Below are 288,358 nucleotides of genomic sequence, written 5' to 3'. Positions count from 1 at the left end.
TCTCAGATAACATGCACAGCAATATTTACTATAAAAACAGTATATTACAGTATCAGACCTTATATTGTGGCTGACAATGGAAATCAAAGTGTATTTCCTGAAGATTTGTAACTTAATAACAAGAAAAAAAGCCATCATGCTCAAAGATTTTCAGACAACAAGAAGCATCTGTTGTTCCTTGATATAACTGGGAGTTATAACTGGAGTTTCTTCGCACTAAACTCCAGGCCATCTGAAGGCTTCTTCTGACTTAATAAGGCCAAGTGCTGCCTCATTTCCAATCTCTTTTTTTTTAATTACTGTTTCCTACTTATCTTTGAGTACAGAAAACTAATAAACATGCTCTTATCATAGATAAATAAGGTAGCAGTGGTAAAATCTGCAAGATCAAGCGGACACGGAAATGCCTTTCCTTTAGTGTTTGTTTGGTTTTTTTTAGTAAAGGTTTTAATAAAGATGTATATACAAGCCTTGCAGCTCTTCAATAAAAGCCTGAACCCACACGTTTCTTATAGACTTCAACTCCCCTGAAGTCAGTGAGCAATTTTATAGAAAACAATCTTACACTGGCTCCAAGGCAATGAACACTATTATCTAATATGTCTTTTCCCTCTTGAATCTCTGTGATTAAGTTTTTAATTATAACAGATGGAGAATGCATATAAACACAGAGGAGCAGAAAAACTGACCCCAGCTCTTTGCTCTCCTGTGCAAGAGGGGGTGCACATTCCCTTCCAGTCTTGCACAGTGAGTCCTAGAAGGAGAGAAAGCTTCTACACTCCCCAGACATAACTCTAGAGCCAGCCTGAGCCCATCTGCTGCTGTAGCACCATTTGAATTACTGACTCTGTTATGGGATGGTTGCAGACAATGCCTTGATGGCCAGCAAGTCCTTTTGTTATCAGTAGTGCTAGAACCCACATGTTCTACTCTGATAGCTGGCAAACTGATTTCCTTTTATTCTTTTCCCTTCTTACCAGGAGAATCATCACAAGAAATAATTTTGAAGCCGACTAAGTGTAAGATAAATAAAAAAGAGCTTAATTGTATAAAAAAGGTATTTTCTATTTCAAAAGGGGAAATCTGATAAGTTAGGAGTACCAGTTAATAAAAATTAACCGAACTAGCCAGTGACAGAGAGAAGCCAAATACCTCCATACAATTTACAACCATAGAATGCTTTTGATCTTAAATATAATCTATTTCCAGACCCACGAACAGGGACTGTGGTGCTTGAACATCAAGTTTGTAATAGGCATTATGAAACAGGAGCTGTTCTGACTTCAGGCCAGCAGCAAAGTTGGGAATAAAATTTCATCCCCTGTTTATGACTCCCTGCACAGAAAATATTCAACTTGCATTACTTTTTTTTTTTTTTTAAAGCATCTCACTTGTGTTTATGATCAAAGATGTGCTCTAAGTTGATTTACATTATCATAAAGAAATATTCTTTTTGCAACACTCTACCTTTGAAGTTATCACTACTTCAGACCCTATCCAACTCTATTAGCAGTGGCAATGGTTTCAACCAACAAATATTAGCAAGAAAAGCTGCATGTAGCTCTAAGTTCAATGAAATTAACAGTTCAAATTTAATTTCAGTTGCATCCAATTAAAGAACTGACCAAAATAGAAATTTATCTTGGGAACTGATTCTTTCTAATGGTTAAATTATAGTTAATACTGCTGTAAGTAGCACAACATACATACTTACGGATTTAGGAGGGAAAATAAGAGGTACAAAACTGAAAAAGCAACTGATGGGAGATGGAATAGAGACACACACACAAAGAAAGTGAACTCCAGGCGTCTATTTATTTTTTTTTTTCTTACAGTGTCTGACAAGGCAGATAGTTACTGTCTGTCATTTTCTCAAGCTGCATGAGCGCTCAGAGGAGAAGAGCTGATAAAGTATAAAAAAAATAATGATGAAAACGTGTTTGAGCAGCCAAACCTGTCTGGACAACCACTACTGCCATCACTCATTTAACACACGGCCACCACAAAACAGGGATATATTGACTAACTTATAACAGAAACATACAACTCTGTAGTTAGCTAGCAGCTAATGATGGGGTATCAGTGTTACAGCACGATTAAAGCACTGGCAAAATTACAGAGACCTTCTTTTCTACGTTGATTTTTCAGCTCTGATGACTAACTACTGGGACTGTAAATGATGTATATGTTGAGGCAATTTGAATTTTTAGTGAAAAAAAGAAAATAATGCCTGCTAGAAACTCAGGCCAGAAATTAATCTTAGAAAACACTCAGCATTTAAAGTAAATTTGATCTAGAAAATAACTAGTTTGTCAGGTGTTTTCAGGACTCAGGAGACAGAAGAGAATAATAAGATTCCAGAAAAAGAAAAAAAGTCACTGGCAACTTTGAGCAGCAAGATGAGAGAATTCCCCTCCACATAAGTTATGTAAAAACACACTACATAGCCATGCTCATGATATGGCCATCTCACCACTGTTATTTTTCAAATTTGTGCATGTTAGACTCCCTTCCCTTAACTGGAAAGGAGAAAATAATAGCAGAAGGTAAAATGGGAAACAAACAAAAATAGGGTATCCAGTTTTGTCGCTGCTGCTTTTAATTAATATTAAATTAAACCAGAGTAACAGCTTATGACAGAGATAGATTTGCATTGTGAGTAGGAACACAAGAGTTACATGATTATCAAAGCACTGTTTGATGCCATGTAATATATACATTCTTTTATCTGTATTTCATTATACTCCTAAAGAAATGCCAGGTGAACATAGGGCAGAAAAGCTGAAGAGGCAAAGCAGATGGGGCTGCAGATTTCACTGTTTTTTCAGGTGTCCTCTTTTGAAATCATCTACACAAAAAAGTCCGTTGGCTGAAAGACCTTTTACAGCTGTATCTGGGGAACCTTTCAAAAGAGCATCAAAGAAATGGGAAAGAGTGGAAAGTAAAATAAAGGCTCCCACACAGCTGTGGCTGACCACGTAAGGCCAGCAAGGCCTACACAAGGGCCTACAGATTTGAGTGTGGTATTTATGTGAAATAATTAAGACAACAAGGCAGAGAAACATCCTGTGCCTAATCATTAGCAAACTAGACTAATATTTCATCCTTGATACAATGCTTGATACAACACCCTCATAACAACTACAGCATTTCCCACGGATTGCACAAGTAACAGATCATTCCACCTTACTTCACTGCATAATCTTCCCAGCAGTCTTTAATTAAGAATACTAGGCAGAATCAAGAGGAAAAAATGGCACTGACAAACAAGATGAAAATAGCCTATTTAGAGGGCAAGGTTTGTATTTCTAGTGAATCAAGCAATGACACTGAGACACTGATCCACTGATCACAAATGTCATTTAGTCAGCTCTCACTCCAAATAAAGAAATTTGAATAGGTGTGACAGACTTCCCAGCATGAAAGAAAAATGCTTTGAATGCAAGCAGCTACAACCACAGCTACAGTACCACAGATCTAGAGGTTGAGAAAGACTCTTACTGACTGCAGCTAGCTAAGAACCATTTGCTGTTTGATATTCCTTACCCACCCATACCAACAGTCACGACCACTGCAAAGAGCTGGTGATCCTGATGGATAGTACAACTGATGTTACTATCATCAGAAAGGAAAATGAACAGATTTTTCTACTTCCTTTGTGCCTGATTGTAGTTTAAGAAGATTTGGACCAGCCTGAAAAAATGATCATAATTACATGCTGGCACGTATTATAAGCTCTTAGAGCAGTGTTCAAGTAACTGACGTGATTTTAAAGGGACAGAAGGTGCATTAGAGGAATCATTCTGAAGGTGACCGTTTTAAGGCAGACTATATAAATATTACAAAGTGATACTATGCATCATCGCGTATATGAAGAACAGGAACATCTGGGTTAGCAAAGAGAGTAGATTTGGGACTAATAGTGGCATGGCAAGTATTTAAAATCAGTAAGACCACGAGAGTGATTGGAAGAAAAGGTAAGAAAGATAGTTTCAAAAGTGTCAATAAAGTAAAATTTTGAAAAATTATTTGTCTGCATATTTTCGTGTGACTATGAGTCAGCTTGCCATGGAAAGTCAGCTGAATTTAAAATGCAATCATGTACACTGCAGGTAAATTATAACAAAAAAACAATAAGCACAATTCTGTTGATGTGGTCAGTGCTTCAGAATCACATTAAAACTGGCTAAACACTAGTCTCTGATAAACAAATCTTAATCTGTATATTTTCTAGCTTGTACAACAAAACAGTCAAGCATTTTATATCAGCTCAGTTTCCAGTTTGCTTGTGCACATCAAATTAGCAGTCCATTTTGTTTGCTTATCAGCAGTAGCATACAGGAAATGAATTCCACACATAAAATCAGTTAGTGTGAAATAAAAGAGACAGGATAACGAAGTTTTAATAAAACTGCATCCAGCACTTGAGGAAACTAATTATTTACAGAAAAGACAGACAAGCTTCTTCACAAGAATTCAGCAAAGCAGCACTTGTAATGCTCTGATAAAACATGAACAGTAGTGTAATTTTCCTTTAGCTTACTGGAATGTTTACCAAGACACACATGAAGTGATCAAGCAAGTGGCCTCTCTTACACACTCTTTTCATTTGGAATTCCTAAAGTGAAAGGAAGAGAGTTGCTTAATAACAAAAATATAATGTAATATTATGTATAATGTAAGATGTAATGAATTTAATTTCTATGCAATGTTCAGTATTTGACAATCATCAACTTTTGTTATGTAGGGAGGACACAAAATATCAGCGTGAGTAATGAAAATTTTCTTCAATAGCTATGGTTTTTGCATGATTTTCAGAAGGAAAAAAATCAACTCAGTTGATGCTAGTAGTTGCTTCTACTGGAACAAATGTTATTTTATGTGAACATTAGAAATAAGCATGCTATATCCTTCTTTGAAGGCACTATAGAGGGTTTATGTTCATGAAGAGGTAAAAGTTAGCTAATTTGGTGTAAAATTTCTGTGAAAAGTAAAACCTGTGTTGTTTTTATGTAAGCTATTTAATTAGGATAAAATCTATAAAGGGGGTGGAAATTTCTATTGACTTCTTGACAGTCTATGAAAACATCCAAGCTGTATTAAATATTACCACCCAAACATTCTGAAGTAATTTTTTCATTAGCCAAAGGGTTTTTTTCTCTCTCTGCTCTAATCTATTATATTTTCATTCTGCCAAGTATGTCAGACAGCTAATGGTTTGTATATCTGTGTGTATGCCTTGGTCCAACTGATCATTTGAAACTGGACTGACATCTACTAGCCTCTGGAAGGCTTCAATTTTGAACTAACTGTTGAAAAAAGATTAATAAAAAAAAAAAAGTACTTTGTTCAAAAGTTGTCCTCAGATGAACTGTAAAGGAATAACTCTTCCCCTCTCCCTGCCACATTTGTCATTTTTATTTAACTTTCTTTGGCTTGTTTCAAAAAGACAAGCTCTTCTAATCTCCTCTAGTAATACAAGCTGCCCTTCCTGATACCCGTTTCAACATGATTCCACTTGGACTCCACCCTTCTAATCGCTGTTGAGTAATCTACATGCAGTATTTCAGATAGAGACTTGCCATGCTTTGCAATGCCGTTAATACTCCCACAAACTTCAATGAAAATGCCTCACACATCACAGATTTTATTCATTCCTTTAAAGCTAAATTGTACCACTGAGCATAGACCATATAGCAGAAGGTCAACTAGCAGTCACCAAAGTAAAAGAGAACTGAGATAATAAAGTTTAAACTGTTCAATTAGAGAAAAGGTATTGATACCTCATAAAAGCTTTAATTTTGACACTATTCTCTCCAAAATTTTCGTCTAAGTTCAAATTGTACTAGGCGTGTTTGGCACATCATGGGCAAAAGAGGTACCATGATGTAACTCAGAAGTGATATACTTTTGTGCAGTAAGTAAAGGAAGAGAGAGCAGATTGAAGACCAGACTACTACAGGACTGCATTGGTTCAAGCCAGGTAATAAGCATCTTTGATTCCACAATCAACCAGTAAGTACGACTCTGTACCTGATCCAAAACATATACAACTCAATGGAAAAATATACCCTGTTTTTCATGTTCATTCATCCAGCCCAGGGAAAACTATAGCTCAATCTCAAATAAGCCAGATAGTAAATGCAATGCTGGTGTTAAGGGCTGTTTTATTTCAGTTTCAGGTACCTACAAATCTTTTTTTCAAGAAGTGTTTCAAGGAACGTCTGGATTCTGAAGTCAAACAAAAATGAAAGTTTTGAAAAATATTATTGTAGCTCTGACGAGAAACCCTGCTTAAATCTTTTTTCATTTCATGAAGATTTGTATATCCTGATATTATTAAAATTCATAGGCTTGTTGTGTCTGAAACACCTTGCAAGGGACTGAACTTCTCTTTATAAGGACTTACTCTTCAGTTGAAAACATAGCCAGACAAGAATTCTGTATTTAGAGAAAATAAATTCCTCATTTCTTTGCCTTCCTGTCCATGTCTATAGATTAATATGAAGTTTGATCATTCTCTACACTAATCTCTTTCCTGCAGAAAGGACCAATACTTTTTGATTTAAGATCTTGCCAACTTGAATGAGAATTTGACTAAAGATCTCATATCTGTTTGCAGAAAGTGACTCAGTGATTATAACAAAACAAACAAGCAAACAAACAAAAAACATGAAAGAATCATAGAATCTAGAAATAACAGAATGGCTTACCTTGAAAGGGATCTTAAAGATCGTTGAGCTCCAAGCCCCTGCCATGGGCAGGGCTGCTACCTACCAGCTCAGGCTGCCCAGGGCCCCATCCAACCTGGCTTTGAACACCTCCAGGAATGGGGCATCCACAGCTTCTCCAGGCAGCCTGTGTCAGTTCCTCATCACCCTGTGCATAAATAATTTCCTCCTAACATCTAACCTAAATTTCCCCAGTTTTAGTTTAAAGCCACTCCTCCTTGTCCTATTACAATCTACCTGTGTAAAAAACTCTATCCCCCTCCTGCTTAAAAGCTCCCTTCAAGTATCGGATAGTTGTAATGAGGTGTCTCCGGAGCTTTCTCTTCTCCAAGCTAAATAATACTAACTCTGTCAGCCTTTCTTCATAGGAGAGGTGCTCCAGCTTTTTTATCATCTTTGTGACTGCCTATTGGACCTGCTCCAACAGCTCTGCATCCTTCTTGTTCTGAGGGCCCCAGACATATATACAGTATTCCAGATAGGGCCTCACAATGGCACAGTAGAGGAGGACAATCCACTCCCTGCTGTCCACCCCTTTTTTGATGCAGCCCAGAATACTGTTGGCTGCAAGCACACACTGCTAGCTCATGTCCATCTTTTCATCCATAAGAATTCCGAAATCCTTCCCTGCAAGGCTTCTTTCAATGAGTTCTCCCAGTTTGTACACATATTTGGGATTGCCCCTACTCAGGTGTAATACCTTGCATTTGGCCTTACTGAACCTCATTAGGTTCATTGTGATCCCACTTTTTGAGCTTGTACAGGTCTGTCTGGATAACATCTCTCCCTTTTATTGTGTCAACTGCACCACCCAGTTTAGTGTCATCAGCAAATTCGCTGAGGGTACATTCAATCTCCAAAAGAGCTATGTTTTTTATGCCACGTGTGTTAAGTTCCCAAACAAAATAAGGCTGGGCAATACTTCTACCTCTTCTTATTCCATTCATTGTAGGAATCTTATTCCAGTATGAAGGACAGAAGGAAGAAAGTTGTGGATTCAGTGTAGGAAACTGGAGATGCCTAAATGCACATTGACACTTTCTCTTCGGTTACACGTGATGTACATCAAAACTCTGATCTGTGAACTACAAGAGATTGATCTGTGTTTCTTAGCTCTTTGATGACCCTATCTATATGCCTTGCAAGACACTGTGTGTGCGTGCCCTCCAGACTACGTACATCAAAAACAGAAAATGATGATTTCTTGTCCTGCCCCCTAACGTGGAAACTGCACCAGTCAAACTTCAAAACACATCAGAACTTCCTTAATGAAAGTCAAATAATTCTCACTCTGATCACATGTTGATTTTCATGCAAGGTTTTGCAATTAGGCCGGAGGAATCCCAGGCATCTATACAGGCTGGAAGGAGCAGTCCTTGAGAGTAGCCCTGCAGAGAAGGGCCTGGGGGTTCTGATGGATGAAAAACTTAACGTGAGCCAGCAGTGTGCTCTTGCAGCTCAAAAAGCAAGTGGTATCCTGGGCTCCATCAGAAGAGGGGTGGCCAGCAGGGACAGGGAGGTGATTGTTCCCCTCTACTCTGCCCTCGTGAGGCCCCATCTGGAGAACTGTGTCCAGGTCTGGAGCCCACATTACAAGAAAGACAAGGAGCTGTTGGAGAGGGTCCAGAGGAGGGCCACAAAGATGATCAGGAGACTGGAGCATCTCCCCTACAAAGACAGGCTGAGGGAGCTGGGCTTGTTCAGCCTGGAGAACACAAGGCTGCAGGGTGACCTAATTGCAGCCTTTCAGTACCTAAAGGGAGCCTACAGACAGGAGGGGAATCAACTCTGAAAAGGTAGATAACGGCAGGACAAGGGGAAACGGTGTTGAGAGAGGGAAGATTTAGGTTGGATGTCAGGGGGAAGTTCTTTATAGAGAGAGTGGTGAGGTGGTGGAACAGGCTGCCCAGAGAGGCTGTGGATGCCCCGTCCCTGGAGGTGTTCAAGGCCAGGTTGGATGGGGCCCTGGGCAGCCTGGTCTAATATTAAATGTGTAGGTTGGTGGCTCTGCCTGTGGCAGGGGGGTTGGAGCTTGATGATCTTTGAGGTCCCTTCCAACCCTGGCCATTCTGTGATTCTGTGACTCTGTGATTTTGTTTTACCATAAGGTTGTCTTTTCAAGGCCGTTCCCCATCAGTTTTCCTTCATAGACACAATTAAATATGAAACAATGCCTGTTTCTGCAAATGGCAAATTCACCACGAAAACATGACTAAAAGTATGGGAAATCTTTCTTCTTTTACACATAATTTCTTGTAATAAGAGCTCTGTTGCTTACATAATTAAGATCCTTGGAGGCAGCATGCTTGGAATGGATTGAAAATTATATCCTTTATTTTCCCCTATCTTCCTTCAGTATGCCCTGATACGTACCCATTTTTATTTTAGAATTCTTTATCCCTGTAACTAATTCCATTTCTAATGGATGTCAAGCCGACAAATTTATATGAAGCTCTAACACCATGTTTACTAAAATAAGTTTGTAAGTTTTATAATACAGAAATGAAAGAATCAAAGACATAAGTAAAAGAAAATAAATGCTGTGACTTTATTTCACGGCATTAAATTTCATCAATTTTTATGCACTTAGATACATCAGAAAAACATGATATATTTCTACAAAGATTTACTAAAAATAAGTTCTCCTAAACACAGAGAAAATTTTCCAGGGGGTAAAACAAGGCTTGTGAGTTCCTTCTTGCCAGTCTCAGTTTAATAAAGTATTAGTTAATACACTGTTGAAATAATCACACACTCAACCATTCCCTACCCTGTCCTTTAAAAAATCTCCTCAAGCTCTCTCCTGCTCAGATCAACTGGTGCTTGCCCAGAGTTCCTTTGGATGCAGACCAGGCAGAGTAGCTGCTGAGGGAGCTGATTCTGCCGTCATCTCACATGTCAGCAAAACCTACGGACACTGTTTTTTTTTCCTTCATCTTTTGTAGTTTTGTCCTAGATTGTATACAGGTTCTCTTGCATACTTCTCTCTGCTCTACCTGTAGTGAACAAGGAAAACTGCAGAATAATTTTGTTGCTCTAAGGCTTCTTTTACTTAAGTACTATGGATTGCAGTATGATATACTATTACCATTTTCTCCATAATGCTGCACTGCATTGCATGTTTCCAAGTAATTTCACACTGTTAGAAGTGGGAATCTCCAGATAAGAGTAGGCCTCTTTTCTCAGGTAACAGTGATAGGGCAAGAGGCAGTTGCCCCAGGGGAGGTTATCAGATATCAGGAAAACCATCTTCTCAGAAAGAGTGGCAAGGCATGGAACAGGAAGGTGGTGGAGTCACTGTCCTTGGAGGTATTCAAGAAACTTGTCGATGTGTCACTGAGGGACATGGTTAGTGGTTGTGGTGGGGATGGATTGGCAGCTGGAATGGATGATTTTAATGGTCTTTTCTAGCCTTAAGGATTCTATGATTCTGTGATCTCCAGTCCTCTGATCCCAGAAGAAGGCCTCCAGGAGATCCCAAGGAGAAGGCATACAAGTGTAGGCAGCTACTCACAGATCTTTCTTTAAAATAGCCAAAAATAAATACCGCTGGCCTTTAAAAAAGCTGCAGATGCATACATTAAAAGACTCAAGACCTTCATTTATCATTTGTGAAGAGCTGTGTTCCTCTTCTCTAACAACTCATGTAATTGAGGTTGCGCTCCTTCTAGCAGACCTAAACCTTGTGATTCTTGGATACAAGGAACAGGAGATTGTAATTATCAAGTTAAGGCAGCTATGATTATGTTATCCTAACAACATTACCTTTAAAAAGTGCATCCACATATTTATTCAAAGTTACTTAAAATCTTCAAATACAATTTACACTGTAATAAGTAACTATTTTGAAACTTATACAATGGAAATAGCAGTGACAGGATGACATTTTTTGCTTGTTCTCCCACGAACTCATAGAATCATAGAATCACCAAGGTTGGAAAAGACCTACAAGATCATCCAGTCCACCCATCTGCCTATCACGAAAAGTTCTCACTAAACCATGTCCCTCAACACAATGTCTAAACATTCCTCAAACACCTCCAGGGTTGGTTACTCCATCACCTCCCTGGGCAGCCCATTCCAGCACCTGACCACTCTTTCAGAGAAATATGCATTTCCTAACGTCCAGCCTGAATCTCCCTTGGTGCAACTTGAGGCCATTCCCTCTAGTCCTATCACCAGTTACACGAGAGAAGAGGCTGACCCCCAGTTCACTACAACCTCCCTTCCGGTAGTTATGGAGAGCAATAAGGTCCCCTCTGAGCATCCTCTTCTCCTGACTGAACAATCCCAGCTCCTTCAGCCGCTCCTTATAAGGCCTGTGCTCCAGACCCCTCACCAGCTTTGTTGCCCTTCTCTAGACACGGACCAGGGTCTCAACATCTTTCTTGCAGTGAGGGGCCCAAAACTGAACACAGTACTCAAAGTGCAGCCTCACCAGTGCTGACTGCAGAAGGACAATTACTTCCACACTCCAGCTAGCAACACTATTTCTGATACAAGCCAGGATGGCCTGGCCGCTTGGGCACACTATTGGCTCATGTTCAGCCAAGCATCAACCAATACCCCCAGGTCCATTTCCTCTACACAGTCCTCCAGCCACTCTGCCCCAAGCCTGTAGCATTGCCTGGGGTTGTTGTGGCCAAAGTGCGGGACTCGGCATTTGGCCTTGTTGAATCTCATCCCACTGGCTTCAGCCCACCAATCCAGCCTGTCCAGATCCCTCTGTAGGGCCTTGCTAACCCCAGGCAGATCCACACTTCCAGCCAACTTGGTGTCATCTACAAGCTTTTCTGAAGGTACACTTAGTGCCTTCATTCAAGTCATCAATAAAAATACTGAAGAGGACAGGCCTCAGCACCGACACCTGGGAAACAGCACTCATGACAGGCAGTATTTAACTCCATTCACCACCACTCCTCTGGGCCCAGCCATTCAGCCAGTTCCTTACCCAGCAAAGGGCATACCTGTCCAAGCCATGGGCTGCCAGCTTCTCTAGAAGAATGCTTGTAATTTTACTGAAAATAATATTATTTGTTCTCAGATAAATAATAATTTGAACGTAATGAATTATTTCTCAGGCCTTACAATAGGAACTGATACACACCACCAGGTACTTGTCCATCTTCATTCAGTAATGCTCTGAAACCTCTTAACTGCTCTGTACAGGACACACACCAAGCAGACAAACAACTGTTAACCAACCCCATTAGACAAAACAGACAAAAAAGCCCATCTGCCAATGCTTTCCTACAATAATCAGTTTGTGAAATTCCATCTCTTAAATGCACCAGATCAGATTCTTTTTTTTTTTTTTTCTTTCCCAGTGGGATCAGGACTACCTTCAAGGAAGTTCTCCTCTTCTCCCTGGCATCACCATCATTCATAGTTGCACTGACCATGAAGAACAAAACAGGACTTTAATGTAACGATATCCAATTTGCATCTTGACACCCACTGAATCATTGAACCTTGATCACTGAAGAAGTTTTTACTTAAGTCAGAAAACTAATGTGACTTGCTTAAAACAAACAAAAATCTTATATCTTTAACCAGACACGGAGACCAGCATTTAAGTACCTATCCATTCTTACACAAAGATTCATTACATGTATCTTACCAGTCTGCAAGTTTTCTGTGTGTCTAAACATACTGCAACCCAACCCTCTCTAAGTTGAAATGGAGCCAACAACAAAGGAAGAAAAAGCCATCACTCTAAAATCTTTTTAAAAAATGGAAAATTAGACATGTTAGACAAGTTTTACCAGCATATTCTAAAACATTCCTGCAGCTCCCCTCCCAGGTATTTTAAGTTTGAAGAGGTTTGCCTAGTAATACTGCTCTAATTTAATAGTAACAAAGCATGTGATTTGGTTTTCAGAATAAAGAGGCTTTTGGGATAGCAGATAGGCTTTATTCCAGAATCCTCAGTATTTCAGAAGAAAATAGTCATGGGCTTCACACTTTCTCATGTTGCTTAACTGGTGAAAATAAAAAAAGTGAAGTTGCAACAACATCTGGGATGTTTTCTTCCATTATTTTATATACCATTGTGATTGTATGAGAATAAGACAGCTTTGAGCTACAAATAAGCTTACAAACTGAAGTAGTTACAGGAAAAAAGTAGAGAGATTAAAAGTCTGGAGAACTTATGTAGAGGAAATTGTATTACTACAAAGTGAGATGAGATTGAAAGGGACAGTATAGCCAGGAACTGGGCTAGGTGTTAGATGTCAAAGAATAAAGACTACTGTAAATGAAATAGCAACTGCCTTGCTTACAACAATAAATGCTTTTATCTCTGTTTTTTTCTACTATTAACCGTTCAGCAAGGATCATGCTATACATGAAGTATTCCTGTAAGTTATCAGAGAAGCAAAACATACAAGGAAGATATAGTAGTATCTTAGCATGTTATGAGCTGTTACATGAAGATTTTGCACCATCTGCAGGTCCAAAGAGATATAAATACACTACAAATATACTGACCAAATAATAAAATACAACAGCTGTATGCATAATTTCCCATTCCAGCAATAATAGGTTTTGTGGATTTTTTTGAATGCAGAGTTTATGGTTACTATATTTCTGGATGAGAGATTGTTAGACACTTTGAGTACTTTCCAGCAAGAATCAAGCCATGTATATATATATAAGATTTTTAGGATTCATTTAATCTTGAGCTGAGTAGACAGCATTGTCCTGCTAATTTAATTCAGGGCCCTTAATTTTCCTGGGCAATCTGGCAGTGGCCACAAGCCTTCTCCAGTTCTTATATTCACTACTTGAAAATATTAAAGAAAAGTGTTTTCTTATAATCAAAGCCTATGACATATTCATCCTCATCTAAATGTAATCATCTTGTATTAAATTATGCATTGTTAGAAAGGCTTTCTTCATCAGGTACTATGTTATATTCTTAGTGGTTCTCGGTGTGAGATGTTTTTGATGATTTAAGACTGAAAAAAAATAGCAGTAACAGTACAGTTGCTCATAGAGGTAAGATGATTTCAGATGAAGCACACTTTTTCTCAGTGTCAATTTGGAGAGGATTTAAAGCTCTACACAATAATATATTCTTATCGTAAAAAAAGAGGACAAGATGGAAAATAAAACAAATTTATCAGTGTAATAATGCAATGAAAATTTGTTGTGCAAAATCATTCAACATAATTCACTAACACAAACATCAGTATTTTGGAAATTAAGCCAGTGGCGTTTGAAATTTTTCCTCATGAGAAAGATATTCTTTAAAACTTTGGAAGAGACAAAACTCGACTAGAGCTGACAAAAGAACAACACAAATAGGGTATTTAGGTTGAAAGTTTGATTAATTTGGTAAAACCAATTATATATCAAAGTACACCATTATTTGATATATCTGCCCTGCTAACACATAGCACTGCAACAAATATAAACAAAGTCAGTTGCTGATGATAAAATTTTGTGATATAAAGATGCGTGGGGCTAGTACCAAGCATATTACAGGAAAATAGTGCATACTACTCTCCTGATGACTTCAATATGTGTTTAAAATATACAGCTGCTTTCAATTGATCTTCAAACTTCTATTGACGTCAACAAGAAAACAATGTCAGGGAAAGATCTGTGAAAAAATATGGTGAGTTCTAAGAGCAACTGTGCTTTCAGTTATTTATTTTTAAAGTCACAGCAACGATACAGCTGCTGCAGCGTGTGTTCTACCTGCAAAGGAGCACCTGTGAAGAAGAACCTGCAAAATATAGAGAAAAAAAAATTAAAATATGTGCATGTTGTCTTTTGCATTGATTCATTGTGTTTACTGCCCATGCACATTAAATTTTTGCAGTCTACTTTACAAACAGCGCACATATTTTTGCACATTCTGCATTTAGTTTAGGTGAAAGAACTGCAACTTCTCTATTGTTTGACATAATAAGTTATAATTTACATTTTGCCATGACATATAATTCTGCCAGAATTCTTGCACTGAATTTTTGCATTGTTTCTCACTGCCTCTGACTTAGTTTCTCTGGAGAGTTTGAGCAAAAGTGTCTCAGCCATTCTGAAGCACAAAACTTATGAAGAGCAGCCAGACTAAATCTACAGTGAAAATTGTTCAATTTCTGTAGATCTTTACCTTACCTATAGCAGAATTTTAGAGAAAAGCCATTATTCCGAACACTAGAAGAGTTATCCCCCCCCCTTTTTTTTTTTTTTTTTTGTGTGTGTGTGTGGAAATACATCCTGGCTGGCTAATTATTTGTTTTTTATAAATACGGGAGCACAAAGTTTAATATTAACACGCCTAGCTTCTGAGAAGCTAAGCAGGCAACTCAGACAGGGAAGAGTTAAGATTACCAATGGAAACAAAACAAAACATAGTGTGCCAAATTGCCAAAGCTAATTTTTGGCTCCCAGGCAAAAAAATTATGTCAGTCGCTCACTCATTCTGCAATTATAAATTGTCATGAGAGATATTTCTGGTTTCAGTGTTTTAAACAGATGACCTAGGTGCCTGGTCCTTAGGTTCACAAATTGATCCCAATCCCCTAAAATAAGGGAGGCTGTGATCTGAGGTCTTGCATAGCCCTTGCACTCCTAATGCAAGTGTTTGTGCGTGTAGTTAGCTTTACATAGCTGAATAGTATTTGTTTTAGGAATATCAATCACAAATGGGATTAAAACTTGATAAAGTGAGTTGTAATATGTACATTTCTTCAGACTTCTTTGCTGGAAATAAGTTTGTAGTGCCATTGGAAAGGGTCATCACAGTCGTCAGTTAACCGAACAGCAACGCCCAACGACCCATCGCTACTGAAGTTCAACGTCTGAGCTATGAGCAGTGCTGGAATCTGTGTGGTGACGATCTCTCTCTTGCTTTCTACAAAGACTCCTTGCTTTCATTTCCTATATTTCCTATTGCCCATCACCCTTCCCCATCTCCCTAAACGACTAGAATTTGTAATTAAATGGTCGGGCTAACATTTGACCTATTGTGGCTTAATCCCACAACTCTCGCCAGTCACATACATATTAAAAGAACCACCTCTCCCTCCTATAAACTGGAGAGAGACAACGGGGTATCCACAACTTTTCTGAGCAGCCTGGACCAGAGCCTGAACACTCTCTCTAAGTAAAAAGCTTGTCCCTAACATCCTGCCTAAATTTCCTCTCTTTTAGCTTAAAGCCATTCTCCCCTTTTCCTGTCACTTTCAGACCACATAAAAAGTCAGTTCCCCCTGCTTATAAGCTGCCCTCAAGTACCAGAAGACCACAGTGAGGACTCCCCAGAGCCTTCTCGACCCCAGGCAGAAACAAGCCAAACTCCCACAGCCTTTGCAGCCCGTGTTCCCACCCTCTGTGCACCATTATAGCTTCCTCTAAAACCAGTCCAACTGCTCCACATCCTTCTTGTACGGAACAGATGCAGACCTTCGTGCAGAAAACACTGTACTTCGTGCACTATACAGTGTAAGCATTGTGTTCCGGTTTCCTTCTCTGTCTTCTATCTTTGCTGTTATGTACCTTTTATTTCTTCCCACTTGTTCACTTTCATTTCCAGTTCTCTCCCTCATCCCTCTGTGGTAGTCTGAGCTACCAAGGACGGTGTGGGCCTGAGTGGCTGCCGGGTGACACCACACCGTAGAGCCCACTGGCGCCCAACCTCTGCTCCTCTGAGTGTCCTCGTGTGTCAGAAAACAATCAGAACGCTTACAGATGCAGAGAAAGGCTGAGAGCAGCCACACTGCTGACCCCTGGCACGGAGCAAACGCTCTGCAGGACAGAGGTGAGAGATGCAGCTCCTCAGGCCGAGGGGCGCTGCATTCCTTGCCCCCCACATTGCTCAGGCACGCCTGTTGGCCTCGCATACAGCCTGAATTACCACATAACACCCAGCAGAGGCACACTTCCATTGGTGGTGACCAAACAGCAGCAGACGGGTGCTAACAGGATACTTTTAATACTGCCATCCCAACCTGCCTTCAACCTGTGCCCGGAGGGCACTGCTGAGGCGAGGTATGCCGGTCAAAGCCCCTGAGACAGGCTGAGGGGAAAGGAAGAGTCCTGGATTCAGCTGAAGAGGGGCAAACAAACCACAGCTGGGTGGGTTGGAGCCGCTGCTGTGACGGGCGGCAGCTAGGCTGGGGCTGGGCCGGGACAGTGCCGCCATTGGGCCGGGGCCGTTCTGTACATTGTGATGTCACGTGATGCCATAATGCTGAGCGCAGGGGGCAGTTGGTCAGCAGCTGCTGGTCTGCAGTTGGAGCTGCTGGTCTGCAGTTGGAGCTACTGAATAGTAGTTGGATCTGCTGAACAGCATCTGGATCTGCTGGACAGTAGCTGGACTTGCTGGATAGCAGCTGGATCTGCTGGTTAGCAGTTGCAGCTGCTGGTCTGCAGTTGGAGCTGCTGAATAGCATCTGGATCTGCTGGACAGTAGTTGGACCTGCTGGAGAGCAGCTGGAGCTGCTGGAAAGCGGTTGCAGCTGCTGGTCTGCAGTTGGCGCTGCTGGTTGGTCTTTGTGCTTTCTCCGGGCCTTCATCAGCAGTATTTATGGATGCACATCAGTTAGTGACCGGTGAGGAGTTGTGTTTTAGTCACCACTTCCCTCTTCTTTTGTGCTAAATAGTTCATATCTCAGCCCACGGGGTCTACTTGTTTTCCAGTGCTCTCCCTCATCAGACCTGAGGAGCGAGAGCAAAGGGCGCCGTGCTGCTGAGCCTCACTGAGCCACTGGGGCCCAGCCTCTGCTCCTCTGGGTGTCTTTGTATGTAGGAAAGTGATGGCAATGCAAAACAAGGTTCTTCTCAGGCCCGGTCGTTAGAGGCCGAGGTGGTACACATCGTTGTAATGTCAGGTAGATTCTTAAAACAGAAAAGAACCCCTCCAGTAAGACCTTAAATTGGAAGGCACCATCGTGTATTGCAGAAGGGTAGGGCACGGTTGAAGAGCTAGTCCAAAACTTACCACCGTCCCTTCTCTGGGGTGACGATTTTGAAGGAAGTCCCAAAAATTTGCCCCAAGTTTTGTTCAATTTTAAGTCCAAGGGAACTCAAGCCTCTTTCTTTCCCCTTTATGTCGGGGTAACCAGTGCACTTCCCCCCAGCTCCCTCCGCTATAAGAGGGAGAGTATCAGAGTACCATTTTCACCCGTGGATAAGTAATAGAGACAGCATTTGGCCCTAAAAATCACCCTCATGGCCTTTGCTTCTCGCTTGATTTCTGTGTCGTTTTGGAAACAAACACTAGAAAGAGGCATCCATGTGGTTTGGTTCTCTGATGGGCAGCTGCCCTGAGCACTGCTCTGTTACTATACTGCTTCCTATCATGTGAAGATAGAGACACACCAGTGACGTGGTAATTGCTCAAGTAACTCTTGCTATTTGTCACAGGGCTGCTGCCTGCCGCCTGGCTCTTCTGGCAGTCGACTGTGCCGCCTGCCTCTGCACTGGAACAGGCTGCCCAGGGAGGTTGTGGAGTCTCCTTCTCTGGAGATATTCAAGTCTCGCCTGGACGCCTACCTGTGCGACCTGGTGTAGGGAACCTGCTTTGGCGGGGGGGTTGGTCTCGATGATCTCTAGAGGTCCCTTCCAACCCCTACAATTCTGTGATTCTGTGATTCTGTGAAATTGGCGCAAAACTCCGGGAGGCTTCTATTACTAAAGATAGAACGACTGCTAAACTTTTATCTGTTTGGCACCAGATAATGGAAGGGCTTAAACAAATTCGACAAGGAAGACTTTCTTCCGACTATTCGCCATCGCCCTCCCTCCCACCCCCGCCGCTGCCCCTCCGTGCAGCAAGCAGCCCTGGTCCGGCTCCGACCCCGCCCCTGACCGTGGGGAAGAGAAATTCCAACCCCCCCCATCGCCGCTGCCCTCGGTTCCGCCTCCGGCGCTCATCCCGCTCCCGCCCTCCGCCCCGCCCCTGACGCTCGCCGCGCCGCTCCCACCCTCCGCCCCGCCGTGACGCTGATGTCCTGCGCTCCGCCCCTGACGCTCGCTGCGCCGCTCCCACCTCTGACCCGCCGAGGAGCTTCATCAGTACCTGCTATAACCTTGCATCATTCAGATGATGACCCTATTTGGATTCCTGCTCGCAGTGTTCACCCTTGGCGCAGAAGCACTACCTGAACCACACCAAATCAACCCGCAGCAACACATGTGGGTCACCTGCGCTAAATCAGCAGGCCGGACCAACTTCTGCTTAGCGCTTGCTTCTGCCACTGATCCCTTCCAAACTTGTTTTGAAGGGATGCTGTTTCTCAGTGATTCTAACTTTTCTGCTTACTCCACAGGACATGCATGACATCCACTCTAAACACACGGGTAGCTTTAGTTGTCCTTATACCAAGGGCTGTTGCTGGGAGTAGGTATTATAACTATTAGTACAGTATAGTTATTGGTACTGTAAAACACTTACTTGAGGAAAAAAAAAAAAAAAAAAAGGGAAGAAAAAGATGTGAAACAATGAGAAAGTCTGAAACCAAGTTTGAAACGACCATGAACTCATAATGATTGGGACTGTGTGCTTCTTATTGCTTTGTAACTTGTTGTATTGCAAATAGCAACAGTAGTAATGGTGGTTGTGTGTTTTTTTAATTTTTATTTTAATAACAGATTGAATGTTATAGTAACAGGATTTAATGTTACCAATGCTGGAATCTATGGAAATAGCTATTTTAATGTATTAGTAGCACTAAGACAAAACCTGGAAAGGAATCCCAGGCAAAGGGATGGCCCTATATTATAGAATGATTAACTCTCTTTCATCCCACTAATCAGGAATTTAAAATATGATCATGCAGCACCTGAGACAAAGGCGCACGCTAAGAATGTTAACCTTGATAGTTTATTCTGCAAGCAGGTGTTCCATTTGGCCTCCGTATCATGCACTGGCCATGCAGATGCAGTGTACAAATGGAAAATACCCTTCGGACCCTGAGAAGAATAAAAGCAAGAGAGAATCTGGGGTGGGTGAGAGAGGAAAAGTGCACCTTGAAGCAGGGGACGCCCTGCTGGCACTGCCTATCGCATTCGCCACCACCATGTTTTTTTTTTCTCTCTCTTTTTCTGCAGATTGTTGGTTCTCGAGGGTCTGTAAATAATAATGCCCATAGTTCTATCTGGCATGCAAAAGTTGCCCAACTATGAATTCTCTATTAGCCAGAGGTATAACCATGAGCACTCTAAAAGCATCTGTTGTACAAATCTTAGTGGTCTTTCAAAATCAATATATCAGAATACATTAAAGTTGAAGATCTCTTTCAAGGCAGTGAGAGATTAACACAGAACGGGTCCCTCCAGGATTTATTTCCAGGTTGCAGAAAGTTGGGCTGCAGACCAAACACGTGTTTGTTCTTTTTAGGTTAATGGTATTTCTTGTCATGATACTATGTTTGCCTTGTTTCCTTTCTCACACTTACAGTATTGTCAATTGAGGCCTTGATTGAGTTATAATGATTGTATTATTAATATAATTAGTGTTCTATAGCATGGTAGAAGTTGTCGGTATCTTCAGTGACAATCTCAATGTACTGCGTCCCCTTCTAAAGGGCACCGATCCTGCCGCCTGCGTTTCGGTGACAACAGAGCAGCAGCATCTTACTGAAACTCTTGGGCATCTTATTGCGACACAGGCCGTTGATCGCTGTGAGCCGTCTCTCCCCATAGATATCACTATCCTAAGTGGCCACGGGCAACTGCTGGGTGCACTGACGCAGTGCAAAAAGAAAAAGGAGGAGAGACCAGACATAAAGGTGCTGGAACGGCTGTTTATGAGCTTTCAAGGATACATAAGACATAATCCGTGTTTCCGTTACAGCACTTCAGAACAAAGTGCATGCTTGATAGAATGACTAAGTGTCTCCTTGCCATGGGACCCCCGAGAGCTGGATCTCCTGGGTTCCCAGGCAATAGGAAACGCTTCAGCGGGATGGACTCAGACATGCTTTTGCTTCGGACGATTGCAGCAGGGCCTTAGTGCTCGAGCAAGTATCCTTAAGCGACTGTGGGACTATGTGGATAACCCTTTTTTCGACACAACAGGATGGACGGTGGTCTCCCCCCATAATGAACAGGAATTCTCGGTATGGGGGCATATTGCGGTTACAGCAACCAAACCGGGGAAGGAGGAAACCTACAACCGTGGTATGGATATGGAGCAAGCCTTTCTGAAGACGACTCCCAACCTGCGCTGTGGAATAATGACTCGGCTAAGGCCTTACCCCCGGGTGTATTTTTAATATGCGGTGACCGAGCTTGGGCAGGCATTCCTGCCAATGTCCAAGGAGGACCTTGCTATCTTGGACAATTAGCACTGTTCGCTCCCCAACATTGTCAGTGGCTTAATGTCGCCTCTGGTCTGCATAAGGCCAGGCAACGGCGGAGTATACGCCGCCTGACACCAGATTGCTACGATAACGTTGATCTGTGGTCAGCTACTGCCCGGGTGTTTGCTTCGGTTCTTGCATCGGGCGTGGCTGCGGCCCAAGCGTTAAAACAGTTAGAAAACCTAGCATGTTGGTCAGCGAAACATGCTAACGAGACCACCTTAGTTCTGACATCTATGTTATCTGATATGAATAGTCTTAGGCACGCTTTGCTACAAAATCGCGCGGCAATTGACTTTCTGCTTTTAGCACAAGGGCATGGCTGTGAGGACTTTGAGGGAATGTGTTGCTTTAACCTTTCGGACCATAGTCAGTCCATACATGAACAACTTCAATGGTTAAAGAGACATACGCAAAAGATTCAAATTGACAAAAACCCATTTGATGATTGGCTAAAATCCCTATTTGGAGGACTGTCCCCATGGCTCACAACATTAATCAAAGAAGGCTTGCGTTGGCTATTGCTTATTCTAGTTATGCTTTTACTGCTCCGCATAGTATATAGTTGTATAATGAAGAGTATTGACAAAGTCACACAGAAAGTTATGCTCGTGCAAAAAGAAAAAGGGGGAATTGTTGGGGAATGGCTGCGAGAGCAGGGCAGACATGAGGCTGTGTACGAGCATAACTAGTGCGGCAGCACAGGGTGCATTCTCATGAGAAAGCATTAGGAGTTAAGATAGGAGGCACAACATCCTTGGGCAGCCTGTAAACAGCAGGCCTTAAACAGCAGGCCTACATCCGCAGCTGTGCTCTGTGGATGTGTGGGGGCTGATAAGCGGATGAGCTCAGTGGCAGGTGTGAATGCTGGCTGAGCATTGGTTGAAGTTAGGCAGCCCACCTAGACGCCCACCTTGTGCTCCAATAGTAGGTGAACACATGTGTCGTAGTGTGTATATAAGCTCTGTCTGTGCAACAATAAAGTGAAGCTTGATCACTCATATTGAGTACTGTCGTGCTTCCCCACTTGAGAACAATCTGATTAGGACGCTATCCGCGGCAGGCGGCTGCCCTGAGCACTGCTCTGTTACTATACTGCTTCCTATCATGTGAAGATAGAGTGCCGCCTGCCTCTGCCTGGCATCTACTGCACTGCCTGCCTCTTCTGGTCATCTACTACAGCGCCTGCCTCTTCTTGCAATCTTCTACACCGCCGGGCTTTTCTTGGAAACTACTACGCCGCCTGGCTCTTGGCATCTACTACAGTGCTTGCCTCTATTTTGGAATCCACTGCGCTGTCTGCCTCTGTTTTGGAATCTACTACGCTGCCTGCTTTGTTTTTGGAATATTCTACGCTGCCTCCCTTGTTTTTGGAATATACTATTCTACCCGCCTCTGCTTGGAGTCCAGCGCATCTCCTGCCTCTGCCTGGAAACTCCTATGCTGCCTGCTGCTTCTTTGGAACGTAGCATGCTGCCTGCAGCTTCTGCGGAATGTACTATCCTGCCTGCAGCTTCTCTGGAATAAACTACACCACCTGCAGGTTCTTTGGAATATACTATGCCACCTCCATCTTCTTTGGAGTACTCTATGCTACCTGCCTTGCATTTGGAATGCACTCTACGGCCTCCATCTTCTTTGGAATACGTTACGCCACCTGCCTCTTTTTGGAATATACTACACCACCTGCACCTGCTTGGCGTACATTATGCCATCTGCCTCGTTTTGGACTCTACTGGGCCGCCTGCCTCTTCTTGGACTATACAGCGCTGCCTTCCTCTTCTTGAAATACACGGTGCCGCCTGCCTTCTCCTGGAATATGCTGTGCGACCTGCCCTTTCTAGGGATTATACTAGTCCACCTGTTCCAACAAAGGAAGACAGTACGCCGCCTGGCTCTGCTAGGGAATAGGCTACGCCACCTGGCCCTGCTGTGGAAAATACTGCGCTGCCTGGCCCTGCTGTGGAATAGTCTACGCCGCCTGGCCCTGCTGTTGAATATGCGGCAGCATCTGCTTTGTTTGTGGAATATTCCACACCGCCTGGCTCTCTTTGCAACACACCACACAGGCTGGCTCTCCTTGGCATATGGCACGCAGGCTGGCTCTCCTTGGAGGATATCGTGCAGGCTGGCTCTCCTTGGAGGATACTATGCTGCTTGGCTCTGTTTGGAGTATGGCAGACCGACTGGCTCTCTTTGGAATACACCGCACATCCTGGCTCTCTTGGGAATTGAGTACGCCACCTGGCATTCCTTGTAATAGAGTACACCACCTGGCTCTCCTTCTAATAAAGTACACCACCTGGCTCTTTCCATTCAACTTGCAGTGGCTTTTTGTTTATAGAATTGTACTGCATTTTCCTGCTCTTATCATAGCATGGCTTGGTTTGGGATGGACCTCGAGGACCATCATGTTCCAACTCCCCTTCCACAGGAGAGGCAAGGTTGCCCTGCACTACATCAGTTGCCGTACCTGTTTGCTCAGGGCCCCGTGCCTCATCGACTTGAACACCTCCAGGGACGAGGTATTTGCAGCTTCTCTGGGCAACGTGTTCCAGCGCCTCGCCACTCTCTCAGTAAAAAAAACTTCCCCTCACATCTAATCTAAATCTCCCCTCTTTTAGATTAAAACCATTGCCCTTGTCCTATCACCCTCTGCTGTTCTAAAATGTTGATTTTCCACATGTTTTTAAAACCTCTTCTAAATATTGGAAGGACAGAATCAGGTCAGCCTTTTCCATGCTGAACAAGCCCAACTCCCTCAGCCTTTCTTCATACGACAGCTGTGAAGGTGATCACAGCCCTCCTCTAGAGCCCCTCCAAAAGCTCCACATCTTCCCTGAGTTGCTGGCCCCAGGCTTGGACACAGTACTCCAGCTGGGCCCCCACGAGGGCAGAGTAGAGGGGGACAATCCCCTCCCTCGCCCTGCCCCTCTTCTGATGCAGCCCGCCATACAACAGGCATTCTGGGCTGCAAGCACGCACTGCTGGCTCATGTAAGTTTTTCATCAACCAGGACCCCTCGGTCCTTCTCTGCAGGGCTACTCTCGAGGAATTCCTCTTCCAGTTTGTATACCTATGTGGGATTACCTCTACCCAAGCGCAAAACCTTGCACTTTGCTTTCTTGAACCTCATGACGTTCACAAGAGAGGGTCCACTTTTTTTGAGTTTATCAAGGTCCCTCTGGGTGGTGAATGCATTCATAGCAGGAGTTTGGGACTGGGAGCCTGCTTGAAGGCTCTTATTTACAAAATTTTACACCTTTTACAGTATTGCTCACCAAGGTACTCACTTGAAAGCATTCACTTACAAAGTTCGTCTGGCACAATGCTCTAATTACAAAGTACACTCAGTGAATATAAGGTACCTCTTAGTGAAGTTTTGTCAGCCCTCTTCTTCTCTTACCAAATTCCTGTTCTCACTTTCCCTTCCTTCCGTTCCAGTAGAGAAGAGCGTACCAAGCCGCAGCCTGAGAAAGAACTGGGTATCGCTTCTGTTCTGCTCACAAAGAAGCAAAGAAACCACATTCCATAGATCAGTCCCCATGTCTCGGCCCCAGATTGCTTGGGCATGGATAGTCCAATCCTGTGTGGCCCACTGCGCGATCCAAAGTGTGAAGCCCTTGGAAGACTGCCCAGTTGTCTGTGCGTATGTTCAGTGCACTATTACCTGCCTCTTCTTGGGTTATAAACATCCACACCGCTCACAATTCAGCCCACTGCCTACTTTGTCCATATACAGTCCTGAACTGGGGCTATAGAAACTCCAGAGTCCTTCTTGGGGTCGGGGGAGGGCAGCTGGGGCATTGGGACCAACACCTAACTTCAACCAAGTTTAGGTTCCTGGAATCATTTTCCTTCCAAACCCTCCTATAACAGTACACTTGCATGGAAATCGTGACGGATTGTCATAAATTACAGATGTTACGGCTCCAGTTTCTTTTAGAGCCATGACCTGTTGTATATTCTTTTTGGACCGATAGATTGTTTTTTCAGTGTATGGCCGCCGGTCCCCCAAGGAGGCCCGAACTGTGGGAGGGCCTTGGCCCTTACGGAGGCATGCCATCAGTGTATCTAGACGCAGATCTTTTTCCGAAGAAACCTCAGCAGCAGCCAGCTAGGCTGCCTGGGGCAGCTGCCTCCACACTGCAGGTTCCAAGACATCATCTGAATTCCGTGGCAGGGTGAGGACTTGCTCTATTCTTTCTTACGCTTTCCCTTCTTGTTGGGATGGGCTTAAAACATTGATTGGCATTAAACCACGGCCATGAATTTAATAACACATGATTCACTTGTCTATCGAATCCCAGAATCGTGGAATGGCCAGGCTTGGAAGGGACCTCAAAGATCATCAAGCTCCAACCCCACCCTCCCCCCGCCCCGCCACAGGCAGGGCCACCAACCTCCATATCTAACTCTAGAACAGGAGGCCCAGGGCCCCATCCAACCTGCCCTTCAACACCTCCAGGGACGGGGCATCCACAACCTCTCTGGGCAGCCTGTTCCACCACCTCACCACTCTGTGTGAAAAACTTCCACCTAATATCTAAGCTAAACCTTCCCCGTCTCAATTTAAGACCATTCCCCCTTGTCCTATCACTATCCATCCTCGTAAACAGCCGTTCCCCTTCCTGTTTGTATGCTCCCTTCAAATACTGGAAGGTCACAAGGAGCTCTCCCTGGAGCCTTCTCTTCTCCAAGCTAAACAAGCCCAGTTCCCTCAACCTTTCCTCACAAGACAGGTGCTCCAGCCCTCTGATCATCTTAGTGGCCCTCCTCTGGACCCGCTCCAACAGCTCCGCGTCCTCCCTGTACTGGGGGCCCCAGGCCTGGATACGGTGCTCCAAATGGGGCCTCACAAGAGCCGAGAAGAGGGGGATGATCACTTCCCTCTCCCTGCTGGCCACCTCTCTTTTAATGCAGCCCAGAACACAGTTGGCTTTCCGGGCTGCAAGCGCACACTGCTGGCTCATGTCCAGCTTCTCGTCTACCAGGACCCTCACGTCCTTCTCTGCAGGACTGCCCTCCAGGAGATCTTCCCCCACTTTGGATAAATACCTGCGGTTGCCCCAACCCAAGTGCAGCACCCGGCACTTGGCCTTATTCAACCTCATTAGGTTTTTGTGGGCCCACTTCTCCAGCCTGTCCAGGTCCCTCTGGATGGCTTCCCTTCCTCCCAAAGCATTGACTGCACCGCTCTGCTTGGTGTCATCCGCAAATTTGCCGAGGGTGCACTCAATGCCATGCTCTATGTCACCGATGAAGATGTCGAAGAGCACCGGTCCCAAGACCGACCCCTGAGGGACACCGCTTGTGAACGGCCTCCACCCTGGCACAGAACCATTGATCACAACCCTTTGGCTGCGCACAGACAGCCAATTCCTCATCCATCAAACGGTCCATCCTTCAAATCCACACCTCTCCAATTTAGAGAGAAGGATGTGGTGAGGGAATATGTCAAAGGCCTTGCACAAATCCAGGTAGATGACATCCATTGGCCTTCTCCCAGCCACCGAAGCCGTCACTCCATCTCAGAAGGCCCCCAGATTGGTCAGGCATGATGTGCCCTTGGTGAAGCCATGCTGGCTGTCTCAAGTCACCTCTTTATCTCGTACATGCCTTGACCTAACTTCTAGGAGGATCTGCTCCATCATCTTCCCTCGCACAGAGGTCAGGCTCACCGACCTGTAGTTCCCCGAGTCTTCCTTTCTCCCTTATAGACATACACAGAGTATCTTATAGACATAGGTAGAGGAGAGATCACCTCCCTCTCCCTGCTGGCCACCCCTCTTCTGATGGAGCCCAGGATACCATTTGCTTCTCAAGCTGCAAGAGCACACTGCTGGCTCATGTTAAGTTTTTCATCCACCAGCACCCCCAGGTCCTTCTCTGCAGGGCTACTCTCGACGACTGCTCCTCCCAGTCTGTATAGATGCCTGCGATTCCTCCGGCCCATGTGCAAACCCTTGCACTTGGCTGTGCTGAACTTCATCAGACATCAGGCGGCCCACCGTTTGAGTCCTTGGAGATCCCTCTGAATGGCATCCCTTCCTTCCATTGTGTCAACAGCACCACTCAGCTTGCTGTCATCAGCAAACGTGCTGAGGGTGCACTCAATTCTGTCTCCGATGTCATTGATAAAGATGTTAAAGAGCACTGGTCCCAAGACAGTCCCCTGGGGGACACTGCTCTTTACTGGCCTTCACCTGGACATAGAACCGTCAATCACCACCCTCCGACTGCAGCCTTTCAACCAATTCCTTGTCCACTGGGTGATCCACCCATCAAAGCCACATCTCTCCAATCTGGACATAAAGAGGTGGCTGGACCGTGTCAAAGGCCTTGCACAAACGGGGGAGCTGCAGACCTTCATGCAGAACTTCGCATGGGGCCTCACAAGGGCAGAGCAGAGGAGCACAATCGCTTCCCTCACCCCGCCTGCCATTTTATTTTAAATAAATGAATAAATAAATCACAATATCCGTTGTACGGCCAAAGATGAGGGTGACAGTGCTTCCTAACGGGATACAAACAGCACAGAGCAATAGCAGATTAAAACAGAAGGAAAACTGCCTCAATCCTGTCAACAAGCAGTGACAACTCGGAGCACAATCACCATCAAGAAAGATGCAGCTCCCCCAACTGCTAACCCTCCAATGAGGGTGAGGAGGGGTGGATCCTGGCTCCGCCCCCGTTCCTTGCACCTGAGCTCAACCTTGTTGACAGGTTAGCCACGCCTTCTCACCTTGGGCTCAACCATTGGTTCAGGCGGTGACCTGGCACTTCTGCTGCGTACATCAAATAGCATAAAGTCAAAAGGGTTTTAAGAGTTTAACACCGTTCTTTCCCACAGACTAGTTTTAATTTATTCACAACAGCCTGCAGGGAAGGAGAGGAGAATTTTAACAGCAGGAGTAAGCACTGAGTATTTCAAACGTTTATTTAAAATCAGGCGTTCATTTAAAATCCGGAACTATATCTTGAAACACATAATCAAACATTTTGGTAGAAACACAATGATATGAAGGAAAATCCACTGAAGGACACACATCCCACGCTTCCGGTTCGCTACTTCAGTTTGGCTACTGCATGCTGAGTTGCTCACACCCACCGGTATGGCATGAAGAATCAAGTGCTGACTGTTCGGAGGGGGGCCAGCACTTTACTCACGGTAATTAGAAGACCCCAGGATCCATATATTTCTTTGTCTGTGAACGTCAAAAGCTTTTGGCGTATCTCTGCAGAACCTCTTGCAGCTCTGTCATGCTTACAGCATTAGAATTACCCTCTGAGGAAAACCTTAAATTGGAAGGTACCGTAGCATATGGCAGAAGCGTAGGGCACACGTGAAGAGCTAATACAAAATTTACCATCATCCCTTCTCCGGGATGAGGATTTTGAAGGAAGTCCCAAGCATTTATCCAGTGTTCTGTCCATTTTCAATTCCAAGAGAAATCGAGGTCTCCCTTTCCCCTTCACGTAGATGTAACCAATGCGCTTCCTCCCCGCCTGCGTCCCCTGTAAGAGCCCTATCACAGTAGGATTTTCACCTCTGGATAAGCAATAGAGTCTGCACATTTAGCCAAAATAGGCCCTTTCTTCTGCCTTTATTTCTGCTTGGTGTCTGAGGAAACATAGACACTGGGAAGGGGCATCTAGAGGGTTTGGCTCTTTCATAGGCAGCTGCCCTGAGCTCTCCTGTCTAAGAGTAATGGTGCCTGCCATGGAACAATAGTGACACCGCAGCCACACGGCTGCCGTCACCGCACCTCTTCCCACTGTGACACGGCAGCAGCATGGCGGCGGCTGCTGCTGCACCCCCTGCCACTGTGACAGGGCTTGCGAAGATGCACTTGCTTCTTTTTACAATTAATAAGTAATTAATTAAAAAAAAGTTTGCGACTCATCACTGCTCCCACTGGATGGGGGGTAAATTAGGGCAGGCACGGTTGGATTAGGCTGTGAAGAAACGCGCACTGTTTATTGCTGTGTGCTGCTGGAGAGCGCTGAGTAAGTGCACCATGGCTCTATACAGAGTAACCATTGTGTTCCGGTTTCCTTCTCTGTCTTCTATCTTTGCTGTTATGTACCTTTTATTTCTTCCCACTTGTTCACTTTCATTTCCAGTTCTCTCCCTCATCCCTCTGTGGTAGTCTGAGCTACTAAGGACGGTGTGGGCCTGAGTGGCTGTCGGGTGACACCACACCGTAGAGCCCACTGGCGCCCAACCTCTGCTCCTCTGAGTGTCCTCGTGTGTCAGAAAACAATCAGAACGCTTACAGATGCAGAGAAAGGCTGAGAGCAGCCACACTGCTGACCCCTGGCACGGAGCAAACGCTCTGCAGGACAGAGGTGAGGGATGCAGCTCCTCAGGCCGAGGGGCGCTGCATTCCTTGCCCCCCACATTGCTCAGGCACGCCTGTTGGCCTCGCATACAGCCTGAATTACCACATAACACCCAGCAGAGGCACACTTCCATTGGTGGTGACCAAACAGCAGCAGACGGGTGCTAACAGGATACTTTTAATACTGCCATCCCAACCTGCCTTCAACCTGTGCCCGGAGGGCACTGCTGAGGCGAGGTATGCCGGTCAAAGCCCCTGAGACAGGCTGAGGGGAAAGGAAGAGTCCTGGATTCAGCTGAAGAGGGGCAAACAAACCACAGCTGGGTGGGTTGGAGCCGCTGCTGTGACGGGTGGCAGCTAGGCTGGGGCTGGGCCGGGACGGTGCCGCCATTGGGCTGGGGCCGTTCTGTACATTGTGATGTCACGTGATGCCATAATGCTGAGTGCAGGGGGCAGTTGGTCAGCAGCTGCTGGTCTGCAGTTGGAGCTGCTGAATAGTAGTTGGATCTGCTGAATAGCATCTGGATCTGCTGGACAGTAGCTGGACTTGCTGGATAGCAGCTGGATCTGCTGGTTAGCAGTTGCAGCTGCTGGTCTGCAGTTGGAGCTGCTGAATAGCATCTGGATCTGCTGGACAGTAGTTGGACCTGCTGGAGAGCAGCTGGAGCTGCTGGATAGCGGTTGCAGCTGCTGGTCTGCAGTTGGCGCTGCTGGTTGGTCTTTGTGCTTTCTCCGGGCCTTCATCAGCAGTATTTATGGATGCACATCAGTTAGTGACCGGTGAGGAGTTGTGTTTTAGTCACCACTTCCCTCTTCTTTTGTGCTAAATAGTTCATATCTCAGCCCACGGGGTCTACTTGTTTTCCAGTGCTCTCCCTCATCAGACCTGAGGAGCGAGAGCAAAGGGCGCCGTGCTGCTGAGCCTCACTGAGCCACTGGGGCCCAGCCTCTGCTCCTCTGGGTGTCTTTGTATGTAGGAAAGTGATGGCAATGCAAAACAAGGTTCTTCTCAGGCCCGGTCGTTAGAGGCCGAGGTGGTACACATCGTTGTAATGTCAGGTAGATTCTTAAAACAGAAAAGAACCCCTCCAGTAAGACCTTAAATTGGAAGGCACCATCGTGTATTGCAGAAGGGTAGGGCACGGTTGAAGAGCTAGTCCAAAACTTACCACCATCCCCTCTCTGGGGTGACGATTTTGAAGGAAGTCCCAAAAATTTGCCCCAAGTTTTGTTCAATTTTAAGTCCAAGGGAACTCAAGCCTCTTTCTTTCCCCTTTATGTCGGGGTAACCAGTGCACTTCCCCCCAGCTCCCTCCGCTATAAGAGGGAGAGTATCAGAGTACCATTTTCACCCGTGGATAATTAATAGAGACAGTATTTGGCCCTAAAAATCACCCTCATGGCCTTTGCTTCTCGCTTGATTTCTGTGTCGTTTTGGAAACAAACACTAGAAGGAGGCATCCATGTGGTTTGGTTCTCTGATGGGCGGCTGCCCTGAGCACTGCTCTGTTACTACACTGCTTCCTATCATGTGAAGATAGAGACACACCAGTGACGTGGTAATTGCTCAAGTAACGCTTGCTATTTGTGACAGGGCTGCTGCCTGCCGCCTGGCTCTTCTGGCAGTCAACTGTGCCGCCTGCCTCTGCCTGGCATCTACTGCACTGCCTGCCTCTTCTGGTCATCTACTACAGCGCCTGCCTCTTCTTGCAATCTTCTACACCGCCGGGCTTTTCTTGGAAACTACTACGCCGCCTGGCTCTTGGCATCTACTACAGTGCTTGCCTCTATTTTGGAATCCACTGCGCTGTCTGCCTCTGTTTTGGAATCTACTACGCTGCCTGCTTTGTTTTTGGAATATTCTACGCTGCCTCCCTTGTTTTTGGAATATACTATTCTACCCGCCTCTGCTTGGAGTCCAGCGCATCTCCTGCCTCTGCCTGGAAACTCCTATGCTGCCTGCTGCTTCTTTGGAACGTAGCATGCTGCCTGCAGCTTCTGCGGAATGTACTATCCTGCCTGCAGCTTCTCTGGAATAAACTACACCACCTGCAGGTTCTTTGGAATATACTATGCCACCTCCATCTTCTTTGGAGTACTCTATGCTACCTGCCTTGCATTTGGAATGCACTCTACGGCCTCCATCTTCTTTGGAATACGTTACGCCACCTGCCTCTTTTTGGAATATACTACACCACCTGCACCTGCTTGGCGTACATTATGCCATCTGCCTCGTTTTGGACTCTACTGGGCCGCCTGCCTCTTCTTGGACTATACAGCGCTGCCTTCCTCTTCTTGAAATACACGGTGCCGCCTGCCTTCTCCTGGAATATGCTGTGCGACCTGCCCTTTCTAGGGATTATACTAGTCCACCTGTTCCAACAAAGGAAGACAGTACGCCGCCTGGCTCTGCTAGGGAATAGGCTACGCCACCTGGCCCTGCTGTGGAAAATACTGCGCTGCCTGGCCCTGCTGTGGAATAGTCTACGCCGCCTGGCCCTGCTGTTGAATATGCGGCAGCATCTGCTTTGTTTGTGGAATATTCCACACCGCCTGGCTCTCTTTGCAACACACCACACAGGCTGGCTCTCCTTGGCATATGGCACGCAGGCTGGCTCTCCTTGGAGGATATCGTGCAGGCTGGCTCTCCTTGGAGGATACTATGCTGCTTGGCTCTGTTTGGAGTATGGCAGACCGACTGGCTCTCTTTGGAATACACCGCACATCCTGGCTCTCTTGGGAATTGAGTACGCCACCTGGCATTCCTTGTAATAGAGTACACCACCTGGCTCTCCTTCTAATAAAGTACACCACCTGGCTCTTTCCATTCAACTTGCAGTGGCTTTTTGTTTATAGAATTGTACTGCATTTTCCTGCTCTTATCATAGCATGGCTTGGTTTGGGATGGACCTCGAGGACCATCATGTTCCAACTCCCCTTCCACAGGAGAGGCAAGGTTGCCCTGCACTACATCAGTTGCCGTACCTGTTTGCTCAGGGCCCCGTGCCTCATCGACTTGAACACCTCCAGGGACGAGGTATTTGCAGCTTCTCTGGGCAACGTGTTCCAGCGCCTCGCCACTCTCTCAGTAAAAAAAACTTCCCCTCACATCTAATCTAAATCTCCCCTCTTTTAGATTAAAACCATTGCCCTTGTCCTATCACCCTCTGCTGTTCTAAAATGTTGATTTTCCACATGTTTTTAAAACCTCTTCTAAATATTGGAAGGACAGAATCAGGTCAGCCTTTTCCATGCTGAACAAGCCCAACTCCCTCAGCCTTTCTTCATACGACAGCTGTGAAGGTGATCACAGCCCTCCTCTAGAGCCCCTCCAAAAGCTCCACATCTTCCCTGAGTTGCTGGCCCCAGGCTTGGACACAGTACTCCAGCTGGGCCCCCACGAGGGCAGAGTAGAGGGGGACAATCCCCTCCCTCGCCCTGCCCCTCTTCTGATGCAGCCCGCCATACAACAGGCATTCTGGGCTGCAAGCACGCACTGCTGGCTCATGTAAGTTTTTCATCAACCAGGACCCCTCGGTCCTTCTCTGCAGGGCTACTCTCGAGGAATTCCTCTTCCAGTTTGTATACCTATGTGGGATTACCTCTACCCAAGCGCAAAACCTTGCACTTTGCTTTCTTGAACCTCATGACGTTCACAAGAGAGGGTCCACTTTTTTTGAGTTTATCAAGGTCCCTCTGGGTGGTGAATGCATTCATAGCAGGAGTTTGGGACTGGGAGCCTGCTTGAAGGCTCTTATTTTCAAAATTTTACACCTTTTACAGTATTGCTCACCAAGGTACTCACTTGAAAGCATTCACTTACAAAGTTCGTCTGGCACAATGCTCTAATTACAAAGTACACTCAATGAATATAAGGTACCTCTTAGTGAAGTTTTGTCAGCCCTCTTCTTCTCTTACCAAATTCCTGTTCTCACTTTCCCTTCCTTCCGTTCCAGTAGAGAAGAGCGTACCAAGCCGCAGCCTGAGAAAGAAATGGGTATTGCTTCTGTTCTGCTCACAAAGAAGCAAAGAGACCACATTCCATAGATCAGTCCCCATGTCTCGACCCCAGATTGCTTGGGCATAGATAGTCCAATCCTGTGTGGTCCACTGCACGATCCAAAGTGTGAAGCCCTTGGAAGACTGCCCAGTTGTCTGTGCGTATGTTCAGTGCACTATTACCTGCCTCTTCTTGGGTTATAACCATCCACACCGCTCACAATTCAGCCCACTGCCTACTTTGTCCATATACAGTCCTGAACTGGGGCTATAGAAACTCCAGAGTCCTTCTTGGGGTCGGGGGAGGGCAGCTGGGGCATTGGGACCAACACCTAACTTCAACCAAGTTTAGGTTCCTGGAATCATTTTCCTTCCAAACCCTCCTATAACAGTACACTTGCATGGAAATCGTGACGGATTGTCATAAATTACAGATGTTACGGCTCCAGTTTCTTTTAGAGCCATGACCTGTTGTATATTCTTTTTGGACCGATAGATTGTTTTTTCAGTGTATGGCCGCCGGTCCCCCAAGGAGGCCCGAACTGTGGGAGGGCCTTGGCCCTTACGGAGGCATGCCATCAGTGTATCTAGACGCAGATCTTTTTCCGAAGAAACCTCAGCAGCAGCCAGCTAGGCTGCCTGGGGCAGCTGCCTCCACACTGCAGGTTCCAAGACATCATCTGAATTCCGTGGCAGGGTGAGGACTTGCTCTATTCTTTCTTACGCTTTCCCTTCTTGTTGGGATGGGCTTAAAACATTGATTGGCATTAAACCACGGCCATGAATTTAATAACACATGATTCACTTGTCTATCGAATCCCAGAATCGTGGAATGGCCAGGCTTGGAAGGGACCTCAAAGATCATCAAGCTCCAACCCCACCCTCCCCCCGCCCCGCCACAGGCAGGGCCACCAACCTCCATATCTAACTCTAGAACAGGAGGCCCAGGGCCCCATCCAACCTGCCCTTCAACACCTCCAGGGACGGGGCATCCACAACCTCTCTGGGCAGCCTGTTCCACCACCTCACCACTCTGTGTGAAAAACTTCCACCTAATATCTAAGCTAAACCTTCCCCGTCTCAATTTAAGACCATTCCCCCTTGTCCTATCACTATCCATCCTCGTAAACAGCCGTTCCCCTTCCTGTTTGTATGCTCCCTTCAAATACTGGAAGGTCACAAGGAGCTCTCCCTGGAGCCTTCTCTTCTCCAAGCTAAACAAGCCCAGTTCCCTCAACCTTTCCTCACAAGACAGGTGCTCCAGCCCTCTGATCATCTTAGTGGCCCTCCTCTGGACCCGCTCCAACAGCTCCGCGTCCTCCCTGTACTGGGGGCCCCAGGCCTGGATACGGTGCTCCAAATGGGGCCTCACAAGAGCCGAGAAGAGGGGGATGATCACTTCCCTCTCCCTGCTGGCCACCTCTCTTTTAATGCAGCCCAGAACACAGTTGGCTTTCCGGGCTGCAAGCGCACACTGCTGGCTCATGTCCAGCTTCTCGTCTACCAGGACCCTCACGTCCTTCTCTGCAGGACTGCCCTCCAGGAGATCTTCCCCCACTTTGGATAAATACCTGCGGTTGCCCCAACCCAAGTGCAGCACCCGGCACTTGGCCTTATTCAACCTCATTAGGTTTTTGTGGGCCCACTTCTCCAGCCTGTCCAGGTCCCTCTGGATGGCTTCCCTTCCTCCCAAAGCATTGACTGCACCGCTCTGCTTGGTGTCATCCGCAAATTTGCCGAGGGTGCACTCAATGCCATGCTCTATGTCACCGATGAAGATGTCGAAGAGCACCGGTCCCAAGACCGACCCCTGAGGGACACCGCTTGTGAACGGCCTCCACCCTGGCACAGAACCATTGATCACAACCCTTTGGCTGCGCACAGACAGCCAATTCCTCATCCATCAAACGGTCCATCCTTCAAATCCACACCTCTCCAATTTAGAGAGAAGGATGTGGTGAGGGAATATGTCAAAGGCCTTGCACAAATCCAGGTAGATGACATCCATTGGCCTTCTCCCAGCCACCGAAGCCGTCACTCCATCTCAGAAGGCCCCCAGATTGGTCAGGCATGATGTGCCCTTGGTGAAGCCATGCTGGCTGTCTCAAGTCACCTCTTTATCTCGTACATGCCTTGACCTAACTTCTAGGAGGATCTGCTCCATCATCTTCCCTCGCACAGAGGTCAGGCTCACCGACCTGTAGTTCCCCGAGTCTTCCTTTCTCCCTTATAGACATACACAGAGTATCTTATAGACATAGGTAGAGGAGAGATCACCTCCCTCTCCCTGCTGGCCACCCCTCTTCTGATGGAGCCCAGGATACCATTTGCTTCTCAAGCTGCAAGAGCACACTGCTGGCTCATGTTAAGTTTTTCATCCACCAGCACCCCCAGGTCCTTCTCTGCAGGGCTACTCTCGACGACTGCTCCTCCCAGTCTGTATAGATGCCTGCGATTCCTCCGGCCCATGTGCAAACCCTTGCACTTGGCTGTGCTGAACTTCATCAGACATCAGGCGGCCCACCGTTTGAGTCCTTGGAGATCCCTCTGAATGGCATCCCTTCCTTCCATTGTGTCAACAGCACCACTCCTGGCACGGAGCAAACGCTCTGCAGGACAGAGGTGAGGGATGCAGCTCCTCAGGCCGAGGGGCGCTGCATTCCTTGCCCTCCACATTGCTCAGGCACGCCTGTTGGCCTCGCATACAGCCTGAATTACCACATAACACCCAGCAGAGGCACACTTCCATTGGTGGTGACCAAACAGCAGCAGACGGGTGCTAACAGGATACTTTTAATACTGCCATCCCAACCTGCCTTCAACCTGTGCCCGGAGGGCACTGCTGAGGCGAGGTATGCCGGTCAAAGCCCCTGAGACAGGCTGAGGGGAAAGGAAGAGTCCTGGATTCAGCTGAAGAGGGGCAAACAAACCACAGCTGGGTGGGTTGGAGCCGCTGCTGTGACGGGCGGCAGCTAGGCTGGGGCTGGGCCGGGACGGTGCCGCCATTGGGCCGGGGCCGTTCTGTACATTGTGATGTCACGTGATGCCATAATGCTGAGCGCAGGGGGCAGTTGGTCAGCAGCTGCTGGTCTGCAGTTGGAGCTGCTGAATAGTAGTTGGATCTGCTGAATAGCATCTGGATCTGCTGGACAGTAGCTGGACTTGCTGGATAGCAGCTGGATCTGCTGGTTAGCAGTTGCAGCTGCTGGTCTGCAGTTGGAGCTGCTGAATAGCATCTGGATCTGCTGGACAGTAGTTGGACCTGCTGGAGAGCAGCTGGAGCTGCTGGATAGCGGTTGCAGCTGCTGGTCTGCAGTTGGCGCTGCTGGTTGGTCTTTGTGCTTTCTCCGGGCCTTCATCAGCAGTATTTATGGATGCACATCAGTTAGTGACCGGTGAGGAGTTGTGTTTTAGTCACCACTTCCCTCTTCTTTTGTGCTAAATAGTTCATATCTCAGCCCACGGGGTCTACTTGTTTTCCAGTGCTCTCCCTCATCAGACCTGAGGAGCGAGAGCAAAGGGCGCCGTGCTGCTGAGCCTCACTGAGCCACTGGGGCCCAGCCTCTGCTCCTCTGGGTGTCTTTGTATGTAGGAAAGTGATGGCAATGCAAAACAAGGTTCTTCTCAGGCCCGGTCGTTAGAGGCCGAGGTGGTACACATCGTTGTAATGTCAGGTAGATTCTTAAAACAGAAAAGAACCCCTCCAGTAAGACCTTAAATTGGAAGGCACCATCGTGTATTGCAGAAGGGTAGGGCACGGTTGAAGAGCTAGTCCAAAACTTACCACCATCCCCTCTCTGGGGTGACGATTTTGAAGGAAGTCCCAAAAATTTGCCCCAAGTTTTGTTCAATTTTAAGTCCAAGGGAACTCAAGCCTCTTTCTTTCCCCTTTATGTCGGGGTAACCAGTGCACTTCCCCCCAGCTCCCTCCGCTATAAGAGGGAGAGTATCAGAGTACCATTTTCACCCGTGGATAATTAATAGAGACAGTATTTGGCCCTAAAAATCACCCTCATGGCCTTTGCTTCTCGCTTGATTTCTGTGTCGTTTTGGAAACAAACACTAGAAAGAGGCATCCATGTGGTTTGGTTCTCTGATGGGCGGCTGCCCTGAGCACTGCTCTGTTACTATACTGCTTCCTATCATGTGAAGATAGAGTGCCGCCTGCCTCTGCCTGGCATCTACTGCACTGCCTGCCTCTTCTGGTCATCTACTACAGCGCCTGCCTCTTCTTGCAATCTTCTACACCGCCGGGCTTTTCTTGGAAACTACTACGCTGCCTGGCTCTTGGCATCTACTACAGTGCTTGCCTCTATTTTGGAATCCACTGCGCTGTCTGCCTCTGTTTTGGAATCTACTACGCTGCCTGCTTTGTTTTTGGAATATTCTACGCTGCCTCCCTTGTTTTTGGAATATACTATTCTACCCGCCTCTGCTTGGAGTCCAGCGCATCTCCTGCCTCTGCCTGGAAACTCCTATGCTGCCTGCTGCTTCTTTGGAACGTAGCATGCTGCCTGCAGCTTCTGCGGAATGTACTATCCTGCCTGCAGCTTCTCTGGAATAAACTACACCACCTGCAGGTTCTTTGGAATATACTATGCCACCTCCATCTTCTTTGGAGTACTCTATGCTACCTGCCTTGCATTTGGAATGCACTCTACGGCCTCCATCTTCTTTGGAATACGTTACGCCACCTGCCTCTTTTTGGAATATACTACACCACCTGCACCTGCTTGGCGTACATTATGCCATCTGCCTCGTTTTGGACTCTACTGGGCCGCCTGCCTCTTCTTGGACTATACAGCGCTGCCTTCCTCTTCTTGAAATACACGGTGCCGCCTGCCTTCTCCTGGAATATGCTGTGCGACCTGCCCTTTCTAGGGATTATACTAGTCCACCTGTTCCAACAAAGGAAGACAGTACGCCGCCTGGCTCTGCTAGGGAATAGGCTACGCCACCTGGCCCTGCTGTGGAAAATACTGCGCTGCCTGGCCCTGCTGTGGAATAGTCTACGCCGCCTGGCCCTGCTGTTGAATATGCGGCAGCATCTGCTTTGTTTGTGGAATATTCCACACCGCCTGGCTCTCTTTGCAACACACCACACAGGCTGGCTCTCCTTGGCATATGGCACGCAGGCTGGCTCTCCTTGGAGGATATCGTGCAGGCTGGCTCTCCTTGGAGGATACTATGCTGCTTGGCTCTGTTTGGAGTATGGCAGACCGACTGGCTCTCTTTGGAATACACCGCACATCCTGGCTCTCTTGGGAATTGAGTACGCCACCTGGCATTCCTTGTAATAGAGTACACCACCTGGCTCTCCTTCTAATAAAGTACACCACCTGGCTCTTTCCATTCAACTTGCAGTGGCTTTTTGTTTATAGAATTGTACTGCATTTTCCTGCTCTTATCATAGCATGGCTTGGTTTGGGATGGACCTCGAGGACCATCATGTTCCAACTCCCCTTCCACAGGAGAGGCAAGGTTGCCCTGCACTACATCAGTTGCCGTACCTGTTTGCTCAGGGCCCCGTGCCTCATCGACTTGAACACCTCCAGGGACGAGGTATTTGCAGCTTCTCTGGGCAACGTGTTCCAGCGCCTCGCCACTCTCTCAGTAAAAAAAACTTCCCCTCACATCTAATCTAAATCTCCCCTCTTTTAGATTAAAACCATTGCCCTTGTCCTATCACCCTCTGCTGTTCTAAAATGTTGATTTTCCACATGTTTTTAAAACCTCTTCTAAATATTGGAAGGACAGAATCAGGTCAGCCTTTTCCATGCTGAACAAGCCCAACTCCCTCAGCCTTTCTTCATACGACAGCTGTGAAGGTGATCACAGCCCTCCTCTAGAGCCCCTCCAAAAGCTCCACATCTTCCCTGAGTTGCTGGCCCCAGGCTTGGACACAGTACTCCAGCTGGGCCCCCACGAGGGCAGAGTAGAGGGGGACAATCCCCTCCCTCGCCCTGCCCCTCTTCTGATGCAGCCCGCCATACAACAGGCATTCTGGGCTGCAAGCACGCACTGCTGGCTCATGTAAGTTTTTCATCAACCAGGACCCCTCGGTCCTTCTCTGCAGGGCTACTCTCGAGGAATTCCTCTTCCAGTTTGTATACCTATGTGGGATTACCTCTACCCAAGCGCAAAACCTTGCACTTTGCTTTCTTGAACCTCATGACGTTCACAAGAGAGGGTCCACTTTTTTTGAGTTTATCAAGGTCCCTCTGGGTGGTGAATGCATTCATAGCAGGAGTTTGGGACTGGGAGCCTGCTTGAAGGCTCTTATTTACAAAATTTTACACCTTTTACAGTATTGCTCACCAAGGTACTCACTTGAAAGCATTCACTTACAAAGTTCGTCTGGCACAATGCTCTAATTACAAAGTACACTCAGTGAATATAAGGTACCTCTTAGTGAAGTTTTGTCAGCCCTCTTCTTCTCTTACCAAATTCCTGTTCTCACTTTCCCTTCCTTCCGTTCCAGTAGAGAAGAGCGTACCAAGCCGCAGCCTGAGAAAGAACTGGGTATCGCTTCTGTTCTGCTCACAAAGAAGCAAAGAAACCACATTCCATAGATCAGTCCCCATGTCTCGGCCCCAGATTGCTTGGGCATGGATAGTCCAATCCTGTGTGGCCCACTGCGCGATCCAAAGTGTGAAGCCCTTGGAAGACTGCCCAGTTGTCTGTGCGTATGTTCAGTGCACTATTACCTGCCTCTTCTTGGGTTATAAACATCCACACCGCTCACAATTCAGCCCACTGCCTACTTTGTCCATATACAGTCCTGAACTGGGGCTATAGAAACTCCAGAGTCCTTCTTGGGGTCGGGGAGGGCAGCTGGGGCATTGGGACCAACACCTAACTTCAACCAAGTTTAGGTTCCTGGAATCATTTTCCTTCCAAACCCTCCTATAACAGTACACTTGCATGGAAATCGTGACGGATTGTCATAAATTACAGATGTTACGGCTCCAGTTTCTTTTAGAGCCATGACCTGTTGTATATTCTTTTTGGACCGATAGATTGTTTTTTCAGTGTATGGCCGCCGGTCCCCCAAGGAGGCCCGAACTGTGGGAGGGCCTTGGCCCTTACGGAGGCATGCCATCAGTGTATCTAGACGCAGATCTTTTTCCGAAGAAACCTCAGCAGCAGCCAGCTAGGCTGCCTGGGGCAGCTGCCTCCACACTGCAGGTTCCAAGACATCATCTGAATTCCGTGGCAGGGTGAGGACTTGCTCTATTCTTTCTTACGCTTTCCCTTCTTGTTGGGATGGGCTTAAAACATTGATTGGCATTAAACCACGGCCATGAATTTAATAACACATGATTCACTTGTCTATCGAATCCCAGAATCGTGGAATGGCCAGGCTTGGAAGGGACCTCAAAGATCATCAAGCTCCAACCCCACCCTCCCCCCGCCCCGCCACAGGCAGGGCCACCAACCTCCATATCTAACTCTAGAACAGGAGGCCCAGGGCCCCATCCAACCTGCCCTTCAACACCTCCAGGGACGGGGCATCCACAACCTCTCTGGGCAGCCTGTTCCACCACCTCACCACTCTGTGTGAAAAACTTCCACCTAATATCTAAGCTAAACCTTCCCCGTCTCAGTTTAAGACCATTCCCCCTTGTCCTATCACTATCCATCCTCGTAAACAGCCGTTCCCCTTCCTGTTTGTATGCTCCCTTCAAATACTGGAAGGTCACAAGGAGCTCTCCCTGGAGCCTTCCCTTCTCCAAGCTAAACAAGCCCAGTTCCCTCAACCTTTCCTCACAAGACAGGTGCTCCAGCCCTCTGATCATCTTAGTGGCCCTCCTCTGGACCCGCTCCAACAGCTCCGCGTCCTCCCTGTACTGGGGGCCCCAGGCCTGGATACGGTGCTCCAAATGGGGCCTCACAAGAGCCGAGAAGAGGGGGACGATCACTTCCCTCTCCCTGCTGGCCACCTCTCTTTTAATGCAGCCCAGAACACAGTTGGCTTTCCGGGCTGCAAGCGCACACTGCTGGCTCATGTCCAGCTTCTCGTCTACCAGGACCCTCACGTCCTTCTCTGCAGGACTGCCCTCCAGGAGATCTTCCCCCACTTTGGATAAATACCTGCGGTTGCCCCAACCCAAGTGCAGCACCCGGCACTTGGCCTTATTCAACCTCATTAGGTTTTCGTGGGCCCACTTCTCCAGCCTGTCCAGGTCCCTCTGGATGGCTTCCCTTCCTCCCAAAGCATTGACTGCACCGCTCTGCTTGGTGTCATCCGCAAATTTGCCGAGGGTGCACTCAATGCCATGCTCTATGTCACCGATGAAGATGTCGAAGAGCACCGGTCCCAAGACCGACCCCTGAGGGACACCGCTTGTGAACGGCCTCCACCCTGGCACAGAACCATTGATCACAACCCTTTGGCTGCGCACAGACGGCCAATTCCTCATCCACCAAACGGTCCATCCTTCAAATCCACACCTCTCCAATTTAGAGAGAAGGATGTGGTGAGGGAATATGTCAAAGGCCTTGCACAAATCCAGGTAGATGACATCCATTGGCCTTCTCCCAGCCACCGAAGCCGTCACTCCATCTCAGAAGGCCCCCAGATTGGTCAGGCATGATGTGCCCTTGGTGAAGCCATGCTGGCTGTCTCAAGTCACCTCTTTATCTCGTACGTGCCTTGACCTAACTTCTAGGAGGATCTGCTCCATCATCTTCCCTCGCACAGAGGTCAGGCTCACCGACCTGTAGTTCCCCGAGTCTTCCTTTCTCCCTTATAGACATACACAGAGTATCTTATAGACATAGGTAGAGGAGAGATCACCTCCCTCTCCCTGCTGGCCACCCCTCTTCTGATGGAGCCCAGGATACCATTTGCTTCTCAAGCTGCAAGAGCACACTGCTGGCTCATGTTAAGTTTTTCATCCACCAGCACCCCCAGGTCCTTCTCTGCAGGGCTACTCTCGACGACTGCTCCTCCCAGTCTGTATAGATGCCTGCGATTCCTCCGGCCCATGTGCAAACCCTTGCACTTGGCTGTGCTGAACTTCATCAGACATCAGGCGGCCCACCGTTTGAGTCCTTGGAGATCCCTCTGAATGGCATCCCTTCCTTCCATTGTGTCAACAGCACCACTCAGCTTGCTGTCATCAGCAAACGTGCTGAGGGTGCACTCAATTCTGTCTCCGATGTCATTGATAAAGATGTTAAAGAGCACTGGTCCCAAGACAGTCCCCTGGGGGACACTGCTCTTTACTGGCCTTCACCTGGACATAGAACCGTCAATCACCACCCTCCGACTGCAGCCTTTCAACCAATTCCTTGTCCACTGGGTGATCCACCCATCAAAGCCACATCTCTCCAATCTGGACATAAAGAGGTGGCTGGACCGTGTCAAAGGCCTTGCACAAACGGGGGAGCTGCAGACCTTCATGCAGAACTTCGCATGGGGCCTCACAAGGGCAGAGCAGAGGAGCACAATCGCTTCCCTCACCCCGCCCGCCATTTTATTTTAAATAAATGAATAAATAAATCACAATATCCGTTGTACGGCCAAAGATGAGGGTGACAGTGCTTCCTAACGGGATACAAACAGCACAGAGCAATAGCAGATTAAAACAGAAGGAAAACTGCCTCAATCCTGTCAACAAGCAGTGACAACTCGGAGCACAATCACCATCAAGAAAGATGCAGCTCCCCCAACTGCTAACCCTCCAATGAGGGTGAGGAGGGGTGGATCCTGGCTCCGCCCCCGTTCCTTGCACCTGAGCTCAACCTTGTTGACAGGTTAGCCACGCCTTCTCACCTTGGGCTCAACCATTGGTTCAGGCGGTGACCTGGCACTTCTGCTGCGTACATCAAATAGCATAAAGTCAAAAGGGTTTTAAGAGTTTAACACCGTTCTTTCCCACAGACTAGTTTTAATTTATTCACAACAGCCTGCAGGGAAGGAGAGGAAAGTTTTAACAGCAGGAGTAAGCACTGAGTATTTCAAACGTTTATTTAAAATCAGGCGTTCATTTAAAATCCGGAACTATATCTTGAAACACATAATCAAACATTTTGGTAGAAACACAATGATATGAAGGAAAATCCACTGAAGGACACACATCCCACGCTTCCGGTTCGCTACTTCAGTTTGGCTACTGCATGCTGAGTTGCTCACACCCACCGGTATGGCATGAAGAATCAAGTGCTGACTGTTCGGAGGGGGGCCAGCACTTTACTCACGGTAATTAGAAGACCCCAGGATCCATATATTTCTTTGTCTATGAACGTCAAAAGCTTTTGGCGTATCTCTGCAGAACCTCTTGCAGCTCTGTCATGCTTACAGCATTAGAATTACCCTCTGAGGAAAACCTTAAATTGGAAGGTACCATAGCATATGGCAGAAGCGTAGGGCACACGTGAAGAGCTAATACAAAATTTACCATCATCCCTTCTCCGGGATGAGGATTTTGAAGGAAGTCCCAAGCATTTATCCAGTGTTCTGTCCATTTTCAATTCCAAGAGAAATCGAGGTCTCCCTTTCCCCTTCACGTAGATGTAACCAATGCGCTTCCTCCCCGCCTGCGTCCCCTGTAAGAGCCCTATCACAGTAGGATTTTCACCTCTGGATAAGCAATAGAGTCTGCGCATTTAGCCAAAATAGGCCCTTTCTTCTGCCTTTATTTCTGCTTGGTGTCTGAGGAAACATAGACACTGGGAAGGGGCATCTAGAGGGTTTGGCTCTTTCATAGGCAGCTGCCCTGAGCTCTCCTGTCTAAGAGTAATGGTGCCTGCCATGGAACAATAGTGACACCGCAGCCACATGGCTGCCGTCACCGCACCTCTTCCCACTGTGACACGGCAGCAGCATGGCGGCGGCTGCTGCTGCACCCCCTGCCACTGTGACAGGGCTTGCGAAGATGCACTTGCTTCTTTTTACAATTAATAAGTAATTAGTTAAAAAAAAGTTTGCGACTCATCACTGCTCCCACTGGGTGGGGGGTAAATTAGGGCAGGCACGGTTGGATTAGGCTGTGAAGAAACGCGCACTGTTTATTGCTGTGTGCTGCTGGAGAGCGCTGAGTAAGTGCACCAGGGCTCTATACAGTGTAACCATTGTGTTCCGGTTTCCTTCTCTGTCTTCTATCTTTGCTGTTATGTACCTTTTATTTCTTCCCACTTGTTCACTTTCATTTCCAGTTCTCTCCCTCATCCCTCTGTGGTAGTCTGAGCTACTAAGGACGGTGTGGGCCTGAGTGGCTGTCGGGTGACACCACACCGTAGAGCCCACTGGCGCCCAACCTCTGCTCCTCTGAGTGTCCTCGTGTGTCAGAAAACAATCAGAACGCTTACAGATGCAGAGAAAGGCTGAGAGCAGCCACACTGCTGACCCCTGGCACGGAGCAAACGCTCTGCAGGACAGAGGTGAGGGATGCAGCTCCTCAGGCCGAGGGGCGCTGCATTCCTTGCCCTCCACATTGCTCAGGCACGCCTGTTGGCCTCGCATACAGCCTGAATTACCACATAACACCCAGCAGAGGCACACTTCCATTGGTGGTGACCAAACAGCAGCAGACGGGTGCTAACAGGATACTTTTAATACTGCCATCCCAACCTGCCTTCAACCTGTGCCCGGAGGGCACTGCTGAGGCGAGGTATGCCGGTCAAAGCCCCTGAGACAGGCTGAGGGGAAAGGAAGAGTCCTGGATTCAGCTGAAGAGGGGCAAACAAACCACAGCTGGGTGGGTTGGAGCCGCTGCTGTGACGGGCGGCAGCTAGGCTGGGGCTGGGCCGGGACGGTGCCGCCATTGGGCCGGGGCCGTTCTGTACATTGTGATGTCACGTGATGCCATAATGCTGAGCGCAGGGGGCAGTTGGTCAGCAGCTGCTGGTCTGCAGTTGGAGCTGCTGAATAGTAGTTGGATCTGCTGAATAGCATCTGGATCTGCTGGACAGTAGCTGGACTTGCTGGATAGCAGCTGGATCTGCTGGTTAGCAGTTGCAGCTGCTGGTCTGCAGTTGGAGCTGCTGAATAGCATCTGGATCTGCTGGACAGTAGTTGGACCTGCTGGAGAGCAGCTGGAGCTGCTGGATAGCGGTTGCAGCTGCTGGTCTGCAGTTGGCGCTGCTGGTTGGTCTTTGTGCTTTCTCCGGGCCTTCATCAGCAGTATTTATGGATGCACATCAGTTAGTGACCGGTGAGGAGTTGTGTTTTAGTCACCACTTCCCTCTTCTTTTGTGCTAAATAGTTCATATCTCAGCCCACGGGGTCTACTTGTTTTCCAGTGCTCTCCCTCATCAGACCTGAGGAGCGAGAGCAAAGGGCGCCGTGCTGCTGAGCCTCACTGAGCCACTGGGGCCCAGCCTCTGCTCCTCTGGGTGTCTTTGTATGTAGGAAAGTGATGGCAATGCAAAACAAGGTTCTTCTCAGGCCCGGTCGTTAGAGGCCGAGGTGGTACACATCGTTGTAATGTCAGGTAGATTCTTAAAACAGAAAAGAACCCCTCCAGTAAGACCTTAAATTGGAAGGCACCATCGTGTATTGCAGAAGGGTAGGGCACGGTTGAAGAGCTAGTCCAAAACTTACCACCATCCCCTCTCTGGGGTGACGATTTTGAAGGAAGTCCCAAAAATTTGCCCCAAGTTTTGTTCAATTTTAAGTCCAAGGGAACTCAAGCCTCTTTCTTTCCCCTTTATGTCGGGGTAACCAGTGCACTTCCCCCCAGCTCCCTCCGCTATAAGAGGGAGAGTATCAGAGTACCATTTTCACCCGTGGATAATTAATAGAGACAGTATTTGGCCCTAAAAATCACCCTCATGGCCTTTGCTTCTCGCTTGATTTCTGTGTCGTTTTGGAAACAAACACTAGAAAGAGGCATCCATGTGGTTTGGTTCTCTGATGGGCGGCTGCCCTGAGCACTGCTCTGTTACTATACTGCTTCCTATCATGTGAAGATAGAGACACACCAGTGACGTGGTAATTGCTCAAGTAACGCTTGCTATTTGTCAAAGGGCTGCTGCCTGCCGCCTGGCTCTTCTGGCAGTCAACTGTGCCGCCTGCCTCTGCCTGGCATCTACTGCACTGCCTGCCTCTTCTGGTCATCTACTACAGCGCCTGCCTCTTCTTGCAATCTTCTACACCGCCGGGCTTTTCTTGGAAACTACTACGCTGCCTGGCTCTTGGCATCTACTACAGTGCTTGCCTCTATTTTGGAATCCACTGCGCTGTCTGCCTCTGTTTTGGAATCTACTACGCTGCCTGCTTTGTTTTTGGAATATTCTACGCTGCCTCCCTTGTTTTTGGAATATACTATTCTACCCGCCTCTGCTTGGAGTCCAGCGCATCTCCTGCCTCTGCCTGGAAACTCCTATGCTGCCTGCTGCTTCTTTGGAACGTAGCATGCTGCCTGCAGCTTCTGCGGAATGTACTATCCTGCCTGCAGCTTCTCTGGAATAAACTACACCACCTGCAGGTTCTTTGGAATATACTATGCCACCTCCATCTTCTTTGGAGTACTCTATGCTACCTGCCTTGCATTTGGAATGCACTCTACGGCCTCCATCTTCTTTGGAATACGTTACGCCACCTGCCTCTTTTTGGAATATACTACACCACCTGCACCTGCTTGGCGTACATTATGCCATCTGCCTCGTTTTGGACTCTACTGGGCCGCCTGCCTCTTCTTGGACTATACAGCGCTGCCTTCCTCTTCTTGAAATACACGGTGCCGCCTGCCTTCTCCTGGAATATGCTGTGCGACCTGCCCTTTCTAGGGATTATACTAGTCCACCTGTTCCAACAAAGGAAGACAGTACGCCGCCTGGCTCTGCTAGGGAATAGGCTACGCCACCTGGCCCTGCTGTGGAAAATACTGCGCTGCCTGGCCCTGCTGTGGAATAGTCTACGCCGCCTGGCCCTGCTGTTGAATATGCGGCAGCATCTGCTTTGTTTGTGGAATATTCCACACCGCCTGGCTCTCTTTGCAACACACCACACAGGCTGGCTCTCCTTGGCATATGGCACGCAGGCTGGCTCTCCTTGGAGGATATCGTGCAGGCTGGCTCTCCTTGGAGGATACTATGCTGCTTGGCTCTGTTTGGAGTATGGCAGACCGACTGGCTCTCTTTGGAATACACCGCACATCCTGGCTCTCTTGGGAATTGAGTACGCCACCTGGCATTCCTTGTAATAGAGTACACCACCTGGCTCTCCTTCTAATAAAGTACACCACCTGGCTCTTTCCATTCAACTTGCAGTGGCTTTTTGTTTATAGAATTGTACTGCATTTTCCTGCTCTTATCATAGCATGGCTTGGTTTGGGATGGACCTCGAGGACCATCATGTTCCAACTCCCCTTCCACAGGAGAGGCAAGGTTGCCCTGCACTACATCAGTTGCCGTACCTGTTTGCTCAGGGCCCCGTGCCTCATCGACTTGAACACCTCCAGGGACGAGGTATTTGCAGCTTCTCTGGGCAACGTGTTCCAGCGCCTCGCCACTCTCTCAGTAAAAAAAACTTCCCCTCACATCTAATCTAAATCTCCCCTCTTTTAGATTAAAACCATTGCCCTTGTCCTATCACCCTCTGCTGTTCTAAAATGTTGATTTTCCACATGTTTTTAAAACCTCTTCTAAATATTGGAAGGACAGAATCAGGTCAGCCTTTTCCATGCTGAACAAGCCCAACTCCCTCAGCCTTTCTTCATACGACAGCTGTGAAGGTGATCACAGCCCTCCTCTAGAGCCCCTCCAAAAGCTCCACATCTTCCCTGAGTTGCTGGCCCCAGGCTTGGACACAGTACTCCAGCTGGGCCCCCACGAGGGCAGAGTAGAGGGGGACAATCCCCTCCCTCGCCCTGCCCCTCTTCTGATGCAGCCCGCCATACAACAGGCATTCTGGGCTGCAAGCACGCACTGCTGGCTCATGTAAGTTTTTCATCAACCAGGACCCCTCGGTCCTTCTCTGCAGGGCTACTCTCGAGGAATTCCTCTTCCAGTTTGTATACCTATGTGGGATTACCTCTACCCAAGCGCAAAACCTTGCACTTTGCTTTCTTGAACCTCATGACGTTCACAAGAGAGGGTCCACTTTTTTTGAGTTTATCAAGGTCCCTCTGGGTGGTGAATGCATTCATAGCAGGAGTTTGGGACTGGGAGCCTGCTTGAAGGCTCTTATTTACAAAATTTTACACCTTTTACAGTATTGCTCACCAAGGTACTCACTTGAAAGCATTCACTTACAAAGTTCGTCTGGCACAATGCTCTAATTACAAAGTACACTCAATGAATATAAGGTACCTCTTAGTGAAGTTTTGTCAGCCCTCTTCTTCTCTTACCAAATTCCTGTTCTCACTTTCCCTTCCTTCCGTTCCAGTAGAGAAGAGCGTACCAAGCCGCAGCCTGAGAAAGAACTGGGTATCGCTTCTGTTCTGCTCACAAAGAAGCAAAGAAACCACATTCCATAGATCAGTCCCCATGTCTCGGCCCCAGATTGCTTGGGCATGGATAGTCCAATCCTGTGTGGCCCACTGCGCGATCCAAAGTGTGAAGCCCTTGGAAGACTGCCCAGTTGTCTGTGCGTATGTTCAGTGCACTATTACCTGCCTCTTCTTGGGTTATAAACATCCACACCGCTCACAATTCAGCCCACTGCCTACTTTGTCCATATACAGTCCTGAACTGGGGCTATAGAAACTCCAGAGTCCTTCTTGGGGTCGGGGGAGGGCAGCTGGGGCATTGGGACCAACACCTAACTTCAACCAAGTTTAGGTTCCTGGAATCATTTTCCTTCCAAACCCTCCTATAACAGTACACTTGCATGGAAATCGTGACGGATTGTCATAAATTACAGATGTTACGGCTCCAGTTTCTTTTAGAGCCATGACCTGTTGTATATTCTTTTTGGACCGATAGATTGTTTTTTCAGTGTATGGCCGCCGGTCCCCCAAGGAGGCCCGAACTGTGGGAGGGCCTTGGCCCTTACGGAGGCATGCCATCAGTGTATCTAGACGCAGATCTTTTTCCGAAGAAACCTCAGCAGCAGCCAGCTAGGCTGCCTGGGGCAGCTGCCTCCACACTGCAGGTTCCAAGACATCATCTGAATTCCGTGGCAGGGTGAGGACTTGCTCTATTCTTTCTTACGCTTTCCCTTCTTGTTGGGATGGGCTTAAAACATTGATTGGCATTAAACCACGGCCATGAATTTAATAACACATGATTCACTTGTCTATCGAATCCCAGAATCGTGGAATGGCCAGGCTTGGAAGGGACCTCAAAGATCATCAAGCTCCAACCCCACCCTCCCCCCGCCCCGCCACAGGCAGGGCCACCAACCTCCATATCTAACTCTAGAACAGGAGGCCCAGGGCCCCATCCAACCTGCCCTTCAACACCTCCAGGGACGGGGCATCCACAACCTCTCTGGGCAGCCTGTTCCACCACCTCACCACTCTGTGTGAAAAACTTCCACCTAATATCTAAGCTAAACCTTCCCCGTCTCAGTTTAAGACCATTCCCCCTTGTCCTATCACTATCCATCCTCGTAAACAGCCGTTCCCCTTCCTGTTTGTATGCTCCCTTCAAATACTGGAAGGTCACAAGGAGCTCTCCCTGGAGCCTTCCTTCTCCAAGCTAAACAAGCCCAGTTCCCTCAACCTTTCCTCACAAGACAGGTGCTCCAGCCCTCTGATCATCTTAGTGGCCCTCCTCTGGACCCGCTCCAACAGCTCCGCGTCCTCCCTGTACTGGGGGCCCCAGGCCTGGATACGGTGCTCCAAATGGGGCCTCACAAGAGCCGAGAAGAGGGGGACGATCACTTCCCTCTCCCTGCTGGCCACCTCTCTTTTAATGCAGCCCAGAACACAGTTGGCTTTCCGGGCTGCAAGCGCACACTGCTGGCTCATGTCCAGCTTCTCGTCTACCAGGACCCTCACGTCCTTCTCTGCAGGACTGCCCTCCAGGAGATCTTCCCCCACTTTGGATAAATACCTGCGGTTGCCCCAACCCAAGTGCAGCACCCGGCACTTGGCCTTATTCAACCTCATTAGGTTTTCGTGGGCCCACTTCTCCAGCCTGTCCAGGTCCCTCTGGATGGCTTCCCTTCCTCCCAAAGCATTGACTGCACCGCTCTGCTTGGTGTCATCCGCAAATTTGCCGAGGGTGCACTCAATGCCATGCTCTATGTCACCGATGAAGATGTCGAAGAGCACCGGTCCCAAGACCGACCCCTGAGGGACACCGCTTGTGAACGGCCTCCACCCTGGCACAGAACCATTGATCACAACCCTTTGGCTGCGCACAGACGGCCAATTCCTCATCCACCAAACGGTCCATCCTTCAAATCCACACCTCTCCAATTTAGAGAGAAGGATGTGGTGAGGGAATATGTCAAAGGCCTTGCACAAATCCAGGTAGATGACATCCATTGGCCTTCTCCCAGCCACCGAAGCCGTCACTCCATCTCAGAAGGCCCCCAGATTGGTCAGGCATGATGTGCCCTTGGTGAAGCCATGCTGGCTGTCTCAAGTCACCTCTTTATCTCGTACGTGCCTTGACCTAACTTCTAGGAGGATCTGCTCCATCATCTTCCCTCGCACAGAGGTCAGGCTCACCGACCTGTAGTTCCCCGAGTCTTCCTTTCTCCCTTATAGACATACACAGAGTATCTTATAGACATAGGTAGAGGAGAGATCACCTCCCTCTCCCTGCTGGCCACCCCTCTTCTGATGGAGCCCAGGATACCATTTGCTTCTCAAGCTGCAAGAGCACACTGCTGGCTCATGTTAAGTTTTTCATCCACCAGCACCCCCAGGTCCTTCTCTGCAGGGCTACTCTCGACGACTGCTCCTCCCAGTCTGTATAGATGCCTGCGATTCCTCCGGCCCATGTGCAAACCCTTGCACTTGGCTGTGCTGAACTTCATCAGACATCAGGCGGCCCACCGTTTGAGTCCTTGGAGATCCCTCTGAATGGCATCCCTTCCTTCCATTGTGTCAACAGCACCACTCAGCTTGCTGTCATCAGCAAACGTGCTGAGGGTGCACTCAATTCTGTCTCCGATGTCATTGATAAAGATGTTAAAGAGCACTGGTCCCAAGACAGTCCCCTGGGGGACACTGCTCTTTACTGGCCTTCACCTGGACATAGAACCGTCAATCACCACCCTCCGACTGCAGCCTTTCAACCAATTCCTTGTCCACTGGGTGATCCACCCATCAAAGCCACATCTCTCCAATCTGGACATAAAGAGGTGGCTGGACCGTGTCAAAGGCCTTGCACAAACGGGGGAGCTGCAGACCTTCATGCAGAACTTCGCATGGGGCCTCACAAGGGCAGAGCAGAGGAGCACAATCGCTTCCCTCACCCCGCCCGCCATTTTATTTTAAATAAATGAATAAATAAATCACAATATCCGTTGTACGGCCAAAGATGAGGGTGACAGTGCTTCCTAACGGGATACAAACAGCACAGAGCAATAGCAGATTAAAACAGAAGGAAAACTGCCTCAATCCTGTCAACAAGCAGTGACAACTCGGAGCACAATCACCATCAAGAAAGATGCAGCTCCCCCAACTGCTAACCCTCCAATGAGGGTGAGGAGGGGTGGATCCTGGCTCCGCCCCCGTTCCTTGCACCTGAGCTCAACCTTGTTGACAGGTTAGCCACGCCTTCTCACCTTGGGCTCAACCATTGGTTCAGGCGGTGACCTGGCACTTCTGCTGCGTACATCAAATAGCATAAAGTCAAAAGGGTTTTAAGAGTTTAACACCGTTCTTTCCCACAGACTAGTTTTAATTTATTCACAACAGCCTGCAGGGAAGGAGAGGAAAGTTTTAACAGCAGGAGTAAGCACTGAGTATTTCAAACGTTTATTTAAAATCAGGCGTTCATTTAAAATCCGGAACTATATCTTGAAACACATAATCAAACATTTTGGTAGAAACACAATGATATGAAGGAAAATCCACTGAAGGACACACATCCCACGCTTCCGGTTCGCTACTTCAGTTTGGCTACTGCATGCTGAGTTGCTCACACCCACCGGTATGGCATGAAGAATCAAGTGCTGACTGTTCGGAGGGGGGCCAGCACTTTACTCACGGTAATTAGAAGACCCCAGGATCCATATATTTCTTTGTCTATGAACGTCAAAAGCTTTTGGCGTATCTCTGCAGAACCTCTTGCAGCTCTGTCATGCTTACAGCATTAGAATTACCCTCTGAGGAAAACCTTAAATTGGAAGGTACCATAGCATATGGCAGAAGCGTAGGGCACACGTGAAGAGCTAATACAAAATTTACCATCATCCCTTCTCCGGGATGAGGATTTTGAAGGAAGTCCCAAGCATTTATCCAGTGTTCTGTCCATTTTCAATTCCAAGAGAAATCGAGGTCTCCCTTTCCCCTTCACGTAGATGTAACCAATGCGCTTCCTCCCCGCCTGCGTCCCCTGTAAGAGCCCTATCACAGTAGGATTTTCACCTCTGGATAAGCAATAGAGTCTGCGCATTTAGCCAAAATAGGCCCTTTCTTCTGCCTTTATTTCTGCTTGGTGTCTGAGGAAACATAGACACTGGGAAGGGGCATCTAGAGGGTTTGGCTCTTTCATAGGCAGCTGCCCTGAGCTCTCCTGTCTAAGAGTAATGGTGCCTGCCATGGAACAATAGTGACACCGCAGCCACATGGCTGCCGTCACCGCACCTCTTCCCACTGTGACACGGCAGCAGCATGGCGGCGGCTGCTGCTGCACCCCCTGCCACTGTGACAGGGCTTGCGAAGATGCACTTGCTTCTTTTTACAATTAATAAGTAATTAGTTAAAAAAAAGTTTGCGACTCATCACTGCTCCCACTGGGTGGGGGGTAAATTAGGGCAGGCACGGTTGGATTAGGCTGTGAAGAAACGCGCACTGTTTATTGCTGTGTGCTGCTGGAGAGCGCTGAGTAAGTGCACCAGGGCTCTATACAGTGTAACCATTGTGTTCCGGTTTCCTTCTCTGTCTTCTATCTTTGCTGTTATGTACCTTTTATTTCTTCCCACTTGTTCACTTTCATTTCCAGTTCTCTCCCTCATCCCTCTGTGGTAGTCTGAGCTACTAAGGACGGTGTGGGCCTGAGTGGCTGTCGGGTGACACCACACCGTAGAGCCCACTGGCGCCCAACCTCTGCTCCTCTGAGTGTCCTCGTGTGTCAGAAAACAATCAGAACGCTTACAGATGCAGAGAAAGGCTGAGAGCAGCCACACTGCTGACCCCTGGCACGGAGCAAACGCTCTGCAGGACAGAGGTGAGGGATGCAGCTCCTCAGGCCGAGGGGCGCTGCATTCCTTGCCCTCCACATTGCTCAGGCACGCCTGTTGGCCTCGCATACAGCCTGAATTACCACATAACACCCAGCAGAGGCACACTTCCATTGGTGGTGACCAAACAGCAGCAGACGGGTGCTAACAGGATACTTTTAATACTGCCATCCCAACCTGCCTTCAACCTGTGCCCGGAGGGCACTGCTGAGGCGAGGTATGCCGGTCAAAGCCCCTGAGACAGGCTGAGGGGAAAGGAAGAGTCCTGGATTCAGCTGAAGAGGGGCAAACAAACCACAGCTGGGTGGGTTGGAGCCGCTGCTGTGACGGGCGGCAGCTAGGCTGGGGCTGGGCCGGGACGGTGCCGCCATTGGGCCGGGGCCGTTCTGTACATTGTGATGTCACGTGATGCCATAATGCTGAGCGCAGGGGGCAGTTGGTCAGCAGCTGCTGGTCTGCAGTTGGAGCTGCTGAATAGTAGTTGGATCTGCTGAATAGCATCTGGATCTGCTGGACAGTAGCTGGACTTGCTGGATAGCAGCTGGATCTGCTGGTTAGCAGTTGCAGCTGCTGGTCTGCAGTTGGAGCTGCTGAATAGCATCTGGATCTGCTGGACAGTAGTTGGACCTGCTGGAGAGCAGCTGGAGCTGCTGGATAGCGGTTGCAGCTGCTGGTCTGCAGTTGGCGCTGCTGGTTGGTCTTTGTGCTTTCTCCGGGCCTTCATCAGCAGTATTTATGGATGCACATCAGTTAGTGACCGGTGAGGAGTTGTGTTTTAGTCACCACTTCCCTCTTCTTTTGTGCTAAATAGTTCATATCTCAGCCCACGGGGTCTACTTGTTTTCCAGTGCTCTCCCTCATCAGACCTGAGGAGCGAGAGCAAAGGGCGCCGTGCTGCTGAGCCTCACTGAGCCACTGGGGCCCAGCCTCTGCTCCTCTGGGTGTCTTTGTATGTAGGAAAGTGATGGCAATGCAAAACAAGGTTCTTCTCAGGCCCGGTCGTTAGAGGCCGAGGTGGTACACATCGTTGTAATGTCAGGTAGATTCTTAAAACAGAAAAGAACCCCTCCAGTAAGACCTTAAATTGGAAGGCACCATCGTGTATTGCAGAAGGGTAGGGCACGGTTGAAGAGCTAGTCCAAAACTTACCACCATCCCCTCTCTGGGGTGACGATTTTGAAGGAAGTCCCAAAAATTTGCCCCAAGTTTTGTTCAATTTTAAGTCCAAGGGAACTCAAGCCTCTTTCTTTCCCCTTTATGTCGGGGTAACCAGTGCACTTCCCCCCAGCTCCCTCCGCTATAAGAGGGAGAGTATCAGAGTACCATTTTCACCCGTGGATAATTAATAGAGACAGTATTTGGCCCTAAAAATCACCCTCATGGCCTTTGCTTCTCGCTTGATTTCTGTGTCGTTTTGGAAACAAACACTAGAAAGAGGCATCCATGTGGTTTGGTTCTCTGATGGGCGGCTGCCCTGAGCACTGCTCTGTTACTATACTGCTTCCTATCATGTGAAGATAGAGACACACCAGTGACGTGGTAATTGCTCAAGTAACGCTTGCTATTTGTCAAAGGGCTGCTGCCTGCCGCCTGGCTCTTCTGGCAGTCAACTGTGCCGCCTGCCTCTGCCTGGCATCTACTGCACTGCCTGCCTCTTCTGGTCATCTACTACAGCGCCTGCCTCTTCTTGCAATCTTCTACACCGCCGGGCTTTTCTTGGAAACTACTACGCTGCCTGGCTCTTGGCATCTACTACAGTGCTTGCCTCTATTTTGGAATCCACTGCGCTGTCTGCCTCTGTTTTGGAATCTACTACGCTGCCTGCTTTGTTTTTGGAATATTCTACGCTGCCTCCCTTGTTTTTGGAATATACTATTCTACCCGCCTCTGCTTGGAGTCCAGCGCATCTCCTGCCTCTGCCTGGAAACTCCTATGCTGCCTGCTGCTTCTTTGGAACGTAGCATGCTGCCTGCAGCTTCTGCGGAATGTACTATCCTGCCTGCAGCTTCTCTGGAATAAACTACACCACCTGCAGGTTCTTTGGAATATACTATGCCACCTCCATCTTCTTTGGAGTACTCTATGCTACCTGCCTTGCATTTGGAATGCACTCTACGGCCTCCATCTTCTTTGGAATACGTTACGCCACCTGCCTCTTTTTGGAATATACTACACCACCTGCACCTGCTTGGCGTACATTATGCCATCTGCCTCGTTTTGGACTCTACTGGGCCGCCTGCCTCTTCTTGGACTATACAGCGCTGCCTTCCTCTTCTTGAAATACACGGTGCCGCCTGCCTTCTCCTGGAATATGCTGTGCGACCTGCCCTTTCTAGGGATTATACTAGTCCACCTGTTCCAACAAAGGAAGACAGTACGCCGCCTGGCTCTGCTAGGGAATAGGCTACGCCACCTGGCCCTGCTGTGGAAAATACTGCGCTGCCTGGCCCTGCTGTGGAATAGTCTACGCCGCCTGGCCCTGCTGTTGAATATGCGGCAGCATCTGCTTTGTTTGTGGAATATTCCACACCGCCTGGCTCTCTTTGCAACACACCACACAGGCTGGCTCTCCTTGGCATATGGCACGCAGGCTGGCTCTCCTTGGAGGATATCGTGCAGGCTGGCTCTCCTTGGAGGATACTATGCTGCTTGGCTCTGTTTGGAGTATGGCAGACCGACTGGCTCTCTTTGGAATACACCGCACATCCTGGCTCTCTTGGGAATTGAGTACGCCACCTGGCATTCCTTGTAATAGAGTACACCACCTGGCTCTCCTTCTAATAAAGTACACCACCTGGCTCTTTCCATTCAACTTGCAGTGGCTTTTTGTTTATAGAATTGTACTGCATTTTCCTGCTCTTATCATAGCATGGCTTGGTTTGGGATGGACCTCGAGGACCATCATGTTCCAACTCCCCTTCCACAGGAGAGGCAAGGTTGCCCTGCACTACATCAGTTGCCGTACCTGTTTGCTCAGGGCCCCGTGCCTCATCGACTTGAACACCTCCAGGGACGAGGTATTTGCAGCTTCTCTGGGCAACGTGTTCCAGCGCCTCGCCACTCTCTCAGTAAAAAAAACTTCCCCTCACATCTAATCTAAATCTCCCCTCTTTTAGATTAAAACCATTGCCCTTGTCCTATCACCCTCTGCTGTTCTAAAATGTTGATTTTCCACATGTTTTTAAAACCTCTTCTAAATATTGGAAGGACAGAATCAGGTCAGCCTTTTCCATGCTGAACAAGCCCAACTCCCTCAGCCTTTCTTCATACGACAGCTGTGAAGGTGATCACAGCCCTCCTCTAGAGCCCCTCCAAAAGCTCCACATCTTCCCTGAGTTGCTGGCCCCAGGCTTGGACACAGTACTCCAGCTGGGCCCCCACGAGGGCAGAGTAGAGGGGGACAATCCCCTCCCTCGCCCTGCCCCTCTTCTGATGCAGCCCGCCATACAACAGGCATTCTGGGCTGCAAGCACGCACTGCTGGCTCATGTAAGTTTTTCATCAACCAGGACCCCTCGGTCCTTCTCTGCAGGGCTACTCTCGAGGAATTCCTCTTCCAGTTTGTATACCTATGTGGGATTACCTCTACCCAAGCGCAAAACCTTGCACTTTGCTTTCTTGAACCTCATGACGTTCACAAGAGAGGGTCCACTTTTTTTGAGTTTATCAAGGTCCCTCTGGGTGGTGAATGCATTCATAGCAGGAGTTTGGGACTGGGAGCCTGCTTGAAGGCTCTTATTTACAAAATTTTACACCTTTTACAGTATTGCTCACCAAGGTACTCACTTGAAAGCATTCACTTACAAAGTTCGTCTGGCACAATGCTCTAATTACAAAGTACACTCAATGAATATAAGGTACCTCTTAGTGAAGTTTTGTCAGCCCTCTTCTTCTCTTACCAAATTCCTGTTCTCACTTTCCCTTCCTTCCGTTCCAGTAGAGAAGAGCGTACCAAGCCGCAGCCTGAGAAAGAACTGGGTATCGCTTCTGTTCTGCTCACAAAGAAGCAAAGAAACCACATTCCATAGATCAGTCCCCATGTCTCGGCCCCAGATTGCTTGGGCATGGATAGTCCAATCCTGTGTGGCCCACTGCGCGATCCAAAGTGTGAAGCCCTTGGAAGACTGCCCAGTTGTCTGTGCGTATGTTCAGTGCACTATTACCTGCCTCTTCTTGGGTTATAAACATCCACACCGCTCACAATTCAGCCCACTGCCTACTTTGTCCATATACAGTCCTGAACTGGGGCTATAGAAACTCCAGAGTCCTTCTTGGGGTCGGGGGAGGGCAGCTGGGGCATTGGGACCAACACCTAACTTCAACCAAGTTTAGGTTCCTGGAATCATTTTCCTTCCAAACCCTCCTATAACAGTACACTTGCATGGAAATCGTGACGGATTGTCATAAATTACAGATGTTACGGCTCCAGTTTCTTTTAGAGCCATGACCTGTTGTATATTCTTTTTGGACCGATAGATTGTTTTTTCAGTGTATGGCCGCCGGTCCCCCAAGGAGGCCCGAACTGTGGGAGGGCCTTGGCCCTTACGGAGGCATGCCATCAGTGTATCTAGACGCAGATCTTTTTCCGAAGAAACCTCAGCAGCAGCCAGCTAGGCTGCCTGGGGCAGCTGCCTCCACACTGCAGGTTCCAAGACATCATCTGAATTCCGTGGCAGGGTGAGGACTTGCTCTATTCTTTCTTACGCTTTCCCTTCTTGTTGGGATGGGCTTAAAACATTGATTGGCATTAAACCACGGCCATGAATTTAATAACACATGATTCACTTGTCTATCGAATCCCAGAATCGTGGAATGGCCAGGCTTGGAAGGGACCTCAAAGATCATCAAGCTCCAACCCCACCCTCCCCCCGCCCCGCCACAGGCAGGGCCACCAACCTCCATATCTAACTCTAGAACAGGAGGCCCAGGGCCCCATCCAACCTGCCCTTCAACACCTCCAGGGACGGGGCATCCACAACCTCTCTGGGCAGCCTGTTCCACCACCTCACCACTCTGTGTGAAAAACTTCCACCTAATATCTAAGCTAAACCTTCCCCGTCTCAGTTTAAGACCATTCCCCCTTGTCCTATCACTATCCATCCTCGTAAACAGCCGTTCCCCTTCCTGTTTGTATGCTCCCTTCAAATACTGGAAGGTCACAAGGAGCTCTCCCTGGAGCCTTCCCTTCTCCAAGCTAAACAAGCCCAGTTCCCTCAACCTTTCCTCACAAGACAGGTGCTCCAGCCCTCTGATCATCTTAGTGGCCCTCCTCTGGACCCGCTCCAACAGCTCCGCGTCCTCCCTGTACTGGGGGCCCCAGGCCTGGATACGGTGCTCCAAATGGGGCCTCACAAGAGCCGAGAAGAGGGGGACGATCACTTCCCTCTCCCTGCTGGCCACCTCTCTTTTAATGCAGCCCAGAACACAGTTGGCTTTCCGGGCTGCAAGCGCACACTGCTGGCTCATGTCCAGCTTCTCGTCTACCAGGACCCTCACGTCCTTCTCTGCAGGACTGCCCTCCAGGAGATCTTCCCCCACTTTGGATAAATACCTGCGGTTGCCCCAACCCAAGTGCAGCACCCGGCACTTGGCCTTATTCAACCTCATTAGGTTTTCGTGGGCCCACTTCTCCAGCCTGTCCAGGTCCCTCTGGATGGCTTCCCTTCCTCCCAAAGCATTGACTGCACCGCTCTGCTTGGTGTCATCCGCAAATTTGCCGAGGGTGCACTCAATGCCATGCTCTATGTCACCGATGAAGATGTCGAAGAGCACCGGTCCCAAGACCGACCCCTGAGGGACACCGCTTGTGAACGGCCTCCACCCTGGCACAGAACCATTGATCACAACCCTTTGGCTGCGCACAGACGGCCAATTCCTCATCCACCAAACGGTCCATCCTTCAAATCCACACCTCTCCAATTTAGAGAGAAGGATGTGGTGAGGGAATATGTCAAAGGCCTTGCACAAATCCAGGTAGATGACATCCATTGGCCTTCTCCCAGCCACCGAAGCCGTCACTCCATCTCAGAAGGCCCCCAGATTGGTCAGGCATGATGTGCCCTTGGTGAAGCCATGCTGGCTGTCTCAAGTCACCTCTTTATCTCGTACGTGCCTTGACCTAACTTCTAGGAGGATCTGCTCCATCATCTTCCCTCGCACAGAGGTCAGGCTCACCGACCTGTAGTTCCCCGAGTCTTCCTTTCTCCCTTATAGACATACACAGAGTATCTTATAGACATAGGTAGAGGAGAGATCACCTCCCTCTCCCTGCTGGCCACCCCTCTTCTGATGGAGCCCAGGATACCATTTGCTTCTCAAGCTGCAAGAGCACACTGCTGGCTCATGTTAAGTTTTTCATCCACCAGCACCCCCAGGTCCTTCTCTGCAGGGCTACTCTCGACGACTGCTCCTCCCAGTCTGTATAGATGCCTGCGATTCCTCCGGCCCATGTGCAAACCCTTGCACTTGGCTGTGCTGAACTTCATCAGACATCAGGCGGCCCACCGTTTGAGTCCTTGGAGATCCCTCTGAATGGCATCCCTTCCTTCCATTGTGTCAACAGCACCACTCAGCTTGCTGTCATCAGCAAACGTGCTGAGGGTGCACTCAATTCTGTCTCCGATGTCATTGATAAAGATGTTAAAGAGCACTGGTCCCAAGACAGTCCCCTGGGGGACACTGCTCTTTACTGGCCTTCACCTGGACATAGAACCGTCAATCACCACCCTCCGACTGCAGCCTTTCAACCAATTCCTTGTCCACTGGGTGATCCACCCATCAAAGCCACATCTCTCCAATCTGGACATAAAGAGGTGGCTGGACCGTGTCAAAGGCCTTGCACAAACGGGGGAGCTGCAGACCTTCATGCAGAACTTCGCATGGGGCCTCACAAGGGCAGAGCAGAGGAGCACAATCGCTTCCCTCACCCCGCCTGCCATTTTATTTTAAATAAATGAATAAATAAATCACAATATCCGTTGTACGGCCAAAGATGAGGGTGACAGTGCTTCCTAACGGGATACAAACAGCACAGAGCAATAGCAGATTAAAACAGAAGGAAAACTGCCTCAATCCTGTCAACAAGCAGTGACAACTCGGAGCACAATCACCATCAAGAAAGATGCAGCTCCCCCAACTGCTAACCCTCCAATGAGGGTGAGGAGGGGTGGATCCTGGCTCCGCCCCCGTTCCTTGCACCTGAGCTCAACCTTGTTGACAGGTTAGCCACGCCTTCTCACCTTGGGCTCAACCATTGGTTCAGGCGGTGACCTGGCACTTCTGCTGCGTACATCAAATAGCATAAAGTCAAAAGGGTTTTAAGAGTTTAACACCGTTCTTTCCCACAGACTAGTTTTAATTTATTCACAACAGCCTGCAGGGAAGGAGAGGAAAGTTTTAACAGCAGGAGTAAGCACTGAGTATTTCAAACGTTTATTTAAAATCAGGCGTTCATTTAAAATCCGGAACTATATCTTGAAACACATAATCAAACATTTTGGTAGAAACACAATGATATGAAGGAAAATCCACTGAAGGACACACATCCCACGCTTCCGGTTCGCTACTTCAGTTTGGCTACTGCATGCTGAGTTGCTCACACCCACCGGTATGGCATGAAGAATCAAGTGCTGACTGTTCGGAGGGGGGCCAGCACTTTACTCACGGTAATTAGAAGACCCCAGGATCCATATATTTCTTTGTCTATGAACGTCAAAAGCTTTTGGCGTATCTCTGCAGAACCTCTTGCAGCTCTGTCATGCTTACAGCATTAGAATTACCCTCTGAGGAAAACCTTAAATTGGAAGGTACCATAGCATATGGCAGAAGCGTAGGGCACACGTGAAGAGCTAATACAAAATTTACCATCATCCCTTCTCCGGGATGAGGATTTTGAAGGAAGTCCCAAGCATTTATCCAGTGTTCTGTCCATTTTCAATTCCAAGAGAAATCGAGGTCTCCCTTTCCCCTTCACGTAGATGTAACCAATGCGCTTCCTCCCCGCCTGCGTCCCCCGTAAGAGCCCTATCACAGTAGGATTTTCACCTCTGGATAAGCAATAGAGTCTGCGCATTTAGCCAAAATAGGCCCTTTCTTCTGCCTTTATTTCTGCTTGGTGTCTGAGGAAACATAGACACTGGGAAGGGGCATCTAGAGGGTTTGGCTCTTTCATAGGCAGCTGCCCTGAGCTCTCCTGTCTAAGAGTAATGGTGCCTGCCATGGAACAATAGTGACACCGCAGCCACATGGCTGCCGTCACCGCACCTCTTCCCACTGTGACACGGCAGCAGCATGGCGGCGGCTGCTGCTGCACCCCCTGCCACTGTGACAGGGCTTGCGAAGATGCACTTGCTTCTTTTTACAATTAATAAGTAATTAGTTAAAAAAAAGTTTGCGACTCATCACTGCTCCCACTGGGTGGGGGGTAAATTAGGGCAGGCACGGTTGGATTAGGCTGTGAAGAAACGCGCACTGTTTATTGCTGTGTGCTGCTGGAGAGCGCTGAGTAAGTGCACCAGGGCTCTATACAGTGTAACCATTGTGTTCCGGTTTCCTTCTCTGTCTTCTATCTTTGCTGTTATGTACCTTTTATTTCTTCCCACTTGTTCACTTTCATTTCCAGTTCTCTCCCTCATCCCTCTGTGGTAGTCTGAGCTACTAAGGACGGTGTGGGCCTGAGTGGCTGTCGGGTGACACCACACCGTAGAGCCCACTGGCGCCCAACCTCTGCTCCTCTGAGTGTCCTCGTGTGTCAGAAAACAATCAGAACGCTTACAGATGCAGAGAAAGGCTGAGAGCAGCCACACTGCTGACCCCTGGCACGGAGCAAACGCTCTGCAGGACAGAGGTGAGGGATGCAGCTCCTCAGGCCGAGGGGCGCTGCATTCCTTGCCCTCCACATTGCTCAGGCACGCCTGTTGGCCTCGCATACAGCCTGAATTACCACATAACACCCAGCAGAGGCACACTTCCATTGGTGGTGACCAAACAGCAGCAGACGGGTGCTAACAGGATACTTTTAATACTGCCATCCCAACCTGCCTTCAACCTGTGCCCGGAGGGCACTGCTGAGGCGAGGTATGCCGGTCAAAGCCCCTGAGACAGGCTGAGGGGAAAGGAAGAGTCCTGGATTCAGCTGAAGAGGGGCAAACAAACCACAGCTGGGTGGGTTGGAGCCGCTGCTGTGACGGGCGGCAGCTAGGCTGGGGCTGGGCCGGGACGGTGCCGCCATTGGGCCGGGGCCGTTCTGTACATTGTGATGTCACGTGATGCCATAATGCTGAGCGCAGGGGGCAGTTGGTCAGCAGCTGCTGGTCTGCAGTTGGAGCTGCTGGTCTGCAGTTGGAGCTGCTGGTCTGCAGTTGGAGCTACTGAATAGTAGTTGGATCTGCTGAATAGCATCTGGATCTGCTGGACAGTAGCTGGACTTGCTGGATAGCAGCTGGATCTGCTGGTTAGCAGTTGCAGCTGCTGGTCTGCAGTTGGAGCTGCTGAATAGCATCTGGATCTGCTGGACAGTAGTTGGACCTGCTGGAGAGCAGCTGGAGCTGCTGGATAGCGGTTGCAGCTGCTGGTCTGCAGTTGGCGCTGCTGGTTGGTCTTTGTGCTTTCTCCGGGCCTTCATCAGCAGTATTTATGGATGCACATCAGTTAGTGACCGGTGAGGAGTTGTGTTTTAGTCACCACTTCCCTCTTCTTTTGTGCTAAATAGTTCATATCTCAGCCCACGGGGTCTACTTGTTTTCCAGTGCTCTCCCTCATCAGACCTGAGGAGCGAGAGCAAAGGGCGCCGTGCTGCTGAGCCTCACTGAGCCACTGGGGCCCAGCCTCTGCTCCTCTGGGTGTCTTTGTATGTAGGAAAGTGATGGCAATGCAAAACAAGGTTCTTCTCAGGCCCGGTCGTTAGAGGCCGAGGTGGTACACATCGTTGTAATGTCAGGTAGATTCTTAAAACAGAAAAGAACCCCTCCAGTAAGACCTTAAATTGGAAGGCACCATCGTGTATTGCAGAAGGGTAGGGCACGGTTGAAGAGCTAGTCCAAAACTTACCACCATCCCCTCTCTGGGGTGACGATTTTGAAGGAAGTCCCAAAAATTTGCCCCAAGTTTTGTTCAATTTTAAGTCCAAGGGAACTCAAGCCTCTTTCTTTCCCCTTTATGTCGGGGTAACCAGTGCACTTCCCCCCAGCTCCCTCCGCTATAAGAGGGAGAGTATCAGAGTACCATTTTCACCCGTGGATAATTAATAGAGACAGTATTTGGCCCTAAAAATCACCCTCATGGCCTTTGCTTCTCGCTTGATTTCTGTGTCGTTTTGGAAACAAACACTAGAAAGAGGCATCCATGTGGTTTGGTTCTCTGATGGGCGGCTGTTGGGGAATGGCTGCGAGAGCAGGGCAGACATGAGGCTGTGTACGAGCATAACTAGTGCGGCAGCACATGGTGCATTCTCATGAGAAAGCATTAGGAGTTAAGATAGGAGGCACAACATCCTTGGGCAGCCTGTAAACAGCAGGCCTTAAACAGCAGGCCTACATCCGCAGCTGTGCTCTGTGGATGTGTGGGGGGCTGATAAGCGGATGAGCTCAGTGGCAGGTGTGAATGCTGGCTGAGCATTGGTTGAAGTTAGGCAGCCCACCTAGACGCCCACCTTGTGCTCCAATAGTAGGTGAACACATGTGTCGTAGTGTGTATATAAGCTCTGTCTGTGCAACAATAAAGTGAAGCTTGATCACTCATATTGAGTACTGTCATGCTTCCCCGCTTGAGAACAATCTGATTAGGACGCTATCCGCGGCAGGCGGCTGCCCTGAGCACTGCTCTGTTACTATACTGCTTCCTATCATGTGAAGATAGAGACACACCAGTGACGTGGTAATTGCTCAAGTAACGCTTGCTATTTGTCAAAGGGCTGCTGCCTGCCGCCTGGCTCTTCTGGCAGTCAACTGTGCCGCCTGCCTCTGCCTGGCATCTACTGCACTGCCTGCCTCTTCTGGTCATCTACTACAGCGCCTGCCTCTTCTTGCAATCTTCTACACCGCCGGGCTTTTCTTGGAAACTACTACGCTGCCTGGCTCTTGGCATCTACTACAGTGCTTGCCTCTATTTTGGAATCCACTGCGCTGTCTGCCTCTGTTTTGGAATCTACTACGCTGCCTGCTTTGTTTTTGGAATATTCTACGCTGCCTCCCTTGTTTTTGGAATATACTATTCTACCCGCCTCTGCTTGGAGTCCAGCGCATCTCCTGCCTCTGCCTGGAAACTCCTATGCTGCCTGCTGCTTCTTTGGAACGTAGCATGCTGCCTGCAGCTTCTGCGGAATGTACTATCCTGCCTGCAGCTTCTCTGGAATAAACTACACCACCTGCAGGTTCTTTGGAATATACTATGCCACCTCCATCTTCTTTGGAGTACTCTATGCTACCTGCCTTGCATTTGGAATGCACTCTACGGCCTCCATCTTCTTTGGAATACGTTACGCCACCTGCCTCTTTTTGGAATATACTACACCACCTGCACCTGCTTGGCGTACATTATGCCATCTGCCTCGTTTTGGACTCTACTGGGCCGCCTGCCTCTTCTTGGACTATACAGCGCTGCCTTCCTCTTCTTGAAATACACGGTGCCGCCTGCCTTCTCCTGGAATATGCTGTGCGACCTGCCCTTTCTAGGGATTATACTAGTCCACCTGTTCCAACAAAGGAAGACAGTACGCCGCCTGGCTCTGCTAGGGAATAGGCTACGCCACCTGGCCCTGCTGTGGAAAATACTGCGCTGCCTGGCCCTGCTGTGGAATAGTCTACGCCGCCTGGCCCTGCTGTTGAATATGCGGCAGCATCTGCTTTGTTTGTGGAATATTCCACACCGCCTGGCTCTCTTTGCAACACACCACACAGGCTGGCTCTCCTTGGCATATGGCACGCAGGCTGGCTCTCCTTGGAGGATATCGTGCAGGCTGGCTCTCCTTGGAGGATACTATGCTGCTTGGCTCTGTTTGGAGTATGGCAGACCGACTGGCTCTCTTTGGAATACACCGCACATCCTGGCTCTCTTGGGAATTGAGTACGCCACCTGGCATTCCTTGTAATAGAGTACACCACCTGGCTCTCCTTCTAATAAAGTACACCACCTGGCTCTTTCCATTCAACTTGCAGTGGCTTTTTGTTTATAGAATTGTACTGCATTTTCCTGCTCTTATCATAGCATGGCTTGGTTTGGGATGGACCTCGAGGACCATCATGTTCCAACTCCCCTTCCACAGGAGAGGCAAGGTTGCCCTGCACTACATCAGTTGCCGTACCTGTTTGCTCAGGGCCCCGTGCCTCATCGACTTGAACACCTCCAGGGACGAGGTATTTGCAGCTTCTCTGGGCAACGTGTTCCAGCGCCTCGCCACTCTCTCAGTAAAAAAAACTTCCCCTCACATCTAATCTAAATCTCCCTCTTTTAGATTAAAACCATTGCCCTTGTCCTATCACCCTCTGCTGTTCTAAAATGTTGATTTTCCACATGTTTTTAAAACCTCTTCTAAATATTGGAAGGACAGAATCAGGTCAGCCTTTTCCATGCTGAACAAGCCCAACTCCCTCAGCCTTTCTTCATACGACAGCTGTGAAGGTGATCACAGCCCTCCTCTAGAGCCCCTCCAAAAGCTCCACATCTTCCCTGAGTTGCTGGCCCCAGGCTTGGACACAGTACTCCAGCTGGGCCCCCACGAGGGCAGAGTAGAGGGGGACAATCCCCTCCCTCGCCCTGCCCCTCTTCTGATGCAGCCCGCCATACAACAGGCATTCTGGGCTGCAAGCACGCACTGCTGGCTCATGTAAGTTTTTCATCAACCAGGACCCCTCGGTCCTTCTCTGCAGGGCTACTCTCGAGGAATTCCTCTTCCAGTTTGTATACCTATGTGGGATTACCTCTACCCAAGCGCAAAACCTTGCACTTTGCTTTCTTGAACCTCATGACGTTCACAAGAGAGGGTCCACTTTTTTTGAGTTTATCAAGGTCCCTCTGGGTGGTGAATGCATTCATAGCAGGAGTTTGGGACTGGGAGCCTGCTTGAAGGCTCTTATTTACAAAATTTTACACCTTTTACAGTATTGCTCACCAAGGTACTCACTTGAAAGCATTCACTTACAAAGTTCGTCTGGCACAATGCTCTAATTACAAAGTACACTCAATGAATATAAGGTACCTCTTAGTGAAGTTTTGTCAGCCCTCTTCTTCTCTTACCAAATTCCTGTTCTCACTTTCCCTTCCTTCCGTTCCAGTAGAGAAGAGCGTACCAAGCCGCAGCCTGAGAAAGAACTGGGTATCGCTTCTGTTCTGCTCACAAAGAAGCAAAGAAACCACATTCCATAGATCAGTCCCCATGTCTCGGCCCCAGATTGCTTGGGCATGGATAGTCCAATCCTGTGTGGCCCACTGCGCGATCCAAAGTGTGAAGCCCTTGGAAGACTGCCCAGTTGTCTGTGCGTATGTTCAGTGCACTATTACCTGCCTCTTCTTGGGTTATAAACATCCACACCGCTCACAATTCAGCCCACTGCCTACTTTGTCCATATACAGTCCTGAACTGGGGCTATAGAAACTCCAGAGTCCTTCTTGGGGTCGGGGGAGGGCAGTGGGGCATTGGGACCAACACCTAACTTCAACCAAGTTTAGGTTCCTGGAATCATTTTCCTTCCAAACCCTCCTATAACAGTACACTTGCATGGAAATCGTGACGGATTGTCATAAATTACAGATGTTACGGCTCCAGTTTCTTTTAGAGCCATGACCTGTTGTATATTCTTTTTGGACCGATAGATTGTTTTTTCAGTGTATGGCCGCCGGTCCCCCAAGGAGGCCCGAACTGTGGGAGGGCCTTGGCCCTTACGGAGGCATGCCATCAGTGTATCTAGACGCAGATCTTTTTCCGAAGAAACCTCAGCAGCAGCCAGCTAGGCTGCCTGGGGCAGCTGCCTCCACACTGCAGGTTCCAAGACATCATCTGAATTCCGTGGCAGGGTGAGGACTTGCTCTATTCTTTCTTACGCTTTCCCTTCTTGTTGGGATGGGCTTAAAACATTGATTGGCATTAAACCACGGCCATGAATTTAATAACACATGATTCACTTGTCTATCGAATCCCAGAATCGTGGAATGGCCAGGCTTGGAAGGGACCTCAAAGATCATCAAGCTCCAACCCCACCCTCCCCCCGCCCCGCCACAGGCAGGGCCACCAACCTCCATATCTAACTCTAGAACAGGAGGCCCAGGGCCCCATCCAACCTGCCCTTCAACACCTCCAGGGACGGGGCATCCACAACCTCTCTGGGCAGCCTGTTCCACCACCTCACCACTCTGTGTGAAAAACTTCCACCTAATATCTAAGCTAAACCTTCCCCGTCTCAGTTTAAGACCATTCCCCCTTGTCCTATCACTATCCATCCTCGTAAACAGCCGTTCCCCTTCCTGTTTGTATGCTCCCTTCAAATACTGGAAGGTCACAAGGAGCTCTCCCTGGAGCCTTCTCTTCTCCAAGCTAAACAAGCCCAGTTCCCTCAACCTTTCCTCACAAGACAGGTGCTCCAGCCCTCTGATCATCTTAGTGGCCCTCCTCTGGACCCGCTCCAACAGCTCCGCGTCCTCCCTGTACTGGGGGCCCCAGGCCTGGATACGGTGCTCCAAATGGGGCCTCACAAGAGCCGAGAAGAGGGGGACGATCACTTCCCTCTCCCTGCTGGCCACCTCTCTTTTAATGCAGCCCAGAACACAGTTGGCTTTCCGGGCTGCAAGCGCACACTGCTGGCTCATGTCCAGCTTCTCGTCTACCAGGACCCTCACGTCCTTCTCTGCAGGACTGCCCTCCAGGAGATCTTCCCCCACTTTGGATAAATACCTGCGGTTGCCCCAACCCAAGTGCAGCACCCGGCACTTGGCCTTATTCAACCTCATTAGGTTTTCGTGGGCCCACTTCTCCAGCCTGTCCAGGTCCCTCTGGATGGCTTCCCTTCCTCCCAAAGCATTGACTGCACCGCTCTGCTTGGTGTCATCCGCAAATTTGCCGAGGGTGCACTCAATGCCATGCTCTATGTCACCGATGAAGATGTCGAAGAGCACCGGTCCCAAGACCGACCCCTGAGGGACACCGCTTGTGAACGGCCTCCACCCTGGCACAGAACCATTGATCACAACCCTTTGGCTGCGCACAGACGGCCAATTCCTCATCCACCAAACGGTCCATCCTTCAAATCCACACCTCTCCAATTTAGAGAGAAGGATGTGGTGAGGGAATATGTCAAAGGCCTTGCACAAATCCAGGTAGATGACATCCATTGGCCTTCTCCCAGCCACCGAAGCCGTCACTCCATCTCAGAAGGCCCCCAGATTGGTCAGGCATGATGTGCCCTTGGTGAAGCCATGCTGGCTGTCTCAAGTCACCTCTTTATCTCGTACGTGCCTTGACCTAACTTCTAGGAGGATCTGCTCCATCATCTTCCCTCGCACAGAGGTCAGGCTCACCGACCTGTAGTTCCCCGAGTCTTCCTTTCTCCCTTATAGACATACACAGAGTATCTTATAGACATAGGTAGAGGAGAGATCACCTCCCTCTCCCTGCTGGCCACCCCTCTTCTGATGGAGCCCAGGATACCATTTGCTTCTCAAGCTGCAAGAGCACACTGCTGGCTCATGTTAAGTTTTTCATCCACCAGCACCCCCAGGTCCTTCTCTGCAGGGCTACTCTCGACGACTGCTCCTCCCAGTCTGTATAGATGCCTGCGATTCCTCCGGCCCATGTGCAAACCCTTGCACTTGGCTGTGCTGAACTTCATCAGACATCAGGCGGCCCACCGTTTGAGTCCTTGGAGATCCCTCTGAATGGCATCCCTTCCTTCCATTGTGTCAACAGCACCACTCAGCTTGCTGTCATCAGCAAACGTGCTGAGGGTGCACTCAATTCTGTCTCCGATGTCATTGATAAAGATGTTAAAGAGCACTGGTCCCAAGACAGTCCCCTGGGGGACACTGCTCTTTACTGGCCTTCACCTGGACATAGAACCGTCAATCACCACCCTCCGACTGCAGCCTTTCAACCAATTCCTTGTCCACTGGGTGATCCACCCATCAAAGCCACATCTCTCCAATCTGGACATAAAGAGGTGGCTGGACCGTGTCAAAGGCCTTGCACAAACGGGGGAGCTGCAGACCTTCATGCAGAACTTCGCATGGGGCCTCACAAGGGCAGAGCAGAGGAGCACAATCGCTTCCCTCACCCCGCCCGCCATTTTATTTTAAATAAATGAATAAATAAATCACAATATCCGTTGTACGGCCAAAGATGAGGGTGACAGTGCTTCCTAACGGGATACAAACAGCACAGAGCAATAGCAGATTAAAACAGAAGGAAAACTGCCTCAATCCTGTCAACAAGCAGTGACAACTCGGAGCACAATCACCATCAAGAAAGATGCAGCTCCCCCAACTGCTAACCCTCCAATGAGGGTGAGGAGGGGTGGATCCTGGCTCCGCCCCCGTTCCTTGCACCTGAGCTCAACCTTGTTGACAGGTTAGCCACGCCTTCTCACCTTGGGCTCAACCATTGGTTCAGGCGGTGACCTGGCACTTCTGCTGCGTACATCAAATAGCATAAAGTCAAAAGGGTTTTAAGAGTTTAACACCGTTCTTTCCCACAGACTAGTTTTAATTTATTCACAACAGCCTGCAGGGAAGGAGAGGAGAATTTTAACAGCAGGAGTAAGCACTGAGTATTTCAAACGTTTATTTAAAATCAGGCGTTCATTTAAAATCCGGAACTATATCTTGAAACACATAATCAAACATTTTGGTAGAAACACAATGATATGAAGGAAAATCCACTGAAGGACACACATCCCACGCTTCCGGTTCGCTACTTCAGTTTGGCTACTGCATGCTGAGTTGCTCACACCCACCGGTATGGCATGAAGAATCAAGTGCTGACTGTTCGGAGGGGGGCCAGCACTTTACTCACGGTAATTAGAAGACCCCAGGATCCATATATTTCTTTGTCTATGAACATCAAAAGCTTTTGGCGTATCTCTGCAGAACCTCTTGCAGCTCTGTCATGCTTACAGCATTAGAATTACCCTCTGAGGAAAACCTTAAATTGGAAGGTACCGTAGCATATGGCAGAAGCGTAGGGCACACGTGAAGAGCTAATACAAAATTTACCATCATCCCTTCTCCGGGATGAGGATTTTGAAGGAAGTCCCAAGCATTTATCCAGTGTTCTGTCCATTTTCAATTCCAAGAGAAATCGAGGTCTCCCTTTCCCCTTCACGTAGATGTAACCAATGCGCTTCCTCCCCGCCTGCGTCCCCTGTAAGAGCCCTATCACAGTAGGATTTTCACCTCTGGATAAGCAATAGAGTCTGCGCATTTAGCCAAAATAGGCCCTTTCTTCTGCCTTTATTTCTGCTTGGTGTCTGAGGAAACATAGACACTGGGAAGGGGCATCTAGAGGGTTTGGCTCTTTCATAGGCAGCTGCCCTGAGCTCTCCTGTCTAAGAGTAATGGTGCCTGCCATGGAACAATAGTGACACCGCAGCCACATGGCTGCCGTCACCGCACCTCTTCCCACTGTGACACGGCAGCAGCATGGCGGCGGCTGCTGCTGCACCCCCTGCCACTGTGACAGGGCTTGCGAAGATGCACTTGCTTCTTTTTACAATTAATAAGTAATTAGTTAAAAAAAAGTTTGCGACTCATCACTGCTCCCACTGGGTGGGGGGTAAATTAGGGCAGGCACGGTTGGATTAGGCTGTGAAGAAACGCGCACTGTTTATTGCTGTGTGCTGCTGGAGAGCGCTGAGTAAGTGCACCAGGGCTCTATACAGTGTAACCATTGTGTTCCGGTTTCCTTCTCTGTCTTCTATCTTTGCTGTTATGTACCTTTTATTTCTTCCCACTTGTTCACTTTCATTTCCAGTTCTCTCCCTCATCCCTCTGTGGTAGTCTGAGCTACCAAGGACGGTGTGGGCCTGAGTGGCTGTCGGGTGACACCACACCGTAGAGCCCACTGGCGCCCAACCTCTGCTCCTCTGAGTGTCCTCGTGTGTCAGAAAACAATCAGAACGCTTACAGATGCAGAGAAAGGCTGAGAGCAGCCACACTGCTGACCCCTGGCACGGAGCAAACGCTCTGCAGGACAGAGGTGAGGGATGCAGCTCCTCAGGCCGAGGGGCGCTGCATTCCTTGCCCTCCACATTGCTTAGGCACGCCTGTTGGCCTCGCATACAGCCTGAATTACCACATAACACCCAGCAGAGGCACACTTCCATTGGTGGTGACCAAACAGCAGCAGACGGGTGCTAACAGGATACTTTTAATACTGCCATCCCAACCTGCCTTCAACCTGTGCCCGGAGGGCACTGCTGAGGCGAGGTATGCCGGTCAAAGCCCCTGAGACAGGCTGAGGGGAAAGGAAGAGTCCTGGATTCAGCTGAAGAGGGGCAAACAAACCACAGCTGGGTGGGTTGGAGCCGCTGCTGTGACGGGCGGCAGCTAGGCTGGGGCTGGGCCGGGACAGTGCCGCCATTGGGCCGGGGCCGTTCTGTACATTGTGATGTCACGTGATGCCATAATGCTGAGCGCAGGGGGCAGTTGGTCAGCAGCTGCTGGTCTGCAGTTGGAGCTGCTGGTCTGCAGTTGGAGCTGCTGGTCTGCAGTTGGAGCTACTGAATAGTAGTTGGATCTGCTGAATAGCATCTGGATCTGCTGGACAGTAGCTGGACTTGCTGGATAGCAGCTGGATCTGCTGGTTAGCAGTTGCAGCTGCTGGTCTGCAGTTGGAGCTGCTGAATAGCATCTGGATCTGCTGGACAGTAGTTGGACCTGCTGGAGAGCAGCTGGAGCTGCTGGATAGCGGTTGCAGCTGCTGGTCTGCAGTTGGCGCTGCTGGTTGGTCTTTGTGCTTTCTCCGGGCCTTCATCAGCAGTATTTATGGATGCACATCAGTTAGTGACCGGTGAGGAGTTGTGTTTTAGTCACCACTTCCCTCTTCTTTTGTGCTAAATAGTTCATATCTCAGCCCACGGGGTCTACTTGTTTTCCAGTGCTCTCCCTCATCAGACCTGAGGAGCGAGAGCAAAGGGCGCCGTGCTGCTGAGCCTCACTGAGCCACTGGGGCCCAGCCTCTGCTCCTCTGGGTGTCTTTGTATGTAGGAAAGTGATGGCAATGCAAAACAAGGTTCTTCTCAGGCCCGGTCGTTAGAGGCCGAGGTGGTACACATCGTTGTAATGTCAGGTAGATTCTTAAAACAGAAAAGAACCCCTCCAGTAAGACCTTAAATTGGAAGGCACCATCGTGTATTGCAGAAGGGTAGGGCACGGTTGAAGAGCTAGTCCAAAACTTACCACCATCCCCTCTCTGGGGTGACGATTTTGAAGGAAGTCCCAAAAATTTGCCCCAAGTTTTGTTCAATTTTAAGTCCAAGGGAACTCAAGCCTCTTTCTTTCCCCTTTATGTCGGGGTAACCAGTGCACTTCCCCCCAGCTCCCTCCGCTATAAGAGGGAGAGTATCAGAGTACCATTTTCACCCGTGGATAATTAATAGAGACAGTATTTGGCCCTAAAAATCACCCTCATGGCCTTTGCTTCTCGCTTGATTTCTGTGTCGTTTTGGAAACAAACACTAGAAAGAGGCATCCATGTGGTTTGGTTCTCTGATGGGCGGCTGTTGGGGAATGGCTGCGAGAGCAGGGCAGACATGAGGCTGTGTACGAGCATAACTAGTGCGGCAGCACATGGTGCATTCTCATGAGAAAGCATTAGGAGTTAAGATAGGAGGCACAACATCCTTGGGCAGCCTGTAAACAGCAGGCCTTAAACAGCAGGCCTACATCCGCAGCTGTGCTCTGTGGATGTGTGGGGGGCTGATAAGCGGATGAGCTCAGTGGCAGGTGTGAATGCTGGCTGAGCATTGGTTGAAGTTAGGCAGCCCACCTAGACGCCCACCTTGTGCTCCAATAGTAGGTGAACACATGTGTAGTAGTGTGTATATAAGCTCTGTCTGTGCAACAATAAAGTGAAGCTTGATCACTCATATTGAGTACTGTCGTGCTTCCCCGCTTGAGAACAATCTGATTAGGACGCTATCCGCGGCAGGCGGCTGCCCTGAGCACTGCTCTGTTACTATACTGCTTCCTATCATGTGAAGATAGAGACACACCAGTGACGTGGTAATTGCTCAAGTAACGCTTGCTATTTGTCAAAGGGCTGCTGCCTGCCGCCTGGCTCTTCTGGCAGTCAACTGTGCCGCCTGCCTCTGCCTGGCATCTACTGCACTGCCTGCCTCTTCTGGTCATCTACTACAGCGCCTGCCTCTTCTTGCAATCTTCTACACCGCCGGGCTTTTCTTGGAAACTACTACGCTGCCTGGCTCTTGGCATCTACTACAGTGCTTGCCTCTATTTTGGAATCCACTGCGCTGTCTGCCTCTGTTTTGGAATCTACTACGCTGCCTGCTTTGTTTTTGGAATATTCTACGCTGCCTCCCTTGTTTTTGGAATATACTATTCTACCCGCCTCTGCTTGGAGTCCAGCGCATCTCCTGCCTCTGCCTGGAAACTCCTATGCTGCCTGCTGCTTCTTTGGAACGTAGCATGCTGCCTGCAGCTTCTGCGGAATGTACTATCCTGCCTGCAGCTTCTCTGGAATAAACTACACCACCTGCAGGTTCTTTGGAATATACTATGCCACCTCCATCTTCTTTGGAGTACTCTATGCTACCTGCCTTGCATTTGGAATGCACTCTACGGCCTCCATCTTCTTTGGAATACGTTACGCCACCTGCCTCTTTTTGGAATATACTACACCACCTGCACCTGCTTGGCGTACATTATGCCATCTGCCTCGTTTTGGACTCTACTGGGCCGCCTGCCTCTTCTTGGACTATACAGCGCTGCCTTCCTCTTCTTGAAATACACGGTGCCGCCTGCCTTCTCCTGGAATATGCTGTGCGACCTGCCCTTTCTAGGGATTATACTAGTCCACCTGTTCCAACAAAGGAAGACAGTACGCCGCCTGGCTCTGCTAGGGAATAGGCTACGCCACCTGGCCCTGCTGTGGAAAATACTGCGCTGCCTGGCCCTGCTGTGGAATAGTCTACGCCGCCTGGCCCTGCTGTTGAATATGCGGCAGCATCTGCTTTGTTTGTGGAATATTCCACACCGCCTGGCTCTCTTTGCAACACACCACACAGGCTGGCTCTCCTTGGCATATGGCACGCAGGCTGGCTCTCCTTGGAGGATATCGTGCAGGCTGGCTCTCCTTGGAGGATACTATGCTGCTTGGCTCTGTTTGGAGTATGGCAGACCGACTGGCTCTCTTTGGAATACACCGCACATCCTGGCTCTCTTGGGAATTGAGTACGCCACCTGGCATTCCTTGTAATAGAGTACACCACCTGGCTCTCCTTCTAATAAAGTACACCACCTGGCTCTTTCCATTCAACTTGCAGTGGCTTTTTGTTTATAGAATTGTACTGCATTTTCCTGCTCTTATCATAGCATGGCTTGGTTTGGGATGGACCTCGAGGACCATCATGTTCCAACTCCCCTTCCACAGGAGAGGCAAGGTTGCCCTGCACTACATCAGTTGCCGTACCTGTTTGCTCAGGGCCCCGTGCCTCATCGACTTGAACACCTCCAGGGACGAGGTATTTGCAGCTTCTCTGGGCAACGTGTTCCAGCGCCTCGCCACTCTCTCAGTAAAAAAAACTTCCCCTTCTCATCTAATCTAAATCTCCCCTCTTTTAGATTAAAACCACTGCCCTATTCCGATCACCCTCTACTCTTCTAAAATGTTAATTTCCCTCATGTTTCATCATCCTCTTTATCACCACATTTTGTTGTTCTTCTCTAGTTTTAATAGGGTATAGATTTTACCTGCATCTTAGGTATTCTTTTTCCCTTAGGTCAGCTACTCTTTGTGCTTCTTACTGTACAACTGCTTCTCCAGCTACCAGAGGGTTCAAAATAGCTACGAGAGTTCCATATTGATGAGAGGAGGCTTTCTGAACGATAAGATCTCTCATCCAATATTTAAATTTAACTAGGTCGGGATTTCCTTATAAAGTTTTCAATGGTTTAGGAGGTCTGTGCGGTTTTTTCCGTTTGCACACTGTACCCACAGGCCAATGTGTGATAGAGACCCCAAGGGGAACACCTGCCTGCAAAAGAAATTCTTGCAAATAACAAGATAATCTACCATATCCTCCTTCTTCTGAACAAGATATTTGCGGCTGCAGCCACAAATATCACTTCCCTTAAAATTGTCAGAATACTTTGTTCCATCCCAGGATCATTCTTCGGTCTGGGGGCTTTCTGTCCCTGACACGTGCCACTCTGTGATCTTGATTGGAACACACTGGCCTATTTAAGTCTTCAGAAAATTTTGTTATATTATGGCATTAGGAAAATAACTTTTCATACTTAAAGATAAAAGCGTGTTTGCAGAGGAAAACAAATGTAAACTTAATAATATTGATTTCTTTAAATCTCCAGTATTAGAAAGCATTTGTGAAGAAGTTGAAGATTCCTTTCTGAATAGCACAGTTTTCTTGGTCACAACCTACACAAGGTTGCAATAGTATGTGCTGCTCTGGATCCCAGTTGTTCATGTTATTTACATGTTATTTACATATAATAGCAAACAAACTGCACAATTGTTGAACTGAAGGAAGTCTTCATAGAATGTAATGCAAGGCTCTGCTTTTCCACGGTCAGAGTACACATTTATGGAGAAACATGACATATTCTTTATTCTTTGGAGCCCTGGTCATTTATGTCTAAAGAATTTCTAATCCTGGTCTTCAGGCGTCAGTGAAAATGTCCATTTTGGTGTTGGCAAAACTGGTATTTTACAGGTACCCCAAAAGCAACTTCTTTAAGTAGAAGATGTTAAGCACAGAAAAATCCATGACATACTACTAAATTTGTGTTTTGTCCACCTTATTCAAGAAGGCAAAAACTAGTCAAAACTTTTTAGGTACCCAACTTTCATCACTGCTGACGAGCTGCTTCATACTGACATTGCTAGATCTCTAAGCAAACATGGTTCAAAGAAGTCTGATAGAAGTTCTGTCTTCATACGAGCAGATATTTCCTGCTAGAAGTTCTTGGGGTTTGTTTACTTTCATTTTTAAAGAAATGTTGAAAAAATACAGCAATTCTAAAACACACCAAAGACTGGGCATGTCAGCATGTATAATATGAAACTACTGATTGTATATTAAAAGAACAAAATAAAATAAGAAATAAAAGTTTGCTGACTGCCACCACTGTCCTACAGGAAGTCCACCTACAAACCAGTGGAAAGTGAGAACGCAGTGAGGTGACAGTCATGCTTTGGAAATCACTGCCATGCATTCTGCTCCTGTGGGTGAGTTTCCTACTGCACCCACACACTTCAGCTTAAGGATGCATGCAGCCAAGTGCCTGGCAGGACTGCCAAGCTGTGATTCAGCTATAGCACTGGGGCGAATGTGCCTTGATATTCATTCATAATGAGCACTGAAAAAAAGCCTGGAAGGCTTTTAGACACCCATAAAAAAAAAAAAAAAAGAGGTTTTATTAGAGTATTTACAACAGTATTTATCTTTTTTTTTTTTTTTTTTTTTCCTACAGAGATAAGACCACGAGGTAAAATAGAAGCATAAAGACTTTATGAACTACTACTGCCTGTGAACTCAGTAGCTTTCTGAGCTAGATTAGACTGCCCTCCATTCCTAGGAAATACTTTTCACCACACTGAAGGCCTTGCTAGATGCAAGCCAGATCCTTTTTTTCCCCCCCAAGCTCATTTTGCTGCAGTATTCCCATCAATTGTATGCTATAGTGCAGTATATTGAGGTGTAGCCCATTTTAGCCCACTGCAGCTGGGAAGGCACCAAACCAATGCCAGGAACAAAGCAGCTCCACTTCCTTCCTCTCTACTCAGACTTTTCATACAGCAAAATGACAGATGCCCTAAGCTACTCAATAAAATAAATTTCTATCCCTTCCGTAGTCGAGAAGTGACCTTCTTTAGCTCTCTCTAAACAAACATCAGAAAGAGAAGATGCTATTTTACATGATAAGAAGGTAGAAAACTCTATTCACCAGTTATTGCTTTCAAGATACTCCCCATACACCTGGTTGTACTGCTGTTTGCAGCAAGTTCCCAGTAAGCACAGGAAAGAGCTCGTTATCTATTACAACTCCAATGCCAGAGGCATGGCTGGGAGTGCAGCAGGAAATAGATGCTCTTCAAGTCTATGGCTGCTCCTCCCCAGACTCCTTGTTTTAGTATGAACAAAGACGATTTCAGGAAAGCTTTGGATGCTGTTTCTCACAGTATCCTACTGGATGAAATGTCCAGCATACAGCTAGACAAAACCATAATGCAATGGATAAAAAATTGTTGCCCGATGAATCAGTTTCAAAATGGTTTGGTAAATGGCTGTTGGCCAGTCACTAGCAGGGTTCCAAAGGGCTTCATTTTAGGGCCAGTTCTCTTTAATGTTTCCATCAATTAATTGGAAATAAAACTTGAAGATATTAAGTTTGCAGATGACATTAAATTAGGAACTGCAGATTCCTTTGAGAACTGAGAGAGATCCTGACAAATTGGAGGGCTGGGCAATGCTCGTCTACATGAGTTTTAACAAGAGCAAGTGCTGGATTCTGCAACTTGGATGGGCACCCTGGCTATATGTACAAAGTGGGAGACAAGAGACTGGAGAGCAGCTCTATGGAAAGAGTCTAGGGATTCTAGTTGACAGCAAGTTGAACACGAGTCAGCAGTGCGCACTGGCAGCCAAAAGGGCCAAACCTACTCTGGATTTCATTAGGCCCAGCACTGCCACTCAGTGAGGGAAGGGATTGTCCTGCTCTGCTCTGAAATGTGTAGCCTCACTTCAAGTACTGGGTGCAGTTTGGGGCCACAATATCAGAAGGACATACAGCTATGGGAGAGCTTATAAAGGAGGCTACAAAGATGGTGAAGGTCTGGAGGGCCCTCACGAAGACAGGATGCACTGAGCTCTGCTCCCTGATGACAGGGCCCGAGGGAACGGCATGGAGCTGCATCAGTGGGGCTTAGGAACAAGTTCTGCATCAGAGGGCAGTGGGCATGGAACAGGCTGCCCAGGGCAGTTGGCATGACTCCAAATGCTGGAGTTCAAGAAGCATCTGAACAGTGCTCTCAGACATAGGGCTTGGATTTTATGTGGTGCACTGCAGAGCCAGAAGTTGGAATCCTTGATCTTTGTGGGTCTTTTACAACTTGGGGTTTTCTATAAGGCTACTCTAAGGCAGGACACACATGTCCAAATATTTAACAAGCAGAAAGTCAAGAATTAGATATCTGTAGTAATAGACTTATCTTAAGATAAGAAAGTGCACCAAGAAGTATGATTAAATATATTAGTTCAGGACAGCAGCAAAATGAGCTTTGTCTATCGGTGTCCTCTGGGGATGAAAAGAGATTCACAGCAATGAGAAGTTCACCCACTCACATTTCTCAATGAAAGCAAGTTCACCACAGAGAAATCCATGTTCTGAATCACTTCTGTTTCGAAAGCCTGGCACCCAGGTAGTTCCTAATGGCCATCTCTCTCTCAAGCAAGCCCTCATCTGTGGCCTGATACAGGAACACGCTCCCATGAGGCATACCTACACTTTGTTCACCTTGTAGATGTGAAACCAATGGCCCAACCTCCTCTTCTTCCTAGATTATTTTGGCATACGCTTGCTGCAGGCACCTCTCCATGTGTGCTGGCATTCAGATCAGGAGGGCATTTGTGAGATGATTCCACGTAATCACCACTACTACCCATGCCTCATCTCTTACTGTCATGTAGCTGCCTCACCACTTAATCCATTCAACTGAAGCAAAACAAAAGGCCATCTGCAGCAGACTCCTTCTATGTAGTACTTTTTCTTAGCATGGCCTAACATACGTTTGCATTACATTGGCACCAACAAATAGTCAAGAGGTTGAACAGGCAAATAAAAGTAAAAAAACACTGACAGCCTTGACTATTTCCATAGATCTCTAAACCTGATCAGCACTTGCCCTTTCATGCACTTGAAAAGACTTTGCTGCAGATCCCAAAGGGCAGGAAGAAGTTCCTGCCACCCATGTTGCAGGGTTAATTAGAAAAGATAGTTGACAAGATAAAATAGTTGAAAAACAAGTGCCATCAAAAAGCATAATGGAGCATGAACCAACAAAAAGGCTTCAAGCTCCACAGTGGCATGATACACTTTTGCTATTTTCTTCTGCCAGCACACATGGAAATAGTGCTTGGGAGGAGAAACCCACTGGGCTGGGCAGCCTGGCAACCGACTGCCTTGGCCTGGGAGCCCGTGCAGTGGGCTCAAAACCCAAAATCAGGTCTTCCAAAACTCACCAAACCAACAGAAAAGACTATTACCAAAAAGTCTCTTTCTGCTACAAAGCTAGAAAAGCTGGCAGATCTCCCAGTAACTATTTTTTTCCTGAAAAGGTGGTGTCCTGAGAAGTCTCATCACAAAGTTATTAACCTGGAAAACAATCATGCACAGTGGAGCCTGACTTGATGTGGGGTGACAGGTCCATACCCACTCAAAACCACACCTTTCTCCAGCAGTTATGGCTGAAACGGCATTTCTCTTTGCCTCCCCCCCCAGGAGAGGAGATTTACAACAGACTACTTGTTGTCAGAATGGCAAAGGGCATTCATCATCTTCAAACAAGCACAAAACACAAGCCTGCCAAACTGACAGCTAAGCAGCATATATATGTGACCACAGCAGCTGTTCTGCACTAGAACAAACTCAAAACCAGATAAACACCCAGTGAGGTGCTGACCACACTGGAAAACCACAGTCATACTTACTATTCCTAAGTAGGAACTAGTAGGCAAGTCCCATCCTGCACCCACATGCTGTAGGCCAAGTATTAACATGTCCAAGCACTCCAGGAGGCCTTCGGGGACTTAATAGGGCTGTGGCTCAGCTATAGTGATTTCAGGTGGATATTTGGAACCAGAACACATCTTAGGTGAGGAGAGGCTAAGGCAGCAGGGACTGATCAATCTGGAGAAGAGGAAGCTCATGGGGAATTTCGGTGTCTGTAAATACCTGAAGGGGAGGTGTAAAGAAGGCAGCAGTAGATTGTTTTCATTGGTGCCCTGTGCCAGGACAAGAAGCCATGGGGAAAATTTGGAATACAGGAGGCTCTGTCTGAACATCAGGAAGCACACTTCTGTGCTCTGAGGGTGGTGGAGCACCAGCACAGGTTGCCCAGAGAGGGTTTGGAGTCTTCCTCCTTGGAGATCTTCAAAAGTTACATGAACATGGGCCTCAGCACTCTGCTCTGGGTGCCCCACTTAAACAGGGTTTGGACCAGGTGGCCTCCAAAATTCCGTTCCAACCTCAACTCTGTGGCTGTGCCCCCATGCTGAGTTCTGTGCAAAGGTGCCCAGAAGGCTTTTAGACTCCCAGAAAATAACAAGTTTGATTAAAATATCAATGGTGATGATTACCTTCCTACTATTATTTCATAGTTGCCATTTCATTATTGTTGCAACAGATCCATTGCAATCAAGAAAGCTGGCCCACTTCATTTAGTATTTTGTCAAAGGCCAACCCTGGATTTACTCTGCAGGAGGGGCAACTCAAGATCAAATGCAAGTGAACATCCAGTGAGGAGACAACAATGCTTTGAAAGCTATGACCCCACTTCACGAGGTTACCGATGATTCACCTCCTGCATTCACACACTATAAATCACAAAATGATATGGCAGGCAGTTCCAGGAGAGCTGCCAGGTTTTCCAGGAAGCACAAACACCATGACTCAGCTGAAAGCCTGAAGTAACTGGATCTCATTGTTCAACCATATTGACTGCAGCAAAAAAAAAAAAAAAAAAAAAAAAAAAAAAAAACGTTGAAGGCTTTTCAACTCTCATAAAGGTAGGCTTTAAAATGCTGCAGGTGATGACAGTTATCTTTGTCCGTACAAATAAAGCAATCAAGTTAAACAGAATAGAAAAGCCTAAGCAGAAAAGCCTAGACATGTAACCATATCCTTCCAGCAGATCTTCCCTGCCAGACCCATGCTGTGGGCTCCTGAGCTGCCAAAACCTCTCCCTGCTCCACCCTTGCCTCCAGAAATATCACTCCAACCTCTTGAAGGCCTACCCACTGCTGACCACACCTTGCTTCTCTCCAGAGGCAATGACCCTGCATGCCCCGCATGCAGGTAGACCCTGGGTGACCCAGACACTTCCCTGTTGGCATTGCCTTCTAAGGAAAGCCCCCAATATGCACAGAGAACAGTTCATCCCCTATTAGATTAGGAGGCACAGCTGGGGAGCAGCAGAAGGAAACATGACACCCATGTCTGTGACTGCTCCTCCCCAGGCTCCTTGTACCAACAAGGCTGCTCTTGGCCAGGACACAACTAGTACAAATGTTAAACAAGCAGGAGGTAGCGTGAGAATTACTCCTTTACTCATATCTTACTGTATCCAGACTTATCTTAAGAAGAAAGTGCACACATAGTTGTCACATTAAGGATATGAGTCTAATACATGGCTAGTTAGGGAACCTCTCCTGCTGAGTTGGAAGGCTCAGAAAGGACCCTCTTGCTTTATAAGAGAGCAGTCTAGGTGGGCTAGGTCCAGTCTTAGTCCCATACTTGGTCAGAGGTTTTTTGTCTAAGGATAATATTTATAACCACTTATCTTTACTGAAACAACATAAGGCTGTGAGGCCTCCACCTCATCCCAGGTGTCACTCAGTCACTGTAGTTGCCGGGCCTTATCTGATCATTAAACTGCACACCTCCACATCTGTCAGTGCTTTGGCAATATAAGCAAGTTACTCAACTGCCACCTTGGCTCAAGATCAGTGCAAGATAAGTATGTTAGTTAAATCACATTCTTGTTCAAACCAAATTCAATTCTCTAACCTCAATCTCTCAATCTCTAGATTTCAACCTTTCAACTTTTACAATTATGGGTCAATCTGACCAGTAAATATTGAAGTTTGCATATTACATATTGATCTGCATGGAGTCATCCAGTAATCCAGCAGTCCCATTTCACTCAATGCACCAGTCAGTTGTTTGCATATTATACCAGTCAGCATGCTAAAATTTTGGTTTCTAAATTTTTATCAATATTGATAACACAATAACTTCAACCATAAAGATCAACAGTCCTTGAGGATGCTCTAGCTCAGTGTAGATAAACCATCATCCCACGTACAGGTTCTTGGCATTGGTTTTTCTATAAAGTACAGAGAGAAAATGCTCATTCGTAATATGACTGACAGATTTTAAGTTAGAATTTGTCTCCTGTAGCCACTTCCAATGCCACAGTTTAATAATTCCAGTCATTATTTTGCCTATAAGATGTTACATTTGTAAACCGTATCGCCATTAGTCATTGCTTTACCTCAGAGTAGGTGCTTCCTGAATAAGAAACAGTTTGCTTGACAGCATTTGAAATAGGTAGTGCTATCTACCTATATCTTTCTGCAATTTAGATACTCTACCTTCTGTAATAAGCATTATTTCATTGATGTCTCCCAAATGGACATATCATTTACAATCTGTAGATTTCTGGGCAGTGCTTGTTGGCAGTGTTGTAGCCTTGCAAAGAGTATCTAGGAGATGGATCCTCAAATGATTACACAGTCCTGATCTTACCTGTTCCACATATTTTACCACTTACACTAGGGTCAGCAAGACACAGCTCCTGTTGTTGAGTATTGCCTGGAGTCTTCTGACTCTCTCTTGATCCATCTCCATAGAGTTGGTGTAAGAGGCTGTTTTCTCCAGAGGCAACAAAGTGTTAGCAGTCCCAAAATATGTTGACATCAACAGCCCTACCATGGGTAGGTCCATAGTCTATGTTCCATCACTGATAACCCACACAGTGTGTCACAGAGGGTATGCTGAGTTCTGAACATATTATATCAGACGAGATATCATTGCTAGCCAGATGAGACCAAGTGTCATTGACTGAAGTGGTAAGTAGGCAGGGGTCAATACCAAGCAAGGAGTCTATAGCAAGATAAGCAAAGTCTGTAGCAAGATAAGCAAAGGTACAAGATGCCTAAGGTAAGGAGCTGACTTGATATCATGTTTATAGTATTTTCCATAGATATCCATGTTTTTTTGTAAGAATCACCAATAAAACATTACCAAAGGTAAATATGCAGGTAAAGGTACAGGGCAGTAAGATCAGTGTTCTGAACTACAAAGGTGGATTAATTGCCCAAATGTAAGGAGAGAGGTTGTAGCCTAGGCTAGAGTAGAATGGGGTTGTGGTGAGGAAGGGAACTTATTGCCACAACTATCCAATTCTCTACAGCAGCTTCTTGTGCTGCTGTCCAAAGAAAGAACATCACTCACACCTGCCTCAGGTCACAGAGCAAGAAAGGGACCAGGCAAATGGATGCTGCCTTTTTAATTGCCCCAGGAGATGATTCCTTTTTCAACTAAAATGCATGTCTGGTGTCTGAATTTATGTCTGTTTTTGTCCTTGCCTGAACACAGAGTATTTAGAAAAAGCTGAAAGAACTTATCCTGAAAAGTAGTTGTGTAAGACTCTGTGATTGTGCCAACACATGTTGAATAGGAACATGTGGGAAAGTGAAAGGAACATGTGGTAAAGAATTCAATCCATAATACAGAATTATGGTGGAAAGCGTTTAAAAGACACAGCAAAAAGGCATGCAATTTTATAGGTGATTAGAAAATCGGTTCTGAGAAATGAGATGAAGTTATGGTTCAATTAGGTGCTGAAAGCCCCTGGAGTACAAGAGACAGGGGCCTCCTGTATGCCTAGGGAGACAAAACCCACTGCAAACTTGGAGCCATGCTTTGATACTTAACATGAAGTCTCTGAACCAATACTAACATCCATAAATAAATGACATCACTCTTGGAACTGGTCAGCATACATAGCAGCTGTTGAAATCCACCATAGTGACAAGCACAGTACAGGAAACAAAACTAACTGGAGCCATAAAAGCGAGATCCAAGGTGAACCCTTGCTACTTCTCCTTTGGCAACCCTGCCTTTGAATTTTATGGGTTTCACCTATGCCCCTTATGTAAAGTAGCCCTTCACTGGATCTGTCTGACAACTGCATAGCCTGGCCCTCCAAGACCCCTGCCTCTTGTACTGAGGTACAGTGGCTGTATGAGGCTCCCTGCAGCCTTCACACGTCAGAACTCTGAGTGCGTACTGAACCCACATCAGGCGAGTTGATCAAACTGAAGCACTCCTGCAGGCAAGCTGTGATTACAGCCCCATTTTTGCAGCCCCTGGCATCGTGCTGAGTGCAGGGAACTAACAGCCTTGAACACCCCCAGTGGTCCCACAGGGAGAGATTCAGAAACAAACACTTCTGCAAAGAGAGGGGATGCGTAAACTGGGTAAAAAGAGCAGCAGTTCTCTCAACATTCTGAAGTCTCACAGCACTTCAGGAGAAGGCACGCAAAGCACTCAGTTCACCACTGAATAAGGCATTTCCACTTCAACAAAAAAATAAATGAATAGAAAAATCCTTGGCAGCCAACCAAAACCTCAACATCATGGGCCCCACGCCTTACGAAAGCCTGGAGAAGGCGGAGAGAAAGGCGGGGGCTGGCTGGGCCAGACTTTCTTAAGTGCCTGGGGGTGGCAATGGGCATGCAGAGCCAGGTGGCGGCCAAGGGAGACAAGTGGGGACAGGATGGCTGTGCCTTGCATGGAGCTGAACAACAAGATGAAGATGCCCGTCCTGGGGCTGGGCACCTGGCAGGTAGTGGTGCTGTGGTTCTTGCGGGTGCTGCATGGGGGAGAAGGTGGGAGGTGGGAGGGTGTGCAGAGCAGGGTTGGAGTGACAAAATATAAAAAAACAGGTTCTGGAGGGCTGCCTCACTGGCGAAACTGGGCAGATGGACTGTCAGACAGCAGGCATGGGGCAAGAGGGGGGAAGTGAAGAAAGATGGCAAAAAAGTAAAACGAGAGTAGGAGGAGAAAGTCCAAATAAAAGGGAGGAGCTGGGAGGGGGAAAAAATTGTGGATTGCAGAAGGCTTCCTGTCCCATTGCTGGCTGCTCAGAACTGTGTGATTGGGCTGCAGGTGACAAAATTCCTTGAGTCACATTGGAGGGAAATGATACCGTGTTAGCCTACTAGAAAGGGCAGGGTCAAAATCGTAGAACCAGAGACTCATAGGGGCTGGAAGGGACCTCTGCAGATCAAGTTCAATCCATCTGCTCATGTCTGGCAGAAATTAACTTCTTTCTGTTCCACTCCCAGCGCTGCAGTCCTTTCCCTACAAAAAGGGAAAGTTAAAATTCAGTTTAAATGCTGGTGATGGGGAGCAGCAGCTGTACAGGGAGACTTCGGGGAGCTGTCACAGTGGGCGCTGGCCAGTGGAAAAGGGTTCATGGTATGATTGTGCTTGTTTTCAGGCTCCTCCAGGGAAGGTGGAAGAAGTGGTGAAACATGCTATCGATGCTGGCTACCGCCACATCGACTGTGCCTATTTCTACCAGAATGAGCATGAAATAGGGAACGCAATCAAGCAGAAGATCAAGGAGGGGGCTGTGAAGCGAGAAGACCTCTTCATTGTCACTAAGGTATAAGGATGCAGGAATGTTGGTGCATTTAAGTTTTCTCGCAGATAAACCTTTCTTTCATCTATAAAGTAACCTAAGGGCTTGTTCCCTTATCCAGTGTTTATTTCATGACTGTGGGCTATGAATTCAATTCTTTATTTCAATTTTGACTGAACTTTATTAGGAACTAGTGAAAACTTTGGAAAAATAGAGTGGCTGTTGCCATCATAACAATTTCATTGCATCTACTCAGGGTTCATGATATGCCCTCTAGAAAGATCAGGAAAACAAGGCAAATCAGATGTTTGAATTCACAGATATTGGACTACTTATTGGTGTGCAAGACATTTGAGAATAATATCATGCAGAAACCGTAGGCCTGAAAGTGAACAGAAGTTATTGTATGGAACTTAAATCTGAAGCTGTTTGTGTTTGTTTTCTTATTCCTCATCTCATTCACTTGTCTCAGCAATGTTGACTACCACAAAATGAGAACACATCAACTAAAAAACTTCTGACTTCTGGGTTTTTTAGCAGAAATTCGTAAAACATTGAACATAGATAAGCTGTTCCACATACTCTTCATTTTGTTAAAGAATAACTTTTAATTTGAATAATACTTGCAAGTTCTACTTAAACAACTTGAATTTTCACTTCAAAAGTAATTAAGGAAAATTCAGAGCAGTCCTCACAGTGGCCAGATCAAAGGGACAGAAGGAGGGTAGCTATATGATGCTCATGAAATTTGGTGTGTAAAAAAATAAGTGTATATAGATAATCTGTAGCAGTAGAAATTTTGCTGTGTCAAATACACTTTTTTCATTTGGTTCTGAGAATCTCTTGATTGTCCATCTGATTGTTCATCTTCACTACTAACTTTTTTACTTGTGTTATATTTGTCGTGTCCTACCATTAAAATGTTAGCATCCTTGTCTTCAGTGAGCACTCAGTGGGTGGGAAGGCAGTTGTCTTCCCTGATCAGCAAGATAGAGGTTCTTGTCCTTTGATCTGGATGGTGAAAGTTGTAGAGTCACAGTTGAGCTTGATTTCTCCCCACAGTTGTGGAACACATTTCACGAGAAGTTCTTGGTAAAGGAAGGGTGCAAGAGGAGCCTTACTGCACTCCAACTGGACTACATCGACCTCTACCTTATGCACTACCCTATGGGATTCAAGGTAGTCGTGCTCTACATTCCTCTTTTCTCCTTACCTGGGTGGAAAAAGTTCATTCTGTCTATTATGCTGTGGCTTACTTCATTACACAGCTAGGATGTGCTACAGTTCATTTTGCTCCCCCCTAAATCTGACAGAAGCAAGCATTCAGTTAGTAACTAGGCAGTGATGTGTTTGAAAGCGTGGGTGTAGCTGTCCATTTCTGTTAGAGTGAGATAGCTGTGGTTACAAGCCCTGCTAATGACCTCTCTATGTCTTCAGGAAAATTGTAACCAGTGCATGAGGGTGCAGTTTGGGATCATGACCTTCTACTGGGCCAGAACTGTGTGAAATCTCAGCTAGAGGTGTTGGCTTGAATTGGAGTAACCAACCGTGGAAAAACACACATAATGCAGAAAGAACACGTTTATTTTTCACCCAGTCTGCACAGTGTAAAGTAAATAGAAACTCTAGAATAAAGGTAGAGGTGGGTCTATTCCCTTTACAACAGACCTGCTTAAGTCGTTAAGATGTTTACTGCTAATCCCTGTTTCTTTGTAATGATGAATTTGTAGAAGTATGGCTCTCATCCAAGAAAATACTGATGAATATGAATAATTTTTAGTTATGTGATATGTTTAGAGAAACTGCTAACTTCTGACTTGTAACTCCAGTCACAAATCTAGCATATGGTTGAAAATTCAACTCAAGTCTCTGTGACTTCTGCCTTGAAATTACAGGCTGGTGAAGAACTGCTGCCTGAAGATGACAAGGGTATGATTATTCCCAGTGATACAGATTTTCTGGACACATGGGAGGTAAGTTAATGTTTGGTCTTCTGCGCAGGTGTCTAAACTAAATGCAGCAGAGATGTGCATGCATAATAAAAGTAAGGAATAGGTTTGGGCACAGAGGGTAGTCACATAGTATTATATTTTATAACCAGAACAGCTACTTCCTCTTCTTGTTTTGAGTAGCAAGAAGGATATGTCTTTACTATAAATAAAGAGGAGAAACCTATCAGCACTGTGGATGCTATCACTAAAATAATATTTAAATATGCACAATGGTAGATCTGAGGTATAGATTAATAAAGGTGTGGCTGTTAATTTACTGTGAGTTTCATATAGATAAGAGTTCTTGCACTTTTCAGCAAAGGGCATCAGCATCCTTCAATTCTACTTTCCTTGTGGACTGAGAGGATTCAGGATCTGCTCCTGCTACCTGTAACAGTGATGCTGTGGCTCTGGGAATTCAGTTTTTCTCTGCTACAGTAGAGTACAATTTCAAGAAAATATGTTGCAACCAGCTTACGGCTAACATAGAGTCTCAAACTAGACTCTCAGAGGAGCCTAAGCAAAATATTTGTTCCCTATTAAAAGGTTGGCCAACTCATTCTTATGCTACTTTCCCACCTGCAATATGATATAAAGTACTCAGATAACACAAGATACAAAGATTTTCAATTTTTAAATTGAATGTACCATTGTTAAATCTATTATGAGTTGCTTGCTGGTTTCTCAATAGCTTTAGTGGAATAAAATATTATGGTTGACACCTCATAAGTAAACATTTGTTGTTCTCCTCTTTAGGCCATGGAAGAGCTGGTGGACTGTGGCAAGGCAAAAGCCATTGGAATCTCAAACTTTAACCATGAGCAGATTGAGAGAATCTTAAACAAGCCAGGATTGAAATACAAACCTGTAGTTAACCAGGTAAGACTTTGATTTTTACTCCTAAGTATATTCAAGCTACATTTCAGCTCTTAAAGCTGTTTTCTGCCATGACTTTTTAATAGTTTGGTGCCATGGAAAGATCTCACAAAGCAATAAGGTACCTTTCATTGTCTAAAAGATCCTCCAGGTCAGTGCTGCCTGAAATATGCAGAGCTTCACTACAAGTGAATTTCACACCAGTGCTAATAGTTTTTACCTCACAGACGTCTTGAAAGAAAGGATTATGTTTTTTTTGTAGACTTGCATGTGTGTAATGCTGTGGACATTTGAGAATAATACCATTTAAAACATGAACAGTTTGGCTTATTCATACCACAGTAATAAGAAACAAATGAGAATATTTCGTTCTTAAACATCAAAAAACAGTGAAAATATCTCTGGCCTTGTGTAAGTCCTTGCAATTTTCTGCTGTACGTCCCTTTTCACACTCCCAAGTACCGCTCATATCATAGCACAAGTTGTCACAGGCCCACTTCTGCCAGCTCAGGGATAACCAGCCAAATCTCCAGTGCAAGCTACCGCACAAGTGTGGCAATGTACAGGAATGCCTTAGCACATTCACTGGATTTATTTATTTTTCAACATAAAAGAAAGCACTTCACCAAAACTAATTATAAAAAGCAGGCTTGAAGCAAACATTCATATCATGTTCACAGATTCAACAAACTCAGCTCCTTTTTTATGTGGAAAAATATTCAAGCAGCACTGTGCAAATACGTTGTTTTTAAAGCACTGGCTTCACGCTGAGGAAAATAGGAAAGTTTATGCACTGTAAAATATTATTAAACTTTATATAATGCTTCTGTAAGAAGGGATAAGCTAGAACAGCCTGGCTTTGTGTTTGAGTAGGAATTTCAGCAGCCAAGGAACATACTGCAGCAACATTCTGAAGGTCAGAGAGCCCACAGCAAAGCAGCAACAAGGATGTGTGCTTGTTTGTGTATTCTGCACATCATCTAGAAAATATCCAGAAAGCCTAAGCTAGGGAAGCTCATGCCCCCATGCTTCTTTGGGAATCAGGCAGACTCCCTGAGGAGAGAGTGAATGGCTCAGAGCAGAAACTTCAGGTGTTCTGAGCTGCCCCTCTGTAGATGCAGTACTGTTCTCCCGATTAGTTCAGGAAGACTGATTTGCCTAATTTTTGTTACACATTGCTGTGATGTGAATGACTTCTTTAAAAGATCTATTTTAATCATAAACCTGGGAATCTTTTCACATTATCTGTGACTCAAGAGGAGTTAAAATGTTATGCTCTGGAGGCCAGTGCAGACTGCCTCCATGCCAACCACCATGTTGCTGCTTGCAGATCGAGTGCCATCCATACCTGACCCAGGAGAAGCTGATTAAGTACTGTCACTCTAAAGGAATCGCTGTGACTGCATACAGCCCCCTAGGCTCTCCTAATCGGCCATGGTAAGAAAGCATGGCAGCCTCTCCACACAAAAGACTGCCACTTGCAACTAGAATCTTTGCAGCAAAATATGTAAATGATGCAGCTACACTGAGAAAACTGCTGTTGCTTTGTTGCAAATCCTTTCTTCCTGCAGAGATGCTAATACATCTCCATCTTCAATATCCTATCTTGTGTTTTTAATAGGGCCAAGCCGGGGGAACCTATGCTGCTGGAGGATCCTAAGATTAAAGAGATTGCAGCAAAATATCATAAAACCCCTGCCCAGGTAAGAGGTGTTGACAGAACAAACTGCTCATCTTCACAAAGAATCGTTGAAACTTGCTCATTTATGCAAGGTGATTTTTTTTTTCTTCTTTGCTCGTCCCACTAAGGAGATCTTGTCAATAGTGGACAGGAACTGCGCTTCAAACAAATCCATTATGTTCACAGGCAATCAACCATAGTCATATTTTAAGAAAGGCAGAGCAGGAAAAAAATGTATCCAACAGTCTACCAATGAGAGGAGAAAGTTTTAAATATATATATATATATATATAATTTAAAGACTTGAAAAGGCTTTGTGTAGGTGAGGTACTTGTGAGCCAAAACAATCTGCAGTATTGTGCTTATCTGGCTTGAGCACCCATGTAACACAAGCCAGAAACAACATCGTTTTTTCTCCCCTCCACAGCCCAAAAAAGAAAGAAACATTCTTGAGAAGCAAAGATGTAGAAACAACATAAGCCAGAAATATCTGATAATTTTCTCATTAGACCATAAATAAATGCTAGATCATCATAACTGGCCTGTGCAAACTTGAAGTCTTCCAAAAAGTGAACACGGGTATAGAAAGAAGAATCTGTTTGTGAATAAAGGCGGGAAAGAAGGGGGCGGGAGGGGGAAAGGGGGAAAGGGGAAAGGGGGAGAGGGGGAGAGAGGGAAAAAATACACAAAATGCATTAGAATAGCTTCCTTGGCAACTCTGTACTCATAATCCTTGTTCTTTTCTAGGTTCTGATCCGGTTCATTATCCAAAGGAACTTGGCTGTCATTCCCAAGTCTGACAAACAGCAGCGCATTAAGGAGAACATGCAGGTGAGGCTTCCATTGGGACTGCTACAACCACAGCCATAGCTCCTGCGTGTTTCCAGCACTTGGTGGGAGAGGCATTGGAAGGGGAGCACCAAAATGTAGAGATCAGGGCCTAGCGCTACCTAACCAAGCAGAATTCTTTTTTGGGGGAAAAAAACATCTTGTTCCTATCAAAAGAGAAATGGGTTACAACAGGAAGGTTGGAGATCTACAGTGCTGGAAGTGGAATCCCAGTTTGGGTCTTACTTTCAGAGGTCCTTATTAAGCCCATTTTTCTGGGGCAAAAGGAAGGAACATCAGACCCAGTAATCGTTTGTCTCATTTTGAGGCTGTGGTTCCTCTTGGTGGTAAGAGTCAGCTGGATCTTAGATTGTTTCTCTGTTACTTTCAGTTCATGCTGCAAAATTTGGACTCATTTCTCCTGTTAACCATCAGCAAAAATCCTTAGATGACATTTACTGTGAGATAATGATCTGCAGTTGGTACCCAAGAGTCCTTTGTCATAGCAGAAATATTTACTGACAGCTCCAGTATTTGTGATGCATGGAGTAATCTACACCTAGCACCTAAATTCTCTGTTGATGTATTACAATGCAAATGGAAGTGGTGTTTGCATTCAGTCACCTAGAACTATGAGACCTTGCTTCGAACAGCACTTTAAAAAAAAAGACCAATTAGTAAACTGTTTGGCTGCAAAATAAGAGGATTTTCCAACTACCCCTAGTGTGCATGCAGTATATTCCCAACTGAAGTTATAACAAATGAAGGAAGCACACAGTCTCCATCTGCTTACGAACCTAAATAAAAAGAGCATTTTCTTGTTTATTTTTTTTCACTAGGTGTTTGACTTCGAGCTGTCTAAAAAGGAGATGGATGTCATCCTCAACTTTAACAGGAACTGGAGAGCGATTCCAGTGCCGCAGTATGTTCCTTATTATCTTTATTATCCATCAGGCCTGTCTGTCTCTGTGTTTTCATACCCTGTATCTTGAAAGCATACAGGACCAAAATGAGAGGGCTCTCATTTAAAACTCTAGAGGTCAGGTAACAAGACATTTCCTGGAATGGACACCAGGAGAAAGAGTCATTCAGGGCCTTCCATTCAGTATCTTCTTACATGTGCTTGTTCTCAAGCCTGTATTACTAATGACAGCTACCAGCTGCAAGTCTTGTGTATGTTGGCAGTGAAGAATGGAGACTACAGTAGGGAAATGCAGCTGAAGAAACCTGGTCCAACACTTAAATAACCAAGTTCTTTCTCTTCTTAGGTCTGCGAATCACAAGGACTACCCATTCAAGGCAGAGTATTAACACCTGCAGTTTCAGCAACACCTCCACACACCTCCCTCCGGATTAGATGTCTTCTATAGCTGAGTCCTGATTTCTTCTTTTGTACTCAACAGCCATTGGGAGCGGTCACTTGTCCTCCTTTTTCAGGAGGACACCACTAGCTGGTGAAAGAATGCATCAATGGGAATGGGTCTTTTGTTGAGAGGGTTAGCAGAAATCTGGTTTTACTTCTTTTTTTTTTTAACTCAACATCTCATTTCTGTTTTTCCTTCTCTTGCTTAACTGAAAACATGTTTAGCAAATGAAAAAAACCTTGTAAGTAACCAGATTTTTTATGTTGTTTTCAGTGCGGTAAGTCTTACTGGCTCATGAGTGGCTATTAAGGAATGCGGTGCTTATTTACTTTGCTTTTTATATAGTTGTGATTTTTACAGTATGAATAATTAATGCTTTAAAGTTTTATATGAATAAAGATTGAATAAAAGCAAACAAAAAAAGAAGTCTGAATAACCAACCACAAAACTTCATCAGTCTGACACTTAGATTTTTTCATGTAGTCAATTATAAAAACACACCTGAAGTCTGGTTTTCAAATTTTAATACAGGAAGGAAAGGCTCCTATGGTTCCTGTCCCAGGAACTAATTTGGGACTTAGGTATCAAACAGGCCAGAGCTGTACCTAAAACAGACCTTCCTCTGAACAACCAGAAATCAACTTTTTGTACAATTAAAGGTGGAAAAAGTGAAGACAGAAACATAGGCAGTGATAACTCACAAGAAAATACACCCAGCAGAACACAGGTTCTGGAAATCTCAAACAAAGTTAGATTTTTGCAGTTCTGCTGGTAGCAATATATCCAAACAGGCTCTAGCTTTATCTAAGATGAATACAAAAAATATATATTTTATTTAAAAACACCAACGCAGGCATTGAAGTAGACTCAAAATTGCTTTCAATGTTTTCAGATAGATGATACTAGGCCAAAGCAAAGGCTGAATTTAAAAGTCTGTTCTGTGGCATTCAGCACACTAACAACAGAAAGTCTGACTGGAATGCCAGGTGAGCAACAGTAAGGCATGAGTTAAGGTGCCAATTGGGTAGTGTCTCAAAAATCATCTCCTCACCGTAGCATCAAAATACCAACACAACACACAATGCCACTGACCCATCACAGGGATTTCTCTGCAGCAGATGCCATGGGGAGGTGGTGCCAGTCCAGGGGACAAACAGGAACCACTTGTATGACAGTGTGTTCCTAAAAGCAAAACTGATTGTAGCCAGCACACTTCCATGCTCTCAGGAAAAAAAAATAAATAATTAAAAAATAAAAATAATTTTAAAAAGACACATTAATTGGGAGCAAATTTCCCAGCAACGAGGAAAAGCATTACTCCATCCAGGTTTGGAAGCACATCCCCCCCGGGGTGCCTCACCCAAGGAAGCAGGAGAAACACTGCAAACGCTGCAGCTCACACAGAGAACACTTCACAACGCAGATGCCATGCCATGAGGTCAAGTACCTGCTTTGCTGGGCATGTTGACTTCTGGATGTTGTCTCACACTGGCAAATGTGATATTTAAGATTTTTCTTTTTTTCCCTTGAAGATTACATACAGTAAAGCTGATGATTTCGAAGTACATGATGTACCAGAGTACATAGCTGTCTGGTGTAGGATGTGTACTAGGTGTACCAGGAAATGCATCCCTCCAGCTTCGTGGCAATGACACCTTGTTTCACACGGCCTTAGAGGGGATTCCTATCTCAGTCACAACAACTGTTGCAATTCCTACTCATTAACAAACAGGGGGCTGCTGATGGAAATATTCCATTTATTGTGAATGCGGTTTCAGAATACATTGTTTGAACAAATCATTTTTATTGCAGCTATCAAATGTATTTGAAAGACTCAGAAGAGTGTTTACAAAACCCCCAAACAAAAAACATGACAACTCATAGACAATGTCAGGCATAGTTTCACCCCCTACAGATAACTACACGCATCTCTATGTAAACAAGATGTTTCAGCCAAGCAGGGAAGCTCATCTTCGGGTTCTTCTCTGTTAAGAAGAAGTCAGATGCTGTAAGAGATGGAAGTGGTGAAAGGGAGATCCCGCTAGTTTCGATGCACAACAAAGCTGTTAACAACACACTCGGGGGCTACTTCAGCTGCTCAGTTTATGCCATCCATACACTGTAGGATGTCGATGCTAAACTGTATGGCATGTACATTCAAACCCAGCTGACATCTTATAGCCACGTGTTTACTATATACAAATCAAAACGTCTGTAAAGAAGATATTTGGGAGAGAGAGTTAAAAAGAAGCACTACAAAGATAGAGGTTTACTTCATTTAGGTGGACCTGGTGTACGGCACTGATGAATGGCAAGATTTAGTGTACAGTCATTTGAAACAAGCTCCAACTGTGCTTTATTTTATTTTTTAATTATGGTAGTTTTATATAAATTAAACTACAATGTTTTATACAAGTGACCTATTTTTGACCCTCTATACCCTTACCTTTTCCTCTTTTAAAAACTATAACTTTCTTTTTAATTACCCATTCCTGGGCAATTGACATTTAAATTTTTTTAAAACTTATCTTGCCATACCTCTAATGGCAATTATGAAATCTTACTATAGGAAAGTGTGTGATTTTGTCTTTATCTTTTTAAAGCTGTGATATTGGCTAATTATGTATGTTTATTACTAAATATAATACTCTAGCATGTATTAAAGCATTCTACTGTTAGTAGTGCCTTTAGGCTAAACTTTGTGAAGCTATGTGTGTATATATTCTAAGTTGCAATCAATTACTAGTCACTAACAACAAAAAGAAATATCAGTACCGCTGTCAGCTAACATAATCATCCAAATTTATGCATTAACTTAAACTAGAATGGAAAAATTGATACTTTAAAAAAAAAAGTATAAAACAAAAAATTAAACAAGTTATTGATGCAGTATTTCTCATGACATGGGCAACTTACAGAAAACATTACATTGTCAACTAAAGATATTTCTTCCATGCCTCAGTCTAAAGTGCAGAAGGAAAGACTTCTGTATTCCAAAAGTAACCATTGTTTTCATAGGTTTACTGCACACCTTTCTTGAGCAACTTCATTTTAAATGCATTTTGGGTTGACCTCTTATGCCAGCTGAAATCACTGTTCCGATCCATAGTTACAACTGTCAGTAGGAGAGTCTGTATATTTCACAGCATGGGTTTCTTTAGGAATAAAGGTTCTTGTGCAAAGGCAGTACTATTATGATGAATGTCTAGATTGACTATTAAATATAGTGCTAATATACATGGTTTTAAATGGGATAATGCAAAAAGACATTTTGGTAAATAAACATAAATATAAAAAGAACAATTTAGCACTTTTTCTTTCTTTTTTTTTCCCCAACTGATTGGTCCAGCGTCTTTAGTAGCCTTCTACGGTTCTTTCTCAAACTGTCTCAAACCTGCTGAGAGAAAGAAAGATTAAAGATGGCCTGAAATAACCCGAGTATCTCTGAACTAGAGAGGGCATGACTAGATTTACACGCAGCATAGCATGGCAGAAGGCAGGACATGACTGGGATGTTGCTGTGCTTGGGTATTGGGTTCTCTCAGAGATGGTCTCCAAGAAGGCAAGCACGTTTTCACTGGGATGCCTCTCTCATCTCCAGCAGCCCTAGGAAGCAGCCCAGGAGCTTCCCACCACAAAGGTAGTGCATGCTGCACCCAGCACATTACCTCTCCCAAGCCATGAGTGGGTGGCTACCATAAAAAGCTACAGTGCTGGGCACACACACTCCAAGTCCACAGAAAAACAGAAATCCAACTGTTGAAATCCTTCTACTGCTACTCCTCTGCTGAAGCCCTCATCTCAGCCCCACAGAAGGGCTCAGCATTGCTGTTTCTGCTCAGCTGGCTTGCTCCTGCGGGGTTTCAATGGCACAGCTACAGGAACAGAGCTGCGCTAACACTGAGGAAGCCTGAATAAAACCCTCTGAACACTACAATTTGAAAAAGAAGAGAAGGTGGAAGACAATTCTATTTCTGTGCAGTTCCAAGCTGACAAAAAATCATCCATAAGCATAGCACAGCTCTTGCTTCACAAATGAAGATGAAGAAGAATGTGTAAAAAAGAAACATAGCAAAGGTTTTTACATTTGATCATTTCATTCCTAATGAAAAAAATTAAAAAAAAAAATAAAAAAAATCAAGGGATATTGCAAGGTATCTTAATGCTATTAAACTGACCAGTAAATCTCCATTTTTCCCAAGTGGTCCTTAGGCACATATATTTCCTCTAACTGGTTTTCTTTGGAGAGTCTTAGATTAAAACAAAAAATTAAAAGAACGCATACAAGCTAGGAGGAGAATTTCACTGATTTATTGACCTATAGCTAAGTTGTTTCCTAGACTACTAATTTCAACATGACAGTAGTAAGACTCTTTTTGTCTTGCAAAGACCAATGCACAGCTCCAACAAAACCAGTGACACTGCTGAGTGCATCTGAGCTCTGTCCCCATCTGAATGTGCCAGAACAGATGGGACTTGTGACCAGCAAGGTGAATTTTCAAACACAAACACTGCAGAGTTTTCAGCAAGCTTCATTATTGCCCAGTGGCAGTACTTAAAATCAGATGCAGGGCTTGTTCTCAGCAATGCTGAGATCTTCCATTTTTGCTCAAATGATGCAGCCACAATAGCTTTGCTTTTTGTATTCTCCCTTTCCACTTGTGAAAAGCATATCCATTCTCTCTGCAGCCTTTAAAAGAGCCTTTCCCAGATGCCTGGTATTTGCTGCAATTAGTTAAATGACCATCCCGTTCATCAGACCTCTTAGTTTAATGATGCTGTGCAGCTGTAGCAAATTTGATGCGATGTCACTCACACAATACTGGCAAACGTGGCTAGAGAGCTTCTTGTACTCAGCCCTCCCAGACATTTCAGCGTTATTTCTCAAAACAGTAGCCATATTTTGGTGATGCTGCAATGGAGCTTTTTTCCCCCTTTTTTTGGCAAAGGAAAAAAAAGGTGTTTTTTTTCTCATCAACGTTAACAGTTGTAGTGTTTTAAAAACCTGGAACTGTAGTGTCTGTACAAAAATGTCTGTACAAACATTTTTTTCTTTTTAATAGGTGGGTGAATTATTAGAATTACTTACCATTAGTCTCTGATTTTTTCCCCGTAGCTGTTACCTGTTTGAAAAAGTAATAACCCCTTATTGAAGTTGAATGTGGGAAAATTTAGTTATTTATAATAGGGGGAAAAAAATCATCCCAATGCTAAGGGCGTAGTTCCAAGCACAACTCAGTTCTTCCAAATAGAAATATAAAAGTTACGTGCTATCTATGGCTTATGGTGCCTCACTGAACTGCACTTTTATAGATAAGAAGGTACATGGATAACACAAGACATGTAGAGGTCTAATTCCAACTGACTGACAGTATGGCTAACAGTGCCTTCCCCACCCCACAAAAAGCTTCACACAGAGATATCAACATTTTAACCATGTGCAAATGTGTTACCTTTGAAGAAGAAGCAGCTGGCTTTTCAACTGACTGCTTCTCCCAGAGATTACGTTTGCCGGATACATCTCCTGGTCTTAAGTCCTGTATTTTTAAATTAATGTCAGAGAACAACAACAAAAAAGCTTTAGTTCAGGTTTATCTTAATTTGATAAAGGAAAGGTTAGAATGTGACTTCTTCACAAGAAGAGTAGGGGACCATCTACAAATGGTAAATATTATATTGTTTATCAAGTATAAATCTCTCCTTGTGTACACATGCTTAAACACCAAATCCAGTCTTGCTGCATCTATCTGTTTTTTCACAGACAGGCTGCAATGTATTACTTTCATCCCAGGCAGTACAATGAAAAGTTACTTTTTTAAGGAAAATATAATTCTTTGAAAGAACATTTCAGTTAAAGAGGAATTCTAAGGAAGTTTCTCTCAGTATGTTAAATCACAATCAAAATATTTCATTAAAATAATAATTTAAAAATAGAGTTAGATTTTCATACAGATCCTTCTCTACATTCTTAAATAAACATTTCAAGATTTAACACAGTAGTCATTCATGTCCATTTGAATTTCCATTGTATAATGTCCATTGAGTTTTTGCCCAGGAGGATTTCTACTTAGCAAAGGAAAATGCTTAGTGATGCACAAACACCTCTAAAAGAGTTGTTTGAGCCCAGCAGTGAAGTCATAGATTAACCAGATATGGTTAAGACCTGAAGCCTATGCTGTACCCCATTAAGTGTGTTCTGCAGTAATAGAGGGAGAACGAGGTAGCAAAACTGCAGTGAACTGTTTGCATGTCTGCTCTCAAATACTTCAAAATATTTATTTATTAATGTGAGGGAATGTGGTGGGGAGTTATTTAGAAACTATGGAACTGTAGGTTTCCCTTTGACTTAGCCTTATAAAAAATAAAAATCACACAGATATATAGCATTCTTCAAGGTCAGTTACGGGCAGATTTACCTGACCAACTTAGAAAAGAGACCCACAAAGAAGAGGAGGAAGACTGCAGGTTTCTTCAAGCAGAGATATTGAAAGAAGAAAGAACAATCTATTGAGAAAGAGGGAAATGAAGACATAGATAGAAACAGTTGTCTGAGGAGAAAACTAGAGGATAATTTTGTGTTATCTAAAAGATGAAACTTAGAAAATCTGGAGGCAGATTCTGTACTGGTTTTCAGTACTTGCAATTAAATAGAGCCACCATAATGACTTCTTTTCTTTTTTATTACTTTCCATGAGGACACAATATCTATGCAGTAATCAGTAAATATGAACTTAAGGGACAATACCACAAATTGCAAGTTGTTCTTTGGTACAAATAAGCACATGAATGAAGAAAGTGTATGTCAAACTGCATCTTTTATAAGGGGCAAGTGAACTAGCAGAAATAAACTACACAAAGATACGGGAAGAAACCACTTACTTAATAAAAGACCAAGGCTGAATCATTAACACAATGAATGATGTCTTTCCACTCCCCTTGGGGAATTGTACACCTAGTGCCTCAGTTCCTCATCTCTGCCCTTACCTACCCAACAATTACCTATTTCTGCTCCTTTCCTTATCTACACTGCTGCTTCTCATTTTCTTACTTTACTAATTTGTTCACATTTTCTGCTCTGATTCTTGCTGAAGAAATAGGCAGGCTAAAGAGCCTTCATTAGGAATGACATTTACGCCCTAAAAGGATTACAGTATTTCAGCTACATCTACAAAATTACTCAGAAGATTTTTATGGGGCAAAGGCCAAAGCACAAGTGTTTCATTCAAAGTCTATGTCTGGTAATTTCTGAATTAACAAGGCCTTCACAGACAGAAATGTCCTTCTTTGCTAGGGGAGCACTGTGTCTCTAAAGCACCCCTCAGTTTTAAGATCAGAATCACCCTGTTCCCTGTCCTCTTTTCTGACTGTCCAAGAATTAACAGTGAGAGGGCCACTGTGAGCTTCTAAGAGAGGATGGACAGTAATGTTCCTCCAAAGACCATTAGTCAATTAAGGAAGCACTGTCAATACTTCTGTCCCAGGAGAGAACCCAGCTACTTAAGAGATTGTTGCAGGTTAACTTACAGAAGGTTTTGGAGCAGGTGATTTATTACCCTCTGGGGTCTTGGTTAGCCATTCGTTGATACGACTGGAGACACCAACTTTCAGTCCAGCAGTTTCCTACAAAATAGTAAAATCTTATCAGAAGACTTTCAGAATAGCTTTTGATATATTTTGAATGGTTTGGATTTAAAAGCAAAGCCAAACCCCTTTAATATAGAAATCCTCACGGAGGTTATGGCCGAGAGTCATCCTGTCTACTCTGAAGATACTGCCGCTATGAACTACACAGTACTGCTTCCCTCTAGTTTTCATTAAAGATAAATGTGGTCTGACAGAATCATTTTCATTTTAAGTGCTAACTAAGATAAACCCAAAAATAAACCTCAGACACAAACATTCTATTTCGGTTGTAACTTCAATCTCTAAGGAGAAAAAAAATAGCCTAAGGAAGAAGGGACACCAACAAGTTATTTTGCCTAGATTTTTGGTTTGTCAATCTTTTTTTTTTTTTTTTTTTCAAAAAACATATAATAGAGGAGTAAACTGGCCAAAAATTTCTATCTTTTAAAGAAATCTTAAAAGATTAGAACAAATTACCAAAATTTCTTTGCTATTTGTAAGTATTCTCCTTTAGTCTATGGCTTGACTTTTCAGCTGAGATGAATCCTCATCAGCTCACATAAATTTATAGAAAGGAAATCTGGCTTTAAGAATTTATGTAGAATAGATTAATGTCTCACAAATGCTTCTATCCATGATCTATAAAACATCAGTAGTTTGTCTGTTTAATCCTACTCTGCCCCCAGAAAGAATCTTTCCCATCACAAAGAATTTCTTTGTACCCAGCTTGAACTACCCAGATAAATTTGTCTAAGATATCTGATGTGACTCTGGAATGTCTCATAACTTATCACAGTGTGTCACTAAATTCTTCCATTACACCCAATATTGCAGCAACATCATTTTGTGGACTTCTGAGGATTTCAAGATCCTTTGAGATATTCTTCACTAGTGATACCAAGAGGAGCAGACAGGTTTATTCAACATGAACTGTAAGATAAGGCCCATGATAGAATTCTGTATAATCACCACTTGAAATTAAATACATACCTTATTTGGTGTTCCTGTTCCCCCAGGTGATGAAAAAACATTCCCTTTCTCCCACATGCTCTTGATATTACGGACACCCTCAGCTGGAACAGGAAGGTCAGAGGCTGCTGGTTTGGCTGGTTTTGCAGCCTTGTTGCCCTGCAAAAGAATTGAGGCAGTTGGCATTAAGAGCCAAATTTGCAGTAAGCGCTGTGTAATGCAGTAGCTGTAAGTTCTAGCAATGGCCACGCAAAGATGGAGAAAGGAGATCCTGCTGAAAGATGCCACTGAGACTCTTTCTAATTTACCATTGGTCAGGCACCTTTGACACAAGAGGCTATGAAAACTATAAACATGCAGACTTTTGCATTTTTTACACCTCTAAAGGCTGCAGAAAAGCACTTATCTGAATGTAACTGCTCCAATGCTTTGATTTGTCTTCTTTTGAGTCATACCACTCAAATATCACAGAATCACAGAATGGCCAGGGTTGGAAGGGACCTCAAGGATTATGAATCTCCAACCCCCCTACCACATGCAGAGCCACCAACCTCCCCATTTAATACTAGACCAGGCTGCCCAGGGCCCCATCCAACCTGGCCTTGAACACCTCCAGGGACAGGGCATCCACAACCTCTCTGGGCAGCCTGTTCCAGCACCTCACCACTCTCTCTGTAAAGAACTTCTTCCTGATATCCAACCTAAATCTTCTCTCCCTCAACTTAAAACCATTTCCCCTTGTCTTGCTGTTATCTACCCTTACCGGTACCCATACCAGTATGTCATACTTGACATACTGTCAGTATGTCTCTTTCACTGACATCAGTAGGGAAATCGTTATGCAGAAGAGACTTCACCATCCATCATTAGATTCGCTTTACCGGCCCCAGAGAAGTTAACCTCACAGCTTGAGATTGTAGAGGCAAATTTAAGTCATTACATTATATTTGGAATTATGTCGACTTTTTAGGAGTGTGGTGGGGTTGGTGTTGATTTAGGGTTTTTTGGAAGTTTGTCTTTTGCATGGTTACCAAAAGAAGTAGGTCAAACATAGCCTGTTCCTTCTCTTCAAAATGCTTGAACATTTTTTATAACACAGCCTTGATAAGAGGAGAAACCTATATGAGCTATCAGCATAATATCCCTTTTAATAATCTTTTTATTCCCATTATAATTATCACCTCAGTTCTGCTGCATTAACCAGTGGCTTGCACATTACTTGTACTCACTGACTTACAAAAGTAGTTCACAAAAGTAGTTCATAAACAAGCAAATAAAAAACTACTTTTTCTTGAACTATGAAAAGAAAAATACATATATTCTGGTTTAAAAGAACATTATTAGCTGTCAAAAACACCTGGGGTTGAATCCTACTTTATTAGTATTAACCTGTTTCTCCTTTGTCACTTTGTATCTTCCTAATTCACTGAAGTGTCTCTCTCTGCCCTAGATTTTCACTCTGAAGTGGCAGTAAGCAAAACAAGCCCAGTTCCTTGGTCCCCTAATTAAGCTGCTAAGTGACCTCAGGCAAATTAGCTCAGGATGACTATCATCTCTCTGCCGAGAGCCTAGATACAGATATCACTCAAGAGATGTTGACTGAATCCTTCAAGAGCTTCTCCAAGCTTACAAAGCAGACAGTATATTTTGTAGCCTGAAAGGGAAGACAAGAATCAAATATTATATTTAATTGTATATATATAGGTTAGGTATTGGCATGCCCCAAGCATTTTGCTTTTGGAGTCTCTTTGAAAAGAGCTTCTGGGGAAAAAAAAAAGAAAAGAAAAGAAAAAAAAACACCTGATATTTTTAAACAGTAAAATATAGGGTGATTATTGAATCTCAAAAGCCATTAGTAAATAAAGTCATTAACTGTGACCTGGAATTAACTTACCACAACTGCGCTAGTGTATTGCTCAAGTCTACTGTCAATCTTTGAGACAACTGCTGTTGTGTGGGCAGGTTTCATACCACTGTAGGGAGCAGAAAAGAGAAAGAAATTATTATTTACTCTCATTAAACATTTTGACCGAATCTACAATCTGTTGGATTTTTTTTTTACCTCTTCTGAGCGGATTTGTTCAAAAATTCTGCTCGTTCTTCTATCTAGAAGAGAAAAAAACAAGAGTTACAAATTTAAAGGTAATACACAGGCAACAAATACAAGGCCAGGATAAAGCACCATCTTAAATGACAAAAGATCAATCTAAAAGAGATGAGTTTCAACAGAGATCACCACAGACACACACAGAGTTTTGTAATTGGGAGCCTCAACAGATGCATTAAGAATGGGTGTAATTTTCTGCATTAATGTGTTTGTATTATGTGTATTCCGTGGTGTTTCATTTGTAACAAGAGTTTAAATTCAGCAATGCAGAAAGGAAAGAAGTTTATAGAATCATAGAATTGTTTGAATTGGAAGGGACCCTTAAAGGCCATCTGGTCCAACCCCCCTGCAACGAACAGGGACACCCACAGGTAGATCAGGTTGCTCAGAGCCACGTCCAGCCTGACCTTGAGTATCTCCCGGGATGGGGCATCCACCACCTCTTCGGACAACCTGCTCCAGTGCTTCAGTATCCTTATAGTAAAAAACTTCTTCCTTAAATTCCTTCATTTCAGTGGCCCTTTTCTGGTCATGCTCCAATAGGTCCACATCTCTCCTGTATTCCACGTGACTGACTCCACATCTGGATGAAGTACTCCAGGTGAGGTCTCACCACTTCAGAACCGAGCGGCAGGATCCCCTCCCTCACCCTGCTGGCCACACTTCTTTTGATGCAGCCCAGGATACGGTTGGCCTTCTGGGCTGTGAGGGCACACTGCTGGCGCATATCCAGCATCCCATCTACTAAGACCCCAAATCCTTTTCTGCAGGGCTGTGCTCTGTCCTTATGAAAGGGGTTGATATTCACAAAGTCTGCCAAATTTCCACATATCACCTCCATATGGGCATATGCCTCTTGAGGGAGACAGCAAATTTAATAAAGTTTGTCTGAGAGATATCAGACTCGTCCAGGTTTAGAGCTCAGCCACGTACTCTTCCTCATGTATGTTTTTTCAAGGCATCAACAATCTGAGCTCAAAAAAAAAGCATCAGACTTCTCATGTTCAGCAGTGTCACTGTGGAGTCGATACCTACCAGCTGCTACTATACAAACTGATATCTTACATTTCATCATTTTCTATTCCACATATAGGAAAGTATCATAGCATTTCCAGGGGAAAAGAATCAGGAAGGTATCATAAAACTAATGCCAAAACTCTTGAAAATTTGAAAACATGAAGACTACCTCCCTAAATGAAGTTTTAAAACATTTCATGATAGAGGAATATATTTGCATTCTGGGTCAGAAGTACTTTAAACAATCAACTTCCTCAAGTCTCTTCCACATTATGTTGTTCAATTTCTTGTCTCAGGCTCTATACTTTCATGTAAGAGTACAAAAAACATGCCACTCCAGGGATAGAAATGACTGTTAATTAGCCTGGTCATACTCCTAGGGATTTCCTGTTCTCAGTATCTGTTGCCCATTCTCAAATCATTTTAATAGTGACAATGAGAGCCTTTCCTTTACAAGGTCTTCTCGGCGCCCTTTAGCATTAAACCTGTATGAGACTCATCAGTCATACACCAATCCCATCAAAGGGCATGCACGTTTTCCTTCTTTAGATCATATGACCAAAAACTCAGGTGTTTCACAGCAGTGTAGAATTTGCCCAATAAGACAACTGGAAAAACTCTCCAGATAGTGTCACATCCATCTCGAAAGCAACTCTAAAGTTTTAACATACAAATACATACAATTTACAGAGTAATTTATGGAGTTTTAGTTACCAAAAAAGATCTCAATGCAGTCCGAGGCAGAAAAATGGGCTTTTGCTTGAACATGCACCAGCTGTTTTGCTTCACTCTCACAAGATGGCAGCAATACACCAAAGAGGAGCTGCAGAGCACTGCAGCACGCATGCACACAAGCAGGGATGCAGATCGGCAGCTCTTCCCATTCCATCCTCACAGTGAGTAAGTTAGTTTTTCCCGAAAGAAACATAGCCAGCATTGCAATAAAGCAATTAAATTGTTTCATTTAAAGCGACTAGATGGATTTATGATGTTAAAACACATCACCTCACCTCACCTCGATTATGGTATAGTATGAAAAGTTTCCCAAAGCACTGATTTCTGGGCCATAAACAGCAGTAACCAAAATATGTGTTGTATCAATGAGAGCCGTTGGTTTCTCCTGTTCTCTGCATGCAGGGGTAAATCCCACAGCTGCATCAGTGAAACACTGGCTTGTAGGAAGAGTGATAAGGAATATCCCAAAGAACCAGAGCTCCTGGTAACAACACTATAAATCAATTACAGCTTCTTCTAGTTCAGATCAACTCAGATTCCACTTGAAGTCTTACAAAAGGGACAGACCTTAAAAGCTACACCAGAGTCTATAGAAACTTCTTATGTTCATAAAGGAGAGACATTTCCATACAGCAGGAAAACCTGGCTGGCATGGGTGCTAGGAGAACAGCCTATGGGGAAGAGGTCATAGTAACATGACATGGAATTATTCCTTACCCTCTGGAAACAACAATGCTCTGAGCACTTGCCGTGGTATCAAAAATAGGCTGGGAACTGCTCAGAACAGGAGGATGGGGAAGCAAATCAGAAATTAAGGTAAACGGGAGAGTAGTTAGGAAGTCACTGTGAGAGCTGGACATGATTCTCTTCCTGAGGAAGCATGTGCCTTGTGTGGATGGGTAACACATTTTCTGCACATTCAGATAAGGGCTTGTTTTGTAGAGCATTTGCATCAAAGTTCTGCATGCCATGCACAGAAGAATATATTGCAAACACACCTGTGCACACAGATTCATACAGCTCAAATACATTTAGACTGCACAGCAATATCTAAAGTTTATGTACTACTGCACAGCACACAAATTCCATGCAAATAATTTTAAATGTTTGACACATACAGTGAACAATATTACAAAATAGATCTGTAAGACAAACAAGGAATGCAAGGTGATTATCACAAGATGTGATAAGAAATAAAAAGAATCCTGTTAAACACTTTGGAACTATGTTTTGTCACCATGAAATACTTTCCATACCTCTAGCACAAAGCACACATACTTTGAAAAGTCAACCTACCAGTCTCTAATTAAACTACAAACAGAGAAAAAGAACATGGGATCTCATGCTGCATCTCTCCCACCTAACCTTGGTTGCTTGAAATTTTAGCATTTAGTCCAAACTACTCATTTTACCCTCTATAGTCAGTTGAGAGACAGAAGATCTCACTTCACCCTAAGGAAGTTTGGATCTGCTTGTCCAAAAAGGCTGACTCCTTAGTCCAGCCCAGACTAGACAACAAAATGTTTAGATGGATATCTTCTCTTCTGCTGGTAAATTTAGATGAAATGAAACCCTCTCCTGCCTAGGAACTGGCTCCCGCCTACAGCTTGATGATAACTGTGTGTCAACAAAAGTACCCAGCCATTTAACTGCATCCCTACAAAGCAGTAACTTGCACCATGGTTTCCATCCTATTCAGTGCTTCGAGGTGCCCTAATCACGGCAGCAGCCATCAATGGACATAAATGCAAAACAAACAGTCTTACAGCTGACTGGGGCCTTTCTCAACAGGGATAGCACACACAGGTGGCAAGAAATAAGCATGATGTTACAGAACAATATAGGTATGCATTTATACACATTAGATATTTTATAGATGCATTTTGATCTCTGATTGTGCAAGAAGTTGCTTATTAAAAATCCAATTTAAGTGTGGGAATCAAAGTGTGCTCTGTTCCATCTGTACATCCTCCAAGAACAGAAACTGAATGAAAAAGGAATGAGTTAACACACAGTTTGAGCCAATGACATGGGAAACACGTACCATCTAAATATTTCCAGTAATGTTTGTTTCACGCATAGTTTTTAAATGATTATTAGGAATTTAAAATTGTGTATTGGATATCATGCAAGAAGATTTATTGTAAACTAACATACTGAAAAATTATTTTCAGAAAAAATGTGTCAAGAAAGAGAGGGAAGAAGAAACACACATAAAAACAGAAATCCCTTTCTTATAATTTCATCTCATGTCTCAGAGATAGAAGAACCTGGTGGAAATCCACTCTGTGTGATACCTGGTAGTCTACGGGAGTAAATAGCTTCTCCCGAGCCTTGCCTCCCATTTTATTTTGCTTCTTTAAGCTGTTGGGCTATTTCCCCCACTATCAGCAGCATCTGTGCAGAATGGGCCAACTTACTCCAGTCTACCTGGCAGATTACAGTGTTGCTATCAGCAGCAAAGAAAAGAAAAACAAGCATCACAAATCCTGCCCTTGCCCCTCTGTTTTCTTGCTGCAAGAACAGATCGTCTCCTAGAAAGCACTGATTGAGCGAGTCTAATTCTTTCTAGTCGGTTCTCAAATACTGAGCAACAATGAGATATGAGCAGACAGGTCTTTAAAAAAAAAAAAAAATTTCAAGCCTGAAAAGTCCTGTTTCTTAGTTGCCAGTGCTACCTTGTGGAAAGCTGGCTGTCACATCAGCCCATGCATGGCAGGAGATCTCTGCAGCAAAAGCAGGAGATATCCCCAGGCCCCTGGCCTCCTGCTGCCGCTTCCTCCCCTCAGTACCTAATTGCCACTGCAGTTCTGTAGTGGTAGAGATCTCCACCATCACCAGAGGAGAATCAGTACTGAAATATCCTATTCTCTCCTGATTAGACTAGAGAACGAGATGTCAATAATGCTCTTTTCAAAACAAAACATGAGAAATTAACCTCTCTAAAACAGAAAGGAACACAATGAGTAGGCAGGAAATCTCATTCTTCTACTGCAGCACCATTTGTGAGAACTAAACTAGAGAGAGCATGAGGTAGATTGGGATGAGCGAGCAGCAAAGGGTGGCCCAGAGACTCTTTCCTTTGTTCTTATGAAGACCAAAAAAAAGAAGAAATAAAAAGAGAGAAAGAGAGAGAGCAGAAGCAGCACAGAGATTTGGTACTGCAGCTAGAGCCCATGGGGAATCCACAGCCTTAATAAATTCAAGTTGCTCTGTCCCTAAGCTAGGAATGAATCTAGCCTACATTTACTTTGCATCCTTCCTTCTTACTGTCCCCTCTGGAAAAACCCAGCACCTGTGCCCTCTCTAGAAAGACTCCAAGCTGCACAGGCTCCAGCACTTGCAACTCCCCTAAAATTAACTGGCAAAATCCCTTAACCCATCCATAAGATGATAATATACCATAATATTTTTAGTCTTTCTCTCTTCTTTCCTTTGTTCTTGTGTTCACCCGATAAAAAACACATTTTGCTCTCTTCACCTAAGTCATTCCTAGGAACTTCTTTTTCTTCCCTAAAGTTTACCACATCAGAAAGAACACAGGAGAAAAAGATCTAGGAGAAGACAGAATGTGCACATGCATCATACAGTCTTCTAATACTAAATCTCATCTTTTTCTTTCTTAATTCCAATGGCCCACCCACAATTGAGCATTTATAGCTCTCACATGATTCACAACACATCTAACCAGAGGATACATTTATCAAGGGCGAAAATATGTGCCAGATGCTTTACCAGTCAAAAGATAACTTGGTCAGTATATAACAACCAAATGAAAAGGCTGTACACCAACCAGGTTAGGCCAGCTGGAGAAATCTGTCCAAACAAAAGGTGATGACAGTTACTTTTTTCTAAAAAAACAGAGTTTGGCACCAAGTTATTAAAACTAGATTATTTTCTCCTCAGCTATTGATCACAGAAGGCCAAGAAACTGTTTGGGGCATGAAGATCAACAGTATTACATACATATTCTGGCCACCCACAGACACCAGACTGAAATATGTACAGTATCACCAATTTCCAGAGAAACTGAGAGAAAGAAAAGTCGTACAGAGTCGCATATGTCAGTTTTTGTAACAAAATATTAAAAAATCTTCTAGCTACCAAGCTATAAAAGCAGCAGCAATTATCATAAGAAAAAAATGAACCTCAAATGCTTAACATTTGGAATATCCCAGCTTTCCTCTAAAAATACTTTCAGTAGCGGCAATCCAAAAGTTCTCTGAAAGCTATGAACCTCCTGCCAAATCCACTGTTTTGTCCCACTCTTCCCCAAATTATGATCTGTATCTTGCTATTATTCATTTTCAAGTATAATTTTCTCTCTTCTGAGTCATCTGTGAACTAAAGCTCAAAATGTATGTCATAAAAGGCATCTTAAGAAACAGAAGGAAGAAAAAGAAGCCCTCTCAGGAGGACTGGGAAGAAGCTGTGCAATTATAGTGTCCATTCCTGACACAGTCTTTTGCAACCAAAATTGCAAGACCAGGTTTATCTAATAGGATAGAGTTGTGAAGTCTGGCAACCTTCGTTTACAGCTGTATGTGTTCTGTCCTCAAATTTCAGGTTCAGATGTGCCTGAGGAGTTAAAGCCAAGTCCAGCCAAAAGTATCTGGCCACTGTATTTGCTGGAACAGGACCCAAAACCATACAGGGCTGAAACTCCACATCAGTTTGAAGAGTGAACTTTGTAAGCAGAAATGTCATTCTGACAATATGCAGCTTGCCACTCATGAATGGCATTTCTTCATCTCATGCAGATCCAGTTTATGATCTGATGCAAGCTTCTATCTGACAACCTCCTGCCTGGTTCTTTTTCCTCCTAGGTCCTACTAAATGGCCCTTTCTGACAGACATTTTGGATTTTTATTTTACTAAAACCTCAAAAGCAAAAAAAGAAAAAGATAGGTCAAAATGATAAAGAGATCTGTAGTTTGGGCCTGAGCTGAGAAGGAGACTAGAATAAATACCAAAACAAAATTCCCAACAATTTCACTGGCACCGAGATTTCTCTTCCATGCTGAAAGATCATTTCAATGATTTATTTGACATGCAAAATAATACAGGCCACAAAAGACCACTTAGAAATTCCTGTAGCAAGAGAAGGTTTTGTTTTGTTTTTAAATATTATGTAAGAAAATGAAATTGAGCGCAGTATTTCCAGACATTGTTTCAGAGTGATTAGGCATAACACAGACCTCCCATATGAGACAGTTTCAACTAATGATACTTAGGCTGAATATACTTAAAGACAAAGTAATGTGGCAATGAAGAGAGTAATCATGGATATGGAAGAAGACAAAGAACATTTGTGATCTTTTCTGCCCAGCTCACAAATCAGTTCGATAATAAATTGGGAAATTAGTGTAGTAACACAACTCTGATTTCCCATTTCCTCTTGAAGGTGATGAACCTTTTTGGACATTATTGACATTACTGGGTAACTCCGAGGCTAGACAATTTTTAGAAAGGGTCTCTAATCCTCAATCATGCCAATGAATGAAGTCCTTCAGCTGCAGGTTTTAGGCTAAGACCTATTTCAAAGCATTGGCCCAGGTATGATATCAAGTATTTCCACAATGCTTTGGTGTTGGGTAGTTGATTAGGACTACAACACCCATTAGTTTTTCAGTACTATACAGAAGTTAACAGGGAGGTTACCTTCAGAGATGAACCTTTAGGACTGAAACATTTAAATGGCTTCTTTTCTTCAGATACGCCATCTTCTGGCATTTTCTGACGTTTCTCAGCTGCTTCAGCTCTTCTCCTTTCAATTTCTTCCTTCATCCTCTTCTTTTCTTCCTAAAAAGTATTAATTTATTCTTTCAGAAACTGTATCACCATTACAAGGCTTTGCTGTCCTGCAAAAATTTATCAGGTTATCTAATAGATTTTTTATGCTAGCCAAAACAGTTCAGTGAATGCTGTCTGAATGCTAGTAACATGCTGGTGACAATACATCATAGTATTAAGTGAAGAAGACAGTTACTCCATGCTCCTTTAATCTCTCCTCACAGTGATGTCATCAGATTTACTGCCAAATACTGTCACTTACAGAGAACAAAGTACATTTATAAAAACATTATTTCATTAAGAGTTCAATTTCAGAAACTTAATGTTAAATTTTCATAATGGTATCTGTATTTAAAAATATTTCTGAAGAACACTTAGATGAGCTGAAAAAACTAACTTGAAGTGAACTAGTCAACCAGTTTGTACAGACTACTATTTGTCTAAAATGATGTAAGAACCAAAAAATCCTATGGTCTCATTTTGCTTCCTAAATTCAGTTTCTCTGTACCCTCAAGTTTCACCTTTTTATTGTTTTTCTCCATCTTCTCTAGCAATTGTGCCAAGGATAATATTTAATGTGGAAAAAATTGATAGATGCCCCAAAAGTGAAGCACTTGAAATGCTTATAGTTTCCCCTCCAGAGAGACAACATGAGTTTTTACTTTCAGAACTGCAAGTTGAAGCACAACCACTGTGAGTGCTGGTTAGCAGAGTCTTTTTTCACACAGTAAGTCACTGTGCAATTTCAGCATCTATTTAATTCTACAATAAAGAGCTTAGCATGTTAAAGCAATTGGCATTTATCTACTAGCACTATTATTATTCTTCCACCATTTGTTTTCCAAACAAGTAAGATTCCTTAATGATGCACCAGAGATTTTAAAATTCTATTTATAAAGTCTCTTGGCAAAGGAAGCACAAGCAAACAGATGTGCTTGGGTACTCAATATTTAAACAGGCAAAAATATCTTCCTAATGAGATCTTGCCCATCATAACTGTATATAACATTAGCATTCCAGTTCATCTGCAGCAGATGAATTTTTGCCACATCCTTTCTAATTCAAGTTGTGCAACATCAAAGAGACACTGAAAATAAATTAAGAAGTCTGTGGCTGTAAGAGTCTCCAAAATGTTACCCAAAAAGAGTATAAATATGTAGCTGCTGTAGATGGCATCCTGACTAATTAAGACATTATTAGAGCCTTGTCTTCCTTGAGGCTAAAACTGCAGTTTTTCTTGTTATCCTGAATGTTTTACCTTGGGTTCTCACTATAGAATATCTATGTGATGTGGTTGACTGATACGAAATACAGCATGCTTGCAGTTAAATCTGTCGGTTAGAGGAATGGGGTAATTTTAATGCCCATGGCATATTTGAGATATGGTCTATCCATTGCGATAGACCATCTCCTGAAGCAGACTAAGAAACAGCCGTTCTGATAGAGTACATGATCCAAATAGAGGGCTCAAACAAAGGACAAAACCTGAATCAAAATCCAGCAGCAAATCCCCACACAGATCTCAGGCAGTATCAGGTTCACGAAGTAGAAGCACTGTATGTTCGTTTGAGTTTGGTCTTGCCTTCATTGTCACATATTCTTTCCTCACCTATGTGCAAGTCTCCCATGGTATTATTCTGCCCTTTTGCTAAAGGCAGATTCATCCATGTCCAGCCTTACTAACTGCTTTGCCTAAAGGTATCAGTACTGTACAGATACTGTTGTAAAGAGTTACATCTAATCTGAGGCGAGTGGAAGCAAATGAGGAATTAAAATCAGAGAGCAATACTTTGTTCTTTACACTTACCTCCTCTCTGATTTTTCTCTCAGCCTCCTCCTGTTTCTTCTTCTGCTCCTCTTCCTCCAGGATTTTCCTGCGCTCCTCCCGCCTTTTCTTCAGCTCATCCAGCTCCACAGCTGCCTCCTGCTGTTTCTCCTTCAGCTTCTCAGAGCCAGCCTCGGCATTTGCAGCTCCTTTCAAGTTGGAGCGGCTGGGAAAGAAAGGAAAGACAAGGTAATGCACCACAAGTTTTCTCTTCTTGGCCAGAGCCAACCTGATGCCCCACATTCACCAGCAACACAAAGATACCCCTTATAAGATCTTTTGCTCCTCGTAAACTCCATCAAATTCAAAGCAAAGCATTTGGGGTAGGAGCCAGATAGGTCGGGACACTTGGAGGAGCATGTCTCCCATCCACTGCCATGAGGAAGGAGGCTCATGAACTTGAGACAGGGGCTGGACCACCTTGCCTGAGATCTCATATCACCTCCATTTTCATCACAACTCAACAACTAAGCTTTATATATTTAGCATCTCAGGTAACATCAGCAAGATGCACCTTATCAGCATCTTCATGAGGAGACACAAGGCCTGCTCTGAAAGTAATGCCTCCTGGTTTAAGATGTTGGTCCACGACATCAGAGGCAGGTTTTGGTGGTATGACAGTAGAGGTTGAACTTTCCTGACAATGTTCCATTACATCTGCAGTCGTGTGACAGAGGCAGCAAAGGGGTAGTCTCACAAAATGGCATCTGATATGGAGTTGCCTATGATGCAAAGGTGTCACCAAATTCCTCCATGAGGAAAAAATGGCATCCACTGACATTCATTGATGCTTGCTGAACATTTCTGGAGACCGAACAGTGGATGTGAGCACAGTGAGGCGGTGGGTGGGGCATGGAGACAGTGACATGAAAAACAAGCCACATTTGGGAAGCCATGCACAGTAGTCACCCCAAAAAGTGAAGTGTTTCTTGATCAGTGCATCCACACAAATCAGACCAGGGAACTGTTTATGGAGCTGAATAGCTGTTTCAATGCCTTGTAAACATTGGCGGCAATGTTGGAATATTACAAAGTTTGCACCAAGTGGGTCCCAAAAATTCTCACACAAGAACAGAAGAAACACCGTATGCAACTTTGTCAGGACCTACTGAACAAACAGCAGACTGAAGGCGATGGTTTTCTGCATCACAATATTACTAGTGATGAAACTTGGTGTCACCACTAAAAGCAAGAGTCAAAGCACAGTCCATGCAGTGGCAATATCTGAATTCCCCATCGAAGAAAATGTTCAAGATCCAGTCCTCAGCAGGTAAACCAATGTGTACTGTCTTTTGGGATAGGAAAGGGGCGATTCTTCTGGATTTCCTGGAACCCAGACAATCAACTCTGACTGCTGCATCACAACACTGAAAGCCAAGGGCTCAAACTTCCACGGTCAGGCCAGAGAAGAAGACGATCTTTCTCTTGGAGCATGATATCACCAGGCCCATACCAGTTTGAAGACATAAGCACATTGCCAGTCTTGGCTGGACTGTCCTCCTACACCTACTGTATAGCTCAGATTTGGTACCTTGTGACTTCCAACTGTTTGGGTCAGTGAAAGGTGGACTGCGTGGCCGTTTTCCTAGCAAGTATCTTTGGGGACCAAACCAGATACAGAAGGAAACAGTGATGAGACTCTTACAGTTTCAAAACCTAAAATGCTTTTAAAAGCCTAAAAATGTTCCTATGTAATCTAAAGCACCTATCACTTGGACTCAGCAAGCTTGTACGAATAGAAAGGTTCATCAGAACTTCTGCTGACATTTTCCAGGGAAAACATGACTTTAATTAAGGAAGTGGAAATTATTTATTAACGACAACTTTCCACAGAGAAAACCCGAAGTTTTACAGCCAACTGTAATATGAGAGACAGACAGAAAGAATAAAAGGAGCGAAGGGTGGGGAAAGAGTATTTGTATAGGTGAAGTGCATGCTCTCAACAGAGTCAGATAGTATCACCTACTTAAACAATTACCACAACAGCGTTTAGTCAAACGTCTACTCCCTAAGCATGTTTAGTGTTACTGCTGACAAGGTGATAGGTACCACAGAGGTATCAGTGTGCTATTCACAAGGGACAGAAAAGGAATGTACTTACTGATTTTTTTAAAGATCTTTCTGCTCTGTTGACATTTAGAAAAGTTGGATATTAATAACTTCATTAATGGAACCAGTGTTGTGGAGTTAAATGTCACAACATGGAACAAATCAAGTGTTCCAACAATAACAATAACTGTTAGAGATGATGAGATTAGAGATGACAACATGAAGAACAAATACATAAATTTGCAGTCTGCTGAATCACACCCAATCCTGCAAAGGCACTCTTCATTCAAATAGATCTCTCATCTAGATGGGGTTAGCCATATAAAACAGATTGTAAGATCAGAGCTGAATTATCTGTGGTTTCAATATCGCAATAGGATCTGCTAACACAGATTACTCTGCCCTCACATGGTATTACCAACTGGGAAAAAACTCAGCTGCAGCAGGGCAGAATGTATCATTTAGAAATTGTATAACTAAAAAAACATATGGTAAAACAGCATAACCAAACTGACATTGTGATGTGCGTATCAGCTGTTATACTTCATCTGTGAAAGTTCAACACCAATGTGGTAAGACCTGACATTTATTTTGCAATGTGTTTATTTGGTTTTAGAAAGGCTTTTCTATATAGAAAAAGCACAAAGCACCACAAAGCAAAGCTAAAGGAAAAAATGTCCAGAGGTATGTGAACTTCTGTATCCCCAGGACATTGTCACACCTGATTTTCTAGAGTTATAGCTGCATAGTATACATTTCCCTAATATTACTTCATCACAGTCCTTTTCTGCTCTAGGTCCTAATCCCGAATGTGTTTTTGCCATGGAATTACTCAGCCCATTGAAGTAGAGCCATAAAATCACCCTCCATCATAAGCGTCGTGTGGTTGTGAGTAGTTACTAATAAGGGTTTGCATCAAGTAGTCATGTATAATTAGAGAAAGGAACTCAAGTCTTTTTTTAATTTAAAAAAAAATACATAAAACTAAAACACTGAGAAAAAACATTGGAAACTATTTGAATTTTCACTTAGGCTGCTCAAAGAACAAAGCAAGGACCAACTCCTGTGGTTTGAGATATGCTTTTGGGTGTTTAGCCTGAAATATTTCTAATATCATTTGCAGAGATTACAAAAACCCATTAACCTTAATGGGGCACAAGGTGTTTCTAAAGATCCAATTCATCTATCCCGCCCAAGCCATTAAAAAGCTGTTTTTAAGGCTTTCCCGCTTCACTGCATGATTGCAACCTCTGTAACAAACATCCCAGGAACCTAATTAATGAACTAATTAATTGTTCTTGTTATATGAAGTCCGGGTTGTCCCAGCCAGACCTGCAAGACTTGCAAAAATCCAAGAAGTCCCTTCTAACAGACATAATGATCCAATTTTTGGGTGGTCCTGTGTGGAGCCTGTTGTTGGACTCAGTGATCCTTATGGGTCCCTCCCAACTCAGGATATTCTATGACTCTATAACAAAGGCATCACTTGCAAGGGCGAATACTTCACACTCAAAAGAACTGAGAAGATAATATTTGTCCTGTTTCTCTTAACAAATAACCACTCTGTTTTATATGAGTACACAAGAAAGTTTAATCCTTAGTGACTTCAGTGCAGACAGCCCCAAAGAAATCGACAGCTACTCTCTGCTTTCAACTCATAAAAAAAACAAAGGTAGAATCTAGTCTTAGGACTTTTGTTTGAAGACTTCAAGTGTCCTCCTTACAAAGGAGAACACTTCAGGTTTCTAGCTAATTTTATTCTCACAGAGCCTTTCACTTCTGTTCTGCATAATCTGAAACAGGAAACAAGAAACTGCAGTAATTCTCCTTGTTTTCCTCCATCTCCCCAAAATCCTCTGTTCTCAGCAGATTCTGGGAATCTCCATTCCTTACTGTCAACAATGAAAAATTAGTATTGAGATGCTGGGTGGAGGAAGAATTTCATAAGTACCTCCTTGGTGCTAAGAAGTGAAGACAGTTGCCAGCTTTCAGACAAGGAGGAAAAGGAAAGAAGTGGTTTGTGGGAGCCAAAAAAAGTCAGAATAATGTGGAAAAAAAAGCATTGCTTCATATTTAGCACTTTTGCATTCCTGTGTGAGAATGGAGAGGAAGGTAAGTGGGAGGGGAGATGAGAAATGAAAGACCTAAAATGCCTTTTTTTTCCTGCAATTTTCTGACTGACATGAACAAATGAGATGCAGATAAGATTTTTCTTCAGCCTCCACTACCCTATTTTCTTCTCAGTCATCACCACTGAGATTCAGCCAAGTTACAATGCTTCTTAACGAGTATCTGATGTGTTCATGCAGAAACAAGAAGAAAGCTACAAACAAAGCCTTACGTTAGACATCCTTCTTCACACATTTGGAAATCATGAAAGAAAAACAGAAAAAGAAAAAACGGAGTGGAAACTCAAATCTACATGTTGCCACCAAGGCTTGTCTCCCACAGGAAGTGAAACAAATGAAAACACAACAAAAATATTTTCAGAAATCTTTTCTCATGTTATTGATGATGTGACCCCAGTCATGATGCAGGGTAGTTCTAAGGAAGGACCATTTCCTGCTACTCCATCTCCGTGCTGCCTGACTCTCTCTGTATTTTGGCCTTAGGTCAGAGTGTCCCCAGGGTCTTTTGAACTGCATTTTATTTTGAGAAAGTTTGATTTTCCCGGAAGAATCACAAGGGGAGTGCTGAGATATAACAGTAAAATCCATCTGCCCCACACATTTCTAAATGTGCATGGAGAGCTTAACCTTCTCTTTGCCTGTGCAAATGCAAAAGAGAAAGAGAGGTGCATAGGAAAAAAAAAATATTTCTAACAAAAAAAATAGAACATTTTCTCATCTAACTGAAAAATATCACTTTTATAGCAAAAACATTAACTACAAGGTTTGCTCTGAAATCAATAGAATTTCTAGCTATCAAGAGTTACCAACTGAATTATGTTTCATACTGATATGCATTATTACTAAAAGGAATTGTGTGCAATTAAAAATTATTGAAATCCAATTTCAGGATGAATTTGATTTAAAAATTTAGGGAACACAAAATCTGGAATGCAGTCATCACTGGCCTTTGTGCAGATAGTGGAATGTAATGTCCCTCAAGGAAGAAAAAATCCAGCAAAGAAAAATAAGCCACTCATTTCTACCGAGGTTCTATTTACATCTGCTTTCTTTACCTTGTTTTATCACTGTAACAACGTGGGGGCAGTCTGCTAGGAAACTGACCAACAGCCTTAAATCAGACCTAAGCACTCAGTGAACACGAGAGCCTCCTCTGATGGTGCCAACCTAAGTCTTGCACACAGCTGCTACAAGGCTATTCACTGGAGACCCCAAGAAGGCCCCCTGCTCTACTCTAACACAAACAAAGACCAGTGTGCTTAGCTGGAACTTACCCAAAAGCATTTTCAGTAGATTTAAGTTTGGGGGCAGTGAGTTCGCGTTCTCCATTCTGTGCCTTTTGTTCCGGAACTCCCTTTTTACGATCCCAGACACTTTTCATTTCCTCCTTGGGTGCTTTTTCTTTATCCTTGTTGTCTTTTACCTGCCCAGAAGATACCATAAATCACAGCAGAAAAAATGTCACAATGAGGCATTATCAATAGCAGTCAAGGAACAAGAATTCCTTGAACAAGAATTAGTGATTAACTCAGCAACTGTCTTCAAAATGATCATGTGCCTTAAGCCAGAAGTAGACTTTTTAACTTTACAGTTTAAAAATATGATCACCCATGCCTTTCTGATCCAAATTCACAATGAAAACACCTAAAATAACCAGTCTTCTGTGAAAGTTTATTGCAGCTACCCATGCGGTAGCATGGGGCTTGGCTACTACATCTTCTTTCTGTAACTGCACCTTCCTTAGGCACCTCAGTCCTCCTCACTTCCATTGCAGCATCACTCATGTGCAGCCCATTAAGATCCTGGGCTGCACACTCTTAGGGGCTAGGGTTGTTCATATGTTCTTGGTTAAGAGCATTGGAGCAATAGAAATCATTTATAACCTTCAGTTTGCTTGAACAAAGCTCATGCTATCTGGATGTAGGCAGATCGTTCTGCAGAACAGCAAGGGAGTACCAACAGAACAGAGCTAGCATTTCCAGCATCACAGCAGGTGGATGCCTCAGTACTACAGGAGTAATGAAAAAGATAAAAAGCTGATCATTGTATCAGAGTATAAGTTACTCTGTCAAAAAGCACAGTCATGCCAGAGGATGGTCACCAATAGTGTTCTCAGGCTCAGATATTTAATTCCTATGAAGAAGCAAATGTTCTCTCAAATGTTCTCTCTGGAAACGCTAAAGCAAAAATTCTCCCTATCCTTACAATTTTTTACCCTATAATTTTTAAGAGTAATCAAGTATATTGACTGCATGAATTTCATTCTTCAGTATCCCCCTATAGTTATGGGCTTGAAGTATTTACCAAAACCAGAAACAGCCTGATCTCAGCACGCTCACGGTTGGATGCTGAGAAGTGGAGTATACAGACTGACTTAAGTCCTTTGTCCTCAGGCAGAATTATTCCCACGATGAAAATTAGTTGAACTAGCAGCCTAAATAAACTTTCAACAGCAGCAGAGGAAAACATTATCCCAAAAATATCTCTTTTCCCTGGCTCTACAGTGTTGGAGGAAGCCAGCAAGAAAGGAAAGGAAAAAAATACTCTCGTCTCTTGCCATCCCATTTGCTAATTAAAAAGCAGGAATAATTTCCATAACAGTCCTGTCTGCAGCACAACTGCTTTTATGGAATTCCATGCAGCATGAGGAAATAAAAACCTACAGCAGACCACACTGAGGTGGCACACACTGCACATCAGTACTGAGCAGTTACACTGCTCCAGTGAGCTTGCCACTGATGAGGGATGTTGGACACAACCCACAGTGACATCTGCTCTGTCCTGAGAGCAGGCAGCAGCAGCAGCACAGACATTCCCCACAGTCTCCTGCAATGGGCTCTAGTTGCAACCTGGATCACCACCCTGACATACAGGAGGGGAGCTCAGTTTCCATGGCCATGCATTCTTTGGCTGTGATGCTGTGACTGCTAGCAAGCAAGGCCATTATTACTAGCTGCCCCAAGGAAAGGTTTCCTGTTTTCTAGGAGCTGTGTTGAGACAACCAGTGCTATTCATTGAGTCTAACGTATGCTGCCAGACAGCTCTGACTTTTGGGCGCTCCCAAATGTGGGCAAGATTCTAGCTTGTGACATGTTCACAGCAAAAAAGCTCTGCTGCCTGTTAGCTCAGGGAGATACTGAGAACAGCAATACTGATTGTTGTAAGATCTCAAATGCCAGGATGTCTGTGTTGGGACTTTGAGAGCATAGTATTTCCTTTGCTGAGATTTTCATCAAGACCTTTCTCAGTCTCATTAAAAAGCCGATACTTCCAGTTGCCTGATGTATTGAAGTCCACTGGGGAGAGTCATATCTCTTACATCTTAATTGAAATTGCTGAGAAAACTAATATTAAAACAACATAATTTAAAAAATAATAGGTTAGGAAATAGCATTTCAGAAGCTAGCAGGATTTATGGTAATGTGCACACATTTGAGAAAACCATTAATGCAGCTTGGCTCCCTTATTCAGAAAGATGATAAAACAAGATATTAAAGAAATATTTCACAGCTTTCAGGTCCAATAATTCTCCTACTGATTTTAATGCCAAAACTGTGAATGATAGCACAGGAACAGACAACCATTATGTCCCACTCCAGAGGAAGACAACAGAAAAAGTATTTTCCCTTGTCACAGTGCTTTCCTGAATTACAGGCCAATTCAGGTTCTGCTGAATTTAGTGAAAAGGACTGCTCTGATTCCAGTTGGAGTGGGTGGGTGGTGCTACCTGAACTGAAAACAGTTCACATGCTCCCTTCAAATCTCGAGCCTCGAGTCAAAAGAGAACATGGCCAAAACCATGCTTTGCTTAGCTAATTTTCAACATACATAATTTATATTTTAATCTTTCTCCATACTACATCTTTCCTGTTAGGCTCTTATGCTAACATTTGAGAGTCAAGATTTTTAAATCTAGAGCTTGAACAACTTCACACTACACTGGATTGATTACTGAGGTTGGAACCTTTTGGCAAGCTGAGCTCTTATTTGGACTCAGTTTCTTGGAGTCTTAAAAGCTGTGGGCATCTGGGTCTAGGCCTTCCATTTAGAGTGAACTGCTACACCCAAATACCATGAGAAAAGCAACTGTTGCAGCATGTCTAGCCAAACTAGAAGCAGGAAATACCAGGAGTCTCACATCATGAGAAAGCTTGTTCTTATGAGCTTTCCAGGACATTTGTGAGTACCCAAAATCGTGGGGCAGTTCAGAGAAGGAGACAGATTATTATTATTATTTTTTATTTTTGCTAGTTTGATCAAAATCCGCCATTTGAAGGCCAGATTTTAGTCACATTAAGAATGGATATGTGGTCGTGTTGCACAGTTACAAAAGCAAAATCTGGTTATGTGAAGAAAGTATTCCTTCAGGGATTTTGTTCACAATATACCACTATCCTTTTAATTGCATATGTGTCTACAATAAGTCTCATTGAATTTTGCTCTTTGCATTACTTTGTTTGGAGTCTGAGATTGTCAATTTTTCATTACAAACTAAGAAGTAACAACTGAGATTTTCAAAACTGAGCAGGATATTTCAAAACTTCAGCTTGATACACATGCACAAGTTTCACCTTTCAGCAGATGGACATTCAGCATTGCACCAGAAGTGGGATTCCCTTAAACTGTCTCAACTTGAGCATCCAAAAATGGAAGCACTAAAATCAGAAGTCACTTTCAAAAGTCATGACAATTCCCTGGAAAATCCAATCTTGTGGGCATGTCTTAAAAGGATCATGGGAGTCCCACTGACAGCTGAGTGAGCTCCAGGCAGACATAGGCAGGATATTGTGTCTCAAGCCCTCCCACCCCAAAATCCACATCTGTGGTCAAATATTTATAGCCCTCTTTATACAGTGAATTGTAATATTCAAAGATTGCATGCACCAGTAATATTACAAGCTGATTCTGTCATATGAAAATTTTTAATGTAATGCTTATTTTTTTCACAGTTCCTTCCTCTAGTTTCACAATCAGTAATTTGGAGTACAAGTTAAGTTTTCCTAAAGCAGTGTTTTGATGTATCTTGTGGCTCTCATTGAACTCTTTCCCTTTCTAGACTGTTACTTTAGCACATTGCCAGTCTCTCTCACTTTGGAAGCTTTCTTCCAATCATCTTCATAACGTTGTCTTTTCAATGTTACTTGTATTCTACTAAAAATATGGACAGTAAGTCAGGCAACTGGATCAAGAACCCTGTGACATGATTTGCCTTCACCTCTCTCTGAGGAGGAACTAAGCTTCTACAGCATGTTCTAGATCAATCAAGTTTCTTTCCAACAATAAGGACAATAGGGAAGATCCTCTGAAGCCCTCAGCACTCCAAGGCAGATGGACAGGCACAAACTACCTGTCACCAAATCTCTCTGTTGCAGCTCTTTAAGAGAGCCCCATGAACCTGTTTGAACCCATACTGGTGCAAACTGGTAAGAACTTGACTGGTCTTAATGTCTCATCAGGATCAGAGGCTATTCTGATACCTTCTTCATTGACCCAAAAGCACATTGAATATGGCTCCCTGTTTGTCAGCTGTAACCTGAAGAGTAAATGGCTCCCAAATCTTAATTACTTACCATACAGTAAAACACCATGGCACCAGCTCCTGTGTTTACAGTGGAAATGCAATGCAGTAATTTTTGTAGATTTTCTCTTTAAAACAAAAGAAGAATCTTGGGTATGCACAGTTTATATCATGAGATATTGCAGCTTTGGGGAAAATGATTAGTTAAGATATTCAAGTGGCCAAAGGGCCTAGATTATTATTATTACTATTTTAAGAGTAGGTCTCAGTCACAGGAGAAAAGTTCACAGTAAAGTGAGAGGAAACAAGGGAAGGATGATTAGTTGATACAGTCCTGAAAAATTCATCCCTAAGGTGCAAGCCATCCTTGCACTATTGACAAAAGTGAGTTTGACTGAAGTATTTGTTCTAAGACAAACAGAACTTGGTTCTAAGGCCACAAAAGAATAAAATACTTGAGCACATACTTAATGTTAAGCACACAAGTAGCTTCATCTATTTATTTCAGCAGGATTACTCACATTCTTGAAGTGAAGCACATATTTAACTGAACAAGCTGAACAAGCAAAATTCAGTTATAGGTCCCTTATTTTTTTTATCTCAAGTTTTCTTACAACAACTAAATCAACAGTTAATAAATTACCTGTTCTTTTTTGGAGATAGGTTGAAGCTTCTCTGGTAAGCTTTCCTTTTTAGCTTCCGCTTTAACCTCTTTGTCTTCCTCCTTTGTTATGGAGTTTTTAATAATTTTTGTTTTAAATACAGTATGAAAACATTGTTCTACAAGCACTTTAGTTTCTCCACACTGTGCTCACGTACCAATCCTGTGTGCAGCCACATGTCCTTCATGTGCTGTTGTGCCCACATCTGCATGTACAGCTGTGCTCCCTCCACCCTCTCTAACTGCTTCCATTCCCCCATCCGGGCTTTTCTCACTTGCGTGGCATCATGCTCATGTGTTCCAGCAGAGAGCCTTTCTTGTGATTGCACTTAACACACGCATTCCTCACACAGTTTACCAGGTGCTGATAATATTTTGTGTTGAGTTGTGTTTGCCTCAACCTTATGTCTTACTTCAACAGGCCAGCTCATAGCAATTGAGAAAAAAAGGCAGCAAAGAACATGCAAAGGTCTGAACATGCACGGTATGCTCTGAACAATGGAGTGAGGACAGGCGTGTTATGCATCTCATTACTGGTAAGCAGAAGCAAGGAGTTTTATTTTAAAATGAACAAACAAAGAGTATTAGTTGTTTAAATGCAGGAATGAATCTTTTTTTGCATTACATTTCTCACAAACCACAGGTGTCTTAATTTGGTGCAAAATGTTTACTGTACCTTTTTTCTTAGCAAATCTGCTTGAGCTTTTTCCTCTTGTGCTTTCTTCTCTTCCATCTTTTTCTTTTCCTTTAATTTTTCTGCCTCTAATCTAGCCTTTTCTTCAGCTGCCCTCTTTTCCTTTTCTGCCTTGGCCCTCTCCTCAGCTGCTTTCCTTTCCTCTTCTGCCTTAGCCCTCTCCTCAGCTGCTTTCCTCTCCTTTTCTGCCTTAGCCCTCTCCTCAGCTGCTTTCCTCTCCTCTTCTGCCTTAGCCCTCTCTCTTTCCTCAGCTGCCCTTTTCTCCTCTTCTGCCTTAGCCCTCTCTCTTTCCTCAGCTGCTCTCTTCTCCTCTTCTGCTTTAGCTCGCTCTCTTTCCTCAGCTGCCCTCTTTTCCTCCTCTGCTTTCTGTTTTTCTTCAGCTGCCTTCTTTTCTTCTTCTGCTTTTAACCTCTCCTTTTCTTCTGCCTCAAGTTTCTCCCTTTCTTTCTCAGCCTCTTCCTTCTCTTTATCTGCAGCATCAGTTATACTCTGCTCCCCTTCCAGCGTAGCATTTGTATCATTCTCTGCATTTACAGCTAGAGTTTTTGTTTCTACTACCTCTTCTTTATCTGTGGACTTTTCTACTGCCACATCTACCTGATTTTCCTCTGTGGGTACCTCCTTTGGTTTCTCCTCTTCCGTGTCTTTTTCTTCTTTTTTTCCCTCTTCTTCTCCATCTTGCCTCCAATTGTTCCTTTGGTACGATTTGGTAACTGTTTCTGTTTCCTCAATCTCACAGCGTCCTTGGCGTGTTTCAACCTTTTCCTCTTTCCCTGTGGTCTCATTTTCTTCCACATTGTTTACTTCTCTCCTGCTGGGCACTGACAAGCTCCCATCTGTGATCGTTGGGTCAAATTCCTTTTGACGTTCCAGGGCTTCCTGTAGACGTTTTTGGCGTCTCTCTTCCCGTCTTGCCAGTCTCTCCAACAATGCAGCTTCATCATCTGTACTACGTTTCGTTTCTTCTTCTGCCACACTACAAAAAAGCGACAATTTGTCATTAAAAAAGTCTTCTAACAATGTATGCACTTAGCTGTTTCTAGAAAAAAAAAAAAATATCACTGTAAGATCATTCCATGGTTTGTAAACACAACAGGTTGCATAATTCAAATTTTAGCAAAATGGTTCTGGGGATTCATTTTGGCATTTCTACATGTATAGGAATGTTAGCAAAATGGTTTTGGGGATTAATTTTGGCATTTCTACATGTATAGGAATGTGGCATTTCACAATGTCAGAGCCTGGAAATGTTCCCTTCTAGGCAAGCTCTGACAGCCGCACCAACAGTCCCCAGGAGTCTAACTGACCTTACTGACCTGATGCTTGGAACAGATGAAATACAAACAACCTTCAAAAATTCATCCTCCCACTCTGCGCAGAATATATGATAGATCTCAGCTATCTTTAATCCCCCCTCTTCAGCTTGGCCAGAGGCATACATGAGAACTCCTCATCACGCACAGAAGAAATTTTGGAAGATGCTACACAATTCAAGATACATTCTGACTTCAGTGACATTCTCTAAGAATGAGAAAGTGGTTAATCCAGTTCAGCAGCAAAATCTACAGACACAGTCTATAATGTGATAACTTCTCATTTACGGTGCAGTGCAGCTGTGATCATCTGTTCAGGGACATGAGCACAGATAATTGCACGCTTAATTTAAGCTATGCCATTCAGCATCTATAGCTAACAGGACTGGATCCCACTCTCAGCACCTGGAGGTTTTTTGACTCCTCCAAAATTCAGCTCTTTAATTCTCCTATATGCATGTTTATTCCTTCTTCCTACTTGTTTCTGTTTATTTATTTTATACTTGAAAAAGATTAACCGTAATCAGATGTGTTGCCATTTTCTTACCTCGTTTTATTTAACAAAAAGCTGCTTGAGATCAGTATCTATTAGTTTGCTATCACAATATATATTTCTGGTTTCTTCTATCAATTGTGTTATGGCTAATAGAAATTTGGATGTATTATTTGTTACTATATGAGACTAAACCAACAGCAGATAGACTGGAAGGCCAACACTGCCCTCTCAGCTTGTGACATGCAGAGCTAACTCCATCAGCTTTTCTGTTGTTTAGAGCTATATGATCCTGACAGTGACAGGTGAGGGCTAATGTCTAGTGCTCACACTTTCCTCACCAGCACACCTCAGCCATAACTTAAGGCCTGGGAGCTTCTCATGTGCCTTTTCCTAATGACACCATGGCCCCCATAAGCAGGATCACTACACTTTTTTGGCTGTCCATCTATCAAAACAAAAGCTGGATTACAAGGAGCTTTGTGAGGCAAGACACCAAATGCTAAGGGAATGAGAGAGCAGAATGTATTGGAGGCATTTCCTCTCTAAGCACCAGATGAGTTATCCCATAGATGCCCTGAAGACACTCTGGGAATGCGTCACAGGGCTAGGCCTCAAGGCCAGTCTCAGCAGTGCTCCCATCATGTTGTGCAGACAAAGCCAGTGGCATTTCTCATGGGGTTAGGTCCTCCTCACAGCAAGGATGGCCATATCTAGTGCTTGAAAATTAAGCAGCAATGACAGGCCCTTTCAAAATATTTCTCTCTTCTGAACAAAAAGTATAGCTGTCTTGTCCGTAAATATCAACCATTTACCTGTTCTGGGCATTAACTTCTGATTTCTCTGTTACTTCCCCTGATAAATCTCCTTCTTCCTTTTGTCGCAGCCTTTCCTGTCGAGCTCGTCGACGACGTTCTCTGGCAGCTTCTTCCTCATCATCATCATTTCTCTGGTAGGACAGCCTGCAACAAAGCAGGAGAGAGAGGAGAAATAAAGAGGCTGTAGCACGTAAGACTGTATGTCTGAAAAATCACAAAAAAGCAGATGACCACAGCACAGTAAGCACAGCTTGCTGTGGCTGCTCTATATGGTGTTTAGAAAATAAACTGTTGAGTTGAGACACCTCGTTTCAAGGCTTGGTTTTGTGTTCTTTTTCAGAAAAAAAAATGACAAAGTGGTGATAGTGAAGGCAGCAGACTCACCACACTTTCAGCTTGCTCCTAGAACCATAAAATCCCAGCCCAACAGCTAAGCAGATATCCTGCTGGACTTCATCATGATCCTGCCAAGATGCACTCAACAGTTTGAGCAGACTATCACTCAGGGTCCCATAACTGAGATTGGACTTAGTTAAGTAGCTTTCATTAGACCTCTCTAAATTTAGAATGACAGAATCATAGAATCTATGATAACACGTTGTTTTAAATGCTGACAATATTCTAGAACTGACAGACTAGAAAACGGTGAGACACAAGCATGATGACTCTCAGTGCTCAGTTCTGAGTGCCAAACATCTGACACCTACAAAACTTTTGTGAGCGCAGAGCCCTGCCAGGCTAAATCATCCAAGATCTCTGCTGTGATGAAAGGCTACAGCTGAGAATCCATTGTGTTCTTCTAACCCAATAGATGATTACAATTAGTTTCATCCTACTTGAAAAAGAAAGCAAGACATTACAATCCTAATAATCCCATGACCCATTCAAATCTTTGGCAAAGTGCATTATCACTGCACAAGATAAAGTGAAAGGCCTGCATTCCTGTTATCTTTTAGTGCAATGAAAGTGAAATAGGAAGCTAACACGTACCAAACCCAATCAGGGCATTCATTTACTTTGCATCTAGCAGAGATATATAATGGTTAAGAAGTCACCTTTAATTATGTAGATGTTTATTTAAAATAGATCTACAATGCACATACAGAAAAAATTGCTTGCACAGAGTCAAAACAACCACAGTTGCAATTCAAAGAATACTTTAATATTAAAAGTAAAGAAAAATATTTTGATTTAGACACGAATCAGACTCTTCAAGTCTAAGCCTCTCCCACTGCCTTGCTGTAGTACTGTTATTTTTTCCCTCAAAGAAATACAGATTCTGCAGACATTCAATTAGTCTTATTTTGCCTTAAACAGAAGCTAAAGCCTAACATCTCTGAGTCATTTGTCAGACCTTGAACAGCATTTTCATCTAGTGCAACTTTACTTGGCCTTAGTGCACTGAAGGATTTCATTTGTTACTTTAATGTTTCACTCAAGAGCTTGTAACTCTCTCTTTGTGCAAAAGAGCTCCTCTCAAAGAAGCTGAAAACCAGGAGCGCAGTGCTGAAGGGTTACAGTAATGGGGAAGGGAAGAAAGGGAGAAGAAGAATTAAAAAGAGATGAGGCAGAGAAAGCAAGGAAAAATACTATCTGTTGTTTGTAAGCGAGTTTAAAAGAGTTCAGTACTTCATTAAGTTCTTGGACAGAAAGCATATAATAATAGTAACAATATAATAAGAACAACAATAAGAATATAATAATAAACCAATGAAGTCTTTAATTTTCAGAGGAAAGAGAATAAAACCGTATTGGCAAAGTTACCACAGAAGGCCAATTCACTAGAAAGATTTTCTGTCTGCAAGAAGCCTATGATCTGTTTAGCTCTGAACTGCAAACATAAGGGCACAGGACCTTTGCTCCTAGCCTGTGGCATCTGGATAATAGCCATGACTGAGTCAGTTCCCAGTGCCAATGGCTCAGGAGCTATCTTTGCAGAGAGACCACAAGAGAATGGAGTATTTATTCTACTCTCTGCAATTACAAAGAACCCTCGTAGATAGTGAGGAGAGCAACCATTTTTAAAAACTTCTTTAAAATGCCTTTTTGAAGCAACCAGTTGCACAGAAAACTAAGAAAGGAAAGAAAAAATATACTCTGAACAATAAACTTCCACCAAATGGTACTCATTAAATAAGTCAAATGAAAGCAGATATGTATTTCCTGTCCTTGGACACATCGCATAGATCATCTGTTAAGAAAGCTGACAATCTCTCTCAATATCCCTGTAAGTATATAAGCTGCCACACTGTGTATCAGAGTGTTCTCCTGCAGCAGAAGAGTGGAGATAGGGGCTCCACTTTTAAGGATCACAGCATGGAATTCTGTTCATCAGCATGGATGCACAAAACATCCTCAATAACCTGGAAATAGGGAGCAGCCATCACAGACTGACAGTAGAACAAGCTGAAACTGCAGGCTGAGGTCAGCCTTAGCAGGCTTATGAGCATGCTGTGAGCAAACTCATAATGTGATCAATTATGAAGAGGCTCAGCAGTCACCTGAACTGCATCTGACATTTCATGAAAAATTCAGTCAAAGCAACAATGCATGATACAGACTCAACAGCTACCACTTCTTCCCATGAAAAATACGCTTCTGATGAAGTGCTCCTCCCACTGATCTCTTAGTCCTCATGCACTGAGGTCATTCAGCCTATGTGGGCTGGCACATCATTCACCTTCCTTAATTAGCTAACTCCCCTTCTCCCTAGAGTGACAAGCTAATTTCACAAAAAGATTAAAAAACAGGCAGGCATATAAATTAATGTACCCTCCACTGTACATTTTAGACCACAAGAAGACTGAGGCTCCCTTTCCTATTGCTACAGCTCTCCCTAACTTCACAAGTCTTTATTTCCACGTGCTTACATCTTTTGACATTGGGTAGACCAAGAGTAAACAAATAACCAAGCGTGAAGCCAGGACTTCAGTCTTCTGTATCAGACAGATGGAAATCCAATGATCCACACTGGCCTGTGTTGTTTCTTCACCTTTGGAGAACCGCCTTCCTGCCCAGCATGCACACACCTCACAATCAAATTAGATTAACCTTACATCCATTTTTCCCCTTCTGCACAACTGTTCAAGTCTCTCTCTACAGTTAGCTGTTCCAGCTATCTCGGGTAATGAGAGCACAGCATGATCTCAAAGAAGTATGCCAAGCCTTCTGATATTAATATTCTTATTAAATATTCAGATAAAAAGATGACTATAATTTCTTACCGAAGGTGTATGCTCCTGATTTAAATGACAATCAAAAGGAAAAAATAACAGTGTTGACTACATCTCCTGTTATCCCTCTGTGTTTCTGACATGAGAAAAGGCAGTATAACCTGCAAGCATTGTTGACAAACCATACTGGTAATGCATTAGTGCCAAGTCTATCATACTTCATGTGCAGCATAACTCAAGTAGAGGAGACTGGGCACCACATCTGCATGCAGCAACATTTCCCACCACGCTAGGTAAGGGTAATTACAGACATTCTGCCTTGCTGGGAAGGCAGAATAATTACAAACATGTTGAAGTCAACAACAAATGTTCTAGTTATTTCAGTAACATTACGCTCAAACTCAGTGTGATGACCCTACAGTCTACAGCAGAAAGTAACTCTGCTGCATTACGAATGGCACCACTTGCCTCAAATACTGCACCCTTTGAATTTTATGTCAAGCACCAAATTTAAATCAACTTATAACCTACTAAGAAAGCTGGTAATAGCAAATACAATTGTTCAGTCTAGAGAAGAGAAGGCTCTACGAAGACCTCATTACAGCCATTTAGTTTTAAATGGGATCTTATAAACAAGATAGAGACTGACTTTTTATGTGGTCTGATAGTGATAGGACAAAGGTGAGACGTGTAAGGGATAAACTCACAGAGGGAAGATTTAATTTAGATGTTAGGAGGAAATTTTTACTCGGAGAGTGGTGAGACACAGGAACAGGTTACCCAGAACAGTTGTGGATGCCCCGTCCCGGGAAGTGTTTCAAAGCCAGGTTGGATGGGGCCGTGGGCAGCCTGGTCTGGTGGGCGGCAGCCCTGACCACAGCAGGGGGGTTGAGACTGTGTGGGCTTTGAGGTCTTTTCCAGTCCAACTCATTCTATGATTCTATGATTGTGAGGCTGAAACCGTTTCATACAATCCAGCTTCTACTAGTTTCCATTTGAAGCCACCAATCAGCTCAAACATTATCTGAGGCACTTTGGTTTTAGAATTTCTTGCTAGCAATACTACATTATTATTATTGTCTGAGTTATGACAGCACTGAAATTTCCTGATCAAGCTTGAAGGTCTATTATACTAGGCATTTATAAAGGTGGGGGAAAATGCGGTCCCTGTTCTAAACAATGTGTGATACTGATAGAAGAAAAACATAATGATTTGAAACAGCACCTATCCTCAATGAACCATAAGCTAAACCTGATTAATCTTTTCTATTTCTTACAAAGGTGGAAAAACAACACTAATTTAAGATGGGTTAAACTGCTCAGTTCTAGAAGAGATGGGGAAAAAGAAGAATGTGATCCCACCTTAAGAATGTCAGAAATATGGGGGGAGAGTGGGAGGGGGAAAATTTCGAACAGAACAAAAGCCTTTGAGCATAGATTTTTAACTTAAACAGCTCAGGTCTGTCTCCTCTTTCTCCCGTGACTCGTTCAAATGCCAATCAGTCATTGCAATTATCTGCAAAAACCACCTTGCATTCATAGAACCAGTGACCAGTACACTGTTCAATTAGATGCAACTGCTCTTATTCGGCAAGTTCTTTCCCTCACACCTCTGTTACCTGCAAGCCCTTATGGTTTGCCCTGCACATAAGCTACAGATTGATTTTCTCTGTGGTCCAGCCCAAGAAAAAGGATCACTTCACTTCCATATGCAACCTAACCTCCTTCTATGAACTTCACCTTTCATTACCTAACACCACAGCACTGACATCTTTGCACCTGTGTGTCTCCTAATTGATGGCAGAGGGAAGTAAAATATCCTTGATAACAAATTTCCCTGCCAGATTTGGTCTATAGCAGCTGAATTCATTGGTCTTCTGCACTCTTAGAAAACCTATTTACCCAGGCTCTTCCTGAAAGGATGGGTGGGATGAGGATGGGCTCTGTTATAACATCCATTGGAGAGTGCTCTTTATGTCACTGCTGATATTTGGTCAAGTTTTATTTATGATTCCATATGTTTTTGTGTTTTTTTTTTTGTTGTTTTTTTTTATTGCTACCTTAATATGTGTTATCATAGGCATGCTTCAAAACATGAACATAAACAACTGATCAATCCTTACCTCCCAAAGACAGCAAATGCACATGCCTTCAGGGCATAAAATCTCTATCAAGTTTTGCATGTCACAGATTAGCTGCTTTTTGTTCAAGTTGCGTCAAAAAATGTGGTGAATAGTGGGGGAGCAGTCGTGGGGAAAACTATTTCTTCTAATCATTTCTCCATAGTTCAATGAGAGCTGCCAGCATTCTGCTCAGACCTGATCAAGAAGATTCATTTTTTATGATGGAACAAGGAGAATTTCAATCCAAAATGCTCATGTTTCAGAAAGATATAGTGAGTGAAAACAAGGGATTATGCTGGAGACATGCATACATGCCACCGCAGTTCTCAGTGCAATGTTGTGCACGAATGCTCTTATTAACACCCGTATTTTTCACATATTTCTCAATTAGACATGCACCACTTTTTTCACTCTGAACACAGGAGAGACAAATGGATAAAATTAACCAATGGATGGAAATTAAACCCAGACAAATTTAAACTGGAAATGAAGCACATGTTTCTAACAGTGAGGTTGATTAAATATACAAGAAATGATGGAATATTCATCTTAAGATGAATGCCTTTTTGGAAGTGATACTGCAGTAAAGTACTAATTCTTGGGCTCATTGCAGACACAACTTGGTGAATTTCCATTACCTCTTATGTATAGAAAATCAGGCCAGATGATACTGTGGCTCGTGCTGGACTTCAAAATTGTCTTCCACTTACAGAATGTACGTGTCTTCTCATTCATTTCACAACTCATCTCTGTCTCACAAATACTTTTACTCTTTTCACCCACGCATTCTCCAGAGCTACGCGGCCAATATTCCTGACTTGGCATGTTACCGACAGAATGTATGCACATGTTCTCTTGGAAAAATAGAGACTGACACACCTTTCAATGTAGTCCCTTCTCGTTTACATTATTTTCATATTGTCAGTATCCTTTAATTTTTTAATAGCTCCAAAAAGTTTAAGGGATTTTTTTTTCCCTCTGAGTAACCATCTATTCAGTGGGTTAGCAGAAGGATTTTATTGCCAATGGATCTGGCATCCATATTTTCCTACTATGCCTTTAGCAGTCTTCTTTATCCTACCTTAACCCTTGATCAAAAATATCTAAAACATAAAACAATGTGTATTTTAACAACTAAAGTATTGTTTCATCTGTGCAGAATCTTCAGATGATCTACACTGGTTAAGGATCTGGCCATGAGATTGTTGCTTTGTTTGTATGACAAAAGAGCTAAGCATGGGAAAGAAATGGGATTCTTCCAAATATTCTTCTTTGTGGTTTCTTTCATTTGGTTGTCTTTGACATTTAGTTTTGTTCACAGGTAAGAAAAGAATAGGTGCACTTGTCCCTTTAACAGTATGATTCTAAAAAAACTAATTAGAAAGCAACTCCCCTGGAAAAAAAAAAAAAGCATAAAAAGTGATTTGCAAGCCAATAACCACAAGTGAAAATGACTCCAAATTGATGAAAAAATTACCAAGTAGTTCATGCCAAAAGTAATCAGGGAATTTATTTCACTGCTGAAGATGCCATTGAAGCTTTCAGGACAGATTCTGGCATCCCGAATTAGTGGTTTCTGTTGAAAATGTACATTTCAGTTCAGTTGCAGCCCAGGATTTTCAATGTCCTGTCTCATTTCTTGCAGCCTTCTCTTTGTGATAACACTGCTGCTTTGATTTTAGATTCAGGCCCTGAAACCTGGGTCTTGTAGTTTGAGCCAGTCTGTAGTATCGCCACATGGTTCTGCACAAAGGCAGAATGACTCATGCGCGCGCCTATTTTTTTTCCCTCATGGCTGAAAACTGATGATCTGTTTCATAATGTGAAATGCAAGCAGATTCTCCAACCACATCCAAATAACTCTGCTAAATCGCCTCTGAATACCTCAGCATAAATCGCATGCAGGACCACTAACATGAAGGGTAAAAACCTTCAGCTACTGAAACAATGTTAAACTTGCTTCCAACATACATTATATTTAGATAAAAGAACTTGCTGGAAATGTCCCAGGGAAAAGCATGTAATTTTCTCAATATGTGAAGTTTGTAATACTTAGCAGTTTTCCTTCAACCACGATAGATTTGACATTGACCAGTCAGGAAACAATCCAGTGCATTTAACCCATTTTTATTTAGAAGTTTCACACAAAAAGCAAAAAAAAGTCATTGAGTAGAAAAGTAATTGGCTAACTTCCTTCTAGCTATTACTTCTTTACTGCTTTTCTTGACACTTAGTGGAAATCTGTCTCTCTGTTCAAAAAGAAGCATACAAAACAAGTTTACTTCTTCCAGCTTAAAAATGTGGAAGCAAAGCCCAGTTGCTGTGCATACCACTGTGGTTGATGCGGTATTTGCTGCCTCTGTAGCAAATTGCTTGCTGCTTGCTGCCACCACCTCCACTTTCTAGTGCTTTACTGCATATAAAATCCAGTATCACTTATGCCACATCCTTACCCAGTAATATTTCAGGCATCTCCCTGTTGAGAATAGTGGGCATGTTGCCTAGCTGAGGCATAAGTACGGAGTTACAGGACTCACCCCAGAACATACAATTCACAATTGCTACAAAGCCAAATCATAAATTTTCTTTCTTGTGGTTTTGGGCCCCTGTATTCAATAAAGCTTTCAAGGCACTTTCATACCCTCAAATTGCTAGCATACTAAATGTATACAGAGTTAAGGGCTAATTCCTCCTCTTTTGTATTGAATTGCAAACAAAGCTCCAACTAATGTGATTGAGAAGTTCACTAAAGACAGAAGGAATTAAAATGAAGAAAGAAATTGAGACTTGTGACTTCCAAAAGAACCCTTACATTCTGACAATTATGGTTTTTCTAGAAAATGTGTAAAAGTTTTGAGGAATGAAATCAAGAACTTTTTACGGCACCTTTAAGCAAACTGATGTCTTCTCATGCTCAAACTACAAGTTCTGCATTCCCTCCAAGAATTATTTTAATCCCTTCAAAATTCATGTTATCCTTTGGAGTATCTATCAGAGATCTTTAAATAAAGATAACAAAAAAGAAAAATGGCACTAGGAGGATATCTTCATACTCTAATGTTCCATCGCATTGCCCAACCTACTCACGATCAACTTCCAGCATACTTCCATTCATTCATCACCCATCCTGTCAAAACAAGACATGAAATTTGAGAAGAAATACGTCTTTTTTCTAAGATGGCAAATCTTCTCAATGAGAAGAATCCCTTTTAGCATTTTTTCCCTGCCAGGTTTTGCAGGGTATGAAAAAGAACCAGGGGTCAGGACTCTACACACAGGTGAATCCTGAGGGAAACAAAGTCTACACTGATCAATATCAGGGACAACACCTACCAATAGCACTGAACCCAACTCAGAAGGAATTATTTCATCCATCATGATTGAAATGCAGCTGTGCCTAGGGTTGGTCAGCAAGTAGTCCATAGCTGAGACTCTAGAATGGTAGCATCAGTCTCTGATTTAAGACTGATACTAAACCTGAGTGTAGATTAGAACAAAATTAAGACAGAGAGCCAGTGGGGCAGGGAAGATGGAAGCAGGGATAATATAGGGGATGTGTCTGTAGGAAGGGGACTGGAACAATATGCCTCCCTGGGCTGGGGAGAGCCAACTAGCAGCAGTGGGTGACTAGATGATCTCTGAGGTCTTTTCCAATTTACTGATTTGATGAGGAGCCTAGGTGATGGAAAGTGGGTAAAGCCAGATGCAGAAATACTCAGAGGACTGAGAAGCAGAGGGAGGGAAGAGGAACGAGATCTGCCAGGAGGTAGCTGGGACTGTGAAAGCACCAGGGCTGGGTGAGCAGCTCTGATGTCAAAGTATTGAACCTTTCCCATGGCTTCTAAGTCTCTGCTGCACAAGGACCTGGAAAGCCAAATTCTACCACAATTGACAGAATTGAAACGGTAGGACAGCAAGTCACAGTTACCCAGTTACCTATACATCATCTGTTTACTCCCTCAGCCTTGCACAATCTGAAATGACTTCAAATGGTCAGAGATGGCTATTTTTATTGCTCGATTCATGAAAAGTATGGGTGTTAGCACTAGTCTGGGCTCCGTGAAGCATCAAAACTCCTATATATTTCCCAGGGGATTCAAGATTGTAACTAACTTACTATTGCTCAGGGCCAGAAAAGTCCCTGAAGATCTCTGCTGTAGCTTTCAGATACGCAGCAAAATCATGTGCTGTGTGAACAAGGTACAAGGCATGTATTTGCACGCAGGGAACCTGGAAAAGTAATTTTACCAGATAATCATACAGATAATCACAGAATAATCTTTTTTCCATCCACTCTTCCTGATACAAAATATGCAAGAGGACAGCACAGCCTTAACGTACCTCAGCAGACTAAATATTGAAATAAACACTTGCTAATGGGAAGGCAGCTGAAATGCAAGAGGAGGAGGACTTGCACTGAAACAGAACAGACTGTGAAGCCATATGCTAACTGGAAAAAAAAAACACTTTGGGGGGATACAGCATTACAAATACGTTCATTGCTACAGCATATGGCAAACAGGGAAAAAAATAATGAAAATCAGATGTCTCAAAGTTTTCTTGTACTGATTCCCTATACTCACAATCTATGGATGCTGTGCAGGTGCAGATTTGGTTTCAAGGGAAATTCATGACTGTTCACTTTTAATGTGGACAGGCATCTATCTCTTTCTCAGATACTTAAGAAACCTACTGTCAACAGCTAAGGTGATTAGGAGACATTTTCTCTGAGACAGAGGAGGAATTATGAGTGCAGATCCTGTCATTTGCTAACAAGATTAGGGCTGGATGCATTCCATGCATCTCTCTGAACGTTAATCCTGATCTGTCTTTCACCTTCATAAAAGGTAAAAAAAAAAAAAAAAAAAACCCTTCCATAAAACAGGCCTGTACAGATATGTAAGGTCACGTACAGCACTTTGAACAGCACGCTAACGTCACAATGATTTGCAGACAGCGTATACCAGCATTGCGCAATTTAAACAGCTGGAAATTTGACATGTATCCATTGCAACTATAAACGCATAAACACTATAAAATATCCTGGCTTTATTCTTTTAATTAGTTTTCCCTTAGATGAGCCTGTTCCCCCTTGCATTGCTCCACTGTGATCCTTATTCCAGAAAAAGTTATTCATAAGAAACTAGCATAAAACTCTGTAAAAAGTTAGAGAAAGTGAGTAAAGCTGATTCTGAAGTCATGACAGATGATGACCAACCACACTAGAAATACAAACATAAAAGCCATGGAGCTTCTAAGGGTAAACAAACAAACAAACAAGCAAACAAGTGAAAAATAAAAACAGAACAACAACAAAAATACCTTCTCATGGAACTCTATAGCCCAACAAAAAACCTCTTCCATTTCAAATATTCACTAACCAATTATTTACACGTTGTGAGTTATTCATAGGAAATACCCAGATAAAAAACAGGAAACAAGAAAATAATAATTTTCTTGCCCTATGCTTGTGGTCCAAAGACTTCCAATGGAATACATGCAGCTGTTCAAGGCACATGGGTGCAAATAGCTCACATAAATTACCGCGCATAGATACCATGCCAGTATAAGGGTCTTTTTCCACATTATATAACATGCTCACAAATAACAGCAACTGTTACAGTATGCATTTATTTTTCAATCTGGAACAGCAGTTCCATATACAGAGGTAGGCAGTAATAGTGACTGCAAAATGCTTCACGCTGAAATATCCCCACACAGATGAGCTCTGCAGGAACATGGGGAAGCTGAGTGGTACTGCCAGTTACAAATTCACAGAAAATTATTGATCAAGTCCTGTTTGCTATTTAACAGCTCTTCCACTACCAAACAGCTGTTCTTTGCCCTAGTCAGCCTTCTTTGTGTTCATCAGATACAAAACCTGGCCCTGAGCTTCCTGGCCCTCTCCCAGCTCTAGCTTGTCCATCAGACACCAACCTTCACACTCCTCCACCACTGGCAGTGGTTTGCAGGAGAAGCTAAGCACCACCAACCAGGCCTGGACCTATGGGTTCTGGGTTGCTTCCATGGAATTATTTTATGTTATTATAGCCTTTGCCACAACATTCAGTGATCAAAGTGTCAGCCCCAAAATAATTAATTTGATGCCATGCAATATATTCTTTATTTTAGCTGCTTTTCATTGTTTTGCTAAAAGAAATTCCAGGTGAGTCCAGGGAAGGAAAGGTGAAGGAGCAAAGTGGATGGGACCAACCACAGAGCAGATGATTGTGACCAATGAGAGAAGGAAACAGAGAAGCTAGGCAGTTAGAGGAAGAGAATGGCAAAGGGCTGCTGTGGCAAGAAAGTGAGCAGATGCAAGTGAAGGCAAAAGAGAGCCTAATTCCAAAGATGAGGAAACAAGAGAAATTAAGTTTTCATCAACAAGAAGCACAGGTTTTTTTGACACTGAATTGACACTATTAAGAAAAGAAAAATTGAAAAATTTATTGTTAAATGCACAAAAAATTATGTTTGAGCTAAGGCTTTTAGGATAATCCCTTACATTCCAGGAGTGAGCACAAACTGATATCTATTTTCCTTTCCTCATCATATTAACACTTGGCACTCACTAACTTCCTTCTATCAAAAGTCTCAACATACTTTACTAATTTAATTAATCCTCACAACCTCTTTTGACTGCTGCATGCTGGTTATTATTCCTACTACAAAGCTGGTTTATGGAGTGGAAAAATAAGGACATAGACAAATGTACTTGTTTCAGCCTCAACCCCACAGCAGATAATATTTGTGCATTGGCTGCAGTACCTCAATTCTAGTCCAAACCCTGTGGAAGTTACAAGGAGCTTTTCTAGCAGTTTCCAAAGGCCATTGCTACAAGTAGGCCAACCTCTTCCTCCCAGGCCCAACAGCTGCACATTGCCAACTTCCATCGCTGCACCCAAAAGTGTGTGAAAGCCACAGGCAGAACTGATTATCCTGGGACAATTTTTGCTGGCATACAGAACAAAGAAGTATCCTCCCTTGAGTTCCCTCTGAGCAAGTGGCAGCCTGCCCCTCCTCTATGCAATGCCTTCAGTTTCCAGGTACTTCCAAATCAGTAGTTTACATTTTAAAAAGAGATTTGCCTTGTGTAAAATGGGAAAGGAAACCCAGAAAGCTTCTTTACCCAGAGGAAACTTGCAGCCATGTCGCTGCAAAAGAGCTAAGGCTTCATGCGTGGGTCAGTGTGCCTCAACACAGCCTGGCAGCTCCTTCAAGCACCGAGTTGTGAACTAAGATACATTTCAGTGCCTGAAAATATGGAAAATGGGGTGCAGATCGCCTGCCTACCACTGAATTTCCTGCCAAACCCTTCTGCTTCTCACACTTCAACAGGTGCAAAAAGCCAGCTTGGTGAGATGGAATTCCCAAAAGGTGATTAGAGAGAAAACACCTGCTCTAACCCTAGAGATTTTAGTTATGCAGAAACTCTTAAAGACATTGCATGAGAAGGCTTCTGTGCACAGCAGCTCTCACTGCACCATCTCCAGTGCCACACAATAGATGGGACTGATCTGAATGTGAGCCAGGACCATCCACAGCAACCCTTACCAAACTACCTCTTGATTCAAGGGCAACATTTTCTGTCACACTGCAAGATGGAAGAGCATTTTAGGAAGCCACTGGAGCTCCTAATGGAAAGGTATCACACAACATAAGGAGAGTTCAGAATAATACCACCAGAGAAGAGGCTTTAGGCTTGACTCAGACCTGCTGTGATTCATTCTAGTGTCTTCCCCGCAGTTTGTAGTAACTATTCACACATGTACATCAAGCCAACTGCAAGAGAGATGCAATCCACCTTATTCTTCTACGAAAGTCCTTATTGAATTTCAGCTATGTGTCCTGACAGGCACTAGAAGGAGCCAAGAAAACAAACACTGGATAGCAAGTCTGTGTTTAATAGTCTTTTGTGAAATTACAACATTTGATAAATGAGGATATAGCAATGTAAATTGGAGAATATTTGGCACCAGAATTGGGACAAGAATAAGAGAAACTGAATTCCTGTTCTCAGAGCATGGTCCAACCTGTTACCATAACTCAGTTGATTGAGATTACTGAATAAATAAGAATAAATGAGATACTTAAACCCTTTTGTGCATAAGTTCCCATTTGACTACAGCAGTGTTTGGTGAAAAAATCATCCCTTTGGGAGATTCAAAGGTTAGCATGATGGGCATTACCTACATCAATAAGATATTATAAGACCAATCAGTCTAATACAAACATAGGCAATAGGCATAAAACTAGACACAAACAGTAGCATTTATGTGCCAATTGGGCAATCTTGGATCTACTTATGGGTGCTTCTGCCAGCTTAAAATGAATTTGAGATAGAAGTATTTTCATTGTCAGTGCATAGCTACGAGTGTATACTAATAATTTTTCTGGGCCCTTGCCAACAGTTTGATCAAAATACTCCCACAAAATTACCAGAGATTTAAGAAACTCCAGGGCAGACTCATTACCTACTTTTGCACTTCAGAAAGAAAACTCCCAAAGAGTTTTCTCCTCTGTTTCAGCTCCCCAGAAGCTTTTCCAGTTCCTTCTCCAGTTTCTTCTCACATTCCAAGCAGATCATGTCACTTCTCACCTAATGGCACTTTAATGGGTGTCTCCATCTTCTTATTCCACACCTGTGAGCCCTGCCCTAAATTCTCCCAAGCCTGAACATCCCAACTTTGTACCCTTGCAAAACTATCAGCTTTGGATGATATTCCAAAAATGGAAAAATGCCAGTTTCTGCACCTGGGATGGAGAAATGCCGGACACAGGTACAGCCTGGTGAATTAGTGTCTGGGGAGCAGCTCTATAGAAACTGACCTGGGGGTGCTGGTGATAGTAGTTCAGCAAGAGCCAGCAGTGTGCCTGCCAGTCAAGAGTGCAAACTGCATTTGGAGTACATTAAACACAGCAAAGCCAGTCAGTCACAAGAGGCTATTCTTCTAGCAATGGTGTGGCATTGTCTGCATGCATTTCTGGGATTCACAATATGAAAAGGATGTTAAGGTCCTTGAAAGTGTCCAGAAGTAGGCAAAAAACCCAGTAACAGGGTTGGAAGGCATATACATGTCCAGGGAGGCTTGGACTGTCCAGCCCAGAGAAGGGGAGGCCAAGAGGCAAACTGTAGAGGGAAGCAAAAGAAGGTGCCAAGCTCTGCTCCAGATACTGATGGTAAGATGCATAAAAGAGCAGAGAACTGCACCAAGGAAGCTGGGCATTTGAAAGTATTTCTTTACTGTATTTCTTTACACTGGAACAGGCTTCCTAGAGGGGTGGTTCATGTTCCATGCTTGTCATACTCAAGAGGCATTTGGAGAATGTCTTCAATAACATGCTTTAACTTGAAGAGGTCAGGCATTTGGACTAGATGATCTTTGAATGTCCATTCCAAATGAACTACTCTATTTTATTCTTTTCAGGGCTCAAGATCACATTGAACTTGTCATGCATCTTGAGAAGTGCTGAAAAGAACCAAAAGCTAGGCAGTAAACAGCAAAATCTCTGCCTGCTCTAGTGTAGTAAAGAACACAATCATATCCTTTTTGGGATGAGAAAACGGATTGGTAGTATTTCCAGAGCAGAACTGCATAGGGAACAACAAGCATACACAGAATGCAACAGAAACAAGCACTGTTTTATGCATTCAGAGCATTCATCCTTCTCATTCAAGGACTACAAGCATGGAGCTAGATGGTATGTAATAAAGATAGACTTTGTCTCTCACCTGATCACTCCTTAGGGTTTTGGGTGAGGCTAAAAGGGAAGAATTCAAGAAATCAAGCAAGGAATTAACCCAACGGCTATCTCCAAACGACAAAGGATCAAGTGAAGCCATCAGATATGCACAAAAAATGAGTATTTGTCCTCAACTGGATGGGCTGCAAATTATTGCTAATGAATATGCTATCAGTTGGGAAGATTTCGTGGCCATACAGATAAGGACTGGCAGAAGAATCAAGACAGCATTACTGTAGTAGCTTTTTAGCATGTCAATAAGTCTTGAGGAAAAGTTGCATTTGCAGAGAACTTCCAAGCTATGTTGCTGTAGGCTTTATGGTAAATCATAGAGAAACTAAAAGGAAAACATTTCTCAGCCTTCATCTTCCTAAGAGGATCCTAAAGTAAAAGCTTAGCTGACTTTGGAAACAGATGTTACCTCTGTTAATTAGTCTGTGAGGCTTTTTGAAACCCTAAGAAAGAAAACTGCTGACATGTTGTGTTTGACCATTTCTGTTCCAGGAGGAGACAGATGATTAAGGTCAAGATGCACAACTCCATCGTACACACTCGGAATCCATGCCAGTGATTACTTGGGAAGCACGATCCTAAAAATTTCCTGCTTCACAGAGAAAAGATACTGTTGCACAAAATGTGTGAGGCTATTCCTTGAGAGTAATTTAAAAATGGGACACATTTCATTCAGGCTTTGTAAAATATCATATCGTACATTAGAAAGAGTGCTTAAAGGTAAGAATTAAAGAGAAAGGGAAAGGAAACACATGGCAAAGGACAGGTGACTGTAGATCCTGTGAGCTGGCAAGCCAGAGACTGCCTGAAAGTGAACAAAGTTTACAAAGGTCCTGTTATAGCCATTTCAGCGTGTGATGATGGTCTGCATCATTTGGGGATACTTAAATCTACAGAACTGTACCTTGTGAGGCTCATCCATCCCACAGTCCAACAGCACAGTTACAAACTCTTTCCCTCCCCACCTCAAAAAAAAAAAAAAAAAAAAAAAAAAAAAAAAAAAAGGCATAGAAAGGATGCTGCCAGGACACCAATATATATATATGATGCTAGAAGGTACATCTTTAATTACACTGAGGCAACTCCAGCACTGAATGTACTGCAGATGGAATTTGGCAAGCCAATAATCTCTTGTTCAAAAACATGTAATATATTTTTTATGATTAAAAAATGTGCAGACAATTTGGCTATGACAAGACAAATGGAAGCCAAGATCTCACATCCTGTAGTGACAAGTGTGCTGGTCTCAGGGATACATCTCTAGGACAGACATCCGCATTTCTTAGAGTACCCAAGGAAGGAAAATGAGTGCACATGGACTGCTTCTGCAGGAGTGACTAGCTCAAATTTTCTGAAATGCACAGCAAAGAAGTCAGGAGATGTTTTCTTAATATGGTTTTAAGCTGTCTGGCAGAAGAGGGATCCTTTTTTTTGTTTGTTGTGCAATACAGCAACTATTACATGAGTCTGAGCACAAATAGATATCAGACAAAATTACATATATATACACCTAAAAATGAAATGGTTGTGCAACAACCTTTTGGGTGTAATCTACTTCTAACAGCATATCTGTCCATTTTGTTTAACATGATCTGGTTCATCCAATCCCTGCTACAAACAGTGTTTACTTTTCTTTTCTGCATTATTACCATAAAAGTTATCTTTCACATGTTTTGCCTACAGTGAATAACCTCAGCAATTACAGGAAATGTACTCTCAAATTAAGTTGAGAAAAAAAATAGGAAAAAATAGGAAAAATGAAGGGTAGAATCAAACTCATAATACACTGATAAAAATAAATGAGTGATAGAAAACAGTTAGTTACTAGGTAAATCATCATTCCTCCTGCAATCCAGCAGCCACACAAGGGACACCACATAGGAAGAGACAGCCACTTTGCACCAGTTTTGGCCTCCTGATGCAGCATGGAGTGAATTCTAGCATAGCCAGCACTTGGCTTAGCATTTCATTTACCAGTAGACGCAGAGAGACTGGGGAAGGAAAGAATTTCGTTACCAGCTTCTGCCCTTGCTTGCAACTTTGCTCATCGTAATTCAACTGAAAGCCTGAGGAATTCTATTGAGTTCAGATCTGTGCTGAAGCCTCCATTTAAGCCTGGGATCCATTGCTCATCCCTGGAATTTAATGTGAGCCTTCAAAGCAGTTTGAAAGAAAAACAGCAGAGCAATTTAAAGTGTCAACAAACTCCTGTAATTTGTACTTTCCTCCAATGATGGATGTCTGAGAAGAGGAAAGTTGGATTTTAATACCTTGAACGAGAGTGTGATCTTTTGACAACTTCATAAACCATTTAGATGCTTCAGATGTATAACAAACTCCATAGAAACCTATGTTTCACCATGCCTGCTGCTTGCTCAGAGGTGACTACGGTACATTATGTTGTTAGGCTTGCAAAATCTTCTCACTACCACCTCCAGTTTGTGTGCTACAGTGAGATTTTACAGCACTACTGAACACTCGTAGTGTTGAAAAGGAGAAGGAAGAGGGAAGGGGGGAAACCCTCCCTGACTGTCCGCTCTGCAAAGGATTTGAACTGCAGAAAAGAGGAACCATGTCAGCAAATGCCAAACCAATGCAGTACCTGCCAAACCGCACCTTATCCTTCTCAATCAGCAAAAAAATTATCCGCTGCCTGATTTCTCTTACCTCACCAATAAAGAGCTAGGTTTTTTTCCCTTATTAGGACATTCTCCGTGCCGTAAAATTCTGGCTCTAATAAGTGGCTTTAACAATATGTGCTGCACATCAGCACAAAAAGAAAGCAACTAATAAAAATAAAACACAGGAGGAGAATAAAAGGGCTGAGTCCTAAATTAAAAGGGACGACATCAGCTTAGTTTGGGCTCCAAAATTTGATCATAGATTTTATAAAATAGAGAATTAAAATTGGAAAGAATAAATGCATGAAAGCTAACATTATACAGACATGTAATTATAATCTTGGCCCTGTAGCTACTTATACATGTAAGCAGCCTTACTGAAGTCAGAGAAAACTCTTTATGAACTTCAATGCTTACAAAGCTCAAAGCAATTCAACCGTTAGAAAAATTACAATATTAAAAGAAAGGCAGCTTTTGTGTTTTCTTTAACAAAGTAAAATCAAAAGGAGTGAAAAGTTACAAAATTTTAGCTGAGTTTTTCAATTATTCAACTTGAGGTATTTTGCTTGATTGGATATTTAACTGTATGATTTTGTATCATCTAGTTTACTGTATCTGTTTAGTAGTGCATTTATTGCACTACTCACGTTGGACAGAAGAGCAGAAAGCAGAGACTTCCTCCCCGGCCTTTCTGGACCTTCTTCTTGTTTTCCAAATGTGAAAAGGGTAGAGAAGGAGGCATGGGTCTGCAGGTTCTACAGGGAAGGAAGCAGGGGTAGGAAGCAGCAAGATGAATGTCTGCTGCCCTCCATCCCACATTGGCACACCTATCTCAACGGGATGGCTGCAGAGGAGCTATCTGGATTTAAGATCTGCACTAGCACTGAATTCTCTAGTTTTGGTGAAGCAGAAAAAAAAAAAAAAAAACCACCCTTGTCAGAGCAAAGTCATATGGAAAATGTTCAGGATTGTTTTAATTCAGTCTGAATAAAGGCAGCAAATCTTTCATTTATTTTTTCTTCTTTTAACTTATTTTTTCTTTCTAATGTAGGTTAGCTCAGATTGGAATTGAAAGATCAGAATCTTTTATTACAAAGAAAATTGCAAAGAGGCAGCTCAGCAATTTGTAACTTAGAAAGTGTCGAAAATGTAATTTTTAAAAATTATATACTTCCTCTTGCTTCCCTTCAGATAAAGCAAGTCTGAGAACCTAATCAATTCCCAACCAGTTCTGCTCTGCTTGGTATTCTCCATATTTTTCTTGGTTTTGCTAAATTTAGTGTGCATGAAAAACAATTCTCATAGCTCATCTCAGCCATTTGGATATCCAGAGAGCAGCATCAAGTAAAGTCTGATACCTCTCAGCACTGTCCTGGCTTAAATCTTTGAAATTTGGTTCTTAAAAATCATGACTTCAAACTCAGATAGGTGCCTAAAACTCCACATAGATTAATCCAACTCCGCACACTGGTCCCCCAGCGCCTTTCTTGTGTTGGAGGAAGCACCTCTGAAATCTCAAGAGTTTTCTTACCTAACTGTCCTTTCTCTGTCATAATGTTTCCTCCACTGTGAAGGATAATTTCATTCAGAAATGTTTTAGCTGTTGTAGAAATTTTCTTTTGATACTCTGTGAGGAAAGTTCCTAAATCCAGCAACAAAATCTTAAAATGGACATTCAGGCTTCAGTAGCCAATGTCCCTGATGATGTGTAAACCATACACCTAAGTCTAAGTATCTCACTTTGGCAGTGACAATTAATGCTCTGTGTACAAGGAGTGTTACCAGAGCATTTAACATAAATATGGTGCAGGCAGACAGAAATATATTTGCACTGAAAGCACTCACTTGTTATTCTATGGTTTTAAACTCATTCTTAAGCATCAGGCACTGATATGCAACGTGGATATAAATAAACTGTACAGCTTAGAAATGGACAGGATGGTGTAGGGGGATGAGCCACGTTCAGAGACAGATTTCTGTTCTCAGTTTTTAAGATGGAGACCAACAGGCTTTGCTACAGGCTAACATTTTAGCACATCTGGTGTTTAGTCACATGATGCCCATGTTCTTTTTCCTCGGTAACATAAAAAAAAAGCTTTAAAAAATTAAGGATTCTGGTTTTTTCCCACTAAGGAACAGAAATGAGATGTGCAAACAGAAAAGACCAGAAAGAAAGAGGAAGATGGCGTCAGTTTTTACAGCAGAACTAGCCAGCTTCCTCAACCCTTCTCTTCTCCTTAAAAAAAAAGTCAATTATCTGTCTTGTACATCCAGCCCAGAAACAGAAAAAATGAGAATTACATTTGAGAATGTAGAATATGAGGAACCAATCAGAAAATGCTGTGAAGGTCAACTTCCAGCATCCCAACTGTCAGCAAAAAATTTGTAAAGTTTGGACAAAGCTACATTGGCTGGAAGAAAACATTCTACCTGTTGGCAAAGAATACTTCTGCTTTCTTTAGAAACTTGCACAGCATTTTAGTGTCCAGTAAAAAGAGCCAATTCAATTCTTATACATTCACTTAGCAGTCTTTATATTTTCATGCCAACCGGAATGATTTCTTGGCTATGATGAGAGCTTCTGCTTTTAATTTCCAGTGTATCAAATGTTAACAGGATTATATTCAACTATTTACAGGATTTTCTACAAGCACACCAAGACTGTAGAAAGTACCTTTAAATGATGCAGCTGAAATGATCATATATAGGGGCCATTAGAGGACATTTGCAAGAAGTTAGAAAACCTACTATGCCTCATTCAAAGCAGCGTAATAACAGATTCCTGTCTTTCTCTGGAGAGTCTCCAGGGAGTTAATATATAAGAATTTTTCTATTTCTTTTCCATTGCAATCTCCTAAGAAGGCATGAGCACTTGGAATGATTACGTTATGCCTCCACCTGGGAAGGGCAGTATTTCATCATATATTTCACTGAGCAATGCTTTGAAGAAGCCTTTTTGGGTAATGCTAAAGGTGTCTTCCCCACTTTTGGCCTGAGGTCATGGGCATGCTTGTTAAAAGGGAATAAATCAGTTTCCAAGTTTTGGCCATGCGTTTCATTTCCCTTGAAAGCCCTCTCCCCAAGAGAACTTTGCTATTCTTCTTCAGATATGCTACTGGAAGTCTTGACAAAAGAAAATCCATGTCTGGTTGTCAGGTGTCTGCTCTTGTTTAGAAGCTGCTATGGGATACAAGTCTCCCAAGACACAAACTATAGTAGCTAGTAATGTTTCATGAGAAAAAGACTGAATTGTCTTCTTCCAGATATAATTTCACTGGCTTCAGTGAATTCACTTCACAAACATAATTGTGGGTGATAAAGCAGGCGCACACTGAGACATTCCTACCAGCATTTGCTTCAGAGACACACAAGGCACAGAGCCAACTCATTGCTGGTTTCCTCTCTCACCCATGGGAAGAGTGGAGAAGAATCTCCCTCAGCAAGGATACTTTTGTTGTTGGTTTTTTTGTTGTTGGGTTTTTTTTTGTTTGTTTGTTTGTTTTTTAAGCAAAACAGCCAGACCCTAACTAATTTAGCTAATCTGATTGCAAAATAGGCCCATGAAAAGGGTCTGAAGGTTATTTCAGAGCCTCCAGCTCTCCACATCAGCTACCAAGAGTTCTGGTTTCCACCAGCCATACCAGCTTTATAACACCAAAATCACCTCTTTGCTTTACCCTCACATAGGTGCTGGTGGAAATGGATCTCCGCCTGGGCAACTCCCTGCTCCTATTTAGCAGGAGGGCTGGCTGCTGCAGCCTGTGGCCGTGTTCCACTATGGACCAACAAAAAACAAATTTATTTGACACGCTCTTAGCTAAATTGCTATTTATTACTCCATATCTGAAATCATAACAAAGCATTTCAGATTCCTGGAAGGGACTTCTTGGGGGGGCTGAGTTCCAGAAATCTCTGAGCTCTCTGCAAGAGCACAGAATTTGATGTTGGAAACTCCAAAAACTAGCACCCAAAAATCTCAGTCAATTTTGAAAACTTCTCCCCACTGTTAAACAACACTACTATACAAATCACAGTATTTTATAAAGACAGTAGTGCCCTGTTTCCCTCTCATCAACATATGAAGCAGACAAACAAAACAGCACAAGACCCAAATAAACCAGCTAATTTATTTGGTAACATTGCACAGGCTAATTGATTTTCTTCTCTTGCTTCCCTCCCACATACAGGGATGAATGTGCTATGTGGACATTATTTACTCGGTGAATTAAGCAATCTGAGTTACAAGAAAGTTTTCACGCAAGCTATGAAACTTGTGTAAATTTCCAATTAATACAACTCCGATTAGCAACCAGTCTTTCCAACACATTCTTCTGCCACTGAACAAAGCAATTCAAATTCTGCAATTCAGATAAAAAATGATGCATATATGCAAAGCCTTTTCTTTCAGACAACAAAGCAAAAAGAGTAGCAAAAGAAACCAGTCTACATCGAACACTTACTTACTCCCCAGTTCGACCAACTTCCAGCTTTTTACACGCTTTTGCCATCACCATCATCCAGCATTTCTTATGCAACACTAACAGGCTAAATCCATACAGATAGCAAAATAAATTGACAACTCACTTGGAAAGACTTGACAAGTTCTCCCTGCAGTATGATCTGCTGATCATGTCTGTAGCGAATGAATCAGTGCAAACTGCTGCCAGCTCCAGGGAGAAAATGGACAGATGATCAGGGCGTGGAATGAGATAATAAAAATGCCATTATCCTTTTAGGCATGCGAGACTCATTGGATGCTCTTTCCACCCCACAGGTTAACCATTTGGCCGGTCCTGCTGCTCCTGTAATGACACTCTCTATTTGCCTATTGTGAGGCTCATTATCTATCCCGTATCCTCCTCCCCTTCCTCACCCCCCTCTGCTCCGAGATCATATGATTATTAGCTTTTGTGCTGTATTCTCTCTAATAGATGCTCTTTGGCTGGACCTCCAGTAACAGAAATTCCTGCAGATTTCTCAGCTGCTCAACTTGATCGACCAGTGCATGCTCCCCATCCAACTTTCACAAAAGAGTGCTTCTGTTTCAGCAAGTCAGTCCAAGCATGGAGCAGCCTGAGTGCTGCGCAGATCTGCCCTCACAAGTATTTGCTTGTAGGGAAGTCGCATTCCAGCCTGCAGAGAAATGATGAGGGGAGAGGACCCGAATATAAAACAATGGTCCAGGAAACAGTCCTCCCTTTTCATCATGAATCATTGCTTGAACATATTGCAGGCACTTGCATCCAGTCTGACTTGAGAAAGGTCACGCTGGATAAGGTAGCTCAAAAGACTAGAGGGTGACTGCCAAGCAGGAACAAATCCAGGGAAGTGGGAAGTAGCTGCAAGCTCAACGCAGTTAGGATAAAACCATCTCGTCTTTAGCAATGGGATTAAAAACAGGTCTGGAGCCAAATCAGTCCTAACAGACTCTCCTCATTGTTCTTCCATCTAATCCAGTGAATGAAGCAGAAAACAGAAATGCAAACAAAGTAATTTAAATGGACGCACCATGAGTTCCTGTGATTTCACATGCTTGGCTCTCATACCTCTTCGAGCCCTCGTATTGTGAGTAAACTGAAACAGCTTACTGTGCAGTCCCACAGCCATCCCACCCCAGGCTGCGATCTTGTTAAACTTCATAAATTACAAGGGTGGGTGTGGATGGATTAATTCTCCAAAGGGAAATCTGTCCTGTAAGCTTGCCCTTCTGTGAGAGAGAGTGAGCATGCTCAGCAGGTGGCACTCTTCTCTTGGAGTGAGCTGAGGCAGCCCTCTTCCAGAGTCCATAGAGGATAGAAGTTTCTGTGCAAGAAACCTACAACTGCACTTGGCACAGGGCACTGATGCTCAAGTACTGCAGCCAATTTATTTTTAGTACTTTTTTTTTCCCAAAAAACTTCTCTACAGTTTCCCGGAGATTACTTTTGTGAAAAAGGAAGTTTTGTGCTTTACAAATAAGCCAAGGGTTCTCATGCAAAGGCTCAGCTTTTTCACACACTTAGGATCAGGTTTGCCATGCTCCAAGAAATGGCTATATTTTCATGTGCGCTATCTGAAGCCTCAGACCCTTGATCTAGTGTTTAAAAATAAAACTTGCTTTATCTGTCTTTCAGTGTATAAAATCCAGAGGAATTCTGGGCTGAATTAAGAAAAAGCCTACACTGCTGAATGAAAATGGAGAAAAATATGAATTTTATTTTTGTGCTGGTAGAGAGGTCTGCAAATGAGATGAGATTACAGCAGGCAGTCCCACTCCAATTCTTTTACCTTGTCCTCAAGTGAAGGAGAACATGTAAGGCAATGTGAAAGTGTACAGTTCTTGTAAAATGCTGGTGAAAAGGGATTCTCCTGAGAAGACTCCTGGAAAAGGCATTTCATGATTGGGGAATTACAGAAGCAAAATTCTTCCCTCTAGAAGTGCATTAGTTAAATAGAGATTGTATCACTGTTCTGCCAAAATATACATTTTAATCAGATGCCAGATTCAAGAGATGATGTTTATGAAACTGCAGACTGGGCTCCAAAGCAGCCCTAATTTCTAATAGAGGTCTGCATTTACAGACCTAGTTAATGTGTCATAGAAACAAATAATTTTTTTTTTTTGAGTGGGTTCTAAACACTTTTCAATCCACTCTGGATTATTGGGGTTATTGCACATGGCTCACAAACAAAACAGCTTTCACATGGGATACAAATAAGTGCAAACTGATTTCTGCTAAAATCTTACAGTATTTTTTCAAAGAAGAAATACTCCCTGACTAGACATGAGCTTGAGTAACCTTCTCTAGGTGGCCCTGCTTGAGCAGGGGTTGGATCAAGTGGTCCCCAGAAGTCCCTCCCTAGATTGACCACTGTGATTTTGTGAACAGTTCCAGATACTTCTTAACATCCCACTGTCACAACTGCCATGCAAATTCTGGCTATGTGTGGCAAATCCAACCTATTTATTGGGTCACTATGAGCAAGAGAAGCTTTTTGCACTTGTAGTAAACCCCAGAATGGTTTTAAACTACCCTCCTTAGACTAGCACAGACAGAAGAATTCCAATTAAAATCCCAAATAATGTTTTGAATTAGAAAAGTCTGGAGGAGAACTTCCTGTCTAGATGAATCACAGTGATTTACATAGTCTATTTTTGACTTGAAGCAAGACTTCTAACAGAAAATTGGGTCTCCTTGCTTACAGTTTCTATCTCTACAGCACTACTGAGAACTGATGGCTTTTGTCTATTGAATTCTTAAGCAATCAACGCTGACCACGTAAGTGTATCCTCAACTTATGTGCCTCCTTTGCCTACAGATGAAAAACTGAACATAATAAGGCGAGAAAAGCTCCAGCCCCAAACTGTAGCAGTCTCTCTGCCCAACTGGTTGTAGCATTCATTTGTAAAAGGTACTCTTGTCAGCAAGCGCTTGGAAAACTCTGCAGGTTCACATACCAAGTATTGGCTTTGAATTCAACAGCGCTAGTGTTGATTATTTTTTTCCACCCAGAAATTTCAATAAGCAAGACTCACCACATGTGCAAAGTCTCAAGACCCAGCATGCAATTCTAGACACAGGCCTGTTAAGTCTACTGCATACAGGCAATGAGCATGTTGGTAATGGGGCTGGGCAAACCTGTGCTTAGTGGCATAACATAGCCAGTGAGTGTCCAAGAGACTTCACCTTCAGCCATTCTCAGAGTTGTTTAAGTCGTAAGGCCCTTTTAGCTGAGGAATATCACTGCTTTAACATGGACATTTTGTAATTCAGTTTGCAGTACAAAGGAGCAATCACCATGGACAACACATGTAATACTAACCATTCACATTCAGTTGGGTGCAGACTCAACAGCTCTACAAATTTACAGCAATGCTGAACTGGTTCTCCTGAAAGAGACTGACACTGAACTTTGCTACACTTGTAAACACCTTCAAGAGAAGGGGTGGAGGAGTGGATCCTTGCACTTAATAATTACATTATATTAAAGTCAAATATTTGTTATTTACTTTCTTCAGTAAATTAACTGCGAGGGATGTATAATCTCTCTTTTGGCCCTGACATTGCCCATGTTGCATATGGAGCAGCAAGAGGCAAATTACCTTCCCTTAGAACATTTTGAATATTCACATGGGCATCTAAAGGATGAAAAATGATGGTGACAGAGCATGCATGTCTCACAACCTGTTTTCTTTGTATGTTCTGATGTTTCTGAGATGATTACTTGCTCTAGAACGCCAAGATCCCTGAGCAAGAAAACAGAAAGAAAAAAAAGGTAAACACAAACAAAACTAGGACACTTGAAAGGAGTCATTCACACCAATGAATTTAAGTCAAACAGCTCTGTGAGAGTCTAGGCTCATATGTTACAACAAATTACAGGGCCTTTCGTAGCTTGTCAACATTAAGCCTAGCAAAATGAGGAGGAGGAAGGAGATGTGAGAGCTTTCCAAAAGGAAATTATTACTGGGAAGTTCCAACATCTCCTCATACTAACAATAGGAATGTCCAGAGGTCATCCAGAGAGCCACTTCACATTTTGTTTGTTATTCTTACTTTAACCATTCTTGCATGTGAGATAGAGTTTTCAGTGGGCTGATCTCAATAACCCTTGGATCCTTTTTCTTCTGAGACTAGAATGTATTTAGAATCTGACAAAGGCACATGCATAGCCTGGACCATGACTTCCCATATGTAGCCTATTCCTCTCTGCATCTGTTTGTTGACAGTGGATTCTGTCTTTCACTGCTCTGCCCACTATTCTCGTTCTGTATCTCAAATACTCCTAGGTTTCTATAGCTCTGTTAGTTCTTTCCCAAGTTGAGGCAGTTTTAAAACAGGAAGGCAAACAACTTGCAGAAATACACCTAATTTGTTTCAGTGACAGTAAACAGCTCACCGTGCACATCCCTCCTTTTGTGCCACTAGTCTGAAATAAGTAGGTAGACTTGCAGAGATCTTTGCAAAGCTACTGGCATTTTCTTTTGCAAGAGAAACAGAACTCTGTTTTTCATGAAAATCCATTCTAATGACATCAACATCTGCTCCTTGTTTAAAGAATATTTTTAACTGTTCCCTCTCTGGGAAAATGAAAGATGCCACAGTGTCTTTCATGTTCTCATGGAGCAGAAAAACTGTTGGCTTTTTTAAGGTCCGTTCTGAAATGCCCCAGCAGTTTACTGCAGGGAACTCAGTGTATGCATCTCACAGGGCAAAAAGAATCTGTATTCATCCTCCTCTAAGACTTAATTTTAGGACACTGGCATGTAAGTAGAGATTTAATTTAACAGATGAACAACACTTGGCATATTAACTCATCGGCAGTAGGTAGAGTCTGGCAACCCATACATAAGGTCTTGGAGGAAATCTCTTGAGTACTCATAAAAATAAGAGTATGCTCTTCATCATCAAATAATGCTGAATTGTCTCTTTACAGTTGTTTATTCCGGGTCCAGTTTTAAATATCTCAAGTAATGGAGAATCTGCATTTCTCAGTGGGAAGACTTCTGCAGTCTTACAGAGTTCAGTAATAAGAAGCCATTCTATAGCTATGACATCTATTTCTCCTTTTTTTTTTTCTTTTCAAATGGTAAGTCGTCGTTATTTCTACCTGGATGCCTATGGAAACTGCAGCAATGCCAGAAATTTGAATGTACTTAGTGGAAACTGCAAGTAATACTTAACCTAGCCACAATATATTTGAATATATATATATATATATATATGTATATAATATGTAATATATATCTATATAGTACATATATTATGTATTACATATATAGTATACATATATATATGTATATATATATGTATATATATATATGCATATTCAAACTGTAATCGGTAGTCTTGGTTTTGTGCATACGCAGGTGCAAATCATGGAAGCGCATACATACAGAGTTTGCATGCTCACATAGACACATTACCATGTAGCTAATGACTTAGCAGGCAACAGAACTATTTGCATAGGCAAATTCTACAGGATTGGAAATGTAAACCTGAACATCAAAATGTGAGAGTCTGAAGCCCCTGAAATGTTAAACACTTAAAATAATATATTCCCAGGTACTGAAGACCCATCTAGAATCCATGTGAGGGAAGCATTCACAAAGCTGTCTTTAACTTTTCCCAGTGCTCATGTACTACCACTTCTGAGTGACAGGCTCTATCCCCCATCCCTGAGCCATCCTTCAGAGGAGCCCATTTCTCTCCAGCCTCCAGAGCAGTGCAGGGCAGGGCCTGTTTCCCCACTTTCTTTCATGTCTATATCATTGTGCTTTACAAAGTTTCAGGGAAGCCTGCCAATTCTCACAGAGATAAAAAGCAATACATTATTTTGGCTGGCAAATTTTAAAATTTGCTGGCTCTCATTTATACCTGAACTATAGTATGCTTGGAGCAGTAACTGCTATTAATAAATTTCAGCTTTCACAGGGAGAAGAATAATATTCAAATCCCAGAAAATTGTGATTGGTCTTGTAGGACTTCTGCTTGCAGCCATGTATTATAATACTTGCAGAGTCCACAAAACAGAAAGCTGAAAAAACTGTCAGTAGTGTCAATACGAGATCTCTTCACCTCAACTGTTTCTGACAATAGTTAATTTCAATAACACTTTCAACAACAGGTTGCATATAAAATTATTCACCTTATTTTTAATACACTAACAGCCATGCTCTGAACAGTATTAATTGCTTATTAGCCACAAAACCCAGAAAGAGCCACAATGTGGTAGATGAATACAAGCATACAGAATATGCTGTATCCACATGTCTAGCCAAAGGAATTTACAGCCTTGACTCTTCTTCTGAGTGGGGATGGGTTAATGCACATGCTTTAACAGATGTCCCAGTAAACAACAGGAAAGCTGGAAAAGGTGAAGCATAGGGCCTGTTCACCCTTGTATGTCACCACAGTCAGTGAGAGTATCTGCTGTCTCACTTCAGTCTGAAGCCATGGTCTGAGTCCAAGCTTTGGGTTTGGTCCTTCTTTGCTGGAATAGTTTATATAAATGAGTGCACAGGCAGACACAGAGCTCTGGAAAGGGAAGAGCATTTCCTGCTGGGTCAATTTATGGAGACATTCCTGTACCAAGAGCTCCTGTCTTATTATTCTCTAAATTTTACTGGTGAACAGCATCCAAGCCCTGGTCCAGACCTCAGCTTCACAAACAACCCAATAAACTCTGCTAGCAAAGCTATCCACTGTAGCCACTGACTGTACAACAACTTATGCCACTTGAACAGCTCAGAGGCATTTAAAATGAAAAACTTAGACTCAAAATATTCAGCCTGGGCCTTCTTGTCCCTGAACTTAGTTTAAACGTATTAAGATGGAGCTTCAGACCAGGACTGTGCTTCACGCAGATTAACGATCAGTTAAATTCCTGGCTGGATGGCTTGTTCATTTTTAATATCTGGTAATGGCCCTTAGGTGTTTTGGAATGGACTTTATTTCACTAACTGCACGGGGATTACCGACTAACCGGATGCTCCCAGGAACCCTCAGAGAGCAAACAGTGTCAGTTTATTTAATAACTTTCAAAGTGAAACTAAAATCTTGTCCAAATCATGTCTCCTCTGATTTAATTAAAATGCACCACACATACTGCACTGCTCTGTTAATCATTAACAAAGTTAATTGAAGACAGAAGATGTGTCTTTTCTTTCGTTCAAAAGCCTCCAGCCAGTAGAAAACTTCAAAAAGCATTCCCAAAAAAGACCAATATGATTTTTGTTAGAACGGCCAATACGTCAGTATGGTTTTTTCCTCTTCTTCTGTATTTCTGACTCCTATAAGAATGTTAAAAGAGAGGGTGTTTTTTTTTTCCTTGCTTGGCAAAATACCTTTCCCAAATTTTCTAAATATTGCCTGGTATTTGCGTCAATATGACAGTCATTGGGTTTGACAGGAATCAGATTGCTAAATCCACAGAAAAATGCTTTGGAAATTAGGGGCTAGTTATACATTAAATTCCATTCAAATCCGCTTCAGCAAACTGGCAAGGAGTGGATCTGAACCATCTCTGTTATCCATTCACTGCTGTGGTTCACAAGAGGTTTCTCGAGCACACTGACCTCGAGGCCAACTTTTAGACTGACTCACACAAGACTCCTGCTGTCTGATAAACATCATAAGCTCTCCTGTCCCAGTCCATTTTCACTTTCCAAGATGACCTAGCAACTCATGAAACATATTCTCCCAGTGCAGCAAGCCTTTCCATCTTCTTCCAGGAAGGAATCAAATAGGAAATGAAACAATGTTAGAAGTATAACACTTCGTGGACTATTCAAGAAACAAAGTACATCCAGCATCTATCTTTCCAACAATTCTCCTTTTTTTTTTTTTTTTTTGGAGGAGGAGGAGGAGGAGGAGGAGGAGGAGGAGAGGAGGAGGTGAAAAATTCATTCTTCACTGTCTTCAGGTCTTAGGAAATCTATACAAATGCTTCCAGTCTCATCGGTACAATTGTTATCTAATAGGATTTCCCTCTTGAAAGCAACAAAGGGTCAAGGCTGAGCTCTTCCACAAGGCCTGTCATATCAGGTCAGGATAGCACTCCATCAAGGCTAGATTCTTGCCTCCAGCTATGGCTCATGCCTAATGTTTTAGAGTAAAGCAGTAGGAAAAGAAAAAATCACACTGCACCTGGCCCACTGAGCAAAGCTCTCCCTACACAGTAAAATTCCTCTGAGCTTCCTACAGGCAGGCAGCTGGGGCTCTGCCACATGCACTCCAGAGATCTTGAAAATAAAATAAAAGAAAAAAAACTAATTTGTTGCAGGGTAATACACATAAAAGGGCACCAAGCAGCTAAAATGAAATCAACATAACATTCAGTATTTGCATCACAGCATGCACATCAGGACATAATGATCTGGGGACTTAAATAAATCCAGTATAATAAAAAAAAAAACAAGTGTATTTTCCTCAGCAACACCCAGCACGTCGTTGCCAGTCAGCACCATGGATGGGAAGTCCTGGATAACAGACCCAAATGCTCTAGCATCTGAGCTGTTTGCCAGTCAGGTAGCAGAGCACGAGGAAAGCCACACAGCTCTGATCTGCTCGGTCCACTGGAGCCTCCAGCATGTGTACATAGCCTTGACTTCCCTGGAGAGCATAAAATGGTGAGCCACACAATAGGCAGGCCCACGTGAAGGAAGAAGAGGAGCTGTAATCCCTCATACTCTACTAGGCTCGTTTTCTTAATTTTCTATGTCTGCTTTGGTTTTCATTTGTAAAAATTTTATAAGTTAAGGCATCCATGAAGAAATGCATTTGTAAACAAACGTCTGGGCGGTACTCTTATAATAGAGGTTGTCTCAATTCTTTACCATTGCTTATGGAATGAGGCAAGCTTCTCCTCCAGTCCAGTGCCAGAGTTAAAATCTGAAGCAGCACTGTGCAGGTAACAGGCGAAGTCCTTTATCTGCAGGACTGCAATGTAAGCATGTTTCCCTTACACATCAGGGTCACATCCCCTCCTTCAAAGTCTAACCATCAACTCAACACTCAAGAGACCTGTTGAAATTGAGGTCATATGATGAAGGTAACCTTGGAAAAACTTGAGCCACAATGGGGTGACAACATTCCCACCTCTTCTCTTCAGTGGGTGTTACACACAAGCTTACCACATGCCTAGTTAAGCATCCAAGCAGTTTTGCAGGAAGCTAAGTAATAAAATTAGAAAAGGCTTAGAGATCTGGGAGCAGGGAAAGCAAATGTGTTCTTCTGTGTTTGTTAGCACTTGTAGCACAGCATTCATTGTGTATGAAAAGACACCGTTCACAAACTTACACTAGCCAGAGAAGTTTTTTGCTACAAGAAAGTGGAGAAGGGACCTCAACCTCAACTGTTCCTTCACTAGGCACCACAAAACATCTCCCCTTTGCTATTACTATACTCAGGGAAGCCCTTGGCAGTCCCTGCTGGATGGGACAGTCTTAAAACCTACGCAATCTCCCACCAACCAGTACTCTCCCTTTCCATTCTGTTCCTGATATTAAGACTGAAAAATTGTCTAGAAGTGACAAAACAGAAATTTAACATTTTCCCAAAAACAGCTCACGAACTTGTCTTCAAGGAGATTTCAATAACATAGCTATCAAAAGAGTCCTTAATAGCAAATTGAGGAGTAGAGCTTACAGAGAAAAATGTCAGTCACAGGCCACAAAGAAAACTCATGATCATTTTCTAATGGCAAACCTTCCTTCAGATCTGAAAAAAACTGCAATCATATTTCTAAAGCTGTAGCTATAGCTTCGCAGTGATGTTTTGTGCACTGAGAGATGGCTTCAGAACATCACGTTTTATGAATAAACTTTATGAGATGGGAAGGACTCCAGGAGCTTCTTTTCCATGCGCTCTTCTGGGGTTTAGATGTTCTGTAGGGATTAATGCTCATGCAGTACTATAACCTCCTTTCTGGAATGAGTAATTATAACAGGAACATACCCTTCCAGTTTAAACAACATCCATTCTGAAAGTGAACGTTTTCTGTCACTTCAAAGTGCAGACAACTGGAGACAAACCAGTTCTTAGAGTACCATCTCTGCATTTACAAAGGGACAAAACTTCAGTTTTTAAATACATCTGAGCTGGTGCCAATGTTTCAAACAAAAAACATCTTCATCAAAATGAGAAAAAAAAAATAGCAGAATTGACAATCTTGTGCTTTAAAAAAAAAAATCTGGAAAGAAACTTGATTGACACTTAAAGGTTTTTAAAGAGAGATAATTACCAAATCTCTCTAAAATGGCCACTAGAAATTTTAACTCTCTAAAACTCTTGAGAACCATTAAAATCATGTTTCCACTAAACATTTCAGGAGAACATAAAAGAGAGAAATCGGAAGTATTTTGAGAAACTTGGCAGAGTTTCAAACATCTGTAATACTTGAGAACAACCTTCTCACAAAAAAAAAAAAAAAAAAAAAAGGTTTGCAGATTTTCCATCAACATTAGTTCATTTAACCAAAGGAAGACTTCAGGATTTGGTCAAGTAGAAAGCAGAAAATCCCATCAGCTTCAAATGCCTAAAATTCAAATGCCTAAAATTCAAATGGAAGTATTAAACTGAATTCATCACACTTCGCCAACAAGTAAGATAACAAACTATTGATAAGATGTCCTGTGATAAAACTTAGATCTTTTTTAATGTCGAATCTCTTGAAAAGATTGTTTCAGGCTCTAATAAGATAGATGCTATCTCAGCAAGGGCTTCTAAAGCCTCCAAAGTGCTCTGAAACCAATCAAGGATCTTTGGGCTTTCCCAGTGTGTTTAGAAAAAGGAAGGAGAGCCAAGATACATACTACTGATATGCTCATTAAAACCACGAAGAACACCGATACTCGTGCAAAGTATACTGCATAATCAAAGCCAAACAGTTCTTGGGTGGGTGCTTAATGGGTTCCCGCCTTGGCACAGGATTCAGAACAGGAAAGTAACTCCTTCTTCACGCTGTGTGGCTCTGCCCTAGCTCTGGCAGCCTGCATTAGGTAGTCATAGTAGGAGATGCTGCCCAAAGGACACCCTGCTCCCTTCCTCCTCACCCACCATGCATCCCAACCATCCTCCTGTATGTGCAAGGAGGAGTTGGCAGTGGCACATGCAGCCCAAGGGAAAGGAAAGCAACATGCCGAGCCCTCATAAGGGAAGCACAGCATTTATGCAGCCAAGGCAAATGGGAAATGTGCAGCTGTGTGGCATTCTTTTCCAACTGTGTGGGCTTCTTTTCCTGTGCATGGCTCTGCGGGCCTTGAACCTGCCCTGATGGAGCCATCAGGTTGGAAGGGACCAACAGCAGGTTCTACTTCATTCAAATACCATCATGAGCAAACACTCAAAGACTCCTTCAGCGTCACTTAATAGGATTTAAATGAACAACAGCAACACTGGGAATCCTATAAATAAACATCTGGCCCGAGCTAGACTTGAATTGAAATAATAATAAACAGCAGATATTCTGGGATAGAATGCAAGAAATTAAAAAAAAAAAAAAAAAACTTCATATGATACTTTGATACTTTACCAGTATTTTATCCTTATCAGTAATCAGTATTATTTAAACGTGTTCCTCTTAAACATAATGCCTTCCCAAAACCCAGCTTCATCCACATTTTTACATTTGAATCCCAAGTTCATTTTTGGAAAATGCAATTCTCAAAAAACAAAATTTAAACAATATATCTCTCAAATAACACAAATTATACAGTATTTTCTTTCTCCATTCTTCCTTAGGAGGGAAAATATGAGCCATAATAATTCCCAGATAATTTACAAAATCAAAATAGGAATGCTATTTGAAACATTATAATCTTTTCTGGTTTTTTTTTTTTTTTTTTTTTTTTTTTTTTGTTTTTTTTCCTCTAAAATCTTTCTGGAAAAAAAAAAATCATCTCTATTAAGATGTGACATTCAAAATTTCAAGGATAAAAAATTCTTTAGAGGAAGTCAAGAGAAATTGATTCATCTCGGAAGATAAGCTTGATCCTTGACTGTGACCTGGCTACTCATGATGTACATGACAAAGCTTAAGAGGGTAAACGTGATTCTCAGAGGAGTACGGTGCATTTTTGTTTTTAGAAACTCTACATTTAATTGAAATGAGAGATAAAGAAAACGATCCTTTGATGAACAGGGACTGGCTTTAGGCATTTTCTTATCAAGATGGCCATGTTCAGAACCCACCCACCAACATACCAGAAACCACAGTTGGCAAAGGCTATATGCAAAGGCATTTCCTGAGTTCTGACTTTCTAGCTGAGGGCCAGATGCTTCATGATCCTTTCTTAAAAGCGCAGTTAAAGAAGTGGGTGTACAGAGCCTGGCCTAATCTTGCATGTTCTATGTAAAGACCCGGCAGTATCCCAACCACATGCTTGACATCAAAGAGGCAGTGGTCCATTGCTATATTCTCAGGAGTTCCCTGTTCCAGTGGACCAACAGTCTACATTTTCTACCCCATCACCTTATAAGCTACCATTTACAACCTAAAGCTGCTATATTAAGTAGTGATTATTGCGGTTCCCTCCCCTATGATGTGCCAAAATTCCACAATAAAAGGAAGAGCAAATATTATTATAAAAAGTAAACAGCAGCTGAAGGGTTTAGAGAGAAGTTTACTTCTAACCTACACCATGCTCTACCTACACCACTTGCAACAAGATACTTCCAGCTTTCTCTCCTATTATCTCTAGTATATAATAGGATAATTACCAGTGTGAAATTATCCAAAAGCTCTTAGCTCCTTAGAAGTGAAAGATTTCTAGGAGGACTTAGAGCCTTATAAAAAGACCGTCCAAAACTTTCTACAGGAACAAAAAATAAATTGACAGTTATTAAAAAAAAAAAAAAAAAAAACAGTCCCTGCCCTACAAGATAATCAAAGAAAGAATAGGCTATCAATTTTGAGCTTTCTCATACTGAATAAAGAAAGGCAGCTTTTAAACAGAGGTAAAAATAGACTACACAATTTGCATGCGAAACTATAAGGCAGATCACAAAAAATTCCATAGTGTGGCTGGCTAGAGATGTAACAAACTCTTTGCCCACACATGTACACGATTCATGCTTATAATACTATCCCATGTATACATATTACTCTGTGTCAATCTGCAATATGCCATTCAACATGTCTGCCTACAAATATCAAGCATAGAGTGAAGGAGAAAAGCATGTTAGGTTAAGAGTACAGCTTCAACAAGCCAAAATCAGATTCCCAGAGCATCCTGAATTCTGCTATCTTGAGCCTGTGCATTATAGTCCTTTGTGACCTGGTGAATCCAGATGTAAGCAGTGTGATGGACTAGAATCATGATAACGGAAATTCGTTGCCACAGACCTTTTCTCTATACGTTGCCTTTCTATGGCAGTGTCTTGTAGGGCAGGTCTTTCACAGAAGTTACCCTAATTCAGCAGCATTTAATCTCCAAGTAAGATAACTAGGAACTCTGCATGAGAAAAGCCATTATATAGTCCCATCTTTTTGAATCCATCTAAACACAAAGATCTTGGCTGCATATGGCCAAAGTCAAGCAGAGAACTCTACAGGCAATTTCCTGCAGTGAATAGGCGACTTAAGCATTGCCTGTGGGTCTTTAGCTGTGGTAATCATGCAGGTGAAGCAGGATTAAAACAAACAGAACCAAGATCTAATCAATAAGCGTAATCAGATATCATATTGGTACCATATGTTAACCACTCCATTGGCTTTCTCATAAGAGACTGAGACATGTCATATGAATTCAGAAATTATTTTCAGTAAATTCAGCCTCATTATTTAAAATTAGGCTAAACATTCAGTAGTATTTAAAACTCTCTGTTTTATCTTTTCCTTGTGAACAGCTTACTTACAAATATAGGTTGGAAAAAGACATTGCCTGAGTAAATCAAAGCATATTATCATCTATCCCCTGTTACATGGTATGCCTCTTCTCCAAAATTATAAGTTGGATGACTGTATTTCTAATCCACTTTTCCACAGTGACAGTAGGCTGCCAGTAAGAAGTCATGCCCTATTTCTCCATGTGCACTTCTGTAACTGTCAACAGCCTCCTTCAAGAAAAACATTTCTAGTGCAGGTAAAACAGTAACAACTAATCATCTCACAACACACAATATTTTATTTGGACTATTTACCAGCTGAAGAAATTTATAACGATAAAATGTTAGGGTTCCCTCCTATCCCGCCCTCACACCCCTATACACATTGTTACTCCTGAAGCTGGATGATAAATGTACCCAGAAGAAATATTCTGAGAAGTGCACTCAAACCTGTCATCTCAAATTGATGGCTGTGTTCATTTCCTTTCTTGTATTTGCACCAGAAAGGAGACAATCATCCGTAACTACCACAGCTCTGTTGACAATACACAAAGCAGAGCAGAGAGCACTATGCCTTCCCTCTTGTGATTTTGGTTCTCTTTTTGGATAAAATACTAGCCAGATAAACAGAACAGTTTATGATGGACAGGCAGGTATTATATGTTTTTTTCCAACATCTGCCCTATACTGATTTTGATTCCAGTCATATTATAGCTTGGGAGAAAAAGAAAAGGAAAAAAAAAAAAGGAGGAAAAAAAAAAGAAAAAAAAGAAAAAAGGAAGCAACAGTTAAACAAAGTACTTAGCAAAACATTTGGATTCAGGCTCTCAGTCATGCCCTTTAAAGCTATTATTTTAAAAATATTTATGCAGCAGAAGCATTTCTCCTACACGTAAAAAATCTTGAAAAACAGGAAAAGGAAATTAATGCTTCCTTCAAAATTAACCATTACTGGTATAGTATTTAGTCTGCTACTGTGATACTCTACTGTGCCTTCACCTTTGTCTGTATCTATAAGATTCTGCATTGAATTTTATAGTCATGAGCTATCCAAAAGTTTCAAAGGAAGAATAAAGACAAGCATTTTCTCTGATGTAAAACATTTTTAAATCATTTTTAAATTACCATCAAATTACACTGAACATTTAAAACAAACAACAAAAAAAATATTGACATCAAGATAATATTTTCAGAATTTAACACAGAATTTTGAGAAATTTCCAATCTCTCACCTGTGCATTCAGATGGCACAGCTGTCATCAACACAGGCCAATCAGTAAAGTTTCTTTTGCTTTCTCAGTGTTTCTAATCTATCAGCTTCCATCCATCTCACAGCATGCAATCACCTTGCAGTACTATAGAGAAGACTCTCCACACCCCTTCTGGCAATTCCATGCAGTGCTAGGAATCATACAGAATCATAGAATGGCCTGGGTTGAAAAGGACAACAACAGTCGTCTAGTTTCAATCACCCTGCCACAGGCAGGGTCACCAACCACCAGACCAGGCTGCCCAGAGCCACATCCAGCCTGGCCTTGAATGCCTCCAGGGATGGGGCATCCACAGCCTCCTTGGGCAACCTGTTCCAGTGTGTCACCACCCTCTGTGTGAAAACCTTCTTCCTAATATCTAACCTCAATCTCCCCTGTCTCGGCTTAAAACCATTCTCCCTTGTCCTATCACTATCCACCCTTGTAAACAGTTGTTCCCCCTCCTGTTTATACATTGCCCTGAAATATTGGAATGCCACAATGAGATCTCCCTGGAGCCTTCTCTTCTCCAAGCTAAACAAGCCCAGTTCCCCCAACCTTTATTCATAGGATATATGATGTATGTGACCCCCATACTTGCATTAGTGGAATTAAAACTGTGACAAGTTTGATCAAAACAGGCTGAACAGGCTAAGATTTAACTCTAATCTCTTGCAGATTTCCTGAAGAAATGCAAAGAGACATTACAAACCTACTCAGCCTCCATCATAGTAAAGCTCTTCAAAACCCCGCTTAAATCCTGTGGACAGCCATTCAAGTGTTATAGCCTGCATAGGTCAGCTGGAAGCTGCCACAGAAATTTTGAAGTCATCCTTCACTAAGGAAAGTGTGGTAATGATATTGTCATTTCACAACACACTGCAATCCAAAGATGGGCATGTCTACTGCTATTAAAATGCTGGTATTTTTACATGAGTAGAAGGTTCAGTTTGCATCAGGAGCAGCAGTAGAAGACTTCTAGCAGAGTTCTAGACAGTGCTGAAGGAATCAAGGACAACATGGTGTGCATGGAATGGAAAGGATTGTAGAGATAGCTCCTCAAGCTATTACAGATCATCCTAAAGAGACAACTAAAATTAAAATTATCCATTAAAATACTTCTCTTTCATCCTACAGACTATGCACAGGAGAATATCTGTAACACAAATTCTTACTCGTGTTAAATCAACCATTACTTGTCCTAATTGCTCCTAAGAACTCTAACTAGAAGGTTTGATAATGCACTGGCTGTATTTTGCAATCTTCTACATGTCTGCTCAAGTCTCTTTTATTGAAGAGCTATACAACAATGTCCCTGAGAAAGATCAAGCCAAATTTAATCTTTATGCAGTTTCACTGATGATAGTGTCTCCATTCAATTACGTCTTGCATTCAGTTCATGGAGGGTAGCCCATACACAGCAGATGAGTGGATATGGTGCTTTGTTTGAAATGTATTTTTCAATTTTCACCCTACACATTTGTAGATATGCTACTTTTTAATTCCGCTGCTTTGGTTTAGTCCCTAAGAATGTATGCAAAACAGTAATATTAAAGAAATTTTGCCATTACAATATCGTCTCTTGCTTTAAAACAACATGCCTTTTGCTTCCATATTGCAAGTTAAAAAAAAATTGAAGATATAAACAGCTCAATACAATGGGCCTAAAAATAGACTCATCATTCATGGATCAAGTCTTACAAATTATGTGTGCAGTAGCAAAATTCTGCAAAAAAAAGTCCTGCTGTGACATTTTCATTTCCATGAGTGCCATACTACTAAGTGAGATGGATTCTGTTATGATTACTGTGACTTTGAATATTATATAACTGCAGCCTGGGAGGGATTTACTGTTGAAAAAACTTCATGTAAAACAAAAAAATTAAGGTACTAATGTTCATGACAGAAGGGGGAAATTTGATCTTGTCACATTCTAGACAACAGAGAAAGGAGTAAAATCCTAAAATTTAATGTAGCCACAGTTTCATCAGATAAGAAAGGCAAGAGACTGCAAAAGAAATCATTTGACTAAATCCCATAAAGTGAGAATGTGAGAAACTTGGTGGTCTCCAGCCAGATTTTAGTGGACACGTTACACCTGGCACCCATGAGAGCTAACTCAGCAAAGCTGCCTCTCTGTCAAGACTATGGCACATGCAGAAAAATTTCATGATGCTCCCTGCGCCTTTTTCTTGAGAGTATCCAGCATGGCTGCAGTCCACCAGCTTTCTCCTTGCTGATTCTGACAGTTTCTGGCCTCGCTGGTGGAATATCACAGCCAGTGCTGATCCTGGAGCAAGAAACGAAGCTGAGTCCACTGGTTGCTGCTCCCCACAGGTTTTGCCCACCCATGGCAAGAGCCCCCCAGGATAGCTGAGCTTATAGCATGCTCATCAGCTCTACTCCCTATGCTCTTCCCCATGTGTTTTTTTGATGGCTTTCAGCAAAGACCTCCCTGGAGTACAGAAACCTGCCTGTGTTAGGTCATCAGCTACCTCTGGGCAGGAGACCTCAGTCCTTTGACCTGGCTACTTGTTTACCACAGTTTCTCCAGCAAGGCCTATCAGAGCACCCAACTTCTCTCGAGCCAGGAAGTAGACAGCATGTTTCCCTAACATTTACAACTGTTTTGAAGGTTGTATTCTCTATTTAGCAGTAATGTTTAATAACCTCTTATCTTCTGGGAAACAGCTTTATACATGCGAAACTAAACCCTGATCTTTATGAACGTCACACTGCTCACTTGGCAAGCCTTTCAAGCCAAGGTGCAGTCTGCACTAAAAAGCTCTTCCATCCTCCAAGCTTCTTCTCTCACATTGTCAGCACTGCAGGCAGGCTGTGCAGCTGCCATCCCTTTTGTCAGGGGTGTCAGAGTTCCAGAACTGCGGGGCATGTGCACACATCTACCTACATATTGATGCAACAAATGCAAACACAGTATCCAACCTGACAGCAACATGAGCTGTCAAAATACAAACACTATTTCCACAAAGCCAACGGCACTGTCTGTCAAACAGGGCAGGCGGTTCATAGGCCACAGATCCTACCTGTCCTCATCACCTCCACAGAGGAGGAGGAGAGCCTTGAAACTTATTTTTCACCTTCAAAATAACCAGAGGCCAAAAGGATGCTCTGCAGCTGACAGCAGTAGGAGAGAGCACGGGTGACACTGTCAGGAGCACATGCAGATCTGCTTCTGTAAAGCCCCTGTAGAAATTGACAGAGGTTTCAGAGAGTATCACGAGGCACTTCTCTCTTTTTCTGTTTATTGAAATACCTTTAAAAATCTGCCTGTCTGGACAGGACGTATCTCATATGACTATAAGCATGAAATGAGTAATTAGCTGAAACTTCATATTGATCACCTTTGGCTTCACTTGCAAAGCTACCTAACTTCCATTAACTGTGAGGTTCTAGCCTCTTCTAAGATTAAAAACAGTATATATTTTTTCTTTTTAAGAAAAAAAATAGTCTAACTTGGCTGCACAACTGCTCACAGCTCAGCTATGAGCTCCTCTCAATGGCTACACAGTAAGTTGTGTCAACTTATACCTGCACTGAATTAGGCTCCAAGTCTACGCAGCGCTTTCTCTCAACACATTTGACTATTGGGTACATCACAGTTATTTATTGAGTCATGCAGGATTGGGCTTTGCTGGGAGCCATATTTTAAAATTATAAGCACAGTTCAGCCTGACACTACTTTTTTTTTTTTTTTTTTTCCTCTCTCTCCCTCAGCATTAGCTTGAGTATTGGTACAAGTAGCAGCTCATACAAACTTGCCAAAAAAAAGTGGAATACTTTCCATGGGAGTATAAAATAGATTGGCCACTGTTATTCTAACAAGCGCATTAGTTCCATGTGCTAGAGAAATAAAGTGTTCATTCATTACCCAATTTGCGGTGACAGCTTAGTGAGATATCTCGTTTACATTCTGATAGCCCCATGAAATGAACTGAATTCCCATGCAGTCACAAAAGGCCAAAGTTAGCATTTTCTTTAAAAAATAATAATAAACTCAAGTCTGCCTCTGGAGCAGATTGGCTCTAACCTTGCACCTTAGAAGAAATGAAAGGGAGAAAGAAAGTGCAAGGCTCACATCATAAGGGGGTGGGGAAAAGCTAATGGCACCGGGAATGGAAAATGTGGGCATTAAAAGAATTTCCTATTCTAAACAGCATGCAAAGTTAAAAATACCTTCTCTTGAGATTATCCTCAGCATAAATACTCACCACAGCTATTTTTAGCTGTCTTGTAGCCTATGACAAAGATTTTTATTCCAACAAAGGAGCTGTATACCAATGCACGACCTGTTTAAAGAACTATTAAAATGGAAAATAAACCACTCTTGCGTCAGCTAGTCATATTGGTACCTGTTTCCAATGCCATCTAAACACAACTTTTCTGGATGCTGACAACTGGTCATTAAATACTAAAGAGAGGGAAAGGAAAAAAAGTTGTATTTATCACAAGCCAAAGACCCACTGTCATAAAGGCCAATGTCAGAGTTCCTGCAAAGAAGAGCTGAAATAAAGAGTGTGCAAGCTACTCAGCACCTCTGTGCAGAGAGTGCCTGGGACAAACCAGGAAAAGACCATGCTGGCTCAAGCCATAATCCCATACTGCTGGGAAAATACCGAGAGCAGAGTGACATGGGCAGGGTTTGCTGGGAACCCATCAGACAGGAAAATCTTTAAAACTTTATTCAGTTTCCTGTTCTTCAACGTTTTTTTTCCCACTACTGCTGGTCTTTTGGAATGACTGGGAAATGTGGGGAACCTGTTTAAAAGAAAATGGAACACAAAGCACCATACATCTTCAGAAAGTGAAAGACGTGCAGTAAATAAGCAGCTACTGGCACACATGGAGAGCTTCAACCTGTTTTGAGGCATTTGACATTCAGAATAGAATGGGAGCAGAGAGAAGCAAAGCAGATAGGGTTGGCATGCAGCACTTGAAAGAAAGATCACTTCTAGTAGTCACCGATATATATCCCTACTGTCTTGTTTGCCTTCAAATTTGCATTAGTCTAAACACTTTTTAAAAAGTAATTAATTTGGAAATGTACTGTTGAAATCCGTGGAAGATTTTGCAGAGATACCTAATGGTATTAGAGGGTAGATACTGTCAAGCTCTTTCTAGGGCAGAGTAGACCTGTAATATGAATGGAGGAAAAGGCCAGTGCCCTCACCACTTATATATAGTAAAGCGTACATGTTCCATCAGATGGGTCTAACAGTGTGACCACCAGCCCACTGTATACTCTCTCAGGAATTACATCTTTTATTTCTACCTCCAGTCTTAGGCCAGCAGTTGTATCTTGGGGTGCAAGAGTAGGCATCAGAGATCCTGTTTTCTCCCTTCTTAGATCTCCCTATGAAATCCATCTTTTAATGTGCCTGGATCACATATGCTAATGACTCCATAGCTAATTAGCTGAGTTGTTACTTGTAATTGCCTCACTCTTACTGAATGTTCAGCACTTCTCCATCAGCCATACTCACTCTCCAAGAATTTCAGACAAGACGCCTTCTCTTCACTGTATATGCATAAAGGAATTTGGGGAATAGTACTGATGATGAAGTTCAAGTAATGTATATTTTTAAGCTCAGCTTCGGTTTGGCTTGGGCCTGGTCCCTTCAATTCAAGTTAAGATTTGAATTAAAAAGAGACATTTTAAATTAATGATTTGGACTGAGTTTCATTTCAAGAAAAGAATAACAGCTTAAACTAATTTTAAGTTCAGATTCAGTTCAAATCTCTGGTGCTGGTTTCTAACTTGTGACTCCAGATAGTTAGTAATGAAACACCACTGATGTAAAATTAAATATAGCAGAAAAAGAGGGGTTGCTAAGGATGATTTAATTAACACAGAGAGAACCCAAGCACCGAAGTGATTCATGTTGCAGCAGCACATATTTCATAGTGATAACATCATCCCTGTCCTCTCCTCCAGAAACAGAGCATTTTGCCCTCACTCGGGACATGCTGTTAGTCAGTGTTACTATGCAAAGCCTCTACCTATATTTCTTAATGGAACAATTTACCACTTCAGAGAGTTTTCTCCACCTGGAGAAAACTGGAGTTGCTCATTGTTACCTTGCAGGAAATGGAGAACTTTCCCTCCTCCCCCATTTTCATTTGTAAAAAAGGGTTTGAGATAGCTTTTCCAGTTTTCAGTACTCTTTTCTATCTCCCAGACACCAAAATCTCCTGCTATTACATGGCTTGATGAAAAAAACAATGTACTTCCATCCCTTCTTTCTTTTTTTTTTTTTTCCAAAAAAAAAAAAGGATGAAATCAATAAGAATTTTGTCCATAGAAGGAATAGCAAACAGAAACCTTTGCCTGAATGCTAAGAGTCTTACATGTAACTTTCTGTGGAAGCAGAGGGAAGTTAGCACAGCAAAATAAACTGCTTTGAGACATGGAATTTTAATGGCAGTTTAATCTATTGCACGCAGTTTAGCGACGTAATGAGAAGCCTATAAACCACACAAGCGCTACAGACTGACATGACATTTCAGTCATAGTATATGGTTTTACACAAAGCAGCAACCACTGCTGGATAGCACAGTACATTCTGTTCTACCAATGGCAACTCAACAGCATCATCTACATCTGACTCTCATTTCTTTCTGGTATTCAGTATTATGGCTTTTAGAACAGTATAATAACCATTATTCCACCCCCTCCCCAATTCTGTGGTCAGCAGCTCAATATTCCTAGCATATTTAATTGATAAATAATGGGGAGCATGGCTAGGGAGGAGGAAGTCTAGCGAAGAGAGTTGAGTTACATAAGCGACTTATTTTTTTCCTTTAAGTCTTAATTTATTATTTGTTCACAATGTTCACTAAATATATAAGCTCAACTGCCATATTCCCTTTCTCTGTGTAAAGGTTGCAAGCAGTTCTGTCTCTTCTGAGACACAGTTCTGTTTATTAAAAGGTGAAACTGTATTTGTCCTAGTTTACAAGATGCTGGAAACACAGCTTGCAGGTGAAGTGAAGACCAGGCTGCTCTGTAGGAAAGCTCGCAGCTGTTCTCTGCCTTACTGAGATGACGGTCCTTTGTCTAAGGCATGGCCTCTATTCCCAGGTCTGCCACTAAGTGATTAAAGATGGAGCTCGAGGAAAAATGTATTATGACAGCCTAAACCCATGATGACAAAGGCACATTTACAAGAAATGGGGACATGATTCTGGTTTAAGAAAAAAAAAAAAAAAAACAAGCAAGACAAAAACAGGGAAAAAATAATAATCTGATATGACCATAGCTGCTAACCCAGATGGTGAATACAGTTTACAAATGGCACAAAAGCACTTTCAGTCAAAGAGTCTGGTATCATTTCTGCCCTATTTTCTGATTACTTTCCCAAAAAAATCAGCATCGTGTTTGTTAGTCTTGGCCAGAACAAGTCTCCAGATGTCTTCCACATCGTTCTCTCACACAGACAAATCAGTAATGCATTAAAGTACCCTATCAACTGGCTTTTCAAGATGTGCCTCTAAAGCTTGCAGACACTTGAAAGACACTTCTGACTGCCTTAAACAAAAGCCGTATCACATGGAAACTCATAAAATCCAGAGGAAAAGGGCTACAAGGAGGTGCTGTTGCTCATCTCCAGCCTTTGTAACTATTTAGCAGATTAAGAGCAGGGCAGTCCCACAAACAGACTGCAGGCTGTGCAAAACAGCTCATGCCAATTCAGTGCCTGGCACCCAACGTTTAACAAGTCTAGCATTATCAGACTGTCAGCCCAGGAAGTCACCACCATATGCACTATAACATCTCCGTATCAACATTCAGAAGTCAACAGGCTGAGTGGCAGAGATAAACAAAGGGTCTGCATCCAATTTTCCATGCCACAAAATGTGCATGAAGTTTTACTTAAGTGTAATCAATAGATGCAGGCCATCCTGCTATCTAAAGACCATAAAACTTAAAGAAGTGGATTATTGCAGCCTACTGTGAAAGATGATATTTCATGACTTCTTCTAGAAATGACCAATATCAAAATGCTGATTCTGAAAATTCTGGTTTGGGTGATTCTCCACATTCTCAAAATTCTGCAGCTGTAGGTTGGAGAAAAATCTAATAGATAAATTGGCAAGAATAAAGGTTTTATCCATCCCATCTGCTAGGTTTTTGGCTGTGCCAATGAATCACTCTTAGCTCACTATCAGCAAAGCTAATTGAATTGCATTACTCTGTTACCTGGATGATGAAAAAAAAGATTGTCTAGATCTCAGTTGGTAAGGTTATGAAGTATATATAAACAGTTTATGCCATAACAAACACAATCCAGCGCTAAAGGAAAGGGGTAAAAAAGTTAAAATAGTTTTACTCCCAAAAGAAGGAATCTCCTCTAGGTACCTTTGAAGCATTCCCCTGAGGCTGTGTTTCATCTATATTCCTTATGCTTACAGACTTCCTTCATCTACTTAAGCACTTAAAGAGTCTGAATTTTAACAAGCAAACTGATTATCTTATTTTAAAAGTCTCAATTTTAAAGCTGTTCTGAAACTCTATTCATTCTGCCCTGCAGAGGAGCAACTTAATGTCACTGTAAAAGTACGCCATTAGGCACAGAAGCATTTCTCCTGTAAAAGTTGACAATTCAGATGGTATCAGCGTACGTTCACACTTTCATATGAAAAGTGCATTGCAAACTACAGAGACGCATCTTCAGCAAAATGCATTTATTGCTTGAGTAAAATGTGGCAGCCTACTAACTCATCATGTACTCCAGTAGGACAAGGAGACATTTTAGCTAAGAACAGTCAATGTCTCTCATAAAAATGGCTCATTCTTCACCTCAGAACAGTGAAGACCTCAATACTTACCATATGTAATCCAAATAAAGACAACATTCAGAATATTTTTATTAAAAACAATTGTTTTGAATACAAATGGCCCAATTTACAATATGTTGGGTAGCTGCCGGATGTCGATAGAAAATGAACATATGCTGTAAATTCAGTGCTCAGTAATTAGGAAAATGTGTATGTTTCCCAAGTCTGCTTCTCGGTAGGTAAGACTAAAGGGCAACATTATGTCATTTCCCTTTGCGCAGGACTCCCTATTGACTTCCATAAAGAATTTGGCTTAAAAACTGATGACAGGGTACAGGCCAAGTTCTTCCCCAAGAGGAAAGAACAACCAATAAATAAAGGAAGACAGGTTGGTGACGGAAAAGTCATTCCTAGTCACCAAGACATCTTACCAATATTTTCTCTTCCAGCAGTATGATGACGACAGGACAAATGATCTCTGTTCTCCGTTATACCAATTCCTTAAATTCAGAGTAATTGCTAAACACTCACAACCACTGAAAACAGGATTCAGACTGAAACATGTGAGAGCAAGTTTTAAAATAGTGAATGCAGTATAACATGGAACAGCTATGAAGGAATGACGCAGCCTACTAAATTCATCCTCTGAGTTTAACTAAGGGCCAACCTAGTCCGTTTCTGCCTTAAAAAGTATTATTCAATAATCATTTCTATTTCAGATTTCTTCTGTTATCAACAGACATCGACAAAAGTTTAGGAGCTCTCTCTAACCAAACTGCATGTCATGTGATCTTTGCTCCAGTCGTGCACATTTATGCCATTATGTTCTCCAAGTGAGATATTATATCCAGTAAAACCATACAGCCAACAAACTGAGAAGTCACACTCCCTTCAAACCCAGCATAACCACAAACATGCAAGACTTAGGATGATATCAAAGTCACTGCATCAGGATTTCATTGTAAATATACTGTGAGCATGATAGGTGAAGTCAAGATGGGGACAGTTTAGCAACAGCAAAACAGATGAAGAAAGTTTGACTTCTAAGAGATGAGTCACCAAAACATCTTCAAGTGCTTCTCCTTTCTCACTGTCAGAGCTGGTGACACAATTGAAGTCTTTCATTGACATGGTTTATTAGGTATCGTATTAGCCCATCTGACAATAATCAGTAGAAGAAAAATTAGATTACAGACCTATTGAATATGCCTAAACATTTCTGTTTTGCCTTGAAGATATATTTTCTTCATTCAATTTATATATATCCTGTACATACATTCAGGCCTGACAAAACAAGATGAGATAGATTTTCATTACTTAATAGGGGATTTCTCATATTAAATTAATAGCCAATATATCCTTTCTCTTCAGAAATATTGAAATGACTCACTCATTCCCTGCAATATTTTTATAAGAAATAAGACAATAGCCCTAAAGGATCTTATTCAACTTTCCAATGTAAGACAATTACATGCTAATGAGGGAAAAGACTCACTAGCTTGTATGGAGAGAAAGAGGTGGGAGGGAAAATTAAAAAAAATAAAAAAAAAAACCCTTTTGCTTAAATTAATTCATCTTGTGGCATTGCAGCACAGACAACCCCTCCAGCCATCATAACTCACTGGTTTGAAAAGGTCATTAGCTCGCTATCCCATACTGTTGCAAGAATGAAAAGCCATATTCATGAGCATGACATAAAAATTTGCCCTTGGTGTTCCTGAACTCTGAAACCCTACTGAGAAATTTTTCAGGGGGCTTTCTTTTTTTTCTTTTTTCTTTTTTCTTTTTTTTTTTGGTACAAAATACCAGCCCAGCACATGCACATTTCTGCTGCACATGGCATTTACAACTTCATCCTGCAGCCATGGTGAACATAGTAATAGCATCCATATAAAATACACAGCACTCCACAGGTTCTTTTGCCCTTTTCCTACATTTTCCTACTAGCTATTTCTTTTTCTCCCTCTCAGAGCAGGCTGTACATGTGGCACCGTGATGCCTCCACTCAAAAGGCAAGCTGCAGTGGGAAGCACTTTGTTATCCGTGTCGCTGACCTTCAGTGGAATACCCCACTGCACAAGCTGGACCATAAAAGGAATCCATGTGTAGCCAGTGTTTAGAAAAGTCATCTCCTTGTCTTATGTGACTATTGCGCTGCCTTATTAAGACAGTGCACTAATAGCTAGCTGGAGAATCTTGGGAATGTTCTGAGCAGTAGTGCCTAAAAAAGCTTGTCATTTTGTATGGGCTGACAATAAACTGGTAAAGCCGCAAGAACTGTTCAGTTTAGCAGGTGCAGGTTAGTAAAAAGAAACCTATTCCAAACAAACTGTAGCAATGCTATTCTTGAGGACTCCATGCTCTTGTGAAAATATCTGTTCAGCCATTTTATCTGTGAAAACACACGCAACTTTCTTCCTTTCAATTTTTTTTAGAAAAGCTTTCTTCAGGGGGCAAAGGGAGAAAACCAGACTGGGAGTTGAGAATTTCATCTCAAGGGATTGCATGATGTGCCATACGAATGCAAAGGAATAACCATATCATGATGTGGCGCAGTTACAAGTAACATCTACATACAGATGATCAAAAGGGCTGTCCTCTTAAGTCTTCACTGTATTCTGGGCCTCTCACAAGATGATAAGCAGTAGGAGAAGTGGTGACAGTCTTAGCTGGTGGTCAACGTCACAGCTGTAAGCCTTTTTGTGAAAATCTGATAGCTGTTTTTTGCTGAAAACTTTTTGAATTTTTATGAAGGCTGCTGAAAAAAAAGTTTTATGAGGTTTGTTTCTATTTCATCAAAATTCCATTTCACTGAAATTTGTTTATAGCACCTCCTTCTTTTCCTCTGTTCAGAAAATGCAAGTGAAAAGGGTTTATTTTCTATATCCGGAAGCTCTACGGATAACTTGCAACCCTGTATCTTTTCTCATTACCATGTTATAATTATGCTTTTCAGAAATACCCAGGATTGGTACACAGAACATGTGATTTTGCTCTTATTGCTAGAGGGCAATGTTATAAATGAAAACACTTCGCTCCTGTGAAGCACTGTCTGCTCACTGAAGTCAACGTTTTGCTTAACAAAAGCACCCCTCCTTCCATTAAAAATAAGTACATATATAAAAAATGACATTTCTACGAATTAAGCTATTATGCAAAGGAAATCCTTTTATGGTAAGAAGCACTATGTTTTTTGAACAACTGAGCACATGTGTTCTCAGATACTCCTGCACTGCTTTTCTCACTTTAAAAGCAAAATTGCGAATTTTCTCTCTAATTTTTCTCTCCATCTTTGCAGGATACCCCTCTGAAACAGCTAGAAACAACAGTCCAAGCTACTGCAAGAAGCCTGATGCAGGACCAGGAATAGCTGTAGCCATTTGCCGACTCCACTGTGGCTTACAGCAAGACATGGAGATGCTTTTCTTGACATGAGGTCAGCAGCAATTGGTGGATATGCATAAAACCTCATTCACCCATCTCGTATCAGCCTTCTCCTGAAAGGGGTTGAAGTAGGTCAGTTATCTGAGCCTCTGCATCCATGGCACATACCTCCCATTTCTCTGCAGCTTCATGTTACCAGCAGACAAAAGCAACTATGAAAGGAGACAGATTTGTATGGAAAATGCCAACCCTGAAGATCAACACAAGTTCCTTATTGAAGACTCCAATACCAACATGCCTCTCCGCAGTCACAAAGACCTTGTCTGTACATAGAAGTTGCAGAAGTTTACCTCAAGTGAATTAAATCCGTGCAAACTTCTCAGTCTAAATATAAAAAAGCTTACTCTTCCACACAGTTTCACAGTAAGATACCTTCCTTGCAAGAGACTTGGATGACAAGCAGCAACTTGAGCCACATTCATGTGGTTACTCTCCACTGTGTGCACTTAATTGACTTAAAAATTTACCATGATATGCATCAGGTTTATATCATACAAAGAGCACTCACAGAAGGTTTACTTGTTTGAGAATCAGTTTAAATACCAGTAGACAAAATGCTGTCTCATACTGGTGAAAGAGGAAAGCACGAGTATAGAGAATTAATTTAAAATCACTGAAGACTCCCTGCTTTTTAGTACCAGTTTTCAGCAACACTCTTACAGCCTCAGCACAAGAAGAACACTGTCTATATAATCTCTTGCAAAAGTAGTCCATGCTGGCTTTTAGATTTTATCTCAATTGCAAATGGGTCACAAGCTATCTTAAAGGAAACTGAAGCATGTATTCCGCAAATGTTAGGTTAAAAAATAAAAATGTTAAGTTAAAAAATAAAAATGCTAGGTTAAAAAATAAAAATGTTATTTTTTGTTTCTTTGTTCATTTTTAAACAAAAAGTCACAACTAGCTGTTGAGTTACATTCTTCCCTTGATTTTCTATGTCAAATTTTGCTGGCCATTTTTCAATGGCTTATCCAATAAAATTCCACCCAAAAAAGATTATTAATATGCAAGTTTTAGTCTCACCAACAGGTTTTGACATGAAAGAGAGAAAAACAGCATCTATTTATATTTTCTTAATGTCATTCTCAATGAGACTGACCTTTAACTGCCACATATACAACCCATTGGTTTATACTTTCCAATAAACGAATAGAGAAACATCCTGCTTACTTCTCCACTTCTCATCACCCTCACAGCTTCCCAGGAAGATAAGGACCCCACCAAAAGGCTGACAAAACTACTGCTCTTTCTTATGTGTAGCTGTACCACTTCTGTTACCAGCCCCTAGTCACTCTGTGTGCCAGCATCAACAGAGACTTCTTTTCTATGGGGCAGTTGCCCACTGATCTTAGTTCTGGCAGGAATATTTCTGCAGCTGTGTGCTGATAAATTAAGTTGCCCAAGAAGCACATACACCTGACGTCTCATGAAAGAGCTTGATCACACAAAGACAATCTGCTGGCATGGAGGATTTTCTTTGCTTACTGCAAGCTAATAAGTAGGTTATCGTGAGAGAAATAAAGCTGCTTATAAGCATTTATCTTCAGTAATGATATATTTGTTTAAAGGCACAAAGCCAAAATGCAGGATCTAATTGACCAAATGTGATGCTTCTGCAAGCTGGAATCAGTTTGGAGTATAATTTACACATCACATTTTTCCCTCTATAGTTCTTTGCAGTGAACAGTAAAAAGGTAACTTTACCCAGGCTATCAGCAATTTGATAGTGCTTATATACGATGCTTATTCATGTAATGAATTTGACTTCTATTATCCCTGCAAACAAATTGGTTTCAGCTTTTTAAATGGAAATCTGATTTTCCAGCTTAATTTCAGATATCAGTTCATTAAGATGATGTTAAAACGTTAACTCACACTGAGAAGCAGATGTTCCTAGAAACCCACTGGCTAAACTCATGTCATATTCATGTCACTCTTGAAAGAGTATCGTAGTTGAATAATGACTACAATTTCTTTTGTGTCTTATAACTTTTCCTTTCCTGTGCCCAGTGTGCCCTGAGGAATAGCAAGACAATAAAGCAACAAGTTTAACAATGTTCTTATTCACTGAAAACAAGGCATTGTGATGTAACAGCTAAGAGATATTTTGTACACCAGTCTGGAAATTTGAAGTTTTAGGGACTGGTTTTCAGTTATTCTCTTCTGCTTAAAGCAAAAGAGCAAATTAAACATCACTCTCCATCCACAGCAGCCTATATTCAACACCTCTTCCAGATGCGATGTTGTGTCACCACACACACAGGGCATTTTTGGCCAAATTGCTTATAAGCATATATATTTGTGCCATAAGATATACACAATCCTATGGCTTGGAGGTGAACTAAATTGACCCTTCCTCTTCGCTAGTTGCAGATATTGGGCAAGTGGGAAGTGACCACACAGATGAGAGCTTAATCACATACTTACTGTCTAGAACAAAAATACAGATCAATTGTTTTTATTTATGAACAGGCACAAGCCTGGGGATCTAATAAACATTAGCAATGGCTCTTGCAGGTTCATTTGCCAATTGACACTGACTGTCTAGATCAATGAAGATGGGGGATTTCCCCATCTGTCAGAGAAAGTCTGACAGAAAGTAGACTCAGGAACCAATAATCAAGTGTCCTTTATTCTGGCTTTTTTTTTTTTTTTTTTTTTAAGGACAGTAGCCACAGTCCCTGCCATACTGAGTTAACCAAGCTTTTGTAGAAGGTGATTTCCATGAAGAGCTGATGCATTCTGATACATTCATGTGATTCTATGATTCCTTGCCAAAGGACAGGAAATGCTGCCAGGGGCACTAGGGTGCCAGCCTGCCTACAAGGGAAAGAGATACTTGTAGTCAGAGGTACCACACGGCTCATCTGTAGCTGCTACAGAAAGTTCCAAGTCTCTGGGCCTTCACAAGCCTCAGGCTAATATTGAGTTAATGTAGTTTTTTGCATTTTGAATTTCTGAAGTCATTTGTATGAGAAAATTCTGACGCTAGTTATGATTTACAGTGTCTGAAGAAACAATGGCAGATTCACAGAGCTGCAAGAACATTACAGACTATCTTAGCTTAATTGACTACATTCTGCCGATTTGCACATAAGATACTAAAGAGATGTTATTTTTCACATAAATGTGACAGGACAGCCATTGACGTATATGTACAATGCCATCTACATTCCTTCAGCCTCATGTTTTCCTTTGTGCAGTGCCTATGCCTCAGTAATTCTTAAAACCATGAAGAAATACCATACTGTCCTACGACTCCTGGTACCCTTTTAAATATGCATACTAAAATTGTCAATAACAAGCACCAAAAGCCATGGCTCAATGCCCGTATTTAGTAGGCATTTAAATAAGATCCAGTTCATCAAAAGCTTTAGAGTAGTTAAGCTAATAAAAATACAGTAGAAAACAGAATGATAGACTTCTTTTGGGGATAGATGGGCTAGCTGGCTATAGGATGGGAAGGGGAGCTTTTCACCCAAGAATTTCTAACACTCCTTGGTGATTCTAAAGCAAACTTGCCACATTGCTGAAAGAGGTGAAAGACGTGGCACTTTGCCAGCTGTCTGGATGCTCTCCTCCTAGAAGTTTAGCTGCTATGGTAGATGTAGTACAGAGATTATAGAATAATCTTAACATACATGTGGGATTAATATCTGAAATATTAAGGAGCCCATTTTGTTGTCTGCTTATGAACTGTAGTTGAGTAAAGTCTATATTTTTCATGTCTAACTATTTGGAAGAACAAGGCTTCTTTTATAAAACACTTCTCCATTAGGACATTTAAAGAAAATACAACCTGCAAAATGCACAGTCACTGTAAAATTAAGTGGTAGGGCTCTACTCAGGTTTGTGTATGTTTGGTTATTATCTCCAGGGCATCTGAAATGCTAGCAAAGCAAAGATTTGTCTAATATCCACTCTCACTTCAGAGTGACAACATTAGGGCAGGCTTTAAGGAGGCACTGAATCAATTATGGTTTTTTGCCTGTGTTAAGAATGAACTCCAAGAATTCCAGGAACAGTGATCAGTATAATGTGCAGGGCCAAATTCACCTTGACAATCCAAATATTTTCTGTCAGTCCTGAAATGTAAGGTAGCTGGGAAGACAGATTAACAGCTGGACTATTTTGTCTCAATTTGTGCTCAATCTTCATGCACTTCTAATCTTATTTATTCATTTTTTAAAATATTTAACTTCTGGGCAGAATATGTCATGTCTCAGCTCTTGCAGAAAGTATTTTGTGGAAAGACAAGCAGATACCCTTGAACTTGAAACTTGAGGATATATAAAAAGAACATGAAGAGATAAAATCACTGTAGCTTGTGTTTTAGTACCAAAAGAAGGCTGAATTAAACAAAGCACAGTCCTCTGGAAGCCAGAGGGTGACGTTTTTGGAAGTACTGTTCTGAAATAAATCATGAACATTGGGAAATTCTGTGTTAAGTATATGCAGTCAGCCTCTCATATGTTTAAACATGCACTCCTTGAAAACTCTTGTTAAGATCATTCTCAGTTACAAAAGTCTGAATCAAAGCACAATCTCTGAAGACTATTAATGAAAATGCAACCAGGCATATACAATCCCCAGCATTTCAAAACATAGGAGATAATTTAGAAGTATCAATTTACGCTCATTTTTAAGCTTTGAACGATGTTTAACATTTGTCCTTACTATATACCCTATCCCAGAGATAACTCTTTCAGCAATAACAAGCAGTTTCAAAAGCTGTTTATGGTCATTCAGTGCTGATCTAATATTAATACTTTTTTATCCTCACCTAAGCTGTCTTAGTCAGAAGCACAGAAATTGCCTATTTTGTGCCTCACAACGATGAACTTTCCTTGTGCTACAAATGTACTAAGACACCGAGGCAACAAACATCTTTTGTCTTACTTGTTCAGAAGATAAGCAACACACTTCTCATTAAGTCTTATAAGGACACACTGTCTGATTCTGCTGCCTTTACCTTCTTAACTTGTAGGTTCAGCTCTTGTTATGATTACCTGAGCTACATCAGCCTCAACAGGCACACTCCAGGAGACTTCCAGCCAACTGAAAGCTGCCTCTATCCACAATCCACAAGCCAGGTTATTTCTGTGAAATTTCCCTAACCTATGTTCACAAATGGGAACCACACTGCCTTATCAAATTGTTTAAATGATAAGGTGGAGAGAGTTTGCCATTGAACTGTTACATGTTTTAAAAAATAATTAAGAAAAAATCCTTACCTACTACATTTAGTAATTAATGACATAATGAGGCATTAAGCTTAATGGTAACCTTTCTCTGTATACCCTAATGACAGCTTCCTGCTACAGTCACTGTGATATAAACACTAATTCAAGTTCAATAAAAGATAAAATAAGTGCATTGAATGGCATGAAATGTTCTTCCATTTATAATTATTTACAGCATAAATGCGGGTGACACTTGAATATTAGCATATGTTTATTAATACCTTATTGATCTGCAAGGAGACGAGCTCTTTAGTTAAGACTACTACAATTCCTGTCAGGAGATCCTACATAGCCCACAACATGATTAAAGAGAGCTTTTTTACTAGCTTGAGATTTGTTGCTAGATAGCCAATTCTTTACACTGTATTTGTATTTCCTTTGGGGAAGAGCATTACACAAAGCAAAGCTGTGGTTCAAATTCAGTTAAGCATCAGTTAAATAGAGACCAGTCTGACACCGACCCTCAGAGTTTTTGGAATTGTGCAGTGGTGATGGTGTGGCAAGGAAACAAATTCAACCTGCTTGCTAGTATAATGTTTAAAAGAGTCCTGGTACCAGGGAAAGGTGAAAATACTTTGCTGGGGAATTGGTAGGCCAGTCAATTATAAATTCATGGCTTATGTGCTAAATAGATTAACCTGAGAGCTATTCTTCAGAGAATTCAAAGGATAAGTCTTCGCTCGCAGTTTTTTTCTGAAGTCATGGGAGTAGGTCTTCTCCTACTTAAAAAAGTGTTTCACCTCAGTACTTCACACACGCACACTCTAGCCAACCCCAGACTGAATTCTTCCAGTGTCAGCTACAACATCAAAATGACAAAACCCAATGGCCATAGAACACCTTTTATTGCCCAGGAAGAGGCAAAAAAAAGCAGGTGTCATTTGCTGAAAGAAGCCAGCCCCTTGTGCTTCAGCTACAAATGGATTTTTTTCATCAGTAAACACAAACCATTTCTGTGACAGCCCTGCCTGTGCAGCACGGTATGTACCCTGTGACTAGGAGGCAAAGTGTTCATCCAGCTCCTTCAAGGCTGCTGCTGAGATTGCCTCATAAATCATCTGGCTGGAATAACTCAGGTAGGGCCTAGCCCAGACCCCGGCAAAATAAATGGAAAGCTTCCAAGTGACTTCAGCCAGTGTGGGCCCATGCACAGGTCTCTCTCTGCCGCCAAGGATCAGGATGAATCCTCAGCTCCACCACATAGTAGTTCCAGAGGTCACCCAAATAGCTGGTAGAGTCTGACTTTCCCTGCCCTCACAGCTGTGTAGTAGAAACCACACACAAAATGCTATCAGACTGGAGCAGTTAACAGTGCTGTACTTTGTTCCAGCCTGTGTCTAGAAAGTCTTGCAGAGTTCTGGCAGCACAAGTACATGCAGTAAATCTGACACTCTGGGGGCAGGTCCCACCTCCATTTTAGGACATATGCCCCTAGACAGGTCTTTGGTGTAACTTCAAAAAAGATGATAAATCTTCAGAAGTAACAGGTAAACACAAAAAGCCAAAAAAATCCAACTGGAGGCTAATTCTGGGTGGATATAACAGGCCTATATGGAAAACCAGGTGATGAAGTATATCTTGAAATGAGAAGAGTGTAAAATGCTAATGAAACATGAGATTTCTGAACCGGTAGCAATTTATATCTGAGCTGTCATGGCATGAACTAATAGTAAAAGCACATGCCAAGGGTGAACCATTCTGTTGGTCTTTAAAAGACAAAGGTAGCTTCCTCATCATCACTCCTGAGCATATCAACCCAAAACAGCAGAGCTACACACCACAACAAAGCATCATCATTTTCATCAGCTTTCTAGAAAGGAAGGGGAACAACAACAACATCAGCCCACGTGGACTGGACTCACCGTAAGCATCTCCAGAAGTCAGGCATATGTTGCTGGGCAACAGTGGCTCTAGCATAATGGTCACTTGGGAAGCTGATGGTACATTTACCCTGACCAGGCCTCAGGCAGCCTCTGGGCCCTGCAGAAGAGGCAGCATCAAGGCACCCCTTCTCAAGCGTGCTGTCCATGAGGCCTTACAGACTTTAAGCCATCTACACCTCTCCATCTCTGGAGGCTGTGGTTGTCAGCTGAGAAGGTAAACCCTCCATGTGCCTTTAACCCAGGAAATGGTAAAATGCATCACTGCAGCTGACTTAATTACAAATAGTGCTGTTGGATATGATGTTTGTTTTCATTTCTGTGTTTACTGTTTGACACAAAGAAGCCTAAACTGTTTCTGGGAGACCTAGGAAATACAGCCTACACAGTAGGTACCAATTCTCAGAGCAACCACTGCATTTTCAGCCCCCATGCTGCTCTTCACGAACACACTATTCTTACTTGACTAAACACCCAAGTGTTCAGACCAAGGGAGGTCTGGCTAGCAGATTGCTGTGGTTTAAGGCAGAAGAACAGACAGGTACGCAAACATGTTGTAGTCGTATTTTTGAAGGTGAGAATGATCCACAAATCCCTGAAGTGTGAATCCACTACACATAACTCAGAGTTTCATATTCATTTGCTAATAAATGCCTAAATCCTGCTGGCCCTCAGCTCCATTTGCTGTGCAGAAAGGACCAATGTTCAGCTCCTCCCTGACCTTGCCCCTGCTGGGGTGGGTTTCGTGAAGTCCCAGCTCCAAGAGACATCCAAACTTGAGAGTCAGGCCCTGCTATTGTTATGGCAAACCCAAAATAAAAAGGCCAGACTAAATTATTTTTAAGACCTCAAGATTTTTAAAGCAGTCTTGTGACTTTCAAGAGGTCTGACTCATAATACTTGAATGCTTGAAATTGGCAGCAGCAGAGGGAGTGCAGCAAGATTTAGCGTACAGCAATTTATTGCTAACAGTCTTCAAATGTGTGGGAAAGGGCATGGAGTGCTTCTGCAGCAACTAAGCAGAAAACAGGGAAATAGATCCAATCCCTACTCATCCAGCCAGTCTTGCATCAATTTTGTCTCCTCCACAAAGGTTACCACACACACACAAAAAAAACCAACCACCACTACAACAACAAAAAACAGCACAGTTGCCCCACGCACTGCAAAAAACACTTCCCAAAAGGATGCATGCATGGATAAGTTGGGGCTGTATCCCACCTTAGAGGCCATCACTCTCTTGCCCCAACCGCCTGACTTCCTGTTCATGTAAGGGAGGTAGAGACATCAACCCTCTGGGCTTCCCAGGTATGGGTCCTTCAAAGGCCACCACTGAGCTGTTCATTGCAGCTTTTGTCCCCTGAGAGCTCCAGTTTCCCACTGCATGAACAGAAACAGTCCAGCCTATGTGTTACACTGTGACTTAGTGACACACTGGAAATACTGGATTTCTATTTCTACGGCAACAAGAGCCAACCCCGTTATCCCCGGCAACTGTCACCACATCCACAAAATGGACACACAACATCACTGGCACCCAAATCACTCAGCAGTCTCAGCATACTCTTGTAAGAGTTTGAATGATTTTACAGAGAAGTTCATATGACTTTTTCCATGGTAGAAAATACCTCTTAGACTACATATCCCAGAATCCTCAACAGCATCTGAGTATTAGCAATAAACCTTAGACTCTTAGCCTTTGTTTTAAAAGCATGTTGTTTTTTATAGAGTAGAAGTGTACTAGAAGTATATGAATATGATATGTTCTCATTATACAATGCTGTTAAAACTCTGCTAAAATGAATGTGCATGTGGTGAATGTACATTCAGTGGAAATGGGCCTCAGATCGGACTTCCAGCATGCAATATATCTGAGCTTTTTTGACTTCTCAGATAAACAGCAGACTTCTTTCCAGTTGGTGCATGTGCCCAGCATTTATGCCCACATCAAGAGCAACATCACACACCTTCCTTCATTTCATTTCATTTCTGCTTAAATAAATGCTGCAATAGGAAGCGCAAGCCAGATACCACTGGGAGCAGAAGCTCTGCTCACCCAGCAGGCCAGACTTGCGCTGGCACAGGCTCTGAAATTCCTCCCACTCTGTCCAACCAAAATATATTACTACTGGCCTGGAGAAGAACCTTCTGGGATAAGAAGGCCACTTTGTGACACGGCACATTTGCTTCTCTTTCTGTTGGGATTAGCCACAAACCAGGTGATGCTGGTTTGCAAAGGAAGACTACCTCATCTCCCTTTGGTCACCATGCCTCATGTAAGTTTATGTACCTGCAAGCAGCACTGCTGTCTTCCAGAACTCATGGATTCTGCTTATAGCCTGATGAGAGCTCAGAAGCCCAGTTCTGCAGGGCAACATTTCCTTTCAAAAGAAAGGTCACTATTCCATCTCATCTGTCTGGGAGTTCACTCTAGATACTATCAGGTTCCATCAAAGAGCTCTGCTATGTAAGCAAGGCTTTATTAAAAAGCTCAGTGCAGACATACAAAATATATTTGGTATTGCATTCTGCTGACTTCTGATTTCATTTCATTTTAAAACGCTTAGGAAAAAAGTATTTTGTCTAAAGCACATAGAACCTGAAACACCATAGTTTTGCTAGTGAATGGAAAAGTCAAGAAAAAAAAAAAAGAAGTCCATACGCAAAATTAAACATATAAGTGGGACAAAATATGCTTAAACCTAAATTCCATTTTTTTTAAATCACAATGTTGTTAATAAACTACATCAAATCTTTATATCAAAATAAATATTACAACAATAGAGCCTGACTTTCTCTCTACTTACTCCATTGTAAAACATGGGAAATCCTATTAAAGCAAATGGATCTGTATAAATATGAAATGGAAGTTCAACAAATATTCTTAATATTTTCACGCTGTTTCTTTTCATAGACATCATCATGCCTATGTCAAGTTCTGTTCTCAACTGCACCAAAGTAAAGCTGTAATTTATAATAACTGATAGGAAATGCTGCCTGTATCGCCTGTAAATAAGTAATGGCAGGCACAACAAACATAATACCAATTGCAAAACAGTGGCATACAAGTCACAGATATACTATACCACATCCACCACGGGTATCTCAACTTTCAATTGAAAACCTATAATTTTAGCTCAACATCTAAAAACACAAAATCTGTTTCATACAGCAAACACTCCTTCACATAGAATCTGAGAATGAGTTTTCCTATCAGTAGTTTCACATTACCATAGTTCACCTTCACTGTTCACATTCATCCATTCAGCAAAATAACTGGAAGCCAGTTTATAATGCCCTAAGGGATATAGGCAACAGATACCACTGACGTCCAGCTTCTCCCATGATATTAAATAAAGGTATTTTATGGCACATATTTTTAGCAAGGACTCTTCAGTTAGCTGCAGCAAACTTTTGAATTTAAAAGAAAAATCCTCAAAGCCACTGCTAATAAAAGTCAAGTCACCGACACCATTTTCCATATAACCTCACCTCTCTGCTTCAAGGCGCATTTCCTCACGCTTTTGCCTCCTGAGTTCTCTACGGCGTTCAAAGTCATCCATGGTGGGTGCTCAAGTGTTCAGAGTTCTGGAATGATCCAAATCTAAAAGGGAGATGACCACTCAGATCAGAGAGAAAGCACAATGGATGCATTTATACAACTGAGTTCATTTAGTTTTGTTTTGCTTTCTGAACTTCATTGTAACAATTTTCCTTTTCTATCAAAAAATTTAACTTCCTCAGTATTGTTGAGATAAACAAGATAAATGAAATGCCTTGTAGGATAAACATAGCCCATGCCTGAGCTTAGTTTCCTAGTTAAAATTAAATCAACATGCTTTAAGTAAAGACTGTATACATCTGCTAGCCGCAGACTAGCTATTTGTAACGTCACAGGTCTTTTCCTACAAACAAAAGCAACAATTCAGCAGGATTTTAACTTGTAGCTTCCAGTTTTTACTGGAATCAGTAAAAATGCTGTACAAGAGATTGCTTGTTTTCTCAAATTGCAGAGATAATGAAAAGTTTTGCAAAAGCTAGCCCCTGCCCATGTGTCCCTATCCCCCCTCCTAAAACAAAAAAGGAAAGGAAAAAGAAAAGGAAAAAGAAAAAAGGAAGAAGAAAAAAAGAAAAAGAAAAGAAAAAGAAAAAGAAAAAGAAAAAGAAAGAAAAAAAAAAGAAAAAGAAAAAGAAAAAAGAGAAAAAGAAAAAAAAGAAAAAGAAAAAGAAAAGAAAGAAGAAGAAGAGAAAAAGAAAAAGAAAAAGAAAAAGAAAAAGAAAAAGAAAAAGAAAAAAGAAGAAAAGAAGAAAGAAAAAGAAAAAGAAAAAGAAAAAAGAAAAAGAAAAAGAAAAAGAAAAAGAAAAAGAAAAAGAAAAAGAAAAAGAAGAAAAAGAAAAGAAAAGAAAGAAAGAAAAAGAAAAGAAAGAGAAAGAGGAGGAAAGAAGAAAAAAAAATGAGAAGAAAAAAGAAGAGAAGAAAAAGAAAAAGAAAGGAAAAATAAAGGAAGAAAAGAAATGAAAAAAAGAAAAAAAATGGAAAAAAAAAAAAAAAAAGAGGAAAAAAATGAGAAAATCAGGGGGAGAGGGGGGGAGAGAGAAGGGGGGAGAGAGCAGAAGAAAAAAAAGAGGAAAATAAAAGAGAAAAGAAAGAAAGCCGGAGCTTTTGAATACCACCCAGGAGGAGCCAAGCTATATATAAATCTTGCTCAAAAAAACAAAAGTAGCAATATCTTTTTGTAGTTTAATCCATGCATTTTCCCCATGCCCTACCTTCTTCTTTATGATTTAGTCCATGAAATATTTTCCCCTTTACAGTTCTTCATATACAAAGCCTTTTCAGCCTTGGTTTATATCCCATCAAGCCGAGTATTACAGAATTCCCCTGCAGCCCCCAAACCAAAAATGACTACCAGAAAAGGGAAAGCTGTTCTCTTTTTGTCCCTGCTTTGTTTACAGAGCTGTCAGTGGTTAGTTAAACTCTGCCTGGAATCTGGCATTTAAGGCCTGCTCTAAGATTGCTTCCTGTGCAGGGCTGGAGGCCTCAGCTTCCTCTGCAATCCTAGCCTCCACACTGCACTCACCCCCCACGCCCCCCCCCACCATTTTCCAACCCGGCAGTGTGGGGCTGGCCGGAACGCTGCACAGCCAGCCTGCAGATGCGGGCCGACCTTCAAAGGGGTCTTAATAACTGCTTGCAGTTTACAGGGACACAAAGCCAAGGTGCGTTTGGGAACTATTTGAAGCGCTCTGTTTGCAGATACGGATCTGTCTTGCGGCTTTCGAGCCATGCCCAGCGGTGCAGCGTCCAAGCGCACTCCCCGTAAAACCACCACTGGCATTAGCAAAACCTCCCATGACTTAAGGGAATCTGTGGCTTTCTCTGCCCCCCTTTTTCAGATTAAAACACTGCTGAGGGCAGGGGTTTTGCGAAGATTATTTTATTAGTTTACTTTTCCTGGGGGTGTTTTTCTTTCTCATTCGTTCCTGGATTGGGGGATTTAAAATGTTGTTGTTGTTAGTTTCTATGTGTTTGGCTGGCTGGGGTTATTCTGCAGAGGTTCAAAGGGAATGTTAATTTCGCAAATCTGATACTGGCTTTACAATGGCTGCTCCTCTTCTTATTTTTTTTTTAATATACAATTATACGATATATGTAAAAAACAGGTTGCAACAAGATTTTTTTTTTTAATCTTGTGTTTATTTACTCTTAGCACTGCAGATACCTCGAAGAGCAAAGAGCACCAAATCTGCCATTCTCTCATTTCATCTCAGCCTATCCATGCAGCTAAATTCTGCCCCAGCACCCTTGCTAGAGGGACACATGTTGCAGGAGCAATATGGTTCTCCCAGCTGGAAGGTAAGGATCAGAGTGGGGATGGAACATAGCAGACAGCAAGTTCCAGGCAGGCCCTGGTTTCTGTGTGCAGAGGGCAACCTGCAGGATGTGGACATGCAACAGGCAGCAGTGTTTGCTCTGTGGAGGGCAGTCACCACTGGGGCCTTAAAACAGAGCTGCCTGCTAGGCTGACACCTCTCATGCTAGAAACTGAGAGTCCCAAACTTTTCTTCCTATCTCTGTCACCAAGGCAGACATGCATTGTCATCTAACTTACGTGCACCTTCATCCCTTCTAACTCAGTGAGGTACATCCCTTTCTCTACCTCTCCTGACTAGGGTATGTTCCTTCTCTCTCCAAAAATGCAGCGCTGTGTACCCAGTTCCCTTCACATTCCCTCTTCACATGTCCCAGCCCAAAACACTTTTGGCCCTTTCCACATGGCCTCAGCTCCATCTCTCATCTCCAAAAGCTCCAGGTGTCTTCCTCACGAAGAAACTTGAGGAAGACAAACAACAACACAAAACTGTTCCAATTAATTCTTTTCTATTCCCAGGGATGCAGGAGAGATTACACAGGGTAATAATCTTTGGTTCTATGACCTTCCTCCATCTTCTGGGTTCTTTCCTGTTTTTTGACACAGGATTCAGATCAATTAATCTCTTGGGAGTACATCTCAGGTTTGTTAAAGTGTGCTACCTTCTCTCCAAGGACTGAGGGCCTCTTCATTGCATTCAGACTCGCAAGCCAAATCACTTTTTCAAAAATGAGGAAGATACACAGGAGACTAAGGTCAGGTCATCAGTCCACCCTTTAGTTAGCAAAGCCACATCAGTGCAAGATGAGTCATCAGATAGACAGATGGTCCCCTGGAAGAAGTCAGCTATTCAGTGCTGTTCACTGTCTTCCCCAAAATGATTTGTTATCTTTCAGCCTTTGTAAATTACTGGACAGTAACTTCATCTCAATTAATCTCTCTAAAAATGTTTCCTGTATCCGCTGAAAAGGAGTATAGTTTCTCAAAGTGTTTCATAGTTTCTCAAAGTGTTCTAGCCTCTCAGAAAATTAAAAAATCACTTTGCTTATAGATGGATGTACCAATTATTTGAAGTATTTCCTACAAACCATTTTGAGGAATGCACACATTTTTATGCTCTTTTTTTTTTTTTTTAATGAAAATTGGTCATGAGTGAAAACATCCTGGGTCAAAGCATAACATTCCACACAGCTCTAGGATCTGCCTACAGTGGCAAATGCGAAAACATCTCTGTGTAACCTTCCCAAATATAGAGGGTGTATTGGAACAAAAACAATAATAGGCCTCACATGTCCTGATAAAGGTATGCAAAGATATTTTTTATTATTATTCTTTATATCCATTTTTTCTTCTGTTACACATTTTTAATCATTTGATATCAAACAAAAAAAATTCGTTTTCTCACAAGAGGAAAACTATCCCTAAGAAAATAGTACTTTGTTTTTATTGTAAGTGTATAAATTTTGTTTTCAGGAGTTCAATGGAAAATATTTTGATATTGCCTTTTTTTTTTCTCTAATTTGTTTCCAAATTCAACAACAAGTCATAAAATTTTAATATCTTTTTACAGCAAATAGAAAAAGCCATCTGAAACTTTTTCACCTGTTCCATCATCAGCTGCATTTCCCTATACCCATGTACATACACAAACTGCCAAAATACTGGCTACACATATGGTGAAAGGGTGAACCACAAAAACTGCCATTTTGTTGCGCCTGCACCAAAACAAAACCCTCAGCACTATTTCAACCTTTACACAATTGAAATACCACTGAAAGAATCTGTAGTGAATTCTTATGAGTTCTCTACCACCAGACTCAGAAAGTACTTATGGAAAAATACTACAAATATTGATCTTTTTTTCCTTATTTATTTATTTATTTACTAAATGCCTCCCAGAAGCTATTGAACATAATTCTTGCTCAGGACCTCAGATTTTCCATACTTTCGTATCAATGGGTCTCCTCAGAGTCCCCATCTTTGATTCTGAGACTGAACCTTTAGAACACAGGACATTTGATGAACCCCGTGGTCTGCCTGAAGGGATGAGAAGACTGAGAAGGGGCAGATAAATGAAGTGGCTTACCTACAACATTTACTATTGCTACATTACTTGAATCGGATTCACAACAAAGTGTGTGCCCTGCAAATAATTCTATCTCCATAAATAAACACTCTTCTAAACCAATATGTCTCTCCTTTTCATCTGTATGCTTCACATATTGCCTTTGATATTCATTTGACTAGTGTTTATTACTAAAATGTGTTGAGTTTTTCACTGTCTTGCTAAAGCGTGCTTCCTTTGAGGACAGACACGCTCAATCCTTTTTGGTACAAAACATGCACATGCAAATCCCTCTCTCCTTTATGGCTCTTCTCATGACTGAGCTTAAAATATTGTCTTCTTGTAGCTTTCAGCAAGGTGGTAAATCAGAGGAATGCACAGTAATTGTAAGTACGTGACAAAATACTTCAGTGATAATTGTCAGGAGTCTACTTTTTGAAGGCAAACAGTAATTTGGCTAAGTCGAAATACATACACAACCACACAGCCATAGTGAGCTAAATAACCTCTTGCTCTGGCTGAGGTTTAATGCTGTCCTCACCCTCTCTCCCCAGCACTGGTGATGCAGATAACCCAGCATTCAGCAGGCCTCAAAAATGGACAAGCCAGGCTCATAACAAGAACTGAAAATGCAGACTGCTACTCGGGTCTTTAAGCAATGGAGAGACCTTTCTTTCAAGATCTGCCACACACCTTTCCATTACACTGAGTGAATGCTGAACCCATGATATTAATGCCAAGCCTGTGCACCAGCTTCAACCTAGTAGAGCCAAGAAACATCAAGGCAGAGCACATTCCCTAATATAGTGCGGCTGCTCATTGCACTGGGCTGTAAGCCGGCCATGTCTGGTGACAGCACTGTGCAAGCACATGCCATCTTGCTTCCCTTCCAGCACAAAGAAACAACTGTAGATTTCTTCTTGGTGGCCTTCAGGCACAAACTGCCTGAAAGTCATGCCTCTTTCCTCACAGCAGGATCATTCTCACTGGCCTGCCACTGGGACTGCCCAGAGCAACCTTCACGCAGACAGCTGCTAAGCAGATGGCAAAGTGACTACAGGCTATGTGAGTGCTCATGGTTTGGTGCTCTTGCTGGACTTCCCTCTCAGCAGGTTGACATATTCTTCATTAAAACATGAGAGCTGAATACAGCTTTATTGGTGGAGGGGACCAAGGGGATTTGGCCTTAGGTTCCTTTATAACAGGAGAGATTTTCTGCTAAATTTCCCTTCTCATCTACACCACGTACATTCCCCTCCCTTCCACAGCCCAACATGCCCCTCATGCTAGTGGCTGGAGTAAGGTACCAAAACAGATCAATCCTCCATTGCTTTTAGAAGGAAACAAAGAGAAGGGCTAGATTAGTAAAAAGGATGATTCCCAGAGTCTTCCTAAAAAAAACTGTGACCCATTTCTATCCTCTTTTTCTTGTGTCCTGAGCAGCTGGAAATAGGAATGGGGCAGAATTTCCAGAAGAACGGAAATAATACAGTACAGAATAGGGAAGGCAATGAGGTGTCGCAGTCCACTGCCTAGCATTCAGGGTGAACCCAGCAACTGCAGATACTCCTGCTCAATTCTACCTCTGATTTACTGTATATCCTTAGACATTGAGCCTTAGTTTTTGTGCCTGTTGGTCCTTCTGTCATCTCTGCTGTCTGCAGATTCTCATTGTGCACTTTCAGAATGCTGAAGTGACAAAACACTGGAACAAGCTGCCCAGAGAAGTTGTGGAGTCTCCTTCTCTAGCAAAACTCAAGATCCAATCAGACACCTTCCTGTGCAACCTGCTGTAGGGAAGCAGCTGTAGCAAGGGGTTGGACTCGATGACCTCTAGAGGTCCCTTCCAACATCTAAGATTCTATAATTCCTTAAAGCACAACCAGGCCCTTCTTTTAGTCACAGAAGTGTAACTGTAACATCAGTACTGAAAAAATCCACACCCTACAGATAGGCTTTTCCTACAGATGGTTAAGAAAGGGAGGGATTCCAGCCCAACTACGCAGTTTTTCTGCGTGCATGCAGCTGAAATTCTGTCTTCCAACCTGTCCTCACTGCAAGATCAGGAGGTAACACAAGACCCAGTTACACTGTCATCACCCTCTTTCTTTTTGGTATTCCTACAAAAAGGATCAAGTGTCTCATAAAATCTCTACATAAACTTGAGACTGCAAACAGCTTTGTGAGTTGCATCCCATTAAGTCAAATATCCTATTTTCCCATCTGTCTCCACTTCAATTGTCCCAAATCCATGGCTTGGAGGTGCGGCTCTTTCAAATGTCAGTAAAAAACCAGCCAGTGAGAAGCATGAAGAGTACGTTGCTTCAGCTGGATGCATGCCATGACATCCACTGTCTCCATGACAATCACTGCCATCTTTTTCCTGCTTCCCCCGCCACAAATACAAAAACAGAATTTCATTCCCCTTTTGTAGCTGAGACCAATTCAAAGAGCAACATTCACTGTCTAAGAGCAAATTATTTAATCCAGCATCCATGAAATGTAGGTATGACAAATATTCTATTGCCATATCTGAGAGAGTTAAAGTTCCTTAATCTATGTTCAGTCAAAACAACTAAATCTGTTTTCTATGAATATGTCAGAAAGCATTTAGCAATTATTTTCCCCAGTCCCCTTTTAATTTTGTATTAGAAGCATCCAGTGCCACTCATATCTTCCAGCAACAAGCACAACTTCACTGAAGTCAGAAGGTAGAATTCAATTAATTGAATACAATTAAATGAATACAATCTCAATCTATTCTGTGTTTTGTTTCATCTGACCATGCTTTTTAGGCCTGAGGAACACTAGGTGGAAGTCCACTGATAGCCCACAAGACCACATCACAATCCAGGCCCTTGATCTCTTTGCTGGTGGCAGGCCCGATGTCAGTTTCTGCTGCTGCAGAGTGAGCCATATGAAAATGCTGTCATGGAGCATTTTATAGGACATTATTCCTGCCACAGAGTTCACTATTTGGAATTGCAAATAAAATACTTTAAACACATCTGGTCAGGTAACCACTGAGACAATCTTTGAAGACTTAGATGCATGTTTAGGTCCGTATCTCATATCCACACAGCACTGCAAAAGAAACACTACAGAACTGCATGGTCCTGGAGGTGCTAGCAAACATCTATCTTGCTGCTGCTAACATTGCAGCACAGTGATACACTTGCAGAGGCATAATCAGCCAGTTGCAAAGGAAAGTGTCCATTTGTCTTTACTCTCTTAGGCAAATTGAGTATACATATGCCATTTCCACTCCTTCCGCTTCCTCCCTTGTCTTTTTCTTACTGCACTTTGACATAAAGGCCAGGCAGAGCTTTCCCCTGACATCTACATTTGCACATGAAGGTTCCACCCCAATCCTCAGTGACATTTGTCTATCATTTCCCATTAGCAGACAAAGGAAGAAACAACAGTTAGCTGGAAGCTGCTGGCACAACCACTGGTTCTCATGTTAGAAGAATTGACCCTTGACTCTCCCCATCAAATGTCCTCCAAAGAATTTCAAATATGTTGTCCCCAAAGATCTGAAGATACTGAAATATTATTCATATACAGATTAGAGTTGAAATCCCAGTCCTGTCCCTGGCAGATTTCCCAGAGACCTCAATCAGGATGAGATTCCATCCAAGCAGGCCAAGTTTATCAGTAATGCATGCTAGAAAAGATCAGTGAGCTTTCCTTGCATGTCGGAAGCTGGTGTGCTCTCCGATTGTGCCAACATAGGCTATGTTGTCCTCTGGTACACTTGTGCGTATGCATGCAAAGACAGATTTTCTTTTATTCTTGCAATGCTTATTTGTGAGAAAAGAATATTTTTATTCACCCTGTCATCACTGAGGAAATCGCCTTTGCTGCAGATACAAAGGGCAGCTTAAAAGTGCACTGACCTTTCCTAGTATTTAATGATAATTAAGATACCCTAGGAATGATAATGAGACCCAATCCAGAAGGACAAAACACTCTAAAAAGGGAGAGATTTTATGTCTACAAAACAGCTTGTAAAAGTGCTTAGATGCAAGAAAAACTCAGACTTTTACTCACTGCTTCTCTGCATTTAAACATTGGGAAATGGGTTCGAGGGGCATCGTTCACTCACTACCCTTATCTTTCAGCTACTTTTATCAGCAAAGACATTCAGCTTCACCATTTTAATGTCATCACAAAAAAGCCTACATCATGTATTGCCCTCTCCTGCATCCTCCTCCACAAATCTGTGGCCTGACTGATGAAACTTGTGGCAATGCCCTGTCAGCCAGCTCCATCTCCCACTGAAATCTCTGAGAGCAGAAAACAAGTGCCAAAGCCACACCTTCCAGCCAGAACCTTTTTGTCTTTTAGTAACAGTGAGCAGTGAGCTCTCCTTGCACGTTTCTGCTAGGAAGATGGGTTCTATCTTCCCAAGCAAGGAGCTGATCAGGGCCAGCAGCCAGTAACATTGTGAATAACCAACCTTTGCCTCCCTGACATCTTCCTCTCTGCTTCTGTCTCTCATTTTGTGCTTTTCTCATGTCCCACCCTCGTGCCACTTCTGCTGATCTTCATCTCCACATGCAGTATTTCAACAGAACACTGTATGAACTTCTTTGTGTCCAAGTATGTTTTATGAGCACTTCAGCACTCTGTTCATACTCTTTCTCTGCATCTCTCCTGAATTAGGTCCTGAATTAGAAAGCTAAAGTAATGCCGTTAAAAATAATAAAATATCCAGCCTGGTCTAAGGTAAAGCTCCAACAGAAACATTCACTCATCCAGACTGCAAACTCCGCATGTTTTCTGGAACGCTTTAAAATACAAAATCATGATATATTAAGCTACACGGCCAGTCATAAAAATGTAATAGAAAATAATATGAAGATACAATACAGCCAGCTTACTGTGGCTTCATTTTTGTTTTTTTCAAGTACTTTTCCTGTTAAAACATGCAGCCCTAGGACCCAGCTCTGCCTAGTGCTGTGCATCGTAAACTGTAATGAAGGTTGAGGACTCTGTTTCTTGGTTTACTGAACCAGCAATAAGCAGCAATACCAAGGTTTAGTTGTCATTCTCTACAATTTTAAACAAAAAAGAAAGAAATACACCTTAAGTTCTTTGTTTTGCTGATCTTACTTGTTACCCCTTCAGTGATACTAAGCATTTTGAACCCAAACAGTTCCTTGGAAAAAAACAAAAGATAAATACTGAATGTCCTCTGCCTGTTGCTCTTTTACTTTAATTAATTAATCTTTCCTCCTGATTTCTATACGTTTACTTTGCAAAGACATAGCGCCTGCCCCCATGATACATACATTGCAGCCAAGAGTGCAGCTACTCAACGGCAGAATATCATGGAAATTTGTGGAATTCCACTAGGAATTAATCCAGCTGCAGAGCTTTCTAGTGGGCTTTTCCAGCTCACACTTTCAAAGTCATCTTAAAAAATGAAACACGGATTGTTCCAGCCAAGTGACTACAGTAATTTATCTCTAATAAACAGCAATTCTGTGTCTTTTCAGTTAACAGCTGAGGCATGATGTCAGCACCAGCTTCAAAGAGGTAAAGCAGGGCAGCAAAAAATGCAGAGTCTTTTGACAGGACAAATCAAACAGGGTACTGCGAAATAGAAGCACATCGAACCATTTCCCATGCACAGAATTTATATTATAGGCCCATCTTTATACTGAGTTTAGCTGAAAGCCAGGGAACAATGACATAACACTACCACCAAGCCAGGAGGGCCAACATCAGTGCGACTTCGGTACAACAGAAAACTGATGGGCAAGATGACACCCACATGCTGTGCATAAACCAGCATAAAATCCAACACAACATAATTACAATATTTCCAGTTCTCCTTGTAAGACTTGTACAGAGAAGCTGCTAAATAATCTTGACAATAATCTGACTGCTATCTAGACATTCATGCATAGATGCTTGTTGCCAGCAAGTAGAGTGGCAGCAGTACACTGACACATCACTAATGTTTTATGCAACTGTGTGTTGTTTCTCGGGGAAATAGCATCGACAAAACTTTCAATAGAACCTGGCTCTGAGTCAACTAAACAAGACAGGTGAGGCCTGACAGTACCCTGTACACTTAATGCTGGGAGCAGACAGACATATACACTTATTTTGTAGGAATGTGATGAAGGAAAGTTATGCCTGAGTCCTATATCAAGCCAATAAATTTTACAGTTGTTTCATTTTTTTTTTTTTTAGAAGCAGTGTTTCAGACAATATCTGTGTGGTCCAGAAAGGAAAATGTTTAATTTTCCTTCAAAAAAAAAAAAAAAAAAGAAAGAAAAAAGAAAAAAGAAAAAAAATCTCTGTATGATTTGCTACTTTTCCTTAAGACCTCTGCCATAGGAACTGCAAACCCCATGGGGCTCCTCCAGCCTCTTTCATTGCGGTGTAAGGCCCATCCAGCAAAGAAAGAGACAGAGAACACATGGTCAGTCACAGTCTCAGTTCTGATCAGTGAAGGCACACAAAGCACCTTTTTCATCATCAAGAGACAAAGCCAGATAGTATGTGTACAAAGTGTTAGCCAAAACCAAACAAGGGTGAAAGTGAAGGGAAGGCAACTTCCAATCTGCCATAAGTGTTCTCATGAGTAGGAAAGCAGCCTGTCTTTACTAAGCACATTATCTTTTACAGATCAGTAACCTCATCTTTAATTACAGGCTTGCTAGGAAAAAATTGGTTGACCTCCACCTTCAAATTTTACACCACCTTCAAAATGATGCAAGTAGAAACACAACTGTGCTCGGCAGGAAGCACAACAGGCACATGTGCATGAAGGCCTCCCTGCCCTGCAGTGGATGCGTCACTACTCACGAGACTTGATGGCATAGCAGAAGTGGAAGACAACTAAAGACAATCTCCGTAAGGACACCTTATTCAAGATGTGGAAGAAGCACTAGGAAGTCAATGGAACAGAAAGCAAGGACAAGAGAGAAAAAAAAAAAAAAAAAAGAATATTCCTGGAAAAGGAATATAGAAAGGGATCAATCTAAACTTCATATAATCATGTTTGAAAATGTGGAAGATTTTTACAGTTCATATTCCTCGTAAAAATCCTAAAAATAACTTGCACCCTCAGGTGAACAAGGAAATTAAAACATATCTAAAATGTATAAATTTATGAGTTCATTAATAACATGAGTAAATTAGCCAGATTTTTCAATGCTTACCTGGGCCAAATCAAACCTTCACAACTTGTAAATACTCAGAAGTGTCACTTTGGATGTTATTAAAGGATTCACTAAACATAAAAGAGAGGTTGGTCTGCAGTTAAATCATTTCTGCCTTGCTTTTCCTATGCTGAAAGCAGTTGAAAACCCAAGACATGCTTCTTGATATACCCCAGCTTTTTAGGAGTACTTAGAGAGTACAAATACTAGCTATGTAGCTGCACTTCACATTTGCAACCATATACCTTCACAAAAAGCAAGGTTAAAAACAAATGCATGAACATTTATAGGCCCATAAAATACATGCACAATATACCTTAAAGCTGTTAAATGTTATCACTTGCAAGATACTGAAAATGAAAATCTACACAAATATGGCACCAGTTCTCCTGACCAGGGCTCCTTTGTACAAACTCATAATGTATTTCAAACCAAATGGTGTGACAAAGGACATTAGGAAAACTGCCCAAAGCAACATATTGTATAGGGAATACATGTGACCACAATGTCCAAAGGATGTTCACTTACATCAGAGAGGTCACATATTGGAGACAGATCTGAACTTTTGCTATCTATTCTCCTGCTTTATGTCTTTATTACAGCATTTACATTTCAAAAAGGGAGACAAGTATCTCTGGAGATGGCTAAGCAGTTTCTTGATTTCTATTAAGTACCATAAAATAGTCCTGCCAATTGATTAATATTTAAGTTTCTACAACTTAATATGAACTTGGTTCCAAGAACTACATAGATCTCCTTAAAGTATGTGTAGCAAGAAGTCAACGGTGTGCCAGCTGGCAGATTAAACAAGCCATTAAAGTAGGCTCCTACTGAATTTAAAGGATTGTTTTTCATCTTTTCCCTCTCTGTTCCTCTACATCCAGATGTATTATTTAGGGAATATTTTCCAGTCCCAGTAAGAAAAGTAAAAGAAATGCCCTTGGCACTTGGAGAGTTTTTCCTCCAATGTGGTCTCCTGCTGCATTTGGAATTTATTCCATTACTATATGGCTTGCAGTGGTCCCAAAATACCTCTAACTATATGGGAAAACTAGATGGGAAAAGTGTGTTTGGGGTAGGTATGGTTCTTCATTCAAAAGCAGAGATAGCCTGAGGTGATTGATCTGAATGTATGATTTTATTTGTACCATCATTATCCAGGTATGTCTCCCTGCAATCCAAACCCTGCACTATTACCATGTGTTACAGTTGGGAAAAGCAGAGCACACCCAAGTTAAGGACAAAGCCAACATGAGCCTCCAACAGGATGGCAGAGAAGATCCAGTTTCTCTGCAGACCCCGCAGGGCCTCAGAGCTGAGAATAAATGTGTAGTAAAATCCTGTGAATTCACAGAACTGAGGCAACAGATTTTATTGTGAATTCACAGAACTGAGGCCTTCCACATATCGTTTTTCCTTCAGAGGTTCAAATGCTTATTTGAACTTTGTTGGAACTATCTGAACTTCACGACCTAGCAGTATTCATGAGAAGAATGATTCTACAATAAACTGTGGCATTATACCTGCCCTAGTATAATCTGCACAGTTTAAGTTACACAATATTTCAGATAAAAACATCTCCTACAAGAACATTCCAGAGAAAACCATCAAAAGATCAGAGTTGTATCTGTTTACTATGGGCATTTCAGAATGATTGGGACTACTGGCAGCTGAAAGAAGAGCACTGGGTTTTGATATGCCTGGAAAATACTTTTTATTAAACTGTATATAAACGAAACAAACAAACAAACAAAACAAACAAAACAAAACAAAAACCACCACTCATACTTCTTCAGAATTTCCACTCCTGGGTAGTGAAATGAGTTCAGCCATGTAAACTTGCTACTGAACTAGAAAACAAAAGGTCTTAAAACCAAGTACAGGCAGACAGCCAGAGAATGCGATAGTCAGGTTTAGAGTTGCTGGTGACTCCAAACATTTCCCCCTGCACAAGTGAGGAGCTTCTGACTCCTGTTCAGACCCTGCTGGTCCCACAGGGCGAGCAGTCCCCTCAACATCCAGCAATGATCCTGGCCTATATACTGACTTCTGAATTTGGCTCAAACGTTTTGATTTACTGAAAGAGTTTCAGGAGTCAGAAATATTCCTTGCCCCCTTCTTTGGGGGGCAGCTTAATTCAAAATTGTATAAAATGTAAAAATTGCATTTTGTACGTATTCTTTGTTTCTAATGCCCAGTATTCTTAAGGGGACTCCCTTGCTTGGCTAGCAGTCGGGATTCATTAGACCTTTCATAATGATTCTTTCTGGTGTGCAGAGATATGATGAATCTCAGATGTTTAAATAGCATATAACAGTGCTCCATTGACCTTGCTGAATACAGTTGGAGGGAAAGAAAGGTAATTTTCCTCAAAGAAATGTTAAAAATGTGTCTCCACTACAGCACAGATGCGGAGGATAAAGAAACTCCAGAGGGATTAAAATATTTTAGATTAATTTGGAAGAAGGCCACATTGTGTAAAGCCTGGTTAGTTTGGGCCTTTCCAATTCCACGCCATATAAACAAAACCATTTAAACCGCATTTGTTAGAAGGAATGTTTAAAAAAAAATCCCCCAAAGTAGCTGTAACTCAAATGACCTCCAGTTCTATATTCTCTTCTCACTGCATAAAGAACAAGCGTATGAAAAATATATTATAACCAGAGCTTTTGCAGTTGCTGTATGATTCATATTGCTTGGAAATGAAATCATTGAATAGGTGCTGGTTTCCTCAAGCAAGTTATTAAAGCAGAAACAAGGTTAGATATGGTAGGTTCTGGAGCCTGCTTCCATACTCTGTCCAAGATCACTGGTTATAAGCTGTTTCTTCCACCACTGTGAGTTCTGTTTTAATAGGCAGCCCAAATGTTTTGAGATACGCATCGTATCCTTCCTTTTTCTTTTTTTTTTTTTTTTTGTGGGAGGAGTTTCAGGTTTTTTCTTGGTTTGATTAGTTGGGGGATTTTCTTAGTTTATTTTTTTATTATTATTTAATTTTGTTTTTAAATTAGAAGGATAGGAAGATTTTGCTTTGGTTTTGGTGGAAGAAGAAGGAAAGGGAAAGGAAAAGGGAGAGGGGGGGAAGGACATGGATTATGATCACAGCTATATAAGGATTAATCTAACGTTTAATGCACCAATGCGTGTGGAAGAATCAAGTCCTTAGCATTTACCCATTTTCAAGGAACAAATTTACCTTTTCAAGGATCAAATTTACCTTTTTTTGCCTGCAGAGGCTTACAGAGACAAATCACAGAATGTGGTACTAAACGACCATGAAAAATAAACAGCTTCTGACCCATCTGAGTTAATTTAGATAAGATACAAATGAGGTAGTAGTGAGCTAACCAGAGGAATAACAGCATGGAACACACTGTGAGACATTTTCCATGATTAGCTTCTGCAAAACAGTGGACACTTAGTGGGACTTTCCTTATCATAAACTATACATGAAGAATACTCTTATATCTGCCATTTGAGTGAAAAGTGGTCTCTTGTAGACCCAGTCATCCTCAAGTTTTTGAAATTTCTCTCCCTTCAGAGGACACGAGGCAGATGGCACAGCCAAGGACAATACACGATCTTCTCTCTCACAAATACTGAAAGGAGCCAACATCATTCACTACTGAATGTGACCATCTTGTAGTGAAATATGGCAACTTTATTGAAGTTCAGAACAATAAAACTCAACAGTTCAAGTATAAAATGAGGGTAAAAGTCTAGTTCATTACAAATAATTTATTTACAGAGTAAATAGGGAGATGAAGATTAGCATCTTTCTGCAGCTAGTATAAGATGCTCTGGATATGACATTGTAAAAGGTGCTATGATGGTTCTAATATCACAGGTATAAAATTCAACAGTGATGAAAGCATCTTCAGCTGTCAGACATTCGATAGCACATCATTTGCTTACTACAATGCCACAGGTTTAAATTTTCCATGCAATATTTTTTCCTATGAATTGTTGCAGCACATTGGCGATAAACATGTCCTTCAGCATCTTCTGCCCATTTTTATTTTGATTGTTTCCATAACCAGCACTGTGCTCCCACACTCAGTTCATCAAAAAATCAATTCATACTCTAGAACTTCTTGTGGCTGGGTTTTGTTATTTGAATGTCATGGGTGGACCCTTGTTGACCTACCACTCTACACATTCATGAAAACAAGATGTTCTCTAGTAGCATAGACTATCTTGGTAACACAGATTTTAAATAAATACTTCATATAATTTCAGAAACATATGCTATATAGTAAAAGTACATGTTTGCAACAGAGATGGCTAAGACCTGTTTATTAGCACTTGGAATTTTCAATGTTGTGCTTCACTTTATCACCAGTAATACATGAAAAATACAACAGCCATTACATCATAAGCTTTCCTTTTGAAATGTATTCAAGTGTATTTCAATAAGTTTATGAGTAAAACTATCTTGCAACATCCTTAACTCTACTTTTTCATTCACATCTGCTACAATTCTATATCCACATATCGTATTTTCACTGCTTTTTACTTTGGTAGCATTTGCATTTGTCCTCTGTTCTATCTCATGCTGGAGTTGTACAGAGGCTTCTCTGGTCGTGAAGAACTTGTGTGATAATTTCTGCTACAGACAAAATACCATCAAATCATTCTAACATGCACCTGAAAGTATGCTCTATGGAGAACTTTCCCATTTTCACCTCAGCAGTGGCATCTTTTCTTCAAGGAGAATCATTTAAAATTTGGAAGGAGTAATTTCCTTCACATTGCTCATAGGCCTAAAGTTATAGTTTAACACCAGCATTAGTAACCATCAGTCCAAAAAAGTCTATAAGATATTCTGCCAATTGTTGTTTCTCCTAGTAATTCTAGTGTAAATATGTTCCCTCTTAGTATTCCTAGTTAGACACCAGCATACTGATATCATGCCTCCCTTCTTGATATTACCCATATTTGTTCAAATGGAGCATGTCTGCTATCTGTAATACTACATTTTGAACTCCTACCAATGATTTACTGGCTCTTAGTCAAGTGGCAGAAGTAAGATTAATTCAGCCGCTTAATAAATCACAGAATTTCAGTTTAGTTACTACACTGCAGCTAATTTTATGTTGCCTGAAGTATTCAGAGGATATGTTAAGGTCATACAGAGATACACAGCAGGGACACAGATGTACGGTGATGTGAAGTCACACAAGTGCCTTTGCTCAGAGCTGTTTTGGTTTATGAATGGGCTTTATGAGTGCTGGTAACAAGGGAAGCCCAGGCTGCTTTCACACGGAGCTCCCCAGCTCTACATTCCTATCCTCTAGGCTGCTAGCACCACGTTCCTATTCTCTGGGCTCCCAGTACCCACTCTACTTTGACTCTGGACATGCAAGGAAGGCTACATGCAGCCACTAAGCACCAGAAATAAATTAAGACCCAAGATGTGTTCGCGCAGAGCTGGCTCTGGTGTCTGTGCTATCAAATAACCAGCTGTTGGTTGTTAGCTTGTTAAAGAACTCTGTGTTAGGCTTAGTTTGAAATGAAAAAAAAAAAACTGAAAATTCTGGTAAATTAAAAATAATGGTGGGAATCGAAGAATTGAATATAATTAATGAAACTAAATATGACTTTGAGATTTGTGATTTCTTTTTTTTCAGACTTTTCTTGGGTTTTCCCGTTTAATGTTTTCTTTGTGCTTGGAAAGAAAACAGCACTTAGATTATCTTCCATTTTAACACAAGGAAAAAACTTGACAGAGATTTGTCTCTTGGTGATAAAGCTAGCATAAATAGAATGCTTATGATAACCCAGCCTTTGAAAAACATCAGCAGAGAGCCCCTCGAGCTCCACGAACATGTTGCAGACTGTACATGTCACATAACTAAGGACTACAATGTTTTGCCTAAGGCTCCCACGTTTAACAAAGAGAAACACTGCTTTCAACAAAAGATGCTGTTCTAGTTATGTGCCCTTTTACCCCGACAGAGAAACAGCTGGTATCATAAAGTCACAGCTAATTTGTATCATGTCTGTGCTAACAGTCAGATCCAGTTTGTATCAAACTTTCAAAGTTAGGCTTAATACCAGTTGATGGATGACAGCTTTTCTCGCCTTCCCCTTTCTCAAACCATATCCAAACAGTGCCCCTCATAAAAACCCCCGATTCTCAAAATATAAATGGAACCTTTTATGTTTTACAAAATGAGCATATGCAAAAAAAAGTTTAACATTAAATCGGTGAGTCAAAATTCCTGAAGAAGAGTGAGAAAATTACACCAGCGGTTCTGCAGGTCTGTGACAAATAAATAGAGCTTAAGACAGACATGTGGGTACCAAGTGGAGTGGAAAAAAGTGGGGAAAAACATCTCTTAAAAAAAAAAACCAACAACTTTGCCTCAGGTAATCTCTTGCGTTTGGGGTATCCGTTGTCCTAAAAATATTTCAGTCTGCTTGCAAAGACTTTAAGGACTTTCTCATGGTCAGCACTCAACAATTCAGGAAAGGCCAATTTAGTTCTTTTTTTCCTTTTTCTTCTTCTTCTTTTCTTTTTTTTTAAAGGGAGCTGTTTCTCATTTATGTTATTAAATATCATCTACTCTCATTTTAAGATCCCCAAAGAAGAATGCCTGAGCTGTGCAAAGGGACTCATGTGAAAGGGAGATTCAAGCTCTTAACAGCTCCAAACCTGCATTGCTCATGTGAGAAAGAGCTGCAAAGATCAGACTATTCTTGGAAAATAGACATAGAGGAGCTTCCAGACACAAGGAGTTCAAGCTCAGTTCAGATAAACATCTAACAGCGGTGGGGCACTCCCAAGGCTACCCTCCACAGCACCTGAGACTACAACATTTTCTTCAGATGAGATTCTCTCTTGAGGCTTCAGATACTTTCTGCTTCCCAATGATCTAGAATTACTGGACCAACCCTCTTTCTTCCCATGATGCAAAAACACCATCAAAATGTATACAAGAAAAATCTCACAACATCCTCAGAAGAGAGAGATACTGCTTTGGAAGTTTTGTTTCCCAATGCTGTTCAGTAGTACCATTATCTGGGTTCCAAACAATTGGCTCCAGGTATCTGAGATAAAGTTTATGTAGGGGACTCATCTAAGTACTTGTAGCAAACAACATCCCTGGAAATTTCACAGCAGCAGTATCTGTAATGCACTTCTAAAGTGGCAGGAGATCTTACTGTGAGTGAGCTGAGAAAGGGCAGTTGTTGAAGAGTGAGGAATCCCAGCTCCCAGCCCATCTTTCCCTCAGTGCATGCATTTCCTGCCTTAGAAGGTTAATATTGCACAGAAGACAGTAAGATACAGCTTCTGCTGTGCCTAAGCTGTGTTTGGCACAGGTTTATGATGGACTCCTTGCCAGCTAACAGAGCCAGCGCACAGCATGCTCTTGCCACATCCTCTCCAGCGAGCTATATCTGCTTCCTACCTGCTGGGAAGTTGCAGATAATCAACTCCACTCCCTTCACTCCAAGCGCAGCAGTGAATCTGCCCCTACATACGATCCCTGAGCTTGTTCAGTTTGTTTTTTTCCTCTGTACTTAAACCTCTGTCTTGCAAGGCACAGTTTATTAGAAGCAGATTTCTTTTCCGCTACTCAGTGTGTCAGTTCTACAATTCTTAGGTGGTGTAATTCCTGGAAAATAAAAAATGTTCTTCATCGAAAATTTTTGGTAAGTCACAGCAGGTTTACTTGTTTTGATTCACCCTGAAACACAGCATGACTTTTAACGTCAAAAATGATGCTCTGGTTTTGTTTCAGCTGCCTCTTAGCTACAAATTTCTTCCAAGTGATAAGACTTGTAGAAAATGACACCTACAAATCTGGCTCAGCAGCCACTGAAAGGCAGCCATCAGATTTTCATGGGTCTGTGAACTGCATCAGAAAGGACATTATTATTCCCCAGGCTTGATTCCCTGATATTAAACCAAGAAAAACTCCAAACCATTGGCATTAAAGCCTTTTCAAAAATGCAGTGTTGCACAAAAACTACCAGGTTCTCGCCATACCAAAAAAATGCCTCAGCTATGTGTAGAGATTACCTGAATTTCTTGCACCTATGAGAAAACTCAGGCCAGTTTTGTTGCTACATATCCATTTCCAATCAGCAGAGAGAAAGGATAAAAGAAAGGAGACCCCCCACTCATCTTTGTGTAACTCACCACAACAAAGCCTCAGAAAAAAATTAATCATTAATCAGAAATGCTTTCAGTCTTGAATATTCAAGAGAAAGGCTGGATAAAACCTTTCTTACACAATGTTTCCTAATGGCAAATGTCTTAACAAAATGTACATTTCCAAGGAAGATGAAAAAAATAAAAACCAGCCATCACTAGCCAGTGTGTTTGACCCTTAACCTTATATGGTATCACTTCTTTTTGAAAGTAATTTGAAGAAGCATGTCTGTTTGTCTTCCAAAGTCAGATTTGCCTGTATGCGATAATTAAGAGTTACAGATCTACCACATGCATACTGAACTATGCTAATGTATTTCATACCTACATATGGAGATACGCCCCGTTTCTAGTACTTTAGTGAGGTAATATTTGTTTTTGCCTTTCCTACTTATTGTAATGGTCCACACCATCTTCTTCAATGATTTTTCTGAAGGCAACTACTTGCATTTTTTGTGGTATTTTCCATGTCCCCTAGAGATCATCCTTCCATGTGGCCAGATTTGCAATTTGGAAGAGAAGGTTAAGTGTGGAAGTTTCTGTCAGGTTTTGCTTTTAATTCTTGAAAGAATTCTTCAAGCACTTTGACAAGTTCAGAAGAAGTGCATAGACAGAAGAGGCTCCTCTTGCATCTTCCACTTGGAGCAGATGAATTGATCATTGAAGGACAGTATATTTTCAGATGCAACTTAAGCACCAAAGTAAGACACCAGATCAGAAATACACTGAAGAGTAAGTCTCAGTTTTGAACAACTGAAGTGCTTATTTCAATACCACGGTCTTCATGCTCAGGTGTATCTACAAACACAACTCCAGCTGCTGAACTGGCAGAAAAACTCTGGAGGGTAGGAACCATGGCTTCTCTGTCCTTGGATCAAAATTTTAAGGAATTTAGATAACTTATGAATGCACCACCCAAGAAAGCACGTAGAGTAGAATCACAGAATCAAAGAATCCCTAGAGTTGGAAGGGATTTTTAAAGGTCATCTAGTCCAACTCCCCTGCAATGAACAGGGACATGCACAACAAAATCAGGTTATTTAGAGCTTGATTTGGCCTCACCTTAAAAGCATCCACCACATCACAAGGCAACCTGTTCCACTCACTGCTCACTGCTCTCACCGCAAAAGACTTTCCCTTATGTCCAATCTAAATCTACCCTCTTTAAGCTTGAAGCCATTTCCCTTTGTTCTATCACCACAGATCCTCCTAAAGACTCTATCCCTTGGGATATGGGAACATACATTCAGCAATCTCACTGGAAGAAATGTTTCATGGGAAATTATAGAACATTTAGAACATTTAGTCCAGTCCTGAATCAGAGTTTCTCAGCCTGAAATATCAAAACTTTTGACAAACTAAGCCCAGCTTATGTCTGCCTTCAGTCTTGAATACCCCCACAAGGCTCAAAAGTAATGTGGAATTCCAAAACAGCAATCAGAGCAGAGAACAGACTGCAACAATTATCAGTCCATTCAACACTTGCACAAATTTTCTCAGAAGCATATGCAAACTTAAATTTGCTTCCCCAGGGAGAACAACAAAAACAACTAAAAGGGGCCCAGACCCAGCATTCTTGATTGAGGGAGGCTGCTGGAGATGAAAGGAAACACAACAAGTCTTCAGTCTTCAGCCATGCTTCTCTCCTCATCACTCTTGAAAAAAAAAAAAAAAAAAAAAAAAAAAGGGAGGAACAGAGCAGAGGTAGAGTGAAACAGGCAAATGGAGAGTATGGGCACCCAGCACAGAGAATTAAAAGCTTGCTATACACTGAATTAACAAAGATGGTGGTACCTAAGGGAGATGCCTTGACCTGGTGAAATATCCCACCAGGTTGCTGTCACAGACACTGCTTAAACTTAGAGCCAGTCATCTGTATGTCTTCACTCTAGAATTTCCATATATTCAAGGGGATGAAGATTATGCACATCATAAACACATAAAGAAGAAAAAAATAGAGCTAAGATACACATATTGGGAATAGTCAGAAAACATGGTTACCTGGAATCTCAGGACCCCTCAAAGCCCATACTTGCTCCAGAAAGACAAGTGAATTTGATTTGAATACAATGTAAGAATCTTATAGCAAGCAGAAAACCCGCTGAAATCCAATGAAGAAATAAAAAAAGCTCCTAGAAGAACAGCCAAATGCCTACAATGTGATTATTGTAAAATTCAAACATTCCGACTTGAAGATAAAATTCAAAATAAAATCCTATAGCATCTACTCTGAAAATAGATTGTGGTAACAGCGGCCCCAAATGAATAAATGTTCAAGACCTGACTGCAGACTTGCCTACTAGCTTTGGATTAGCCCCTGAAAAAGCAGGTAAGTACACAAGGGAAAAAAATAGAGAGAGAAAAGTTTCAAAATAATATAAAAAAGAAGTGCTGAAACACTATTGAATTTCCTCTGGCAAGGAAGTCTGAAGTAAATACTTTAATCATACTCACAGGAAAGCAATCAGTGGAAATATTCTGAACCTTTTAGTAATGAACCAGATGCTGACAAAATCAAAATGCCGACTCAAGGAACTGGAGGTGATCACTGTAGAGAAATGAAAGTAAAGAACATCATTTAGCATATCGCAGATATGAAAAATATATACCTGTGGTAAAGTCTTTCTCAGTAAAAACACAAAAACTTTTTTTTTTTTTTTTAATATAGAATAAAATAACAGGAGAAAATAAAGGAAAATAGAAAAAATTCTGCACAATAGATGAAACGCAGTATCAACAGCTCTATAAGCTACAAATTGACAAAGCAGACTGACTTCCCGAAAGCGCTCAATGTCACTAAAACCTCCTAAAGAAGTGAAGCTGATATAGGCTAAGCAGAACTGTCTGATAAATAAGATACAAAGCAAAGCATCACAGTAGTGGTAAGCTGCCTCAACAGAGAAAGGTTTCCAGTGGACCTCCCTAGGCATTGGATCGGCTGCCCGGAGAAGTGGTGGAGTTAGGAGGTGCAATTTAAACTCACAGTATGGGACCATATTAATTTCTGGTTAATTAATATTAATCTGCTATTTTTCTTTAACTTATAACCTAAAGCATCATTTTTCTGAATTAAGCTCAGCAGAATTTTTATTATCAATAAAATAGCTGAAATATATTTGTTCACTATTTGTTTTCCAAAAGAACATCTGTTACACCATAGTTCTACTGTGAGCTTACTATGAAGGCCTAAGAGCATTTAAACAAACAGGACATTTCCATAGATTTTAAGTATGAAGGAAATTCAGGTTGAGGTCAAAAACCAGACTTTGTTAATCTAAGCTCTCCAATCCAAGAGACATCATTAGGGTTTGGACAAATTTGGGACTGTAATTTTCTGTGGTAAAAATGGCAGTTTTTTTTCTTTATACTAATTTTTCAGTCTTCCAAATGCCCCCAACAATAAACACTGTTATACCCTCATGTTCATTCCTCCCTACTTTGCTGATGAAGTCAGTTCCATTTCACTGAGTAGCCTTGAATAGAAATGAAGTTACAAATCTCAGTAACCAAAACGACATTCTTCAGGTGCTCCATTTTCTCCAGTATCTCAATGGCTAGGGCTATGATAGAGTTTGAACCAAATCTCTTCCAGGATGGATTTTAGCCTACATCTTCCTAAAGAACACTTTAGCACTTGGATGTACATTCCAGACCTTTCTTGTCAACACGAGTGTTAAGAGTATAAGAGAAGCTGTAACACAGTAAAGGCCCAATCAGCTCAGTATCCTGTCTCTGATAGTGGCCTATATCAAATCTTTAGGGTATAGCATAAGAACAGGGAAAATATAGAATTATGATTCCCACAAATATTCCTCTGGCTTACAACTGGCAACCTCCAGAATGTTTGAGTCAAAGGTGGAATTTGTGTATTTATTGTTCTCCATGGCAGTTTTTTTTTCCATTATTATTTCCAGTAGCTGCAAACATTAAGCAAAATCCCACAGCAGAGTGTCCCACAACATAATTACGTGCTTTGTGAAAATATAGTTCACTTTGGACATGTAATTAAACCTCCAGAGTGACACTCAGGCTCAGCTATGCTGCTTCCCAGCTGAAGGTTCACTCACCTAATGCACAGCTAGGTGTGGTACCCAAATAGGAAGCATTCCTCATTACACCACATATAATGGAGTAACCCCAAATTACTCAATAGCAACACAGTTAATAAGCTGTTATGGAAATAGGACATCTGGGTTTCAGTCCCAATTACATATTTAATCATTTAGGAAAGTGAAATAGCATCAGTAGGAGAGACTTGAAGCACCATAAAAATAACTATTCATTACAGTTATAGAGAGTGGACTCCAAATTTCTTTGGACTAAGGAAGTAACCCAGTCTAATGGGCTATGCGTTAGCAATCAATTAGATAAAAGGATTCCTTTGGTCTTTAAAAATAGTATTGCATCAGTTCAGCTTCTAAGATACCTCTGGAGATCACTTAGTCCAACTCCTTGTTCTGAGCAGCTTGCTTGGGTTCATGTCCAATTGGGTTTCGAATATCTCAAAGGATGGAGACTCCACAGCCTCTGTGGGCAAATTCTTCCAGTCTTTATCATTTAAAGTTATATATATGGATTATGTCTAATTGCTATCTTCTGTTTTTTAATTTGTGTCTTATTCACCACAGTGTGTCACCGGGCATCACTGAGAATAATCTAGTTCCATCTTTTTTGCCATCATCCCTCCTCATTCCCTCGAAAAGACAGAAAGCAGCTGTTAAATGTGAATCTCATTCCAGTTACAGCCATAATCTTTGTCCATAGATTATAGTACTGGCTCTCGTGCAAACTATGTTTAAATAAATTGTATAGATGAGGTATTTCTTTGCTTATCCATTCCTTCCAGATCTCCTTTTCCCCCTTTTGGTTTTTGTTTCAGGATTGACAGATAGTTTATTTACTTATGAAGACAATCACAGAGAAAACTATATGCTAGTGCACAAAGGTGGATTTTCATTAGAGTATTTAGCAAATAAGTATTGTCAACAGAAGAGGGGCAAAAGAAACCTGATACACATCCATTACTATGCAAACAGATGCCCCAGGAATTTGTTTTCCAGGAAGAGCTAAAATGGGGAGGTGTGTTATCTCCTGTAACCAGCTCACCTAACCACTTCTGAGCAACTTATCACTACATAACATCAGCAAAGTAAATAAAAACACCTAGTAAGTCTCTTGCAGCAAGACACTTAAGTGAGAGATTAGTTTTAAAGTCATGCTTAAGGCTCATTGTCTTCAGGCGAAGTACACACTTGCATGATCTCCTGAATGCGGACATTTAGCTCTATCTGATCTTTACTTCCCAGAAGGCAGCAGCCATCCTCAAGTTCTCAGCTTCTCTGTCAGTGTTGGAACCGTGACCGCAGTAGAATTGCCAAGCCCCAACTTTCTGGGTACTATAAAGACAACAGGACTAAAAGATAGTTCTTACTTCCAAAGAGTTTATAATCCAAGTACAGGCAGGACAAAACTACACATTATAAATTTGTGATCCAGTAGTATTCTCAGAGCACTTAATATAATATTATTATATTAATACATTATTAAAGAAGTTTAGAGTTCAAGTGCTATCTTAACCTCAGCTAAAAAAAGAAAAAAGATAATTAGGACATATTTTGAATGAAATATTTTAATCTTCTAAATATCCATGTATGTATCACTTAGTTTTTAAATGTTATGAAGACCTGAGTCCATTACTTTATCTTTCTGCAGCCTCATGTAAAGAGGATTTTGGTGATGAAGAAAAGTATCAATAAGTGCAGATTCATATGGAGATGAGCTGCAGGAGAAAGTTTCCCACTCTTATATCTTCCGGTTGAAAATACAAGTTCTGGTTTCTAGATTATGAACAACACGGGGTGTGCGACATACAGGGCCGATGGTCCTGGTTGTCCAGTTGTGTTCAGGGTCTGGAGGTCAGAGAAGAGGAAAATCATGCTGTCAGCAGTGCCTCTTCCAGCCCAACTGGAAAATATATCAGATATCTGAAGAGCAGGGAGGAAAGAATTCCTTGTCTAACATTCTCTTGCTCTTTGGAGTTCAACTTCCTGAACACTTTCAATTCACTCCCAATATTATGGGCATAGCAGAAACAAAATTGTTTGCCAGAAGAGGGCTCTGGGAGAACCTGAGCATATCACATCCCATGGGGAAAGCTGCTCAATGAATGTTCTCAATTACAGTCTGAATCGGAGCTTATAATCATGATTGTTTTTTTTAAAACAATGCCAGACAGCCACATACATTAGGTGAGAGAGTCTATGAAGGAGAAAGATTATCTTTTCCCCTCAGCCAGGCTGCTAACGTCCTTTCAACAGCAACTCATCTGACCTACAAGGTTTCAGGAAATAGCATATTTCTTGTCAACCATCTTAAAATTCCAGTTTTCCTTACATTGATCGCAGCAGTAGAACATCCTAAGTGTCTGGTGAACAATCACAGTTCCACACACAATATAATTCCCCCAGTGTAAGTGAGCAACTTTTAGATATACTGATGTATACGAATATATAGACTTTTGTTTTTCATAGCCTGGCATGAGTGAGACAAAAGAACTGAGGTTAAACATGACCAGAAGGCAGGACTAGGTATAGCTCATAACTAGTGGAAGTAAACTTCAAGTTCTTTGCATAGTTATTCCTGAAAATAAGCAAAGTATGTGTACATCTGAGCAGATGTGGGCTGGAACATCATCCTCTGCTACACAGATATAGCATTTGCTTCCTTCTTTGGCCATGTGCATGCTACTAAGCAAAAACCATTTGCTAACCACACAGCAGTGGCATCCACGTGAGCAGAAAACCAGAGTCCTCATCTCTTCCTGCTTTGTTCAGGGCTTACTGAGCACAGGAATAAACAGAGGTTTGTGCTCTTTGCTTGTTTCACACAGGGTCTACTGTCACATAGATATCAATGGCAGCAGGAATAGATCAAATCTGTTCCAGAACATTTGTTCTCATGTAAGCCTGTCCCACCAACAAAGCAGGAACATGTGCAGGAAAGAAAAGCTGATTCAGGGAAGGTCTTTCCCTTTCAGTTTGATCTGGAATGATGAGCATTTTTAAATTTAAAAATCAAAGCCTACCATGTTCTTTTCTGATCATTTGGAGATTGAACATGAGCTCCTCTACATCACAGGCAGTTCACACAGGCGTGTCTGCTACATAACATGCTGTCAAAGGAAAACATTTCCTGATAAGACTTCTCAAATTCCCTGCAAATCTACATCTCTCAAGATATACACTCAACTGGCTGCTGCAAAGCTTTTGAAGTGTCTGCTATCAACTGCCATAAGAACTGCAAGAAGAGTGAGATTCATTGTCACATTTAGAAAAGGTTTACAGCAAGCCTAGAGCTCTGATCCAAATATTAATAATTCATAAAAATCACTGCATAATAATTCAAAAAATAATATTGCAACAGACAGCAAATGGAAACTGACTGATTTAAGGTATATTTTGACAGCTGCTAGTATCATTCAACATGACAAATGAAGGAATTTGCTCAGAAAAGTACAGTTAAAAAATATCTGTAATAACAAAAAGCTTGTGTCTTGTGAAAGCTCCAACTTTCTCCACTTTTATGTCTTTTTAAGTTATCGAAAAAGAGCATACTGCTGGGATGGGTGTCAGGAGAGGGAGTTACAGGGAACATTCTGCAAGTTGTGAACTTTTCAGAGAATTCTAACTAATGGCATTTTTTAGAAGAATTCTGATTGACAGGATTAGTGCCAGCACTAAAAGTTACTATTTGGGGATCCTGGAGCTCATAGCTCCCATAAAAATAAAGCAGTTTAGAAAAGAGCTTTGTGCAAATGAAGGCATTCCCTCAGCAGGGAAAGTTCATGTGAACCTCTTTCTGTGGCTTTCCTTCACATGGGTTTTTCACTGGAGATGGGATAACAGAGTCCCTGGAGGATGGTCTCCCTGGAGTGCAGAAGAATTGATTCAAGTTTTCTAGGTTAGTCCTTGGGGAACATTTCTATAATGAGCCAAAATGAAACTCAAAGAATGAATGTTCCCAAACTTTGTGGAGGGGAACATATGGTTCCACTTTCCATGCTTCAGGATTTATTCTGGGTTTGTACTGGATACCTTTTACTTTCATTTTTCCAATCCACACCACCTTCATCTTAAGACAGTCTTCTAGTATTCTTCTAGTAAAAGTCAGTGCAAAACACATGATTTCACTACTACTCTGATCCATGATAAAGAACTTGAGACAAATCACTCAACTGGCCACAAGCATTGCATTTTACTCGATTACTATCAGATCTTTAAATACTAACCCAAAGTAAACCATCTTTTAGAAGGGGAAAAGCAATACATGCCAAAACAATAAATTGGAAATTAGAAAACACTGCCTTTTCCAGAAATCTCCAATCTCGCTCCTCTTGGGATCTTAAAAATGCGTGGGTAGCAGTATTTCTTCAGATTAGGATTATTTACATTCGTCCTTGCCTTTCTGGATTCTAAGTAAGGCAAGATAAGCAGAGCTCACAGAAGAAAAATACAGTACATCAGAATCCTGCCACTTATTTTAGAACAACCAGTGCAAATAACTTTTTCTTTTAAATGGCTATATTATATATGGAAAGAATGCAAATAATGCATTGTAAAGACAGTCCTGATAGCAAAATTGTTGGCAATCAATACATGTAGTTATGCCTTCTTCCATGATTTGGTTCCAGTGACCCAACAAACCACTGCTTTTTTTCCAGCAACTATATTTCTGTTTGGGAATAACACTAGCTTTGATGCTGTCAGCTCCCTTTGCTGATGGCACTCCAGTGTGAACCTTTAATGCTACACAGCATTACCATCTCAGCTTTAATTATCTTAACTCAAAGAAAACACCAGATATTCCTAAATACTCAGAAACCTCTAACTGTCCACATAAATCTTAGATTTTAGTTCACTCAAGAAAAATCAGATTTTTACAGACAGAAAGCACCTTTGCTATAAAAGCCATCAGCTCTATCCTGACATGCTGAGAAATGGATCATCATCTTGACTTCTTCCTGTTCTGTCTGACCAGAGGTAGAGATTAAGTTTTTGGATGAGGCCTGTAAAGCATGCCTATTTTCTGCCTTTTCAACTAATGCTTAAACACAAAAACTGGTAGTTTACAATCACTTGCCCAAACAAAAACCACCAAGGCTGCTCTTCAAAAACTACCTGTGTGCTTGGTGATACCTGAAATTTGCCAAACCCAAGTAATTTATTTTAATGAACTACAACTCATAAATTCAATATGCAGTTTAAATCTTTCCTCACTTGGCAGCCATATAAAACAGCATGGAATGTGCACATTAAAAAAAAAAAAAAAAAGTTGTTATCCTGATCACACCTGTTACTTTTCCAAAAGGAAGGGCATGCTCAGGTACTGTAGATGAGAATCTAGATAACTGAGCTTCAGCTACTTGTTTAGACTGCTAGCTTTATTTTCAATGGTAGGAAATATTACATAAAATCCATGTAACACATACAAGCTAAGTGCAAATGATGAAAGAAATCAGCAAGGGAAAACAGGCCAGAGAGCTGTTGTGATGGAAGAATAGCAGCTGGGAAAACTGAAGTCAACCCAGCTATGTTATTTTTTAATTAAAAATAAACATGGGCTTTGTTGCCAAGGGATTGGTTAGCATTCCATTTAAAAAAGAAGGAGAAAAAAAAAAAAAAAGGAATGTTATTTTATTTTGTTATTTTATTTCATTCTCATTCCCCTCCTTCTCTCCCTCCCTCTCCTGCCCCCCTCTCTTCCCTCCCAAAGTATTTATAGATTCTGCAGGGAAAAAAAAAAAGTTGTGAAATTTAGGTCAGTAAGCAGCACCACACAGACCTACCTAATTTTAAGGCATTCTCATTTTCTCACATTATTATTTCCTTGATAATCAGAGAATATCGTTTTTAACTCTTGGTTAATTGTTTCATTTTCAGCACTGACACTGCTAGCGATACAAGCACTCATGATTGCACTAAGACTGCACGTGTTTAACTGATAAAGGCCATCTTTGCGCAGCACTTAACAGAAGTTTCAGCAGACCCACATTAACCTTTCCAAGTCCAGCTTGACTTTGATCAAATAAGAACACATCACTTATTCAGGCCTGAACTGGAGTTTGTCCCATTTTTATGGGATTTGCTTAGACTAAAGCACTGGCACAGTTTGCCCAGAAAGGCTGTGGACACTCCTCCTTAGAGAACTTCTGCTCTGGGTGTCTCTCCTTGAGTAGGAGTTAGACCAGACAATGATCCCTTTCACCCTCAGTCATTCTGTGATTCAGCTGAACCAAGGTAATTGTTGAATCAATGAAGCATCATTCAGCTGGCTGGTGAGATAAGAGAATTCATGTGAATAAAGAATACTTGCATCTACCTCCTGCGCCTCACTTAAGCACCATCATGCATAGCAAATCACCAGGCTAAGTACTATTCTGGAGTAGGACAAAAACTGGGGTTCATCATAAAACATGAGGTTAACTAACCAAATAGCATAATGCACGTTATTTGCAATGTAACAGTAGGCACAGGAGAAAGAAGATACTGGGTTGCAAAAGAGTTTCCTTTATGCTTTGAATGCTTTTTGGAAGCAGAAAGCAAACCACATTAGGATAAGCAATATATTTGTTTTGTCTCAAGGACTCACTGACTCACAAAGAAATGTTGCTGCAACTAGTGAGAGTTCAAGTTGTCGTTACACAAATCATATTATTAAAAAAAAAGCCAACATTTGGAACTCAAATGTTACTCCTCATTACAACCAAATATCAATAATTCAATAGTTATGTGACCAGCATTACACAAAAGAGAATGATTTTTTTTTTCTGAGTAATTAAACATTGAAGTAGAGCTGAAACTAACTCTGTGAAAATTAATTCTCTTTTGCAGCAACACAAAATTGGATTCAACAACAGAACATAAGAGAAAGGGGAAAAAATAATAGTTTGACAGTAGCAGAACCTAAACACAGCGTGTTTCAGGCTCCTCGAGTTTTACACTGATTTCCATGTAAGGGTAGAATTTAGTTGAATTAAACATGATTGTAAGAAGAGTTTTGCCTTTCAGGTGGTCACTTGCAGCTCTACATGAAAGCAGAGATGTGAGAGAAAAGCTTCTCAGTTAAACTCTTCCTTTCACTGATAGGGTGACTATTTGACTACCAAAATAGCAACATCTTTATTCTGACCACTGAAGAGGATTCCGCTCTCCCTTCTACAGTATTTTTGCTTTTCTTTAAGATCTGCGAGAGCTCAAAAACCAAAAGCTTTGAGAGGCTTATTTTATTGTCTGTGTAAAGGTACGTGATGCAAACACACAACTACTGAAGACAATAGGGTAAAGAGAAACTCAAAAATATGAATGAAAGATAAGAGATCTGTCCGGGAGGAAAGATTTGTAATAAAGTTAGTTAGAAATGCTATTGGCCTTTTTAAGAGGAGCTGTTATATCAGTAATATAACAGACATATCAGAGAATGATTCTTCTAGTTTTAAATGAGTGGGAGGCTCCTCTTGTCATTGCTATTTCTTTTAAGTCTCAGGCCAAGAAGTTAGGCCATTGAAAATGCAGGCATGTGCCAAAATGGATAAAACATTTAAAACCATCCACATGTCCCATCTTCATCTGGCAAACAGAAAATGGAATGCTATTTACAGCCCTTTGATATTTCTTTTTTTTTCTCATGGGAAACTAGTTGATGTTGTCTATTGTCAGCTCTCATTGTTAACAACACTCAGCGAGAGTTTATTAATCTTATTTCTTGATGCTATTCATGCAAAGAAAGCTTTCTATAAGGGTTGCATTAGACCAATAAACAATCAAGTATCAAACAGACATCATGGTTCATTCACTAAGTGGAATTCAAGAAGACTGATGCTTAAATTTTATGTACTTCTTATTTTAAAACAGAACCCTCCTGTCAGCTTCAGGATTTCCTTGATCTTTATGTTGTAGAAGTGTACCAAATCAAACAATACCCTCCCACTCCACTCACTTCTCCTACCACATAATATAACAAAACCATATTTCAAAGAATATTATTCCCATTTGAATATACTCCATCTTCGTTTTGCAGTTTTGGAAATCTGGGAATGAAGTATTTCATATACAAAGCAATGCCTAGCTTCACATGTCCAAAGAATGCCAATTTATGATTTCTCTGATGTTCTCCTCTGGCTGAACAGCAGAGACCTACACTGCCAAAATGTCACGTTGTGACACTGACACGAAGTTGTCACCAGTTGAGTTTCATTTGTTTTGATACAGTACAATTTATAGAAAGGAAATTTCTCTATAATCCCAGTGCTTTATCTAGAAGACCATCCCACGTATTACAAATTGCATCTACTTTATGCAGACTAGGAATAATTTTCTTAGTCTTTAGCTGAGTGAAAAAAGCTGACAGGAGGTGAAGTTACAGAGAGAAGTCCACCCTATGCTTGAAAAACATTGCACTCAAAACACATGATGTAGTGTACATGGAAAACTAAGGTACTGGGAAACAGGATGTGAAAAAAGCAGAGGAAGATTGGCAGGGATGCAGAAGCACTGAAGATGAAAATGACAGGAAGAACAGTTGACACAGAGAGAATGAGACCAATACGAGAACAAGTTAGCAGGTAGAAGTTTAACAATAAACTAGAGCTGGGCCATCATACTGGACACTCAAACAGCTCTTACAGTTCCTCCAGCTGAAGGCTAAGGCTGGCTGAACTGCATGGTGTTATATTGAAGATATTACTATATTATTCTTATGTTTTTGTATCCTCAGTGTTGCTTGTCTCCTCTACAGACAACAAAGTCAGATTATCTCCATAGTTTGATTTTGCATCTAGAAAAGAGGTCCGCATGCTAACAGAGAAGGAATTCAAGCAGGTTTACTGTCAGATAGATGTATTGCAGAAAAAGACATGATAATAAATATGCAGCAGGGCTCATTCTACCTATCTTTCCAAAAAAAAAAAAAAAAGAGAGAGAGAGAGAGATTAAAGAAAGATAATAAAAGAGGAGAAAGAAGAATGAGAGCTTGAGAAGTTATTTGCCTGGTGTTGTAGCTTTGAGTGTAATTGACAAAACAGCTTTCATCAAAACAATTAGATTGTTCTCTTCCAAGCCATTCATCATCTCAGATATTTTTCTAATTTTGACTTTTACCCACTAGAGAGCAGAAACTTTCTGAATAATTATCATCTAGGGATACCTTAGCTGGAATTTGGAATGGTCAACATAATTCCTCCAGACAGTGCTTCTCAACTTTTTCCCATAGACTTTGATATTGCAGTGAAATGCCAAGCATGCCGACTCTGTGCTGCAGAAATTACCCTACTATGTGACATGTCAAATTCAGTTATTTGGCAGCAAGACTGAAAACTAATAATATGCTCCCATCTGAGTGATTATCTATTTCTAGAATGCATTTGGGGAGGAAGGGGTGTGGGGCAACTGAACAAATAATTATGAGTTTTCCCAAGTGAATTTAATGTTGAGATTGGGTAATTAGCCTCATAGAACAAAATCTTCCACTGATCTACAAAGCTGACAGAGTAGTGGTAATGGTAATGGCAGCTATGCCAGTCCAATTAGAAATGGATTGAACTGATCTTGACTCCCTGCATTTTCCATCCAGAGTACCAGAGTGGGGCAGTAGCTTTAGCAGACCTTCTTGTAGCAAACCACTTCTTCCATATCTCTCTGCACTAATTGCTCTCTGCACCCCAGCCTGAATGGAACATAATTGAAATTCCACACAAAGAAGGTTTCAGGTGATACATTATCTCTTCCCACGGCTGTTTGTATGGCTTCGTGCAACATAGGTACAAATATCTCACTCATCAACTTCAGTCAACATTCAACCACTGTAAAACGCACATTTTTGTCTATGGGATACATATGATGTCCATTGCAACACGGAGTGATTCACAGCTTTCAATTTTGCAACAGCCCTATGAAGAAGGGAGTCGTTTCTATTTTTATTTTATAATAGGTTGATTGTAACGACGAATAAATTACTCATATATAGTCTCAGACTTCTTCTATGAATGAAGAACTTACATGCAGGCCTCCTAGTGTGTCAGATAGTGAACCAACTTTTTTTTTTCCATTCCTTTTTCTTTTTTTTTTTTTAAACAGAAATAAACTGCAACTTTCTTTCTATCAAAGAAAAATGCTTCACTACTTAGAAACACAAAATTGGTTTATGTCAAATTCTTTCAGGGGTATTCTCTGAAAAGGGAGAGAGGGCAGTGACAAATGTGATAGAATTTGATAAACTGCTGTCTATGCTAGAAATAATAATCTTGTTGCTGACGACTTCCTTGTTTGAACCAGAAAGAAAGCACACTATTTATACAGATTGAATAGACTGTTTTTCAGCCATAAATGGCACATCAACAATTAAAATAATGGGAGGAGAAGAAAGGAAAAAAGAGCAGAACTTTAAGACAAGCCCCAAGTTAACACTATCATTAGTGCCATATTAGAACTGCCAGAAGGAACACCTGCAATTTCACTAAGTGTTTGAAGATCACACATGGTTAAAAATCTGTTTACTTGCTGTAGAGGCTGTGATTTGTTAGCCTCTGTGATAGCCTCCCAAACTATGCAACATCCTCACTTCAAGATGAATCTCATAAAATTACAGACAAACATCAATTAGAAAGCTGAAAAACTATTTATAATTTAATATTTCCATATGTGCCGTGGTCTTAAAGGCTGTTGCTGCACTGGAACTCTTGAAATCAAGTCACAGCATTTAAAAGTATACATTTATTTAATTTCTTCTTTCTTTTGAAGAGGTAAATATTTCCCAGGTACCTTCAGAAGTGGTATATGGTATGTATATTTACACCGTGATATGAAATCTCAAATCTTCTTGTACTGTTTGCACTTTTTCTATGAGATCTGCCTAAGATTCAGGAGGAGACACATCAATTGTAAACCAAGCTCTCCTAGCTTTAGGGCAAACAATCATGAAAATGATTTAGTCTTATTTCCATAGGTGCAGATTTTCCTGTAGATTGATTTGTCACCAGTTTCAAATATCTGCCCTAATTAAGAGACAAGCTGGTTATTTTAGCAGGCATGGTAGTGCTTTTTCTTTCCAGATACTCCATGACTCTTCTCCCTGGTACCATTTCCACAGCCAGCTAACTGTGGTCCGCACCATCTAAGCAAGCTTCCTTTGTAGACCAGAAAGACAAAAACAAAAAAAAAAAAAAAAAAAAAAAAAAAAACAAAAAAAAAACATGGAAAGCACAACCAGTTCAAGCTTGCCCTTACACGTGCAGCTTTTGCTTGGTATGCAAACAGTCTCCTCTAGGAAGGGATTGTTGAACTACTTCAATGAGAGGTACAATTCTGAACAGATGCAGCTAAGCCCTTACAAATCCCTGGGGAGACATAGTTATTTCAGTTTGAGAGCTCAGAGTGTGACCGAAAGTCTGAACACTTTGAAGATGACATAAATCAAAGTTGCCTCTTCTTCAACCCAGCAATTTCCCCTGCTTCATGTTCCTTCTACTTTAAGAAAAGGGAGATAAATCAGTTTCTCAAAGTATCCTATACTGTCCACTAGTATGAAATACTTTTTTGTTGTTGTTGTTGGCGGTTTTTTGTTGTTTTTTTTTTTTTCATTTCTGCTGGTACATTTAAAGGCAAGTTATAATCACATGACACTGGGTGACTGCCTGGCTGTAAAACTTGTACAGAATGTCATCTTCTTTCCAACTTAAACACAAAGGTAAACCTCAGTACTGTGGTAGAAGGGAAGTGTGGTGACAAACGACAAGAACTCTTGTGCCCGCTAATATGCACCAAAAGTAGCATTTTCAGTATCTTGTTAAGGATAACAGACTTCATTAATATACTAGTAGTACTATCCTCAATGTGAAGAGTTTTGTTCTGGATTTAGGGTAACAAAAGACAAAACAGAGATAACACTAATATTAAACATTAATAAACAAGCTACAAAGAGTTATCAGGGTTCTAGTCATAAATAATTTAAAATGGGCCAGAATATGTTCTTAAATAGAAATCAGCATGTTAGTAGGTTGCTAGTTATTACTAATGAGGAATGTTATTTTCCACTGGTATCCATAAGAAATATCAGTCATACCAGTAACTTGACTCTTACTTCCAGAGATAACTTATTAGACCTCTATGGATAACCAAGGAGTCACTGTTTTCAGGGCCATCAGCATTTGATCAGCACCTCACAGGTCTGTATGGTTTATCTCAACAAATCAATATACAATTTGCTATTAATAATCCCCTTATTCAGAGGTGCTGCTTTCACTAGAGCAAGGATTCTTAAGTAGCAAAGTATCACAGAGTCATAGAATCGTGTTATTAACCTTATTTAGAAGTAAGGTACTAAGGGGGCCTTAACTGAAAAGCCTTGATCATGAAATTGTGGAAGAGTTTATTTAGTTTCACAGACCACCCATGCCTCATGCTCCAAATGAGTTTGCTCTCATGCTCCAAAATGAGTTTGACAGGCAAGAACTTGGCTCAGTCAATACACAGGTTATGGGTAGAAACAAAAATATAGATTCCTGAAGACATAAATGACAGCTACGTGTCCAAACCTCATAGAATTTAATGAGATAAATGTATCCTGTATTTTGGAAAATTTCTTTGGCAAAAGTTGATCACCTTCAAAGTGAAAAAAAAATCATCCTTGGTATAGACATCCTAATTTTTACTTTGTTACACTCATTTTCATTTTGCAACATACCACTCAGAGCATGGACAAATCAGTTTAATTTATTTCTGCCAAATTTTTCTGGGAAAGTTGGAGTAGCGGATATTGTTTATCTCGGTATTAGTAAGGCTTTTGATGCTTATCTTATACTGTATAACAACCCTTTGACAGAGGTGGATTGAAAACTGGGAGGTCCACTAGGCCCAGAGATTGTGATAAGACCAACTGGAGGTTGAGCTCAACACTGAGATCAATACTGTGTAACATATCTTCCTCAATGACCTGGATGGTAGAACTGAGCCCACCTTCAGCAAGTTTGCAGGCAATATAAAACTAGAAGTACTGGCTTATACCCCAGATGTCTGTGTTGCTATTCGGAGGAACCTTGACAAGCTGAAGAAATTGGCCAAAATAAACTTTCTGAATTTTAACAAGAGAGGTTCTGGAGTCTTCGTCTTTGGAGATATTCAAACCCCTCTGGACACAAGGCTGAGCAACCTACTCTAACTGATCCTGCTTTAAGCAAGGGCACTGGACTACAAAATCTCCTCAGTTCCCTTTTGGTTATGATTGCTCTGTGATAACTATGCACAGATACATCTTGCAGTATACACAGCACATCAATATAGCAAACATAGAAAATGTATCATCTTCTGTAGTATAAAAGTAGAACAGGTCAGTTCCTTAGGTTATAACCAATTTATCCATTGAAAACTAGTCCTGTATATTACAATCCACAGTAGTTGAGAATATGAACAATGCACATTAACGAAGTTTTGTTGTAAAGAGTAAATTTCAATGGTACTGAGATAAAAACACTTCTACCAGATCTTTATCTTTTTTTTTTTTTTAACTGCTCAGCATCTTACATGAATCTGTTCTAATTATTGCTATAATCAACCTCATAATTTATAATACAACTTGCAATTAACATATGGTAAATAGTATTGGCCAATTAAACTATCATATGCATCATACATCTGATTTCTGTTTTCACTGGAATGCAGCTATTTGTGCTGGATCTCATCCAGAGTCTCTGCTTTGGCCTCTAAGGATGAGCAACCCTCAACTTTCTGGTGTTGTTAAGTGGAAGACAAGATTTCTAAACATATGAATTAGGTTATAGATATGAACCTTGAAAGGTGGTTCATTAGTCATTTTTAGAGCTCCACTACTTTAAAGTCAAGGAAAATAAATTACAGTACAGATCCCCTTCATCACTGCACACCGTCACCACAGACAACAATAGGCCTCTATGGATAACCAAGGAGTCACTGTTTCCAGGGCCATCAGCATTTGATCAGCACCTCACAGGTCTGTATGGTTTATCTTAACAAATCAATATACAATTCGCTATTAATAATCCCCTTATTCAGAGGTGCTGCTTACACTAGAGCAAGGATTCTTAAGTAGCAAAGTATCACAGAGTCATAGAATCGTGTTAATTAGGAGGTACTCTTAAATGCCATTTGGTCCAACTCCCCTGCAATGAACAGGGACACCCACAGCTGGATCAAATTACTCAGAGCCTCATCCAGCCTGTCTTGAGTGTCTCCGGGGACAGGGTACCCTTCTCTCTGGGCTACTTGTTCCAGATCCTCATCGCCCTCATCATAAGAAACCTTTTCCTTATATCTGGTCTAAATCTTCCCTCTTTTAATTTGAAACCATTTCTCCTTCTCCTGTCACATGAGACCTTGCTAAAGAATTTGTCTCCTTCTTTCTTATAGCAACTCTTTAGATACTGAAAGGCCACTTTAAAGTCTCTCCAGAGCCTTTTCTTCTCCAGGCTGAACAGCCCCAGTTCTCTCAGCCTGTGTTTGTAGGAGAGGTGTTCCATCCCTGGGAGCGTTTCTGTGACCCTCCTCTGGATGCACTCCAACAGGTCCACATCTCTCCTGTACTGAGGACTCCACATCTGGATGCAGTACTCCAGGTGAGGCCTCACCAGCACAGAGTAGAGGGGCAGGATCACCTTCCTGACCTGCTGGTCATGCTTCTTTTGATGCAGCCCAGGAGACAGTTGGTTTTCTGGACTGAGAGGGCACATTGCTGGCTCTTGTCCAGCTTCCCTTCCACCAGTACCCCAAGTCCCTTTCTGCAGGGCTATGCTCTATCCTTATATACCCCAGCTTGTATTGGTAATGAGCGTTGCTGCAACCCAGGCACTAGACCTTGTGGATGGATTTACTGAACTTCATGAGGTTCTCCTGGCCCACTACTTGAGCCTGTTTAGGTCTCTCTGGGAAGCATCCCATCTCTTGGGCATGTCAACCACACCACATAGCTTGCTATCATCCACAAATTTGCTCAGGGTGCATTCAGTGCCAGTGTCATTAATGGTTAGAAGACGTTAAAGAGCAATGGTCTCAGTACTGACCCCTGGGGGACACCACTTGTTACCAATCTCCTTCCAAGCACATGACTGTTTCAAAATAGTATACACATAGAGGCTAAAGGACTGACTTTTCCTTTTTTCCTTTTACCAGTCTTAACAGAGCCTCCAGATGCTGCTCCTGACAGGAGCACAAACACATGGTGCTCAGCAAACCACAGAACAAAGATATAATATATGAAGTCTCCTCTCATACCATTTAAATAAATAAATAAATGAACAACCTAGGAATTCTAAGCAACATGATCAAACTATGAAGGAAAACTGAGAATCATCTTAGAACTTTCATTAGCACTGCTTATGAACTTTCCAAAATTAAAATAAAAGGAAGACATTCCAAATTCCAAAGAAACCACCACAAAAATCTTCTGCTTTTACCTGCCTCAGTAACAAAAAAGAGCAAAAGAGGTCTTTGTCAAATAGTTTCCATCACTGGTAGATTAACAATTTTATTTAGGGTCCAGAGGAACAGCAAGCTAAGGAGACAGTCACTGCCACCATTATTACTCAAGCTATAGAAGAGCTTCTGAAAGATATCCTTTTGAAAGATATTCTTTTATTACCAACAAAAGAAAGCTGTATGCTGAGACTCAAGAGAAGACTTCTCTGCCCAGCTCCACCATGCAATTTGGGGAAAGGGTTTGTAATGAGATCAGGGGTGGGGATTTTCCTCTGTCCTTCTCCCCTGTTGCCCTTTGATTTCTATCTGGTCTGATGTTAAGTCTGAAGTCCAGGAATGTTTTTCATTATTAACAGTTCTTCAGTTCTTTATACATGGGGTATCAAACTATGAACTCAGTACAGATAATGTAGCATTTCAATTTATTTTCTCCAGGATAAATTTAGAGAAAATACTGACATAAAGTCAAAGGAAGCAAGCAAAATTTTTTATGCCAAACTAGTGACTGCATGTTAGAGTCATGAAAAGGGTTTATTATAAGCAATGGAGATTTTGTGAAAGGTAATGCTCTGTTGTCATTTCCTCTCTGTCACGTATGTGGCAAGGCCTTACATGGCAGGCTTCCATCATGTGCTCTTGATGCTGTCAAATAAAGAGGGAAGAAAATAGAAATATGAATCAATGATGTCATTTTCCTTCCCATGTACTCCCTTAGGCTGAGATGATGTCAGGTTTTTCACAAGCAAAACAAGTTTGAGTGGCACCAACCAACCTTTTTCAGGAGGAAATCCAAAGAAGAACTATGCCCATCAAACTATGATGCTGATGATTCAACAGGCAGCATCCCTACTGCAAAGTCAGCAAGGAATTGGTGTCTTTGTGATGCAAGAGGGAGGAGAAAAACCCACTCTGTCCTGCCAAACAAACCCTGAAGGAATTACTTTCAAGTCATCCAACCTCCTGTTGATTGATACATAAAAATCATACCAGTCCAGTGAAAGTTGCAATTTCTGACAGATCTCAATCACTGAATTATGAACCACATAAAATCAATGTAAGAGGAAAATCCTCGGTTTCTTTGGCCTTCCAAACTGTTTCTGGAGTAACAACAGAAAGTGTGGACCCAGAGACAAGTTACACTGGTGTTATACCAGTTGAGATTCTGCCTCTGTCAGGAAAATTCTGAAACTGTAGTTAGATTGCATCCTTTTTGAACCAAAGTGGACAAGACAGGGATTGAGGACATAACCTCAAACTTGATCTCTCTTACCCACTGGAAGTCCCATGGCAATTTATCACAAGTGTAGAAGTGCTTGGAAGAATTAAATTCAAGCCCCCTTCATTCCGAATGCATCTACTCTGTAGTCTAAGATGTACTACCTAGACTTATAATAGCAAGCCTGCATACCAGGTACCATTTGGTCATAGCAGAACAGAACTGTGCTACCTTTTCCTTTACTCTACATAGTGGGTTTTAGAAAAAACAAAGTTCAAAACCATCAGGTAAAAACTGCTTCCCCCTTATTTTGCCCTCCATGCTCCTGGTTTGATACCATTTCACATGCCATACTATAAAGTACAGAAGCCTCCATTTGGAGGAAAAGGGATAGTGGGAAATTTTACCCATTTTTCCTTTTGCTTGTCACTTTCTAGAAAAACAGGTAATAGAAAGGTATATGGCACCTTAGCTGTCATTTCAAGGTAACCTTAGACTTGGAAGGAAATGTGGCAAGATCGAACCACATTAAAGCCATGATTTAGCAAAGAGCTTTGAAACACATGCTTACAGTTAAGCATATACCTAAATGCTTTACTGAATTAGGGCCTACGTTGGTAAAAGGGGCAATTGATTAATGGTTTCTGACAACCACCAGAAACTAATGAGCCACAGACCTCCGCTTTTTCCTCCAAATGTCTGTACTTAAACCTGGAGGAAATTTCATTATGGAAATAGAAAACACAAATAAATCATATGTGTCTCCTTTGTAAATATTAATTTTTATCTGCAATTAGTGGTAAACCCAAACTTCCCTTCATACAGTAACCGGAGACAGTGCCATTTGCCCTATGTAACTGGTTACTCATTCAAACCCATAAATTTCTAGAACTGCATGTTTTACAGAAAGCTGTATGAACCCAGCTAAACCAACCATGAAATAGGCAGTATCCAATGTACTAGCCAGAAGGCTGCCTCGCTGTCATACAAGCTTCAGAATGAATCAAGCCAGTACTCTGCAATCCACCTAGCAATGAAGAGCTCAGTAACAAAGTGCTGAAACACTCTTTCTGCTGCTGTGTGCTCAGACTCAATGAGACAATACAAGAGCAAATCTCAGGGAATTAACACAAGCTATTCAACTCCCACATGAGAAAGTGAAAAGGTCCAAAACCAAGAGAAAGTGACTTGTCCAAGATAACCTCGGTCTTCTAAGATATAATCCAGCTCTCTACTTGCTAAGTTGTATCACATCACAGAAATTTTTTACCTGGCAGTGAGTTTTAGCAGACTTCACTTTCTTTATATTTAGAGAATCAGGAAAAACCTGTGGCCAACACACATCTACTGGAGCCATAGCATTCAACTCTAAAGTCAACTTTATCTAAATCCCATTAGAAAAATAATTTTTTTTCCAGCATCATTGTTATTATTGCAAGCACAGACGAGTAATGACTTCTGTTAACAGGTCCTAATCTAACAGATATATCTATAAACTTCAAGACTACAAACTAAAAAATAGGCATTGGAGGTCTTGTTGTTGGTCAAAAAACATCTAAAATGATTCTTCTTTTTCCATGTGTATTTTACTCATCCTAACCAGATTTTATGAGTAGACAGATGCTGTATAACTAAATGAGTATTAAAAATATTCTATCAATGACAAAGGGTTTTAATACATAAGGTTTTAATGTGTGTTTACATGCTTTAAGGGCAGAGATGAAACCAGTCTTCATACAAGATGAAAACTGAGAACAGTTTATTTCGTTCACATACTTTTTCTTGAGATTACACTAATTCACCTGTAATTCTGAAGACAGCAATTTGAGCTCATAACTGTGGCTGACTAGTTACCCAAGACTCAGGTTTCAAAATCAGTAGGTTTATGCACAAACGTATAAAAAACTGCAAATTCAAATATCTGTGATCATATTTTCATCCCTTTGTCTGCAGATCATTACATTGTTATACAAGATCTAAGCTTTGCAAACACAGGCAATACTCAATCCACCAAAAATCTTGCCCGTATAAAATTAACTTGTCAGTTTGCTTGCTAGCAGTTTCAACCAGCAGAGAGTTTATACCAGAGCTGCATTACACCATCCAACTACAATATTTCTTACCAACTATTAGGAGCCCTAATGGACAATTTACTTCATCATTGAGCCATGACCTACTAGTAAAAGGGGAACTTCAACTTCTACAGTGTTGTCTAAATGTTTCTTGAATATCCATTATGACTTCTTAACAGAGACAAGAATTAAAAGACAGTTCTGAGGAAAGAAAAGTGGCAGGCCTGACAGGCCTGAGACTTGGGGAAATGACCAAAACCTGTTCAGTCAGTGGGAAAAAAGAGTTTCAGTTCCCTGGGTTTGGATCAGATCAAATACGCACACATATAATAACAATGCCCCAGAGGAAAGGGTGGGAAGGGAAAAGGAAAGCATTTGATTTATTTTCTTAAGTCTATCCAAATAAGATATTACATTATTAAGCAAATATTTGATGTGTTTACACTCCTGTTAGACTGTGAACAGGAAAACAAGTATTCACCTTTATAAAACTGACAGTTTCCAATGTCTTTATTATAATAGAGATCCTGACACAAAACCTATTTCAAAGCCTATTTCAGGTTCCCATGGATTTCAATTAACAGTTCGTAAAAGCTCAAATGGCCTATGCATATAACACAGTACCGTGCACAAGATATTCCTAATTTCAGATGGAAAACTTTATGCACGTTTAGAAAAAGAAAGACAAGGTATTGAGCATAAAAACAGATGTCCTTAATCAGTGCATGGGAAAGTTTAAAATATCATTTATTTCCTATTCCTAGCACAGTGAAAATCTACAGGGTATCAGTTATCACCCTTAGAGGTAAAGTTTGATACTTGTAAAGATAAATACTGTAGCTAGGCAGCTACCAGTGCAAAAAAGTTTATCCATTTAGTAGGCCTCTTATTCTCAATACATCAGAGAACCACACAGAGCCTAGTATGATTGCAGCACCACAGATTGCATGGTCCCATCAGTTACACTCACACCTGGGCAGACAATACTAAAACAATTTTTTCTTCAAAACAGAATTTGCTTGATTATAGAAACATATTGTGAACTCTCACCATTATGTTTCATTATAGAAAGAAGTCCAAGTTTGTTTTCTTATACTTGTATTCCCAGAGATTTTTTTTCTTTACTGCTTAGTTATACTGATATTTACTTTTTTTTCCTTTTTTCTTATACAAAGTAGAAAAATTTGGTTTCATTTGTATGAATAGTTAAAGAACGCACATGAACCTTCCACTACAAGTTTGCTATTCTAAATTCAGCATATTCACACCAAAACAGAGGGATTTTAGGAACTGAGAATTTCTTTGCTACAAGCACAGTTGTCAGCTTTCTACTTTAGGTGGCACATTTGATAAGAGTTGTCATCTTCTTTGGTATTCATCTGAGTGTCTAGGAAATTTCCATGAGGCTGAGTGTAAGGAAACCTGGATGATTCTCTCACTGCTATAGTAAATTCACTTCAAAGATGCCAACAGTCTTTCAGCTGTGGGGAAACAAATATTAGAGGAGCAAGCACCTTATCTTAAGCTGTTCCTTTTATGTGGATTGCTTTTTATGTGGATGGCTTTTACTCTAATAACATGACATCTGCCACAGGACTCACTCCACTTTCAATAAAGCATGTTTGCTTGTCTGTGATAGTATTGCCTGTTCTCAAGATTTCTAAAACCAGATATTAAAAATGAATACGAAGCACACCAATAGGTGCTAAAGAAACTTGGCTCCAGATCCATCCTGCTCTCCCAAAGCATTTCTCTAGTTGCTGCTTTCCTAATCATTTTCAAAAACTCATAGAAGTACTGCATGCATGTATTTCCTTCATTACTCCAGGGCTTGCCTCCTTACTTCAGTCCACTTTGTTTTCAGCCTAACATCTCTTACAAAGCCACTTGGTCATGATGTGGCTGAACATATTAGGCAGGCTAAGTTATTTGATCAAGAAGATCTTGCCTTCATTGGCAAATATTTTGCTATTAATAGCTTTAAAATCCTGTAAGAGATGGGAACTGCAAAAAACAGTTGATTTTCATCTTAGAGAATTCAATATGCATAGGCTAGAGCTCCCCAATATTCATGATATTAGCACAGTTATTGGCTTCACAAACACTAGATAAGGAACTAGAAAATGAGGCAGTCATTCTCAATTCTTAAAATAATAAATAAAACCCAATGCACAGGGCTGGTAGTGTATCCCACTTCAGGAAAAGTGTTGCATGGCTGGAATCACAGCAGTGACAAACAGCACTCCATCTCCACTGCGTACTGTTCAGATTCTGGCTGGAGTCTCAAGTTCATCTGCACTTCGGGGAAGCTGTGGACAAATTGGAAGATGGTCCAGAAGAGGACAGCAAAAGTTATCATAGATCTAGGTGACAGTTTTCATGCATAGTTTGGAAAGTTTGGTCAGCCTAAAAGACAAGGTAAGCATCTTCACATATGTTAAGGAAGAAGAGAATGATAACATCTTCATATCTAAGGGCAAGACTAGACAGAACATGTTTAAGATGGGCAATCAGTCCCCCTTGACATTAGCAATTTCCTTACCAATAAAAATACCAGGGGAAACTGTGTGAAAAGGATAATTAAACACCATTACAGGTCAACTGAGAGAAACATGTAAAGCTCTTCATGGGAAACTTTCAGAATCAAATGCACCAGTCAAAACTGTTTTATTATTAACATCTGGTTTGGGCTAATAGGATGGACCATGTTACTTGCCAATATTTCCTCCAGTCTATAATTTGTTTTTTGTAATACAGCCTGCCAGGATTTCAATATAAATGTTATGTGTGTGTGTGTTGAACAAGAACAGAAGTAAGCTGGAGCTCAAAAGACTACCAGCAGGAAGAGGAAATGCGTAGTCATTACCTCCTCCACAGAAGCACTTGCAGAAAAAAATTCCTAAAGATTCTGCTGGCAAGTCAGCATATCCTTGTAAGCAAAAGCTATCAAAAATCAATGATAGATGTAACAAAACCAAAACCTAAGATACTCTGACTATGGACACTGTACTAACCACAGATAACAATTAAATCAATATACAAAAACTCCAATTTAATGCCAGATTGGGATAGCTATTGTTTTTTATTATGATTATATGATTATGATTATGATTATTATTTTGCCGAGAGTAGAGTTTTAAAGTTAATTAACTCAATTTCTTTTCCATAAAGCAAAAATATCTGAACATGAAAATTCCGAGGGACATTAAAGAGATACAATAGACTGTTACTAGCCTTGATTTTACTGACTATTTCCTGCCTATGAAAATCTCTCCCTAATCAATACCAATTTCACTGGAATTTCTCTGTATGTTTAATTTATAGTATTCCTTTTCAGGTTTTTGTGTTTCTTTCTTTGTTTTATTTGGATCACAGGAATAACACCAGAGATACCAACGGTAGCATCTACCTTACCAACTTGAGCATCCTGACCCCAACAGTGGCTATGAAACATTCAGAAGATAAGCTCATGATTCACCTATCAAACTGTGCAATAACAAGCAGAATAAGACAGGTGAATTCTTCTCCAAATCCCTCAGCATTCAGCTTACACTCTGGCGTATGAGATCTGCTTACCCTTAACTTCACAGTCACCCCTACACATTTTATTAAGTCAGAAAACAAAACCTTTTATATCCAAGCCATTAATAATATTGCCCAGAATTTGATAAACTAAAATTCTCAAAGAGATAGAAGAAAAAAATACATCATTAGGAAGACTTGTCCCTGAAACACAAAGTAAATGTTAGTAACTCTTCAATCCACTTTATGTTACATGACACAGGAAGACATATTAAAGGTTTTCAGAAAAAAAAATCAAAGCAGCACCATAATTCTGTCCCAAAGAGAACATAAGTGGGCCAGACTCAATTCAAACTACCTACATTTTGTACATATAAAATAGGAGGTTGTTTCCAAAACAACCAGATCTTAGATCTGTAATGCTGGCTCACCTCTAGAAAAACAAGTAAAACCCTCAAATCTCCTGCTGTTTTGTTTAGAATTCATTGAAGCCTTCAAAGGTTGGGTTTATGCCTAGCCAGATCATACAAACTTGTGTGCAGGCTTAGAACAGACCTGAATTCTCTGTGGGCCAGCTACCTCATCTTTGCTGTCACAGATGTGTTCATTTCATATAGGTGAATCCTTTAGCAGGGGATCTCCTTTCTCTCCTAGATATAAAACAGAAACCAACAGAAATGTTTCTATCTCCATTCCCTCCCTATTTCCTACGAGTGAATTCAGCACTTAGGCTGCACTTCCATCTGTTTTGTCTTAATTTGATATGTTGAAGGGAATGCAGAAGAATTGCCATCGGTATCCTCCTTGCTCTCCCAAGAGCTGCTAGACATTAACACATCCTCCTTGAATTTTCAGTTCTTTCACACACCTTCCAGTCCTCATCTAGGACTACAGTCTATGGCAAAAGCTTCTACTTGGGCAGTAACATTCACACAGCTAGTTTTGTAATCTTAGTCTCCAGACTATAAGTAGCTATATACACCTGAAGCATCTCTAAGAAAATTTTTTTTCCAATTAAATATATCTTTAGCCATCTCAGAACATTCACTTCCGAATATAATCTTAACTTAGTTAAGTCACAGATCACAGATGTATTTGGAAGCCTCAGCAACCATCACTGCAACTTTCTCAACTCTCATAAGCATTGCATTACCTGATTTCCCACAAACCAGCCAGCCTCTCAGTTATGTTACAGCTCTCAAAGAACCCCTCTGCAGGTATAGACCACCAATAACAACAAATACTCACAAATTAACATCAACTGGATATTTTTGCAGTGAAAAAAATAACTTCACCAACTTTGTATTTCACAAAGTCAGTGGGCAGAGGAGAACTGGATACATCTTTTGGCTGCATCTACTTCACAGAGCAGAGTTATATCACAGTTTTCTCTAATCCAGTAAAACCACATGCTGTGCCAGGGAATGGATTATCAGCCTAGGTTCAGAAGCAGCTTGGTGACACGTCATCATTCATACGATTTCAGAGCACATGTAAAATTAACATTTTATTCTATGCTCCATTCCTTGTCCTGTTGTATTTTTTTTACAATATCACATTGATATAACCACATGTAAACAAAAGACAGGCTTGCTTCCTTTCCCAAGATTTTCACTTGATCGTTGTATGTGCTTGTGCAGACCTCTCAAAATAAAAAACAACAGCTGGGCAAAATAATAAAGCAAATTTGAATATATTAAACTATATTCTCAATGAGCCTCTATACATTCATACATACATTCTATACATCTTCATTTGTTTTATTTCTTCTATTATTTTAGCAAACCAGGTGATAAATGATTAGGCATGAATAGAATTTCTAATCATAGTGCTCCTCAAATTCCTCAAATCTGAACAACATAAGCTTACAGATAGATAATGTAATGTGGTTTGCAGCAGCCTTTTTCCTAAATATTTTTGCATTCCCAGTTCTTTGTATTTTCCAGACCACATACAAACTTAAGCTGACCCTCACAGCAACCTTACAAAATGAAGCTACTATAATGTTATCTTCTAGCACATGTGGACACAGGGGCAAGAAGTTAAATGACATGTATAAGATCACACACCATCGATAGAAAACAGAACCGGAACTCACACGATGATTCCAGCCTCCTGATAGCATAGCCCTGACTTTAGCTCAAATTCAGGGCACATTCCAGCCATTTCTGCATCTTTTAATGTTGTCAACATTTGCCACCAAAATGTTCAAAAGGTTTTTAGCTAGATATGTGTATTTCAGATTCTTAAAAGTACATATCAAATCAGTGCATGAAATGGTAGCAGAAAGAGTCCAACCAATATTAAATATATTAATATTAATATTAAATATAAAGGCAACCACACAGGACAGAAAGGTAATATTCCTCTCTGTGGTGAGAGACCACGCTCTGTGGTGTTCACACCTGGAATATTGCAGTAAGTTCTGGAGAACTAATTTCCTGAATGATAACAGTCCCGAGGAATATCACAGGAGAGCCATAAAAATGGCTAAGCAAGCAGAGAGGGACTAATCTACAGAGAGAGATTAAAAAGAACTAAGGATGCATCGGCTGACTTAATCCTGAGTAGTGGATGTGACAACTGTCTGCATGCATTAGAAGAGCATTAGCACAAAGAATCATCTTAGTAAAGCAAAAGTGAACAATTACACCACACACACTGGAATCACATTAAAAATTATGAAAACTTTTATTGATCAAAAAATCATTTTAATAGCAAAATGTACTATATAATGGATGCAGACTTGATATAGTATTAACCAATATTTCCTTTTTTTAAATTCCAGTCCCTTAAGAACCCAAAAAATTGTCAGCTAAAAAAATTGTCAGGAAAAAAAAAAAATCAATTTTGACGTTTTTAGTTGAAAAAAGTTTTGAAATTTCCCAAGAAAAAATGTTTTCCCCAGTGGGAGGGATTTCAGACATCCGTAACCCCGAGGCATTACAGACATGTCCAGCTCACTGCTTTTGTTCTGCTCCCGGTACAAGTATCAGTTTTGATTAGGATCATCCTGACAAGTAAACCATCCTGTTGTGTACTAATGAACATGTCCCACACTGGGACACTTGTGAGTGAATCCTGTCCCTTCTAACTATCCCAAAGAACAATTACGAAAATATGTTAGATCCCATGCCAGAACTTACTTGGGATAACTTGCAGTGATAAGGAAACTAAAAAACTCCTCTTTTTCCCCTCATTTTCTCCAGAAAACAGTGCAGCAGTGGACCTTGAGGACAGCCTATCCAGGTGGAAAAAGATCCATTTTCCAAACCTGAGCAAATGCTGCAATCGTTTAAAGAGCTACCAATCCACTTTGCACTCTGCCTTGATGAGTCTGCCAAAGAGAACAGGTCTGCTTGTGCCTCAGTCAGTCAGGCTCACTGCACTCTCATTTTTCACCTGAATAACAGCCTAAAATTTAACTATTACGCTTTTATTGAGATCTGATTTACAGAGTGATGAAGATCACTGGATGAAAAGCATAAGGGAGTCATGCACTTCTGCTATAATAATGTCAACTTTTGGTTCTCTTGTCCTAGGAAATGCCCTTTTTTACAATCAAAATTTAATGACAATATTTAAACAGTTTCATTTGTCATATTTTATTAAACCTGCAATTTCTTAAAAGCAGTGGCTGTCTACTCCATGAAATATGTGAACACAAACAATAAGTACATCAAAAGCCTGTTGCTAGTTGGCCAATTTCCATATAGCCTAATATGGTTAAGAAAACGTTTGACTGTAGCCCAGAGCTGACTGCCAAACTTAACAACTCTGCAGTAAGCAGAGTGCCACAAAGCCCTCTGTTTAGCCTCACTGTAATTTCAGTCTGGTGCAGTTACTACCTACTGACATGAACTCAACCATAATTGTACTTCTACACAGCTACAAAACACAGAACACTTTTGCTCTCTCTTTCCAGCCAATGAAGATTAAAGCTAGCTGCCGTACAAGGCTTTCAGAGATGGAAATGCCTTGGAGTGTTTCCCTTCTTGGGCTCGATACACTAAGGAAATCCTGGGTTTCCCAAGAATATAAAAGAACACACACTGTATGAGGCACTCTGGTATTTAGGTAAACATAGCAGAAAGAGGATGTTTACACAATTCTCTTGCTCCAATGCAAGAAAACATTTTCGCTATCTCTACAGCTTATGTACACACTACAGTTTCAGCAATATCTAATCTATATGAACATTTTTTGCTACTGTCACCATTTATGAGATTTGGCATGGCACAGATTGCTTATCTGCCTCCATCTGAACCCACTGCAAAATAAACCTTGTCCACTTGTGTTATGTGTTTGCGTTTCCCTCTTTCAAATTCAGCTGAGCAGCAAAGTTTAGGATTTTTTAAATAGATGAGACAAAACCGGATGACAACACAAATGAATAACATGATCAAAGCCGGTCTTTAAGTCACACTTCAGTCCTCTCACTCTCGAGCCTAACACCACCAAAATCATTGTGAAGTCTGATAACAGGGATTTGTCGACAGACAAAAAGTGGATCATTGAGCTTATATAAGCCAAATGAGTCACTTTAGGCATTAGAAGAACAATGCCACCTTGATTACGCAAAAGGGCTAGCCGGCCTCTCCCACATCATTTCCTATGAGATCATATGCTTGGAAACAGAGGGGACTGGCTTCAGGAAGTTTGGAAGCCTTTTATGGATTATAATAGCAAGTCATGGGCTCTTCCCAAGAAGCAACTGTACATCAGATTCCAGTACTGCCACATGCCCTTGGTTGGAAGGGCTTTAGCACACGATAGCACTAACAACGAACAAAAAAGCAGCAAATCTGTCATTCAATCCCTGTGATTTTATTTCTTTTTTCTTTAATACTGGCTAATAATTACAGGTTTTAAGTGTGGTGAGCATTCAGTTAAAAATGTAGATTTAGCCAATTATTTGAAATAAAAATAAAATTCAGGAAAAAAAAAGTGTACATCAGTAACTACCATGGGATATTTATTTAGTTCCCTAGGCTTTAAGGCGTCCTATAGAGTTCAGCCTCAACTTTGTAAGCAGTTAATTACCTGTCTTGCAGAAGTTGACGAAAAAAAGTCCACAGTACAGGATTTTGGAACGATACCTGATAACTACTAGAGGCTTATTTTTATTTTTTCCTTACTGTAAGCAGTAACAGTAAAAAAACATGTACCTATACAAAATTACATCAATGTTTGAAAAAGATTTCTCTTTGTACAATTTGAGATCTTAGCCAACAGATTTAATATTAAACATATTTTAATTACCATTCTTTTCTAATTCAAAAGAAAGGAAATCAGTGACTATATTTCTCTAAGAATAAATGCTGTGCTTTTTTTTTTATTTTCTAAATTTCGTATCTGGCTACTATTTCTCTGGTGATGCGTATGAAGAGGCTGACCCTTGAGTCTATAAACACACCTCAAAAGCATTAATGCTATTTGGAAGAGTCAAGGCATTACTAAGGCTCTGCCTTTCAGACTCTTGACTGAGACTTATGGATCGTGTTAATTCTTTGGTGCTACATAAATTGCATGCTGAGATTTTTAAAGACAACAACTGCAAGATGCCGAATTTCACGGTAGGAGGAAGATTAATTTGTTAATTAAACTAGCTGAAATTAATCTATTTAGCAGCACTGACATCATCAGATTTTGTAATCAGCTGCGAGTCATGTAATATTTTTCTTTCCCCAAACAGCTGCTCTCAACAAAAAGTAATATTCTTCCCTTATATTGAAAGAGGGGAAAGAGAGGCATGGACAAATGCAGTTTTTTGCCCAAGATCAGTTAGTTACAGCAGAGTCTACTGCACCCCATTTAAATGCTTCCCTCCACAAGGCCGCCCTTTCTCCTACCATCCGTACAGGTCAAATGTGGATATAACCTACATCATCACTCCTGTGATTGGAGAATCAAAACATTTGAAATGAATTTTTCCCTAGTGTCAAACTGCCATTTATTATTAGAAGTAAAACAAATCTTCTATCTTGGGAAGGAAGAGAAATAGGAGGCACCTGGGGAATGAAAAATTCACAATACATCACAATTATTTGCTATCTGCTTAAGGAAAGCTCTATGCCAAAATAGATGCAACAATTAAAGAAAATCATTGCCTGTGTTCAGCTTTGGGAATAATAACCCCTGATGCAATCTCTCAGGAATCCATCCATAGAGCTTTGCCCATTGCTATTTATAACTGAGTAAATGTTAGAAGGATTCTCATCTCTTGCCCTGAAAAAACAAGACTTTTGGCCTTTCAGAGAGGATTGTTACTCTGCAACATTTCCTTTCATTAACATTTCCTCTTAAAATATATGGCCAAAGAGGAACACCAGGCCTCAAATATACCACAAATATGGACAAGTCTGCCTGCAGGCATTTGAAGGCTGGGAATTTGCCCAAAACATTATCCTTACAAAATTAACCAACTCTCTGTTAGTCAGCATAGTCAACAGCCTCAGAAAATAATTCCACATATCCACCTTCACTGGGACAACTCTCTAACTGCATATTGCATTGTTTTCCATTTCTGAAGGTTAAATTATTCCTGAGGACTGAAACTGAAGCCTTTACATTACTACATGCAAATAAGAAGTGTTTGGAACACTGCACTGTCCAACTATCGCTTTTAGGTTTCTGTTACACCTGGTATTAGCCTAGCTCACCATCCTCCCTTGCCCTCATAACCTGACACAAGCTGTGATAGCCAGAGCTCAGAAGAACAGGCAAGTTACAGCTTACCACATCAATTCAGCATTGCTTTCAGGATTTTGACAGAGTGAGGGTGGGAGAGGGCTGTGATGAACTCTATCACAAAGAGCTATCTAGAAGAATGGCACTGAAAGGCAACATAACTGAAAGGCCAGGTTTTGTCTGCTCTTCACTCTCTAAAACCTAATGCAGACACAGCCATCAGTTCCACCATCTGTATCATCTGACTTACTGGGATACACAAAGCCTTGCCCTCACGGGAAAAACTGAAAATAACAAATTGAGATCAGGTCTCTGCCAACGCCAGTCCTTGATGGAGGCCTGCCAATTAAATTGGTCTTAAAATTCCATTGTAAGACAGACAAAGCATTCAATGCAAGTTCATTCATCATCAAGGCTGGCTTCTTCACTTAAGTTTTAAATATCTTCAAATTATTTTCCTTAGTGGCCACTACTGTAACTCTGCACTGTATGACTGTTTTATATAAATCTCTTTTCCTTTTGGATCAGTGTGGTAATAACATTTGCTACACACGGCATCATAACTTTCACACATGTTGTTAGAACAATAGAATTCCCCCATTTGGAGCAATTTGCACTAAATAGCAAATATAAAATTAGTATAGCCTGAGAATGTTTGTCATTAGCAAGTCTTCTATCAAACGCTGAAGCAACAATCTTCTGAAAGGCAAATTTCCTCCCACCTGGCAAGGAGAAATATTTTACATGTCCCCGTCAAACTAAAACCAGGACACTTAAGGAATATAGTTATTGTCTTTGATAAAATATTCAGCAATATTACCTTAATGACATATAATAGTTTACATATTCATAACCTTTCATTAGAATAAAGACAAGTATAGCTGTTGAGCTGAAATAATCACCTGTGTGTCAACTGATGCTTGTTGTAGCAAGATGACTATATCTAGGTTTAATGACAAAGACAAATGAGGATTAGGCCTTCTCAAGGGAAAAAATGATCCTTCCCAGATTAAAGGTGGTGTCTAGGGAGCACAAGAGCCACAAGATGAATTTCTCTTTTGCTTCAGAAAGATAACAATACTTAGAATCCTAGGAGCATAAATTCTATCCGAAGGAATCAATCCGGCAGAGTTTCATATACTCAATCAGTTTCTGATAATCAGCTAAGAACTACTATAAAATATCTTCCCAATGTGTAAATTAAGCCAGATAATTACCAGCTCAGAATGGTCTCTTTCCACACCAGATCTTGATTTTGATGGAAATGAAGCTAAAACAAAAGAGCTACACATGAGAGTAAATATCTCCAGAAAAGAAAAACACATAGTATAAGCATCAATAGCATATCTCATCAGAGATGATGTCTCTGAACCTGGAAGATGCTACCTCTTCAGCTCACAAAGGATTCTTTGAATAATCAAAAGGTAAACACACACACTGGAATGACTGAAATGTTTACGGGTGGGAATCAAGAGGGAAAAAAAATTTAAAGTAAGAGTGATTCAAAAAGCAGAAAATAAATCTTGGCCCTGCTGCACTTATTGCTGTACCACTGACTAAACTGACTTGCAGCTCCTTTATTTCTCTAGCAACTTCTCCATGAGAAAGAATGAAATTCCAAATGGGAAAGGGCAGCTCTGGGAAATTCTGCACCATGAATCTTAAGTCCAATTAAGGGAAAAGTGTGGCAGGGAAAACAACTCCACTCACCTGATCCTGCTGCCATGACTGTAACCCAATCACAATGTAATGCAATCCTGAGAACAGCTTGGGAAGCATCAGCCTCAAAGTTGAGAATTTTAATAGGCCAACTGCAATGATTAATATGGAATCAAGCCTGATTATCGCCCCATGATTAATTTTACAAAAAATATCTGAGGGAGTTCCCTATTTGCTTTGGCTGTAGAACAGCACGGTTCCTTGATTGCTGGCTGCCTCCAGTCAAAAATGCAAAAATGTTTCTCTATTTCTTCATCATTGCTGGAGTGCATTTACAGTCTTTGGTGGCAGGTTGATTGTGTTTACAGGTAGTTAGCCACTTTGTGACTGTTGAAGTAATAGAGCAGCCATCTCCAAGTAGTAGCCAGAATAAATGTTAACAGCTTGAGCTATGTATGGTAAGACTGGAAATTGCCCCTGAGAGATGCCTCAGCAGGAGGACTGAAGGGAGTTGCTTGGGAAAGAGACACAGAAATTCTACCTATACTGAGGTAAGGCAGCTGGGGAAACTGCTCACGGCCTCCCTTCACCTATAAAGGTGGCAAAAAGAGAAAACTTCCAAATGCCTGTACACTCAAAAGGCTGCTATTTCAAGGTCCAGAGCAATTTAATTCTGTTAAACTACGTGAAGCAAGATCTCTCAAAAGTGAGTTGACTTCACAAGCAGCCTTTAATTAGATAAAAACAGAAAGTTTACGTTTCTTATTCTCCACTTAATCAGCATAATCAGAATATATATTCAAAGTATAAGATTAACTGGCTTGAGCAGGAGAGTGGTTTTCCAAACCACTTTGGAAAACATATTATGCCTTTTTCAGTGACTGCATTTTTTGCATCATTTCTTCTTAATCTCTAAATAGTGCTTTTTGGGAGGGCGAGGGGGTAGGGAATTTTGAGGATTTTTTCTGCAACTCTATAAGGCCTGCCAATTGAGGTTTTATTAAGGTAGCATGTCAGTGGTAGAACGATGAGGGAATCAAAGTCTCCACATTAAAAGTTGTACAGTACTGTGTTCCACTGTGGCTGAACACAGCTTGTGCCCTTATTGTTTTAAGAAAAAAAAAAAAAAAAAAAGAAAGAAAGAAAGAAGCACTTTTCTTGGTCCAAGAAGATCATCTTACTTCCATGGCTTTCATTTTGGCTCCTTTGGTGTGGTACATTAACATCAGTACTTCTTTCTTAAAGTGCTCAAATTCACAAGGTACTTAAGCATGCTCCTAACCAAGGAAACAAGATTATTCACCTACTTAAAGTTAGGCACACATTTCTTGAGTCAGAGCCAAAATATACATACAAATACTCATCCAAGTACATGTTTTTTCTTCCATGAGCTGTTTTTGTTCATTAGTCCAAAGCACAGTAGCAAAAAAAAAAAAAAAAAAAAAAAAAAAAAAAAAAAAAAAAAAATCCATTATGTCACATCTTCAGGAATTCCTCAGTGAAACTCAGTGACAAAGTTAATATATTTTACTTAATTTATTTCCTAATTATGATGAAATTCTCAATTAGTAAAGGCCGTACTTGTGCTGTCAATGCTAACAAAACTTGAATTCTCTCCCAAAAGGATACAAAAGTGAAAAGTCTATCTGAAAGACATTGCAAACAAGCTTACACTAATGGCAGGACAGGATAAGAGGCAGAGGAATAGTTTACCAACTTGCCAATATACTTTCACAGTGCTATAGACCATGTACCATGATACTTCATAGACAAAGCAGAACAACCAGGTAAATGTGGCCTTCCTTCCTCCAAATAAATAAATAAATACTAAAAATGTCTTCTAAGTTACTCGTTTTTAAAAAAACAAAAAAGAAAAAATGGGGTGCCCACTAGTTGTCCAGATCATATCAGAGCATAACATTTTAATAATTTAGGCCATTTGGGCAACATGAGTGAACACAGCATCTCAATTCACTGATATACTGCTTCTTATCTCAGATCAGTACCACTCCACTTGCGTGACTACAGGATCTTCAGAATGAGGCCCAGGCTATTATGAAGATGAGTTGCAGGGATTCACACGCATCCTATTTCACAAACATTGGGGCCTACGGATTGGCCTCTTCCCAGTTGGTATGTGATAGCGTTAAGATGCTACACACTGATTGGAAAGTGGGCTGAGGGACTGTAGTCTCTCACAGCACAGAAATCCCACTGGGCCTGTTCTGTGGTTTTAAACATACGAACACTTAGATTGTAAGATGACACCAAGAGCTTCTCAAGTCCTTTATTCAAGGAATGAACTGATCTTTTCTCCACCTAAACTGTAGAACCTGCATTGCCACACCCATGAAATGCCATACCCTTTGAAGTTTTGTTTGGCCAAAATGCTGAGGACAACTCCACCCGTTACGGCACAAGCATTTTAATACTGACAGAAGTCAAACTAGAATTTCTGAACCTCCTTGGAGCCCAGGTTAGGGGCTATTAAAACAGGCAGCATGAACAGCAGCCAAGCAGCTCATCAGAACCACGACAGGTATGACATTAATTCAGAGGAAAGTGCTGTATATACTGAATCACTCCTTTTTCCAGCAATTGTGACTGCCATGAGAATTTGTTGTACTGGTTTTATACAGCTCAAAAGACTTCATAAACCAAGAGGATTTGGGCTACAGACATTTAAAATGAGACAGATAACAAAAATATCTTCCAGTGCAGTCAGCAACGCCATTTTCCACTTATGATCACTTGAAAAGAGGACAATAAATCCAGCATCCATCACAGACAGAGGTCCCTCTTTGATGCCCTAATAGCAAGCAACCCACACTACAGAATCACGTATATACACAAGTGCATTTGAAATCCTTGATAGGTTAGTCATTCTTATATGCAAAGTCCCAACTCTGACATCTGGCCAGGCTGAAGGTAGAACAGTGACAAGAGTGAAATAGGTTATAACTTATAGACTTTCTCAGGTGCTATTGAAGATTTCCCATCAAGGTATCATTTTTCACAAGATTTATACTATGAAGAAACATAATTAGAATAAGAAAACTGCAATCTTATCTACCACAGCTATGTATCCTCTTTCTGCACTTTTGTCCTACCTATTAAAATTAGTCCTTTAATTTCTTCTCTAACAGCATTCAGAGACCTGAAGCAGACTTGTTTATTACCTGAACAACAGTAGCATTCATTTTTCTCCCATATTTTTCTCCACTGATGTGAAAAGGTACAGTTAGCCATAACCTAGCTCAAAGCAGAGCTCTTAAAATGAAACTGGATTCCTGTTTACAGGACAATTATTTGATGAAAACAATATGCCATGTGCAATTACAGAATGATGGGAAAGCAGCAGGTTGTGTTTTATTTCCTTGTCAATCTACAAAGAAAAAGTGTATGCGTGGATGCTGCATGTATGGACAGAACACTGTTTAATAATCTCTAAGATATTTCTGATTAAAACTCTCACCATGCACCCATCTATTCAACTGCCTCTATCAATTATGGAATCAGTTATCAACAAACATTTGCATTTTAGAAAGGAATGGCTTTTTCTTTTTGTTGAGTATCCTTTAATTCTTTCATATTTTTACTTCACAGAAGGTCATGTCCTATTTTACACATTTTTCCCCTGACATCTTCGTTTCATATTTTTCTTTGTAGGAGACAGAAAGATAGAGATTCTGTACATTTTTGTGGGACAATTGTATCAGGCAGCCAGCCAATTTCTAAGCCAATATCAGCAGAGAATTTATAGCTCAAAGGAAAGAAAATGCTGAAGAGACAAGGGTTTGTGGGAGGGAGGTTTTGTTTGGTTTTGTTGTTTAAATCTGCAAAGCTGTTTTTGACGAGTTTGTCATCGGACTCATAAAGGAAGAGTGGAATTTAAAGCATCATCTGATCTGAGGGATCTCTAGCACTCAGCCATAACAAGCAGAACTCCTCATCCCTACTCTCACTCCCAGCTCTATGGGTATTCCACTCTGGGTCATAGTTTTACATCTAATCACTGCCTTCTGCACGTTTAAACTGACCGCTGGTAATCTATATTATAAAACATGTAGAACTTTTTATTTGTTTTTGCTTGCTTAACTTAATTCTCTGGAGTTTCAGTCTGTGCTGGTGATAAGAATATAATACAAACCACACAACATTTTGCCTAGGCAAATCTTGTCATGCCACTGAAATTTAGCCTTTGTGCACAGATACAAGGTTTTTAAAGCAAAGGTCATCTAACAGGCAACAGGAGAACAACTGCAGTTCTGCAAGTGGAGAATGCACTGAGCATCAAATACTCAATTTTAATAAACGCTGTGTTGACAGTAGGCACCCATCACAGGCCGAGAGCTGGATGGGACTGAGGGTTGTGTCAGCAACATGGAGGCATACCGATGTCATATGCACATAAAGATTAAAGCACATGCCAAGATAAGGCTTGGCAAAGCCTTGCAGCGTGTTGCTTAAGAGTTAGAACTGCTAGACAAGTGGCCATGGCAGTAAGAACACCAGTGAGCATTAATGGATGTTCACACTCTGGCTGAGATCGCTCTGGCCTCAGCTCATTCCCACACATCGCAGCAAGGGAGCCAACAGTGAGTCATTTTTCCTTAGCACAGCTCCTGATCGATCCTAGCAATCAAGCACATCTGAGCGTTCAGGACATGCTTTCTTGCCTTCTGGATCCATTCTTTTTCACATCCTTGCCCAGTGCAAGGAAGGTCCACGAGGTAGCAGGACCATGGCAACCTCTGTGCCAATCCCCCACATCCTGCCTTCGTACCTCTGTCCAGCTGTGGTTCTGTGCTAAACACCAACTCCAACAGGATAACCTCTGTAGCACTTCCAGAAAACACATGTTCATGCCTTTCTTTAGGCTACAGACCAGAGGCAGGCAGCTCTTTCCTTGTTTGGCTGCTGAAGATCTGCTTCTTTGCAAGAACATCCTTTAATGCATAATCCTTTCTGACAGAAGCAAGATTTTGCATTAACTAATCATTTCACAGAGGAGCCAGAATATCCCTGAATCACATCCCATGTAATTCAACATCAATTTTTTGTAGTTTAAAGGTATTTAAGTCATGTCAGTGGCTACAGAATAAATCATACCCTCCTGTATCAAGCAGGCACCTCTGAAAGACACAAATTTCACTATTTTCTTCAGACTGGTACAGTTCACACCATATTAATGAAAATGCATCAAATCTCAGAACATTAAGATGAGAAAGTGTCTCTCACTGGATCCCTCAATTCCAGGAAAAGTACAAAGGCAAGCACCTACAGCAGCAACAACCAGAAGCAACTCAGACACTGTTCATGCAAAAGAGGGCAGCATATAACAGACATTCTGGATTTAAATGAACAAGCAAATACTGTCTTGGAAGCAGAAGAGGGAAGAAGAAAAAAACATTTATTGGAAAAGGGTTCCACTGAAGAAGGTTGTTTTGAGATATTTTAAGCTAAAAAATGTTGAGGGAAAAAAAAAAGTGAAATGAGCATGTGAAAAAGATGCAGCGTTTGCTGTTGGTACTACATTTTTTATCTGGTAAGAGTCTACTTTATTCCACAGATTTTAAGACATGTTTAAGATTCCATAGGTTTAGTATTACATCAATAATGGTTCATAATGAAATTCCAGGCAGTAGCAAAAAAAAGAGATTTCATGATAGAACTGCACAAGATATGGATATGGGGCCCTTTGTGCAGATTTACTGATAGGAATGTTGAATGTAGCTTAAAATAACATAGTTGTCTGGCTCACTTGTGTGTGCTAAAATGCCATATGAAAGAGTACAAGTTATGCTATTTCTTGAATCTTTTTTAAAAATTAATCTTATGCTGCCCTTTACTGGATTTTTCGATAGATTACTCGATTGCTACTGCTCTGCTTATGATTTAGTATTGTAAGAAGTATTTTTCCTTATTCACATCCCATTCAACTCTTTGATGAATAAACTCTCAATGGCTTTAGTAGCATGTTTGGTACTACTTGCAGTGTCAGATTGCCCTTCCAAGTGCAATGTGGCCAGGCAGACAAAGCAGTTGGCTGGCATCTGTTTCAGCCTTGTGCTACTGCTGAAGTCATTTTTCCTTTTTGTGCTTCAGTTTTTCAGACTGACAAAAAGGAAAACAACACTAAGTTCCTCTTTAAAGAACTTTGAGATCAACACATGAAAAGCAATGCCTAAAAGCTAGATCACACTGTTATTTTACCTGATAGAAGGAAAGTTTCTTTTAAAATTTCTTAAAAAATAATTTAAAAGGAAGTTATTTAACATCTTACATCTAAGTAGGCTCACAGGAGCTGAAAATAACTGTGACTAACTATCCATTCTTTATAGGTGGATAACCCAAGTCTGGGAAAGACCTATCAGAACTCAAAGCGCAATCTGGATAGGAAATATTCTAAACCCAAAGACATCCACTGTAACAACATTCTTAACTTGGGACTAAAAGAGACTTTATCATCACAAATTATTGTTTCATCAGGCCCTCACCAATACCGCTGATCAAAAACCACTGTTCAATTTCATAATATTATGTCAAGGTCAGAAAAATAAAGCAAAACAACACAGAAATACTAAGAGAAAGTATCAGTGGAGCAATAAACTCAAAGAATAACTGTTACTTTAAAATGTAGGGTGGAACTATGTTGTCGGAACTGTGATAAATCATGAGTAATCCCAGGCTGATATTTGAGAATCAACAAAAAAGAAGAATAAAAACAATAATAATTAAAAAAAAAAAAAAGAAAGAATAAGCTGCTGAAAGCCTCATCCTTTGCACACAATCCATGGGTCTCCCCCTGCTCCATGTTCCAGTGATTTTGGAAGTATCAGACAGACAGATTCTCACAGCTGTTTCTTGCACTATGGTCCTGACAATGACACCTAGATTTTCACAAAATAAAGTCCTTTACCCCAAGAAATTCTTCTCATCACTGAGTTTGGGGAGGAAGTACACAGCCCATGCTGATACAGTGATCCAAATCCTGCAGCTCAAACTCCCATGGAATTCAACACCTGATTGATGTGAATATCACAGAAGCATAGCACAAGCTCTTCAGAATTTGGTTTATTATATATATGCACACATAAAAGAGAATTTAAGCTGAGCACAGAAACAGGCTTCCGATACAGAAAAAGGTATATGGAGGACAGCAAGAAGAACAAAGTGGATCGCATTTTAAAGGTCATATTTTTTTCTTTTACTTAAAATGGATAAGTAAGAAAAAAAATTACAAATACGCTTTAGGATTTTTATTAGCACCTTGCTGTTCTGTGAAGTCAAACAAAAAATGAGTAGATTTAGATGAAGTTTTTCAAAACTCTGAATGTTTTTAGCTGTGTTAAGCCACTGTAATGGCATTTGATTTTCAGGGTAATGACAGTCAGGTCTAAAATATCCTAATCGGACATCCAAGAATCAAGGCATTTCAAAAATAGCTTGGAAAATAAACTGCCCTTTGTTTTGGCCTCTTTTCTTTGACAGAAAGAGTGTCCATTTGCCAAATTAAGTAAGGAGAAATATGAAAGCGTAAACAGAACTCTGACCGAACACAAGAGCCAGACTATTGTTCTACATCTCATGACTGTGACAGTATAAAATGTGAATTTAACAAGACTCTTTGGGACCTTTAAATTATGCACACACACTCAGCCTGGCAGGCTCAAGATTTGTATGTTTGTTGTTTTGGGATTTTTCTTGTAACTAGCCCTTTTTTCTTTAGAGGAATGGTGACTTGATTAAACCATCGCAATTTCTTTCCAGAGTTCTCAAATCTGCCAGCAGTGACAAGTCAAAATAAGTAGGTCTGAAATATTTCTGCATTAGAATTATTCTCTACTGCACTGCTTGACTTTGTGTTCAGTTGGAATGAATCTGAAGCATGAGGCAAAATGAACACGCAATGAAAACACTCAGCACGCAAGGACAAAGCATGTTGACAGAGTTTGCAGACATCCAGTAGCCTAGGGTACCAGACATCCAAAAAAACTGGTATATAATGACCAGGAGAGAGAATATTTTCAAACTCCAGGGCCATGGGAGTTGCATATCTCTATATTATAATGAATATGAGACAATAAAACATCCGCCTTGGCAGGAGGTTCAGAAATGCCCCATGGCTGAATGCTGACCCAATCTTCAATTTATATGCATGCAAGAGCCTGATTGGGCATGACACAAAAAAAAATAAATAAATAAATAAAATAAAAAATTGAATAATTCACAGCAAGAGTAGTAAATGTAGAACAGCAAATGCTCAGCCAGAGAGGACAGTCACTCTCCCATCCCTCTAATACTGAATCCATTGGAGAGGAAATTTGCTGCTAAAGTGTCCAGCACAGACCTTATCATTCACACGCCTTTTTCCCCCAAATTGCAATCCCTGGTTAGCTAATCTAACTAACAGAGCCTTTCCTTCTATTGTACTTTCTTCCTTTCTTCTGTGAACATTTGCTTTCTCCTGTGGTATTGCAAGCCCCACTCTACAAGCCTGCAGACTCCCAGAGGAACAATTGTTCTGCATCGTGAGCACTATCAGCCTGAGATTCAGTCAATTTTCCAAATGTGCAAACCACTAAGCTGGTCTGATAAAAAATCATTCACCTTTCACATGGTCTTTCCAGCAGAAGAACTACAAAAGAGAAGATCTCAGGTTCTGAATCTGAAGACAGTGGCAGTGCCTCTGTACACAAGTGGTCAAGGAGACACAGACTTTAGAAGACCTCTATGCTTAATGTTTGCTGTTGGCAGGTCTTCTTCTGAGGCTATCCTTTCAGCTTAACTCTGCCCATGCTGTATATAGGCATTACTCTCAGGTACCTAGGGATACCTAAACATTAGGGAAGAGTAATCCAGCACCCAAACTGCCATTATCATCATTGACATCACAGGTGGTTTTCAAAAATGTAGATCCTAGACATATGCCATGGGATTCAGAAGAAAACTTGAAGGGAAAGGTAATTATGCCCAACTGTAAGCAGTACTTTATCCATCGAGTAACACTGAGATCTCATAGTACTTTGTTGTTCTTTCTCAAAGGGGGAAGGAAGGAAAACACTTAGAAAGGTTTGGAAGTACAGTTTTGCTTTTGCTGCTGCAGAGATGTTAGTGTCACAAAAAAATCTGTATGTTTTACTAATGACATCATATATCTTCCCAGGCATTTCTAATATACCCTTTGTTGAGCTATCGAGGTACTTTATCACATAGGGTTACTGTGTCAAGTATTAATATTAAGATACCGTGCCTCGTCTTTCATAGGAAACTACACATTCTTATCTAAATTGCTGAGACTAAGAACTTGAAATATTGTCCCTGCAAAACATACTTGAATGCTCTGTATTCATATAACTAGCACTCTTTATTCCCTCCCCTCCCAGCAAGTGAACATAAATTAAGCCTTCACAGGAACTAACCCAGGAATAAGCTGCAGTCCCAATTTGGAGGCAGGGAATTAGGATGTACCATAATAAGGAAATTCATTCCTCATTTGACTGGGACCACATGCCATACCAAGGAGAGCTCACAAGAGTGGCATGGTCTCCTTGTTCCCCAGCAAACCCAGGCCTGCAGAAACATACACGAGGAAACAGCATTCTTTTCCTCCTGGAAGTTTCTTCACTGCAAATAAAAAGTATTGAACATTCAGTTGTGTGCTTTAAAACTCAGATACTTAACAGTTAAGATTGTTTTCAACTGGTAATAGGCTTAAGGATGCTCCCTTGATTACTACTTCTTTGATCCAGACAAGCATTCGGCTGTTTAATCAGTCACAAAGCTAAAGTAGAAAAAGAGAACACTCCAAAGCATTACAACCCCACGTACTTAATTTAATCTAAAAATAATTTCTGGGCAGAAAGAAAATTTAATTAACTCTTTTCTATAAAAATGTATGGTAAGATGTGTAGCAAGATCTTATGCATTCTTTTGAAGTTTGTCATACATTCTTGAATACCTTTGACAGCCTAAGAAGTTGTGTGTCTGCTTCTGATTAGATAATTGAAATAAATCTACACCAAATAAATTCAGATCTCTTAAAATAAACTGCAGAAGTACATGAACTTTGTAAAATGCATGTAGTACTTCAACCAAAAGGCATTTTTACAAAAATCAGCTATCAAGAAGGAATTCACTTCTCTGTTTCCATGTGCATGGAGTGCAGTTGGTATCTAAGGTTTAATCCAGCTTTAACACTAATAAGCATCACGTACAGTTCCTACGTGATCTGACAACCACTTCAACAGAAAGAAATCACCTCTTATTTATTGTTTTCTTCATTTCATCCCTTAGAATTAAATGTTTATTAAAAATGGAGGTATCTTCCACTGTCAAGCGTTATGCCTTGACATGTCAAGCACCCACTACAACTTCAGCAAATATTTGTCCACCACTTAAAATTGAGTCTACACTGACAAATCTGGCAGATAATATGGAGAGAAGAACACCACCTCATGTGATCAGTCCCCACTCATTACATCCAATCCAGCTAATCACCAAAACTAATCAGCTTGATGTTACTGCTCCTATCAGCATACAAAGTTGGGAAAGGTATATATTTGCAATATATACTACAATGCACAGTCCAAAGCATAGCTGGCATTGACTAGATATACACATCTCATGGAATGTCCTGGGGTTACCAGCCCTGCATGGAGGTGCATGGAGTCATAGAACTGACGAAGTGCTTGATATTTACAGGAAGGCATCAAGAAAAGGTGATAAAAGATGCAGTAAAGAAGCTTAGGCAAGTGTTTGTTTTAAAATGCATCTTCAAGTCAAATGAGAAAAATTTAAAATATATTGCAGAGTCTTATTAAGAAGTCAAGCCTCACCAATTCTTGGGTAAAGAATGGAAGAAAGATTCCAAAGATACAGACAAGATGACAAATTCCTACATTACACATGGGTCCACCTCCTTTCAGTTAACTAACAATTATTAATAAAAGCTTACTTATGAAGTTACAGGTGATGGCAAATCTACTTCCTGTTACTTGTCCTATTTTGGAGATCTAAGCAGGAAATTTAGATTAAAAACACCATGCAAGTGATTTGCAGTAGTTTTTAAACCATTAGAAAGCATTATTACTTGCTTTTTTTCCATTTCAGTACACTGGAATTTTTTTTTTTCTCCTGTCAATCACTTTCTACCAACAGATATGTGAAGAGTTCATGCTAAAAATTAAAAATATGTTTTTCATCAGGTGGAAATAATGTTTAAATTAGAAAAAAAAAAAATTGACTTTACTAAGCTAGTATTATCACATCCAAGCAGAAGCACAACAGCCTTCAAAATCTGAAGGAGTTTTATCACCTCCAGATTTTTTATTTCAGCTCTATCTACAGTTTTACAGTTTTCAGATCATCATCTGTTTGTTACTTCCTACTGTTTGCCATGGCTTTAGTTCAATCTGGTATCCAGTACCCATCTTCCTCCTCACCTTTCTTCATTGTCACTCCTGATAGCTCCTCCTTGTCTCTCTACAAACTTGGGGATCCAATGCCACCTTCATCTTTTCTCACCTCTCCTCTCAAATTCAACACCCTTTTCCTAAATTCCACTCTTATCTCACATTTCTATTATGTCAGTCCTCTCCACAGGAGCATAAATATAAATTCAAAAAGAAATCTTTGTTGATTCACCTCCGTAGATGCTTTTCGCTGCAACCTTCCACATTACTTGGGACTGTAAGTGCCACAGCAAAAATAGTGTTTCTTTATCCTCCCCTATCCTGTGTTTTTTCATCTGTCAGTCCTCTACACTTCAGTCTTCTCGATGTTTCACCATACAGTATACTCAGTCCACCAAGCTCCCTCACCCATTTCCATAAAGTGGAAAACAAGGAAACACAGCAATTTCTCTGATTAAACACTTACTATTTACATATGCCCCTCTGAGTTAGTCATCCAGATTCTGCAGACAAAAATGAAAAGCACTATTAGCTCTATCTAGGTTATAGGATGTGAACTATGGGGTCTTAAACTAGTCGTTTCTTTACCTGATGCTGTAAAAGGAGCATCAAGGCAACTAACTGAGGAGACATCTTAAGACAGGTAAGATGCTGTTTGAAGTTGTCATTAGAAAAATACACTAGAATGCATCTGCACTGATTTCTACAGAAAATTAGAACATTTATTAAAGGGTTTTAAGTTGCATCTGCACTTTGTTTTAGAACAGTTAGTCATCAGTTGCTAATTGAGCCTAGTGAACACATATATAGTGAACATCAATGATGATTATTTATGTATAAAATTCTAAATACAAAATTAATATAAAATGTGCAGACAGCTCAAAGTGATGCTGGCTTTTTTTTTTTTTTTTTTCTGTTCTGCATAAGCTGTGGATTAAAGTTAGTATTACACAAAGTTTTCCTGTTCTATAACATCAACAAGGTACCTAGTGCCTACTAAAACATTTTGTAATTAGAGATTATATCATTAGCGGTTACTAAAATGGCTTGCTCTTTTACTGGAGATGTAGCAGAGCAGCAAATCTCTCATGTGATGTTATCTTTCTCCAATATATGCTAGTGAGTCATTCATGTGACAGTTAAGCCTAACCTTAATTTCAGCCTAAGCATTTCCATGAAGGCATCCATTCAGAAAGCCCTCCATTGGGTACATTGCTCATCCATCCCAGTCCTTGGCTCCCTTATGTCAAGGATCACCAAACCATTTTGCAGCCACCAGTACCAGTCTTCTTGTTTCTTCCTTAAGAATTTGTTATTTCCTTGCACTCTGTTTTGTGTTTCTTACCTTACCAGACATTTCTAGAAACATTTTTGTAAGAACTCCTCCAGACAGAGACTACCACACAGTTTATGAATCACTGTAAGAAAGTATTCCTATTGGGATTTTAATTATACAAGCTCAATACTTTTGTTACAACACACTCAAGCTTCCATCGTGATCATTCTAACATGTCTAGCAGGACTCATGAGCCTAATGTACACATAGTCCCCAGGTGAGTTTTTATGTAGCACACTTGAAGAGACTACTGAGCTGAGAGAAAGAAGAAAAACATTAGGATACTGGTACATAAAAGCAGAGTCACATTTTGTTAACAGCACCAAGAGATGAAGAATCAACCAAACTTTATTCTTGCAGTCATTCACCTCCCAGAGTATAAAAATGTGTGTCTAATTTACTTGTCTGGCTTCAGGTTCCAGCTACTAGATAGGATTTTCTCTGGTAGAATCATAGTCTTTTAGTAACCAATATTTCTCCCTGAGGACATACCAAAATTCAGTTTTTATTAGTCTTCTACATGGTTCATACACAGAAGATGCAATCCCTCATTCTGTTTTTCCTGTTCTAGATATATGATTTTGTGTTTGGCTGCATTACAACAATTTATCTGAATGGAATCCCTTTATTGAGTGATACAGATTGCACTGTACAGCTGCCTTATCTTCATCACTGTTCACTATCCCCCACCATCCTGATCTTTGCATCATCTGTGTGTTTTATCTGAATCATAAGTAGTAGCAGCTGTAGTATTTCCCAGTAGTAGCTACGCTCCTTAGCTTTCGCTTCTTGCTCCTTTTTCTGAGGTTTCCAATTCTGGTGTGTTATCACAACTGTTCAAGAGAGACCAGTGTGTGATACATTTCCCAAAATCATGTCTGAATTCAAGAGGGACCATCTGTTTTAAGGTTACTGAACAGAACTGCTGTCAGTAAGAGCCAACCATCCTTTACTAACTCATTTCACTTCAGTAATCCCAATGGAGCTGTTGTGCTTTCCATATCAGAAAGGAGTGTTTGTGGGAGTTATGGGTTACAAAAGTAGATCCACAGTGTATTTTGTTGACCTTGGAACACATCCCACCATTGATTCTGTGTAGAAACCTCCCAAGGCCTGCTTCTTCCCCAGTCTGTAAAAGCCTTCTGATCTTTTTTCAGTAGGGGACTTAGTAAGGATATTGCTCCACATTAGTTCCAGTGTGTTAACTTTTCTTTATCAAACACATTATTTTGGAAATTTATGAAGTAATTACAAAGCAAACCCCAAAAATTGTAGTTACAGAACAGGGCAGACCACAGAGATTCCACGACCACTAAGTAAGCCGAAGGAAATCTTTAAAGTATCATTCTTGCAAATGATTTGCAAGTGGGTGGATAAATGCAAATATTTGATAACTACTTATGTTTTTCCCTAAGGTTTCAATCACAATAATGAAATTGTTAACCTGGAGAACCTGGAGCATTCCTAGTGCCAACTGGACACTTTTAGCTATATAAATGTGTAGCATATTTGCTGAGTAGATATTTATAAGCGCTTCTTGTTCCAGTGTTAACTTTTTATTTATTGGAAAAGAATCAGAAGCTCTCTATTCCCTTGGGAATCATTTTCCATTAAACAGGCTTTACATAGACCGATTATTTTTTTCAGATTTGAAAGGAAAATCCAACTATATTTGTATTTGGGATTTGTTTGGTTTTTTGTTTTTGTTTGTTTGTTTGTTTTTGTTTTTCCAAAAAGAGACGGGGGCTAACTGACTGGAAAGATTTGCAGATTAATTTTTACTGATCTACCTCATGACACCTGATAATGCCTTGTGACAATGGAACACAATTCCCTTACACATGTCCCTGACAGTTTTTTACTTAACAAAAAAAACCTCACAAACTGTATTTATTATAAATCAGTAGCCCCTCTAAAAGTCTCCCCAGAAAAGTCCAGTGGTTGCATGAGTGTGAAATCTGCGTGCAATCCTTTCTTCTTCCTAACAGCTGAACTCTTTCAGAGTGGGAGGAAGGTCTGATAAAAGCCTCTGTTTGGGCTATCTTCTTCTAGACAGAAAATGAACTTCATTTCAACACAATTCATCCAGCATTCCTTATAAGCAGGCTTGCATGGAATTATATTTTAGAAGAAATGTGATATGAGCGACAATGCTGAGTACTGAGTATCTTACCAATGACATATTCTGCCATAAAGAATATCAGAGAATATAAGACAATCAAGTATTAAGCAAAATTCTCACGGCTTTGTTTTATTACTGTCTTGGGCTTGCCAACATCAAGAACCATTGTAGAAAGAATTGAAAAGTTAAAAAGACTAGGAAGGACTGCAATGAATCAGCAGTCTAAAATAACTTTCCAGGTATTGTTTTAAGAGAATATTCCAAATGTTATCATTGAGAAACTTTCTTGAGTGACAAAGATTTCAGAGGAAAGACAACAAAAAGTGGAAATGAAGATATGTTCTGATGATTTAAGCATCCCCATCTGGAGAAATATTCCGCCTTTGCTTATTTGAGTACAGACCAGAGTAAACTGTATTTTAAAACATACATCTGGATCTCTACCAGTGAAAGCAAGAAAAGAATGTCTGCTTCTGGTGAGGTGTGGTCCCTGACAAACCCTAATTCCACACCCAGAATGTCACTCCACTTAAATCTGTTCATGATTTTAATGGTACTTATAGAAATATGAGCAGCACGTTCAGCTGCTAGTAGTGGCAGCTTTCACCTGTAAAAATCTGCACTGATCATATTTCGGTCATTCTGTGCATCCTTTTTGCTTTGGATTTTCTCTAAGCTGCCAGTACTATTGTGCAATTTCTGTGTGCAATTTCAAAGATTTAAAGAAAAGAATAACAGCTTCTAACGCTATGCAGACACTTTTAGCAGAGGGCAAAATTTGGTCCAACAATAGAAGGTTCTGCATTTAGAGGAATATTTGAAATGATACAAACATCAGCAAGTTGCTTCAAAAGAGAAGAAGCCAGTCATGTCCTATACAACCATAACCACATCCATTTGAGTATATACATAAGTATAAACACTTTCTTCCCTGTGGAACCTGTCTGACTTTGTGTCATTTTTTTCACAGCACCACAGGTTTCACTTTCAGCAGAACAATGAAAAGAACCTCACTGAACATGCATGCTTCAGAGGTTACTAAAGGATGACAAACTGAGTGAATTCAATGCTGATGAAAGATGCTAGACAGACAGACCTGGAGGTGAAGTCCTCTAGTTAGAAGTTTTGCAGAGGCCAAGCAATACAGATTTCATAATACTTCCCTAAAGATGTAACTAAATCCTGAGCTATAATCTACTAATGATTAGAATGACTATAAATGGGTGTAAGGGAAGAATATGTCCTAGTAACCCAATTGAAAAATATTTCCTGAACATTGCTGGAATATATTGCTGTGTGTGCCTTAAGTCATACAGTCAGATAGGAAGAGCTTTTGGTATTTTTTCTGATACCAGCTTGATCTGGCCTTACAATTCTGCATCATGCTCTGTGCCATGCAGTCCCAGAACTTCAGATCATGCAGTCTCATTCAGCAGACATTTCTAAAAATGAGCCATCCAGTTAGAGGTCATGAACACATCTCAGTGGGAGCCTGTAATTACAAGAACCTGGTATGTTTTAATATTTTTTAATTATCCAACTAAATGAAATATTTTTCAAGATCCCAAGACATCAGAGCAAAGAAAGATGAAGATTCAGTAAAAGTTCTGGAGGTGAATGCCTCTGTATCCTGCCAAAATCTCCCTATAATTAACCTCAGCACAGGCTTTGAGTGCCCACTGAACATAAAGATTGTGGAGGTATTGTTTGAATTCAGACACATCCAGAAGGCATATTTTGCTTGCTCCTCTTGGATAGGGAAGAAATGATTTAACAGTGGCCAATTTCCATTTACGTGCAAATTTCTTTTCCACACAAACCCATGCACCCTCTCAACAAACGTAATTTATCTGACTGAACATAAGTGGATAAAGGTAGACATCTAGAGAAAGATGAAACCTTCTTCCAGCCCAACATACACAGCCATGGTGATGAAGGGTGAGACAGAATTTTGTCCTGTCAGTTGATGGGAAACTTCCAGCAAACAGAAAGATTCCCAAAGCGACTAAATTCTTCCAAATATATAAATCATAAGATAAATTCAAGTGAAAATGGGAGAGAATTGAAAATACATGGATTTACACTGAGAACTGGACTTGCACTACAAAGCCAACAATTCTAATGACAACTTATGCCAGTTACAGTGCCAGCCATCAAAGATTTTTAATTCTGAACAGCTGCCTCCATACTGCAGTCAACAGCTGCATTTTCAGCTGAATCCCTTATCAACTTCAAGCCACTATTCATTGCCTCAAGGACAAAACTCCAGAGGAGGAAAAAATAAACATCCCTCCAATTTTTCATTTTTTGATGTAGGAAGTAGCTACCAATGGTCCACCCAGTTTTCTTACCCTAAAATACTAAAGATTTTCCAAAAGCATCAAAGGGTTTTATAAATGCAGCCTCTTAAAATCAGACTATTTATACCCCCTCTTAAAAATGCTTCCTGTACTTACATATATGTAATGACTGAGGAGTAAAATTAAATTCCCTGGAATTCTTTCACTTGAATCCCAAATCCACTTCATTTTCTCCTAATTATGGGGGTCAAGGATAGCCTCCAAATTTGCTTCAAATTTATCTTCCCTACCCTTGACAGTAAGCTGTTGTAGCCCAAAAGCATTCTGTGCTGCCTGTATGTAGCTTTCCTATCGTACCTGCAAAGTGAATTTTTTCTTCCCAAAGAGTGGAGTAAACACCTTCCATCAACAGGCACAATGCCTATTGGAAAACTATACCCTTCCAATGCTATCTCATCCAGAAAGAGCAGGTGGCCTTCGCATCACTGAAGTGCAGGCTGGATTCAAAAAAACAGAGATTAGGTAATTTTAGTGGTATACAGATACTGCTTTTTTCCCACCCATTCCATCCAAAGAGTTATAATCATTTAATACTGTTCATATAGAATCTATATTGTACATATAGATTCATTCAACAGGTATCACTGAGGTAGATTTTTCTCTTCCCTCAAATTTGAACTACCTCTGAATGTTCCTTTCAGATGGAAGGAAACAAAAGGCAATAAAACATCTTTCTAATGTCAGTAGACTGGACACAACTCCTACCTAGAAAAGGCTATTGTTCTCAGTCATAAAAGAATAGCATAAAAGCAAGCTCTTTGATGGACAAACATCAGTAAAAACCACATCAATACAAAGAAACAGAGTAAGGCAGCTATGGCAAAATCTCAGAGGGTAGGCATTACCTCATTTGCTCATTTTTTTAAAAGGCAAATGATACAGATTAGAAACTTTAGACTTCAAGGTACTACTCATCTATATAAACTCTGTTAAAACCCACGTTTCCTGGATTCAGAGCAATTGTGTAAAATCAAAAACAACCAGATGCCCAGTGGGTGTAAATCAGTAAGGTCCTATTGAAGCCAGTGAAGTTGCAGTGATTAATATCAGCGCAGGAATTCAACTTAGAGAAGCTTTCTGCACTTGGCATTCTCAGAGCACACAATATTCTCTCCTTTTTTCTCCTCAGATTCCCATCAAACACAGTTCTATAACAGAAGTGTTCTTTTCCTAACTTGGCTTCAAGTCATGGCTACAGTTCTCAATAGCATATAACCTGTCAAGATAAAATATGCTTTGGGACATAAAATCTCTTCTGAGCATTTTATTGACTTAGCTCTACCATTTCTGAAAGGCAGCCAAAATTCCTTAAGGTTTTCAAAGGACTTTGTTTTCTAAATATAATCTATGAGCAGACAGAAGAACACAAAAATCCTCAGCTGTTTACGTAGTTTGGCTTTTGTGCCATGCATTGCCCATCACGATATATTAATTTTCTCTTGAAAGCAAACAAAAATTCTCAGCTACTAGTTTTTTGGGCTTAGGAATCATATAAGATACAGAGTGCCCGGGGAACCATTCAGAACAGGGATGTTTCCCTGTCTATAAGTTACTCAAAAACTACATTTTATCTTCTTAAAATAAATAAATAAATAAAGCAGCATAAAACAAAATACCACCCAGTTTAGACCTCTATTGGAGCTTTTCTATCCAGATGCTGCTTGAGAGGCCAAGAGATTAAAAGCCAGCCACAGAGTTGCTACTAATTCCACAAAACACTCAAAGTAGCATTTCACGGGAGGAAAACGCCACTTAGAGAGACCAAGTTATGTCAGCACAAGAATGAGACCACCTCTCAAGAAAGGTCCCATGTTGCTCTCCGTCTACTAACTTCCCATGGAGCTGGCCCAAAAGGGACAAGACATGCATTCAACCCCAGCCAAGCAGAGGTCAAGTTCATCCCAGTCTCAGAGTCAAGGCTGAAGCAAACAGAGGCAGCAACCTGAAACAGGATTCAGCGTGGCCCCAGTAAAAGCCAGGGGACCCCTCATTACTGTTATTGTTTAGGCTGCTGCCACCACAGCCTTCTCATGGAAGAGAATCACTGCAGAGGTAGGAGATGGACTGGCTGCAACTCCTTGCATCTGTTTCACAGTACAGACCACACACCAAGAGAGATGCCTGGTGCAGTGCTGAGAGATGATGACATCTGTCTGCAGGAGCACAAATGCTAAGGTTACAGCTGCTTCTTACAGCGCTCTGAAATGCATAGGAAGTCTTTCTGAGCCCACTTTTCCTGTAGCTGTCACACTTCTGCTGGACTGGCTTCTAACGCCAGAATTCTTGGCTGTTCTAAATCTAGCATTGTATTTCTAAGTGGAGGGAAGTCATTTAATTGCTCAATGGGCTAAATAACTAATTATTCTATTACTAGTTTTGTCCCTGTAACTTACTCTGCTACTTGAAGCAGTAATTTCTAAAATGTTGTTCAGTCTCCCTAGGTGCAGTTCTAAGAGAAGCTTGTGCTGTAATTTAGGATTTAAATTACAAACCTAATAATTTATTCCAATTGCTTGGATTAATCACACAAATTCAATTGGCCCGCATCACTTCAGAAATGCACATTCTTTGCAAAGAGGAACTTAAAACTATGCTGGGAAAAAAATATAAATAAATAAATAAACAAACAAACAAACAAACTAGGAACCCACAGGATCAAAGAGCAGGAACTACGAAGCTTAGCAGCTGATGATAACATTATCTTTCCCCTGCTTCTTGTGTCCATTACTTCAGTCAACAATATCACAATGCACTTATTGCTTCCAGGGCACATTTCTGTAACAGGACATCTAACCACTTTGTAGACACTAATTAAGGCTCAAGTCACCACACTCCTGTGAGAAACAGGATCTCAACATGCCGAGATTTCCAAAGACCAGGAACAAGTATACTTTTGCCTATTGTTGCAGCAGATGAGTAAGGTCCTACCTATTCTAGGAAGCGACACTTAAGTTTGCTGGGAAGAATCCACAGAATAATGGAGAGCTACACCCATCTAAGTCACACTTCTTGCCAGTGGTCTGACCAGATGGAGATCTTCCACAGCCTTTCATGAACTTATCGTTATCACCACATCAGTCACTATACCAAAGTGTTTTGCTGCAGTCAGTCTTTCACCCCATACTACTATGGAAATCTGAAACATGTTTTTTAAAGATAAGTAAACAAGACAAGGCCAAAAAGTCTGTTAAAGTCATACAGCAAAACTAAGGTAGCACCAGAAAGGGAGTGCAAAGCTCTTGCTCCTGCTACAGTAACGCGATCACCTTAAAAGAGGTCAGTGAAGGCTTTCAGATGCCTTAAGTGTTCTTGAAGATATTATCAAGTGTTCAATTTTGAAGCATCATTCAGTTACAATTTTACCAGAGCTTTTGAAATTAAAAAAAAAAAAAAAAGCTACTCTTACCAAGATGCTTTAAACAGAAGAAAATAGTGGGAAGAAATGTCAAAGGCCAGAACCACAGCTCACTTTAATTCATTTTAATGTGCACTCAGAAGAATGCAAGCAATATTTTTTCTCTTCCATTATGTCTGCGTAGCGCAGCTCAAGCCATCACCTCTGTCTTTTGACAGTAGTGAACTATAAGAAACAGGTATCTTAACATTAAACCTGGCCAGCTGTAATACATTTGCTAAAGTAATTACATTTATTTTTACAGATTACATGTGCTTAGGTTTCACTTACTGATGTACTCGAGAATCAGAGGTTTCAACTTTTCAGATAAAGTTCAGCACTGTTATAATCAAAGACAGCATACAGTGCTTAAAGCTTAACCATACACACTTTAAAATATATATATATATAGTACTACAGAATCTTACCTGCTAGCTCAAAGAATCTTGTCTTGTTTTCTCTTTTTTCTCATCACATTAACAATATCATGACAATTAGATAGCAATTACCTAAATATACAAATATGTGGGCTCCTTTAATTGAAGGAGCTGCATAATTTTTCAAGCCACATAATTTTATGTGCAAGCAACAATACACTCAGCCAACAGCTGAGGTTCTTAACAAAATTTGGTACCTCTGTCAATACAGCAGAAGCTGAACTGCGTGATGGCAAAGAAGCATTCAAAGTGAAGTTTCAGGTCCTCTTCCATTCAGCTGCTAGTGGTGATCTCAACTATGAACCAGGAACTATAAGTAATTGGCTACGTGCAGATGGGTAAAAATCAATGCCAGGCATGTATTTCTTTGGTCAGTTTGCATCAGCTGTTAGTAGAAATACTGAAACAGAATTGAAATGACACATAAAAATGTCAACAAAGAACTCACAGTCCAAACTCTGACTTGAAAATTCCTAAAAGCATCATATTGAGACATCTCAGATTTTATTGTGCATGTGTCCAATATAGGACTACTTCTGAAGGCTGTTGGAAATATGCTTCAGAGTATAAATTGGAAAGTAACTATCACTTCTTATGTTCAAAGAAGGGCAACAAAGCTGAAGAAGAATCTGGAGCACCAATCTTATGAGAAGTAGCTGAGGGAACTGGGATTGTTTAGTCTGGAGAAGAGGCTTAGGGGTCATTCTCTACAACTCTCTGAAGGGGTGGTAGCAAGATGGGGGTCAGCCTCTTCTCAAAGGTAACAGTAATAAGACAAGAGGGGATGGTCTTAAGTTGCACCAGGGGAGGTTCATGTTGGGTATTAAGAAAAATTTCTTCTCAGAAAGAGTGGTGAGGCATTGCAACAGGCTGCCCAGGGAGGAGGTGGAGTTGCCGTTCCTGGAGGTGTTCCAGAAATGTGTGGATGTGGCACTGAGAGACATGATCAGTGAGCATGGTGGGGATTAGACTAGATGCTCTTAGGAGTCTTTTCCAACCTTAATGATGCTATGATTCTTACATGCAGTACTTCCAAGAAGGCATTTAACGGAATGCACTGCCCCTGATCAATGTGTTGGGCATTTTAAAAAAACCCTTTCCACTCTTTTAAACTCTTGCTTTAGTACTCTACTAAACACAAGAACTTTGTTTTCATCTTGACAGATAGGGGGAACAATTCCTCATTCTATGTCACTTCCAGAGGTTAGAAATAAGCTTCAACCATGGTAAACATTTCCTGAGATTGTGAGTGCTTAAAATGCAATAAACAGTAAAACATTGCACTGCAATAGCCCAAAAACAGCTTAAATAAATTGTCCAGAAGCTATATAAAGTTATGAAATTATTAAAACAGAATTAATATCTGATTAAGTTGAAGTGAAAACACATACAAAATAAGACGATCAGGTAATGGAGGAAGAAATCTGGGATAATGTTGGGACCCGCTGCTGTACAAAGTGACATGTTTGAGACCTGCTGCACAGTTAGTACTGCTGTATACCCCTAAAGTTTTGGCTGGACACTCTTGCCTTGTCCTAATAATTTGCTGAGAGTGTAGCTTGTTCCCCAAGAGAGTTTCTAGAGATTGCTAAATTGAAAAAGTGAGTGTTGGGCAGTGATTTTATTTCAGTCTTTAGATTTTATACAGCAGTCTAATTCAAGATTTAATCCCTTGGTTGTGGAATAGCATCTTATTTCTATTTATAGTCTCCTCTATCCTCTACCTCCTGCAAAAACTAAACAATCCAACAAAGCCCTTCCTGATACCACCTAAGGAGCTTAATTCAGCTTGGCAAAACTTCATATTTACATTGGGAATTTGCACTTAACTTTGGACATAGTGGACAGATTTTTGCATGATGTGTATTGTAGGTCATGTTAAAAAAGCATTCAGGGGATTGGAACAAGATTCAGCTGATGCTATCCACATAAACATTGCAAACCACTAATTATATTTCTATTAAATGAAGAAAAATGTATAAACAATTTCCATTTGCAAAAATCAGTGATTTCAACCAGGTGGAATTCTGCAACTGCCTCTTCATCAAGCAGTCAAGTTGGGTAGCCACTGCCTTCTTTATGAATACTGAATAGGGGCATTATATCCTTACAGAAAATGCACATGGGTAAGGACAGGTTTTCTTTTATGCACACAACAAGAACGCCAACACAAGTGGAGCGTGTTTGTTTTCTACCACTCACGTAAATGTCAAAAAGTAATTTATATCAGTGATATAAATGAGACATTCCATCTCTCATCAAAACAGCCCTTCAGCTGAAGCCAGTTGCACCTGTATAAATGCAAAATCACATGTGGTACATAAAGTTTTCTTTCTAATATTTCAGAGATAGGTTTATGTTCCCTGTGGAGCAGGTGGCACCAATGCTGCATGAGGAACACCTATTTTCATCTATCCTACTGTTCTTCTCAGCTTCAGGCATGTTTCAACATGAAATCATAACTGTTCATTCCTGACACCCATAAAGCAATACTTTAAAAAAAAAAAAAAAACGGGTGCAAAACCATCTGTCAGAGCTTCTGCTATGTCTTCATCCACGCTTTCACTTCTTTGCTGAAGTCCAACTTTTCAGATTTTGCACCATATTTGTATTCTGAAACCAGAGAAACCAGATATACTGCCCACTCAGCCCATTGGGCATTTGCTAAGTATATCTCCAGGATATTAAGCAAAGAAAAATTCTCTGCAGATGCAGACCATGTTAGTGTCTCTGGCAGCAGCAAGTTTCCAGCAAGTGGTTCAACACCTCTTACCACGTATTTTTACTAATCAAAAATAAAACCAATCAAGGGTGGCCAGACTATTTGGGTGGAATACCATAATACTGCATTCTAACCTTGGATTTAACTAAGTAGCAAAGGGGGAATTCAGCTTCTAATAAAAGACATCACCTCATAACTTCCAAGTCACTAGACCACATCTATCTAGGTCTTTTGCCAATAAAAACTTTCATACAGGAGAATGTTCAACAGATAAACCTGTATTCAATACCCTAAGTTTTTTTCTTCTTCTTCTTTCATTTCAATGCTTATAAATTTGTTTAAGATGTTCTTAAATTCTAACCGTGCTTCACAGAATAATTTTCCTGTTTACTTATCTCTTCCTTTGTGGTTAATATGGCAGTCCCAGCAAACAGTCCAAGGAGCTATGAGAAAAGATTAAGTAAATAGGTTTGTGAGTATGCCTTAGTATGACAGCATAGACTCTTTAAGGTTGGAAAAGACCTCTGATATCATCTGGTCCAGCCATCCACCTATCAACAATACTGCAGACTAAACCATGTCACTAAAAACAACATTTGTCCTTTCCTTAAATTCCTCCAGGGATGGTGACTGCACCACTTCCCTGTTTACACCTATGAATTACGATGTAGTAATTAGAAGTCCCAGTCTGCAGCCTCAGCTCTTTCATTGACTTTCCACACAACAATGGCCATTTTATTCCAGAGAAAGTACTTACAATGTAGACGGTATCATTCAGTGTACACAGGTCAGAGAAGACTTGGCAAGCTCTGTTCAGCTTCTGTACTGACAGTATTGAAACAGCAATGTGGGGGTTTGCTTTGTTTACTTCAAGGGCAGAAGCACACTGGAAGCAAGCAGAATAAAACTTGCACATAGTCTATTCAGATAAGAGCTCTCCTCTACAAATTTCCTTCATCAGCACCTAATCTGCTCAAGAGGAAGGTCCAAGGAAGACTAAAATCCAAGTAAAGGGCTTTTCCTTCAAATTTACCACCAGGAATGTGGCAGAGCACTGCAGCTTGAAGTCATTTCTGTCTCATGGTGCACCAGTATGCTGTGAGAAGCAGGTCAGTGCTCTCAGATCAGCTCTGTGGGGAACACTGCTGCATTACCACTAGCAGTAATTAGCACTGCCATGAATCACAGGGGTGCTAGCTGCTGTTGCACTTTCTGTGGACAATGTCACTAGCTTCAGCTCAGATAGTGAACAGCAAGAACTCAGTAACAGACTGAGAAAAGACTTCCAACCAGTCTCTGTAAGAGCTCCCTTTTAAAGAAGAGGATAGTACCATTAAAAACATGTCACGTACTGTACTGCCTCCTCTCCTCCAGTTTTGGCCAATACATTGCTTGATTATGATTATTCTGCTTCTTCAGTAAAATAAAAATGAAAACTAACACAGTTAACACCACAACACCACAAAACTCCACAGTCTTTAAATGGTGTTGCTTTGTCAGCAGGAGTTCCCCAAGCCAAACTACAACCACATTACAATGAATCTTTCTTTCACACACCTGTAAACTTCACAATTTCAAAGACTGAGTAAAGCAAAAATCATCTGTAACCAGTGTTTATGCTGCTGGGAAATTCTGCTACAATCCAGGGTGTTAAATCCTGTGCACTAGAATCCTGTGCACTAGATGCAGTACAACGTCAGGTGCTGCTGTGCTGGAAAGCAGGGAATAGGACCACCAAAACATGAGTAGCAAGAAACTATGAAGACAAAGCCTTACCCCTGACCGTTCTCCAGTCTTAATCAATGTCCATCACTTCTTTAGCAATGTTTCCTCACACACTACACAAACACAGTGCTCATCTTGCAGTTGTAAACTGTGCTTAGTATCCAGCCTGCAAAGTAAAATCTCTGCTAGACTTGGGAAGTTCTGAAGCTCTTCTTTCCTTACAGAAGAGCACAGATGCGTTTGAGAGTTTTGCAAGATTCAGCTAAGTTGAAAGCTGAGCTAGGAGGACATAATATTGTGCAATTCTGGAGAAAGGTTTGACCATAAAACATATGATTCTTATTTCACTGCTTGCTTTGATAACTTCAAGGCAGAATAATTGTACAGCTGGTGCTTTTGTCTGAGCTGGATTGACAATAATCAACACAGTTCCTTTTTTAATTTGGTGTGGTTGAAATGAAGAAGAAAAATTGCTGAAGCTACCTGCAAAACAGGCTCTCACTTCTGTATTTCCTACCCATCTCACTAAGGAAACATTAGAAATCCAGTAAGGAAGAAACTCGAGCCAGCACTCAGAAAAATGAGATACTTCTCTGGCCCTTCCTGGCAAGTTGTCCTTTCCTTTCATTTTGGATTTGCACAGGTGCTATTCAAAGCATCTCCCAGGTGGCCTGAAGCATTGACTGCAATGTGCAGATATGCTCGTATATTTTATATGGATGTAAAGTACATTCCCCAAAATAAAACCCTCTCCCAGAGAATCTCCCTAGGTCTTTGACTGATTTTGGCCTCATTTACTCCCTTGCAAATGAAAACCAGTTCCATCGAAGTCAGTGAGGTAACACTTGTATTAAACTAGCGTGAGATCATGTCAGAGGTCCATAATAAAACCAGCTGCCGTTAACTCTTCTATGAGTTTCCATTCATTAGGTATTTTTTGCTTGAATTCATATAGGCAATATCCATAGGCCAAGAAACACATTTTAGAATGATAGCTATTTCCTCTTGCTAAAAACTAGAAAGTGTAGCAAACTATCCCAATCCTCACTGAGAAACTACAGCTTATTGTATTTTGTTAATAAACAGAGGTGTTTATGGACAAAACACGTGTGAATATACTTTAGGGAGTCATCTCACACTGTACAGGGAAAGGGACAAGATGACCTAATATGTCTTTCCCAGGTTTTCAGTTTGGGATTTCCTTTTTTTTTTTTTTTTTTTTTTTTTTTTAATGCCTATAGTCTCTGGTATTTAATTTTAAAATGGGGGAAAAACGTTGAATTTAAAGATTTAGCTCAGCAATATTTCAGCATCGAACCAAGAGCAATGAAACCATTTCTGTGCCTTCTAATGCCAACAGACTTTTCATCAGTGCCTTTCCATTGCCATGAAGTGTCACAAGAGAGACAGAAATAACACTCAGATTATAATGTTTTCTCCAATTCACCATACTGCTTCTAGACTTTCACAACTGTGTAACTGTTTTGTCATATAAGTCAGATTCACATTGTGTCACCACTTCAATCAGTTCATCAGAACAAAATCTATTTCTCACAAATATAGTAAATTCATTTCTTAATAACACAAAGTGATATTTATTAGACACTGATCAGAAAGAAAACATCTCCCCTTGTATTAGAATTAAAATTTCAGTATATAGACTCCACAAAAGGAAATCGTATCTGTTACAGAAGGGGATAAACAGAAAAATAAATACTGCTTATTTTGTAACACCTTTTGGATTGTTGGAGCAGATGGTCTATGAAGGACAGTAGCCTTCTGGTTTGACAGGTGAAGCAATAAACATCATTACTGACAATGGGAATTCTTTGCTGACCAACAGACTGAAAAATCTTAAGCCAATTCACAGGGAAGAGTATTCTTCTAATAAACAATCACAGAATCACAGAATGGCCAGGGTTGGAAGGGACCTCAAGGATCATGAATCTCCAACCCTCCTGCCACATGCAGGACAAACATGAATAAAAAGCTTATCTTGTAAAATGACATCTTTGAAAGTCTTTACTAAAAGACACCTACAAGTAAAGAAGAACTCCCAGCCATGCTAAAAAGAAATAAAAATTTCTTCAACTATTTATTGCTCTCCATTTGCCTATTAAGCAAGGGCTTTTCACAAAGGTTCCAGGTGGTATTTGCAAGCTGGTATCAAAGAAGGCAAATCCAGTCCAAATCCTGAATGAAAAAATACGGCACATACCAGTTATTTGGTTATTCCGGATTCCAAATTGGTTTTCTCCAGATCTTTTCAATAGCCAGAAAACAGAAGCAATAATCTGTATTACTATCACAATACTGGGCTGTTAAAACCTCTCAGGGCTTCTTTTAGCCACATTAGGGTTCCTCAGTGGGCATCAGTCTTATAAACCATAGCTCCATGATAACAGTCAATGCATGATAACAGTCTCCTCAGAAGTACTGCCATCCAGAGATGAAAAGTCAAAGTAGGCCTAATTTGTACCCTCCAACTCTTTGACATAAAATATTGTGATCCTTCTGATGAAGATCAGGACATTGATTTCATCTCTAAGAAAGCAATACATTGAAAAGAAAAAAGAAAAAAACCAAAACTTTTCAGTGAAGGAAGGTATCAGAAACTATCACAAAGGACCACTTGTGGTGGTTTAATCTGGCAGGTGGCTGAGCATCACACAGTCTTACCCTCACTCCCCTTCCTTCCCAGTGGGATGAGGGAAAGAATCAAGAAAAAATAAGTAGAACTTGTGGGTCAAGATGAAACTATTTACTAAGATAGAGAAAATGAAAAGGATAACAGTTATGACCAGTTATATGTATATATGTGTTATATATATATATATATATATGTGTGTGTGTGTGATATATATATATATATATATATATATATATATATATGAATGTATATAAGAAGTGATGTACAAGCAATTGTTCACCACCCTCCACCTGATGCCCAGCTAGCCCCCCACACAGCAGAAGAGAGCAAGATGAACTCCTACCCCCTTCAATACTCCTTCCACACAATGTCATATGATATGGAATACCCCTTTGCCCAGTTTCAGTCACCTGTCCTATTTCTTTCCCCTCTCAGCTCCTTGCGCCCTTCACTGAGAACTGCCTTGGCTCTGTACAGCACTGCTTAGCAGCAACCATAAACATCAGTGTATTATCAACATTATTTTTCTCCTGGAACAAAAAACATAGCACCATAGCTGAAAGAATGTCTACTTTATCAACATTGACAAAAAGTCATTTTACCAATTATACTTATTGGAAGCTGCAGAGGCCTAGATGTGTATGAAAACAGAAGGTGAACTACAGATCTGCTGCAGGGCCATGGTACTTCTTGAGACCAGCAATAAAATTTTTGAGGAGCAGAAGAATGAATTTGAATCTAGCCAACTGTCCTGTGACCAACTACATAATCTGAAGAGTCAATCACATTAGTTTAAACATACTCAAAATATGAGTAACTGGATGATGCCAATGATGAAAATCCTTGTGGGCTTACATCAAAATGTCAGCAGCTTGAAGGATCCTATCAATAACCTCTAGATATAACAATATGACACAAACATCATATTTGTAAGGCTCATGACAAGTAAAAAACTTACAGGAATCTTCAGCAAGGAGGGAACACTGTATAGTTTCATTGTTGTAGTTACTTATCTGTCCTCCTTGGGAAGTGAAAAGCAACTCGGCTGACTATTTTCTCCCTTTGATTTTGATGTCACAGTAAGTATTAAACTGTAAAGAAAACAAACTGAAAAGTGAGAATGAAAACACAACTGTGTTCTAACAACTTTGCATCTTAATGTCATCTGCATGGGTTTTCACTGCAGGAACTGATGTGCTGGAAGGAAAATCCCTCAGGGTGCACGCAGCACTTGGGAGCCCTTCCGCAACTCCCATTCAAAGCACACTGCTCCTGCCCTCCCCCCAGATTCATCTCTGTTCATCACACACGTTTCCTATTTGCTGCAATCCTGTGATCCTACCGCTGTTTCTGAAACACTGGCATTTAATCATTGCTTTTGTTAATGTTAGCGTTTTATACCTGGGGCGAGAATAAGATTTTGTCTGCTAATCCCAGCCTGTAGTCATATAAACCCACAAGAGATATGCTGAAGACAGAAGAGCTACATTTATTTATACTGGTAGAGGAAATGTCTTTTTCTTGTTTGGGTTGTGTAGGGAGAAGGAGAGGAAATAGGCTCATGTGTCTGGTTTTATGGAGGGAGGATTAAGTGGCAAAACAAACCTACTGCCGTTTGCATAGATCTAAATAAAGGAACAAAAAAAAAAAAAAAAAGAGAAAATAGTCACAGAGCTTTTTAATAACACACAGTGGAGAAAACAGCAAACAAACTGCAAAAAATAGTTACTGCTTTTCCTTTTTATTGTCCCAGGCCCTTGCTCCTTGACTGTATACTGTGTCCAGTGAATAAGACATTTACTATTGTGGCTGCAACAAATGAATGCCCGGCCTTTACCATTTATGGCAGACCTTTTAATCACCAGAGCAAATGAGCTCTGGAATTTATACTGGCATACTGGTTTACCAGCGTCCTCTCTTTTATGAAATATCATTTCCCAGTGAATGCTCCTTACCACAATTCTGACCAATTCCCTGCTGCTAGCATCCTTCAGGGTATGTACAGAAATCAAAACAAAAAAAAGATGGATTCTGAAACTAACTGATTTACATTATGATAACTGAGATCAGACCCAACGTGTATTTTTTAAAACTGAAATAAGGTTTACATCACCACACAGCTGATCTGAAGTAAGATCAGATTCAGACCAGCCAATGCCCAGGTTAAAACATCTCCTCGTTTTCAGCAGTGCAGTGACAGCCGAACTCAGACAATTCATGTGTTAAGTTAGCAGAATAAAACTCCTCAGCTGGCCTTCTTTTGTTAATGCAATATACATTAGCCACAGAAATGCTTAGCTCCATCATCAGGATTTCCTAAGGACTCCAATTCATATTTACAGCAATTAAAATGCTGCACTTCAGTCTTTATAATCCAGTTTATTTGAAGTGGGCTGACTTAAGTTGAAATCCTTAATTTCCATAGCAGGATGTGGCTGTTAGGGCTGATAGGGCTTTGCTGTTCCCAGAGCCCTGCAGAGCAGCAAACCCTTTCCTCTCCCCTCTTCTCCCCCCAGGACCCAGAGCCACAGCACAGTCCATGTGCAGGATGACATCCTTTAGCACCAGCAGCAGAGAGGCTCAGCTCTGCAGGTAAATGAGAGCTGGCCAAACATTTCCCCTGAGCTCAGAGCTAACAGCTACCTCCCATTTCCACAATTTGTGGCCAAGCCCAAGGAATATTTTTCCCAAACTTATGAGCTTTAACTAGACAGGAATGAAGCCAAATTCTCCCCCTGGCTTTGAAACTGCTGCGAGAAAGCAGGTTATCACTAGGTCATTATTTTAGAGGAAAGGGAAGATGCAGACATAAACTGTTCTCCATATAAATGCTTTGTACTAGACAGTGATGATTTGGGCTGTGTAACAAGCTGTGCTATGTGCTCTGGAAAGGTAAAGGATTATAAAAGTCCTGCCTTTGCTTCTGGATCAGAGGGAGATTTTACTGGTGCAAACACTACAGCTGAAGAAAAAAATGGGGAAGGGAGGAGGACCGTTTCACCATTAGAGAGCTTGCTGTCAAAGAAAAGAATGAAGCGGGAAGAGGCTAGTAACATGCCCTGTGGCAGCCACAGAAAGAGAACGGGAACATCAAAGCCCTGCAAATAAGAAACAAACAGGGACCAATCTCAGCCCCTCCACATGGGCACAACTCCCTTTGAAGCCAGCTGACAGCGACTTGTGCCAAGCCTCAGGGCCCGGCCTGGCCCCACAGCCACTGCTGCTCTGCAGTGGGAGGCAAAGAGATCTTCCAGCAAATCCTGAGACCCACAGACATGAGGGGATCACAAACGGCAACTCTCCCTCACTGACTTACTCAGATCCTAGGGGTGCACAGATAGCCGTGCCCCTAGGATCCCCACATAAATGGAGGAAGAATGGTGACCGATGCGATCAGGGGATGTGCCTGTGCATGAAAACATGGTCTTGCTGCTGTTAGCAAAAGCTCTCCTTTCCCATATACTCGTCGGCCTACAGTGTCACTTTCATCAATAGATCCCAAACGAGAGTATTTACAGCAAAACCTTATCTCCACAAATCTATTTATAACTGTTCTATGAGCTAAATTCCAAAGATTTTTTTTCCCATTTAAGGACACAAACCAGAAAATGTGCAAACGGGTGGGTTCCACTTCTCCTCACACCCTCCACAGTGAGTCTCAAGGGAAATGCTCTTTATTTGCGTTTTGTACACAAGAGGGTGTGGAAACATGCAATGATTTCCACTGCCTGAAACCTTTCCCTCACATTTTCCCCACTGCCAGGAGGTACAGCACTGAGTTTTCCGATAACATGAAGCTGAGCAAGCAGGTAAAGCTTAGCAGCATGGCCAGGATTTCTCTTCCAAGGTTATGACACTATAACAAGGCTGTCAGCAAAATATCTCATCCTGCAACTCTGCTATCTGCACAACAACTTCACAGGAAAACAGGATGCTCTCAGGTGCAGCAAGTGCACTTGTATCTGCAAATACTGGAGAAATCCCATCCAGGCATTTCAGCTCAGTGTCATGGCACAGAGCTTGGCCCACTTTCCACTGTTTTCACTGTGCTTCTGAGTTTTTATGCTTGCAGTCTAGAAAAAAACAGTTCTAGAGGAATATGTAACTGTGCAAACAAGCCAAAATGTGTGCTTTCTCACTAAGAAATAAATTCAAAATAAGGTATTTCAATCAATCAAAATTGAAATCAATCAAAAAGAAGGACAGTGCTTAAATTTGGATTACAGGATTAGAAATTCTTTACAAATGCACAGTAGCCTCACGAGCTAAATAGAAATTCGTATGGATTATCTTGAGCTTGAAGACTCAAAAACAGACACATGGCCATTAGGTGACTCACCAGGTATTTATGATCACAGGGGGAAAAAAAAAAAATTCAAATGACTGTAGCAGTTTGAGATCTGGCCTTCTTTTTCCTCTCCCTCCTTCCTTCATTTCCCCAGTTATTTGCTACTGAAAGTCAGCAGAACAGACCCAGTGAGCACTTTGTCCTGGCTTTAGCACAGACCCCCTAAACACTTCTATAGGCAGGATCAGGAGGTTCCAGTTAGCAATGCTTGAGAAAAGAGACTGCTAATGCTACTATCTGCTTGGCAGCTCAGCTGCCAGCCCCACACCACTTATCAGCACTAAGCACAGTTCCAAAGGAGAAAAATGGTTTCCTACTCTGGATGTAAACAGTACTGCTAACGTAGCAGGGCTAGCAGCTAGCTGACAGTGTTACATGCCCTAATCTTCCTTGTTAATCCTTGTTACTTTCAAGAAAAGTAAGAAAAAGCTCTCCCGGGGGTATGGGAGGGATCCCAAATTACAATGTACTGTGTGTCCTTCCCCGCTGGGCTAGCTGAAATGTACCAGAGCTTTAGGAAAAGCAAAGGAAATAGTTACATAGTTCAACCATCCTATGACCTCAGTGTTCCATCCCAAAAGGTCAAACCTAATCTGATCTTCAAATGCCTTTGAGTCAAATTTCAGTCCCAGCAAAATCCTTGACAAACCATTTGAAGGTAAGCAACAGCCACAACCTCCCAGAGAGCACCAGCATCTGAGGCACTGATGTGTAGGTGGGTGACTTGTTTCCAGCACAGTTGTGCCCCAAATCCATTCTCAGCAGTCCTAGCGTTTCAAACCACACAAGAGCTAGGAACAAAAACAGCAATCCAACCCTTGAATATGAACACTTCTACAGGTGAGCAATCGAGTGAGGAATAGTTTTCCTGTTTCGAGCTTCCAGAAGATAGTTACTAAGAGAAGACAATTTGTAAAGAATGGAAGTTTTCTTCGAAGATGGACTCCTACTCTTTGCAGCCACAGGCCTGTCTACCTCAGGCTTTGTATAACTGGAGCCCAACCCTGCAAGCTCCCCATAAAGCTCCCTGCAAAGGCAAGAGGCTCACAAGACTATGCTTCACGTTCTGCCCAGTTACCTTTTTTGGTGTTTTCTCTGCTACCCAGGAGAGTCCAGACAAGCCTAGCAGATGGACAGCTAATGTTGCTGTCTGGCCCTCTCTTTCTTATGCATATATGGTTTCCTGTCCCTCTTTGTTCATGCCTAGTAATTAAATGCACCAAGCTGCCTCTTTAACCGATACAGATTAACAGCTTCACTGGTATCTGGTAAAAGTTAGAACATGAGTACCCAATGGAAGGGTTTCGTGTGAGAAGCGACTGAGAAATCAAAGTATTTTAAGCAGTCCCAAGGCATTCAAATTCTATTTGTTCTGTATGAAGGAAGGAAGAGAGCAAAGGTTCACCTCTCTGCAATAGAACAGATCCCCTTGGGAAACAAAACTTCTCCAGGGCAAGCAGCATTTTAAGCATCCATAAGAGCAAGGAGTGTTTTTCACATGTGACAATATAGATTACGGTGTACAGCAGCAGCACACAGAGCACATGTAAACCATCACCCCTGCCTGACAAGAAAAAAAGAAAGCTGAACCAATGTCAGCATTACCACAAGAATATGGGTTGCACTGCCCTCTTCCACCTGCACATGCCACATGCCACCCAAAGCCTGGAAAATCACAGTCACATCAATCAAGAGGTGCCCCAGTGCACATCATTCAGGGTGGTTTTTTTTTGCTTTGCTTTTCATTCAAACACACACAAAAAAAGGGTCCTCCAAACCTCCTATTGTGCAGCAGTGTCTGGCTCTGCAGTGATTGCCCCATGCAGCATGCTGCTGCACACAGGGAAGGGCAAAACAGGAAGGATTCCTTGTGTGGCTCTCCATAGACACTTCCTCCTTTCTCTGTGTGCAACATAAGCTACCTCCCAGCAGGCAGCCAGCAAAGGGAGCCTTGCCATACCTTTCTGGTGTCAGCACTTGGAATCAATGGCATTGATAATAACACTGTCCAAGTTGAGATGGCTGCTGACCAGCATGTCTCCCTGCTGTGTATGGCCCTGGGATCACGCTTAATGGACCTCAATTTTCCCTCTAATGTCAGCAAGCAGAACTCAGAGGCACTTCTTCCTTTCAAATCACTTAGTTTTCAGTGACATGATTGCATTGTCTGCAAATGCCAGGCAAGAAATAAAAGCACAAGCAAAGTCACACCTTTCTTAGGCTACACTGTCAGAAAACTGTGAGCATCTAAAGTGGCAATTCTGAAAATCTCTTACGCTCCTAACGCACCCTTAGGTTGCTCACTGTCAAAGAGCATTCGAACAACACAGGACCCTCCTAGCATCAGAGTCTGCATCCATTAATGAAGGTATTGATTTCACCAAGACTAATCTAGTGAATGGAAGATGTGGAATCGATCTGCTTGTCATCACGTGCTGCAACAAAAAAGACTCTACAGAAAATATATATTATTTCAATTTTTTGTGTCCTGTTCACAGGGAAACATGAAGTATTTCTCCCCCAGCACAGCGATTTAGCTATTGTGTTAACAGTTGCAGACTTGTTATCAAAGATACCTGCTTATCAAAAAGCCTCCCAAAGTAAGGCAGACCCGCACTATCTCAAGATACTTGAGAAGAGCTCGGACCTGCTTTACTTTAAAGGCAACTTAATTTGGCAAATGGACTACTTAATTCCTTGAAGCGTCACTGCATTTGTAATTTAGGTTAAAACAGTCTGTTTGATTGGTTTGGATGCATGTAGCTTTAGGATCCCACCCTGTCTCTCTTGATGGCAGGAGAAAAGGGTATGACATTCATCTGGAGATGCTCACACAGCAGCCCACTGCTGTATTTAATGAGACTGAGAAAGATGCAGGGTCTCGGGGTTCTTTGATGGCAATTCATTCAAGCACAATCATTCACAGCATGGTATCTAAAATAGACGACTTGTTGTAAGTACATATTTTTCACAGAAAAAAACACTCTGCCTGCATATTTTCTTTGAGTTACAGCCAAAGAACGGAATGGGTTATTTTCACAAATTATTCTCCTATACGACTCAGCAAGAGCAGGGTTCACAAATAGGCAAAATTATATAAAAGCTGCTCTGAAAATAAATATTCCACAAAAAGTCATTTTAAGAGTTCTCCTGTTCAGTTTTCCATATGATACATCATATGACATATGAGAAGAAACAATTCTAGTACTGGCCAGGGGTTGGCAGTTTGGTCAATGTCTGTCTCTCCGCAGTATCAATCTGTAACTAGCATCATTCCTCCCTTCATTTTCCCAGCCCTCTCCCTAATAAGTTCTCTGCTGCAGAGAACACCATGCTAGCAGCAGCCAGCCTTGCACAACTTTCTGCAGACTACCCAAGCATGGCAAAAGATCTGGAAAGGAAAACAGCGCGCTCACCAGCTCTGTTATCCGTGGTCTGACTGACACCAGCACAGAGCAGTACTTTTAAGAGGTCCGGTCCCACCCAAGCACATTTTTTTCTCCCCCTTTTAACAGGAAAGACAGTTTCACAGGAAAATTTCTGGCAATGCGCTGCTGTGCATGCTGAAGGCTGAAAACAAAAACGGATGCTGTCTATTGTCAACAATATTCCTGTGAAAGGCTGCCATGACAGACATCTGCTGCAGCAGGCATCGGATCGGTTACACTAACCAGAGCTTTACTCTATCCGTATCAGTTACAGAGGGAGGCTGCCTTTGCAGTCTGAAAGCCCAGGTATTAAGTTGCAAAATAAAAGCAATTCACTATTACCACACCAAAGACCTCATTGCAATTCCTTTCTTATATGTAAAGAAACAATAAAGAAAGGATAGGCTATCCCTCCGCTGACAGTCCTGCTGCAGGATCCCACGCAGAGTGGGACCTTGCCCTGCTCCCAGCACTTTGCCCCGCGTTGGATTCCGCCAGTGGGTGAGCGAGCAGCTCTGCACAGCCCAGCAGAGCTGCCCCTTCGGTTCCCCGTGAGCATCTGGACAGATGGACAACAGGGAGAGGAGGAGAGGGAAAAGAGTATCTGAGCGTCTCGGAGCGTTTCCACGACTCGTCAGGTTTTGCATGCTTCTTAATCTCTAGGCACGACGCAAACGCAGTCAGACCGGCTCGCTCCCCAACAAATACATATGGTAAGCCCTTACCTCTGCGGTGAAAAGTTTTCAACTAGTAGGAAGGAAATGAATAACTGGCTGCTTGGGCAGGAGCGCAGCAAGAAAGGCACACCAGCAGCCTCACACACAGCCCTATTCAATAAAACTACAGCCTTGCCTTGGCCCCTCCCAAAAGTCAATGCTAAGTGAATACATATCCCTTATGTTTACAATTGGCAGGCAGCGGTATGCATTGTCCTCAATTTATTCTAATAGGCAGCCAATGGCTATGCACAAGCCAAGGTGGGTTCAGCCTGCCTGCAGAGATGCCTGTCATTCCCTAGGCATGCTCAGGAAGCCACTCATCAGAAAACCAAGACCTAAAAAGCTCCGAAAATTCATGCAAGCTGCCAAAACTGTCTTGCTACATGCCCTTTTTTGGTTATCCTTAGCAGGGCCTCTGAAAGTAAATCCTCTGTCAGGAACAATCATAAGAAATGTTAATCTTGGAGAAAGAGGCTGTCTTGTTGAATACAAACGGAGCTTTAAAAAGGAAGTACACTGAATGGAAAGGAGCACAGTAAACATATTTACTTTCTGCACCAGATTTTTTAAAATCAAATAAATAATTCCACTATAGCAGAACTCTACTGTTGATTTATTTATTTATTTATTTTAATGAGCACCACATGTAAGAGGGAACATAGAAACTCTCTGCTGTGCAAGCTTGATTCTGCAAAGACACACTAGTGGGAAAGGCACATGAAAGATGAGTTGGCAGGATCCGCAGCCTGCTTCCATCTCAAACAGTGCAACAGAAGTTACATACAGAATATCCCTGCTCTGAAAAGCAACTTTAAAAGGGATTCAGAATTATGACAATGATTCTTGGTAATTGGATGAAGGGATTTCGTTTCCAGGCGTACAACTATTTCTCTATACATTTAAACAGGTTCATTTACTATAAGGACAGCTTACATCTATATATTCTGCAAAATACTTTTTGATATCTTTCATTAGCGTGGGTAAAGGAAGCTTAGAATCATTTTTTATCCTATTTTTTCTCTCTTTTTTTTTTCTTTTGTGATCATTATTGATAACTTTCCAAATTACACAGACAGCTTAAAATGAAAGAACAGATGCAGACTGATGCAGGAAACAAACGAGCTACATAAATTAAGACAGTGTGAAAAGAAATGTGAAAATTATTGCAGTGCACAGACCCTAACACATGTACCAGCCGCTAAGCAAGGCTGAAAGAGAAGTGCTGACTGCTCCAGAGGACAGGATTCCAGACGAGGAGATATTCTGCAGATTCATATTTGACAATAACATACACAAAACCAGTTAGGGGGAAAATATGTGTAAGATGACTTTGCAGCTGAGCAGGCTAAAATATTTTAATGCCTTTCTGGGTCTTTATTTCTGGTCACTGGGCCCCATGGATTTAGTCACATGTGTAATGCAAGAAGGATTCAGTCCACAGACAGTAAACTAATCTTTACAACACAAAAATATATTTAAAGAGCCAAAGCTCTGCAGATTTACACCAAGCAATTCCAATTTTACAGTGCCATTTTAAATTTCACAACTTTATTAGAGGAAGTAAAAAAAGAAAAGTTGCTGGCTTTCAGAAGGCACTTTTTTTTTTTTTTTTCCAATATCCCTTTGGAAACTCTCTAATACCACGTCTCCCATTATGGCTTTAAATATTAAAAATAATATATACAGTACATACGCAGCTTGGTTTGCAGGATTCACTAAACTATGGAGAACAATATATTTGTTCTCCGTCATTCCATTAATTACAGAAATTATTAGCCTATGTGTTGATGACCAAATGAAAAGCAGAAATAACATTACTTAGAAAGAAATGACAAATTCATACTGGATCCTACCATCTTCCCAGATTTTTAGAGGGTAAAATATTCAAAAATCCAGGCTAAAGAGTAAATAGGTATAAGAGATGCTGATGGGCAGAGAAGGAATCTAGATGCCCCATCCCTGGAGACACTCAAAGTCAGGCTGGATGGGGCTCTAAGCAACCTGATCTACCTGTGGGTGTCTCTGTTCACTGCAGGAGAGTTGAACCAGATGGCCCTTAAAGGTCCCTTCCAACTGAGATGATTCTGTGATTCTATGTTAGATGTACCTCAAGGTTCTTGTTCCTGTATAACCATCAACTGAACTGCTGCAGACTCAGTGTCCACTATAACAGGAAGCTAGTTGGTATAAACTACTTAAGGCTGAAAGCAGCTGTGTGTTTTGAAAGTGGCTTGGAATGAGTTTTGATCTTTCTCTGTCAAAGCATCCCAGACTTAGTGTTCTAGGTCACTTTTCCATCAAAATCCTACAAAATGTCTGATTTTGCCCTCGAGAAATGGCATAATGAAAAGTAAAGTTTTCATCCTTCTAGCTGAGCTGAATTTCACCTGGAGAAACTTTTGGATTTGAAGACTTAAAACTTCCAAACCAAGCTAGCACAGATCTCCTGGAGATACTCTTGAGAATCTGAGCTATTGAGAATGCTGAGTTGAATTTCTACTGGATGTCCCATGGCACCCTATGGCCAGGAGCAACTTGCAGATGCCTGCTGTAAATACACAGCTATAATATGCCTAAATCCACAACAGTAAGAAATTAGGGAACTACCCTGGTAGTCCTTGCCCTTGCTGCCAAGGTTGCCACTCTAGCCACAATTCCCTATCCCCTCTGCTTTGACCCTGACAATCAAACTCTTTGTGCCACAGCACAATGTGCTGAAAATAGCACAAGGCTGAAAACTGTGTCTGAAGAATCCAGCTCCTGATTTACGATTGCAGATGTAATACATTGAAAAAAATAGCAAGTGTAGAAATCAGGCCCCAAAATAAGGCATAGGTATTAAAATTGTTCTTATCATGAGAAGAAAGGGCCCTGCAATGAGATGATAACTCAGGGCAATGGTGGGACTGCCAGTGATAAGCACCAAAGCATTTGTACATGCTGAGCCACCAAAGTGTTCTCAGAGCCCAAGACTGCAGCCATTCCCTTGAAGAATCATGTTAGAAGTACCTGGAAAATTGTAGAAACTGTGGCTCTCTAAGGTTTATCAATTTTTTCATATGAAATTTACAATCAAAAACTGAGGCAACATTGTGGTCTAGAAAGTATACTAGAAGCCATCCTCTGGGAGGCAAGACTGGTTGTCGCATGCTGCCACTCTTAAGAGATTACATTTTGGCTCCACAAAGCCCACAAGGCTCTGCCAGCAGCAATACCCACAGGGCCATCAGATTATTGCTGTTCCAGTCCTCAGAGCGCCTTCTTCCCAAGGCAGCTGTGCAGAAAGAGCTGTGCTCTCTGTCTGGGAAGTGTTTAGGGCATATGGAAAGGATAACTTTTTAAAATGAAGTCCCTTTTTCTTCTTGAATTTCTTAATTTCTTTTTTTCTTTTTTGCCTTGGCATACATTACTGTTGTTGAGTAGCACGGAGACTCAGACAGCCACTGTCACTGCAGCATGTGCAGCTGCCAATTTGGAATCCAGAAACAAAAACAAGGTATGTCTCCACCCCTGCACACTCCCGTAATACAACAAGATACATATGGAACACCAAATATGCCATGGAGAAGCCCATTTGGCCATTACCTCATATCCCCACAATCTGATGTTTGGGTGGCTGCCACAGCTAACAGTGGATCTAGCTGTCCTAGAGCTCACAGCACAAAGACTTTAGGAATGAGCTTACATATTGTAACTGACACAGATGCTCTGTGTTTAGGCTGACCAAGGCTCTGCTTAGGAGAAACACAGTGTTGAGGTCTGTGCTAGGAGTAACTGACCCTGTTCTCCAGTATAGTGACAGACATGGGCAAGCTCCTCTGGTCTCCAGAAGGACACAGCTGCCCTAGGGACTGGGTCAGATGAGAAGCAAGTTCAGAGAGTAAATCGTTGACACAGCACTAGGAGCAGCCAAGCTTGACATCAACCTACACTCAGTGGTCTGCACACCCTGGTCAATGCAGTACAAGAGGCAGGGGAACACTTATCAGACCTGGCTTTTTTTCCTCCCTTGGTACAATACAGCAGTCATCATGGCAACATGCTGTACCTCCTGGCTAGCACACACCTCTCCTTTTGCTGCAGGCTATCATGAAGATCATGGATTGTCTCACTACATGTCTTCTCATATCCCCCCAGTAACATAGAGAGCACAGTGTGGGTTACCCCAGACCCAACAGCTGAATTCTGAATGATGCTATGGCTATGGCTGTGCTGTTTCCACAGCCCATCTGATGTCAGTCGAACCTTATACACAGAGGATATAGCCCAGATGGCAGCACTCACAGCTGCGTGCGTCTGACATGAAGGTGAGTAAGCTGAGATTTGTGAGCAAGCCACCCAGCTGGCAGGTCTGTCTGGGGGACTGCCTCGAAGTGCGTGAGGGAGAGGCCCACACACCGTGAGCAGATTTGGTCATCCTTATGGTTACCTCCTGGGCACAGACAGGCTTCTTCTATATTAGAGAAGGAGGGGTAACTTTTTAGGAAAACTTTACACATGTTGCTTCAGGCAATATATTTTGATCTGGAGCAGCACAATCCATAGGACTCCAAAGCCATGAGTGCACTGAAAGCGAGTGTAAAAGCTACTGCAAAAGAAAGCAGAAGAATGAGTGTTTCTTCAAATGCAGGTCTATGTACAGTTAGTCAGAAATAAAAGGCTAATGATGTTTTGACATAGTAACAAGGACTACAGTGTGTAGACAAGAAAGGGATATGCATCTTTCTTAACACAAATGCCAGCCTGTCTCACTAAGGCTCTTTTGTGTTCAGTGGAAGAGATGTATCTTTCCAAAGGGCTATTCACATCATGTACGTTGGCAGATTCAGGAGATCCACTGAAAAATAGGAAAGGAAACTCAAGGTATGAAGCCCCTCTGTCAAAAATGCCACAAATCCTCCACAGGCAGTAGGACTGCATTTATTCTTTCCTTATTGAAAGGTGTAAGTCTTCTGTGTCCTAACAAAAGCATACATGAAAACGTCAATGGATCGTGTTTAAGGTGCAGGAATCAAGCATCGTGTCATGATAACCATGCAAGGAATGCAGGGCAGAAGCGGTACCAGTTTCAGCTTGCACAAATGTAGTGGGAAAGAGGAGACACTCCTGGTATAGGGAAGGTGTTGCACCATGAGATTAGGGACCATTCCAGTTTCCAATAGCCCTCACCTTGGGTTAAATAAATGAAACAGTAAGCATATTATTATGTGTAATTCCCATTCACGTTGGTGTGGAGTATCTGCCCATTTCTGCTTGGTGTGGTATTCTGTTTCTCTTGATTTAGCCAAGAATAGCATATTTATGTACTGAAAGGAATAATCAAAACAAAACAGGCATCTCAAACCTCCTGGAAAGTAACATTCTTACCCACAGCAAGAAAAATTAATCATGGATACTGTGACTTTACCTTTCTAGAAACAAAACAAACAGCATGAAGGCCCATGTTCCAAAGAAAACAAAGAATACCATATTCCAAAGAATACCTGCACATTTCCACTATGAAAACAAGCATAGTTATAAGCACACAGTGCCCCCCAAAGAACAGAGACCTCACAGCACTTTTGCTCATGAATGGTAAGGGGGGGAAAAAAAGCTCTTCTGGACTGCTTTGGGAAGCATGACATTTATACACTTTTTCTGCAGGCTAACATATGGTAAGAGAACTCTGCCCTCAGGGACACTTCCTGAAGGGCATGCCCACTTCTCTTGCATAAGCTATGAACAACAGATGTGTATCTTTTTCCCCAAACACCCTTGTTTTCCATTGCCAGACATGAAAAATTATGTGCAATGAAATTAACAGCCTTCTGAAAAATTATGCACATTCTCAAACTCTTTTGATTTGAGAAAAAATCCGTATGTCTGCTCAAAAACAATGGCACTGCATACACTCCTTCTTTACAAGATTGGCTTTAGTTTCTGTATTGTTTTCCATGCAGAAAAGATGGTGCCATTGCTTACTTTTGCAACCAAGCTGCAAATTGCACGTTGCTGGTACGGGCACTTTGAGGGTGAGGCATATTCCTTGGCCTTGATTCTCCTCTCACTTAGACTAGGGTAAACCAAGTGTCAGCCTAATAAAATCAATATTATCTGACATAATCCATTCTTACAATGTGAGAAACAAGCCCTTTCTGCTCTGATGCTAATAAACTATTCAGCTTCAGCAGCTTGGTTCAGGCAATGAGCAAACGTTAGTTCTCAGTTATTAACTTGGAGTAAAACGAAAAACATAACTTCAGTGGGCAAACTCCATTTAAGTTCTTGTTTAATCAATGGATATACAGATGGTATAGATATATATATCCAGGAGCTTGGCTAATAGAATCTATATTGGAGAAATAGGAGAAAATCACTCACCCTGTCCTGGGCTCGCGAGGTAAACTCCTGATGGAGCAGATCTCCAGAGAGAGATCCTTCGCCACTGGCAGTCGGCTCTTAAATGGGTCTAGGAGAGGTGGAGCCAGGCTCCACCCCTTCCTGCAGCACAGGTGAATTGCCTTCACCTGTGCTCCCATGGCTGACTCATTGCTCGCCTCAGGTGATCAATCAAAGGTTCAGGCCGTGATTCAGCAGCCCCATACAGTTCTACACATGCCCATGTTTGCAAACAATGCTTTTGATCTTCCCTTACATCTTCTGTGCAATGATGGCTGCCATAACAGAGTCCACTTCCAGCTGCTTCTCCATGGTCTTGTCCCTAGGGATGGAAAGTCATAGTAGGGAGCAAGGTACATCAGGCAGCACTTAATCAACAACAATCTCTGCTTCTGCACTGCAATGGGATGTGGTTGAGAGCAGGTAGGAACAGGAACAGTAGCAAGGAAGGAATACTGCTGCCTTTCTATAGATGGGAATCAGATACAGAAGAGATCCACCATTGATCTAGCTTAGATCCATGAAGGTGTTCAAATATTCAGCACTTATTTATGCCATTCATAAGAAGAAAGGACTTGTCAGATACGTCAGCAGGCAGAGCGCTAAGCAGAATGAAAGAGTGAAGACTGAAGGGTGCAAGGGCACTGAGACTGAATTTTCACACTCCCATTGCTATTATGTGCAGTGTGGCAGAGCTGCACTGTCCGAGCTTGGAAATAACCAGTTGCGGCTTTGTGCCATACTCTGAGCACTCAAGTGTTGCGCAAGTGCTGCATGAGAGAACAAAAAACAATGAACTTGTTTAAAATGAAATCTCTAGTGACCTCCATCATACCCCCTTAGCTTGTGGAGTGCAACAGCAGAGCCATGATAGGAAGTCAACTGGAGCTGACTGTAGCTGTGCCAGAGCAACACAGTGGTTCTGTAGACGGAGTTACACGTCAGTCAGAATACAGCTCTCTTTCAATCTTCCAGCCACATAGTCCCTCTGGACAGAGCAAGCCTTTGCCACTTCCTTGGAAAAGCCAAATTTCTGTCATCACTGCTGACAAGGAATTTATAAGAAAGAGGAGCAGGCACAGAGAGAGCATCAACAGCAGTCTCAGACATTTCACCTACCCAAAAGCTCCATCTGCCCTTGGGTTTATCCAGTGGAAAGAAGAGGAACTGCAACACCTGCCTCAAGAGAAATTAAAGAAGTGGAAAGAAGAGGAAGCAAGTGAAGAAACATTAGCAGTATGGTGTATGCAATACTAGGAACCAAATCTGAGATTTGGATATAGGAGTGCAGTGAGTCCCTAACATTCATCCAGCAAGACAGACTGCCAAGCCATCTTGTCACAAAGCTGTGAAAGAGATCACTAAAATAATAACCATTCCAATTACATTATTGCCTGATAATGTGAGCTGGGAGTCAGCTTTCCATGCAGCGGTCCCTCTGTTTGCACCACAGCACAAGGATGCGAGAGATGCCTGCGCAGGTGGGATCCTCAGCTACACAAATGTTCTTTCACAGGCATGGCTCCACTCCTGCAACCCTAGGAACACTTGAAACTTAGCATGAGTTTCTCTGAAGAATGTGATTTGATGGAATGCCTTTCCCTGCTCCCTTGTCTTCTGGAAAGAGGGATTGTGGTTTTGTGTTAATTATTCAGCGTGACATTTGCTCCTCTCCAAACCTGGATGAAACACCCAACTTCATTTTTAGAGTGTTGGGTAATGTCCACTGTCAGACAATTTCCTATAGAATCTTCATTTAAATTAAAATTAAATATGAAATAATAAAAAAGTGGGACCGGTTCAGGAGCTTCCCTGCTTTGTATTTTAAAGTTATATTTCATCATGCACTTCCTACCTCCTTAGTTTTCCCAATATGTATCAGTTGTCTATATTGACAAATGAGCATGACAGAATTTCTCAAAGGAAATTATCAGAGGGCAGCTGGGGTTTTGAACTGCAGATAGCTATGCTAATTGTCTGTGTAAGCTAAGTCACTGGCAGAACACATCATGAGGTAATTACAGAAGCATACAGGAAAGAGTAGTAACAGCTCATATGTTTCTCACAGTTCTGGTCTCTAGCTCCTTTATGCTTCAAAATGACTTTGCTTCCATGAGATTAAAACTCTACGCTTGGCTGTGCAAGTGGTATAGACATAGTTTATCCTACAATTGGGGATGATGTAGGACGTGGCTTGCTGCTTTAAGCACATTGAGTCAAATCTGCTTTGGTCTGCTCCTTCGTCAGAGGATGAAATTGAAAGTACTAGGTTTAATTCTCTAGGCAGGGGTCGTGCTTACCTGAAAAATTACATTGCGACCTTATGGCTCTCCTGTAATCAGAATTCCTCAAATACTTATTAAAATATTTGACCTCCTGAGTGGTTTAAATTTCCCTTTAGCCCTTCTCTTTCCAGAATGCCCAGGTTCACCTTCTATGGCACTCTGTAAACTCCTGGAGATTAGTGTAATTCTCAACACACTGACCCATGCACATCCAGTGCAAATGTCCTATACTTTTTTCTTATTCTTTAAGGGCAAAATCACAAAAAGCCCATTTTTCCATTATTTGTTCTTTCAAGACTAATTTACAGCAAATGAACACTGTCAGCTTTATGGAGTGCATTGATATCAATTAGAAATACCCAATATGCTAGGAGAAGAAATCCCATTCAGCCCTTTGAATTTATTTTTCAAACCCTTTTTTAAGAGCTCATAATTATCTTCCTCCACTTTTGTTTCAGGCACAATGGAAATTCAACACTAATGTAATGTTCCGAGCAGGTTTCTGGAATTCCTCTTTGCTAGATACTGGTATCTCATCAGATACCACTTCCTCAGACAAGCCATATAATGTCAAGGAACACTGCAATGTTCCTATGCCTTTTTTCAGTGATAATGGTAGACACAAGGATTACTCCCAGATAGCCTGAATAACAGCTGTAAGGAAGAGCTGTTTATCTTCTTTAGCAACTGCAATGTAATTAAGTCACAGGATTTTTATAGGTATAAAACATGTTCTTTGCCATCACACATGCTCAGTTTTACATTTTACAATAAAAGATTAGCATGGGTATGCCCACATGATTCACATGTTCAGAGTATCCCTCTCAAAGCATCTTAGCTAAACAAAATGGAGCTCTTAGAAAGCATGCAAAGCTTAAAAAATAAGCAGTGTTTGAAAGCTGACGCTCTTATTAAAAACAAAAAAGATGCACCTTTAAGAACATTTTGCAGAGCAGTAAGTTTTCCTGTAAACAAAGTAACTTATTCTTCCGGATTTTCTGGATTACATATATGCTGCTCTTTACTAAATTAGCACCATTACCACATTCTTCTCATTGTTAATGCTCAGTTTCACACACTATTAGGAGAGATTTCCAGTGCTGCAAGCTTAGACACTGATGACATAAACCACCAATGGGTTATGGTTAATATCTTTATTATTTTCAGCCACAAAGATAACTTCCATAAACAAAAAAAAAAAAAATCAATGAACTTTTTACCACAAATACATAAAGAAGTATTTTTGCCATTACAAAAGTCGTTTCATTACTGTTAAATGCTTTAGGGTAAAGAAAAGGGACCTCCTTGCCAGCATCTACCACATATGATATTCTAACCCTTGATATGAACACACACATGCCATGAAACAGAGCTGCTTCTGAGCATCAGAATGCGTGGAAGCATTCCTAACTAACAGCTATTGTTTGCAATCCTTCTAAGTATCACATGCCTTTGACGTTTTCCAGGACTTAACACGCTATAACACCACAAGCAAAAAAAGTCAGTTGATCAGTTTCCTAAGTGGCCTTTGTTTTTAAAGAGGTTTTCACATCTGAACATGGAACAGAAACGTGTTGATGCATTTGGCTGTGATCTTTTAGTTCAAAGCAAGTCTCAAATACTCTGTGTTTGACTGAAAAAAACCTGATTCTTGGCTTATTTCATTTGGCTTCTGAGCAGTTTTAATAGATGACCTTTAAAGCCCCTTTCAACCCAGACTATTCTATGATTCTGTGTTATGCAAATGAACACTTCCTCAGAATCACA

General features: G+C 41.9%; 9 protein-coding genes and 1 pseudogene across 19 annotated transcripts; 9 read left to right on the top strand and 1 right to left on the bottom strand.

Moving 5' to 3' along the window:
• Positions 1–18,097: 18,097 nt before the first annotated feature.
• On the top strand, positions 18,098–23,339 carry LOC146545360 (uncharacterized; the record flags this gene model as incomplete). Its single annotated transcript, XM_085216680.1, has 2 exons — positions 18,098–18,147; positions 22,166–23,339. Coding segments are annotated over 2 exons (1,191 nt in total), but the record flags the coding sequence as incomplete, so codon positions are not given.
• On the top strand, positions 18,553–22,007 carry LOC146545361 (uncharacterized; annotated as a pseudogene).
• A 7,636-nt stretch (positions 23,340–30,975) lies between the features above and the next one.
• On the top strand, positions 30,976–32,196 carry LOC146545359 (uncharacterized; the record flags this gene model as incomplete). Its single annotated transcript, XM_085216577.1, has 1 exon — positions 30,976–32,196. A coding segment is annotated over one exon (1,188 nt), but the record flags the coding sequence as incomplete, so codon positions are not given.
• A 2,950-nt stretch (positions 32,197–35,146) lies between these two features.
• Positions 35,147–38,720, top strand: LOC146545358 (uncharacterized). The gene is made up of 2 exons (XM_085216477.1): positions 35,147–35,216; positions 37,543–38,720. The coding sequence occupies exons 1-2, from the start codon at positions 35,147–35,149 to the stop codon at positions 38,685–38,687; spliced, it is 1,215 nt and encodes a 404-aa protein (XP_085072603.1). The 3' UTR covers positions 38,688–38,720.
• Positions 38,721–45,823: 7,103 nt separating this feature from the next.
• Positions 45,824–47,576, top strand: LOC146545357 (uncharacterized). Its single transcript, XM_085216376.1, has 2 exons — positions 45,824–45,830; positions 46,366–47,576. The coding sequence occupies exons 1-2, from the start codon at positions 45,824–45,826 to the stop codon at positions 47,541–47,543; spliced, it is 1,185 nt and encodes a 394-aa protein (XP_085072502.1). The 3' UTR covers positions 47,544–47,576.
• Positions 47,577–54,679: 7,103 nt separating this feature from the next.
• LOC146545356 (uncharacterized) lies at positions 54,680–56,432 on the top strand. The gene is made up of 2 exons (XM_085216288.1): positions 54,680–54,686; positions 55,222–56,432. Exons 1-2 carry the CDS (start codon positions 54,680–54,682, stop codon positions 56,397–56,399), a joined length of 1,185 nt encoding a protein of 394 aa, XP_085072414.1. The 3' UTR covers positions 56,400–56,432.
• A 7,144-nt stretch (positions 56,433–63,576) lies between these two features.
• On the top strand, positions 63,577–65,764 carry LOC146545355 (uncharacterized). Its single transcript, XM_085216177.1, has 2 exons — positions 63,577–63,583; positions 64,554–65,764. Exons 1-2 carry the CDS (start codon positions 63,577–63,579, stop codon positions 65,729–65,731), a joined length of 1,185 nt encoding a protein of 394 aa, XP_085072303.1. The 3' UTR covers positions 65,732–65,764.
• Positions 65,765–72,906: 7,142 nt separating this feature from the next.
• Positions 72,907–75,094, top strand: LOC146545354 (uncharacterized). The gene is made up of 2 exons (XM_085216069.1): positions 72,907–72,913; positions 73,884–75,094. The coding sequence occupies exons 1-2, from the start codon at positions 72,907–72,909 to the stop codon at positions 75,059–75,061; spliced, it is 1,185 nt and encodes a 394-aa protein (XP_085072195.1). The 3' UTR covers positions 75,062–75,094.
• Positions 75,095–85,291: 10,197 nt separating this feature from the next.
• Positions 85,292–93,420, top strand: LOC100546539 (aldose reductase-related protein 2-like). The gene is made up of 10 exons (XM_010713804.4): positions 85,292–85,453; positions 86,111–86,278; positions 87,317–87,433; positions 88,150–88,227; positions 89,002–89,124; positions 90,452–90,558; positions 90,743–90,824; positions 91,550–91,633; positions 92,470–92,552; positions 92,899–93,420. Exons 1-10 carry the CDS (start codon positions 85,385–85,387, stop codon positions 92,939–92,941), a joined length of 954 nt encoding a protein of 317 aa, XP_010712106.1. The 5' UTR covers positions 85,292–85,384; the 3' UTR covers positions 92,942–93,420.
• A 1,311-nt stretch (positions 93,421–94,731) lies between these two features.
• Positions 94,732–278,152, bottom strand: CALD1 (caldesmon 1). Of its 11 annotated transcripts, none has more exons than XM_085230643.1 (16): positions 277,935–278,148; positions 209,070–209,163; positions 186,828–186,939; positions 126,736–126,882; positions 124,097–125,090; positions 123,403–123,483; positions 118,516–118,664; positions 113,046–113,229; positions 111,107–111,247; positions 103,649–103,692; positions 103,481–103,559; positions 101,608–101,745; positions 100,519–100,614; positions 98,448–98,531; positions 98,084–98,117; positions 94,732–96,391 (listed from the first exon to the last, which is right to left on the bottom strand). In XM_085230643.1, exons 3-16 carry the CDS (start codon positions 186,896–186,898, stop codon positions 96,360–96,362), a joined length of 2,274 nt encoding a protein of 757 aa, XP_085086769.1. In that variant the 5' UTR covers positions 186,899–186,939; positions 209,070–209,163; positions 277,935–278,148; the 3' UTR covers positions 94,732–96,359. The 11 variants fall into 11 exon arrangements, with proteins under 11 accessions (XP_085086769.1, XP_085086792.1, XP_085086778.1 ...); XM_085230666.1 differs by having other exon boundaries at positions 94,732–96,388; XM_085230652.1 differs by lacking the exon at positions 277,935–278,148 and adding an exon at positions 270,392–270,457.
• Positions 278,153–288,358: the final 10,206 nt, after the last annotated feature.

The sequence above is a fragment of the Meleagris gallopavo genome, chromosome 1 (genome assembly GCF_905368555.1).
Source record: "Meleagris gallopavo chromosome 1, MGAL_WU_HG_1.1, whole genome shotgun sequence".
NCBI lineage: Eukaryota > Metazoa > Chordata > Aves > Galliformes > Phasianidae > Meleagris > Meleagris gallopavo.
Note: the sequence above shows the minus strand (reverse complement) of the source record. Positions and strands in the feature narration are given on the sequence as shown.

Coding starts and splice junctions, on each gene's coding strand:
- CALD1 (XM_085230643.1), bottom strand. CDS start 186,898: ATGGATGACTTTGAACGCCGTAGAGAACTCAGGAGGCAAAAGCGTGAG. Junction 98,118..98,447: donor CAGCTGCTTCTTCTTCAAAG/GTAACACATTTG, acceptor TTTTTCAAACAG/GTAACAGCTACGGGGAAAAA. Junction 96,392..98,083: donor GAAAAAATCAGAGACTAATG/GTAAGTAATTCT, acceptor TCTTTCTCTCAG/CAGGTTTGAGACAGTTTGAG.
- LOC146545358 (XM_085216477.1), top strand. CDS start 35,147: ATGCTCTATGTCACCGATGAAGATGTCGAAGAGCACCGGTCCCAAGAC. Junction 35,217..37,542: donor ACCCCTGAGGGACACCGCTT/GTGAACGGCCTC, acceptor TATCATGTGAAG/ATAGAGTGCCGCCTGCCTCT.
- LOC100546539 (XM_010713804.4), top strand. CDS start 85,385: ATGGCTGTGCCTTGCATGGAGCTGAACAACAAGATGAAGATGCCCGTC. Junction 90,825..91,549: donor ATCATAAAACCCCTGCCCAG/GTAAGAGGTGTT, acceptor GTTCTTTTCTAG/GTTCTGATCCGGTTCATTAT. Junction 92,553..92,898: donor AGAGCGATTCCAGTGCCGCA/GTATGTTCCTTA, acceptor TTCTCTTCTTAG/GTCTGCGAATCACAAGGACT.